General features: G+C 45.6%; 1 protein-coding gene across 8 annotated transcripts; it reads right to left on the bottom strand.

Moving 5' to 3' along the window:
- Positions 1-34,493: 34,493 nt before the first annotated feature.
- ncam2a (neural cell adhesion molecule 2a) lies at positions 34,494-182,895 on the bottom strand. 8 transcript variants are annotated; one of them, XM_078101366.1, is made up of 19 exons: positions 182,627-182,895; positions 82,901-82,975; positions 77,771-77,977; positions 75,357-75,500; positions 73,474-73,611; positions 68,011-68,128; positions 63,794-63,963; positions 60,193-60,338; positions 55,556-55,706; positions 53,639-53,826; positions 53,261-53,357; positions 52,266-52,439; positions 50,648-50,767; positions 49,924-50,045; positions 49,185-49,214; positions 48,573-48,747; positions 41,401-41,605; positions 40,855-40,894; positions 34,494-36,620 (listed from the first exon to the last, which is right to left on the bottom strand). In XM_078101366.1, the coding sequence occupies exons 1-19, from the start codon at positions 182,781-182,783 to the stop codon at positions 36,564-36,566; spliced, it is 2,514 nt and encodes an 837-aa protein (XP_077957492.1). In that variant the 5' UTR covers positions 182,784-182,895; the 3' UTR covers positions 34,494-36,563. The 8 variants fall into 8 exon arrangements, with proteins under 8 accessions (XP_077957492.1, XP_077957482.1, XP_077957509.1 ...); XM_078101356.1 differs by having other exon boundaries at positions 41,401-41,608; XM_078101383.1 differs by lacking the exon at positions 49,185-49,214.
- Between the last annotated feature and the right edge of the window lie 72,353 nt (positions 182,896-255,248).

Below are 255,248 nucleotides of genomic sequence, written 5' to 3' on the forward strand. Positions count from 1 at the left end.
GATCCAGGATCAGTCGTCAGTACGTGTAATCATGGACTTGGTATTCGCATCGCCTCCGCTCCCTCCCGTTTTTTTGCTCGGCCGCAGCGATGGCCGCTGGAAGCAGTGAAAGCAGAGTGTGATTAAAACCGACCGGGCTCTCCGAACGTGATCCGGCAGCCGATATGAAAGCCGTTGGGGGAGAGATGAGGTAGGAGGGCGGGGGGGGGGGGGGGGGCGTCTTCACACGTCTGGGATGAAAGATGGAAACGGAGAGGCAGCCTTCACCGCAACATCACCGTTTGCTTTTCACAGGCCTGCAGGAGCCGGAGCGGCGTCGTGGGAATTTCCCCACTATGAAGTCGTCCCACAATACTTGTCAACAAATACACAGATCAATATGTCTCTGAAAAGGTATATGAATAATGCGAATACTGCAGTTAATCACATTCTTTTGCAGCACGTTGAGGGGAAGCGGCAGCTTCTGTCCCCCCGAGTGCCGCTAAATACATTCCAGAGTGAAGGAAGACGGGCTCCACGTCAACGCCTCGATTGCCAAAACACAAACTAAGACTGCGGGAGAGGACCGATTGAACCCTTTTGACCTTCCTGGTGGACAAAGACTGCTTTTACTTCATGAAGGCATGTCAGGTAAATTGTTTTAGTGCACTATCCTCGGCGGTTGCGTGCATGTTCCCGGCAATGTGCATTTTCCAACAGCTTAACGTCTATGAAAGTAAACAGCTGGAGGACGTTTGAGATTGTTTTTTACACAGAGACCATATCCATTATGTTTCTGCTGTCCTCTATTCAAAACCTGCTCTGAATGTGTCCTTGACTTGAGAGCCTCCAGGTGATGACGAGCTGCCGCCAGCCATTCATAAAGACGGCACGACCATGATCCATGAAGACGCCGTGACGTCACTGAGCCATCCAAAGAGGAGCTGAATGCCTGTCTTAGTTCACCGTGCGATCCTGATATGCAGGACACGGGCGAAATAGCGAAGCTGTCACCTGGTTACAGGCCCCAAGTCGCCCCCTCGGAATAATACGGGAGGCAGAGTTTATTCAAACATCTCCATGACCTTAGCAGCTGTGTGGGGATCCACAGGATTAACCGGCGCCTCTCAGGTAAGCGGCAACGCTTGGAAAATGCCCACAACGGCACATTAGCATTGAAATGAGCGAGCACTCTGTCAGAAGGCAGTTCTGGGTCACGGAGGCAAACACTGGGTCCTGCCGGAGGGACTCGGCTGTCGCCTCCCCGGCTCCCTGCACCCGCGTCGCTGCCGTCTGCTTGGCTGAGCTGCTGTTGCCTTAGCTTTAGTAAGTAAAAGTCCTCCGCGTTTCAAAAGACAAGAGTCCCTGAATTGTCCTGCACGGGGAGCGCTGTAGTCTGTCAAACACACAATGCGAATGCTGCACTCTGTAAAGGTCTGAGTGGCAGCTCGACGCGGCTTTGCCCCGAGTCAGAGTCACATAAGAGCAAAACCATCGTGGGCCAGAAATGAAAGTTATCGAAGGAAAACACAGCAGGATCTGAGACCGTTGTATACCTGTCATGCTCGGTTCAGAAAAAAGATTCCTTAAATGGTTTATACAAAAGCACGGCACTGTTCGGTTCTCTGTAAGTGATTACCGCACAGATTGTTCATTCATCGGCAGTTCCGTTCTTTTCTTTAGGGCCCTGTCATACTGTTTAGTCAGACGGAGCATCTGGAGTCGACACGCTGTGGGTCCGCCTCTTTTCACCGTAACTCCGATTCAAAACCAATCACTCACCAGGTAGATAACGCCCTCAGACATTTCGTGCAGTATAATTTAATGCCGATTTGGTGGACTGAAAGCACAAAAAGAACCTCAATCGCAGTAGAATCTTTTGGATATGCTATCGTCATAATATGATTGTATGTAGCCGGTGGGGATATGATCGATGGACAATTTAACCGACCAATTAAATGCTATTTTCAAATGTCCAAAAGGCACACACATTTCCTCAAAGCTAACGCTTAAACGTTTAGAGAACAAGACCTGCAGCGTCTTTCTCCCGTTAAACGGTATGTATCACATAAAATCCAGGAAAGAAAGCAGTGTTACGCCATTATTAATGAATGCCTCGTGTTTCTGAGACCAAGCTGTTGTTTAGTGGTTTGAATGTTTTATTTCCCTTCACCTCGTGGAATTGGGATCAGGTTGAGCTCCCAGCTCGCCCGAGGACAGAACAAACAGCCGGGCGGTGAAACGCTGTACATCACCACCTAACTGCAGAAGCAAACTGTCCTTGGCAGATAATGTTCCATACAGTTGCTCGAGCGGGTTGATTCTCCTCTCTGCCAGACATTTGTCAGGTTTCTCCGACACCGGGACAGCCGCCCACTCCCTGCTCGTACATCACAGCTCGAAGGCGACGAGTTCTCCACTGAAGTCGGCGGCCCAAAAACAGTCGCACTGGCGGTCCAAATAACACTCATGACATTCACAGAGCGGGCAGAAAACAAACTTTGCAGCAGCGCTTCAACCCTCACATGGCCCTCTCACACTGGTGCGGCAGGTGCGACCACAAAGGGGCTCTTTAGGTTCAGACACCTGCATCCCCCCCTCGCTCTCGTCCTGCCCAGACAACCGCCTGCATGCGCTCCAAGAAAGCACCAAGGACAAGGATATCTGCAGTTAAAGGCAGGTAAACTCCAAGGACCTTCTTGTGTGACCACTGAATACGAAACAACAGGGGATGGAGGACCGAAGGCACGTAAATGATGGATATCTTCATAGGAGAAGCGCTCCACGTGAGTGATTGGGCCTCCAAAGGGACATGTTTCTTTGTGTGCGTCACACGTGGGCGAGAGACAGGGACCGTATCCAGGGCCCCCCCCCCCCACACACACACACAGATGAGTGTGATGACCCCTATTTCACATGCGTGTTCCCGGTAAGCGGTCTCGCTCCGCGCTGGCCTGCACGTGGTTACGCCAAGTCGAGGGCCGCCCTCCATCCTCTGCGGGTAAGGTCACGTCACATCCTTCAAGAGGAGATTTGTTTCTGCTGCCATCACGCGAGAGAGGAGCCAATTCCTGCAGTTAATTACTGGCTGAGAAGGTCTGCCGCTGAGGATCAGTGGCACTCAAAAGGCCCGTCCAGGAGCCGCTTGCAGCCCGTAAAGAGACTTCTGAGAGGCCCTTGAACATTTTGTGGCCTGAAACATATTTTTGTCGCCGGCCGCTGGACTGGCTCCACGTCCATGCAGACGACAGGATCCTTAATGGTTTTAATAACGTCTCCACAGCTCCAGTGTTTGTTAATCACTGCTGCGTTACTATGTCAGCCCATGAAACTGAACACATAATCACTTAACACCTTATAAGGCGTTTGGTTTGACTAGCAGGTCATTTTGTTGCAGAATTGCTTGAGTGATGCATCATTAGAGGAAAAAATGTCACTAAAATAGAAACAATCCAACAACAACAACAAACACATATAAGATCCATACAAACAGATCAAGCACGGGTCATGTGTATGAGTAATAAACTGCAAGCCTTCCTTTCCGCCTCGCTGATCATGATCAGAGTAGGATGAAAATTAATCATTTGTGCGGTGTTCGAGGGACGCGTGGGTGAGTAGATTTCCACTTAATGCCACGCATTCAGAAAACGTGAGACAAACATCCAAAGAGCGTTAGAGCACAGGAACAAAGCACGAAACAAACTCTGACACTTTGAATATGAATGTCACACAAAACCGCTGACAGACAATTACAGTGGCGGATGGGCTGCACAATAAAGAGTGTGACATCAGCGCGACACATTCAACATACTATATTTAACGCAGCAAAATGTTTAATTCAACTGCTGTTAACAAATAGACATCCGCGTGAATCCTCCAAGTGAATTAAATTCACTTTAAGATCAAAGCAAGAAAACGGATTCTTTCCTTAAAGCTTGAGGGAAATGAAGAACAATAAAAAAAAAAAAAGAGTGCTCCATGACCACTGGCCAAAGGCGGTGTGAAGGTCATGTGATGTTAATGACAGTGAGATATGGAGCGCATCTCTTCACAAACTGTCCAGTCGCCTTAGAACGTTTTTACCTGGTGCTGCCGGTCTCTTTCACTTGTTTTATTCCACACCACAGGCCTCCACCTCCAGTTCTCAAAACCTCCATCCTATCGGCGGTTCACCGATCGCCCTTCCTAAACCACTCGCCGCTGTTTGCCTCATTGCGTCCTGTGGATTAATGAGCGCCAGGAATGGGATGCCTCTCGGGGTGCTGCCTCCCTCCCTCCCTCCCTACCTGCTGGGTGTCTCATTACGCCGCCCCAGGAGCAGGGGAGGCCGTTGATTAGTCACTTGGAATATGTACCTAATACACCGAAGGACATTTCGACACATCGCATCTAAGGGCTGTGAAGTAATCGACACATGGAAAAGGATAGAGATGCAGAGTGGAGGTCGCAGTGAACACGCACTCTACTTGAATCCTTCTCCACGGTGAAACAGTGGACTGTTACTGACAGTATTTAGTATTTGTCCTCGCTGGGAAATAAAGGAATGTGTGTTTTGATTGCAATTTAATTTACTAAAAAAGAGGTCCGACAACATCAGCTGGACACATCCAAGCAGTTTTGCGTGCTCCTGAATCCAGTTCAATGGACTTGTCTGAGGGAGGCGTTCATCAAATGTCAGCCTCCCGCTGTGAATTATGTACATGTTCCAATACTTCTCCCAAAGCCGTCACTCGATAACGTATCAACTGAGCCAGTTTCAAGCGCCTAACGCGCACCGATTCATTCACTCCAAGGTGGGCAAACAACCTCTGGAAATAACTTCAGAGGGCTTAATTATGACGCGTAAATGAGTGAGCACTAACACTTTGCAGCCCAAAGACTGTCGCGGCTCCTGTAAGCTACTCAGACGACAAGTTGTTCCTCTCAGACGGACTCTCCTGAGACTCAGACAGGGTGTGAATGTGCACACGGAGAAGCAGAAATAAATGGCATCAGAGAGGTTAAAAAATCTTTCTGCCAGAAATGAATCCTTTTGCAAAAAACTGTACTTTTTACTTTTAAGACAAAAAAATTGCTTGAGTCAGTCAATAAACAAATTGTCGCAATTAAAAAGTCTTTAGCATGGCTCTTCCAACACAACGTCCAACTCGGAACTTGGCACCAAGATGTGAGGAATGTGATTTTAAAGACAATATGTGAACAGAGAGCCTTATTGGTGCACAATAAGCTGTTATTACAATGTGATCCTGGAAATAGCAGAGAGAATCTGTGTTCATTACACGGACTCTAATGGGATTAAATCAGCATTTCACACTGAAATATCGCTTTTTAAAGCGGCCATTAATGAGACGCACAGATGTGCCGGCAGAGACGCAGATTTCAGATCAAAGCGCCTCTTTAAGACACCGAACGGTGCATCCGCTCCTGTTGTTGGGGGGTTGTGGGATTTGAACACACCTCTCAGTCCTCCTTCTCATCAGCGACAGGCCTCTGATTAGCGCGCGGCGGCGTGGCCTTCGCTTATTTTTCGGCGCGCTTTGCCAAACAATAATAAATCGTTCCAATCAGCCCGCTCGGCTGCCTTCACTGCGACACGCCCTGTGGAAAGACTCCAATCAGTTCCACGTGATTCTGAAATTGGGAATTGTTCTGCGGGATGAAATGGATTCGCAGAGTGCCGCGACTCCTCCCGCTGTGAGGACGTTTCAGCAATCAGACAAGAGAACGTTTCAGAGCATCGCGCCTTTAAAACAACAGATGCAATCAGTCATTTAGTCTCCTCCCCTAAACAGGAAGCCGGAGGGTGCGTTTGACAAAAAGGTGAGGAGGTGATTCAGCTGATTGTTTGGTCCACAGTCCTCCTAAACCCCTCTTTTTGTCGGATAAAATATTCAGTTTTGAATGAGATAAAATGCAAATCTTCTCAATACAGAAGCTGGAGCCTGAGCATGTTTTGACTGAAGCAATCCGTGGATTACAACAAAGCAAATTCACATTCCTCTGGTAATCTCTGCACCCCATTATCTGGTATTTACTCTTTGTCTCCCTCTGCTCCCGCGGCGCCTCGTGCACGTTGCAATAAAAAGGCCCCTTCTGGAGGACTTTTGTTCCAGCTCCACCGTGGCACATTAACTCCGGGCGGAGGGCCGCAGCGCGGCTCGGAGTACAACGCACCTCGGCCCGGGATGCCCCCCATTCCCCCCCCCCCCGAGTTAGTCACCCTTGCACAAAGCGTGAAGAGGTTGTTGACACGGCAGCGCTCCGGCGCGGGGGCGGCCCACGCTCCGCGAGGCGACCGGGTTCCCGGGGCGCCGGCGGAGAGCCGGGATGGGGGCGGGGGGGGAGTGTGCTCACAGTTTCGTTGTTGACCCACGACTCGCACCCAGGGACCGTATGAGACACAGAGCTAAAGAGATTGGCTCGGAAGCAAAGTTGCCCCGCTGGGAGAAGGTGATTACAGTTACAGAACTCTATTACAGTGAGTGCAGATTGAAAAGGGACGGAGGAGGCTGGGTCACAATGGGGATGAGAGGCTTACTGCGACAGGTTGCATTAGGGAAGTGATTTGGTGTCTATGTGAGTGTATGAAGTGACACACGCGCGCACACACACAGGCGCTATTACTCCCATCTCCGGCCTGATCAGGTGTTTTTGAGGAGAGATTATCAACAGCGTGCAAACAAGCAGTCCACTCTCTTCACTTCACTCATTCCGCAGACATTCCTGAATTATAATCTTTAACATGATCGTGTCTACTTACATGTTGCCTTATGACAGCAGAACATACTCTACATGTTTAACTGCAGGGGCCCGTGTGTTTAAGTAGATACACGGATTGATAACTACACACTTTTTATATTGTCCACATCATAATTTAAGCATGAAACTGACCAGCTACATGTTCCTTTTACAGACACCTCCACTTGTTAAGAAAACAAATAGGCAGATTTTTCCAAAATGTGGAATTATTCGGTTTAAATAGCTTCCCTTTTTAGACAATTTATGTACTTTTGATAATTAATGAATTAACAACACTGTGCAGCACAAATATGAAAAGTGGGAAAACAGCAGTTAAATTGTGTAAATGTGTGCAAACAGGCAAAATAGTAATAAATACACCCAATGAACAGAGCCTGAAAAAGTACAACCGAATGGCCCGGTGGGGGATGTGAGAGGTTGAAGACATCTTGGTCAGATTATTGAAGGTTTATTATTTTCCCCCGCGTGCAGAGAGGATCTTAATAATCTCTATTAACCAGGGACAAAACCGTCTGCTGTGCTGCAATTATTCCACCACGCCGTCAAATTGACAGACGACATGTCGAAACCTCCACCATTGTGCATGTTCACAGGAGTGTGTTCAAATACAACACAGTACAAATACATAACCCGGCAAATGACTGTTATTAGTATTTCTGCATGAGATCAGCTGTGGGCCGAGGCTTCCATCCGCACATTCGTTTGACACTTTTGTCCAAAGTGACCTACAATTATGGCACACAGAGCAGCAAACAAATTGTGTGGCTGCTCTCTTGTTCCTGCCTTATTATAATGCATTTTTAAGGTAGCACCTAATCTCGGGAGGTACTGCACTTACTACTTGCATTAACTCCACCAAAAAGGAACTGGAAGAAATGTCAGTGGAACAAACTAATGGCTTTTTATCAACTCAATACACAATAATGGATGCAGTCATTGTCCAAAACATGTATGAGGCGCATATTGCTGCATTCAGATGCAAGTTGTGCCAGACTGTAGAAATGTTTGGAGAAACTCAGACAATTAGAGGCCGAGAAAATGATAATGACGGCGCTACTGTGTCCAAACGGCAAGAAGAAATGCGAAGCGTCGCTCGGACTTTATGTTTCGGGACATTGTGCCAAGCGTTGTCGTCATTACCAATTCCTATCGGATCCCACTTGAGGCGGCGACACTTCTGCTGCAGAGAAGAACGGGGCTAAGGTTCGATTTCTGCATCTCTGGATGTGTGTGATTTCCTCCAGGAGCCCCAGTGGAGACTCGCTTGTAACACAAATAAAAGTTTGTTTAGTTTGTGCGGGGGTCGCACATCAGCTCCGCCTCCAAACATCAGCTCAGCCTGTTTGGAAATGAAAGACTTCATTATGGATTTTGGCTCAGACTGTACATCCATCTCCAATTAGCACCTCATCCCTCCTTGTCTACGGCACGCTATATAAAGCCAGCTATCCATCTCCGGGGCGCGCTCACCATCTGTGCGTGAATCTGTAGGCGTGTGGGTGTGCGGGGGCTGAGTGGATGTGATGTGAGGTTTTTTTTGCGTGTTTTGTAACCTTTTGAGCCTTACGGCTCCAATACTCTGGAATTCATGACCTGGGATTAGTGTTATGCTTAAAATGTGTATTAATTGGTAATTCATGGGTGGTTTTTAATGGCCAGATCTAAAAAGGTTGTAGATAATAGCCGGTTGTAAAGCAAAAAAAGCCCACATATAAACATACATAACACTTTAAATCTGCACTTATGACCATACTTCAAGTTTCTTTTCACAGCACTAGACTTTCACGGTTGTAATTAATGGATGGACAGGGATGATCGGGAAAGAAAAGAAAAATGTTTTATCATAGTTGATGACCTTCTAGCCTCCTTACCAAGACTGATCTGTGAAATAACATGAAAGCACCTTTAAGACGCTCCTCACATTCTCCACTGCTATTACATGGCAGTTCACATCCAATTTCACATCTTACAACAGAGACATTCTCCCAGAGCGGGGGCTCATTCTTTTGCTCTCCGTGGAGACGTGCATTTGTGGTTGTCATTCTTTAAATGAAAGAATCCATTGGATAAGTCGATAAAAAAAGCCTCGCTAAGCGTGCTATTGAGCAACTCCTATAAACGCACCTCCAGGTCAATTGTCATTGCAAGGATTGATTCGATCACTCGTTGTTCTTTTAATTGGCAGCCAGGCGGATTAGAAGTCTCGTACGGACTGCGTGTGCGTGACGTCTCTCTCACTTGCCTGTTAGCAAACAAATCGGCGCCCTTTCACAGCATACGTGTCGACATGTCACAGCAGAGAGAACCCAATGGTGACAATTGAATTCTGTTTAGGCGGTATTGTGCTGTTTTGTGTGATGTCGCACACCTTCGACCCTGCTGAGAAACTCGTTCACCTCGTTAGGAGCCGCTGCTTCTATTCTGACAGTCTGAATATCGCTTCCACATTTACATGCAAAATTAGAGCTTTCCCCTCCCTTCACGTCTCTGTGTTAAGTTTGGAGCTAATTAGCTAGCTTGACTTTTCAAAGTAAATTGAAAGAAACCCAACGGAACCCATTGATTAAACTGTGCAGATTAAACAGATGCCGCGCAAAGGGTTAAGTAGTGAGATTGACCGGCCAGATGTTCCTCCCCGTTTTCAGCCGTTTGCTGAGCTCAGCCATTCTCCTCCTGGAACAAGCTCCATTCTTTACGCCAGAGCGACGTGCAGCAAAGCAAATAAACCGGATTTCCCGAAGCACGAGAAGAACGAGTATGATAGGATACTACTACTGATCTACTCTTTCTGCCCCCCGTAAAGTCTCCAAAGGAGAGGACTCGTCTCGTTAATTCAACAGGTGAATGTTTCACAGGACCAGGCCCGCATGTGTGTTTTGGGGCGTGTTCGTGTCGGCGCCCGTTTAGAATCCCTGACAGCAATTTGTCGAGAGATTCAGATTAGTGTCGAGAGCAATTTGTTCATTATTGACGGTGTTGTTCCATCAACTTATTCTTCCCTCCTCTTCCTCCTCGCCGTAATTACTCCCCGAGTGGTCGCCGCTTCACACGTCACCATCATGTGAGGGAATTCGCCGGTGCCGAGGGCCTGGAGACACGGTGGGGGGAGGGGCCCATTCTTTCCTTTCAACCAAACAAAAGGCTTCGAGGGATCAACCTCGTCCACGGCATCATCTCTTAGGTTTGAGAATGCACCCGCTTTCCTTCCTTCTCCTTATTCAGCGCGGTGGGACTTAATGGAATCGTTGTGATGGTGATGCATGGGGGATTGTGTGAGGAGACAGATGGGGAAATGTAATTACTGATGTTTCAGGGCTTCGGGGGAGAAAGAGAGAAAAAAAAATGTCAGGCAGGGGAGTTCAAATAAACACAGACGGCGCCATTCGTCATCTGAGACACTCGTCAGAACGATTAAATAAAGAGTTTTTACATGAAACACTTTTTCTTAAAATTGTGTTTCAGCGCCGGCGCGACTGCAGCGCATTTTGTCGCTACGTTGGAGGAGTTTATGTTACGTAGTTCAGTGGGACCCTTTGTTGCTGTGCTTAATTTGATTCATTTTGAACAATCAATTTTACAAGCAATAAAGCTGCTTTAAAACAAGACGCCGATTTAGCCGGTTCTGTCTAAACTCTGCTTCCACTACTTGTCATCTCAAACACAACCACATTCACATAAACAGTGTGATGTCATCGATGCAGTAAGGGGTGTCGGTTGTTTACAGCTTTAATTCTCTACTTTACTGCTAATATCAAAGAATCAAAAAACACTTTTTCTGTGGGAGAAAGTATATGTCAGGCATTTGTTAAAATGTGCTTATTGGTTGTATTGTCGAGTGGAATGAGAAGGCCCCCGATAACTTTTATCATCTTGTAATTGGCACTCGAGGCCGTGTTAAATTGGATCTTGATCTTTGTCAAAGAAACTGCACCGTTTAACAGGTTGAATGTAGCGTCTAAACAAGAGAACATTTTGAGGATTTGTTTTGTAGCTGTGGCTCTTAACTGTGGACTTTCTTACATACCGCTTGGTGAGGCACGATGAAAACACCAGGTTTTGATCTGGATTTCTTTCAATTATCAGCAAGCCAAAAGACGGCTATCTAAGGAAGAAATCTTACAAATTGCTCCCCATGTGGCTCGAATAAAAAATGAAAACTTGCACTTTTGCAGCAGATAAAACATACATGGGAAGAAATGCATATATACAGTACACGACTGACTCATCAGATTAGCTGCAGCGTCAGCACAAAGGTCGCCCCTGAGAGATGTGAAATATGACTGAGCTGAATGAGGGAGGCCGACGCCGAGTGGGGGAAGAAAGGCCGGGTCGTGACATTGTCACTCCAAACCGATGACAGCCACCCGAAACAAGAAAATCAAATGAATCCACACACACTCCATTCCTGACTACGACAGGCTGCCAGTCTCCCCCCCCCCCCTCACCTTTCATCTGACATGTTTAAAGTGGCCGTCGGAGCTGCAGCCGAGCCGCCAGCTGTCGCTTCCCATTCGCAGCCTCCTCGCACCGTCATCATATAACCATGTGATCGACACTAGATTGTTTTTGGTCTACTAATGTGTGGATATTCCAGCTGAACGCATCTTGGAGATATGGCATAAAATAAGTGCCCTTTCAGAACAACATTTTGACGCGCTCGTAAAGAATTTATACGGACTCTCTGCGAGCATAAATCCTGCAGCAGCTGGAGGATCTGGGCTCAGAGCTCTGTGTTGGCGAGCAAACATCCTGCTGAAGTGTCCCTGAGCAAGAGACCCGACCCAAATGCTCTGCTGTACCTGCAGGAGGAAACGCCGCTAAGACATTATGAACAGAGTGTTTTCAGCGCTCTGGTTTCGCTCTTTGTCCAGTGAGCCGCTTCTTGATGAATCAGTGTCTAACTCGCCCCAACTCTGGGTATTTTCACAAAGACTGAGTAAAGAGGAACCAACGAGGCCCTGCGTGCCGACGGCTCATTGGCCAGTCGGAGTAATGGAGCGGAGACAGCTGCCGGGCCGCCGGCTGCCGCCGCCGCCGCGCACGATGCCGCGCACGATACCGCGCACGATGCCTTGAGGGGCAAGATAGAGAACGAAATCAGCCGCCGTCATTCCGACTCCATCATTCCCGGCCCTCGGTCACCCTGCCGGGGAGCCTACTGGCACGTGACTGAACACGCCGCTGGAACAAAGCAGGACGCCACCAGCCGAGACGCAGTGAACTTTAAGAAGCGTTTCGCAGCTCATTCCTGTCCGGGGGAAAGGAAGCGACGCGTTACAGCTTCAATAAAACCAGTCAGCGCATCCAGGGGTCTTCTCGTATCTCCTTAAGACACCGGGCGATCCCACGGAGAGTTAGCGAGGCCTTCTGATGGAACAGGGGGTGTGGAAGATTGTAAACTGTTTGCACCAAAAGAAGCAGAGAATCCGGACGAGGGTCTCATTGGTATGCAGGCCGTCAGCAGGGGACCCGGCTCGGTCATACCGCATGTATATTCATGAAGAGCAGTTCTTGGGAGGTGTGAAGAGGGGAGCCGGGGCGTCGGCGAGCAGAGGGTGCAATTAAGCGTGCGGCCGCCGCGCGCTCCTTCTTGAACCACCACTGAGCTCGGTGCTGCAGACGCATCGCTCTTCTGTCCTCCCTGGTTAATTCATACGCTCGTCCTTTAAACGTCAGAGGGAGAATAACCACTTGGGCTCGCCAGAGGTAGAAAAGAGCATTCATTCTTAACCCTGTGGGAGGAGCACAACCCACCTCCGTCTCGTCCGCCGCCGCCGCCGCCGCCGTCCTGCCCCCCGAGAGCCGAAAGGTCACCGAGCTGTCGGGGAGAAGAATTCAATACCTCAACCTTTCCAGCACGTCTCTATCCTCCGTGTCCCCGTCAGAGGCCCGGCCGCTCGCTGCGTGGACGGCTCGTGCTCGCTGCGTGGACGGCTCGTGCTCGCTGCGTGGACGGCTCGTGCTCGCTGCGTGGACGGCTCGTGCTCGCTGCGTGGACGGCTCGTGCTCGCTCACGTCCTCGCTGACCGTGAAGCACCACACACCCCAAACTGACCCGCCGACCTACTGATGATTAGTGACCGTTCATGACTATTGTAAATAGAGGCCGGCAGGCTTAAAAACGCCGAGTGTAACATGAACCGCTTCAGAATGAGTGATCGAATCAATCGTTATTGACTTTTTCATTTTCTGCTCGTGTACATGGAGAAGCTCCATTACAGATTTCTGTACTCAACTGAGAAAAGATCTTCTTCAAAATAGAGAACCAAGAATCAATTCAGAAATTGCTCACAGATTATAATTCCAACATTTTAAACATTGCTGTCACCAGCAAAACAAACAAACAATGTGACATTACAAACACTGTCGGTACCTTTCGGTTAGTAGAGGATACAGGAAAGATTTCACTGGCTAAAAAAAGATTATTTGAGTCAAGTGCAGCCTGGGACTTGAGTTGCATGAATATGCAACATTTTAGGATCCGATTGCTCTGCGTCCAAACCCCCGTGTCCTGCTTTAATGATATTGTTGAACCACCAAAAGACTTTTTCCCACAACGTTTGACACAATGAGCTCAAGGCTCTTCTGAAAGACTGTGATCTCCGTGACAGAAGGAGTCACGTCAGCCACAACTCGGTGCCACGTTGGCATCCAGAAGAACTTGAGCTGAGGCCGAGATCCGCCGAGTGGAACCGCGTGCAGCTCCCACGCGCTCGTCGGGGCCTCGAAGGTCTCTGCTGTTTAAAGGAAATGACAGCGGCAACAACACAGAGCCTTGGATGTCGCTCTTTGATCGTCGGGTGTGACGGCGGGCTTTTTACGGCACTTTGATAGAGGAAGGTTGGGGAGAGAAAAGTGTAGAAGTAAAAGAGAAAAAAACACAGAAAAAACGTCAACACAAACGCAAACTCCATTTTCTGTGAGAGGAAATGTCACTGTGAAGAAATGCCGAGTGCATTTGAAGTCTAAGCTATAGACAGCCAGCAGAATGCAGTGTTTTATACACACACACACATTTTATATATACAGTGCCAGCGCGTACAGTTCTCCTCCCTAAACCTCATCGAAATGAATGGGAAGAAGAATGGGTAGGCGCATAAAATATAGTATAACTATATATAATTTATAATAAAATGTATATACACAGTAAAAGTGCACATCCCAAATAAATCAAATTAAGAATTAAAATAGTGGACTTTCAAGCAGAAAATGTACAGTGCGGGGAGACGGAGTGGGTAGGAAGAAGGGAAGCTGGGGAAGATTGGTGTCACGACCTGAGGCCTGGCCTATCAGGTTACATCATCAAGCCCCGCCTCCGTTCCACGCCGCGTGAATGCGTGCCGCTTCATCAACACAAGCTGTCATGTTGAAATCTTTCCCCGCGGATGGAGGCTATTATCCGCGTTATTCGCACTCATTTCATTCCACCAAACCGCGCGAGCGCTGAGTCGCTTTCCTGCGCCGTCCTCGCCACGACCATCATCTCAATTCCACTTCTATTTTTGCCGCTGTGGTTTCCAATGCCTAATTACAGCGCTGCCACTGACCAACCCTCTGTGATCCATCCCCCCCCCCGGTGGAGACGTGACACTGACAGACGGCCACGCCGAGCCCCGCAGACGCCGAGTAGAAACCTCCCGCCATCTTTTTTATGGACACGGCACTGGGAGGACGGGTGGGATAAGCCCGTCTCTTCCTGACAATGGAGACGGTCAGAGCAGCCTAAGAAGCACTCTGTGTGTGTTTGCATCAATATCCCTCTCCAGCTGGGGAGGAAGTAAGGGAAGGGGGGAGGAGGAGAGGCGCTAAGCAAGCACAGAGGGAAATGTGAGGATTGATCCGGCAAAATGGGCGATCGAGCGGCATTAGCGGGTAGAGAGAAAGGAAGTGAATTTGGGGGATGACAGAGAGTGAATAGGAGAGAATGTGGGTGGCACAGGAGAAACAGAGAGAATTCCTGTGGGAAGGCCGCCGGTTCAGTGGAACAATGGGAGTGCGCAGCGGTCCTGATTAGGGGGACGAGGTGGGAGTCGACACTTTCTCTCCCCCTGTGATGGCTAATGACAGATAATGCCGGCTTTATACAACGTGCGGAGAAAAAACACCAATGGCTTCTTTTTGAAAATTGATACGAAAGAAACTGATTTTCTAAGTGTACAACAACATAAGACGTGAGTTGTTTTTAACCCCGCTTATCTTTTTACGGCTCAGCTCGGCACACCGAGAGTTGACAATCTCATTGAGGCCTTCAACACCTGCCCCCCCCCCCCCCCCGCGAGGGCTGAGAGAGGCGTCACTCCGTCACGCCTCTCTCTCCCCTCCCCGTCTCCAACCCTGCTCCTGCAATTCCCTCCCCGTTTCGTACCTCCACAGACTCTTCACCCTCTTCCTCCCTTTTCGCACTGGCGTTGCCAAGAGAAATCTCTCATTCGGCCCCGAACACGCGAAGCCGCTCACCCCGAAGAGAGATCGCCCCGCTCTCTAGAGAGGATAAAGCCTCTCGGTGCCTTCCTCTCCGGAATGCAATCTGTCATTTTCACGCGGATCTCGGAGAAGCACCGCAATCCATTCTGGACTTACGCAGCCGTATGTTCAGTATTTAGTTGACGCACAGATCTTGTGCCACCAGATCGCACGAAGCGTCGACAAAATATCTTCCTGTTTACCTAAAGGCGCAGTTCATTTATGTGGCTTTCTCCTGCCATGTGTCCATCGGGCATGGCAGCAGCGACCTGTCACCGGACCTGCCGATGAAAGGAGGATGAAAGCCACATTCAGGCGATAAGTGAAACCTGCAAGTCTACGAGTGAGTGTTCAAAAGCATCAGCGCACACTGTATTACAGTTGACCTCGCCAGCAAAAACAGATCACATTGTTCTGCAGTTTGTTGCTTTACCGAAAAGAACCTCTTCAAAACTTCAAGGCCGGTTTTTCTTTTCAGACCGTGTTCTCTCCAACGGTTCCTCTGCAGCCCTCCGGCTGTGGTTCATCGGTGCAGCTTTAAGCTTTTAAATCGGTCTTCGTTATCCTCACAAGTAAAAAAAATGCAAAAATTGTGGTTTTGTCTTTTGTAATTATCACAGGACCAGTTTTGAGGTTGAGCGGTTTGCTAATGAAGCTGGTTATGACTATATGAAGACTTGTTGAAAATTGCGGGATCCATCATCTGCTATTAGAACGGCCCATCACCCCGGCTGCTAATCTCCGGTAATGTCTCATTATCTGAACTTCACTCTGCTCTGGCCAGCTGGATCCTTCCATGGCCTCGGATTACTCTGATAAAGGGCAACTTTAGGGGGGTAAACAGCATGAATCACGCGTGACTACGCCTGAGGCGCGCGCACACACACAACCCAACGCCTACCCACCCGCCGCGTGGCGCGGGGCAGGTGGAGCCTGAACGAGGGCTGTCCGTCAACAAACGTGAGCCCGTTTGAATCCCTACGGCGTGGAGAAAATGTTGCCCCGCTGTGCTGAATTGCCAAACCCAGAGACGCTGCGTGAAATGGCTCGCCTCGTTTCTCTCTCTATCTTTATTGTGCAGTATGCCGAAGCGTCCCAGACAGACCTCATCCACACCTTGGGCTTTACATGAGTGGACAGCAGAAGAAAAGTGGGAGTTTTTAATCCAACATTACCAGCATGGTGGCATTGCAGTGGAAAATTACGTTTTTTTTTTTTTGCATGAGTGAGATCAAAGTCATTGGCCTTTTTCTGGCTTCGGTGCTCGGGATTAAAGTCTCCCTCTTTCCGGGGGCTCCTGATCGCTCGGCAGCATCAAAGCAAATAGCAAAAGCATCAGAAACCATTTGTCAACATCCCCACTTAACCAGGCGAGTGTTCGAAAAGGAAACAAACAAATGAAAAATAAATGCAGGAGTAGGTGAAATGAAAACGTTGAGATAGAAATGAAAACTTGCAGCAAGTTGGCAGGAGCCGCTGTTCTGTCGGCTTAGCAAAGATCCAGTTGGCAGCAGACCGCCTCTGCAGAGCAGATGGATTAGGAAGCGACAGTCCAGAGCACGCGAGCCGGCGTCAGAACGACAGATGTGTTGCGAAGGCCCAACACATGCCTGATGAAGGTCTTGGATTAGCCAGGACTCTGCGGCGTGGTGGGAGCTGTGTGCTCGCTGCAGCACACGCCGGGGGAATCCTGAGGCCACGTCCCGGCGTGGTGTAGCGGAAGCGTCCGGAATGCAGGAAAAGTGCGCAAACGCGGGCTTAACGACTCGCTCTCCGCTTCCCTAAAAATGAATTCCTCATTTATCCGCCCCGGTAGTCGGCTGCATGCATCCACGCGTGCATTTACAGACAATCTAATGAAATACTTAATAAAAAAAAAAGTAATGCGGTGCTGAGAAGAAATAGTGTTGTGTTGGGCTTTAAAAGGAAAAAGTCGTTTAATTTCTGATGTTCTGTGTAAGAGGTGAAATGAGTTTTTCTATCCTGTCCAATGAAGCTGCTCCGGTGACGAAGTACGCGCTTTAACTGGTCTCGAGCTCCACCACAATCTGCCAGAAAAAATGGCCGCGCGTCATGATGAAACGAGACTAACAGTAAATTGACAGATGACGTCACGGTCACATGTCACATGTCTCGACCCGGTTTCACCTGCCAGCCCAACTCCCGGTAAACCTACCCGGCGCGTGAGTGCATTTGGGTCCAAACCCCAACCGTTACAGGTGATGAGGTAAACGATCCTTTCTGTGTGGTTCCACAGCACGATCGAAAGCAGCACACGCGGCACTGCCAACTGTGACCCATCGCATGTCGCATCACTCATCAGCGGCGTCCGCTCTCGTTATCCGACATCTGTATCTTAATTAGGCAAAAGAAGACTAGATGGAAGAGATGCAGGTGGCTGTCCAGGCTGGCTGCTTAAGCTCCCAGGCAGCGCTTCCGCTCACCTTTTATTGGGATTTTATTAACTTTTATAAGGTACACGGGGCAGCGAGCAGCGTCTGTTTGGATTGCTAATGAGGTTCCGATGAGCTCCGGCATGCATCCTTTACGGGAAGGAAAATAAGTTTGTTTTTAACCCCTCGAGACCCTGCAGTCCTTTAATTAAACTCCACACCTAAACCATGATCCCGGGTCACGGAAGTATTTTACCCAAATTGCTGATAGAAAAGGAACTGATGGCCAACGTTGATCGATCATTCAAATGATGATAACAAGACAATCTGCTTTGAAAATAAATGTTTCCTTATTAAATGTGACAGATGCAATTATCAGTCTCCACAATATGTTAACTCCTTTTTCAATGACAGTTGGCGAACTGCCGCAGGCCTCCTCAATGCTAATGACCATTTCACCGTTATTATCCATTTTGTATCAGCAATTACTGTTATTAATCAATTATGCAAGCAGTTGGAGATGGCAAAGGACAACCGGTTGCGCCGATGAGTGTAATTGGTATTTTAACATTGTCTTTGTGGGCCGGACAAGCAAAGTGGCTCAATGACATTTAAATGTCAGTCCGACGGAGGAGTCACCACAGGTGTGTGGCTGCTGACGGAGCAGCCGGGAGGCCTGGTTCACAGCGGCTCACAACCAGGATTCCAACTGCAATCATTCCAACGAACGGCTTGTTATTCCGTTTACCGGCCGGTGTTTCTCATGCGGTCATATTAAACGCTTACGTCACCCAGCTTCCTGTTGGTGAGTGGGATTCTCAGCGATGCAGTAGGGGATGAAAAGTTTAAATCTAACTAATACAATGTCCGGACACGTATCAAAGCACGACTGAAAAATGAACGAGGTCGATGTGCCATCGCAGGCTGTTTTTGTTCAATTAGGCCGCATGAATATCTGATAAAGGTTATCAGATATCAGATAGACTTTTCACAGCGTCTGAGGAAGCTACCGCCCTTGAATGCACCGCAGGGGGGGGGGCGTCACCCTCAGTGGATTAGGTATGACATCATCTCTTTGGGGGTCGTTGGTGGCAGCTTATCACATCCAGCCAACATGTTGTTACGGTAAAATACAAAAAAAAAAGCATATATTTCTGTATTTTCTGGAGTGTGTCCAATAGCGTGGGCACACACAGGCTTCCTGTTGAGTGATACTCATCGCATCCATATGAGATTCTGGCCGGATCTACATCCTCCCGCTGTACCGCTCTATCGACATCCAGTCATCCTGACACATGTCTCAGTCACTTGGGATTAAAAACGAGACGGAGGTGATTGATCGTCTCCATTGTGAAGGATAAAAGTTTGTAGATGGCCCTGAATTGCACATGGGGAGCAAACCACAATCAGATATACAGTAAATTGAGTGCTCAACCTTTTCAAACCACCCTAACGGCACATCTCAGCTTCCCTGCGTGTTATTCCCACCTCTGCACACATTAAAATGGATGACACCTTCTCTAGTCTTTAGTAGCAAACTGTGAAGCGCCTGTGATGCATCGATGGAGTGACGTGGCAAACATGTAGCAGGCCTCTTTTTCTGTAAGGATCTTTTATTTGTGGAAACAAGCCCGCTGCTCTTTAAGGAGAATCCCGTCAGAAAGGCAAACTTGTGACGGGCAGATTTTTGGCACCAGCAACATGCGCCTCTGTTTACAGACTTGCGTGTAATAGACCACTATGTCATTAACCAGTCCATTGAACTGGCTAATAATATCACTTACAAACCAGTTAGCTTTTCCGTTCTATCATTTTCACAGTATGGGTTGCTTGCTGCTGTCATTTCTTCCCAAAGCAGACCTGGGATTTCGTGCTTGATTCAAATAAAAGACGGGAGGGGGGTTGCTTCCAGACTGGCACGGGGCTAGATGGGAATCAAGAGAATGTGGCGGGTATAGGGTGTAAAAGGGAAATTAAACCAAATTAAGAAAGAAACCAACAACGGCACTCGGGGAATTTCACCCCGAGAAATAATAATCTAATAATCTGGAACGCACAAGGCCCACAGGTAAGTTTACTGGTTTGAGGCAGGAGACGCCGTTCACGGTTTTAGAAAAATACAACTTTATTTTAAATAGTTTTTAAAATAAGTGCAATTTAATTTGTCCCAAAAGAAAATCAATAGAAAATCCATTAGAGGGCTGTGGCTGAGTGGATGGACAAGGCTAGGTGTAAAAGGAGGGGGACGTAGTGAACCCGCTTCCCAGGACACGGCAAACAAAGGGATAGGACACCACTAAAAACTAAAAAGACAAAAACAAATTAACATTTATAATAAAAGACAAACAAATTACAATAAAATAACATCCATCCATTAACGCGTGCCACTTTTAAACCGGCCCACCTCATTACCCACCTCTATACTGCTACACGTATACAATGTGAAAGTCAATTTAAAGAATTATTCAAATTAAGACTCTGCTCTCTGATTAAAAAAAAAAAAACAGCAACAATCTCTGTAACAGAACAACAAACTGATCTGTGCAAGTTTTCATTCTACATTGACACCACGGAGGCAGAGCATCCTGCTCACACCCAAAGGCTCCTTTCTCACAGTTTTTCTAATTGATTCCCGGGGGAGTCGTGCGGCATGTTGGCCTGAGATCAGAGATTAAACAATAAAACATTCCGCCAAACGGACGGCAAACCAAAAGTAAGAAGGTATGTAAACTAAATAAACAAAGTTAAAGGATTATAGAACGTCAGCAAGCTTATCAAAATACTAATAATTAAACAACGCTAAAGCACCTATCTATAATTCATATGTGCCTGAGGAGTCTGATACTGAACAAGCATCCGTTCCCCCATGAGAAAGATTCAGAGCTATTATCTTTGATTAATGGTTTTGTAAGCTTTGAGAGGAAGAGGGTTCCTCAGAATCTAAGCACTCTAAAACTGGAATAAATTGTCGTCTTCATTCCTAGTTGCTTGTGTGGGAGTCCAATCACAGCTCTCTTAAACCAGTGTATTAACTAAGCATAAATGAGTGTAACCCTCCTCAGATCTAGTCGCCCAGCTCGGGTTCTCAGTCTGCATGAAATCATTAACTTTATACTTTGTTTTCCTCTTTCACCAGTAATCCAGCAGGCCATCTGGTGCTGCTGGGAGGACGATCCAGGGAACCACTTGGAACTCCGTCGTGTTTGGGAATACACATCATTGTAATATATTAAGAAAAATATCCAAACATAGAGGTATAGACACTTCAAGGGTCACAAGATAAAATGTTGTGAGATGATTATCTTTATATGTAATTGTAATCCAGCGGGTTCCAAAAAGGGACGACGGTCTAAATTGTTAAATATTAAACAATATGCAATCATGCCAGTTTTCTGAGCACGTTCTTCCTCCATTCGCAGGGCAGCCGTAAACATCGACTGCTGGAGCAGAGATGGAAACATCTGTCACTGCAAATCCAGTACAAGGCGCCAGTGACTAAAATTAGACCGTGGGGGGAATTCTAGAATGGAAGCAAGCTCTCTCCCGCCTGAATGTTGGAAAATCTGTCAATTTGTGCAAATGCTAATAAAACAGAAAACACAATCAAACATGGGGGCAGAGGTCGTGTATAGCTCACACAGTCAAAGGAGTAGATGTGTGTTTCTGTTGATACATAATTAAAAACCTTAATCTGGAAGGAGAAGTCTGGTTTTGTATCTTTGTTATACAATTTCTTATTCCTATCACATGACCTCAGAGTCCCATCACATCCTCAGAGAAATGACCATTGGACTGGTTCTGCGGTCGGGGGAACGTACTCCAGAAGGTCAGTGGCCAATGATGGTGCTGGATGGGACGAGAGGTGGGGGGGGATATTCCCCCGCGTCCCGTCTGGCCCCGGTGAGATTACGAGCGATGTAATAGGATCGTCCGTTTTCTGTAATGGAGAACAGAAAGGCTAAACCCCGGCTGGGTCCCACTCACACACCAGATCACCACGAGGAAAAGAAAACACATGAAAAAAAAGCCCGACTGTGTTTGCTTGGAGGAAAAGGAGCTTAGCTGCCTACAGGCGCGAGCTAAGAGCACACGGCAGCGGCTCCAAGCCACAGAAATACCCACTGAGCCGTAATGAGGAGAGAATAGTCTGCGGCGGCGAGAGCTTCGGCCGGACTTGTTCGTACGGCGGCGGCGTCTAATTGGCTCATTTGCAAACTGATGATACGCATTCACAGATAACGGAGCATCTGCACCGAAATGCACGGCACCGCTGCAAGTGAACTATTACAAATTACATCGCCTTCTTATTGACAACTCAATTGCTACACTCCCAATCAGCCTTGAGTGCGGGATAAATGGTGCATGAACATTCTTTGTGTGGATCTCGATGTGCTTGCAGCCATAATGTCGAGAGGCAGAGTCTCTGATTTAAGTCTCTCGTGGCGTTTCTCGTGCATCCTCGGCGAGCCATTTCTTTTCAGAGTTTCTCCCTTGAGGATATGTGAGAGAAGCCTTCAAAAGGCTCAGACTTTGTATTGTCAACAGACGTTTTGTTTCAGCAAGGGAATTTTTATCAGAGGTAATTCCAGCCGCAAAGATTTATTGATCGCCTCTTCCTGCTAAAGGGTAGTGGCTGTCGGAACCAAAAGACAATCTGACAGTCCTTCCTCGCGTCTCTTCTCTTCTCACAGACGCAACTCCAGGTTAATCAGACCTTGGCCGACTATCACCCCGCTGGCCGGGTTGCCATAGCAACTGCATTTCATTCCTCAAACAAGATGCAAAGAAGTCAAGTAAGAAACTGCCGAGCTGTAAAAACAGGCAGACTAATTGTGTGCTTTTTGCTTGAATCCCTTTGAGTAAACCATCTAATCAAACTCAATGTGCCCATGTCGTCCAAAACTGGTTGCCTCCACCTTAAGGGCAACGGGTGAGTAACGAGCTCCCGGGAGACGAGCACGTGGAAATGCTTTTGTTCAATGTTACTCTTTCATCTTCAGAGGAAGGTGGGAGGGAGGATTCTGCACCTTTTGTTTCCACTTTTTATTCATTTGCGGCACCGCTCGCCTTTAAAGAGAAACCGGTTGCACTCTGACCCGTCTTGATTTCCCTGGCGTGAAATCATCATTGCAAACATGCGGTGTTCTCCTGAAGCACTACTCAAAGTCTCTTTGTGCACGGGGAATGAACTTTGCCCATTTTTGTCACAACAGAGAGCCAACGACTCTGAGCAAGAACTCTTTCTCCACACGGGATTCAGACTGTTCAACCTGTTTCCAACAGCTGAGCCAACGTGTGAATGGAGGTGACCTCCTGCACCGGAGGGAAGGCGTCTGTAGCCTTTCTGAAAACCTCCCTTCTTCTCCTCCGACCCACAAAGTATGTGAATTAGGTGGGAGAAAGGCTAACCAAGAGGGATTACTATGGTGGGCTAAATATTCACAAGCACGGACACGGCAGAGACGCTCATCGGTCCGCATGTACAGCCGTGCTTGTTTAAGTGTGGCAGCGCCGAGGTAGGTTGCGAGCGACTGCGGTCGACATTTTCCTCCCCGTCAGGTGCACAAGTCTCTTTCCAGATGAAATACAACTGGTTTGTTGAGGCTGGTTAGAGATCCTCGTTATCTTCCTCATCCTCCTGCTCCTGCGGCTGTTTGTTGCAAAGTCATTGGCGGGTTGAAACAGAAACGTTAGATTAGACCGGAGGGACACAAACTCCCTCGCGACAGGAGCAAATTGGGAATTGAAAGGGAGAAAAATCAATCATGCCAAAACTGTTATTAACAAACGAAGCTGGTGAGAGGCTCTCTGGCTTCTGCTGATTGTTCTGAGGACGGCGTCCTTGGCAGCTGAGGTTGTTTGTCTGACTGTTCAATACTGATTGCCACCGCCCAAAGGGGAACGCTTGAAAAACATGATTTCTGGATCTGCTAATTTTCCTAGAGACAAAAGAAAAGACGTTTGGACGTTACCTGAAAAACAGCTTTGTGAACGTGCAAACGAGGAGCAAAAAGAAAAAACTTTGACTCAAGTAGAAAACCCCCAACTGAAAAGCTCTGGACTAAATGTTGTACTGTATGACAGGAAACGCTAAATAAGAAGTGACAGAAAGGTCCTTGAACAATTGAGAACAAAGGAGAACTCGCTCAACAATGACACCTGAAATATTAACACGGCCTGACATAATAGATCGTTTGTTCCATTGTACATTACATATTTGATCCATGTGCTGCTGCTGGTGGAGAGCGGCCATCTTTCCTCCACAAGTCATCACCTGGCCTCCCCTCCGATCCATCTGTCTCTGACACACGAGGACACTAAAGCCTAGTTTATGCTTCCGCGTTTCCAGAGCGACGCAAGGACACGCAGACTCACGACCAGCCTGCGTGTCGCTTGCGCGCCTCTGCCTCTGATTCACGGAGGGAGATCTCCACAAACGTCGGTTTGCCGGTCGAGGGGAACGAAGTTGTGGAGGAGAATACGGGACAAATGTGTCCCGCGATGTAGCCCCCGGTGAGCCCTGCCGGGCGACCCCTTACATCCGCTCACAGCTGGCGAGAGGCTGGTCGGGCGGTGATGAGCAGCTGGCGTTGTCACATTAGCCACGACCGCGCGTGACCCCGGGCCGGCTCACCGAGGGGCCTGAGAGGAGGCGCAACAGGGGGCCGGGGGAGGATGGACGAGCCTGAGCTGGTTTGCGGCCAGATGCAGGCAGATGTCATATGCTGATTTGGACACACGGGCGCTCGGGGGGACTGTTATCTATAAAAAGGCCTCAAGGTCAAATGTGATTTCAGCAGTGCCCTCGGCAGGTAGATGTTAGTACTGACATTTACGCTTGCACCTGTGACGATGTTGAAGACGCTAATATCCACTACGGACATGTGAGAGACAATCATCCACTATAATTCTACTTTTATAACGCATGAAGGCTCCTTCAGGGCCTCTTACTCCAACAACTCGTTGGCCATGAGACCACAAATAGAGGTTAGTTATTCTAAAGCATGCTAGAATATCATCAACACCCCCCACCAACAGCAAACCCACACACGATGCGGCACGTCAGCTAAACTGGTTTGGAACCAGCAGCTGAGGCTTGAAAAGTGCTCTCGAGTCATATAAAAAGGTAGAACAGATGTTCCACAGATATCAGATAGCTGCAAAAGCTTCCTAAAAAAATTTTTTAATTAAAAAATAGAAAGATAAACAATATGAAAGACATTTACTGGTGATAACTTTGTCTTCTAATTTCAGTACAATTGGAAACCTTGGAAAATATTGTTTACCATTGTGAATATATATATATATAATTACAAAAAAGTACAAATAAGAACTTTTGTTGGTAAAACCAACAATGGAACTATATGTTTTAAATATGGAAATGAGATATGATTTAATGCTATCTTTTAGTGATTATCTTAACCCCCCCACACAGTGCATTGGGCCTTTCTGCCATTGTGCGCTGCACAGCCTCACAAATCAAAGTAAGTTAATGCAGCATCTATTGAGTAGTCCTTTGTATTACCCATCACAGCCTAAGGTGACAGCATGATCCTCCATAATACATAGTGTTGTTTTGAGGAAAGAGCAGGGGGGGGGTGTCTACTAATGCACTACAGAGATTTCGCCCACACAAGCCGCTCTCACAGCCGCCTCTAATCAGATTTGCAGATGCAGGGCTCCTCGCTCGACGAAGGGGCCGACCGCCCCGCGGACCCCCCTCCCCTCTTTGGACTGAAGTAACAGTGATCTCTCCTGACAGCAGCGCACGAGCGGCAGTCGCACTCACATGTCATTTCACCTTCGGCGCAGACTAAAAGGCTTCTTCCCATAATAAATGGCACATGTTGTGTTGATGAGCGGAATCAATAGCAGCGACACCTCCAACGCCTGCACGTAGCATGTAGCACGTAGCTGGTTTGCTGTTAGTGATTAGCGTACTTTCACGAGCATCCAGGCAGAACATGTGTTTCAGAATAAAAAGGCCGGTGTTAATGCTGCGGTTCAGTGCACAAACCAGAGGACGCAGTCGATAATTAACTTTTGTATTTCAGCTACGAACAAAACAAAGACAATAAAACTGAGAGCAACAAAGAAAAGACAAGGCAAATGTTGTTGGTACTTACTAACTGCAGGCGCATCGGAAACATGTAATTACATCATTACTTTTATTGCACTGTAACAAATTGCTGTAAATTTACGGTGCATTTCTAACGGTATCTTACAGTATGTCATAATAACTTTAACATAGTTACATTTCCATCCCTTGCTTGTAAATTAACGGCCATGTTAATAAACATGAATAAACAGTTAAAGCTGTCAATTTACAATAATAGCAGACTACCGTAATTCAACTGCTTGTTACAAATATTTTATGAAGTGGTGTAAATACACATACAAGTGCAGTGAATCACAATCCGTCTACATCTGTTGTAGGTTAATGTATGGAAGCCCATGTCAGCCACTGAAAAACAGGTCCTGTAAGTCATCATAATGAGGTAATAATGAGTATCATCATAATGAGAATAATGAGTTTCTCATGAGATACGATGATGACTTTGACTTACAGGACATTACTATACATGTAGCTGTCACTTTTATCCAAAACGCCCATGGTTTTTTGACATAATTGTATGTGGAGTAATTGGTGGTTAGGTGTCTTGCTCAGTGACACTTCAACTTGGCACAGGGAGCAGCCAGGATTCAAACCGCCAACCTTGTGCGGCACAGCACACCCTCCCTATCCAATGCGCCGCATTCGCTGTCGTTTCAGTGGCCGGAATGTAAAGATTATAAATATTTGTATTATTCAAAGTGTTCATTACCTAAAAGTCATTTGAGTGTTAATCGTGACCGACTGCTCCTGAACGTGACGTCAGACGTGTAATCTTAGTTCATCCAGAACGCCTGTCAGTTAACATCGAAGGAGTTTGTCATTGCCTCGTCTCTTCAAGTAACGTTGGTAAGTGTTATTTGCCTGGCATGATTAACATTCTCCTTCCTTACATCTTGTTGTCTTCCTCAACTTTGTAATTTTAATATTTTACCAATGACAGTGTTTCTAAATATTTAATTTTGGTTTGTTTTACAGAGGCACTGGATTAAGGACGCCAGCCTTGAGCTGCGGTCAATTGAAAGTGTTCCATAGCGTATTGTTGCAGTTAGTTTACCTTGTTCCTAATGATTTTATGATTAATTTTTTTATTATTGTATACATGCGGCATATTTTATGTTTTGTTCTTCGTTTTACAGAGGACTAACATTTTTGTCTTAAAGGCATCTAATAAACTCCAACCACTATGACTGAAATGAGTTTGGTTGTCTTTCTTTAGTTTGTGGGAAATTAAATGCAAAAGTATACGGTTATAAGTAAACGGTAACATTCTGCTATTTATAACACAAAAACAGTAATCGTATGGCAACAAACTGTAATCCAATATACGACAACATACCGTCAATTACGGTAGGGCACTGTAAAAAAAACACTATTGTCGACTGCCAGTAAATTGCAGTTAATTCACAGTAAAATTCGTTTACGGTAACATACAGTAATCCACTTTACGGTAACATCGTGTAAAAACCATTTACGTTATTATGCCGTAGAATAACAGTAAATTCCTGCCGTCCTTGCTGCCAGTAAAATACCGTTAATTTACGGTGAAATTTTTAGAGTGTGTGTTTCACAGTAAAGTGCCTAGTTCTCAACTTGCTAAAGCTAAAGCCAAATTGCCTGAAGAGCAGCAGCTACAGAGGCAGAACTCCACATCAGGACAATTAAACTGAGAGTACCTGCACTGAAAAGGTACATTACAATCATCTGCTGTAAAGGACAAATTCTGACGTTTCTGCTTTCCATTCATCTGATTTCCTTCAACTGTAATGAAAACATATTTCAATCATAGTCGACATTAATATTCTAAAAAGACTTTTCTAATCTCAGACTTCCAGCTTCAGGTCTGTCGTGTTGTTCAGAGAACATCCATGATTAGAGAGGATTTTTTTCATACATGCAATTGTATTGTTTATGTGTTTTCAGCTGTGATCTCTCTGAAACTAGACAGTTCGACCCTCTGGCCTGTTGCCCACCTGACCGAAATGTCAGAGAGAACAACTGGACCCCCCCTCTCTTCATTGGGACGTTTGTAGAAGTAAAAGAATAAAAATCAAGGTTTGCCGAGTAGCGGGATAAAGCAAAAAGCCGTCCACAGCCTCCCTGATCCTCACATCAAAACAGCGGCGAACCTTCACAGGATGTTGTGCAGCGCGCGGTGTAGAGCACATTTCCAATTCCTTCATCTCTCAAAGAACTGGAAGCTTTTTCCTCTTTGAAGAAATGATCCAATCTCCCGGAGCTCACGGCCGAGGTGGACGGGAGCGGATCCAAAAGGCAGCAGCTGACCCTATTCTTTCACAAGTCGGATTCATAGAGAGTTCCCGGCTGCCTCGTGCGTTCACATCTCCAAAGAAAGAAATTTGCGGGCTGCGGTGGTTTACTGGTGAACCTGCATTTTAAATGTATTCCTGCACACTTGCCAGGAATGTTTTTTGTTCGCTGTGTCTGCAGCTGACCAATAAACGTGCGTCGTGTCACAAGGAGTAGAAAATAGTTTTGCTTTTGGACACTTTGATTCCACACATTCCTCCGTTTAATATCCATCCAACTCGAAACCCCCCCCCCCCCCCCCCCCAAAATACATGTTTACATCATTCTTTGGAAGTGATTGATACGACAAAGGGAAGAGACAGCGAGATGAGGGAAGCAGCATCAATCATTATTTGTACAAGGTCACTGTGTGGACACTGAGAGGGGATCGTCCCTTAAATTTAACGTCCAGGCGAATTTAAGACAGGCATTAATTAACTTAACAAAGATTATTCCTACAGGGATCTGTATAATAGCAGTCTTATTTTACAGTTATATTGATTATGACTATTTGATTAGTTTTGACCTGTGGGAACTTATTATTATGCCCAGCCAGGGAAGCCGATTGAGACCGACGCTCAAGTGAAAAGCAGAGGAGCCTCTTGCTCCTGTAGGACGACGCTCTCACCCCCCATCTGCTGCAGGGACACGGTGTGGCCTCCTCGTGGTGATTAATGAGGTGCTGTCCACTGCCAGAACGGCGCCAGCGGAAAGGCTGTTCTCTGGTTCGCGTTGTGAAACCAGTTAAAACCCTCCTCAGAAGTTTCTGACGCTTTAGTACTCTTCTTCCCATCATGAAAGTGTCACTTTGCATTCTCTCTGGTGAACAGCAGGGGGCGACTGCTCTGCTTGTTAAAAGAAGTCCTCTACTTTTATTGCCTCAGAGAACGTTGTAGAGAAGAGTTCCTAGTCTTCAACTCATGGTGTTCACTTGTGTTGCTCAAATGATGGCAGCAATAACAGCTGAATATTAAGCTATACCATGTGGTGGGATGTCAACAGTTAGTCCGAAGCCGCGGCCCCTTCCTGCTCGAGAGCAGTAACCTAATTTCATCACGTGGCAAGTTGTGAAAAGTGATTCAAAACATCAGACGCTGTGTAATCACGGCGTGCTGCTGATTCAGACGGCGCGGCGGTAACCCCATCACGGATCTGAATATAGATATTTCATCTTGGCCGGATGCTTCCGCTTTGATACCCCTATGCATATTCATCAGCCCTGATATCCACCAGAAGGTTATTATCCATAAATGTCAGTGTGTAATTAATTAATCCTGTCTGCTGGTTGCTCTCCCAGCCTCATTAATGAGCCAAGTCCAGCTGATTGTATTCATATTCATCTGTCCAAACACACAGCTCTATTTCGGATTCGTATCGCAGAATATTTCCCTTCATTAGCAGCAGGAATCGCCATTTGACGGGCGAGACCTGCGATGTGATTCCCCCCTTCGTCTGCGTTGGGTTGCCGCGGTAACACGCGTCTGGGTCAGAAGAGAGCAAAGTTTACTCACACTCGGACGAGAGTCCACTTGGACGGGTAATGCGGTCCAAGGAGACAATTATGGGGGTAATTCGGTGCTGTTTAGTAAATTGATTTCTAAAGCTACCCCAGAGGCGCAACCATTACCGTTGGTTTGAGTTTTAATAAAAATCCAATATAAATTCGCACAAAGCGGAGATGAGTAACTCACACATTAGGCTAATAGAGAAGAATACCACAGCTCACGGAAGGTTTGCAAATAGCTTGACATACACTCCACCACACACTCAATTATTGGTGGGGTTTCTATCCGTAGGCTGCGCTCCGTTATCCATGGTGCTATTCTGCAACTGTAATCATCTATACCGGCTTTAAGAGACGTGTGGCCAAAGTGTGCGCTCAGCGGAAGGCCCGGCGCTAAAAGGGACAGCATCATAATTGGAGACGCACACGTCAAATCGTCAAACATCGGGTGAGTGCGAAGTATTCTTCTGCAACACATTAAACTGCTTCCCAGCAAACATCAGCGAAATGTATAAAACGCAAACGGAATGACTTGAACCGAGGACTTATTTTGTGTGACTGGGGCTTGTGATTGAAATCAGCAGTCGGGCCCGTTGCAGCAGACCACAGTCACCCGAAAAGTTTTAACAGATAGATGCAAATACGTTCTCCGGATATTTATCACTGAAGACAAGTATCGTTAAAAAACTCCTGGTGGTTGGTCCTTGTACATCGACGCTACAACACCGCCGCGTTGAGTTGGCATTCCAACAGGCTGCGGGTTGTCGGTCATAAACCTCGTGAGGAGAAGATGAGATCTAACGCGGGATGCAGGTCGCGGTGCGATGCGCAGGACGGCGCGTCGTACCTCCGGCTTCCACGCGCCGTCGTCTAAAGGGACGAGCGCGTCGGCCCTGCTGTCTCGGGGTGAATCCGGTTCGCTTCCGGCTTCTCCTGGAAGAAAGCTTCAAACTGTTAATAAAGTCTTTCCTTTTGTCATTTTGTCATATTTATGGGATTATCGCAAAAACACTGTCACTAAGCTTAATTGTGAATTATCAAGGGTTTTTTTTGTCCTAGAAAAAGACATTTTAGATACACGCAGATTTCACTGGAGAGCGACGGGCTCATTAATCCTAAAAGCACGGAATTAGCATGATTAGCTGATATTAGCTGTCTTTAATCCAGCTGTGTGTTAATTCACTTTCAAACAACTGTGAAAGGACTTTGGGAATTCAGAGTCGAGCAAACCTGGCTGACTTTCAAATTCAGGACCAAAGTTTCCAACTAAGCTCCTGTTTTTAAATGAATTGGAAGTGAACAGCCTGCAGAAAAGCTGTTAGCTTACCGCTGTTTATCAACTGTTAGCTCTCTGTTAGTAGGCGAGCTACGAGCTCAGAGTAAGACGCACTGAGCTAGTAAAATATCAATTGAATTTACAACACAAAGCTTGAACTTCCTGCTTCCCGGAAGTGTGAGGTACTTCCTGTTGAAAAAGGATGTTATTATGGGACCTGGTCAGCTGTCTGTGACGTAGCACATCCAACCGCTCCACCCGAAAACAAGGAAACATTTACACTAACTGTTGCAAAATTTGATTTCAATATTTATCACAGGCTTTATTCATATGAAAAAGGAAAGCGCAGCATTTTCTTTCATAGGGGATGAAATCCATTCACTGCGAAGGAAAATAAATTCAACTGGTGCGCTGAAACGTCTCTGTTGCATGAAGAAGTGTGCTTTCATCCAGCACAAAAAGGTATTTCACAGCCCAGCTGTGTGTGCAGGTACTCAATTACGTCTCCTGTAGCTCTGAGCTTTATAATGAAAGAGATAAAGTGACCGGCGTCAGCGTCCCGATCTCCATCCTAATGTGTTTATCGGTGCCTGCCCTGAATATCAAAAGCCCTCGACACACCTCACGTGTTTCTCTTTGAAGGCACTGCGTCACTTTGAAAGAGTTACAACCTGAAGTAACTTATTCAGTGTCTTTGAAGGCCGCGCCTGCCGTGTGAACATAACTGAAGATCTCATCTGTCTTCTGCATTGTGTGTCTGTTCCCTCCAGAGCTGTTGGGACAGCACCAGGTTCACATCAGGTTAATGTTTGGTTGCTTTTAATAAGAAACGCAGAGGTGACGCGGCTTTCTTTTCATTCCCCAGCTAGTTTTCTTCCACTCTTCCGTATTAACCGCTCCCAAAGAAGCCTCCAAATGACCTCATCTTGAATTCATAAAGCATAAGTCAGCGAGTTATTGAAGGTATTAGGAATTCTCAGTCCCTCCTCTTTTCTTGTCAGTTAACAGGGTCATGTTGAGTTTGACGGATGCATTCAGCGGTCGCCGCAAATGAAAGAGGACGTGGGCACGCAGTGCCTTTCATAGGAACGCTAAGTGATGCTTCCTCGCTGAACCTAGCGATAGAAATGCTTACCGAGTGCTACGGGAATCTGCTGAGTCAAACGCGGAGAAAGGAGCGCTCACCTTTTCAACTCTTCATGCAGGTCCTGAGGGAGCCGTTCTGCTTTTAGCATTTAGATATCTGCATCCGTCCTTCATCTCGCGGCTTCACCTGCCACGTGACCAAACCCGTTACCATATGACGTGTCGAAACAACACCCATCTTCAAGCAGTAACCGCCAGAGGTCAGAGGTGACGCAAGCTCTGCCCCGGTGCAACTTTAACCTCCAAATGAGTTATATGTACCTGATTACATGTCAACAGCTACAGGGAACCTTCTCAGCACGGACGTATGGTCTCAGGAGGCTGTAAATGGTCCGAAGTGTAACGAAGGGTGCAAAAATACTTCCCCGTGGAACGAGGATTGGTGGATGCACAGACCGCTCCCCTCGCTGCTGGGACGGCCTGAAATTAAGCAGATTATGGAGGCAGAGGGATGGTACCTGCCAAAAAAAGCCCCCATGTGGAGGAACTTTTAATTCAGGAGTGGAACCTCCACAATGGCGGGGAGTTCTGTTCTATTTGGGATTAGGGCGCTGTTGGGGCACCGTATCACGGGAGTCCTCGCCAACGGAGAGATTTGGGGGGAAATATCACCTGAAGGCTGACTGCGCAATCTGTGACTTCCCAGCGGCGTTCAATGCACCCAGTGTGCGTTTGCTTGCGTGTGTCATCGGCAGTCAGACTACCACGTGACTGAAGCGAGGACTTCGGTGTCTCTTCAGCGGACTTGAACTGAGCACAAGGCGTAATTTCAACGTTGAAATCTGGTTGAAATGAGGTCTGAACGTCTAAGACCTCATTTCAGCGTCTTATCAACCGGCTAAAAAGTGGATGAACCATCAACGTGCTAAAAAACGTCAATTTGTTGATAAATGTGTCATGTTGTAACGTAAGGTTGAAAGAGAGACGATATTAACATTAAGATTTTCATAATAATTAAGGAATTTGTCGGCGAAATTTGGTCTACGCAAAGACGTGATTTCAACGTATTTAATATTTCACTTAAAATGCCATAAATATAAAACTACGGACTGTGTGCTGTTAATAAGATGTTTTTAGGTCATAGTGTTAAACATTACTTACGTAAATACGTAACTCCGCTCACATCTGTAACGCGCGAGTTCTTGGCCGCTTGCAGCGCTTCGACCGGATGCAGCACGAGGCGAAGTTTGTACGCAGCAGAGCGACATGAACGGGCTGATAGAACCACGACTACCGGCTCCAATGCTCTGTATTACCTGGAACTATAACCGGTTGTTTTACTTGTGCTGCCCACCGGATTCGGGAAAGACGGTCCTTTTTGTTAAGCTAGTTAGCGTAGGTAGTTTGCTAGTTAGCATGCTCGCTTGGAGCATGCTAGCGTGCAGCATAATGACCTGGACCAAAAGTAAACATCCCAATATTTGCTTAAAAGCAATGGGGGCTAAATACAGATTGTCTATAAATGAGGGATCTAATCCACCTGCTGCTGGTATCATTATTATTAGTCTATTACTGTCATCATGAACCCAAATGACGTGATTTCCCTCACAGCTTTCTGTGGGTGGTGGTTGAATCTGATGAAGGTTGTCCCTGCACTGGTCCTGCCTTACACCTAGCTTAATAATCCACAATGTTTGAATAATTTCTGTCATAGGAATTGATTGTACTGTACAGCTTTAAGTTCATGTTTAGACCTTCAAAACCTTCAGAATTTCAACCAGCGATCATTTCAGCGTTGAAACGACGTTTAAAAGACGTCTATGGCCCGCCGTTGAAAAGAGGTTGCAAATTGGTTTAAAAGTGGAGTTTTCTACTCGTAGACGTTGAAGACGTTCACGAATAGACCCGTTTTCAATGTGATTTATAATATCGGTGGTCAACTTACAAATGTGGACGTTGTTTCTTTTTAAAGCTCTAAAATAATGATATAGCACAAAGGAGAGGACGAAATATTACCGTATTAAAAATCACGCTGAAATGTGGTCTTAACATCTACGAATAGACGTTGAAAAAACTAACTTTTAAACCATTTTGCAACGTCTTTTCAACGTCGGGCATGGATGTCTTTTCAACGTATTTTCAACCAAAAAATGCTGGCTGGGAGGGGGCAGCTTTGGGGTTTTAATCAGTCTCTCTGGGTTTATTTTTTTTAATTTGAGTGAAGTCTCGTTCACTATGCAGAGGATTATAAGGAAGTATTCACTGTCCTCCTCGTGGTGGTCTGTGCTACTTTACTTCATTAATGCTCCCACTTCTTACTGTGTATTTATTTAATACTTCGCCCGGCTTCTTTTGTTTCTTACTATCACATTGGTGAACTGCGTTTATAGGTAGACATGTTGGTTGCATGAACATTTAAAATTAAACCAGTTTTTAGGTTGTTTACTACAATTCAAAACTTTTAGCATCATAATTATATAGAGTTACTGATGTTAGTATTTATTTTTTATATTCTGCTTTACTCTCCTAAAATGAGCCTTTGAATAAAAGTAAATCCCTTTGAAAGTAGCTTTGAAAAGGCAGAAAAACAATGAACGGAAAACCGCTTGCTTTCTTCTACCATGTTTATTTACAGCGGAAAATGTCAGGAGTCACAACTCTTCCACGGGTACGTACAGAGAGACATCAATAGTTCCCACCTCCTGCACAAAGCACACTCAGCAGGGACGGTCCCAGGGACACGGGAGCATGGGGACAAAGAGGACACACACTGTACACTGAGCTCAAGCACAGCTGTTTTACCCCTACAGGAAAAGGACAAAGGCATGGCGGAGGAGACAGAGGAGGGTGGGGGGGGTTTAGACTCATATTCAAATACAAAAGAACATGTACAAATTGTATAGCCTCCAGGCACTGTGCTCCCATATTTACAGGCATCGTAACAGGCAGCCGGACCCCCCCATGGCAGGACCATCCGTTTACAGGTCTATGCAGGTACGAGGGCTCATTGGGAGAAAACAAAGCCACTGCTATGACGTCTGGGATGAAGGGAAAAACAATGAGAGTAAGAAGTGGCGGGGGGGGGGGGAGGGGGGGAGTGCTGACTTAATCACCGCGGAGAACTACTTAACCAGTTCTGACCTGTCAGAGCGCACTCTGAAACTCACTCACAGCACTTGGACATTCATTCTTGGCACGAGGTCATCACATACAACTGAATAAGACCCGCAGAGCTGCACCATGAGACGGAAAGGTGTACTCACTATTGCACTTTTTATCTAATATAAATAGATAATTAAGCTAAAAATAAATTAAGGCAAAACAAATGGCAGAATACCTTTATTTCTAATCTTTCATTTTGGGTATTATTTGTTATTGTGAAATATCTAAATGAGCACACCTTCAAAAAGATACATTCAACAGACCTAGACGCTCATTCACTGATGTGCGCGCGCGCACAGACACACACGCACGCACGCACGCACGCACACGCACACACACGCGCGCGCGTATTTCTGTGGTCACTCCAGAGTTGCAGCATCCACCTGACATTCGTAATAACACACGTACGTTTCTGTCCAGTGTTGACTACAATCCTAAAACTACACGTCCCAGAATTCACAGCACCACGATGGAAACCCACATTCTGTGGCAAAAAGCGGCACGATCAAAAATCATCTCAAGGTCTCTGGAGCGGCATCGGGCCACAAGGGAGGGAGGAGAAATAATGGGGGAGATGGGGGAGGGGGGGGGGGGGACACTAACGCCGCGATTACAGTCTCCACTGAAACAGCGTGAAACGGCCTTTAGGGCGTGGATTTCCTAACTAGAAGAAGCAGTATTACACCATCACTGAACGTTGGACTAAAACACAAAAGAAAAAAAAAGAAAAGTACAGCTTTTCATCTGAGGAGTTTGTGGAATTTTGAAAAAAGACACTTCCTTTAGGGTATATTTACATAAAAGCTCTGTAAAATATTCTTTTTTTTCTCCCACCTATTTACAACACATGACAAGATCAGCGAGAATAGCAATCAGGAAACACTAAAAGAAATGTAACATTAAAAACAATCATGACACATATTGATTTATTTTTCGTCAGCGAACCTTTGCTCGGGTGTCCCCGCGTCCTGAGTCCTGCCGTTCACGTAGCAACGATCACATGACACCACTCGGGCCTCTCGTGGCCTGTCAATACATTTTTCAAGCTGCACACCACAGCGCACATCTTTGTGCGAATTTTCAACACATGAATAAATCATACTTATGCACATAATGTGTGAGAAAAAGCAACAATATCAAATGCTTTGCTAACTGTGGCGTGGATGCACGTGTGTGCTGTTCTGATCTCCCTGCAACACACTGTGAATCAGTTATGGACAAAAAAATACAATCATTGATCAAGAAGAGCCTTCCACTGATGCCATGTTTGTTCAGATCATGATACATGTGTCTAAAAGGTAGACCCTTTCTCTTTCTCTTTGTTATTTTTATTTACACACGCCTGACACTGGGGCATTGTTATAAACTGATATGGTTTTTTACTCCACTATTTTCAAGTGCTGTAGTTTCTCTGGGTTTTGGTGATCCGAAATGTTCTTTTGGTGGCGATGTGAACCCTTTTACTCTTTGCTGTCGTCGACCTTTGTGTGGATGCTGTTGTCGCCGTGCACTTTGATTTCAATCGTATCCGGCTTGAGAGACTCTTTCCCATTTTCTTCCTTCAACGGAAGCTTCCTGTGGTGAATAAGAAAGAGCAAGCAAGGAGAGAGCATAGAAAATCATTTGCGCGTTTTACATCAATGCCGGGCAAGAACTTTGAGCACACACACACACACATGTGAGCAGGCACAGACTTGTGAGTGACCATCTGGAGGATGTCTTTGCATGAAGCAGGCACATACAAAGATAATTAGTACTGAATCACTGCATGAGCCCGCCAGTAATCACCTTTTAGTGCATGAATCAGTTGTCCCCGTCGGGATTAATAAAGCTGGATTTATTTCACTTATATTTAAGTGAAAAGGCAGCGAGAGGAAACAAAGCCTCTGCACGGTCTTAACGGAACAGATTGTTCATGTTCGTGCCTCACTTTGACCTGGATGACCACATCGACCCAAAGGTACAAAAAGTCACGAGCAAACACTCCTTGGGACCGTTTTGCTGAGATGAATATTGAGGGGAAAGATCCTGGTTTAATATTGAGAGAATAAACACTGACTTTAAGCGCTAGATATTGTTTGCTATCAATATATTTAAGGGGCAAGTCCAGCATTTTTTAGGGTATTTGTTTGATGCTGTAGCTCCAGACTTCTAAAAAAAAGTAATTCTTTGGAGCTTCAACAACACATTTGGCCCCAGAAGTCTGGATATCTCATCTGGTGACCTAATTGAAAATAAATTATTTTTATAAAATTGCACCACGGCTTTATGGAAGTGCAGCATTGAATCCTCCGTTTACACGTTACCGGGAACACATTTTGAAGTGAGGAAAGTGATTTCTGAAGAGGCTTTATTAGAGGTGACCTGCTGTGACACACATCACACATAACACATCTGTAACATTTATATCTGCTTTGTTTTACCATAGGACCTCAATCTGTGACCGAAATGTCACTCTGAGAACATCAGTTCTGGCTTCACTCGGCCCTGTTGGTCCTGGTTTCTCACTGTTCTCTCAGCTTGGCTCATGGCTGTTTCCTTTTGAGTGCCGCCATCACATTTTTCAGACCGCGTCGACCTGAATAACATGACCTCAGAGCTGGAACCGCTTCCATTGGCTCTTGAGTCATTTACAGGAAAGGAGAAAAAAAGGAGACAAAACACACATCGGTGTGTTTTTAAGCAAGAGCCCTTTGATTGGCTGATTCTCTCTTCTGGCCTGCAGTAATCTGCACTCCGTACTCACACATCGAAGCTCTATCACAATGACAATATGGCCACAGGATGAAAATCTAAGCAGGAGGAATTTCAAGCTTTTTTCTTGTAGGACTCATACTTCTATTATAATTCTACCTTGTTGTGCTTTGACATTTAAAAATGCATATCATTAAACAGCGTAAATAAAAAAATCTAAATGAATTAAATGGTTCTCTGCCATTGCAGGTGGCTTTTTGTCTTTGTCTACGTATTTGAGGCATAAATGCATCTGCAGGACACACATGGTCAACGGCAGGGACATCTTGAGTCTCCTGTGCCTTTAGAAAGGACAGAGACAAACATTGAAAGTACTAAATATGAAGATATCGAGTTGCAGCACTCTTTGCACATCTGCTACTGAGCATCGCTTGGGCCGGTTCAATACGGGGAATCAATAAGCAACGGGCTTCACCTCATCACTGCCCGTCGTTGTCATGGTGTGTTTTTCTGATTCTGTCAGGAGATTGTGAACAAGGGGCGGGATCGCGAGCAGAGAGTGGAGACGTAGACTTAAACCGATCAGTATCAGGTGACCAGCTGACCCCTATTAGCGCACTTCAGCGGAGGGCTTCTCATTTCCAGAGTTGTCTTTTTTTTATTCCCAACCCCCGCGTCAATCATTCTGGACTACATGGGCCCCCTTGAACAAGGAAGCAGGAACCATCGATCCATCGGCGGCCCCTGACCCGGGGTTCTGCTCCGTCCCCTCGCTGAGCCGTAGAACTGAGAATGATTCGTATTCCAAAGGTTTCAACAGCAGCCCTGCTGGATGCTGCACTCCGTCCTGCACAGAGGAACCGGCGTCACGTCCCATTCGCTTCATGCAAACCCCGATTCCACGCAGGTCTCAACAGACGCTCTCGCCGCCTGATGTTTTCTTTTTCTTTCTCTCTCTCTCTCTTCTCTCGAGGACACAACTAATGCGTGTGCGATTGCGTGCAGACCAACAGAGAGCGACAACATGTCATATTTGAAACGTAGGCGACGCCGGAGATCGTTTTGGTTGTAATAAACACATGAACATTGTGGTAATTAAGAGTGATTCTACTCACTCCTCACACACGTGTCAATTGGAAATTAATGAAAAACATATCATGTGTTCTGCAGACGGATGACAATTTGACGACACGGCTCATATCCCGGCAAACACAAGCGAGAGAAACACCATCGGAAACACACGCCCTGCCAACATGGCAAACACCAGCATGAGAAACACAACAATCGAGTTTGTCAGCTCTGCACTGCAGGGGTGCTGATGTCTCACATGTCAGGAGACTTCTGATTGGTGTCAAAAGATGGCAAGTACCAAAAGGTCTTGTGAACTGGTGAAGGTCACAATGTTTTGATATTCATTTTTTCAGCGAGCATATGTTATCATAGCCAGCAGAAGACAGGCGCTTTAACTGTAAGCTACCGTCCTGCCTTCATACGGGCTTTTGTGACCCGGTCGCTGAACATCCGCACACAACTATTCCACAAATAGTTGGACAATAGTTCTGCATTCCAGTCCAGGCGGAACTTGTGCTCGAATCTTCTCCTGGGTCACAGACTGACCGGACGGGACTGTATTAGAACCCTGATGGTATCACTAGTGGCGCGTTTCCACCGAGCGGTACGGTACGGGTCGGGTCTGTTAACCATGATTTGGCGAGCGTTTCCACCGCCAACAGTACCCTTACTTGATAGGCGTGGTGTATTGCAGAAAGTAGTGATAACGTCACTTGATAGGCGTGGTATATGACGGAAAGTAGATTGACGTCATTCCATCGCGCAAAAACTGAAAGCTAACCGCAAACAACAACGGAGGACATACAGCCGATCCTGTTCTTGCTTCTCGATATGCGGCTGTTTGTCACAAGGAGACGACAATCTTTGTTTGAGCAAACTCCGGCTGTTGTGGTCTTTCCCCTTGCGGCACGCGCAAATGACTACACTCTTTCAACCAATCAACGCTCTGCAGTGAGTCTAGCTCCGCCCTTTAGTACCAAACAACTGTGCCAGGTGCCCCAACGGAAGGGTACCCAAAAAGTGGTACGGTACCATTCTCAACTTTTGTCAGTGGAGACACAAATAAAAGGGTACCGACCCGACCCGTACCGCTCAGTGGAAACGCGCCATAGCAGTTAATGTGACAAAAAAAAAAAACTCCAGACAGAGCTAAAAAACACGGTGACCTCGTCGCGCTGCACCATCCGTCGGCCCACACACTTCCACGCTCAACGCATCGTAGGAAACAGATATTTCTGCGGATGCAGAGCGTTGCAATGGCGTTAAAAATTGGCAACAGGCAACCAACAGTCTCCACTTGTGGTATTACCAAATGCCTCCACCCGATGAAGGCTGCAGGGTTCTGGGGCTTTGCTTGAGATGAAAGGTTGGATATCTGAGAAGAACCTCACCTGTTGAAATTGTCCCTTTTTTTATTGCAGTGCAACACTGTATTTCCGGAGCATCACTTCAATCTTAAAATTAAAATAATTTAGCGGGGAAAAGGCCTTAGTAGCAACGTGCACGCCGGATGATGCTTGTGCGAGTCTGACGTGAAGCTGCAGGCCGGCGGCAGCTCAACCCTCCGGCACTGAGAGCTTAGTGACTCAGCAAAAGTAACCCTCCCCCCTCCTCCCTTTGTCTTTCCCCCGTGCCCTCCCTCTGGATCCCAAGCACTGACGGTGCCAACACAAACATGGGACCGCCTGAGGCCAACGAATCAAACCTGGTGTGGACTAAATTAGGAACTCTATGGCACTTGGAATTTCACGGGGCCTTTCAATTGCGCGGATGAGAGGAAGGAAAAAGGTAACGCATGTGCTTGCTCTGACATGCAATCATGTGAGACGTTTGTGTGTCACTCCAACACTATTTCATGCAAAATCTACACAGACCTACAGAAATACAAACAGGAAGCATGGTAGCACACACGGCTGAGATTAAACACATGCACCTGAATGTGGACACAATGCATGCAGACCAGACTCTCCCATAGGTAAACGCACTGCACAGACATGTATGAGACGCACTGATGTTAGTGAAGAAGACATATTCAAAAACATACTGTGGTTGAAAAGGTGGTTGGGCGGCTGTTGTAGGTGTACCTACAGTAGATGGTACAGTTAAGTCTCCTTTTGCCATTCACAGCGAATGTGTTTCTGAAGATCTTAAGACTCTACAGGTTTCACTGAGCTATTCATGTCTACTTGAAAAGTACAAATTAATCTTTGCAGCACAGAAAATGAAAAATGACTATCAATTCATGACACCATTTGAAGAGGAATATGTAGAATTCTGTGACAAATTCAAATCATTTCATTTAGAATGAATTCTCAATGTCTGAGAAATGTGTATAGGTCTTTTTTGTCTGAAGCTGGATCGGGATTCAAATGATTAATGTCTTTGTAAAGATCTGTATCCCTTTAGGTCATTTAAGTTTACTCTAACAGCAGTTTGACCCACAAGCATCCAGATACACCCACAGCAGATGCTCCCTCTGCAGGAATGAATGACCTGGTGACTGACGAACACTGAAACACCCCGACTGCTACAGCCGGAATCACAGCCTTTGTGTTCAAGTTCATAAGGAAAAACAATGCGGAGGACTCACAGGTAGGCGGCCTTGCCCTCTTCTATTTCTTTGCCCTTGCCGCTGGTGGCGGTCTTCTTGCTGCACAGCGTGCGCGTGATGCACATCAGCAGGCCGCAGCGACGCAGGAAGAAGCAGCTGATGTCCACCAGCACCAGCAGCAGCAGCAGCGCTCCCAGGCAGAGGCCCACCACCGCCCCCAGCCCCAGGCCGCTGAACAGGGATTCTGCTGAGGCAGTGAAAAACACACACACACACGCACACACACACAGACCACAGGGGGGGACAAAACTGTTAGCAATATCGGTCCACGTGATGCATACAGAGGTCGGGGGTCAGAGTGCTGGTGGAGATCCAACGTCTGGCTCGAGGTTGTGAAGAGTTCATGTTATAAATCGAATAAAAAGAGATCCAGAGCAGCTTGAGGCAGGTGGAAAAAAACTCCTGCTAAACTGATGCTTTATTTGTACCGTCAGAAGCTTTGCAGCTTCCTAAATGTTTAACAGCTTTGCTCTTTTGACTAAATCCAAAATGTGAGTATTTTCCAAGACTGAAAAAGTGTTTTTTCTCCTGTATTTACCCTCCAGCTCTGCATCTTCCTTCTCCGTCACGAGCAAACAGGTGCAGGAATCGTGCGCGCGGTCCAGCTGTATTGTGCCACTCAGCATTACCACACTGATGCTTCAGCGCCGCGTCCACTGGGCGCCAATTTATTCTGCAGCTCGCAGCACTAAACACATTCACGCGGGAAGCAAAGTAAGTGTTTTCAGGGAAAAGTCGGAAAGCGCCTCAAAAACACACCGAGCACTCAGCTGGGTCGGGAACGAGCAGCGGGACCCGCACTCGATGCTGAAAGTAATGAGAAAATGAAGGTAGCGCGGCAAAGAGACGCTCCCGGCGGGCCCAGCGGAACGGAGCGGTGCCCCGGATCCCGGGGGGTTGAGCCAACGGAGCACAAGGAGCATCCGCTGCGGCGGCGCTGCCGACGGCTGGAGGTCAACGCCCTGCCTGGAGTAATCAGCCAGTCAGTGAGAGTGTCTGGACACCCCCACTTAAGAAGGCCCTCGTGTGAGGGTCCAGTATGCCGAGGCAAGGACAGAAGGATCACGTCGACACGAAGGTGCGAGCGCCCAGAGGAGGCCGGCCAGTCTTTAAAAAAAACACCCTCAATGTGTGTTTTTTACTTGAACTAGTCGAGACGTTCCTTTTTTTCGGGGTTATTTGTTCCCCTCGGAGGCGTGAGAGAAAAGAAAAGCATCTCCATGAAATTAGAAGGGTTGCCAGAGAAGGATTAAAACAAAACAATTTTAACCGCGCGTATGTCTCAGGGTCCTACATTTCCCACAATGCAGCTCAACAGTCTTTTATATGACCGTATTGCTTTGTGCTAAAGAAAGACATTGTAATTGAGATTACACAGGATCCTCTTACCATGGAGAAGAAATGATGAGCTGTAAAGTGTTAATGTCACTATGAGCATCGAAGCATTTAAGGTGTTTTTTACATCACATGTCATTTAGCTGTCGCTTTTACCCAAAGCGACTTACAATAAGTGCATTTCAACCACAAGGATACACACTCAAAAGAACAAGAAACAAGAACGTGCAATCTCATTAAATAAGCCAATTTACAACTTGCAATAGATAAGAGCCATTATATGTTTTCTATCGTCGTACTCGAAATGAAACAACAGCTATGAGAAATCCTTCAAATTGAAACTCACAGCTACAGTTTCACTTCTGCTCCATTGAGCCAAAACAACACATTTCCAAAGGCCGCTCCACACTGAAGGTTGCCACCGCGCGCCACGAACCAAATGAGTCTCAGTCACTTTGTTCTCGACTCGCAGCGGCGCCTGGCAGCGAGTCAACGCAGAGGCAGGAAGCCAGGGAGCGAGGGAACCACGTGGCAAAAAGAACTCCAATTAAACTCCTTTGCGCTCTCGTGAAGCCGTGAATGCGCCATTTGAAACCCGCAGGTGGGATCAATATTTTCCCACCGATACGGGCTAGTTCTGTATCTCACCTCCGGAGTTTACCCAAGTTAATTGTGCTGCCAAAGCCACAGATCCAGAGGGCGCTAAACAACGGCCCGAAAGCGAGTTCAGCTCAGCGCCCTTAAGCTTTGCTATCGCGGTTTACATTTCTGCACCTCATAGAGCCCTAAACAATGCAGCGCTTAACGTGATATTAGTCCGAATTCTTGTCTCATAAACAGGGGATCCTGTGATAATACGGTGACTGATGTGAACATGAAAAGCGAAAGTGTTTTTACTCCAGAAAAAGGATTGTATTAAAGTGTCACTTCAGCCCGACAGTGAGATCCATAAAACATCAGACTTTCATCCGATAAGAAGAATTACTCCAAAGGGCTCAGCAACAGCTTGACAGTTTGGGGTTGGATTGATACGTTATGCGCCTGTTAGTCGCTCCCTTCCTCGACAGCCGAGTGTGGAGATCATTTGAAGAACAGATTAATACTGAAATCCAGTAGAGAACAAAGAGATCAACTCAACAGTTTATTTATCAATATGGACGCATGGAATGTTATTGTGAGCACGCTGAAGGGCTTGGGGTTAGTTCCCTGTGCATGAAACTATTCTTCTGTTAAAGAATCAGGCAGGAAATAAAAACACGCTTCTGTTTGTGAAGTAGAAGAGTCTCCTGTGGGGGGTCGTGTAAAATGGAGGGAAAGGAAAGGAAAGTCAATTTAACGCAGTAAAAGCTCCAATATTGTTTTGACTGCCTTCAGTATTGAAGCGTTTCCTCACGGAGCGGCTCGGGTCTCTGTGCGAGGGACTCAAGGCCAAACAAGCAGCTTAACTTTTATATTCAGCAGACAGGGATGAACCACAGCCGAGCGCGTCTGTGGCCACGAGTCAAAGTGAACAGCCGAGGTCCCTTCCAGCAGCTCGCGTGGTGAAGTGGCTCATTGGATGGAAACACCAGCTTGTTGTTTCAATGCTCATTGTCTTGTTTTACGGCAATCACAATGTGATTAAAGTATTAAGTGTCACAATGCAGTCCAGATGCAGCGCAACCATCTCTGCATGGTTGTGCAGCCGCAGTCACTTTTCCCGCGTCTATTATAGCTTTATTAATCCAATTATGAATACATAATTGGCTTTTAAAGCACCATAACTGTGGTTATTCTTTGAGTCCCTCTAGCCTGAGGGTGTTGTTTGATGCTACCTGCTGTCATTTTAAAAAAAGGGCATAATTGAGAGTGCAGAGAGTGTGAAGTTGGGTTTTGCCGTGAAGGCTTCGTTTAAAAGATTCCTTCAAGGAGGATTTGGGGTGACAGCACAACATTGGCCTCAATCCATCTACTATACCGTGGCCGAAGAGGTGAAACATGCTACTCAGGGATTGTTTCTCCTAAACCTGCAACTCGCTGTGATAAAGTAACTCAATCTAGGATGTGTTTACCTATTTCCTTGATCCCCCTGGAAGACGAGGAGGAATCCACTCTCTTATCACCAGTGTTTCCCTGGACGCCCGGCTGGAAATAACCAATTTCTTGTCTGTGGGACTTTTCACCAACTGCGCGGCCGCTCCTTCTCATTTCCCCGCTCTATTAACCCTTTTGCTGACTCTTTCTGATTACTTGTTGATATATGGGCCCATTAGCGGCTGCTGGTCGCCACACATCTCACTTTGACGGGACAAACTCATCAGGCCCGAGCGGTGATCGCCTGTCCCTCGATTGCATCGCAGAGGAGGCGCCTCGATTAACGACGGCCCCGCGGCCGTCCATTGATCGGGAAGGTGGCGCCCGCTAATCGGCCGGGGGACGAACGGGAGCGTCTGCGGATTCTTCCTAAGTGCCTCGGGTTGTTGAAGGGAAGGTTTGTTTGAGGAGGACCTCGCAGAGTCAAACATAATCATTTCCGTGACGGAAGCCTTGATGCGACTCGAGTGCACTCAGGAGTGAAAGCCCAGGGAAAATACTTTAAATAAATATGTATGTCCTTAAAAATCAAGACTTCAAAGAACTATGGACCACTCTTCTGTAATTGCAGAGGTTAATTTCAGGAGGAAGACAAGTGTCGCTACCTTGATCTTTGTAGCTGAAATCCACGTTTCCAGCCACAGATTTAAATACAAAACAGCACTCAACTAAAACGTTTATCGCAGTGCTCGAAAAGCCTAATTTGAACTACTAAAACACGTCAGATGATCAACAGATTTTAGTGATGCTAAAAACCTTCCGAAATTGATCAAATAGACAGACTATGAGCAAGAAACTCTGTTCTGTCACCAAGCTCAATTCCCAATGTAGATTTTTGAAAAGTTGTTAATTTGTGTTGTTTCGTGAGAAACCCTGTTGAGTCAAAAGCTAATCCCGCTTGGAAAATACCCAAAGCATGCAGCAGACGTGTTTCCCTACGAAGCTCATTTGGCTTTGTAGTAACAGCTTGACTTATTTATCTTAGAGACAGAAAGCCTCGGCTCAGTGTCTATTAATGCACACGTGTGTTGAACGAATGTGCGCATGCATGGAACCGCTAACCACCATTATACTGAACAAAAGCAATGCTTCCCAGTGGAATAAAGTGGATTCATGAAGAGCCAAGACTGCTGGACTCACTAAACATCATTTTACTCTTTATTGCATTTCTTTATTACATTTCTACCCTCTGGATATATTTTCTTTTCTGAAGCTGTGAATATCAGATACTTGATTGACACCAGCAGGATATTTATTCAGCCAATGGAGAGTCCTTGAAAGGTATTGACTATAATAATAAAAATATCGAAAGGTTTGCAACCCAGATAGCCTGGGCAGTGGAAGATAATACTGTCAACAGCTGAGGTGATTGTCATGGATCTTTTTCATTACACTGCTTTAAAAACAATAATGATGTTAACTCTAGAAACAGGGGGGGCAAGGATCAATGTACTGACACAACACACTTTCCACTTGATTTGCAGGCACCAATTCCAGGAGTAGTTCCACTCTTTTGCATTATTTCATCAAGTGCTCCGATGAAGTTAGTGCAACAAACTCTATGACGGCGGTTTAAATGAAGGATGTTTACTGCGCTTGACTGGAGGGAGCCAAGAAACAAAACGAGGCTGATCCCGAGCTGTTAGCAGTTCGTCGGCACCAGCAGCAGCGTGAAGAAGCACTGCAACCAGAGCTCGAAACGTACAATTTATTCCAGTAATAGGCGAAGCTGACCGCGATCATCATCAGAAGATCCTGCCGTCGGACATCGATGCACCACATCACATCCCATCATTCTGTACGTGTTGGGGAAACCAGTGAGTAACCAGTGACAACGTGTCAGATACAGGATGTAGAAAGGATTAGATGGATACAGTCTTATATTCAAGCACCTCGTTAGTGATACAAAGCATAATTTATCTTCCACTGCTGCTATTCAATAGGTTGGTGGTTGCCATGGATACACACATCTTCCTGCTCCACCAGTTTGTTATTTAATTCATTCATCACTTTATTTTTCATGATGGATAAACTAACCAGTCAAGGCCAACTGTAAATCCTTGTGTTGTCATTCCCAGTTCACCCATTACTGGTCCAGTGTCTCAAAACACACCAGGCTTCAAGCTTTAGTTTAAATATCAATTCTCAACGTTGTTGTACGATGATATCTTTAAAAGTCCTGAACCCGAAACACCAAAGCTTCCCAATAATGTAATAACGTAGGTTAATATAGGTCAGTTCTAACAGCTGTAGGAAGGTGGAGATTGTTTAATAGCAAAGCTGCCGTCGATCCAAACGGCATCTTGGTGACAATGTGGTTCATCAGAAGAAAAAGCCACTTCATCAACGAATCGGAGCGATGCAAAAGGGCGCCAAAGACACAGCGCTGTGATGGCAGAGGGACAGAGCTGTGATTTAACAGGTGAAAAGAAAACTTTGATTTGAAAAGGAAGGAGAGTAAATTGAAGAGGAGCAGGGCAGTGTCGCAATCGATGGCATTTGTCTTCTGGTGAGCAGAGGCGGAGGAAGGTTATCCAGCCTGCTGCAAAGCAAAATAGGACGGAGGAAAAAAAGAGTGCAATTTCAATAGCCTGCAGGTGCACAAGACGGAGAGAATTGAAGAGCTAAATTGTGCGGTGAGAGAGAGAGAAGGCGCCTACATGGTGTGGACATCTTTTCTGTGTCGAGCAAAAAGAAAGGTTTCTTTTATTGGGTTCACGTTGCATAAGTGGAAAAAGAAAAGCCAGGCGCTGAATTGGAGAGAAAGTCTGCGATTGCAATCGGCACATATCCCTCATGTAATGTTGTTGATTGAGCTCTCCGGACATCGTCCACAACGAATTTGATTCAGTGGAGCGGTAAATGTGACGGATTCCTTTTCCGTCTGACCCGCTTGACGTCCCTGGATTACTTAAATAAACTAACGTTATTTTGCCGGAGAAATATCTAGATTGAGGCCGTTACTTCTAATGAAGATGCTGTAAACTTAAAGCGCCCATTTGATTCTCCCCGAGGGAGGAAAAACTATTTCCCTCCCCTTTTCACTCCCCCACCTCTCGCTCTTTCCTGCAATGCCCCGTTGTTTCCTAACAAGAGGGGACAGCCGGTCGAAGCGACCCGCTTTCAGCGCGCCGTTTCGCCATCTGCAAAGCAGCAAACGCTCTCACAGGACGTTTAGCCGTCGCCGCGGCGACAGATGCAAACACTCGTTCGACCCGCAGCGGCGCAAACAGGTCCGAGAGCAGACGCTGGAACGCCCGGGCCGCACATCACATTAGTATTCCAGCGACACGTGTGTGTGTGTTGTGGCCAGCAGGGTGGGCCTCTCCTCTCGGGGCCTCTGTGGGCCTGCAGAGAGCACGACAGTCCAAGTGGACGTGTTCTTTAGAGGAAAACACTTCATTCTGCTTCCCCAGATTCAAATTGCACTCAGCAATCATGGAGGGAGAAAGCCGCTTGAGAAGAGGCCCTCGATTTCTCCACCGACGGCAGCCTCCATGTGTCCCCAGTAAACAAGGCGGCGGCCAGACCTGCACTTTGAGGCTCGCTTTATCTCCACTGGTTCTGTTATTGCGGAATGCTATCGCACCATCCAGCGGCAACAACAAACCCGCCGCTTAACGCTACGCTTCAGAAACCTCCTCCAGGGGCTTTCAAAAGGCCTCAGATACCAGCCAGAGGGAAAGTCGATGGATTGAAGAGGCAAATTACAAGTCAACGCTGGCTTTTCATCACGCTTTTACCTGTAATGTCCGGTTTCTGGGGCATGAAGAACTGATAGAAGGTGGGCTCCGACAGGCCCTTGACGTTGCGCGCTGTGATTTCCACTTCGTATCTCGTGTTCCACTGCAGCGGCTGCAACATCGCAAAATCATTGGCCCCGGGCACCAGCTTGGTCATCCACTGTTCCTCTTTATCCTGAGAGGAGAGAGAAAGGGGGGAGATAGCGGAGGGAAATGGAAAAGAAATGTTTGTTACGCCTGAATGAATTACCACTTCAATCAATGCTCCTATTTCATTTTTGCGGCCAAGCATCAAAGGAGAGCATAGGAGGCGTTTCATTCAATGAAAAAGCCGTGGTTTTAATCTGCGGATTGGGAGAGTTACTTTAAGGGTGTCGGAACGCCCACACGGATGCACGTGCATAGCTTAAAAGAAAAGGTAGTGCTCGGTTTTTCATCGAGTCGAGTTCTCTGATCCCTTTCTGTTCCAGTCTTTTTTTTCTCCATGCTCCCATTCCTCACACCACTCTTTCTTTGCCTCCTTCCGCCCTCCCACTTATATTGTCGAGACATGGATGGCAAACAAAGGATTGAAAAACTGAAGTGTGCGCCCGAAAGCCCGATCGTGCTTACCATTTTTGCCTCCTTGGCATCATTTCCTCCCTACGTTAGAGGACAGAGAAGGCATGAATGTATTTACCATCTGTCTGGATTGTCAGGTGACTGTGATGAGTTTGTGTGTGTGTGTGTGTGTGTGTGTGTGTGTGTGTGCATGTTCCAGTCTAATCTGTTTGCATCCTGCATGCTCGCCCCTCCATGATGCAGCGGCGCGTGATTACTGGGGTGTAAAGCGCTGGCTGCCCGCTCGGCCATCAAAAGCCTCACTGAGACCTCCTAACCCGCTTTTCTGCGAGCTGTTTAAACTCGCTGTCACTTCCTCAATGAGACGGACAAGCGCCTGCTTGGACGCATCAGATCCACTTAGTCCTGTGGAGAGTTTTTGTGCAAGTGCCATCAATTCAGCCTCAGTCGCTCGCCTTATCTTGTATGTTTAAGCTGCTTTTCGCTTTTTTACACAGAAAATTCTGAAATGGATGAGTGAACTCTGACAGCTGGTGTGTACTCTTTTAAAATGTGGATTAAAAGTGGCACGAGCACATAAACATTTTGATTCTTAAGCCGAGTGGATTTGTGTTGTGGCAGCCTTCACCGCTACTGCGTGAAACACAAAGAAAGCTCGTTTAGAGTTGTTTCCACTTCAAGAAAAACCCTCCTCTAAGTTTGATGGTCCTCATTTTGTAAACGGGATCATGGACCTGTGGACGTGTTCGCAGACTTGATAAAGATGGATTCTGCCGTTTGAAATACTCACAGTCTTGTACTTGACGATGTACTCCACGATGGGCATCCCTCCGTCGTCCTGCTTGACCAGCCCCAGCCTGTAGGCCTTGCCCATCCCTCTCTGCCCGTGGACCGCCGGCGGGCTCGGCTCCCCTGTGGGGGGGTGGATACGCAAAACATCAGGTCTGTGTGTTTTCTCTGTGTGTGCATTCCCAAGGAGCAGGTGGCAGTGTGAGATATGAGATAAAGATGCAGTACAAGGAGAGCAAAGGTTTTAAAGGTATTGTGAGACAAAACTAATGTTGAGGTTCTTATTATTCACTGTATACTGCTAATTGGGTCTTCTTTATTACATTCCTTACATTACTGAGGCGCGGCTGTATAATATAAATTGCAAAAACACTTCGACCCGATTTACCGCCAACCTGCTGTTAAAATATTTCATTTTTAAGGTTGAACACAAATATCTTTCTCTTACATATTAATCAACTTCCACAGCTGTTTATGTGCGTTTACCGTCACATTTCATAAAACATACGACATACGGCTGAAAATGAGCATGAAACGCTGCCATGTGCCCCCTCTCAACAATAACCCCAGGTTAAATGCTGTAAAACTATCCTAGAAATGATTACACGTGGTTATGAGCTGGGGCTTTATGGACGTGGCTGTTTAAGTCGCTTTGCGGATCCCTTGTCGGGTCACATGGCAGCGAGTCCAGAAGCTCTCGTCGTGCAGAATGCGACGGGACTCACGGATGGGAATCGTCTGGAAGTTCTCCTTGTGGCTGAACTCTCCTTGACCCTTCCCGTTCACAGCCGCCACTCGAACCTCGTACGTCGTGTTGGGCTCCAGCCCCGTCAGCACCACGGTCGCTGCAGGGAGAGACGGCACCAGAGCTCACGTGGGGACCGTCACCGGCGCGGGTAGCGGAGTGCGTCGTTTAAAACACCGATGGAGAACAACCAGCCGACGGCAGATCACGACGGGCAGCTGTGGGTGGTGAGGACCAGCTCCGATTGGCCCCACAGTGCACAAAGAAAGCAGCTGGCTACACGGATGGGTCTCCCAGTTTAATGTGGGACAAATACTTCATAACTTCATAACCATTTAATAGGAAAACGAACATTATGCAGGAACAATAATTGGAGTTATCCTCAGATAGCGCGGGTTGTTGTTGTGTGAAGGTGTGGCCCTGTCCGAGGTGCTGCAACAGACCGGAGGAGAGTGTCCTTGGTTGTTTAAGTAAAAACTATGCATCTCTGACTGAAAATAGAGAAGCAGCTTCACTCCAGTAAAAGACTAGTAAGAAATAGTATGAGTATATTAATTGTTTTAATACCACCTAGAATTTACAGTGTAAACACTATATAGTGTAATTAATAACATGTCATTCCAAAGTTAAGTTTTAATAGACAATAAATTCCAAGGATAGATGGATAGAGACACAGCACATTGTTATAAAGGCAATAAGAACTATAGCAGCAGTAAAACCTTATTGTATTCACTCATACTGGTTATTGAAGAAAGTATTAATACTCATTTTTGCACCAGATTACAGATTCCTTATTAATATTCTACAGTCACTGGAGTTTATCTACACAACCTTCCCTCCTCAGCACGGCAGCAGAGAGCCGGCAGTTTAATGAGCTTGAGTGAAACGTGTTGTTTTTGTCAGTCTGCACAAATTAAACACTTGAATGGTAATAGGTGCTTTTGCAGTTCTTTAGTCCTGGAACTGAAAACAAATTCTGCAATTTGCAGCGGCGCTAGGTTACTAACCAGGCTATAAGCAGACGTTTCAATTTGGGCAAACGCATTGAAAGAAAACAAGTCCAGGCATCTCATTAAACTGTGTAATGATCTTCTGCTGAGGGCATGTGAAGTGGCTTCTAAGATTATAAGATACCACTTACTGCTTTGTAATTAGTCAAAACTCTTTCCGCTCAATTTTTTCTCTACTGTTGAAGTGCTACCTCTGGTTTAGCATTCGCCTCGCTGCGTCTACACATTGTAACTGTGAAATGAGAGATATTAGTGATAAGCTCTTCATACTGCTCAGCACACGACCTCCTCTACCTCCCATCCATCCATCCATCACCTCACGGTGTACTACTCCCCCGACCGCTGGCTCAGAAATCAATTTTCGGGCACCCTCCCCGTGAGGCGTCCGCCGAGATCATGTGACGCGCGCGACTGGTGGCGTTCGATCTGACGGGATGTTAATGCGGCACCGTGACGGCACGACTTTGCCGCTGTGTGAGGCGGAAGTTTGAGTGGAGCTTTTGGAACTGTGGGACACGAGCCTGAACAAAACACATCTCCACATGGAAGAGCCCTTCAGCTGAACGGTGAACACGACCCCCCGCTCACTCTGGATGCTGTGGGACCTGACGTCCCTCCATTCCTGGGAGCCGGCCTCCTTGTACTGCACCAGGTAGTAGCTGATGGGCACGCCGCCGTGCGAGTCGGGCTTCATGAAGGTGACGGTCACCAGGCGCTGGGAAACAGCTGAGAGGCGCACCGAGTACGGATTGGATGGAACATCTGAAAAAGAGACATAACGATATGGGTCGCGGCCTTTGAATTGCTCCTGTTTTAAAAGCTTTTGCTTCTTTGAGAGATTCTTATTTCAAACCATACATACGATTTGACATTTGCATTTTCTCACTGAGGATGAAGGCACTTTGAAGGCTGCACTCTGAGCCTTCTATGTATTAGATTGCTTTCATACTTCAAATCAAATGCCCGATATAAAGGTTATGGCTGTAGTACCTGAAAGCAATGGACTTTTTGTTAGCTGCAAACCAACAGTTTTCAGATTTTCAGACCAGTGCAGAAATTTTTGGTGTTGTAAGTTTAAAGAAGTGAGGTTACACTGGAGATTACCCATATAAAGTTTTCCAACTACGTTAGTGTGCGTGTGTGTGTGTACTCCCCTGTGTGTGTGTGTGTCCTCCTGAGAGTCTCCTGAAACGTTCATCGTTTCCTGCCAGACTCCATATTAGGTCAGACGTTTTTGCTCACTACTTTTCTCCTTAGCTCGAGCAATTCAATCTGCACTAAAGATAATTGGACCGCGCTACCGTAAATTAGGGGGCACTTCAGTAAATGGCCACGGGTCCGGTAAATCAGATGGTACTGTTTCAGATTCGACGGAATGGAAGTTGGGAAGTTGTCGTAGAATTGATCTTCCTGAGAATTGCAAATAAAGCTATTAATTAGTTAGCAGAGAGGTAGATGGTTACAAAGTGGTCGAACAGTTGTGTGTAGGCTCCTCAGCCACATCCTGGACGTCAAATGAAGCCGGCGACGTCGTTACATCGATCAAAGGGGGCCACGCCACGCTCGCCGTCCCGCACACTCACCGGCCTGGGCCAGGATGAACTCCTGGTACCGAACTCCGATGTTGTTCCTGGCTGTGCAGTTGTAGCGGCCAAAGTCCCTGTCGGACATGGGAGTCACCTAGAACCAGGAGAAAGACATTCTTCTTGTATACAGTGTCTTTTTTGATCAGAAGTATCAAAGAGTGTTTTACAATATCGCCAAAGCCAGGCAGAGACGGCTTTAGCGCCTGCTAAGAATCAAGAGCAGCATTTTCTCTGCACCTCTCAAATGCTTCTGTTTGCTCAATAGAGCCTATAATCACAGTTTGTCTCTGTTTTGTTTTTTTCTCCAGCCAACACTGCGACTAAATCCGGGATCTGGCACCACAAAGTCATTCGCAGCTCTCGACTCGTACCCACCTCCAGCACGGACTTGCCGCTGGCGCTGTGCACGCGCGTGTTGGCCGTGCCCTCCGCAGAGATGGTGAGGCGCTCTCTCCTCCACAGCATGGTGGCCGGAGGGTTGGACATCACGTCGCAGCTTATGTTCACTGGATTCCCCTCCCACGAGTAATGGATGGTGTGGTTGTTCAGGAACTTTGGTGTGTCTGTCCCAGAAAAACAGAGGCACCGTCTCCAACACTAGCCTTATTGATCCGGTAAATCTGCGCTAAACCATTACACAAATGTAATAAAAGAGTAATTGCTGCAGTACCAGGAATTTGTGGCAGCCAATTAAAAAAACTCAAATCAAAAGGTGAAGCTGTGCTGCATGATCAAAGGCATAAAGCCACTTGCTGGGGCTTAATCCAAAAATTCCTCAAAGAGTAAAGAAACAAGCATTTCATGTACACTTCTCAAACTCCCTCTGCAATGTAAGAAGAAAAAAAAGACTTAATTGAAGCCACCGCATGCTGGAGGGGGCATCTCCGTTACGATCATTTCACCAAGAATAAAAAAAAGGATGCAAGCTGAAGCTCATTTGCCCAAGCAAATAGGGAGAGCAGTAATGGACCATTGCGGTGGCGGGCTGTCGTGCAGATTTCTTCTGGCCCAGTCGGCTCGGCTCAATAGGAGAGGCATTATGCTTGTTGTATGCTCGCTTGCAGGATTCCATTAAAGAGATTGATGCGTGGCTCTCTGTCACAGGCGAGGACGCGTTATCCCCCTGCAGCCTGCAGCGACTTAGTAAATGAGTTCATTAGCTGGGTGGCAACGGCTGGCTCAGCCGCGCCGCACTCACAGCCGCTCCGTCTGCAGAGGGGGAGTCGTGCATGCTTGGGACTTTAATTTTCTCCCCCGCACGATGATTTCATGAAACAACTTCCAGAAATGTCAACTTTTGGACAACTATGCAAAACGAGGAATCCGTGAACCTTGAAGTTGAGAAAATTGCGGTATTTATTTCTTTAAAGTAAGTTCCCCGGCTCTCTACCTGTTTGTCTGCCCCCTCTCTTGCTGTTCTGAGCTTCGAGGTGGAAATAATGTCGCTTCCAAACAAATGCACTTTCCATCGGTGTCCTTCGGGCAACAGAGCCGCTCTCATTATGAATCTAATAATTCCGAGGCCAAAATGAAGATCTTCTGTTCAGAGCTCATTAGGCAGGGGACAGTCTGCATCAAACAACCAGCGCCGAGGAAGGGGGGAGTAGGGGAGCATGGGGGCATTACATCCTCTCACTTATTAACCCCTTCTGAAGGCTGCATTGGGTGACCCTGTGCGTTATTTATGATAATATAATGATCTGCGGAAAGAAAAACAGCCTCGATGTGAAAATGATTGTTAGAAACTGAACTTTTGAACTCCGAACTAGACTGCAGGGGAGCTCGCTTTGCTTTCCGGGTTGCTGATTTCACTGCTTAAGTGTGTGTACGCGTTTCATTTTCACATTAGGGATCTGATAGCAGTAATGGAAATGCAGTGTGGAGGAGTTGGTGGGGTTATGTCAGGCCACCGGGGCCCCAAAAGTACCAATCTAATTTATTTTATTTTGCCCAAAGACAATGTTACATTGCTAATTGCTGAAGATTCCAACTGTGCAATAAATAATAAGCACTGACATCGACTCACGGAACTCAATGTGCTGTGAACCAATGTAATTTTATTTGTTTATTAGGTAGGAGCCTCTGGTAATTGCAGATAAAGTAGTATAATTCCAATATCCATGAAAGATTCTCAGCTGACTAATTGATTTGTTCATTACAAATGTAGACTCCCGTTTGGATGAGTGTATGAGCTGCGTCGCCAGGTGAGACCTCTGCTCAGGACAGAGGTCGCCGTCTAATTAGCAGCAGTAAATGGAACTGGAAACACAGATCAGTATCACTCATACTCACACTCAATGTCCAGGAACATGCTCTTCTGATGACCTCCAATCCTGCTCAGGGCCTCGCAGTCAAATCGACCCAAGTCCAGGAGCTTCACGCCGCTGATGGTCAACACCGACTTGCCGTGGCGACCGCGGACCTCGAAGCGTCCGTCCCGACTCTGGGGACGCAAACACACCCGTTCACAGCCTGTCGATATGCTCCTCTGATTGGCTACCAGGCAGCAGACGGTCAGCTGTGTGGTTTGGACAAAGACTAAAGATAATTGTCATCCACATTCCTATAATTTCCACTAGTTATTGCCCGTAATAAGTGGTTTGGTTTGATGAATGAAACGCGTTGCAGCACAACGGGGAGAAGCTAATCATACAAAAGATTATAGTTATTATGCATAATGACAATTTCTTTTGCGATATCGTAATTGCCACGCATGAACTTGTGATTGTGCGACGCAGTGTTGAGATATGAAGAGGGGGACACAAAGCAAACACCACACGAGGTCTCCACTCCAGTCTCATGCACAAGGTTCCCCGTCCGACGTTGAGCGGCCGCATGATCTATTCGGACCCCCCTCGCAGACAACCCTCCCTGGTCCCACAATGTCGGGGTTAATGCAATAAACTGTCGATTTATTACAAGGTCATTACATCTGTATGAAGACAGATGGTATCAATTTGAAGCAACGGGTCAATTACAGCAGACGAGGCTATCATTCTAGTAATCGACATTCACTCTAATGGGAAAAAACCCGGCCTGGGAGCATCCGTGTTGCAGACACTATACGGCAGCAGCCTCCCAACAGATCACCTTCGTCACCCCGCAAAACTCCTTCTCTGAGGTCCCGCCCACATTTAATAAGAGCTGTATCAGGGCTGCAGTTGGGATTGGATTCGCTCGGTAAACGAGTGCGTAACAGTAGCAGTTTTATAAATACATATTTAGTTGCTTTGACGTCGAGCGGCCTGTGTGGACCAAAGGGGCTGCAGCAGTGATTCAGTTCATGCACACGATGACCAAAAAGGCGCTGGTTTGCCCCAGCGTTTCGTCTTCGATACGTATGCGCAATGAAGAAGTCGTCTTGGATCTCTCTTCGGCATTATGCATTAGGCAGCGGCATGAATAGGAAACAGAGTTTTAACTGAGTTCTTCTTATTATTCAGTCGGAGAGCACCGTGGGGTGTTTTCAGTGTAAGTACCGCCCACACAGTACGTGGCATACATTACAGAGTGGCAATCTCTCCTCGGCTGTTCAGGAGAGGAATCGCGGGTATCAGCGCTGGCTGAAATGTTGGCTCTGCTAAGTGGACCAGCTTGGATAATCGGAGACAATCATGATCAGGACTAGTGACTAAAAAAAAACTCCACATTGTTGCCACTTATTCAGTCAATTAAGTCAACTTCGATAAACAACTCAAACAGAGTAGAATAGTTAATAGTTATTCAGCTTAAGGTGTTACTGCAGGATTGCAATCAAATTGGTATTGTGAGTTTCCTAAATGAATTCAGAAGGTTGCTACTCATGCTGGATTTGTCCCATTTGAGCCTGTTAGCTTAGCTTAGCATCTGTGCATATACATATTTATAAGTAAGTATTTGGTAAAAAGGTGTGTGCACATTCTACACTCCTCCTCCATAGATTTGCACAGTAAATCCATGCACACCCAGAACCTTTAAGCGCCCCCCACTGCTCATACTTATTATGTGTTTCATTCTGTATCACACTCTTTTTGGGGTCGCTCGGCGCCTGCTCCAGCACCATCGGCTTATCGCTGCTCCCATCGCTGCAGCACCATCGGCCGATGAGGTGGAGCGGCTTTCCCAGGCCCGGCCCTGGTCTCTTTGTGCTGCCGCTGCCCACTTGCTCGTTCGGCAGCTGGGGTCAATGGGATCGGGAGAGTGTGTGCTGAATAGAAATGTGCCGAGGACGAGGAGGAGGAGGGAGAGAGGAAATCTTCCAGGAGGGAGCTTCTGAGTCAGGAAATTACTTGCTTACCCCCCCTCCCCCTCGTTCCAACTGACAGGGTCTGTCGAGAGACAAACTCAGCCCCTGAAGCACAGCCTGTTTGATATGCAGCTCAGTCCAACGACGAGGCAGGCGGCCAGACGTGAACACAGCGGAGAGTCACACACACACACACACACACACACACACACACACACACACGCATGTATCGGCAACTCCGTGCTTGCGCACACATACTGTAAACAGTAAGCGGTGAAAGGCAAACACAATGTGGAAGAAGAAAGAGGAACTGGCGGAGATGAAAAGAGAAGGAGGGCAGAAATATGAAACGAGCTGATATGAAAGCCCGTCGCTATCTGATCCACGAGAACTAGAAAAAATCTGGAGCTTTGTTCCTGTGTTATTTCCGTCTAAATGCTGGACTATTTTTCGATATTAAAAATGTCAGCGCTAAATGTCAGCGAGGCTGGAAACACTAATTCTTGCAAGCGTTGCGTATTCAAACAGTTGCGAGCTGCTGCTGAACACGGGGCGCTCCTATCTGCGCAACAGGGATTACCGCATCACCTTATCGTCGTGACAACGGGATGACATTTGATGACGACTGGAGGGCCAACAAGGGGCGGAAACGGTCCTCGCCTGGACCCCATTCACGACTTGACTGAGCTTCAGATTCTGCTGCTCTGGAGAGCCGGTGAGAAACGGGAAAAAAAGACGTGGGAGTGAAGTGTGACGGTCCAATGCGACTCCAAGCTTGACTTCTCAACGGGACCAAATAACGAGCAACAGAGCGATTAGAAGAGATTCTTCGTCTGCCCCTTCTACGAGGGGGGATGCAGAATATTGAATATTGAAGCAAAAGTACAAGTCAGCAGCTCTTCAGCTCTGGGATTTATGAATGAATGGAACCGAGGCGCGAAACAACATAATAATATAATTCAATTCTGTGAACTTGATCCCATTATGTTCTCTTACAGAGGGTCAAGGTGCTAGTTGGCAAGGAATGATAAGGACCAAGGCAGCATTGTGCAGGGAGTCAAACTGAGCTGTTTGAAGCGGAATGCCCCCCAACAGGAGAGGAGTGTGTGCAGACTGGATATGCAGATTGGAGAGCAAATTGAGAGGGGAACATCCCGCCTTAGAAGTAAATGACTGCGGCCATCCATCACGCCTCGTGCTGCTCCAGCCGTGTTTGTCTTTGCGTATGTTGAGGTGTCTTGGTTTGCACTACGCATTTCCATAATTGCATTTGCTGCGGGAGGCGAAGCACTTACTCTCATTTTCGGCTGTGATTTATCCACGCGAGCGATTCGAGCCAATGCACACATTCATTCATCTCCGCCGTGACCTTTTTTCTTCCTCGGCAAAAGAATGGCTGCCATCTTTGCTTTTTTTCACCTCCCCGTGTGAGAGCCTCAGTCGCCTCGCCAGGGCGGCTGTGATGGGAGTGCATCTGCTTTTGACATTGACGACAGCCCGTTTGAGAATAATTACGTTTCCAAGAGAATGTGGATGCAGCTCATTCAAGTCCTGAAAATACACAACAGCGTTGTGTATTTTGTGTCTTTTCAGTTTCTTTTCAGTTTCTTTTCAGTTTCTTTTCAGTTTCTTTTCAGTGTCTTTTCAGTTGCTTCCGTTGGACCACATGCAGTCAGGTATTTGGACTGTGACATCATTTTCAACGTCTGTGTGTTGCTGTCAAAGACAGGTAAATTAAAGAGTAAATTGAAAGTATTAACGTTTGTCCTGAAAACTTCAAGGTTCTTGCTGCTTCTTTGTGCACAGAGCTAATCAAAATAAATGCGCTTGCCGATTTCCCTTGAGATAATAATCTCAAGTCGGGAGACTTAAACACTCCCTGTAAGAGACATGGACCAAGGTGAATGCATTATTTGAGTGAAGCTGTGATTTCAACAGAGGGTCGAGCAAAGCAAAGTGAGAGCAAATCACACTGTACTAGTACAGATGTAGCTTTCAAAGGCACCGCTAGCGACACATAATAATTAAAACATTCCACGTATGGCAGGTTGGAATGATTATATCTGCTCATATTTTTTTACAAGGACAGTAATTACCTGTTCACGTTGTATGTTTCTTTTAGCACTCAATCTATCTAGGCTCAAACACTTTTTCCTCCCACGAATACAATCTGATGGTTACCATGACAACGTAGAAAGAAGAAAATGTACTTTTCTCGCTGCAGGAACATCCGTTTTTGTTAATGGACTAAGCTTTAACTTGGCCGGTTGTTTGAGCACACCTTCGTTTGACCAAAACCTTTTAAAACCTCATCAGCCAGTTGACATTTGGCATTTACGGCGTTTCCACCAGAGAATAAGGGAAGACACGTGTAAATTGTGTGTTGTTTTTTTCCCCCCACAAACCTTCCAAATGCACAAAGACCGCGGGTGTGTTATTGGCAAACTCTACTTCTTGTCCTCTTCTGTTGGACTGAAGACACACTGGTCTCCAGACATCTCCAACAACTCGATACACAGACATAAGTCAACAGTTCAACGTCTTAACATTCTGTTGATTATGCATCCAGAAATGTTTCAAACCATTGAACCCGTCTTTATTAGTACTGGAGTGAAATGTCTTTGTTACAACACACGTGTGTGTGTGTGTGTGTTAGCTCAGAGTCGACACCCACGCGCAAACAGCCAGGCGGACTTGTCTCTACCTTGTCTCCGTCCACGAAGGTCTGTCCATCGCCGGCTCTCCTCCAGGAAATGTCGGGCAGAGGCTCGCCCTCAGCCACGCAGGAGATCATGGCGGCGCTGCCCTCCACGGCGGTCACGTTCTTCAGCTGGGTGATGTGGGGCTGGACTGGAGGCCGCAGGAGGACCAAGGAGAGAAAGACAGGACGAGATACGTGAAGAGGAGTAGCGTGGAAGGCAGGGGCAGGGGGTGTGAGGGAGGACTGTGTGAGTAAAAGGGGGAGAGCTTGAGGGGAAGTGTCAAAGACCTAACTCACGAGGAGGGGGGGGGTTGAAGGCTCTACCCCGGTGGCTTAAACACAGAGCTGATGCATGACTTTGGTATTGACAATCATTGACACAGTGCAGTCGTACATCACAGTTTGCGCGTAGCGGGGAACCTGCCTGTCTGTGCAAAAACAAACTTGGCGAAAGTTTTAAAAACATTTTAAAAAATAGATATAGATTTTTGTCTGGAAAGGCGCGTCCGGCCCGGCATGAATCGGATGCAGAACGAGTGCCGCCGTAAGCGCGCGGCCAAGCGCGCCGCCGGGAGCCGCTCGCTTGCTTGCTCCACACCGCCTCCTGATAAAGCCGGCTCTGAAAACCCATGCATGGCAAGGCCTCAGAGCATGTCACATGAATCATAGATTGTTGTTGTCCCCCCCACACACACACACACAGTGCACGTCGAGCCTTAACGGCGTGCTTGCAGAGTAGCATGGCATAAAATCCAAAAGGAAAAGAGCAGTGAACGGGAGAATGTGTCTGCTGTACGGCAGGCTTTTAACAGCAGCCCGGAGGGATTTCACACGGCTTCAACTTGAGGGTGGAGGACTCATCTGTGGGGATTTGGGGAGCTTTTCAAAACATAGGGTCACACACTCACACACACACACACACATACTATACCTGCAGGGACCCTTAACATCAGATCAACGTTCTCAGCACAGAGCCCTCCATGTGCACAGCTGTGTAAGTTAACCAAAAATATTCCCTGCATGGTGATGCAACGTTGCAGCTGTATGTTTGCATTCTGTGATCTCAGCGAATAATTGAATTGTGAAGTGAAGTGCACTGTTTCCGTAGTCAGTCGCACCGATGGCTGAAACAACAGCAAAACATATGTCTTTTACTTTAACAATGGACCCAAATGTCCAACGGACACAGCGACTTGCATACGTGTAACAGTGCAGCAATGTGCCTGATTGGTTTGGTGCAGTGAGAGCGACTGGATTCATCTCAATTTGTAGAAGCTTTCAAACCTTCTAATGAAACTAAACGACTCGTTGAGATGGTTCCTGCGGAGAGGAAGGCGTGAGGAGCCCTTCAGTTCATCTTTTAAACCTCGAGGTGCTTTTTCTGTTTGAAATAGAGAAGCATGTGGGGACTTTCCCGGTTCAGAGACCGGTCTGAACTAGTTCTTCATCACCGCCTTATCTGCAGCCGTTTTGCCCCGGATGCCCTTCAGCATGCAAATATTAAATGGAAAACGTCTCATTCATCAAGCATGGTGCAAAACCGCTCTGCAGGGAACATTACTAATAACACATTATCTGAATCATTTCTGCTCTAAATGGGGAGGAACTGAGCAGGATTCGTCTGCTTCAAAGATAAAAATCCAGAATTTGACCTTCCAGGTATTTTATTATTTTCAGCTTGATGCTCAAACCTAAATGAGTTTTTTTGTTAAAAGAAGAATATTTTATTGTAGTATTGTAGTAAAAGCCATAATTATGCTTTATTGCAATAATCAAACTGCAAATGTTGTCAGTAGCATTAAAAATAGGCTAACAAAAGAAGGCCCTTAATAGTTTCATTAACTCATTGTTGGCTTATGACGGAACAAAGAAAACAATTAGTGGTGCCTTCTCGTCTTACTTTTTCCATTCACTCTATGTTCTTTCACAGCAACATTTGAACTTTCATAAAGCTCCTTGTGACAGGTACCAGAAAATGTAATATGGTGCTGACTGTATCTGATAACGATACGATGGTTTGTTGTCTCAGCGTCTCCGATAAACAGAGTAAATGTCAGAAAAGATTCTCTCCTGTCATCCCCGATGCCTCGGTTAACTCCTCAAAGCGGGTTTAAGACTCCACCATAATGAACTCTACGTCGGTCCGTGCTGCGCACTTTATTGTGCCGTTAACGATCCATAGAAAAAAACGCCAGCAGCGCGTTTTGTGTTCCACATCAGCAGAAAGAAAAAAGGCGTCCCGCCACAAGGTGCTTAAAGAATGAAAGCTGTGAAAGAGGAAGCTGTGATTCCCCCCTGACAACAGGTCCTAAAGACGTCTGCAGACAGACGCGCATCTCTGCTGCTTTGTAGGATACACTCCTCCCAGTGGGGGGCTGAAAGCTGCTGACCAACGGAGAAGAAGCGCCTCGCTCTCCAACCAAAAGCTTCAAGACATCTAGTATGCTGTTCACTCTGGACAGATGAGTAATTGTCATTGGTTTGCATGTAGAAAGGGAAGGGAATACCCAGAAGCTGCTACCGCTCTGAAAGATGAAAATAAATACATATTTCTTCCCCTTGAATCACATCGTCATTTGTCATGTCGTTCATCTCAATTTGGGGCTGAGCAGCGTATTGCCTTTGCTCATCGCCACTGTGAAACTGTGCAGCAACAGAAAGGAGCTAATATCTAAGCTTGTAATCTTTGCAATCATACAATTAGAGCTACAACAATTTATTAGCATTAAAATAAGTGGATCAGATGAGTGAAAAGTGCAAAACTTATCTTTAGTTTTCTGCTATTTTCTTTTTTTCTAAAGGCTAATGGAAACGTGTCTGACATTAAATATGGAGCACTGAGGGAAGAACACATCTGCATACACACCGGTTCATAACTTAAATGTCCTGTACTCCCCCCGCCTGTGCTGTCAAGGGTAATAAAACTAACTTACAGCTGCGGCACAGTCCAACGCACATCTCCTCCCTGCACACTTAACTTCTTCATTTAAATGTGCATTTTGAGGAACAAGCTCTTCTCACATCTTGAAAGGATGCAGGTGACGTGCACACAAATCTCCATACATTTCCATGAGCACCATCAGATGGATCTATGCGGGAACAGCCAGCAGGTTTATGAAAATATAAATGGAATTTCTTATAGTGGGGGAGCAGTAAATGAAATATGAAGCGATAGATGAGATATTTTCTTCCAGCAGGGATTCATCATATTGATGCAGTTGTTATGTTGTTATGGTTGAGGGCCGTTTGGACATCTGTGGTTTTGAAAAGCAATATTGTTATTTTTTCATGAACTGGAATGTGTGGAGGTCCTCACAATAAAGCTTTTTGGATCAACATAAAACACTGTTAACTGTCATGGGCAATGCCATTATACTTAAAAGCTTTGGAGGAGGTCAACATGGCAGATAATGTTAAATGAAAAAATGTTCAATGATGCAAAACATTTGTTTTATTTTATCATTTGAGGTTCTCTCTATTTTGAGCAATATGGATCCATCCAGATAGTTCTGTTTATCTCTGTTTAACTGCGTTATATTAATAAGTAGTCCCTATGATATTGTTCAAGTCAAAGTGAACATTTGGGACACTTGGCGGTGCTTACCGAACACTTTGAGGAAGACCTCCCTCTCCTGAGATCCCGCCTTGTTGGTGGCCTTGCAGGTGTAGGAGCCCCCGTCCGCCTGACGGATGTTGCGCACGGTTAACATGCTGCGGCCGCCGTCCAGCCGGATGATGATGTACTGCTCGGAGGGCTCCAGCTGCTGCCCTTTCCTGCCCGGACAAAAAGCAAAAGCGCACTCCGCCGGTGAAATTAGGGTTATGAAAATATGGCGAGCGACTCACGGCCGACGGCGACCTGCACAAAGTTCACTGTGCAGCGCGCGTCTGATCGTACAGATGTGTCATCTTTGCACTTCAAAAAAAGGCCAAAAAAAGGCGGCTTGACTTTGAAGCCATTTCTATCTCCCGCGCACACAGACAGGCCAAAAACACCACATTAGATAGAAACCCTACGTACGTTGAAAGCCTTTTTCCGGACAGAATATGACAGAAATAACAGTTCGATGCATCAATCGTAGCAAGTCATCACGCGGCTTCTTAAAGCTCGGGTCTCTCTCGTGGCTTAGTTCAGGACTGCGGCGCCCGATGACTCCGGGGGGGGGCTGCGGAACACGGTGGAACAGGGGGCGGATTTACTGTCTCTCTGGAGGGAAATTAGCCAGAAAAAAAAGCAACAGCTAAATTGATCCATGTCTGTATTTAAGCTGCATAGCGGAAGCATAATGGTGTGAATCGGGTTCCCTGCCCCCGCCGCTTGTTTATTTACCGCATCTTAACCAGCCGTGAAATCTGTCAGGTTACAGGGATCACCAATTTGGGGGGAATTGAACCACTTCCCCCTTTTTTAAACACAGATTAAGACAAACTCATGGGCACTTTCTGTGACATGCAATACAAGTACGCGATTAGCTCAAGGCTTGGATGTCTGTGACTCAGAGAATCAAGAAAACAAGATGCAAATGCACTTTTAAATTCCTCATTAGCTTCATGCGAGGTGGACAAATAACTATCAGAGCCTCTGATTTCATTTGGGTATTGTTACCTGCAACCTCCTCATGTAGAAAAAAACATTATTGATCTCATTTCTAAAAGCTGCATTGATATTTCTGTTGAATGTGGAGAGTTCTACAACAGCAGATTATTATCCACGGTTTACCTCAACTTTAGCATCTTCCAGCTTGTTTTAGAAAAATAGCTTGGATAAATCCACGGTGCATTTAGCTTCCGAAACGCCAGCTATTTTATTCAGGATTTCCCCCTAAGAGCAAAAGAATGAGTAAAAAGTTGAATTTATATTGTGGCTCAAAATGACTGTTGCGTTAGGCTCATGTGCAGAAGAAGAAACAAACTGTCTTTTTAAGACGGAAGCAGAGGTGACGCCAGTGGAAACAACGTGTTGTGGTTGGTAGATAAGTGGCCGGGCCTCCTATAATGACCAGTGCTGGTTGTACTGGCCGGATCCCACCTGAGGTTATATGTGTGAATGTGAAGCACAGAACAGGGAGAGAGATTGTTAAAAAATAAAATCCTTATGGCCTGAGATTAAAAAAAATACCAAGAAAACAGCCTGCAATATAAAGAGTTGCACTTTATTTCTAATCCACCCAAAAGCAGATTTAACCCAGCATCGGAGATTACGTATGACTACACATTCTTATTTTTGGATCATAATGCCGTCAATCTGAATCTGGCACCCTGTTTTCTAACCTTATAAGCCAGTGTGTAAATTGAATTGAAAAGCTGAGAAGCACAGAGCAGCGAATAACGCACAACTCTAAATATATCTAGAGACTCCTCTATATGATATGAGCGTATTACAGTCTACTCTGTGAATGACAAATGAAAACTAATCTTATTATTTGAGTTCTTCATACCGAGTGGCGAGTATGGCCGCGCCGCACTGTATGGAAAAGCGAGAGGGAGGATAATTGAAAGGCGTCGGAGGAAACACCAAAGCCGGGTCACAATAACTGGCGAGCCAAAGAGGAAATGAAGAGAGGCCTCGTCTCTGGAACGGGCCGCGCCGCTGAATGTCATTACACTGACTGACTGCTGACAGGTGGGCCATTACCCAGGATGCACAGAGGGCGAGGCGGACAGGGCGGGCGAGTGGCAGGCTGCAGGACACTGGGGAGGGCAGGACACCAGAAGCCAAACTAAACTGGGTCGTGATTGTTGTTTACGCCTAAGACGATTCCTCTGTTGTGAGCATTTTAATTGTGTAGTCTGGGATTGAGGCGCAGGACCTGCTGACCCGGGAAATGAAGGAGCACACAATGAAATGTTCAACATCAGTGTGGAAGTTCTCTCCAGACTCGACAAGTCCTATTTTATAAGCCTTAAACCAGACGGAAATACATTAAATACATTAACGTCATAGATGATGGGATGAAATTATTTCCTTCAGGTGAACAGGTTACTGATTTTTCGTAATCACCACGCAAAATGAGACGGAAATGGTTGATATGCTACCAAACAAATGAGTGAATGGAGTAATTATGTATCGACAGAGCTGCCTCGTGGATAGTCCCGATATGAAAGTCAAAATGAATGAATGCATCACCTCGCCCCCGTCACCACTGGGGAACGGCCGTGTTGTATTATGCATGCTGTTAAATCATTAAAATCACATTTTCCTGGTTTGCTCTGTTGTAGAAGACGAGGTAGAACACAAATGAGTGAAAGAACATTTCTGCTGCTGCGGCGGGGAAACTAAAGAGCAAGAGGAATGAGACTCGCAGAGTTAAAGTCTTCAAGCCTTCGGGGAGATGTCTCCACATCTTGTTTGTACTTCGCAAAGTGATGCATGTGCCGCTCTTTTTTTGTTTCTTCCTGGCAATGATTAACTTCTCACTCAGTGACGCACAAGAGAACCCCGCCCTCACTGCGTCTCGCATCGGTCTCTGGGAGACAACGTCGGGCAGAGTAATGGTTCGGTACCGAGCACCAAGTCACCTTAAATCAAAGAAAGTCTCGGTTTGACTTTTGCAGAACCTTTGTGTACACAAACGGGTTCTATGAGACATTTCAGGTTAAATGCAGCAACACGTGTTTGTTCAAGGTGATGAATGTGTACAGAAGATATCTGCTTGTGTGCTTTGTGATGAACATGTGGATCCTTCAACATCACTGTGCTTCTCCCCTTTTGTGTCCAACAATCTCTGCTGTATGTGAAGTGTTGGTGATATTTTGCATTCTAATGATGTATCATTGTGAAAAGTATTTTTTGAGCAACATTAGCTTTTTTTTATTATGGTGCCTCCTTATATTTTTAGTTTTTCTTCATATCCTTTGTGCTACTTTTTATACCTGCTGGTAACAAGCTCCATACCTCCACCTCCAGAAATCAGCCAGAGCACAATCAAAGTCCTCCCCTCTGCATTAAAGACAGCCCAACGTGGTAATTATAGGCAGAAAATAACCACTTAAATTGCTAAGAATGAAAGCTGAGTGTGGGTGTTCAAGACGTCCCACTTAAATGTTGCACGGCGTAATTATGTTGGATTCACGTTTGAGTGTTATTTCGGTTCATTATTGCAGCTGAAGTTATACAAAAAACTAATTAGCATTGTCTGACAGAATTATATTAATAATATTGATATTTGAAGAACAATGGCGCATTGTAATCAGCAGGACCTGCGACTTCCATTGTTCAAAGTAGATTTTAAATGTTTTTCCCTTGGTTCCTTCAGGGCAGCCATTGATTTCCATTTGATTTAGTGCAGCATAAAAAACAGTTTACAGACACCTGCGTGAAGCCGGTAAAACATGCCGCTTAAAACGGTGTCGGATCGTCAACATTTCAGACACTATTTGAAATGTGTCTGCTGCATTGTCATGCAATGATAATGTAACTAAGAGGTGTAGTAGCACCAAGTAGGTCAGGTTAGCTTGAATTAAATAAAGTGGTTTGAGAATGTTTGTGGACATATTTGGTTGGTTGGGAGTTGATTCACTTTTCTTGGTCCATGGGAACAAAGGGATGGTTCTCCTTAGTCCTGCCAACCCTTCTGGGATGAATGAGAGACCCAGCTTAGCGCCCGACATCAGCGGCCAACCCCATCTAATGCTCTTGTGACCTGAATGGATGCAAATCCCCGAAGTCGGGTTCCCAAACGCTTCCAGAGGAGAAATGGGGTGTAAAAGCAGAAGCTTCATGCCAATTTAGCTTTTGGAATGGAATCGCGCATGTGGGTGTAATGGGCCCAACGCCTTTTAACAGAGACTGAGGCAAGTTCTTAAGGAAGGAGGAGGTACCTGTGCCACGAGACCTGGGGGTCAGGAGATCCAGAGGTCATGCAGGTGAAGGTGACGGATTCCTGGTAGTCAGCCGTGGCATTGAAGGACTGCTGGAACACTGACAACACCGGAGGGACTGTCGACACAAGGACAGGAACATTCATTAGGGGACACGGCGAAGAGCACGAATTACTTTTAAATGTGTCTGTTGGGCCACATGATGAAAGCTCACATTTTCTAATGGATTAAATTGGCCTTTGCGAGTGGCCTGTAAGCGCTCGCTGAAAACACCACCACTGTTGGTAATCCCGTGGGGATTTCAAATGACATTTTGACCCAGCTTTGGTAAAAACACAAAGGATCCGAACACAGCGACGTGAAACCAGAATACTACTCGGCTAAATCCATACGAACAACGGCAGGACGGTAAATGCGGTCCGACATCAAAAACGTCTGTACTGGCTCCGAATAACAAACCGCCGCCAAAGCAAATCATTCTAAATATTTGTCCCTGGACTAAATGTTTTGTCACATCTCATGTTCTTGAGCCACGGGAATAAATAGCCCAACCAGAAGGTAGAGGTAAAGAGCCGAGGTCTGGGTGACTTTATCCGCACCATCCTGTCATTCAGCAAGAGGAGAGCAGCCTCGGCCTTTTATTCCGTTTGCCTCCACAGTGACAAGGGAGTGACAGCTTCATGGCAAGAGCATCATTTTATCATGCGTCTCAGTCCATTTCTCAAGCCTGCGCTCTCCCTCTATATATCTATAAATAAATACATATTTCTACTCCACCACGACTGCGGCTCCGTCCAATCTCAAGCACCGTGTTCTTTCGGTTTGGGAGGCGTGACCCTCGGACGAATGCACCGGCTAAACCGCTGAAGGGCCGAACATGTAACACAAGTACGGCTCATTGAGCAAAACCTCTTGTGCAGGGTGGAAGGGAACAGCCGGCAAACATCCCCTAACAAGGAATATATTCAATATTCAGCTGAACGCCGTTCCCCATCTCGCTTCTCTCATTTTCATCTCCTTCTATCCCTTGAAATCCTCGTTAAAATGAACATTTAAATGCACACACTAAAGCCCTGAGGTGTCGTTGTTGATACATTTTACTCGTCCTTTAATCCTTTCATGTCACATGACAACAGGTAATGAAGGGTCATTTTTTAATCTTTTCTCGTCGTGCAGTTGAAAAACATCTTCACACTGATGTGACATTTGCACGGGCGTTAAATGTGTGTTATTGTAGCTGGCAGCTGCACAGTGAGAGCGTTTCAGCTTTAAGATTCGCTTTCCTTGTTGATACACATCTAAGGTGTCACTCTGTGGGAAAACAAAGCTGACTTGTTTGATGTGAGTGAAGGTGAAATAGCTACAAATAAAGCGCTGACTTCTGAACGACAAAAATATGCCCTAAAATCTCATTAAAAGGGTGAAACACATGAAACAAAAATATAAAACCTTTTCCATAATTGATGATGAAGAATGGGGAGTTCTAATCAAAACAAAGCATCATCCGAGATAGCCAGTCATCCAAACACTGCAGTGCACTGTCGTCTTTGTGAAAACAGCAATTACACTCACGCCGTCTGATCCATCTGCTGTCTGGTGGCGTCTGTTCACCGTTTAGTTACTGCCACGAGCAAAGAAAGGGATGATTGTTTTCAATACTTTGAGAGTAACATCCACACATACGAGGAAGTGTACGCCTCAACGAGCGCACGCTCACAAGGTGCTGGAAGCTTTTCAGGGGTAAAAATGGCCTAAGCAATAATCAAACACCGCGAGTCCTCTGCCATCGTCGCGACTCGGCGAGCATCTGCCTGACACGATAACCATTGATTTCCACGCCAACTGATCCCCGCTCTCTCCGGCGTCTCGCTCTTCCACATCACTGAGGTTTGTTGAAACAGCGGCGTTAATGAGACGCTACGCCAAGCAGAAGGACTTCAAAAGAGCAAATCAGCAACCGGCTTTAAGCTCCCCAGAAGGATCTGGGCGAGCTCTACCATTTTCTTTGTGCGTTAGTCACATTCTTGAAACTTCACAGGCTCAGTGGAGATGAACGCAAGGTTTACCGACCCCCCCGTCAGCGTGAGCGTAATTTAATGAGATGCAAACTTGGCCGCGGACCCGTTTAAGTGCACCGGCGAGGAGCTGGAGGATTGTTTTCTGTTCCGCGCGGACGAAGCTCAGCGAACGGAGGATCCGGCGTGTTTAGAAGTGGTGAAATGTTCGGGGTAAGTGTCACAACCGGAGTGCGCCTACCAGATATTCAGCAAGCAACTGCAAACAAAACCTTTGTTGGGAGTGCTTACAAGGGATTTGTTTCTCCTTCTAGATTAGCCCACAAGCTGGAGTCAAACCAGCCCGGATTCATAATAGAGAAAGGAAAACGATGCTTATTCTCCTCCACGATTGATGTCACCGCAAAATACTCTTGAAGGACACAGCCGGTAGTTCCAACTGACAGCTGAGGAGGGGAAAATAGCTGGTCTAGTGTGTGAGTAAGTTAACCGCCAATTAATGAGAGTGTCTCGGAAGGGCACTGGGGAAACCAGGATGTTATTTGCATCCGTTGTCATGGAAACAAACTCCCGGGGTCATCAGGATGGACAGTGGAGAGATGCAATGAGCAACTCTTGGTCCTGTTCCAGAAGCAGTTAAAATCACAACTGGTGGTTTTACAGTGAATTTTCTATTCAGTTCTTGTTGCCATATCCTCACCGGATTGAGTAGAAGTAATACATCCAAACATGAAAATTCAAGTGAGTGATCAAGCCAGTTCGGTAAAGTTGTTGAAGCGTCTACCGGAGATAAAATATGTGTTTGTCTCATTTTACGAGATTCAGCTCGACGTCCAGGGATGACGAATGGTTGCGTGTCATGGGAGGAAGGACAAATGTGTCCATAATAAACTGAGCCAACCATCACAGAGAGTGAGCGCAGGTAACCTGGCTGTGCCTGTCATGTCAAAAGGCATATTGCATGCCGAGGTACAATGACGGGAATCACTTAATACACTCGCTTCTCTGCATTATGTTCTCGCTCTGCGGATGAACGGCTTTCTCCACTCCTTGATTATAACTTCTGAGGTCACGTCCATACAGACACCCAGCCTGTTTTGGCATCAGGCCGATTAGCCTTTCAGTGGGCGGCCCCCATCCTCGATGCGCCTCATCCTCATCTCCGGTCCGCTGCGGTGCAGCTGCTCGCTCACAGGCAAGAAAACAGCGCTCTTGTCAACTGCCCCGTGAATATTTATGACAAAAGTACACTAGCCTACTAACACAGTACTAAAGCAGCCGGGGTGGACCTGATCCCGAGGGGCCTTGTCTCAAGAACAGCATGACGGGTCGCTGCTACGAGCTGAACATAACTGCTGGACCTCAGGAGATCCTCGTTCTGCACCTCCTCCTTTCTTCCTCCTCCTGGGGTCTTCAGATATGGAGCTGTTTATATTTTGTCAGGGTGTTTATCCTACCTCGGTGCATCCCCAGGCACCACAACAGAAAGCAGTTCCCCGTCCTCAGCTGGAGGATGAAACATGGCGCCTGCCGCACTCATTGATATACCAGAGCCTCCCGGCAATCTACCCCGTCTACTTGGGTTCGGGGCCTCTGCGTCGTTCGACCGGTGCAGGTGGCTGTCGATAAAGTACATTCCCATTCCTTCGGAGATGCTCTCCTCTCCTCTGCTCTCGCTCCACCTTCCCCTCGCGACTGCAAAGGGAGTAAACGCGGCGTGTCTCTTCAAGCGACATTCCCCACAAATAGAACGGCAGCGGTATAGAGGGAGAACACTGTTCCCTCCGCAAAAACAGTCCTTCAGAGGAAGGGAGAGACTCACACTTCTTGCTTCAGGGCAGGAAACGGGATGAGCATTAAAGAAAGGCCTCGTTGTGTCGGGGATCATCTCCTTGGGGCTGCGGCTGTACAACAGATGAGGTGCTTTTCAAGCTGACGAAGCGGATTACAATACACCAAATCGTTGCTAACTTTGTCTAGTGTTTGAGTCGGAATAATGGACAAAAAGGAGGTTTAAATGAATGAAGAAAGTTGAACTTTAAGATGAACTGCTGAAGATGTGCCCTAGTCTGATGCTGCCGCACTGCGCGCACTCATTAAGGCCGGCGCATGCTACTCGTTTCAATTCATCGTTCTAAAAGCCTTGCGTGTGTTGCAGAGCAGTTCACCGCCAGAACAACAGGCGGAGTAACGTGTTTCTGTTGAAGACGACCTGGAGAGTCACGTCTTTGTGTGTGGAGGTCGTTGGTTGGTTTATTTATCATAGACTTTATTGCCTCGTGCATCGCCACTGCTGCTTGTCATCGCGGACACATTTGTCCCGTATTTTCCTCCACAACTTTGTTCACCTCTCAAACAGACGTTTGTGGCGATCTCCCTCCATGAATCATACTTACAGATTTCTTTCCGACAAGTTCTTCAATCTGATCCGTTCGTACACATTCTTCGTTTTAATAGTGGCGTATCGGGCTATGAAAATGGAAACGTGAGACTCCGTAAAGGACGCAGTTAGCGGCCCAATCGCAGCCTTGTGCGCTGCGGACACGCAAGGGGCTCTTGCATCTGCGTCGCTCTGAAAACGCAGAAGCACAAACTAGGCTTTAGTTCAACTTTTCTCTAAGAACCTGATGTTCTTGTTCCAGACCTCACGCTGTTTCTATAAATCACATTTAGACTTTAGGCTCAACTCACTAAATGCGGGAGTCTTAAGGGATTAGCTGAACGAAGCTCCGTGAGGCAAAGTCCACTCCAACGCGTCTCCCTCAGAGGCTTTTCTCTGCAGACCCCGACCCCCCCCCCCCCCCCCCCCCCCGCGCTCATGGCAATTGTCGTGTCGTTGCAATAATAGGTCGTGCCTCATTGGGCAGGCTTATTGGATCTTCCTCACAAGTGAGGTAAGTGGTGTGCTAAATTGAATGCAATTCATAGTTTTTGGGGCGGAGGGCCGCTCTGCTATTACATTAGGTGGGAGAGAGTTACATAGGCGGGGACAATATTGCAGCTGTTCAACCGTTACATGGCGCTCGTGGCCTGAGTGAAATCACATTTCAATCACCTCTGCGGTCTCAGGTGACTCGCTGTAAATGAGGACAAATGAGAAAATTAAAACGGCGTCACCGGACTTTTGGCCCACGGCACCAAAAGACAGCAATAATTGAAATGTTCAATCACACTAAAGAACACAGAAAAGAAAAGTTATCCGAGTGAGATCTTGTCGAAGCGGACGACTCCGCTGTGACGCGGCGGCGAGGCTCCGCCTTCACCCTGAGGTTCACTCCTCAGCGAGCTTTGCAGGTTGGGGAAAACAATGTTTACGGAGTGACGCTGAGCTAATTGCTGACCTCTTTACGGGAAGCACACGCTTTTCTACACTGAGATTGACTTTATATTCTGCATGTGACGTCATCTGTGTGCCAAACAACAGTCTCAGTCTGGAACGGGGGCTCACCGTTGACCACCACGGCGATGTCCACAAAGTCGATCTCCCCGCGGGCCTCCACGCTGGCCTCGCACCGGTACACGCCCTCGTCAGCCTTGGTCACCTGATGGATCTGCAGGTTGTTGTTGGGCAGCACCTGGAGCCTGCCTTCACAGCACAGGCGCGAAGAAGAGGAGGGCGGACGGTGAGGAAGAACAGTGTATGATTGAAAGGGAGAGAGAGAGAGAGAGGCGGAGATAAGAAAGTCAGGAAAAACGCAGAGAAAATTGCCATCTCCACTCGCCGGAAAGGCCGTCAATCTTCACTCGAGCACATTTACCTGATAAAGCGCACACAGATAAACACTCACGCAATTACCGACTCCACTCCCTTCCCTTCGCGGCCACTGTGAGATTGTCCAGGAGTGATGGGGCTTCTATCTCATTCCTCTCAAGCAAAGGTATTTATAACCACGCTTTGTAATTAAGAGTGAAATGATAAAAAAAAGAAAAAAGGTGTTTCATCGTGGAACCGAAGATTTGAATTTCAATTAAAAAACGTGACAGATTCAAAGGGTCACTTTTTCTAATAAGTGAGCGGGGGGTGCATTTTGTCTAGATGGAGGAGGGGGAAGTGGCCTAGAGCTGTAAATCAGGGTGGAGGAGACGAGGAAATGATGCATCCTTGTCCACTGGTTCCTACCTGCACCTGCCTCTATCGGAAAATAACACTGCAGTTAATCTGCTCTCTACTTCTATCGGCCTTCTTCAGAAATAGTGTGGGATTACGGGGGAAGAGCTTTGAAGGGGATATAGCTTTGGCTCAAATGGGACACAATATGATTGACAAGATGATTGTGAATTACTGCGGATTGAGTTCAGATTTGCCCTTTTGCCTGAAACAGCTCTTTTGAAGCGATGCATCTCGCGGGAAGCACATCCCGGAATGTCAGAGTCCGACCGCTCCGCAATCCTTTCTCTGCGTCGCTTGTTAACACGGTTTCCGTCCAAGTTCCACGCCTCCTCCGGGCTGATGGGATTTCTATTTATAGAATTAGATTTCCTTGTCTTATTGTGGAGCCACACAAAAGAAGGAAATAGCATTTCCTAGAGAGCGTTCCTTTTGGCACGAGTCCTTTCATGCAGAGACACAAATGGGCACTACGGGACTTGTAAGCGCGTTCGATGTTAATAACCAAAAGTGAATTCTTTTGAGATGTCTGCTTACTTAACTAGTATTGCCCTGATAATCTAATGATGGAATAATCAAGATTAGTTTCACAGTTGGATACTTGCCCGACTTATTATATCACAAAAAATGCCCCAGAGAATGTATTTGCAGCCTTAACATTCCAGTAGAACATGAATATTTATGACTAAACAAACAGCATTGGAGATTTAAACACTAAATTCTCATCTTTGGGTCGCAGCAAATGCACAACTCCATCGATCCATCCATGTTCGGAACTGCTGTTCCCATTCCGGCCTTTTGTTTTAGAGGTACCATTTGGACTAAACAAACAAATGTTGTGCTTAAAACACATTATTTGTATTCTCAACGGCACTATTAACAGGCAGAATGCATTTTCTCCCTCATAAAACATTTACAAAGCAGCTTTTTGGAGGACCTTAAAACCCACATATTTGATATGAAGGTTTCTTTGAAAGTTGGCACATTGCAGCATTTCTTACACAAAAGCCTCAGTTTCACGTTGCATCCTAAAAAAAACCTCGGGGTACCTCAAATCTACTTAAGTAAGTTAATCATTGCATGCAATTCCTCCGATATATGAGGAAAACATCCATATGAAACAATATCCCATTTGTTGGATTGTTCCCATCTAACGTGTGAGCTGTTATCCACCATCGTCCACCCTGACGCGTCGTAATCGGGCAAAGGCCACGCGGACTCACTGTGGCGCTCCTCGGTGATCTCTTTGTCCTGGTAGTACCACACCACCACGGGCACCGGTGAGCTAATGACGTCGCAGACAACCTCCGCCGTCTCACCGTGGCGGAACTCCTGCGGCGACTGGACGTCCCGAAACGTCAGCCTCTCTGGAAGATCAAACAAGATGGAGACATTCAGGGCAATTTATGGCAGGTCAGAACATCAAAAGGAAAGTAAGAAGGAAAAAAAATGGCTGTGCTTCTTCTGTCCGGTTAACTTTGATGGCTGTGCGGTTTGGAAAAGTCGCTTTAAAATAGAAACTCTTCAAATGTTCTCTCTGGGTCGAGACCCGGTTTGTGCTTTGTGCCATTTTTTTTCATTAAAGATGAAGGCGTCAGTGCTGGAATGGGCTCCATTTAAAGGCATGCATCCCCACTTTATACATCAAGGGTTCTCTTGAAAACTATGACTTTACTCTGCTGTATTATGTTGTGTGAATTATAAGGCCATCATAACAATGCTGATAAACAATGTTCAGTTGAGGACTTTTGGGAATGTGAATAATTGTTATTATTGTAATGCAGTTTGGGCAATAAACCCAATAGGGGCATGCATGTATCCATCCATCCATCCCAATATTCAGAGGTTCTTCCAGCCGTAGAACTGTGCAGGTCCAGTCGCCAAAAACTACACTAAGCGCAGCTGTCATGTGACCTATTGCTTCGCAATTTGGGGCGAGAAGTATTTGGAAATGGGCACATGGGGAAACAACCTTGGAAATGGTCGGATGGACCCACTCACAAAAAATCAAGTGAAACAAAAGCTAAATCCGGCTTTGACTGTGTTTTGGGACACAGATAAGGCGATTCAGATGAAACAGAACAGCAGGGTGGCTGCTACGCTCGCTGCCAATCACAACAACGGCAAAAAAAAAGGAAAAAGAAATCAATGAGCTGAGCTTTTTTGCAGCCCTTGTGTTTGCATAATTAGTCTGGAACAGAAGAAGCCTTTGATTCAGCGTGCCTCCGCTGCAGGGATGAATTCCACTCTGAGGGTTTGAAGCTGCGTCCTCCCTCTTGACAAACATTTGGTGTTTTGACAAGTTGCTTTCACGGGGACAGTGTTCTTGGACCAGCCCTTCTCCACAAACAGCAGCTGATCCTCCGCTGGTACCGCGCTCTCGTTCGGGTAGTCGGCTTTCATCTGCAGCCGCCCGCCATCCGCTGCGCTGCGAAGGTGCGTATGAATCAACGACAGCCCCCCCCCCCTATCAGCGAGGCGTCAGCATTAGCATTTCGCTGTGTGATTTATGCCGGGCTGCTCCCAAAAATGAGCTTTCTCTCCTCGACTGCGCCCTCCGCCTGTGAACGTGTGCGGCATATCAGTGTCTTCATTACCTTCAAGGATGCCAAGGAAGCTGTTTTTGTCAGTCACACCGTTGGTTTCTTGCTAATTCCCCCAATCTTCAGTCGCTCCCTTGCTCAGGTTCGAACACTTATGATGTCGCTTGTATCCTTTTCTGTTCCCTCTTGTATTCACATCGCTCCAGCAACACGCTACCGCACACTTGACACTGGCGAATTGAAAATATACACAGAACTCCAGGTTTTCTTCCATTGTTCACACACACACACACACACACACACTCGCTACGAGGACAAGTGTAACATGTTGGAGAACCCGTTTGTCCCCCAACTGAGAGGAGGTGAGCTCTTGACCACTAATGCCAAAGCAACCGACATTTCCATCCGTGAAGCCGTGCCTGGAGGACGTAACAGGTCGCCATGGGGATGTGATCAACAGCTGAGGGGATGCCAACACCACAGGTATACGTGTAAAACAAGCTGTATCTCGCCCGGCCAGCGCGGCGCCCGAGGACTCATCGCCGGCTCTGGCTGCGCAGTCACGGCCCCCGTGAATGAGTGACGCTCTGTTGCCATGGAGACAATGGTTTTAGGGAGCTGGGTGAGTGGGGAGTAAGGCGAGGGCTGGGCGGTGGCAGGTGGGTTTGAGGCGGCGATGTCTCCCCTAATGGTTTGCTGGAAGAAGATGAAAAAAAGGCAACCACAGAGCAGGTGGTGGTTCCAGATGTGTGTGTGTGTGTGTGTGTGTGTGTGTCTGCTGGAAAGAAATCCACGTACCGTAACGTTTCCTCCAATTACAGTTGGGGAAAACGCCTGATCAAAGTCCCGGTGTTTCTGCGTATTTAGGTTATTGACTTCTCAGAACACACTTAGTTCTTCATGCCGTCTGTGTGTGTGTGTGTGTGTGTGTGTGTGTATTTCCCATTACTGTGCTACCTCTGACTAGAAGCTTTTCCTAGTTTGGGAATATGTATCATTTCCACAGTTTGGGGTTTATTCTGTTCAGGTCTTCCGGTCCAGCTCTCCTCAGGAGCCGGACACGGAGCCTCAGCGGGTGAATCTATCAGGCTTACGGTAGATCTCCAGCACCACCGAAGCCTCCACCGTGTGGCCGACGCCGTCGACGGCCTGGCAGCGGTAGATGCCCGCATCCTCGATGATGGCGTTGTATATGATGAGGCGGGATCGCGACGTCTCCGTGTGGAGCGCCATCCGCTTGGAGGGCAGGATGCGCTCGCCCTGGGGGTTGTACCACTCCAGCCTCACCGGCTCGCCAATTGCTGGGAGAAAGAGAAGAGCGGAACATAGAGGGATTGGGGATGAGGGCATTTTATTCTTTTTTTTTAGCAGGCGAGGCCGGATCATGGCGACGTTTCCATGACTACTCGCGCTCAGCCCGGGAGCCACACATTACATTTAAATGCAGTTTAACAATGCATTTGTAACAGGTTGTCGTTTGTTGACTTCCATCCGCTTTATTTATTCTCTAAATTGGTACAATAGTGTGAACCTGTTACCCTTCATTCACTGAATTCTTTGTGGAAATACAGAACTGCCCATGAGTGACATTAGCTTGCCATCTCTAGGCATGAAGCCTGCAGTCAGCCTGCAGTTCTTCCGACAAGGCAGTTGTAGAAAAGCTGGTTGTTTTTCCTTTGGCTGCATAGGATGCCTGAAGCATTGTTTATGTGCGTCCAGTTTTAAGTTGAAACGTTTTGGCATTTGTGTCCTGATCGCACAGATCAAACTACGAGCACGGAGGCTGAGAATAAATAAAGACATGACAAACCAATGAGGTTTAACAGACTACATAGGATGCAACCTCCGTTGTGGAACTTTGAGTTAATTGAATTGGTTGATTCGAGTGAAATAAGTAATGTATCGGGTATGTGCTGCAAAGGTTTTTAAAATAGAAGCGCTGCTCGCTTGAGTCCACTGAGCAGATGAAGACCATCCCACATTGTTGTTGTTGTTGGAGCTTGTCGAGGGAACAGATGGCCTGAAATTATGTGATTATGTCCTAGTCTTGGATTTACATGATACATAAATCTGGAAAGGAAGAGCGACATATGTAGGCTGTAAATCCCATTCTCGTTTCCACGATTACACACGTATGCAAACAGAAACACTTAAAATGGGGAGAAGAGATGGCCTGAGAAAGAAATAACCGCAACACCCGGGTAGAAAGTCCATATGCAGCCTGAGGAGCAGGAGCTCATCCGCAGGCTACTGCAAGAGATGACTGGGCCTTCAGCAGCAGGAGCCCCTTGCCTGTAAATACCAAAAATAAAAGTGTCAGCGTTGGCGGGACATCCTCACTTGGCCCATCACTCAGCCGCAGCCTTGGAGAGGTGACGGACAGAGACTCGTCCAGTCCCTCGGAGACAGGCTGCTGGATTTAGATGTGGAAACAAAAAGCAGCACGAGCCGATAATAGACGCAATACAAGCGAGGGACAATCCTGTTTCGTCAAGGAAAAATAGAAAGAGACGAGAGTGCTGGAAGAATGCAGCGTGGATGCGGCGAGATGCCCTTGAGCAAAGCGTTCAACCTCCAGCTGCTCATCCCATCTCACATCATCCGTTCACCCAGGTGCGACTGCGAGGAGATGTCCTATCCGTCTTAACCGCATGTTGTCATGTGAACTAGCAGAAGGTGGCGAGCTGACTCCCTCCTTCAGGTTCAACGCCTGCGAATCTGATGAGGCAATCCAGCACGAGCGAGCAACTCCACGGCATCACGGTGGAAGCCGCTGTGCTTTCCTTCACACGCCCCCCCCCCGCTGCAGACGAGCGTCTCGCATCGCCGCAGGCGTCACTTTCCACCTGACATCACCACAGCGTTATCACCCTGCACCATTATACTGTCGCTCGGCGGCAGGGACGGCGTAACGCGTTCTGAGTTGATGTAGCCCGCGCGCTGACAGGCCATTAGCTTCGCACATGATCTGAGAAGACAGGAGTGTGTGGCACGCTGGGTCCTGCCTCCCTGCGCGCGTCCTCACAACCGCGTGAATGGCTGTTGGAAGTAGCGTCAAGTCGCTCTGAAAATGAGCATGAGGTCTGGCATTATTACCGATTCTCGACAAGAGAGAACGCTCGACCACGAGTCCTCCGAGGGCAAGTAGGGCGAGGGCGAGTGGTAAGACAATGGAGATTTTCCTCCCAGGTGCCAGTGATCGCGCTCGCGAACGCGATTTCGCACGTGGATGCAAAACTTTGGAAAAGCAAGCCGCGGCGCTTTGTGTCTGGAAGGTGTTTCCAGACACAAATGTAAAGAAACTGAAATATGGAAGCGATCTAAGCCCCCCGCACAGGGCAGATTATTGACTCGACGGGCCCCGTGGCGCCTGAATTAGCGGAGCACAAACCAAATCCCTCCCACGGCTGGCACTGGAGCCGTGGTCGTAATTGATTGGGGTCTCCGGGGGAAGCGAGCGGAGCAGAAACCAGGGAGGAATCACACTGGTCAGCATGTGCACGGGTGTAGCTCGACCATTATTCGTTTCTCTCTCCGCTGCGTAGGAGGGGACCTGCTGTCGTTAGGCCCATCTGAGAAAGGCCACATGGAAACAGGAGCACTGTTGGATCTCGTTTGACCAGCGAGGCCGCCTTTGGAGCTGCCTTGGTTTTATTTTGCAGCCAACACTGGTTCTGGCTTCCTGCCACCACAGTCCTATGGGAGGTTAAACACACACCTAAACACCAGTTTATCCAGCTCCTTATTTGTCACGCCAGGAGCTCAGCTTCATTTAACCCTGACAGGGGACCCATTCTCTCCGTGCTTTGTTTGTTTCCATACAAAGGTCTAATTGAACATTTCAAATTGAATGCAAAAATGAGTACTTGAGGGCAACTACTTTTGTAACAATGCTCCGGTTTTCTATAATTGGCGCCATTAGGTTTTCCTGACACCTGCTCAGTATTTCTATTGGTAATTGGAAATACAATTCGATGAATTGACAGTAATGACTTAAAAATACTGTTAACTTCAAGCTGTTTCATTCAGCAACATACACACAAGTTGAGCGAGCGAAGGAGCTGATGAGGGCAACACAATCTTGTTAAAGGGTCAGTGTTGGTGGAGATGTATTGTATCAGATACTATCCAGAGTTCCAGTTTGTGTAAAACATCTACGGGTTCAATGGCTTATCGTCAACAAACCTCCCTGTCAACAGATCAATATCAGGTTTGCCACACTGGTGCAGCAGAAGTCCCTGAAACTCTTTACATTAAAAAAGAGACATTCCACTTCTGGATGGGCAATCGATTCAAAACAAGCTAAATATAGCTGTGCAAAACAACAATGTTAGATTGCTCAACATAATGATGTTTGGTCCGTCCTTTGGTGCAGAAATGGTGGTTCTCTCTCATTTCGTGCATTTATCATAGAGACCTGACCTTTCCCACAGCACTGATGGAAACTCGCCCGAGGTGCAAGGTGACACCAGCCCTAATGCGGGGTTTCTCTTTGGCTCCCGCCGACCACGTAGAGACGACCGTTTTCTCAAGACAAGGTCTGCAGCGTCTGCTGCGCAGCGCCGGTCACCGGTTCTATTCTCCCCTGTTCTCTCTCACCGGTTTCGTTTCTATTCCTACCCCCATATACCTGCTGCGGTCTCCTTCTCTCCTACAATGCCACAGCCTCAATTCAGAATACGTACAGCGGAAGAAAACAACACAAAAGAACAGTCACGCAGCGACATAATAAAAGAAGCTAATTGAGCTCTTCTCCTCAAACCGGTCTCTCTGAGGACGGAGGATCAAAGGGCTTTTAAAATGACCATTAACATGTATTATTTGTACACTATTCGGTCTTGAGGGGTGATTAAGTCTTGTACATTTGGGTTTGTCTCGCCATCTCACGTGCACAGATTGCATTGACCTTCAAACCGTTAACATCCATTGAGACATGCGTTGAAGCTTTGTTAGACAGCCTATTAGCAGTAGTGACTAAATAAGCATCGGTTCAAGTTGAAGCTTAGTGATTATAACAATAAACCAATCAAAAACAAGGACACATGTTGCAAAGGAACTGAAAATCTGAAAATCCTCTCCAGCCATTAAACTACATGCTTCACTCCTTCTGCACATTGTCGTGATTCATTTATTTTTTATCGTTCCCTTAGTCAGCGTGGATTGTTATTGGATTGTGTTGAATAGAAGAGAGGAAGGACAGAGAAAAGGTCTTCGGGGGCAGACAAAGTAGAATTCAAGGCCGGGATGTTGATGTATGTTTGCCCGCTTTTCTACCTGAAACATGATGTATAAAGCAGGTCCAAGAAAAGACAAGAGCGAGTTCTCTCAGACGAAAAGAGTCATTCAATCATTTTAACCCGGCTGCAGACAAACCTTTGAAACAACACCGGTTTGTATTGAACACAATTAATTTTACTCCGGTTCTTTTCTCTCAAGAACAACACATTCACCTCGCTAAGCAAACCCGTGAATCAACATGCAATAATATAATTGCCTTTCTGTTCCTTTCTCTTGTCCAATCAATATTCATGTGGACCCGATTCAACTTACAGCTAAAAAGTCCCTGTTTGTTTACGGGCTCACTTTGGTTTTACTGGGCTTTTTACTGTTCTGCCCTGCTTTTCAGTCCAGTTGGCAAGCCTGCATGCGAGTGAAAAAGGAACGTTGATGGTGGCTCTCTATCTCCCGCCTCCAACACTCGTTCGCCTCAAAGCCTTTTGCCTCCTGCTCCGCCGCTTTAGCTCCTTTCCCAATAAAAGCGTCTACCTTTGCTTTTCATTTCCTGCCATTTTGGTTGCATTCAACTCCACTTATACCCCCCCCCTCCTCCACCAAGTGCCGAGGACCTGCACACCCCCTCCATGCTCCTCCCGGTGTGTGTCTCCCCTCCCGAGTGGGCTGGCAGGAGAGAAGAGGCAGCCAGCAGGAGGCTGGAGGGCCGGGCCTGCCAGAGTGCGGCGCCACCCTACACAGCCACTGGCAGCGGTGTCCCCTCCTCAGTGTCCATACTGAGAGGACGGGCGAGGTGTCCCTGTGTGGATCCGGTCCCCCGTTGAGTCAAAGAGTCACTCACCATATGGGCGGCGCGGATGGTGCTGCGCTCAGCGTCCTACAAACCACTAACAGGCTTCAGATGTGAAGCCCAACGCTGCCTCCGGACATGCCTCCAAACACACACATATACATATACACAGTACAACATAAAAGCTGTGTGACGGTTGTACCTGTGCAGATGAAGAACTTGGACTCTCCGACACTCAACTCCACTTTGTTCAAGGATATGGACACCTGCAGTGCAGCTGTAATGGAGGAGGAGGAAGGACAGAGAAAGACAGAAAGAGAAAGAAAAGAGGAAGGTTTATTGTTGAAGTCCGCTGGAGAGAGATAATAACACATAATCACATTGTGGCTCTTTTCCTTCTCTGTGCCAGGTTGCTCGCCATGCTGAGGAGCGTTTCCTTTTCAACATATACTGCATTGAAGTGAAAAGCAGTGAGCGGCTCACATGGAAATATACCTTCATATAAAAAAAAGACACCTCTTAGAAATAACCCACAATTACAGTTGTTGAACAGAACTAATTCTATATGTTTCACCCAAACTTCAGGTGCTTTTCAAAGCCATTTCTCTTCAAAAAGGAACGGATTTGCTTGACTCCTCTTGCATGGCTGTAAACGTGTGTTTGTTTCAGTGTGGCTCCAGCAGGTCGTCGCTCTTGACAAAGAGAACAACTTTTTAAGGAGAGGAATAGCAGAGATCCGTATCTTTCCCGTATCATGTCATGCGAGGTTATCTCACATCCTCAATAACACATTGAGAGCCCTGGAACAGCGGAATAAAGAAAAAAAACAACAGGAAATGTTGCTGGAAGATTTCGACCTCGAGGACACAAGGAAAGGAAAGGAGAGTGGAGCTACAATCGAAGCCTGTGTGCGTGCTGCTGTTGTAGCGTTCCTGCTGCACACAGTCACACAACAGGGGCTTTGGACTGCGGTAAAAGGTCGTGAGGTGGCTCCGCCTGGGCTCACTCAGTGGGTGCAAAGAGAAGCAGGAGACGAGCACTAGTGAGCAAGAGAAGGGAGTTTTGTTGATGGCGGCCCGGCAAGGCAGCGCAGAGTGTCTAACGAGGTCTAACGTGACGAGCAATGCTCGGCAACTGAGTGGCGGGGCGGCCATTTCTAGGGCGCGGTGGTGAAGGGAGACGCTCACAACGCGCTAATGGATACTAATTCTATCAACAACGCCGAGAACTCGATGGCAGAGCTCAGGGCGCCTGTCAATAGCGGAGGGAACGATTATCTGCGGCTGCAGCTTCACCTGCCGTGGCCGTGGGCCGCCCATAGGTGGCAGTAGAGGGGCACTGCCACTGTCACCCGAGGAGGCTGCCCGATGGGAGGCCGAGGAGATGCCTCATTGATACCTTCTGCCGTGCACTTTAGGGCAGCGATCGACACGTGTAGCGACACGAGTTACTACTTAGCGTTGCACGCGTATGATGGAGAAATGGGAGGAGTAGGGGAGCAGAGAGGGTTCTGGGAGCCTCTTCAGCGCCATCTGCAATCAGTGGACAGCTCTCTGTGCATTGCATTGTGGGAAAAGAACGGCGCTAAACACTCCAAAGCTGCTTACAGTTAAGAGTGTGGCGATACAGCTGCCGTCTACATACAAACTAATAATGCAGGGTTGATTAATCATGTCTATTTAACCCGCTGCCCTTCCACACGGCCTCGCTTCGGACTCAAGGCCGATTCCTATTGGCGCTTTGAGTAGTTTAACGGTGTTCAATTATTAATTGATCCCGGATCGTTCGTGCTGTATGTGATTGATCGCGTAATAAAACCAAAACCCAAAACCCGGCAGGCAAAAGAAAAATGGGCCTGAGCTCCTTTTCTTTGGTCCTGCCAGGGAGATTGTTGTGAATCACATAATGTCATTAAGTTGAACCTGGACAATTCAACCTTTTTAAAGCTGGGATACAAACACTCCCCAAGAAGAGACACGTTGACATTTTAATGAGAATGCTGACTGGTTTAAAAATAGGAGAATGTTCTTATTCAGCAATGTCTCGCCTGGTGGGGACACAAAGAGACGTACTAATTATATCCATTTTCAGAAATGGAATGATTTCAGCCGTGTCCCCCTGCTTATTACAGAGCCTGCGCCAACGTGTCATAAGCCTGGTTGTAATATCAGCTCCAATTATTTGCTCCTCCGAGAAGGGTCGGAGACAACCGTAATAAGACAACCGACCGGACCATTGATTTCCATTTGTAATGTGTCCCAGATGGTCGAAGTCATACATGTCCTGCCAGCTCGCCGAGCAGCGCGGAGACCTCCACGGCAACAATAAATCCACTTAAAACCTTCTTACAACTTTCTCACCACTTTAACCCGCTTTGAGGCTTTGTTTGCATATGTGAGACTGTGTGGAGGCGTGCTATTTATTGTGTGTGAATGTATCACGGAGACCCTGCTTTAATTGTTTGTATTGTTGTGGAGAGACAGTGAGACAAAGACAAGAAGTAAACAGTGTGTAGCACAAGAGAAAAAAGTGCGATAAAATACTAATTACTATCTTTTATATTCACCTGAACCTCTGCGCAGTTTGCCTTTCTTCAAAGGTGTTAGCGAAGGTAGAAAAATAGATTATTTCCAGTGAGAAATAAGCTTCAATATTCAGTAAACAGTGAGCGCTCCATAAAGCTGCTCAGGAGAGAATCAAGTGCAAATGTTCCAGGATTTCTTCATTAAAAGAAAATTCCACTTCATTGAAAGCTGCCTTGTAATTTGCACTTCATGGTCGTTATTTGCTCCTGATAACATTGTGCTGAAGTCGGGTTGTTTCATGTTTTTAGTGCAAAATCACAAATTCACCCCAAAAGCCTCCACAATTTTTACCGCATTTGTCACATGCCGTCTTCGGCACCTTCAGAAATGTGGACGAGAGACAACGTTTAGCCTCTGCCAGGTGACACGAAGCTCCTCTGCACATTGCTCATGAATGACGGCCAAAAACAAGACTCAAGACGTCGGACTGAAATGAAATCAGAAATGCGGAATTTGAAAAAACAAGCACTTGTTCCCTCTATAGAACATTTACGGGCTGTAAATGATGAGTTCATTAAATGAATGTAGATGGGTTGGTGAAACAAAACCCATCCCAAAAGAACAGACAGTTTGTGCAACAAACTCAATCAGGGAAATCCTTCTTTTAGGTAAGCCAGGAGGAAATGATTTCAAGTGGCAGTATTTACTATTCCTCTGGTGCAGTGGAACGACGGCAGTATCAGGCGGTCTGCCTGCGCATTGCAATAGAAGCTCTTGCAAATCAGTTCCGGCCAGCTTTGCGTACCTGTGATTCTTTTTGCCAATCGGGCTCCCTGAGCCCCCCCCCCCCCCGGTCCCGTATATCTGTGTGGCTGCATAACGAGCCGGCTTCCATGCCGGAGAGGAGACGGCTGCTCTCACTCAGGCAGCCGGAGCCAATCGTGCAAACACGCAGCATCGGACGGCGCGTGGAAACCCACAGCTCCCCGTTATCGCCCCTCTCCTCCGCACACCTCCTCTGCCACTTACGTCTGCTTCTCAAAGCTTCTTATGTTTCAGGCGGTGGGGGCTGTGATGGACCCTTCAAATACCCTCAAAGCACAAAAACCCACAGAATCCCACAGATGTGATATTGTTTGTTAATTAGAAAGGAAAGACAATCTTATCTTAACCAGCAGGTGGCCAAAGTGACAATGTTTTGCTCCCGTCCCATTTACAGATAGAACGAAACAATCATCCAGACGGCGAGAAGCTACACTGCATACAAACTCTGCAGGCTTCATGGCAAATCTGCAGGCTTGATAGACGTTTATTTTATTTGGTCATTTGTGACTCGTCATAGCAGTAGATAGAGCAAAATTACGCAGGCAGCCCTTAGGCCACTCAGTAGATTAATACAATGACACTGTGCAAAAGTCCATCAGAGTCCCATCAGATGGTTCTGAAATGTGTGGCAAGGTGACTTTTCTACATGAACTTTACCTACAAACAAAAGTAGTGTGTCTTATCCTGCTTTCATTGGACATGGACCTATTTAGGACCACAGTTATCATTAGTAGAAAAAGTTGTTTGAGTAGTTATGAAAGTCAAAACTGTCCTACTACCGTTATTCATGCAACGATATTGGATTGGAAATAAAAAGCTCTGGGTGTCATGGTGGGGATCCCGGTGAGCCGGCTGTGCATCGTCCGATTCCACCACTGTGACTGAATGAACAACCTTAGGCCTTCCAATGCAACCAATAACTAAATTCATTGTGTACCATTTGTCAAAAAGCTTCATAGTGCCACAGAGAAGCAGACTGGAGTAGGTCCTGGGTATTGTCTTGTAATCCCGGTCTTCATATTCTCCATCATTGCTCATAAACTGGAGGATCACAGCGTGATAGAATAAATCCCATTTGCTGTGTTCATATTAATGGAAATATTAGAAAAATGGAAGTTGCAAACAGAGGTGCAGGATAATGTCCGCGTCCTCATTCCTTTTTGCAAAATACAACGACGCCACAACAGATGTCGAGAAACTTCTCTTTACAATTTCCCATTCTTCACCCTGAACTTCTGAGTCTTGAGTAATCTGTTAGGATGATTTGATTCCCATTGCCCCGAGTTTTACTTCATTCTTTCCCCATCAGCCTTTTTTCTCTCAGGAATAATAATCCAACCCTACCAAGGCGGGCTACGTAGAAGATAATCGGCCCCTCCTGTGATTCCATCAACTTCAAGTTCCAGTCATTCCAATTGTATCTTCAAATACTTCTAAAGAACGCCACGTACAGAACAATGCTGAGGCGTCCCCTCATCAACTAGCCGGTCTACATGGCGGCCTTGATGTGCTCATCAGGGGTAAGCGTGTACCATGGGGCGGGTAGGGGGCGGGTGGGGCAGCGTGGACGGTGTTAATGGGTCGTCCGAGCTGCCTGCTTCTTTTCCAGGATTGTGTCAGTTTCTTGTACATATTAATAAGGTCACCCATCAAGACGAAAAGGTTCCCGTCAAATGATTATGGTAATAAAGCCAATTAAAATGGACGGCTATAGACAGAGAAGCTATTTATATATATATATATATATATATACACATACTGTATATACACAGTATACACATATTTGTTTCTATCTATGTATACACATGATGGAAAGGCTGCCCCTGCTACTTTAATGTCGCTCAGCTATGCTTGACTGACTCCATTTCCAGACAGTATCCTGCAAGTGGCTAGAAAAACCGATGAGCAATGTCCCTGACCCCACTTCACTGTCATCTTAGCATCTCGTCATCATTCGTGTCATAAGTGGGTGCACATTGATCGGTGCCAGCAGTAGAAACAGGCTGGGGTTGAATCAAAATGCACTCCAGCCGATGATGGTCGCAGTGATGATGATTTCTGCGCCGGCGCTCAATGAGCACACGAGACGGGCGAAGCGCTCCAACGACGGGAGGCCTTTTCTGCTTCCGCGGGAGGAGGGGACTCGATTGAGTGATTCAGTAATAAAAGCTGGAGGCCTCGGGGGCAGTTTCGGGTGTCCGAGGGAAGAGGGAAGTCCCGTAGGTTGACGGAGGGTGAAAAGTCCGGCATTTGTAAAGAGCAGACAAGCAATGCACTGTGTGTTTGCATACACCGACGTAAATAATAATCATTTCTACGTGAAAATAAAGCTTGTATTTAATCCCGTTTACCAGTAAGTGTTATTTTGCCATCTTTGAAAAATAAATGGCAGTTTCGGGCCATACAATCAAAACAAGCCGAATGCAAAGAGAGGATGAGTGTCATGATGAAACAGCGAGAAGTACTGCGGGCTGCTGTCAGCAGAGAAAGCCTCGCAGTGAAGGAATGTAGGCGTTATACCCGTCACATTTACTAAAACATGAAGCAAGGAAGAAAAAAAAAGGTCTGCCGCTCTCCCACCATCCCACTCCCCGTTTCTCCACTCGCCGAGAAAACCGCAGCGGCAAATAAAAATAACGGGTAATCCATTTATTCGTTCAGCCATTCTGCTCGGGCGGAAATAATTCCTTTCACGAGCGCTTTGAGAGGAAAGAAATCACAACAATTACGATTCTGCTTAACAAGTGTCGCGGACGCCGAGCGGCGTGCGGTTCGGATGGGGCCGACGCAGATCCGCGGCGAGAAGACGCAACGCGGCTTTGCTGTGGGCGGCGGACGAGTTGCTAGCACGCTGGGAGCAGAGCTCCTCCAACAAATGCTCATTATGGCATCGTGTGAGTATTGACACGGGGCATAATGGCTCGCCTGGTGGGTGACCCAGTAGTGTGACATGCAATCACAGGCGGTGAGTCTGGATGGCGCGATGGAGTGAGGGCGGAGCTACAGCACACAGCTCGTGGTTGCAATTAAGGAACAAAGGGAAATCCAAATGATCCTGAGTGAGGTCAAAAACATCTTCTTGGCCAAGAAGGCAGCGTAAAAGATTCACCACAACTAACAGCGCTAAACATTCATTCTTACAACATTATTAGAAGTTATAGTGTCAAAAGGTGAGAGGTCGCAGGCCCCGGGGAAGCCGTAGCTGACTGCTCTACGCGATCGGGTCGAGTCGCAGCTCCTCTCCTCGGCATCAGCGGGGAACGTAGATGAGGAGGGGCTCTGTGCAAAATGGCCTTAAACAGAAACATTTCCCATTCGGTGGTTGTGTAGACAATTTCCCAAGAAACCATTTTCTATGTGTAATTTATCAAACGGAGACAAACATCTCAAAACATTTCTTCCTGTGGATTTCGAGAAAAACCCCAAATGTGCCAAAAACAACGGCGCCACTTCAAACCTGATCACTCAAGTGTGCTCGTCTGCTACGCCTGCAACAGCGCTAATCTTAATTCTCATTTCATGCACGCTGGCAAATGACAAGAAACATGTTTGTTTGTCTTTTTTCTGCAGGGAAGCGATCGTTGAAATGGCACGTGTGCTAGTAATCCCCCTGGCTGTGACGAGGACATCATCTCGAGCCGGCGGATTCATTGGCTTACGGAGGAGAGGTCGCCGGAGGGAGGACACTCTTGGGATTGGACGAGGCTTAAACGTCTTCCTCCGGCCCCGCCGCAGTGAGAGTCAAAGGTTCAGGGCCAACAGGCTCCCTCATCGCAAGGCAACGTCCCACGACGAAACACGGCTGCACACCATTCACGCTGCATTTCCCTGCCTTCTAATCAATTAAATGTATGAATTGGATTGGAGGCTGGAAATGCATATGCACCAAGAAAGGGGCGGGACTGCTCGTGTTTGCACAGTGATGACATTTGAAATGTCATACTGCTCACATTACATTACAAAAACAATGTATGCAGGAAATGAATATGAAATAATGGTGTCCGTTCATTGATCGGCTAATAATGAGTAAAATGTCCTAAAAGGAAAAGGCTAATGATGAAGATCATCTTTTCAATCGACTTGGCAGCCCACAAAGAAACGTCAGTCTGAGCCAACGCCATTCTCTCCTCTGATCTGAAGATCAGTGGTTCAAAGACTCAAACTGTATTATTCACTTTTCAACTTGTCCTATTCCTACTTGTCTCTACTTCCCTTCCTGGCCATCACATTTAATTTGACTCAAGTCAGAGCCTTTTCATCTCTCCCTGTTCTTGCTTCATTGTGCAATGAATTGCCTGTTCGTTCCTTTCGGATATCATGTCCGTCTGTTGTTCATTCACCATCGAGTCAAACCACATATTACAAAAAAATCTCTTCCTTTGACTTTGTTTCTACAGCGATCGGGGGGAGAAATCACTCCAGCCTATAGGTATTGCCATGTTTTTGCACACAACACAAACATTTCGCAGGAATGGCTCGGCCTGCCGTTGTTCTAATGCTTTATGCATCCATGCTCCCATCATCACAAGCTGATGATGGACCCGGCTTTCTTTTCGTGTGTACTAAGCAAAAAAAGAAAAATAGAAAGGCTGCAGTTGCTTGAATGATTAACGGATCCATTATGTTGATGGTTCCTATACAACCACCATGACAGATACTCACGTGACTGTGGTGACTTTGAAGAGCACCATAAATCAGGGCATGCCGGACTTAGGAACACTCTCGGACATTGCAGTTCCTTTTTAAAAGCCCATAGTGACCATCCATTGATTAGCTTTTTAAATGTTGAATCGCTCTCTGCAGCACAAACATTTTTAATCTCAGACTAAACCCCAGAAATCTTGTGTGGGGATGTTGAATGTCCCGAAAACAAGGCTGTGAAAAGGTATGCACAATGCATCTCAGCAAACCACGTTTAGATTGTGTGATTGTGAGACCATTATTGGCTCCAAATGCAATTAGAAACTTGAGTCTGTTGCCAAGGGGTACCGGCTCCTCCCGCGGCGTTCCTAAAGGTCATCATTCAATCCAATGCTGTGCTTTGGAAAATAAGCCAATGGGGTCGGGCTTTGTACTATGAAAGCTAAACGGGACTGTGTTCATGAATCCCGGTGATTGGACAGACAGGAAGGAGCTCCTCGGCCTTCTGGCCGTCACACACTGGAAGTAGGCGACGGCTGTAATGAACAGGCCGACGCTACGCTATGTGTATTGAATGATTGCTCAGCTGCAGAGTATTGCAGTGAGCACATTAAAGAAGAATGCGTCACTGAGCTCACAGGAGACCGCCGCGCCCCCCCCCCCAGCTGATGGATGATAGCGGCGTTTGCATCTGCGAACAGAGACCCGGCTCCGCATGGCTTCCAATTAGAACTGCCTGGAACATGCACTCAGCGCCCCACGGAGATGAAGGTAGGCAAACAAATCAATATGCATGGAGGAAGTGTTCCTCTACAACCAACATCCGCCGATCACATACTGTATGTGCACACTCTATGTCAAAATGGCATTTAAGCCTAAGGCCGACTCCATATGTGTGCAACCTCATATTAACCAACCATCTATGCAGCAATACGTCACCTTCACACACATGAGGGCGTGCAACAGTATATAACACACACACACACACACAGCACCATTGTGAGAGTAACTCTGACTTGAATAGTCGTCGCCGTTATTCCAAAGCAAACATAACCTCCAGCTTTAGAATTAGCATATTCATGAGTTAACTCTGCAACAGCTGGATAATTGGCTAATTAAATGCTTTCAATAATCTTCACATTCGAAGCAGAAGTTGATCAAACCGGATCTGGGGAAAATAACGGAAGGGAAATCAAAATGGCCCAAAATGCTAAGTGACAGCCCATGTCGTGAGCAATGCCTTTGTGCCGATGTCGCAGCTTTGCCGTGTTTGTGTGCAAATACAAGCGGTTCACAGCCGGCGGAGATGTGTCGAAATTTGGTGACAATTACGGCGGCTTTTCCGTGCGGTGCAGAACAGAGAGGGGTGACACGGCTCAGCTCCGCCACAGGTACTCCCGCTTTAATGGACTGCCAAAGCCAACCGACTCGCGTCAGCTTTCTAAATCACAGAGGAAGGAGGAGCGGGTCGGACGAGCTCGTAAAAAGGCCCGCGCGACTCTCTCGTTCAAGTTAATGACACCCGCTCTCAGGCCATATATCAGGTTCTGTTCGACGCTGGTCAAGGATATTAAACTTTGATGGGTTCCCGCATCTGCTAGTCCCTCGCAGCAAGCGGTGCAGGGTTCATCCGATGTGTGCGCCCATCTGATAGCCAACAGGAAATGACACATAAATGCGGGCCAAAGTGTCGACTTCAAAATGCTTCGCATCCATTTCGGCAATTTCTGCTACTCGTGACCCACAACAAAAGGTGACAGACGCTGTGTGTCAGCGTGGCGGCGTGGAAATGGAGCCAGCGGAATGGGAACGGAGCGGCGTGACGGGTCTATCGCAGGGAAAGGGGGGCGGGGCGTCGGGGCGGATGTGCTGTAGTGTCACAGCGGCAGGAGCTGGTGGCGGCCGTCAATACACGACCTCCAGCCGGCTAGGATGCAGAAACCGCTCGCTCGCTGCTGGGTGATTGTGCTGCTGTGACCATCTCAGGCATCAGGACACGGAAGTGAACCCGTCTCTGCGAGACTTTTAGCGCGGTTTGAGGAGTGGAAGCATCGGACCGGTCCAGCCATGCGTCATTGGTGACTTTATCATCCAAGCACGCTTTAATGAAAGCCCTTCTCAGTAGAGACTCACAACAAAGCGCTCTGATGTTGCTTCTGTTGTTTGTTTTCTCATTTCCCGGTGTGCTTTTAATTGCACGTGGCCACCGGCGGGTGAGCGTGGAGCTCGCTGACTGCGGCGACCCTTTGTGTTGACGGAGGCTGTTTTCCACACAATAACAAAGGCAAAGGCTCGCGCTTACATCTGGAGACGGACTTCCCGCTGGGTTTGCAGAGTACGCAAACGCGTTCCCCCCCGCTCTCTCCCACGGGTGTTTTGTCGTGCGCTTTCTCTCCTGCTGTTGGCGTCGTTGTTGTTGATAATAGCATTTGTTGTCGGCCAGCTGCGCCGCGGTGGCCTGCAGACATCGGCCATCCTGACGCAATGCAACAATTGTTTGAAGAAAGAGCAGACGCGAGTTGAGGGACACACACACACACACACACACACGAGCACTTCATTCCTGCTCGGCGTCGGAAACGAGCTGCACCATCTGGGCTTGCGAGGAAGTGGTAATCTCGAGGTTTTTCTCATAACGTCTGTGTCAAGGCGGCGGAGTGGGTATTTGCATGCACGGCTGTGTTTCTGTGCACGAAGGGTGTCTTAACATTTCTTTTGAGAGCAAGGCCCCCTTTTGAAAGCCGGGACTTCAAAAATAACTTCTGCTTTTAATTTCACTTTTCCACTCACCCCTCGTCGCATTTCTCAGTGTTAATGAGCCGCGGACTCGTTATCAACGGCGCAGTAATCATTCACACTGAGCCATTGTTGTCCCGGAATCCTCCTTCACTCAAGTTTCCTTTAGCTCTTCATGAAACGTGCCGCCTGGAGGTGTGGAGTGTTCGTTGTGCAGGACATCCTTGATCTCTGGGATCAGGGGCGGACGTCCTGTCCCTCTCTGTTGACACAGGCAAGCGTTGCTTCTGTTGGTGCATACGTATGAGCAGCACATAAGTGCTGTGCAGATACTTGGATATGTTGATGGGTGTGAAAGGCGGCTGCTGTGCCGTGCATATGAATGATGAATAACCCAGCATCACCTCCTCTCGTGGTCACCTAGCTAACAGCATTCCAGTACAACCCCTTCTTCGTTCTTTCCTATCCCTCTTTCCCGCCCCAAAACTCCTCTTTCGCATGCCTTTTGTTTCCATAGAAACAGGGTGCCTTGTCCCGTGCCGTTTCCTTCCCCGCTGGAAAGGATTCTGGTATCACTCCTTCCTGAAACCAGCAGCAGCAGCAGCAGCAGCAGCCCGGCCTGCAGCTCACTTCATTATTTCACAGCAGAGACCATCAGTGAAATGTGGGCATTAACATGACGCAGCTATGTACAACTAGCTGGCTCAGGCCGGGCAAGAGGTTGAGCGCGCGTGGATCAATGTAGAGCGATAACGAGCATTTGTGCGATTGTTGAGGCAGTAGTGATGGCGTTAACACTGGCCCACTTCTGTGGATCAAATGTGCCGTCAACATACTGCAGGTTTCTGCTGGATTCTGTCGACGGGGAATCGACAGGACGATTGTAAAGCAAAACTCCTGCTTAACATCAACTGAACCAGTACCGTATAGTTTTAATAACACTGAAGCTGAAAATCAACAATTTGTTTTATTGCGGTAACAACCTTGTTTATTCTCGCCTCATCGGCAAACGGTCCTGATTTTATTTGCCATTTCCGAAAGGCGCCTTTGCTCAGACAGGATTGTTGATTTTGCCACGGGTGGGGAATCTCATTTTAATTAGAAAAAGAAAAAACTATTTACAATGATGGCTCCGTGCCCTTCACCCAAAGAGGGCAAACGAATCTTTGAAACAAGACACAGATTGGTGGTGGAGGTCACAATGATCAATGACTGAAATGAGACCGAAGCGACTCTCCAAGGCCAGAAGAAACCTTTCCAACCCCGATCGCTTCAGCTTTCTGAACCTCTGGTCCCCGTCTACCAGTCCCATGTCTCACTGTGGTTATTAAAGCTTAAACCTGCTTCCATACAGCTTGTGCTAAATGGATAACAACCAAAGATGGATTTCCATTTTATTCTAATTCACAGCATCGTACCCACGCACTCTATTTCCCAATGGTTCTTTTTTCTCAAACATCCATCTGCACCAAGCAGCTCTTTCATCATCTGTTAGGGTAATTTCATCTCCTAGTCGGAGTTCTCAAAGAAATGCAAAGCTGCTTTTCAGTCGGAGAGCAAAAGATACAAAATAGAGTGCGGAGGGGAGACGCAAACATCTACATAATTAATAGTGATTGCCAAATTAAGTACTGCCTGCAAACACACCTATTTTCGGAATGATCTGACTCAAACAGATGGTTACACGGAGATCACACACAAACACAGGAGGAATTGGTTTTACTGATAGAAGTTTGCTCTCAAAGTCAGTCCTAAAAGGGCAACTTGGGTGTTTTCCCGTGTTTTTGTGTTTTAGTAACCTGAAGGAAATATTCTTTGTGTACCTCGGCAGCTGTTAAATACGCTGCAATAAAACCGTCCAGTATCTTGGACAGAAATTATTCACACAAGTGTCTCACAACAAGGATGTAACAGAGAAATTATCATCATCGAATGCATAATTAGTATGCAGATCAGCTTGTTTGTGTTGTTTTTAATCCCAGTGCAAATAAAAGGAACATTGTTGGGTAATGCCGAGGCACGGGGGCACGACGACGCTGCGTTAACCCGTTTAGAGAATCAGCGGCACCAATCCACGAAAAAAAGATCACGAGCAGCACATCACTAATCCGGCCGCGCAACCACCGCTGCCCTCGGCGAGGACAAAACAAACCAATGTTTGCTTGTGTCTGGAATGTTTGAACAGATGGAAGTGAATGACTGCCTGAAGGCAGCCCGCCCCGACGCAGCGACCCACGGACGGGAAACGACGCCTCCATCGTGTTCGACTTCCCTCACATGGCCGCGCGCGCACACACACACACACACATCTCCCGTGTCGCCACCCCTTCCTTAGTAATTCCCCGAGCTTCCTTTGCGATAAGTCAGCCTGCACCCCATCTGACACTGACCCCGGGCCCCTGCAGCGGCTGCTACCACCTTCCTCTCATTACGCCGGCCCTTTTCTCTGCACAGCCCAGGACTCCTTCATTACGGGGCCCTGGCGAGCTGGCCGGCGAGCCCCCCGGCCCCCCCCCCACCCCCTCCCTCCAGGGCTCGTTACCGATCGGAGCGCCTCGGTGGACGCGCTGGGGGGAGAATTCATTAGAGCCTTGTGGCACCGGGGAATCCTGCGGTGTGGGAGTGAGAGGGGCTGTAAACACTGGGCTCTCCTCGCGGCCTGTGAAGATAACGGTGGCAGAAGGTTATCGGGGCTGCGGCTGGAGTAATGTATGCACGGCAAACGCGGGGGAGTGGCGCACTACTGACCCCCCCCCTTCTCTCTCACGGCCCCGTGCCTTTCGGACCGGCGGTGAACACGGAGGTGTGTGTGGTTGTGATCATCTCACACGCAGTAATCGTTTGCCTCTTAATCCCATTTTGTTTTTAAACACATAAATACACAGCGAGCGGAATCAATGCGACCGGAGTGAACCGCCAGCCGCCTCCAACACCGTGGTCACATGACTGCAATCAGACCCTTTTATTTAGCACACGGCCTCACACTCCACGGACCCTTCAAGTGGTCCTCCAAACAACCCGGTGAATCCTGATTACAGGCTCCTTCCCTATGGTGTGTCCTTAAACCTTGGAGGTGTTTGCCGCTGCGCTCGGGCGACTGAAACAGCGCTCTGGCTCGGGGTTGAGGGCCACTCCGCTCGTTGACAACCCCCCTGGCAAGCGGCGCTGGCGTCTCTAGTGGCTGGTGTTAACTGTGCGCGCTGTGGCTGGGAGCGACTTTAGGGACGATGGTGGCCATCGCTGGGAAACACGGATGTGCGAGCGGATGGAGGCTCCCTGGCTCTCATGAGGTTACGGGTAGTCACAGCACACACACACACACACAATCCTTGCCCCCTTCACCCCAATTTCTGTCGCCGGGGCCGCCTTGCCCTGAGGAATATGGCCCATCGATCTGTTGGGGCCGACTCGAGTAAAATGTACTATTCACAATCTGTCCCCCTGCTTCTAATTTCCATTTGAGCAATGGGCTGGTTTGGCTGGAGCGTCCACGGAGAGTGACTCTATTGTCTAGTGCTTTATTCATCCTTCTCTGGGCTGCATTACTCTACCCTCCCTCTCGCCAGCCACCACCCTGCACTATGGCAGCCAGGAGCGGCAGAAGAATGGACGGCGAACCGGAGCAGAGCGGCCTGCTACGGCCACATCCACCGCCGCCCGTCCCCGACCGGCTGGCGGTGCTGTGGCTGTCCTCAGCTTCAACTGCAGTTTCGAGGGAGCTGCGAGAACACAAAAGAGGTTCTTTTCATCGTGAGTACCATGTGGCTGCAATGTTCCCAGACAAATTAGCGTTCTGCACTTGTTTAGAAAGCAGGAATGCCGGAGCGAGCCAGGATGTTCTTCCATGGTCTGTTGGAGCGGCTTCACAGAGGAGCAGTAATATATGACATTACTTCCCCCAAGAAATGCCTGTAGTTTACTGGTGTATTCATACCCAAGAACAGAGCCGAGCAAAACTAGCAAGATAAATGCTCATGGTGAGATTATGATGCACATGGTTGACCTTAGGAGGTAAAAAGTAGTCTTTTCACCTAATGTGTCAAATCTGACATAATTCCATATATATATATATATATATATATATAATATAAAATAATCTCTCTCTCTCTATATATATATATTTAGAGTATTTCACTGAAGGGTTGGGGTTATATGGTCCTTCCATGATGAAGGTAAAGGCCTTGCTAAGAATCACAGTAAAGTGGTCTGATGCAGTCTGTACCCCTGCTTCATCTTAAAGGGCCGGCGAGCGTTATCTGTACTGGAACAATAGTCACAGGTGTTCGAAGAGGCCGGACACGCCAATGGAAATGGACACCATTGAAAATATCAAGGAAAAAGTACCAGTTATTAATACTGCACAGATATTGAGAGTATCATTATGACGCATTGCGCCACATTCAAATGCAACTTCAGAGACAGAAGAGGCTAATGCTTTTCAAACATTGCAGACTAAATGATCCGTCCCGTAAAGCAAATTAAATGATGCATTTACTCATTTTCTTTGTGGCATAAAGAAAATGAAAGAGAACGTAGCTCCCTGAAAGCCTTAGTTTACATTTTAAATTAGGGGATTTTGTTGTCGTCTAAGTTGAAAAGCGACACTGATCTTTTTGAGGCGATGAGGTCGCTGTAAGCAAAGGCTGTGATTGAGGCCGTCAGTGCCCACAATGTCACTGAGGAGCAGGCCGGAATCGTTCAAACTCCATTAGCACCTAAATGTGTGTCTGGTTTGTGTTACAGCGCGTGCACACGGGTCTATTTCCGGTACGCTGGCGTGCACGCATGGCTGTTTTTGTAAACGTAAGTAGGCGTACAGTGTCAGAGAGAGCAGCTGGGGACATTCGCTGTCGAGAGAATGGAGGTCAAAAGGAGACAGGAACAGATGACTGGCTGCTCCCTTTCTTAATTGTTATCATATTTGGACCCAACGTGGCAAATACAAAACCTTCAAAATGACTGTCGGGTTGATTCATATTTTTAGAATAGTGAGAGAATGGATTGGATTAAGCTGCTGGACCGTGGACACTATATAATAATAATATAATATTGACTATAAAATGAAGACATTAGGTGTGTGACGGGCATTTTGATACGACATGTCACCTCGCTGATTTCATTGTGGTCATTTGAATCTAAATTTGAGTATTCTATGGAAATTAACTGCCATTTTCCACATTTCCTGGATTTTTACGGTTCAGCAGAGGACTAATTGACGAGTTTAAACGGGTGTCACCGTGGAGACGGGATGGAGCAGTTAGTGCTCTGTGCCTCCACATTAACACCCTCTGGATTCCGTTCATTAGAGCGCAGACGGGGGGGGGGCTCATTCACCCCGCAGGGTCAATGCTGACTCACGAATCACGTGCTCCTGCTCGTGGGTTTGCCTCGGAAAGCCGACTGTGACCTTGTGCTGGCTGCACGCCGTTAGCAAGGGCGGGGCTTAGAGACGGTGAAAGACGCAGAAATGAAGCCAATTTGAGTCTGAGAATGTCTCGAAGATCTCCGCGCTGAGTTTATGGTTAATTCAATGTGCGCCTAAGGAGATGGAGCCATAATGACTCAGAGATATGGATGCGAACACGTACATTATCTCAATATCCACAGCTCTGTGGGAGACTGCAGCTTTTCAGTGTGGCATTGATTCGCTGTGAGCCCGAGAGTGAGAGACAGCTTTGGACTATAGAGAGAGAGAGATATAATCTTATCATATGCCTAGAAATGCTTTACTCAAACGAGGGTAGAAGAAGAATTGGGAGATTTGAAGGCAGCTTTCTTCGCTGCCAAATATGTGTATAATACGTGTGAGGGGGGCTGGAGGAGCCCGCGAGACCACTACTTATTACATAATACTATTAAATCTCTTTCATCCCTGTTTTTCTGTTGGAATAAATCGGTCTACTGGGTTCCACTGAAGATCTTGGAGGCCCCCCTTAATATAGAGTCCCTGGTCACACTGGATGTGGACACCCAAACATCCGTGGGCATCAATGAGCTTCGACAGCCTTCTCCTTTCCAGGAAACAAGGTTTATTAGTGATGTTGGCAATGAGGACTAGAACTCCTAGGCTAGGTTTAGCCATGTATGATCACTGGACTAAAGACCACATAATAGAAGACGGATAAACAAATAGATGTTGGTAAAATGATTAATTAAAACCCCATTAACCCTCCATGCATCACCATCATGCGGCATGACGTGGAGGCCCACAGATGGTTCCACCACCAACGTTCTAATGACTCATTCATATCTGACAGGGCCTCGTTAGTTTCTCATTAGCCGGGACCGTGGCGCACGTCAGCTGCCACGTTTGAGTATGAGGGGCTCAGTGTGTCTGCACCCGCTCGCTGCCGACTGAGATGTAACCGCTGCGGGTTTGGTGGAACTCGATGTGAAAACAGCGAGGTGACGTCGTGAGCGCCGTGCACGTCGGCGTTGGAAATGTTTGGACCCAGAGCGTGCCGCGGCGCCTAAAAGAGGGCTGATTGCTCCAGCAGTGCGTGAGATACTCTTTGTGCACCAAAGGAAAGTTCCTCATAACTGCTCGATGTATTAGCTTTTGAACCCATATATTTGCCTTTAGTCTTATAGGAACCAATGGGCTTTAAGCTGGGAGCCAAAGTCAAGGAGAGGGAGACGAAGCCTTGTTGGTCTCACAGGGTTTGCGGGTAATAACAGATTATTGCCAGCCTTATCCTTTTCTTTTAACAATAAGCCTACAGTAAGTAAAACCTTTCCCCCATGGGATTCGTAGAGTGCTGAGATGGCTCCAAGTGTTCTTCCAAGAGTCTTCAATCTATCCCACAATGCAGTGGTTCCACGCGCAGATAATTCTGTGACAGGGAATTTCTTTGTGTTGTTTGAAACGGTTTTCTGAGAGAGGAGTCTGATTATCACACTGAAAATCTTTTACCTGTTTCCATGGCTGAATCTAAGCGGGACTCTTTTAGCGGAGCGGGAAACTGACACAGGCAGTGGAGCGAGTCATCACACAGCTAGTATAATTCAAAATGATAATGGGTCATTTATCCAAGCTCATTTTCTGGGTTAATTTAGTAATTGGACTCTGTAGGGAATTGGTTGGGAGCAACAAAATATGACGGTATAGTTTCAGAGTAGGAAATGAATAAATCACTGATTAATTACAGATTGATTTAAGCTGATGGTGAACTTCTGCTCAGCAATGTCTTTTTGAATCTGGATCATTTGCCCAAATCACTATTTATCTGCAAATACAATTAGAATAGTCTAGGCAAGCTACTTCACCCATCACCCTGCAGCGCACACACACTCTCCTGGAACACACAGACTCCTTTTCGTCTCCATCTCGGTCCTTTTGGTGCACACGAGCATATTTCATGAGTCAACAGCGTACAACTGGCAGCAGGTACTGTGCAGCCGGCTATCTGGTCAGCACGGGGGAGCGAGCGAATGTGCTGTGGGACACGTGGCACCTTATCGGTGGCAGAGAGGGGGGGAGAGGGGGGGCAGTGAGTCACGGCTCTTTGGGCTGCTAGGGGAGACGTTCATTATCGCTGACTCTCCACGGCTCCATCTTCACTTGTGTGCAGAGGGAGCTGTTTCCAAAGGGAGGAAAGAGCCGGGGATCAACGCTTCCATCGCCTTTCTAAATAATCTAATAATAAATAACCAATACGGGGAGCAATGAGAGCTTTTACCAATCAGAGAGCTACAAACACTTGGGTCATGGTAACGCGGCTCATACACTAAAAACAAAGACGGTGAGATGGGAAGGTCAGTGGTTCCGTGCGCGTAACCAGGCCTTGTTTTGTCTCACTTTGAGACTCGTCTCTGATTCCCGTGATGTCAAAAGAAGGCGTCTCAGTCATCGGTTAATGTGTCATCCTCTCACAGCGATGATGGTGTTGCTTTAGTCGGGCTAGGCGATAATTACAGAAGCCGAGTGAACTCTGAAGCTCCGCTTTAGTCACAAGCACACGCAGTAACAGTAGAGGGAACCTGTGAATGTGGGCGCAACAACCACTTTGGTCATCAAATGGCCACTTAGCCGGGGAATTTCAAAATTGTCCTGTATTTGTTTATATTCCAATTCCAGTTAAGTGCATTCTCAAATTCCCATTTGGCCAGAGCCCAAAACACGGAGGGGACGTTGTTGAAGACTTCACATGAGTGACGTGCATTGATTACGTCGTGCTATTTCATGATTGAGACCATAGCAACAACGTGGAAAACCAAAGATGTACAAAAATGTACATTTGTGGAAGTACTGCAGGATGGGCACATCTATGCTCATTAGGTCGCTGCATTCTTTTTACGCTGGATGCTTCAATTTAGGTGTTAACTTTACATAAATTCCCCATTTTCCTCACCTCAATAGCAGTGTGATTTTCCGGGTAATATATGTGTTATATTAAGGAGCCGAGTGCATCAGGGTGGAGCTCCTGTGTGCTTTTGCAGTAGGTGCTAATGAGGTGCAAGCAAGGACCGTGTTCCCAATTCGATGGATTCCTTTTCCTCCCTGCTGCTGCTACAGCCATTTTCTGTACACTTTATCCCAGCTTGTCTATGCTTTGCTAGCATCGAGGGGTCGGCAGTGGGTGCTTTTAGCGTGCGTTGGTGCACGTGAGTGACAGAAAATGAATTTGTTGACTGGTGTAGAAATACTTTTATTCTTGTTTGGCCCAGTCAGAACAGCACATCCTGTGCATCTGTTTTGAAACACACGCATCACAAATAGAACTGTGTGGGCGCAGTGAGGTGTGAATGGATGAGCTGATGCAAGCACCACTCCATTTCTGTCGATATAACTTCGCTCACGTTGAGGTTTGCTTTCTGTTTTCGCTGCGAGCGACTCCCGATGTGACGCTGAAGGTGAATCGAACGGACGGACTGAAACGAGGGAGCCGGAGCTTCCGCTGCATTGTTGTCTCCACGTCGTGATTCAAACACCTCCGTGGCGCCGAGGGGCCCAGACAACCCACTTCTTCACTCGGCCCAAAATCCCAGTCCACATTTTCATCTTTTTTTTTTTTTTTTTTTTTTTATCTTCTCAAAAAATGAGACTTTGGGAAACATGCCCATGTCAGCAATCCGTCCCCACTCACCTCATTAGCCAGGAATAAATGATGGCTCATTAGGAGTCATTATGGGCATCAGATTATCAGATGCACGGCCACGTGACCCCAAAAAAGGCCAGAGAAAACAAAGAGGATTAGGTCAGTGAGAGCGGAAAGCAGCAGATTCAGAGCCGGAGTGAGATAATGAAATCGCTCGCTAATGGAGCTGTAATCCGGGGTGAGGCAACGCCAAAACCCACGGAACTGTGTCGGTGCCCACTCTCGCGGTGTGTTTGATGTTGACAAAAATGGAGACGTTTGGAGTCAGTGTTTATGCACGGGCGTGAAAGAGGGGGAGGGAGTGTGTGTCAGGGGAGAGGAGGGAGGGTGGCACAAATGCAAAGGGGAAGGTAGCAATCAACGCTCAGTCTGCCCCCAATTAGTGTAAGACGAGGATAAACAGCGCTGGCTGACATCTCCCAGCGGAAAGTGACGGGAAGAAAGGTGCGTGGAGGAGGGGCATGTTGAAAGAGATACGCGGGAGGAAGAGAACAGAGGACGCGTTGTGGCCTCGGGCTACGCCACGCCATCGCGTGTGTGTCAAACCTGTCAGCAGCTACAGGTCTACCTGCCGGCCGAAAGGGGCGATGTGGAGACGTGAGACGCAGACGGTACCAAACGGAGGCGGAGGAGAATAGATGACCCTGATCTCTGTGAGCTTTACAACGCGGCGTCTCGGCACACGATGCACAGGTGAGCGGGTGGAGTGACGCCCTCCTGTGTAAATCCCCAGGGACAGTCGGAGCCCTCACGCCGCCTCCAGTCCAGGTCAAAAGTGCGCACGGGTGCGGGTGAGTGTGTGCGTGCTTCTGTAGCCGTTGAGTCTTCAGGTTCATTTTCAGAACCAAAATGAATCAACCGGAGCTTCCGTGGAAATCTCTTCCTCTTGATCGCACACGAGCCAAAAGCACAAGTGAGATGTTGTTTTTCATCCCCCTCGCTCTGCTGGAACACTCCCTCGGGCAATTCCCTGACTCCTGTTTGCTCATTGAATTCGACAACTCCGCAGCCAGATGTTGAAGACGTGATCATCTTTCAATTAACCTGGGACATTTTCCTTTCTCCCGCCTCCCTCTTCATTGCGTCTTGCTACACGTACACACGTGCCGCGAGGAACAAGGCACATTGCTTGTTGTCTCGTGTGTGATCAGAATATATGGCACATCGAAGCTGCGTGAAGACAATGAATTATGCTCATGTTTGCCGATGTGCTCTGCCTCAACTCTCGGGCACCACGCCTGGCCACACAGCAGAGAAGTCTGGGGTTCGAATGCAGCCTAATGATGTGCATCTCTCAGAGGTCATTTATGTGTTAAGTTAAGGTTAAGGGGTTAGACAGTTAAAGTCACCGCGTACATTGGTCAGAACACAGGAAACAATTACCTCTCGAGCGGTAAAAACAAAAGGTCGGCCCGTGCGTCGGTTCATAAAACCACATTTCTGGCCGCTACACTTGTTTATCGCGCAGTAACAGGAGAGCAGATGGTATCTCTGCACAGGGACAACTATCTGCAGCGGCAAAGCGCACAGAGAGACGGATTTGGGGGAAAGAGAAGACAGCGACGTAAAGGAGCTACAGGAATAACGGAGGCGGATTGTGAGGTTTGCGGCTGCGCACCGCACGCCACACACACACAACGCTGGGAAGAAGACACAAGAGGCTCCATCTTTATCTCCACCACAGTTGTGTCACCAGTTATGTCGTGTTATTCCCAGCAGAGGAGTTTGTCGCGTTGAATTCCACTTTTGCAGCACAATCCTCTTTGCCCTTCTGCCGAGGAGGAACTGTGGCACGCAGCTAGCCATTAGCGTCGCTAGTGCCGAGCAAACGCAATCAAAGCAGCGGCAGGCTGGCTAATGCTGAGCTTAACACAACCCCCCCCCCCCAACTGCACTCTCCCCCATGCTACTGTGATGGAACGTTCGCCCAGTCGTCCCTTATTGGCTCATTAAAGGTACGAGAGGCGGGAGAAATGGGGCCAGAGAGAAGAGGCAGAGGGAGGAGGAGACAACGTAGAGATGAAAGCAAGTGAATTAAAGAACAAGGGAGCGTTGAAGTTAAAGCAAGTGAAGGAACCGAGTGAAAGTTCTGCTACAGATGAGAGCATTTGCCCCGAGTTCACTACTGAGCAGCGATGGACTCTTTATGCTTTCCATGTAAGGAATATCTGGTGAGAAATAATGGAACAAAAGTTATATGCCGCGTGGCGCGTGTCACACGTCTCAGTACCTGCCAGGATGAGCCACAGGATGGACGATCCAGTCCTTGGAGTTGAACTGTGGGTCAGTGAAGAAAAGTCTTCATCTCACATCCACTTCCACTACTAGTTTGAGCTTCAACAACACATAAAACCTGCAGAGACGATATTTGGATCCCACAGGCTTAGAGCTCGGACTCACTTGACATTTTGCACAAATCATGCTTGTGTTAAGCCAGAAGAGGATGTGTGTATGTGCGTGCACCTAACATGTGAGTAAAGTAATGTGGTGACGTGGGATACATTTCAAGCGGCACATAAATACACAAATACTACAATCGGAGTAGATAAGAGTAGGAGTCGGAGAAGGAGCCGAGGCTCCGTGCGCTCTATCACTTTGACACCAGGGAGCGAGAACAATGCAGAGCCGATGGACGCCGAGCCCAAAACAGCAGATAATGAAAGGCTTCAGTGTCGCCCGCACTCCGGCAGACACACAAATAGTAAGGCGCTTATTGCTACGATCATGGCAAGCGGTTTTGTAAACCTGCCCGACACATTGAAGGGGCGGAATATGGCAGCCATCAAAAAATAAAATAACCCCAGAGTGTGCAATTGTTCAAAGAGATCAAATCGATGGATGAATTCCTCCCTGGTTGTTGTAGTTAAAATGACGATACGGCTCAGAATGAGAACTACAGGTTTCGGTTTAATGTTTTCAACTAGTTTTAAAAAAAAAGGTGGTCTTAAATATGAACTTGATTAGCAGTGTAGGGTTGAAGCTGCGCGCCCGAGGCGTCCAATCGGTGTAGAAGCCGCGCATTGTTCAAACGATAGCAGGAGCCTGGTACTTGGCACCTGACAGTTCAATTTAAACAAGAGAAAAGCTTCTACTTTACTAGTTTACTTCTGCTTTAACATAAATATCTCTCATTAGTGCATGGTAGTCAAGGTTTACCCGCTTAAGTGATCTTTAGATGCTTCGACACTAATAAAGTCTCCTGCAAATGGTTTGGATTAATGAAAGCATCCTTGACCCAGCAGGGATTGCAGAAGAGGCTATCAGACGTGGGAAAGTGCAAAGCGGCTTGCTCTTTATAAGACATGAAGGAATTAGTACTGTTCAAGGAGAGAAAACAAGAGGAACATGATTCTCGGAACTAATCTCTATATATCAGCACAATCCCTCCTTCGCTATTTTAAAGTTGATGCCTGTGTTCACTGGACATTGTTACTTCTTTAAAAGCTGACTGTGGGAATTATATAACCATCCAATTCAATGCAGGACATCGCGGCTAAAGCACGCATCCTTATTAGCAACACGTCCGCCGCAGCAGGAATAAAGCATATGCATCTACAAAGTCAGACTCATTCATGAACTGGGGCTTGTTCCATGGTGCGAGAAGTAAAACCTGCGTTTAGAATTCAGCAGGAGACCCAAACTGCTGGTGCAAGACTGTATCTGCCCCATTCCAGTGGCTGCTCATTGGTTGCAGGTACGTTTGTGGAATTTATTAAGACACTGTGCTGATTGATTTACTGGCTCTGCATGACCAAACCCTAATTATCTCTCTGAGCTGTGGATTCTAATGAGCCTTAGTGAGCTGCTCAGGCAGAGAGCCTATTATGGGTCTGTCACCACGCGCAAACAGCCATTTCTGAGAGTACAGCACCTTTATTTCTTTACAGTAACTCCAGCACCATCTCTGTCAGGGATCTTTATCTGGCAACTCCATTGAGTCAAACACTGAACCGGGTGGAACATTGAGTCAATCTTTGATTCAGTCTTATTTTACAATTCGCTAGGGACTCATGGTCCATGGTCTGACCTCTTCTACTTGATGATGGTCTCAACCATGCGGTTCCTGGTCCTTTCTCACTAAACTGAATAGGATCGAGATGATTGTCAGGTGGAAATGCAAACGACAAAGATACTAAAAGGAAATACTAAGATGTACAAATCCCTGCAAAAATGACTATAATTATTGAATTATGTCAAAAAAATCTTCATTCCCGCTAGTATTGCAAACCCTCACGGAATTGCAATGTCAGTCCAAATAGTTCCTAAATTGTTCATTCTTCCTGAGTAGTTACGCAAAATATTCTTATACTTTTTCTTCTCAGCAAAGACCCGAACAGCCCAGTTAGCTGTGAGTGACTGTTAATTCTTACGTGTGATATCCATCTCCCAGCTCTCAAACACTCAATGGGCGGTTATCAGCAGCCACGGCCTCACTAAACCCCCCTGACTGATCACCTGGTCAGTCATGCGGGAGGATTTACCTGCCGGCCCGTTTCTACACATGCGCGCGCCCCCCTCCCCTCTTCCATTAGTCTCTCAACATACTGTATCAGCAATCTTCAGGTTGAAGGGAAGCCAAATGAGCGCGTTGTGCTGCTCCGCGGGCGGCTCAGAGCGCCGAGCACCCTGAAAGAACACAAATACGCCGCGTGTGCTTTTATCGCGCTTGGCTCAGAGTCACGCATCTGACGGTGCTCTTCGTCACATCCCACCACGGCATCAGCACAGACATTACACCTAATGTTTTAGCACAGAGCCAAACTTCACGGGGAAATAACATCACGTCGCCTTGTTGCCTTGAGTGTGGAGCTCCTGAGGAGGCCGCTGAACCCCTCAGCAACTGTGTTCCAAATGTTAAAGCATTCCACAAGCAAGCAGATGCGTGTGATATCCAGCTCACGGCGCAGCCAGGGAGGCAGGCGGACCAACACGCCACACTAATTCCTCCAAATATAAAAAACCTGCGTTCACAATCCTGGCACAGCAAATGTATTCCTGTCGAAAGTGTGAATGATATCCAGCAGGGCGAGATTCCATTTGAGCGTTTGAGATTTATTCTTTGTGATCGATTTCAAAAAGGGGTGGTTATGAAACGTGGCTGAATGCGCGCCGTAACAAAGTGCGACCTAATAGATAACAGGAGTAAGCTGTGTTATCTGCATTGCATTGCCTCTCATTTGGTATGCTGCACTGCCGCAGCCCCTGCAGGTCTGCAGTGTTTACTCAATGCTCAGGTATCCGTCACAAACAAGATAAACTATAATAACCGGGTAATAAAAACGCTGTGCCGCGCATAAATAAGAATTAAAAGCATGAGGGGACGAAAACTTTCAAAGGGAACTGGTCCAGAGGTGGTCCTGGGCTCATCCTTCATCTTTGAATCTAGTTCATGAATGAGTGTTGTTCATGTATGGAAAGAGGGTAATAATCAGCGCGTCTGAAATAGCTCCACGCCAACAGATGAAGCTCTCAGATGAAGATCTCGTGAACCCTCTTAATTAAATCCAGCCCGACTCCTGACTCGCACTACTTTCGTGTTGAAAATGGATTAACACTATAATGAGTCCTGCTGGCTGCAGCCCAAGCGTTCATCCCACCAGTAAGGTGTGTGTGTGGGGGGGAGGAGGAGAGGGGGCTGAGTCCCTGATCAGTCACATCCGTGGAAGTGTTATTTGAATTGCTCCAGACGCAGCCAATAATCTAACAACTTGGAAGTGCCTCCGCCATTCCATCGCAAAGAGCCATTTTACATTTATTAGGAGGATGAGTCTTTGCTCGCCAGCGCGCTCACTTACACACTTTTCTTTTTCTCGCTCAAATAGCCTTTTTTACACTCGCAGGTGTTTTTTTTTTGGGGGGGGTGCTGTTTACCGTGAGCGTTTAGGATCAAATAAAGGGCGGCTTTCATCAGGGAGTGTCCCATTAGCCTTGAACTAATGACACCGCGCCCAAATGGTAGGAGGAAGTACTCGGGAACCGGAGCACAGCTCTCAAAAGTTTTCCCTCTGACTTTGTTGAGAATATAAATCGACTCGTCTCTTGGGTAAAGTGCACTGTTGATGCACATTGAATCTCAATGTCGGGGATTTGCATGGATGAGAAGCGATTTTGTGAATCCTTAAATGCAACACGCACACGCACACAGCAATGGTGTCTTTAAAACAGCTGGCAAAAGTTGATAACAGCCACTTCAAAGTCCTCGTGCATCAACCATTTTTTTAAGATCAGCAATTTGTTCTGAAAGCAAGCTGTAAATGGCCTGCGGACAAAAAAAACACACTATAAACTATTTTTGGGCTTTACACTGCAGTGTGTCATTGTTGGAAAACGAACTTGAGGGGGAAATGCCCCAATATGTGATATCGCTGTAAATGATTCTGCTTTCTTGGGAAATGTGAACCTCGGGGAATACGCCAAGCCACTTACTTATTTAATTAAAGCCTTGAAATGCCAATGTTTATTTATGAGATTGAGGTTTTTAAATAAAGGCTTGCAAATGGAAGGCGTGAATATGCTAAAAGGACCGTAACACACGACGCATCTTGGATGAGCTCACAGGTAGTGAGTCTTCGCCGGCAGGTAGCGGCTCAGAGGAATATGCAGCAGCAGCAACAGTTGTTCACAATTAATCCGACAGACTTTGGTTTTTTATGCGGCTGAACACAGAAATCCTGAGGAATCCTGCAGAGGAAGTAACGTGTCAGAGTCTCACTGATCGTCCGTAGTGAGTTTAGGGAGGATAATCAATCACCAGCAACACACAGGCTTCACCCTAAAGACAGATAACCGGCATTATAAAATGACAGCCGCTTCATCAGGATGACGGATAGCTCCCGGTTTGCTGGTTCGCCGTCGTTGGGTTCAGATTTTCAAGTTGCGAGTGTTGATTGAAGTGTTGTTTGTCCACTCGGGGACCAACTGGTTCGAGAGCTTCTCTTCTTCTAAATGAAGTGCTCACCGATGATTGGGCTTCTGACACAATTTCACTTTCAATTCCTTTCAAAGAAGTAAACTGAGCTTTCGAGGAGACATAAAACTTCAGCTCCAACATACAGCGGTTGTGAATGCGTCATCGGGCAGCAGGACTGTGACTACTATGATAGATATCACTGAGAAAGTCTCCCCTTCGGAGTGCTTTGTAGGGTAAGCTAACCTTTTGCAGCCTGCATTCGCCTCCAGATCTCATTGTCCATTTCCTTCATGAATACAATACAATGCTAAGCAACTCCGAGCAACAGTTTTCAACAGTGATGCATTCCCCTGATTTCGGAGGCTCCGTTTCGTGTCTGCCATGTGTTGTTTTTTTCCCCCCCAGAGGCTCTTCAGAACTGCATCTAAAATCCATGAAATGAACAGAATGGCTGAGAAAATGAAAGGATTACCAGAAATGGCATCCGAATAGCACTGATTGCTTGACGAGCATCTGTGCTGCCCATTTCTAGCCCTCAGAATCCATGTCGCCTCCCCCCGTAATGTGCTTCATTAACTACTCACTGCAAGATTTCCCAAACCACCGCCGCGTGCTAAAGAATCCCCTCTCTCCCAGGTGGCACCAAGATGATAGATTCTCAAAAGAATGGCCTCAATTTGACCATCACGCCTGCAGGTGATGATTGGCTTTCTCGGATACCGAGTGGTCCGCTGAAATTATCCGATTGCTACGGTCACAATGGGCTCCACGGGAGGACTGCTGGGGGGGATTAGTGGAAGGAGAAGAGTGAGTAGAGCGAGCGTTGTCTCTTCACCACTATTTCATATGAAGCCGGTGTGCATAGATTAGCAGCGATCGATAGTCAATCTCGCCTGTGTTGCCTTGTTAGCGTTTGCTCACTGCTCAGTGCGTCTCTGCGTTCCCAGCTTTTGGTGGCTGTTGGGATTTAGTTCAAATGTTGGAGCTGTGTGTGTGTTTGTGACGTGGCGTGTGGGTTAGTGGGAGCTAAAGTTTTTGAAAAAAACTACAGGATTTGTTTGTTTCCCATGAAAAGCAAAGAAATTGCAGGAATTATTTTAGAGCAGAAAAGGAGCGGATGGTACTGATGAGGGGATTTTATGTAGAACGGGACCCGCAGGAATTTCCTTAGCATGCAATAAAGTTGTACTAACTTACACTTATACTTACAATCAGTATCAGCTAGTGTTTTGGATGAAAGCATTACAAACTTTTTGGGTACTCGCAATGTTTGGATTCTTCATTTTTACTTATTACATCATCGGCTTCGGAAAAAAACTAATAATTATTGCTAAAAATCTTGAGGAAAATTGCCGTGAAAATATCCCGTGGCATTGACTTGTTGCACTATATCATAACGTACCGTGCTGCGGGAGGGTTTTCTGCTGAGGACCCCTCATGTGCTTCTGACCGGGGCAGTTTTAGTCACAGGAGGGGGGGGGTTTCGGGACACCGGATGTCAGAGTGACAGGTGATACAGATAAGCTCGTCGGGCTACTCGAGGCTTGCTCACTGCGCACACACACACACACACACACACACACCCCCTGCCATGCTGACGGACAGACGATCCAGGGAAGGTCCCCCCCCACCCCCCTCCCCTTCTCTACTCCAATTAGCAGATGTGTGCATTCACGTGTCCATGTGTCCGTGTTCAGATTTCAGGAGAAAATGTAGCAGCAGTACGCCCAGAACTAACAAAGTCTCGCGCCCGTGTAGCGCGGTGATGTGCGTTGCCATGACAATGGCGAGGTCTGCGTTTCTTGCGTCGGCCTCTGGTTGCTTCCTCGGGTCCACAGAAAGCGGCTGCTTTCCCTCAGCGCCACACAGTGTAACAGACTGTGACGCTCTGAACATGTCTGCTTCCAAACAGGCATCATTAGACGAGAGCCTTGACGGAGAGTGAACCTACTCAGCGACTTAGAATGACTTGTGAGGCGACTTGTGGAAGCATAGGATCACTGGCCGCGGTCGTCGGATTTACTCCCGTACGCATGCAGCGTTTTGTGCGCGTATTGATTGTGGCCAGCTGATGTATATACGGTGGTCATCGCTGGCTTTCAGGAGAAAAAGGTCGCCGTCGTCCATCAGCTGCAGTCTGAGACACCGAGCTGATACATCACTGCCTTGTGAGGCGCGGCGCTGCCGGGCCAGGAGAGGGGGAAGATGCATCGAGCTGAATTCGTTGACGTGCTGGTTTCAGGCGTTATGTATGGTCGCTGTGGTAGCAGGGTGTGAGGAGAGAAAATCTATACAGGGCAGCATCAAAAGGTCTGGCGTCCATGGCGAAATCAAGTGGAGCCAACAATGAATCAATACATTTCTACCTTTCTTAAATTATTCCGTGAGCAGCTTGTCTTGACTATATTTAGCTAAATGAATTTGGGAACCGATAAATGCAGCAAAGTGCTTGTTTGATATTATTGCCATTGCATTTCTATTATGTTGTTTGCTTTTGTCAAGGATGGACTCACTCTGGGCACAATATAACAAAAAAAAAGTTTTTACTGCTGGAGGAAAATGGCAGAAGGCACCGCTGTTATTGAAGCCTGAATTCCTTTGGAGAATTACCTTTTCATCAAGCAGATGCCCAGTAAAAAAAGAACCCAAGTCCCCTCTCCTTCAATGTGATTACAGCCAAGGTACAGTGCTTCCTTGAGCAAGAGGCAGCACAGAGACAAAGAACGGAGAACGAAGAAGGAAGCTGAAGCGGCGACAGCTGCAGAGTTGCTGTTAGTGGATGTGTGCACATGGGAGGAGAGAGGTGGTGTGTAAATGAATTGCCGCGTGCTCAATTACCACAAAATCCCTTTGTCTTTGGACTCTGACCAGGGGCAATTTGTGGCTGTTCGGCTGAAAATGCGCGGAAATGATTTATTAAGCAGCTGAAACGAAAATGAGTGGAGAAAATGGTCCCGTTTTGGCTCGCCGAAGGGGATGGGCACGCTTGTAGGACTCGGTCCCGGGGAAGATGTGGGGCGAATGGGTGAAGGGCCGACGGTGGGACGGCTCCAATGACACTTTGCATTCCAAAATACAAGCGTGTGTGTGTGTGTGTGTGTGTGTGTGTGTGTGTGTGTGTGTGTGAGGAGGAGGGATAGAAAGCTACTGCAGGCTTTCTCTACTGTACGCGGGGGCTCTCATAAATCGTTTTTCATTTCAATTATGCACACGCTAATTTAGGCAGGGGGTGATAAAAAAAATGTTAAACCCGAAGTTACACTCAGAACGGCCCCTTAGGAGGTCTGTGTTATATGGTCTGTGGGGGAAATGAAACCCGCACGGTTATGAGCCAGCAAATAGACTCATCCCAGTCGGCGCTCATTCACACCACGGCCTCCCCGCACAGCAGTCTATTTACAGCATGTCATACGCCTGAAGGCACCTTGATTCCCCCTTGATGGGCTGCTTGGACGGAGAGTGGATGTTAGAGAAGTTTGACAGATGCAAAAGGAAGATTGATGCCACTTCAAAGTGACTTTGGAAGCCGTTTAGTGGAGTGGGAGGTAGAAGGACTGGTTAGATCAGCCATCTTTCAAGTTGTGCAACGAGCGCAGGAGGACGGCTAGAAGTGAGCGAGAGAGAAATGAGATCAGCTGTGTAACGGATAATGCCGGATTATTACGGCCTGCAGCACCGCCGATGCTTTTGATTGCTAAATGTCAATACAAATATTTCAGGCGTGACAAAATAACGGTCTTATTTTTAGAGTTTGGGATATGATATATATATATATATGTTTTAATAATATTGCACCGACAAAAATGTGTTCTCGGAACAAACCAATATTGTTATATTATCTTTGTAGTGACTCTGCCGCCCTCTGAGATCTGCACGGTTACCATGGAGAGTTTAATGTTGTGAAGTTCAGGCGAAAATTCTCCTGTTCGCCTCCTCTCTCCCTTTGGGCGCACGGCCAGCTGATTAGAGGCGGGGGGTCGGGTAGCACCAGCCAACCAGACATGGGTGCCGTTACCGTAAACTAATTGCATCGGTGCCGGCTTTGAGTTGTCCACCTCCAATCTGCAGCAGAACCTGGCACATCAGGAGATTGAAGCAACTTATTCTCCACTATAAACTATGAAAACGATCAAAGCAATACATTGAAGGTATTGATTCTCTTTTATTTTCAGATGCTTGTGAAACCCCCCCCCCCCCACCCATTCAGCTGCTGCAGGTTCCCCGGCCAGATTGATCTGTGCGATCGGCCGAGATAGGTGTGAGTGGCGGCCACATCTATTCACTGAACAAGTGCTGGGACAAGCTGTTCTTTCAGGGCCGAGCCGGGCAACAATAGGCCGTCTAATAGCTCCAGTTTGTCTCAGTTACCAACAACAGCCTCCCCCCCCACGTATTCCTGCTGCACCAACACATGCACACACCTTTACTTTAGAGGCCCCCGCCCGTCGCTGTGTTGACCACATAGCTGCTCAATCTCTTTGTTTGATCTCGCTCTCAACTGCTGGATCATTTTTCTCCTTTTGTCCTCTTATCGCGGGGAGAATCTGGGGAAAATTGACTCTATAAAACACAAAATCAATGAGACGATTCTCCGAATGACCCCGACCTCTGACCTCCCTGTGCGGGTGTAAGTAGTTTCCGTCATTACATCGCTGGAAACCAAAGCAGTTAAGCGTTAAGAGGAGTTAAACATTGGTTTTGTTTGTGTCTGCTGGATGTGTAAATAGGGAGCATTAACAGCTTCATGAGCTGATGACACATCCGTGTTTTGTTACATTCATCAGTATTTAGAAACACAAAAGAGTTTGTATTCCAGCTAGTAGTTCATATATTACACCAATGATACATAAGCAAATTAAATCTGACTGAGCGAGTTGTGGACGTGTATCAAAAAAGGTCCATCACACACGCGCCCACAAAAATTACCCTCATTGCGTGAGTAAACTGACTCTGAAGTGCCGTAAAAGCGAAGTCCTATTACGATTGAGAGCAAACACACCTCGTGCACATATCAGGGCATTTCAAACGTGTGTGTACAATGAAAATATAGGATTTTTGTCATGCAACACATTATTAATCATAAAGGCTCGCGTCTGCACCTTGGAGACTGGATTACTGGCAACAGGAAATGAAATTTTCACGCTGCAACTCACAAACAGAATAACAGAGTATCTCATATGGCGGGAACACACTAATTGACAGAAGACGCCGTCCATTTCCCTTTTGCCCGACACGGCAGAGACACTCGAGGAGATTGTTTTGGCTGTGACGGGAAGTAGGCTGAAAGTAGCACGCAGCAGGCGCGATGGGAACGGGGGGGGGCAATAGACAAAGCAACTCCATGACATAAGTTCTTTGATGATTACCATCTACTACCCATTTCAGTCCAAAAAATCCATGTCTCAATAAGCTGCCTCCATCTACCTGCGTGTATAAAGCCCAGCTAAGTATTATATATTCGCTGCTGGGTCATTTGAGAAGCAGAAATGGCAGCACAGCATCAACCCGTCAACGTCTCAATGGCCGTTTTGACGCACACATCCTCCGTGTCAAATGAGGAAAGACGCGTCTCCGTTGCATTAGTCAATTCTAGCGGCTGGAGGGGAAGATGGTGGATGGACAAAGCGGCAGGCTCCCCTCTCACCCGGCCCATTGAAGGCCCCTTACACTGTAATCCTGAATGTGCGCTCTGACATTTCCGCTACCAGCATACGTGGGTGGAAGGGAACAAGTGAACACAGGACAATGCGGCTTGTAATCCAGTTAAAGGATTAAGAGCTCGGGCACACACACACACACACACAAAAGACATCCACGTTTTGTTTGGGAGCTTCCCTCTGACTTACACTTGTTCATTGGCCCGGCCACTAAGGCTTAACACGTTGCACAAACAGCCCTGAAGTCCTGTAACCTTAAATCGACCTCCATTCTCAACCTTTTCAAAGAGTTAATGGAGAGAACACTTATTTTAGCGGCTTGCCTCCCATGACTCTTCTCTAAAAGAGCGACATGTGGCGGATTATAAGGCCAAGCTTCAAGAAAAATCAGATCTCTCCTCACGGTAGATTATGAAGGGGACGCTATGAGCAAAAACTAGTCGGGATCAACTCATTAATCCACACGCTACTTTCCCCGCGGTGCAGATCATCCACCTGACGCATACAAAAGAGCGGCGGGGAGCTCGCGGCGCCTGAGGCGGGCTGCGGCGCTGTTGTGGCGAGGAATGTGCAGCTGTGGGGCTCGAGACACTGCCGGGGGGCAGCGACTTGAACTACGGCTCCCATCAGGGCCGCCGCCCAGACGCCTCGGATTCGTTTAAGACCTCCCGTTTAGAAGAGATGTTTGGATCACGCCCGCTCGCGTTCTACCTCAGAGCCGTGCGCCGCGGCGTTTAGTAAATACAGACTTAAGTTTTTTGTGTGATTTTTTACTTATTTATGATCTCAACATGTTAAATCATGCAGTTTATCAATGCAGCCAAGAGCAGAGCCGACCATACATTATTAAAAGGCCTTTTAGCCGCCATGAAGCCCGACTGGTGTTCAAGTCTCGTCATCTTCACTTCTTTTGAGGTCAGATTGTTTTTATTTTATATTTCGAATATGTTAAACAAAAAGACAACGCGGCACGTTTCTCTACGACTCCCAGGAGTCACATACGGTTCCAGCGGTGAGACATCGGTTGTTTTTGATTTGAGGAATCACAGAAATCAAATATTGAAACACTCCGACCGTCAGCAGCAGCAAGTGATGCTCCACAGACTCTCAGGCTTGTTTCTCTTACCTAACGACGTCAGCAGAAACGGAGCATCGCCATTGGCCGACAGAAGGCAGGTGAGACGGTGTGCAGCCCCCCCGATGGACGAAGGGCAAAAAGAGAGAAATGAAAAGTTTATTAGTAAAAGAGAAAATACATTTTTTATTCAATTAAGCGTTTCATTAAACTTAAATATATTAAGTCCCACATGCGCGTGGATCCGTTTGACTGCGTTTCCTCGCCCGCTGTCGTCGACAGGCAGCGGACGTCTTTGCTAAAAGAGTTCAGCGTAGGAACTACTCAAAAAATTGTTTCCAGTAACGTTCCCTTTGAATTGTGCCAGCGGGCCTCCAGTCACTTTGCACCACCATTATCTCACTGAGCTGTGCTTGTTCTGAAGGCCACATTACAAACTCAACGCGCATCACGTTCCAATAGCCTCCGAGCAGACGGCAGCATGGAGCTGCAGTTGTTGAGGGACGCAGGTTATTACAACGTGTCATCTGGGTCCGACGGGAGTCAGGAGGAATTCATACCGGCTCCATCACAGTTGCTTTATGTGCCACAGCTCAGGAGGGCTCCGATGTCTGATTATCTCCTCAACATCCATCCGGGAAATCAGTTCAGTGCAGGCCTGTTTTTCTAGACACGGCGTACGATTTGACTTTCAGTTTTCAGTCAGAATCTAAATCACCTTTTGAGTACGAGAAATCCCAAAGTTGAATGTAAAAAGTGCAAAGTTTGGCAAAGTGACGCAACAGATCGAGGATTGAGCTACAGTGGTGTAAGCTTGCATTTGCTTTTCACCTTTCGCAAACCCACAAAGACGTTCAATACAAAAGGAACTTGATGCGTTCCTAACCAAACACCCAAGTCAAACACAGGCCTTCTCATCTCTGCTCGCATTGGGTCAGAACAAATCATGCAAACTGTCACAATATTAGCAGAGTAGGCTGATCTATGAGCAGAGTAATGGTAAGGGAAACACGGGAGGCCGGCATCGAGCACCTCTATCTTTGGGCTGCAAAGCCAATTTATTTATTTCAGGAAACTATTGTTTTTAAAGGAGCCAGTGCAGCCGGATTTGAAAAGGCTCCATCACACCGGCAGTTATCCAAATGACACAGCAGCAACTCCACCGAGGAGGAAGCAAACCTGCATGTGGTGATTTACAACCTTTGCAGACCCACTCCGTTTTATAGCGGCTGGTTCCCTGAGTGTTTTATCCTCTCAAAGCACTTTGAATGCCAGGTATCATTTTTAGCCCCCCCAGGTTCTTCAGAGTTTGGCTTTTAACTGGACTGTAAAAGCCTCGAGTCCTCGCAGTTCCGATCTTCGAGGATGGAACAGAACGTGAGCCGCCCGGTAGCATCCACGTGCGCAAACATTGGGATGTTAAAGCTGCTCTCTGCATCGGGTGCACGATGCAGGTCGAAGAGGCACACAAACATTCATGTCTTCCTCCTCGTAGGCGCTCTGTCGCTGGTACAGAAGTCCAGGAGAGGCTGAGTGGATTTGCTCACTGCCGACGAGACGGAGAAGAATCAGTGTGTGTGTGTGTGTGCGTGCGTGTGTGTGTGTGTGTGGCGTTTTCCCTTTTTGCATGCAGACAAAAAAAAAAGCTAATACCGGCTAATCAAATAGCTGTCTGGTCGTCTCGGAGCTCCGGCACTGTGACACCCAATAAAACGGTAGAGGAAAGAAGAAGTATGAAGTGTGAAACTCAATACACGAACACACAATACACCCACACAATGCGCTTTGTGCGGCAAGGCTGCAGCACTTCTACATCCAGAGTATGGCAGATGGGGGGACAAGTGAGAGAGAGAGAAAGAGCAGTAATGCTTGGGAGTCACTACGACGGGCCGTCCAGTGTCCACTCAGGCCGTGATGGAGGGACACTCCCGACAGGATAGAAACGCTCCATCAGGGAGTAAAGTCATCATATTTATCTCCTTCGCATACCCCGAACATACACGAGCATGAGCCTTAGCGTACCTGGCAAATGTGAATTATACTGTTGGGTGCCAGCATGCTGTCTACCATCTGTGTGAGGCTTGACCCAGCCAGATGCTACTTCCTGCTTCAGGATAGAGATCTTTCTCCCCATTTGCAGGACGAATGGTAGCAGGCGACACACTGTTCCTCATCAAACGGTTTCCAAATAAAAACAGAAAAGCTGCTTGCGTCCCAGGATTGTTACCATGACGTCGGAGTCGGGTGCAGCGCAATGTTAGTTCGCTGTACATCTCAATGCGCAGCTGCACCGGCGTCCTGACGCCATCCGCTGCTTCCACCTCAGCCTCGTCTCTGCGTGCTGCTTTTTAAGCAGGCGGCCCGCGCCGCAACCCCCCCGCCGCCCCCTTAACAGCAGTCCCATTAAAAGCAACCAATGACATTTCCTTAGCACAAGCCTGGCATTTAGTTTGATGGATTTATTGACATTTGCGGTTATATTCTTTACCGGCTGGCTGTGGCTCTTTAAGAGACCGTCCGCCTGACCGACCCCATTTCAAATCCTGCACTACAACGCATTGCGTGTGCCTTCAATCGGATTGTGCGCGCATGTGTCTTTTGATAAACAGGTAAGGCCGGCGCATCAGCATTCAGTAGGGTTTGCTCGTGTGGCCGCATGCATACTGAGGTGCTGCTGCTACTCTGAAGGCTTAAAGATATTTCACAACCCCAGACTCATAAATACAGCGTATTTTCCTTATTGTGAGAGGATAAAGTCAAAATGGAAGTTGCATTTTGGGGAATGGGCTTGAATAGTGATAAGCTGTGAATCTAATGGCCTCTGAAGAGAAGAGAGAGTCCATCAATTAGTTTCCTTACTCTATAACTTGAAATAAAGGGACCCGAGGGGGAATTCTGAGGCATTGATCTGGAAAAAGCTCTGGGTAGCGTTTCTCAGCATGTCTGTGCGAGTATCAGACCAGTAACAACAGGTTGTTGTTAGATACTGAACGAGAGGGCAAACACACACACACACACACAGACGCACACATGCAAAACATCCTCCATCGGTGCTGCTGTCTCGCCTCATTTTGCCTCTTGCTGCCTTCTGTCCGTGTTTATTAGGCATTAGCCCTTTGGATCGGTCCCTGTGTAAAAAAACCCGTCACCGACCGCTGCTCCGTCTCCCTTCCAGCTCCCTGAGCAAAGCGAAAGCAACACCTGGACCTCGAACAGCATATGCTCCTACATTTCACTAAGTTGAATTCCTTCGGTCCGGTCATTGCCAAGTTCTGGGGGAGAAGTTTCTGAATTAGACTCCCAGCCGCAAAGACTAGAAAAACAAACGATACCATATAGCTTTGCTGCACTCACGGAATGAAAAGGAAGGTGAAACATGCAATTCTCCATTTGACATCTAATTCTTATCTGCACAATACGACAAGAGCCAAGTGAAGAAAAAGCCATTTTCTAAATGCCAGAGATGTCCCTGAATCACGGCTAATGAGCCCTCTCTCACCTCCGCTGCCTCTTTTTTTTCCCAAAAATCAAAAATAGCCTCCTGCAAGTCTGCTGCAGTCTGCAATGTTTGAACCAAAACAATCTCTGAATGTGGAGTAAGGCAGGACACATGGGAGGGGATCCAACTCGGAGACGCAGAGCACAGCACGATTGGATCAGCTCCTGGTTTGCAGCCCGAGCTGCTTCACATGAACATATTGGGTCATTTTTTTCTTTCACAGCAAAGAGACCGGATACCTTTTCAAAGCCAACAAGCCCTTGAAGGTCAAAGGAGACAGTCGGGCCGTGGCCCGCGTGTATGCCGAGGACAACTAGCCCCTACTAAGAGATGGAGACTCATGACTTCATGACAAGAGAACACATCCCAGAATGGTGCACGAATAGAGAGGACGGGAATTAAGGCCGGACAGCAGCAGGAGGCAAATACCATAAAAATGCAGGGTGGCAAAATTAAACGAAAGATGTGAGGGGGCAAAGAAAGCAGTGGAAAGGTAGTGGACAAGAGGGAAGGCAGAGATAATATTAGAACATCATTCCTCTCCCTCTCACCCCACCTGCTGTCAAACCAATCTACCGCACCTCCGTCTTTCCTCCTGTCTTCATTTCCTTGCCAATCTCTTTTTTTTTCTCACCCCGTTTCGCTTGAGGCGTGTTTCTCCCTCCCCCCATGAGCGGTGAATATCTAAGAGGCTCGGTCCTCACGCGCTGCCCACACCGGCATTCCACACCTCCGACTTCATGCTGCCTGAACGCGACGGCTTCCCCTCCTAACAAGTCCTCTGAAGCGCGGAAGCAGCAGACGTGAAAGGGTTTACAGCTGACCGGCCGCCGCGCGATGCCCTACGCCGCTACCCCCCCCCCCCCTTCACATCTGCTGTTGGCGCGTGGCGTAAAGCCTCACACACTTGATTGAACTCCCTTGGAGTCGAGGGAGATTTTGAACAGGAATAAGATCCAGATTATACCAAGAAATACAAGTTTCTAACTACCCGGCCTCAACCTCACATCTCACAACATATTGACCCCACGCCTGCAAGCTCCAATGGATGAGCTTTTTTTTATGATATCTGACATTCTTCATGACAGATGTGGGTTTTAGAGGCAGTGCTGAAAAGAGAATGGATTTTAAAAACAAAATCAGAAACGAGGTGCAGACTAAATAAATGATAAGTGTCCTCTGTCCGTCTGTGGGCTGCAGTAGAAACCCACTTATCTTGCGCTGTAATAAATCATGAATTTACGATGATCGATTCATACTAAAAGTGCCTTGTGATTATGTGCTCCAACTTGAATTTGTGATTTCCTACAGTTCCTACATTTTTGAGCGTGCCTGGATAGCACATTCAAAATCGGTGCACGGGGAAAGAAACGAGGCTTCAGTCGAGATGAGACAATGCACGTCGCATCTCTGATGCCAGCGACATTGCATTCTGGTCTATTGAGGCCACTTAGAGGAGAAAATTGGCCTCCACAATGGATCTCTTCAAATAGATGATCTAGACTTGGAGAAAAAGGTTGTTGCTCTGCTCTGTCGACGGTCTGACACCTGATGATTGCTACTGTTGTTTAAGATAGCGAGCTCTGCCACAAAACTCTGTAGCTGGAGCTTTGCAGGAGTGACTTGAAATCGCAACATCTTTGCTTGGAGAATAAAATGCAACAGAAAGTAGCTTTCTACTTGTTTAGCGGGGATTTTCCTATTCATCTCCAACGCCTTCGGATAAAGTTAAACACTGGGGGGGGGGGGGGGGGCGCTTTATTTGTCTTGATTAATAAAAAATAAAAAAATTACCTGCAGATGCATATAAAACAATCCCCCCCAGCACAGCTTTATCAGCAGCTATCACAAACGCTTACAAGGATAAGAGCGCGTCAACGGGGGACCAAACCCCCCCCCCGGATAAATTTCAGAAGCTCATTTCTCAAAAGCGTCACTATCTTTAAGAGCTTCTGTTGGTTCACAAACCATCACTTATCCTTATCTCCCCTTTAGGGGAGGCAATGCACGCTTCCCCGGCTGGACAGGCTTCCCTGTCAGGTGCGCAGGCAGGTGGCATTTATCTTGTCATCTGAGATGGACGGGGGATTTATTTAAGGTGTTACGGACGGTAGAATGGAGGGAAGGCGCCGCTTGTTTAGGACGGTGGCCTCGTGACCGGTCCATAAACAGCCAGGTGGGAAGGCCTCTTTGTGGAGGGGCTGCAGTGTCACGTGTCACCGGCTCGGGATGAAGATAAAAAACAAACGCCGCGCGGCCAAATTTCAAGTGTTCGAAAGGGTGTTGAACTCTTTCAAAGGTCGCAACATACTGAATGTGTCCTGAGATGATTACGTGGAAATCACTTTCATTCTGGGATCTTTCCATCCTGAGAAGGGGACATCAGCGTTTATGTCGCACGCCGCAGCAGGTTCGCAAGGGGTTGTATTTTCCTCTCGGCAGGAGACACAGAGACACACAATAATTTCATAGCAATCCCGAGCAGCAGGATACGTCAGCCGGAGCCGAGCATGTCAGCCTAAAGCCATAAAGTGAAATTAATAAAACTCAAAAAGGCCGACGAGCCGAGGATCCAATACGGCTCCGTTCTAGACACGTTTTTTTGTCGATGTTGCTCCAATCAAGCCAAGTGCTGTGTCAATGATGGGGGTCACGGACGCCGCGGCAACCTGCGAGTTATTTTGGGCGCCCCGCCCGTCAGCCTCTCAACGCGCTGACCCCCCTTGTATTTCCGACGCCTGCTGGGTATCGATCGCACCGCCCGCTGCTCCAGGTGTCCTTCCTCTCAGCCAATGAGTCATTTGAGCGCCGCTCCGGAGGAGGAGAAGCGAAACCTTTGAGAATGAATGAAAATTGCCTTCTGCGTTCGCCAGCTCCAGGTGGCCGTCCTCCGGCTTTGTCTTTCTGAGGTCACATAGCTTTACCTTTATGCGAAAGGACAGGGCGATCTCTATTTATCTTTGTTGAAACGGCTGCGCAGAAGACATCAGAAAAACAGAGAATGAAAGATCTGCAGCAGACAGGATAAAAGAGACGCAGCTGCTTTTACAAAAAGTGATATTGCATCTTTTGAGCGTCCTCCCTCCAGCAACAGGAGGGAAGTCTCAGCCGAGACGATCCCAGGAAGGCTGCGACCCGTCGGGCCAACTTGACTTCTTGGTTGGGTTTAGGCCAATAGCACCGCAATGAGAATCCACTCACCCTTTATACTTATTGTCCACCATCATACCGCCGATTTCAAAGCTTGTCCATCTTAGTGACATTGCTGCCATGTTACACAGCTGTAGTTCATATATCAAACTCTATGACACAGAATGCTTTTTTGAGTTTAAAGTGATTACATTCACAATTATCACTTCTCTTTTGACTGGTTCGTTTCTGTATGTTCTTTTGAAAACGCTCCTCTATTCTTCAATCAATGTATCATCAAACATTGATTTCAATCACACACTATTAAATAGATAACCACGGTTATCACGCAGCCCTCAAGGTTCCTACCGTCCTGTGTCTAAAGCTGAAGGCTGATTATTCTTTTGTGGACGAATGTAATTACAGAGCTTTTATTAGTTGTTTTCAGTGGAATGACTCATTCTGTTGTTTTGGGTGCTGCATTGAGTAAATTCATGACTGTGTCATGCAAGCAAAATCTTTTCAGGCGCTCCTTTTCTCAACAGAATGCGAATCCTCATTCTGATCCTCATTTTTTTCTTTTTTCTGTGTTAATATTTGCAAACCCATCAGTCCAACAGAGAAGTCTACAAAACCCTACAAAAAGGAAAAAAAGGAGAGCAAAGGGAAACAGAACGCTGCTGGCTCAAAGCAGACGGACGTAGCAGCGCTGGCACAGATTTCACAGAAGCACGGCTCTGGGAAGAATACTCCACCTACACCCGGCTTGTGAAATGAATAGCGTCTGCAGGCTATTGTGACAGACACAAGAAAAAGGAAGGATGTGCTGGAGCATAAGAGAGAATGATTGTGTTGGGGGGGGCGGGGGGGTGAGTCAGACCTGGGGTTTTGTGGCTGGTTCGGGTCCTACAGTTGTACCCGGTGCTGATCCTCTGGTGTGTGCGGATCAGACACGTCACCTCACATCACTCCCTACGTATGGCACAGATATAATCCCCGTAGATATGAAGGGAAAGACGCAGTGAGAGCAGCGAGTGGAGGGAGGGGGCGGGGCCAGGTGGGGTGGGAACGCCCACCGAGACCTCGCTAATGCCCAGACAGTCGTCCCTGACTCCCCGTGGCCAATACAACTCCTGACCACATTATTTTGTACCCAAGTCGCAGTAAAAGCCTTTTGCACGCTGCGGCTGTCTGGTTTGCCTCGTCGCCTCATCTCCTTGTGACGGAGCCGGGAGATAAAGAGCGTCTTTTGTCTCAGTGGTTAAGCATGCTGGATGAACACACTAAGCAAAACGCTGTTAGTGTAAATCTGTGAATACATTTATCCCTTACATTCACATAGATAGAATAGCGTTTGAATTGAGGGTTTTCATTTTAAAGCTGCTTGTTCACTCACATTCTTGTTCACACGCTGCCTTCTGCTTTATTACAAAGCAGCAATGATCTCTGAGTACTTTGATCTTAAAAAATAAAAACTACATTTCTTACAAACGTTCTTTTGTTCAACTGGATCTTTGTCTTTTCAATCCACTTTTGCTTTATATGGCTTACTTTGCTACATTCAAATGAAGAAATCTTCCTCTCATAAGTTTATTTCGTTACTAAAAAAATAGTCTTTCTCAGTTAAAAACACTCAATTGTTACCAGGTTACATTGAGAACATCATTTGTTGTGAATATTATTCCAAACCATTATTATCATGGAGAAGAAGGAACGTCACAATAAAGAGTATGCAGCATGAGGCACGGGATCTTTTATATCTTACGTGTTGAATCACACAGTTTTATCTCTAAAGGAAGCAAACAAAAGTTCAACTCAAACTGTAATTGGTGTTGGCCTCAAGGAGAGAAATCAATCAGACACCTTGAAAAGTTGCACTTCCCAGCAGACGACAGAAACAAGCGTGATCCTGGCATTCCACGCGCTTCGTGGCACTCAGCCGCCGAGCGCGTCCTCGTGTGCATTCAGAGCGGACTGAACCCTTCGGCCCAACTCCCGGGACACCGAGTGAGCTATCGGCTAACTCGCCCCTTCAATGCAGCACGTGCCCTACGTGTTGCATGACTCCTATTCTGCACTGGGTTAGAAATAATGGCTCATGGTTCATGTAGCCAAGGCCAAAATTGCACTATTAACAGCAGGCAATGAGCCTATTGAGCACATTAATTTCACGCTTTTGCTATTAATATTCCACGAGTAGAAAAGCAAGCGTGCTTAACATCAGTTCCTCCCAACAGTTTCAAACACGTGTGACTGTGCACGTGAAGCTGTATGACAAGAGCACAGGATCCAGAAGCCCGTCTTCTGCTTGACCGATTAGAAAAGCCATTGTGCGAGTGTGCAGAGGTGGACAAACACTGCAGCGAACAGACTAAAGCTTTTTTTGCCCTGTGGTTGCGACGGTGTCAGTTGGCAACACCCCTCTCTCCCAGGATCAGCCTACATGTGTTATTGATTCGTGCTTTTGCTTCATGCTGGCTACGCCGCAGAAAGAGGAAGTGTTGGAACACTCTGGTTGACTGTGTGGGGATCAGGTTGTGTGCCACAGTTTGTGCACAGCTGCTGTGTGACTGCTGGTGTTTTAACCGGATTTATTTTTGAGGAGACTCCTGTGCACCATCTCTGGTGATAAAGGGTGAGATTCTATCTTTGACACAATTAGCCACTTTAGCTGAGGATTATTATTAGTTTGATGAACAGAGATGGACTGTACGCAAGTCCGAAGCTAAAGATGCTCATTCGTTCCGCCGCACACATGCAACTTATTGAAGCGATTACATCCTGTAAGTAAAACCACTGTGTCACTCGGGTGAGAAAAAGTCACTTCCAGGGAAACGCCGGCTACGCTGAGGCACAACAGCGATGAATGCCAATCCATCCATGGCTGCCTCATGTGTAAACACCGGGGCTATTAGGCCATTCACTGTTATTATTCCTTTGCCATTTGAGATATTGGCTAATGCAGTTTTATCGCTGCAGCACATTCACCTTCCCTCTGGTTAGTTTTTTGACTCAATGCATTCATTTAGACTTTCTTTTTACAAACGTTTTTGTCCTCCCTAATTTTAGTGGAGGGTTGGTATTTTCACATTGCACATTCCTCCACATCAATCCACTATTTCAGTAAAGTAACACTGCACCACCGGATGTAAAATGTTTTGTTACAAGAGAGCAGAAGTGTCTTTTTGTGTATTGTAATAAGCAAAAAAGAGTTGCAACTCTCATTAGAGATCTCGCTGAGGAAAATATGAACCAACCGCAGTAAATCCTTCAGTAGAAAAAGTGAGAGAATCAGCAGTGACACGGTCAGACCAATAAAGAAAAGGAAGGAAGAACTGCAATCTGAAAGCAAATGTTCCACCGTGTCCACTTTCCCAGCATCCGTGTTCCAATCACTACCTTCACGTCTACTCTATTTGCACAGGATATAAAGACTGCAACACTCAAGGCGCTGGATATTCACAATATTTCCTGACTAATTTATGCCATTTCTATTGGCGTATCAGCCTGAAAAGGCTCTCACACTGAAGTGCACCATAGAACACAAAGCAAGAAAAGGAAGGAAGAAATTGCATCGAGGACATGAAATGAAACCATGAAAATAATGTGAAATCCAAACTAAATCAAAACATCGCCCACAAACATTACTCATGTATGTGACAGGATGTCCATGTGGCTATTCATGAGCGCATAGTGATGAAGGCCTCGCACAGAGTTAGTGGCTGTTTCAGCCTCAGACACAATCAGAAGGTTTAATGTTGCCTATATCTTTTTCATGACATTTAGAGCACTGTGATTTACAGCAACTTGAGCCCCGGATTCGCCCGGCCAGGGAAGTCCAAACGGGGTTCAAGATGTTTTATGCACATTCGATTTTTTGTCGTGCCATGGAAACAAGATGTCTGAACGGGTAGAGGTTTTAACAGCGACGAAAAGGGTTTGCTTGAGAATAAATGGTGGAATGATGAAAGGGGACTTAATATATCTTCAGGGGCCTTGAAAAAAAACACCACCACAGGCTCAGTCATAAGAAACTCCCTGCAATCCACACTGATGAGATGTCAATGAGACAGTCCACAGTATACTTAGTGTTCCCCCTCTGTGAGAGCGTGAAGAGTATCTAATAGTTTATTGAGAGCTATATTAAGAGCTGCATCGTTTATCTACCGTGTGAGAATTCATTATTTCTATATTTAGTTGACGATTTGTTGCGTAAAATAAAGACGATAAGAATCAAACGCTCTGCCGTCATTCGCGTGAGGAAATGGAGTCAGTGTCTGCAGCTCAATACGGCTTAATGACAACCAAAGTACCAACGCTACACCCTCGGTTTAATACTTCGGTGGGGGGGGGGCGTCCGACGTCGTTGCGACGAGCGTGTGCTCTCCTGGGTACGCGCACGTGTCTGTGGGCCCAAGTGCCTGCGTCCGTTGGGGCGATAGTGCCGTGCGCGGCGAAAAAATGGAACACTGATTGGAAATGGAAATAGAAATAGAAGTTAGATGGCCAGCTAGCTGCTGTAGCTACACAAGCGCTAAGCTACCGTTAGCTGCCGCGAGGACGGAGTCATCAGTGTGTAGTTTTTCCAATCGGCTCAGGCACCGAAAGCAAGCACCGAAATCTGCGTTGTGTTTAGGTAGCGGTCGGATAGGAACCGGTGCCATATTGGTACCGGTTCTCGGTACCAAACCCAGTTCCCGAGTACCAGCATCCACATCGGCTGTTAACACTTAGCGTGTCAGGCTGCCCTGGTGTCTCCAGGACTCAATTGGAACAAGGCTGATTCGCAATGATTTAATTGGTATTTGTTTTTCTTGTCATCTCAGATGCCCCCCGGAGGGGGGGGGGGGAGGGGGGGGTCGTCTCTATGGCAACCGAGTGGTAACTCTGCTAAGTGCAGACACACGATCTGAACTCCGGAGGGTCGTCCACACAGCGCCCACAAATCAATCACCGATGAATCCATTGAGTGAATGAATCCTCGCCGCAGGCCACCCGGCGAATCAAACACCGACAGAATATGGATGCGGGGCTCAGTGTCAATACCGCTACACGGGAGGTCGCAACCTTCACTGGGGTAAATAATCAGTGTCAAACAGACACTAAAAAGTAGCACAACGTTGTTGATGTGCCACATGGGAGGCGGATAAGACACTCATCTGGGACGCTTTGAACAATATCAGGAATGAAGGCCGTGTCTTACTGTAGATTAGCATTAGCCACGCTCCTCCTGCGTTTGTGCTACGATTAGGGTGCGAGCGCGTCTGAATAATGGGGCGCAGTGATATGCGGTTGCCATGCCGATGTGACTGAGCCGCACACCAGGCACTCTCCTGCTGGTTATGAATAACGTAGTGCAGTGACTAACTCATCAGGATAATAACAGCGACTGCGATTCTGGTTGGTATTCACAAAAGGTGGATTCTACACAGCTTCTCAAACTGTGAACATGCATTTACTGTAGGCAGTCGGTGGATATCTGCTCCACGCTCATGTGCAAAGCAAACCTATTCGGAGGATCTATGGGTTTAAAAAGCTCTGCACGGAATCAGTTTTTGTTCTTTATGCCCACAGGCTGAGATCAAATACTTTTTGAGACTCCACTCCGCGCACGTGAAGCGAGATTCGATGGAGCAGACCCCGCCTTTGTTCAGAAACAACGTGCCAGCCAGTCGCCTCGGCCATGTCGAGCTGCCACCAAGAGGAGCGGCTCCAAGCCCAATTAACTGATAAATGTTAGCCTGCAGGGAGCTGGCGGACAGGGAGATCAATGGAGCCGAGCAGGTGGGGCTCCGGAGAGCATCCCTCAACCGGACAAACCTGCCTACGTGCTTGCGTGCCCTTGAGCAAGCTACAGAGCGCTAAACCCAGAGCACCGCGCTCGCGGTGACCGCACATCCTCTAACAGTAGGTACTCCTCACACTTCTACTAGCGCGGGAGGACGATGCCGCTGGGTTCTGGATGCACGCAGGCCACACTACATAAACAATATGTGATGACTTGTAGTCATAATAATAAATGTACCCGGGGCGACACACGGGAGATGTTCTATTTCCCGTTACACAAGCTAAAAGCAACAGCAAATATGGGAGGAACTGGAATTTGGCCACATAAAGGATGGACTGCACAGTGAACGCAGTGTTGGCCAGTAAAAAATTACATTTTAACACAAAGTTAAAATCACTGCGCTGGGCTGCTGTAGTAACACTCGCACACCGCATGCGTAGATCTCGGCTGGTGCAGAACTGACTGTTTGCCAAGGAAGCGGCACGAGGCCGTCGCCTTGTTGAGAGCATTGAACAGCACGGATAAATAAATACATGAAAGTTGAATGGGAGGCCTCTGCGCGCTACATCCAACTAAGCATGGCTACTCTCACGCCGCGAATGCTCCAATTACTCGCCGCCACAGGGGTGAAACTTTCGCTAATGTTCCTCAGACCGCCATTCTTCGTTAATCACCTTGCACGTTCCCCGCTGAGCGATTAGTGAAGTTACTTGAATAACCTTCCCGCCTGAAACCCCACATGAGGAGGACGACCACTGATGAGACGACAGACAATGGTGCGGATAAACAATAACAGTGGGTATTCCTCTGCCCCCCCCAAAACAGATCACCTTGCTCCAAGTGGGTTCCTTGGGCCGGCTTGATGGCGAGCGCCATTTCTTTGTGCTGGAGATGGATTTGTTCCATTTATAAGAAAAACACACCTTTTCTACAGAACTATATTCCATTTAATCTTAAAAATGTTTCTTTGTGACAGTAAATAGCCGAGACTCTGCTACAGAGTTAGGGGCCTTTTGTCTGAAGAGTTTTACGCTCGTGGGCGGATCGGTTAGGTCGTCTCTGCCTATTCAGGCTGTGATCCCTGCGGATCGGGTGAAGCCTCTGATTGCATGAGAAGAAAGGCCATTTCTACGGTTGTGATGGTTGGAGGCGAATCACACTGCTCGGCTAACTTCTTTATAAATGTATTAAGTGTAAGTGTGGGTGACGGGAAGAGAACCAGGGATTTAGAAAGTCTTACTACATTAATTATCTTTTTTTTAACTCTTTATAAATGCATGTTGCTTGATGAGTCTTTTCGATCCATTTTTTTTGGTCTATATGATTTTGAACCTTGTGATAATTCCATGAGGAAGTGTTATTCTTTTGTTTTAGTTTAGTTTATTTTATTTAATATTTTGTATCTTATTATATTGTATATAACGTGTATATAATGTGTATCTTAATTCTATTTTCTTCCCTGTACATGCTGCTGTGACACCAAAATGTCCCTTTTGAGGGATCAATAAAGTATCTATCTATCTATCTGGAAACGATTCAATTTACCATTCGCACGAACGTTCATTTCCTCCGTTATGCCTTGACATCGACCCCGTAGCAGCTCATCATGATTCAAAACGTGAAAACTTTCCAGATGTATTCCAATTGGATTTAGGTCTAGAACTTGAATAACATCACAAACAAATGCACGCTGTCTTCTGGTTTAATGAGCACACTGCCGGCCTGCCAGAGAGCCTGCCTCCTCCACACAGTCGCTCATTAGAACCCCGGCAGGTTCTTTACAGCCTCGGAGAGCGCGCAGATCCATTTCCGGTTGTCACCAGATTATTTGTGTGTTAAATCCAGAGTTCTTTGTTACAAAGAAGGTGAACACATGTTACAAGGGAGGCCCTTAGGGGGCCCTATAGGGGAAGCAAGTGAATCCTAAGGGCCTCCTTTTCTCATTCAGAGACGCGACGTAGTGGACGTATACAAGGCGCAATGGATGTAGCTGAACAACAGCATTTCCTCTATGTAATATATAGATGACTACTTTTAAAGCTAGGTAATTGTTAATTGTAAAGTGCTTCGACTTTTACTGAACTTCCCCTTCATGGTCTCATCAGAAAAAACGATGGAGGCCGTGTTGGAATCAAGCCAAATGAAGAAATGAACAACTGATTTGAGCTACAGAGAAAACATATGTATCAGCAATAATTATTCAGCTGTTCGATTCCTGAGGGCTGCGCTTCAGAGCAGGGAGGTCTTTTTTTTCCCCAACACATGGATTTTACCGATACCAGTGTGTTTTGCAGAAAGCTCTTTAATGCATTTAAATATCTGTGTTTTAACGTATTTAAAGGTAAGATAATTGATTGAGAACTTCAGTAAACCAATTTGTTCTATTTATTAAAATAACATATCTAGTATTTGGCAATTTTGGAAAAATAATCGTAAAAAAACAGACCCTCCTCTCATTTGGTATGATAACTGTATAAGATTCTCAACAAAACCCACTTTGAGAACTAATGGCAATAGTGATACAATCATACAGATACAATGAGAAGTGAGAACCCCTTTGTACTGCCGTTGATTAATACTTTTTTTATTTTCGCAACCAGGAATATTATTCCCATCTATAAAAAGCATTAAAAATAATCAAGTGGAGGAACTTCAAAGCGAGCAAACATCCTCATCACCTCAAAGTTTACAGCTGTTGCCCGACGGACCACAACAGCATCGCTTTGATTTGCTGTTTCATTGAGGAGACACGTGCACGCTTTAGCCCTGACATGGCTGGCCTCCCTATTATATAATTAGATCAAAAAACAAATGTTAAACCCTCACATCAAAGACTCATTTGGAAAAATCCATCTCTCCAATTGTGGTTGATTAGGGAACCTCCAAAGGCTTTTTTTTAGGGGGGAAACGTGTGCTTGATGTAAATGAGATCGACCTCCTGTGTTCTGCTGCAGATGAGAGGAAACACAAGGATGGTCCATGTGTCTCTTTTTGCATTCCTGCGTCGTGCTCTCCCTCGCTCGGTGCACCTCTCCGCTCTCTTTCCTTCTTCCACAACGTGCCTCCTCCCTTCAGATCCTCCCACTCAAGTCGTTCCTCCCGCCTCGCCCTCCCCTCGGCAGACTTGTTTTGAATGTGCTTGTGCACGCAGATGCTCCGGCACCGGGAGGACTTAATCACGGGATGACGACGAGGGCGCCCGCTCAGCTGACGCCCGCTGCGACCAGTCACCCGAAAAGGGTTGCTGCTTATAACCGCAGCGCGAAACGAGCAGAGAGGCGGGCGGCAGGAGAGCAGTGGGTGTCCAACGCAGCATCACGCACATCAATGAAGTGCTGTTGGAAACAAGCACTGAATGCACACTGTGGATGCGAGGGTCCTTCAAAGGAAAAGACCCCGAATGGCTGTTTAATGAGATGCATGTACCGAATGTGGGTGGAACCAGCCCCCCCCTCTTAGTTTAGCACTTCACAAAATGCACACATGCTCAGTTTACGCTAAAGCAAACAGCTTTAAATGTCGCTTCGGTTTTTTCCACAGAGACCAACATTTCCAGAAGTCACCAGATGCTTTTTTTAAATAAAAATCTCCACACTCCTCATTCAAACACCATGAGTCAAGTTAGTAAGAACAATGTTGTTGATATTTCCCGGTTCCCGAGGTCATTACACTGTGTGCACAATTATTAGGCGAGCGGTAATTTGAGGATTATTTTTATTATTGAACAACTACGTCTACTTTGGCAGAGGTTTTGGCTTTCTTAGGAGAATATCTATATGTGCCTAATTTTTGAGCAACTAATTGAAAAACTAAAGATTAATCATCTCACTTGTTTATTTCCAAAAGTGAGAATAGTAAACAAACAGCTCAAAATTTACCAATAAACATTCCTTACACTTCAGTGACCAATGTGGCAGTTAATTTGCGTCTTTTCTTCTCAACGTGTTTCTTGTGACCCTTTTGACTATTTGCAACAAAACCTTTGATTGTTGTGATCACGCCCCAACATCTTCGCAATTTCAAGAATGCTGCTTCCCTCTGAAAGACTTTTTTTTTTTTTTTTTACAATTTTTCACTTTTCTGAGTCTGTTAGATTTGTGTTTTGTCCCATTTTGCCAGGAAAAGAAGCTCCCTAATAATGATGCACACCTTGACGTAGGGTGTTGATCTCCTTAGGCCCCACCTTCCCTCATTACACAAATAATCTCCTGATGTGCTCGAATCCAATCAGCACTCAAGTCTAAACAGCTTGGAGTTGGGAAATATGCACACAAATGATGATGTGGTCAAAATACTCACTTGCCTAATAATTGTGCATGCAGTGTATATACTGTGGCATCTCCAATTCTTTTCCCACACGAAGTCCACCTCAGAGAGAGGCCACTTCCTTTAAAAGCCGCAATCCATCACTGCAATAAAAGACACAGAGGCCAGACATGAAATATGACTTGGTCCCTGGCATTCGCTGCATTAACTTTACTTTGCCCACTTTTGAGCACCGGGCGTTATAGAAATAGTCCCGGAAGCCGTGCGAATATTAGATGGACGCATCCCTCCCTCTCGCTGTGATGGGACAGTGATGCAGGGAAAAGCATCATTGGAGGGAAGCGCCCAAAAAAGAACCATTCTACTACATCTAACTAGATAGTCTCTCGTCCTTAATGGATACTATGAAGGAACATTATAGCCATCATGAATTACTGCCTGATGGGCAACTTTGTTCTTATTTGCCATCTGCAACAGGTCTACTATCTGAGTGGCACATGGAGCGAAGGCTCGCGTGAGAAACTGGTTTGTTCCGAGACAAATCACTTTAATTGCAATCGTCGACGCTACATCCGGCATATGTAACAAGCATAAATGAATCAAGGTGCAACTTCAGTAGCTTGGCAAACGTTTCTGTCATTAAAGTACAGCCGTAAAACAAGAGGGCACCGAGTGCATTAGCATCAGCAGCAACGAGGAGGTCGGCCGGCGAGAAACATGAAAGACATTGTGACCCACAATTGCTCGCTGTCCGAGGCAATGGCAGAACTACACCTGTCAATGACACAGTTCCACACATTAACGGCTGCAGATGTGATGAAGGACAGCAATTATCACTGCGCTCATTTATTAGAGGGAAGGTACAGGTTTGATCCGACACTTTCCCACCTACCGTATGAGCATTTTTCTAATTGACCTCTAATGCATACATCATACAGCAATAATGGGCATTGCAGTAACAGATATTTAGAGGTTCAATTCATAGATTCATGCCTGAATTAAAAAGGCGGATATAAGTGTCTGTCTCTCTCTCTCTTTCTAGCAGAGCTGATACTGACGGGCGCCATCAGAAATGACCAAACAAGGTTTACCGTCTACCTCGGAGGAAAGACAGCAGCCCTTTTTCATGATGCAGGGCGGCTGTCAGCAGCGCAGCATTCCTCATATTTCCAACGGGGATAGAAACGGAACACTCTGTTCCAGAATGGGAGGAGACTCGACGAGATGACAGGAAGATGGAGGGGGAGAAAAGTGGGGAGAGGAAGAGACTACAGCAGAAGGATTACCTGGATAAGGTTATACAGCAGGTCCATTATTACCCGTGAGGGGAAAAAAAAAGCTGGTTTATAGATACAAATAGCTGTGGCAGCCATGTTGGTAAGAGACATGAGGCGATAATAGCAATGCAGGAAACGAGCTACTAATATGGCTGGCAGATGGCGCAGGACGACATCCTTCTGTATGCAGCTACACAGAGAAATGGAAGCCTGTGTTGGTTCGTACTTACCGGCTGAAAAAGTGAAAGCTGGACTTTTCGATTTCCGAATATAAAAAATGCTGATGAGTAAAAAGATGTGTACCCGATAACAATGAATCATGGCAATACGACGCAGAAAAGTAGCCTCTTTGGCTGCAGAAAGAGGGCATTTTAGCGGCGTGCAGATACTACATCACAGTTAATGTGCTGGGGACTCGCCCTCTTGAACTACACCAGAGAATGGCGTCGTGTTATCGCACAGAATGTCTCACTGGCTGGGCGACCAGCTGTATACGCTTCTTCATCGCCCACATAGATAAAACACAGAGTAGTCCTCTCCTCACGGCCCTGCCATGGCTCTTGACACGTTGCATGAGTGTTCCAGGGGGAAGATCTTAGCGAAGTGTCGGCATGCTTTTGGGAGACGAAAGCACGTCTCAGCCCCAGTAAGAGACGACACAAGGAGTGCGCGTCTCTGCTAATCTGCTGTTCGTTCGTCCGTGGCAAAGCTTTACAAACGTTCATTAAAACCCGTTAGTCACACGCTGCAGACTCCCGGCCTGTAGAGGAGTGTGTTCCCGCAGGCTGGAAAGTGTGAAACGTGCATGTTGGCCATGAAATAGTGAGCTGCTAATTGGAGCAACATTTTTATCATATACTTGGCTCCAAGAATTGGAATTATTGATTATTTCTAAATTGAATGTACTTATGCTGAAACTTGTCCATCAAGAACACGGTTTTAATGAAGAAATTAGGTCAACTGTCTAAACTTTCTGCTCTGATGGAGCTCTAGTTCCACTTCATGAGCAAACGGTTCCCTACTGTGCACTTAGAGACTGCGAGAACCTCCCTCTCTGAGCACGCTCCAATGCAAGGAGAGCCACATGTCCTTGTTGCCACCCTGCAACGTCAAATTTCCCACCGGGGGGGGGATCCTTGGTGAGGCCAAACATGCGTACGAGCGGCAAAGGATTACATGCATGCATTGAAGTTCAGCCAAACTAGGGCCGTGCACAGGACATGGTGGCGCCAGGGGGGGCCTCCTTTAGACAGCCAGCATTTCAGCCGCTCCACAGGGCACCGAGGTACCCAGTGGGGGATGGCGGGGAGCGCTTTGAAGGTTATTGACGAGCCAGAAACCACGGGGAGGTTGGATCCATCGGCTGCTCCATTGCGGCTCCGTCGCGGGTCAGCGGCAAAGTCGTTAACGTCAACGTGTCACTCAACACGTGGCTTCGTATCGCACTGCTCTGCGTCTCATGGCCAAGAACACAGAGATATTCTAAACTATAACACTGTATAAAAGCCAGATAGTTACGAGATTCTCCGAGCAGAATCGTGCTAAAACTTGAGAAGTTAAAACTTACTGCTGTAATTTGTCATTTCTAGCGCTGCACCACGACGTGTTTCTTCCTTATTTGAATTACTGCATGACTAAAGCATCTATTTATTACAGATGCGTTCACATCCATTCCCTGAGAACACAGTGAACTAAGCAGTGCACGGATTAAGTGCACCCCAACCAACTGAGCACCATGGAAGCATCATAGCGTTTGGTAATTATTTACAATCCAGCCATCATCTCTAACGAGATGAAAGTGTGAAGCTGAGAAACCGGTAATTAAATATGAAGCCGTGGTACAGCATGAGGTCAAGGGAAAGAGGGGAACACACACACACACACACACACACAAGAGCGTAGTCAGATATAGATGGGGCTTAGGAAATAAATTGACATCCAAGTGCAGTGCATGCAAAATGAAACAGCAACGCGTGTACTGCTTTCATTTATGGGCAAATCCTGCCGAGAGACGGAAACAAAAGACGACCGACATTTAACAGCATCGGTAATAGGAGGAAGACTGCGTCAGCTAGACGTGAAAAGTGGAACATGTTTGTTTCTACGGATATTTTTAGATGATTCCCTGCCTTGTCCCTCCTGAGAGGCACTTTTCCTCACCTTGCAGGCTGAAAATAGAAACTTTGTAGTTGGATGCCAGCTCCCGTTAGCTCCGCGCGTTGCAACTTCAAAGTCTTTCCTATCCAGATCAAACTGGTGCCGTGCAGATGCCCGTGGATATCCACGTTGCCAAATGGTATTTCTATTAGATTTAGTCACACTGCTCTAGTTCGCCCCCCTGCTTTATAACGGTGTTTGCACTATGTCCTAATAGAGCAAAAAGAGCGCCCCTTGTCTGAGCAATTTAAAAAGCAATTTGTTCTGTTTCTCCCTCTGTTTGCTTTCCCCGTGTTCTGGCCCAGCGCACGGGGGCAAGCTAACCTCCCATAAATTACTCCTGGTGCCTATGAAAATGTCAACAAGATGTGGCCATCTCTCCTCCCCCGAGAGGGAGCGCACACGCGCGTGGTGCTAACCCGCGCAAGGTGCACGCGACTGTCTCTGAGAGCGCCGCACGTCTCTCCCGAGCGTGTCGGGGCGGGGGGGGGGGGGCGGGGGGCTGACGAGGACGGATGGATGAAAGTGAACATCTCTTTCACGCTCCTCTCACAGCGCCCGCGCCGACTCATCCGTGTGAGACGCCGTAGTCATTTCGCTTGTCTGATGTGCACGTCAGCTCCCCCCACTGATGGATCATTCGCATCCCCCCCCCCACACACGTACCTCTCGCTGTGTACGTGGGTGAACACGAGACCCCGCTGTGCATAAATGTGCATTTCATCATGGCGGACGTCCAGCCACGTCGAGGATTGCGTTCTGTTTTTAGACGAGGGGTGTTTGTGAACAACAGGTGAGCAAATCTGTTCATGCTGCTCTCCAAATGGATCCTCTCTGCAGGCGGTACCTTCCTGCTCTTTTTCCCCCCGCAGACCGGCTCTTAAGCTCGGTGGATGTGTCGGCGTCATTTAAACCTCAACTCGCACACATGGAAATAAGCTCCACTTGGTACTTTGTTTGGCTCGTGTGGCGGGGAGAACAACGCTGACTGGTGTTTAGCGCGCTGCTCCACCTTAGAGAGATGCAGGTTGGCTGGAAGTGACGGCGGCGGAGTGGGGACAGTAGACACGGACTCCATTCAGCGGACACTGTAATGGATTGAGTTCTAGTGCAACACAAGACAGGAGAAGGGATTTGTGTGGGGCTGCATGAAGTATATCTGTGTGTGTGTGTGTGTACATGACTGGGAAGCAAGTACACTATACAATTAATATTACGAGTTGTAGACTGAATGAGACATCTGATACTTTGAGGCTTTTGGAAACACTTTTATAGTCCAATCCTACAAATAACTGGAGAGGTTCAACTGCAGATCATAAAACAGCGATTCCTTTCTTTGCAGAAGCGTATAACGAAGTTTTAGGTGGGAGGGAACGTTGTCTATATTCTCAGCGTGTTATTGACGGCTGCAATCAGGAGAAGAAACTACGCGTGCGAGAACAAGGACAACCTAATATTACGTATTAGTGAGTATGCCGGATGTGGCTTCTGAATGGCGGCTGCGGGTTGAGAAGAGACACACACCGGCAAAATAAAGCAGCAGAGACGAGAAGTGACACCACAAGCTCTTTTCTTAGACACGAGTTGTAATTACAGTCTTATCTGCTATTAGCGAAATGAAGGGGAACCCGTGCACCCACACACACACACACACACGCACACACGCACACGCGCCATCTACATAATCACCACAGGGTCAAAGAGGCTCTGTGTGCCTTCATCTGCCTTTAGCTGATCATGTGTGTGTGTGTGTGTTAACCTGCGTGACCACCGCGCACTAAATGACGGTGTGATTGGACTGGTGGGGACACTGGGCCCCTGATGACTGTCCCAGAGGGAGGAGAGGATACATAACCCCAGCGCACCCTCACAGGCAACACAACGCAGTCTCTAGGATGGGAGCAGAACAGAGGAATCTTACTAGTGTGTTGCATCATAATAATAATACAAATAATAAACACCTAACAACGACTGTGTGGTAAATCCTCCGGTGTGTTTTATAAGTGTCTAAAGGGCCAAACGGTCCTCAGTGTGTGTCCCAGGGGGCAAAGGACACCGTCTCACATAGAGGCCACACTTTAATATACCTCACCTGCAGAGAATTAAACATTTCATAATATTTCACTTCATTCTACATTGCGGGAGCCTTGACCTCCACCTCTATCTAATAACTAGGACTTAAAAAAGCTTATTTAACATTATTACAGTTTACCACCTAAAAGTTCAGGTTTTAAATAAATGAAATATTCAACGAATGAAACTGAATTCGGCAGATATTTTAAATAAAAAGCCTAAATATATGATGGACAATAGTAAATTCTTAGTAGTAAACTCTTCACTCCAGGATTCATTTACATAATCAAATTCTACTCTTTACAGACATGATTAGCCTGTTAGCATAAAATCCACAGCTTGCATTGCATTTTACGTTCAATTCATCAAAGAAAGCATGTTTCTAGATTAAAGAAAGTCCCCTAATAGACTGTTGTTAAGTCTTTCTATCCAATAGTTTTCTACACCAATAGAGTTTCTGGGTAGAATATAGTTGTACTATCACCTGCCTTTATTGAATTCTGCCTTTTATGTGATCATTTATCGTACGTACGTATGTATTGGATTTTTTGGGGATTAATATTACTTTTCTTCCTACAGCATATAAAAATTTCGCCCCTCACATGCCTCCTATTCCCATTTCTATTGCCGTTCCCATTGCTGGAGAACAAGATGAGACAACGGCCAACGTGAGGTTCTTTTGACCACGTTAAGTGTTCTTTTCATCACTCAAGCACATCATTTCCACCCACAAACGGGGACAGAGGAGTCCAACAAAGGATCGACTATCCATTTAGCATGAAAGGGAAACCAAGACGAGCTGTCAGATCGCATGAGAGGAGACCTGCTGAGTGGCGAGACCACACTTCAACTAAAGAAATGTCCCTAGATGCAGCCTTCCTCTGAAACCAATACGCACACGCAGCCGGCGCTCGCCTCCCTCTTTGGATGAGAGACGCGGTATCTTTACTTTTCAGGTCGATCTCCGGATATGGACAGACACGTTAAATGGTCCATCTTTTGCTACATGTCGGAAGCAAATCAACTCGTTGTTGTATGAATTACGACACTTCACAATAATAGTGCCTACTCTGTCCTACAATAAAGAAGAACTTATCTGAGGCCATCTCTTCCCCTCCTCCAAACAGCAGGTACAGTGGGGAGAACAAGTATTTGATACACTGCTGGTTTTGCAGGTTTTCCCACTCACAAAGCGTAGGAGTCTCATTTTTATCATAGGTACTCTTCAACGGTGAGTGACGAAATATCCGTTGAATGCTATTAATGATGTGTACACGGTGTGCTTATAGAAACGGGATTACAAAATGCTGCTACAAATAATCATGTGTAGCACCTTTACCGTGGGCAGGTGAGGAGTATTCTAAACCGGGACACATTTCCCTTTATTGTTTGACTGGGAGCTGCGACGGCTTCGTCTCTTTTTATTAAGACCTGTGACGAAACACCATGAGCTGAATGAGCCCACTGAGATAAACACAAGACTAGGTGTTCACATCAGCTTGGTCTTCTGAGGAACAGAGCTAGAACCAGTTTGGTTCTTGCTCTGTTCCTCAGAAGACCAGAGTGTATTGTGGGGTCCTGAAGATAGGCGCTCAACAGCTGTTCACAACATCTGAACGATGGTTCTGATCAATCAACACATTTGGCCTGCAGAGATCTTTAAACAGCAACCATATTAGCTTGTTTTGCCTCAACCTCCACTTCTATTAAAAGTCCGATTAATTACCGATTTGGGTCTCAATGTCATTATTTCTCATCCAATAACTGGCTGATTTATATGCAGTGATACCCACAACAGCCATTTCATTTAGCATTTATTGTTAATTGAGGAAGCTAATGGGGCAGTGTATGAGGCTTGTGTACGTGCACAAACTCTCATATGAATGTGGATCTAAACCCTGCGTGAAGAATAAAATATAGATGGTTTCATGGAGAAGGAGGCATTTCTATTTCTGTGCTTGGCATGGAATACACAGAATTCTAATTAGAGTCCCATGTGTGTTGTCTTTGAAAGCAGATGAAAAACGGCTGATTCGATATTACTGATATGAAGTGCGTTTATTCTCCCTCATGTGAATTAGAATTGATTTACTCTTCAATTGGACAACATTATAATACTAAAACCCCCACTTTGCCATGAGTGGATTCAACTATTGTCCACATTTTGACAAACCCACAAACAACAGGCTGCTTTATATTCAGCCACCTCAGTGTTCGCCAACGCGTCCAACCATCAAAGTCACGACTTGCCATCAAATACAGCGCCGCAAACAGCGGCTCCCTGCAGGTCCTTTTGTGCCGGCTTTCGATCGGAACCCAATTCCAAAGAGACACTTCTAAAAATGAACTGGGTCCCAAAAGCAACGGAGAAAACAAAACGAGCACAAGACAAAAGCGGCAGATAATCCAAAGCTAATCATTGGTAATGGCAGACATTAAACCCGATCAATTGACAGCCGCTGAATACAAAACCAAGCGCACCTCGTTTATCTGCTCCGAGTCAATAGAGGGAGAGTAGAAGGCGTATCTCAGCGCCCGTGAGGACTCGCAGGACGTTTCCTGTGTTTAATTAATAGATACTCCCCATTCATTGCTGAGAAAAGGGGGTAAGAAAACACATCATAATTAAAAGTAAACACCCCAAACTGCCCTGGTCTCTGATCCTTTTCTCAAACAAAATCACAACCAAGAGATGCAGGCGTGACCAGGCATTCGAGTCACCGGTCGTGCACGTGCACCTACTCAGTGACGGCGTGTCACTCAAAGCCACGGAGGGGGGGGGGGGCTTGGCCACAGGAGATGATGTCACTTGTTTACACTCCCTGCAGGGAAGCTCCGTCTGGACAAACATTTCCATGAGTTTAATATTTACCAGCAGCATTAAACTTTAATCGAGGTGAGCTACATTCAAAAATAAAGTGCAGAGCTACTCTGCCAGAATTTTCTATGTTACTTTTCCCCCTTAAGACCGCAAAAGATACACACAACGCATGGAGAGGAAGAGGCGTCACCCGCCAGTTTTTCACCTTCGGTTTTTGCATTTAAAAAGGGAATATTTTTGTACTCAAAATGCCAATGTGTGAAAGAATAAATGTGTGAAGAAAGAAGGAACTCCTTGGCGGCCTCTCGTGTTTTGTGGCCCGGCGAAGGACAGCGAAGGGCGCGGCGCCCCACTTCCAGCTGGTGACCTTGAGCGTTTGTTTGGAGGGGGGAAAACAAGCCCCGCGTCGAGGAAGACACCATCCGCACGCCGCGGCATTTCACGTCTACTCCTGTTGAGATTGTACTTGTGCATTTACATACCCGGGTGTAGAGATAACACATTTGTAAATTTCCTCTCCTCGCAGACACATCTCTTACCTTTAAAGTATGAATTATTTAAACCGTTATCACTTGTTTACATATATATATATATATATTCAGAAAAAAAGTCAGCCAGTGACACTTCATGGTAATTCATTGTTGCTGCTGCGCTTATTCTTCATTCGCAGTCGGATTAGATGCTTGAGCTGGTAGCCTGAGGTTAAATGGGCAAACATGAGTGTACGTGTGTGTTACAGGCTGGAAAGCAGGAGTAGCATTTACAGCCATTATAGAACAATGCTGTGAGTGCAAGCCTGAAATTCATGCGACAAATAGATTTTTAACCTAAGCATGACCTCGGGGAGAGCTTTTATGTGAAAACAAATGCGCAAGGTTAGCACATTAGCCACACATGTTATGTTAGCCTCGTTACAGCAGCACTGGCTTCTCTGCTCAAACAGCTAAGAGGGAAATTCAAGTGAGAGACAACTACATTTTAAAATAACAACTAAGTGAGCCAAATGAAAGGATACAATTACATTTAAGAAAAATGGCATATATTTAGGTCCATTAAACAGGAAAAATAGCCAATTCAGCTAATTTGTTCTAATTAGGATTTAACGCTTCTTTGTTTTTGTCAGACCTGAAGCGCAAACAGAAAGGAGTGAAACGTGACAGGTTCACTTCCTGTCTGTCCTCCAAACATACAGAGTGGGTCAGTCTAGGCTTGGTACGAGGAAAGGGAAGGGGGAGGACAAAGGCTCGAGGGGCGAGCAGCACCTCAACAATATGTTATCAATGTGCAGGATTTAGATGCGGCCAGTTTCAGGGTTCACCAGATGCTGCTGAAAGCTCCGAACTTACTCTTCAACATAAACAATAGAACTGCATTGATTTCCTTTGCAATCGCTATAAATAGGATTCTTCTAGAACATTGTGGTACTAAATTACCCGTATCATACGATTTCTCGGGTTATCCTCTTGTTTCGTTTCCCCTGTGATTTGATCTATCTTCATATGATTTGATGCTTCTTGTTTTCTACTGGAAACAATACTTATTCACACAAAACGAAGCCCTGGCGTGTATCTCACAGTGCATATCACTTGAACAGGCAGCGCTGTGATCCACTATACGAGACAATTACTTAAGCTTCTGATTATCCACACGACAGATCATGCTGCTTCACCCGCTCAAACACCCACTAGGAGACTTCCAGGCGAGTAAAGAGACGAGGGCGATTGAGGGAGAGAGAGACAATGTGAAGAAGAAGCTTCATCTTCCCACCAATAAGACGAGCAGCAGGACATTTCCCAGAGGGCTGCGGGGCTGAGGTATTGGCCTATCAGGGTGTTGTTAGCCGCCGTCTCCTTCTTCCCTTCCCTCGGAGCGGGAGGGCTGTCACACCTGTCAGCCCGGCGCCGCCGCGCCATCCACGCCAACAGTCTCCCGGCAATATAGTTTCAATGCAGCCTCACTGACGGTGTGTGTGTGTGTGTGTGTGTGTGTGGGGACAGGTGAGGCTTCAGTCAATAAGTGACTTGAGCTGGGGGAGTGATGCTTTGCTGGTTGCATTAGTTTTCCCCGTTCTCTCATTGAGCCGGAACCATTTCACACTGCATGAATGCAGTTTTATATTCTTCACTTTCTTTGTCTTCATGCTCGGAATAGAGACACTTGATAATTTAACTGCTGTTAAAAGTGTTTCATAATAAGGTTTTACTGCAGATAAATGTTTGGTAGAAATGTGGCTTGTAGAAACAAAAAACTTGCATGTGGGCAGTGCATATCTTCTGGTTTTTGGCAAATTAGCATGCATTGAAGGACAAAACTGTAGAAAACGGCTTCACATCCACATGAGTCCGGTGCCTGCAGGTCATCCCTCTTTAGCTGGAAGCGTAACACACATATAAGATGCACCCCGGTTGCTATGAGCTCACTGTAGCTAAATCCAAAGAAGGCACAAAGACTGCAAAAAGACTTAAGTTACATATTTGCAATGTTTTTGAGAGGAAGGCCATGTTGTGAACGCAGCATTCTGTAAATGACAAAATTATTTGTCACTGATAGCAACACCTCTCACATCGCCCCTATTCTGACCAGTTGTTATTATAAACACATTGATTTGTGCAGCTACACATTTGCTTGTCGTCCTGGCAACGCTAGGATAGGTTCATTAGGTTATTGAGTCTTACATGTGACACTAAATAGCTAGACAAGCTTGCACACAGTCCTTGATTTTCAGCTGTAACCTTGATTGGGAGAAGTGGTGGAGGTTGGCCTGGCCTCCCCTGAGGGCCGCTGACATATCTCACACACACACACAGAATGCGGGAGCCTGCGGGGTGCTTTGATTTACTAACGGCCTAATTAGGTCACCCGGGGCAAAGATTCATTTGACAGGGAACAGAATCAGAACGGCATCTTTCACCGGCTTCTATCCTTGGCGGCGTTCTCCCGCAGTGCCCTCTACCAGCCATGCTCATAAGACACACCCGCCTCTACTGGCGATAGTCATAATATATGGAGACTTTCTCCATACATATGGAAACCTATGCTAATTGGGAGTCTAAAGCGGCTCAATTACAGCAGTAGAGCTTGTGGCGGCTGTGCTACAAATCACTGTAATGCAGTAGCAGTAATGACCCTCGCTGTGGGGGAGGTACCATGATGTCGCGGGGCTGAAGGAATTATAAAGCGTGCATTCGCTGGAGTCGGAAGGCTTGTTGCAGTCGGGCTTCAGTCGGAGCTTGTGCATGATCCCATTTGTTATTTAGGTAGTGCGCGAGCACGGGACCAAAGAAAAAGCATTGCTGAACAAAAAAGCTGGGGTGCAGATGTGGAGATGCACTCTGTGGGTGTGTTTCGTCTCACTCGTCTGCGTGAAGCAATAAGCGTGTTCAGCCAGCAGGTCCCTCGTGTTCAGCGATAAAGCGCGAGCCGATCCCGCCAAGAGTCATCAATAACCCAGCCGGGAGCTGCCGGGGGTGCGACTGTGTACACCTGCCCTTCATTCCCTAGCAACAGACAGTAAGAGGTGTTCGATGTCAATACATGAATCCATTCATTAATACCCATATGTCAACAAACTGTCATGTTTACCAGCCTGGTTGGTTTGATATTACTTTAAAAGGAGAGACGCCAAACTTATAATATGATTCATGTCTTTCAGTTGTGCGTCCAAATAAATCGCAGCTCTTCATCTTCAACCAGCGTAACCGCGTGCAGCGCTGAGCTCCGTTTGAGGATTCAGGAAAGCGCCTACAGCCGTTGACGCCGGGACATTGAGGTGCTGCATTTGCTGTGATTTCGTAAACAATGTGTCAAATATAACACTGTATTAATGTATCGTCTCATTTTAAACCTGAAGCTTCATTACACTGAAACAAAAATTTTCAGATCAATAATTATGACCAAAAAGAAAAAGGTTATAGACGTTAAAATCTTTCTCCAACAATGAGTCCCCGAAGGCTCCCGGGGGCCGGCCTCATCGTCAGGTTCCAACCAGCCGCGTGTGTTGCTAGAACAAAGCAGGAGGATTCCTTCCGTCCAAAGCCCCCCTCAGGGGCCGCGGACTTGGACAATACAGTAACAAAAAAAAAAAAAGGAGGCCACTGAGGAGCTGAGAGCCTCTTTCCTGCCACAACACCCTCCCCACTGAAGCGCCCCCGCTTCCCCCTCCCGTCCTGCCATTCCTTTAATCACCACCCTCTTATGGGACCACCGCTCACTTGTCCCTGGGGGGGGGGGACACCCACCGCGCGCGGCCAATTCTTATTGAGAGTTTTTGCCGTCTTCTGTAATCCAACTTTGCGGTCAGGATACATGGAGACGGTTTCGACGTTCTCCGTCTCTAAAGTGAACCGGAAGATGAACAATTGGACACAGAAGTGGAATTTTCTTTTACGTCTTCTACAATGAGCGGTGCTGAGAATGAAAGCTGCTGGACGTGGTAATCTTTAAATAATGCATCAAGCAAAAAATAGCTTCAGTGATTTAAGTTGAGGCGGATGTTGCTGGTGTGTCTGAGAGAAGAAGTATTAAGGACAACTATTTATAGCCAAAGTCTGCTTATGACAGCAAATAATTAAGATACAAGTATAATCTCTGCTTTTATTTCACCTGTATCTGTTATAAGGGCCGGCGTGAACACACCTCAAGGTAGAGATATTTACCACACGTCTTAAAAATAGCGATGAGTTGGAATCTGTGGATATTTTGCAGCTGCAAGCGTCAACGTTGCAGAAGTCTTTCATGTCATACGTGCAGCCTACAGGCCGGTTTTATCTGCGTTCTTATTCAGGCCTTTCATGGAGAAAGTGTTTCAACTGTTCAAATTCACATCACAGAAGGTGTGAATAGTTTTGATAAGAAATATTCATTTCTTGTCCTTTATTGTTCGAGCCTCCGGTGTTGTTTGGAAGCCAACATACTTTATAGGGTTAGGAATGGATAAGCCCAGTTAAATCACTGGTAAAAACACCTGTGAGTAACGTCTTTATATATCATGTTATGATATTACATAGAAAATCCAAACACCTACATTTCCAAAGAGGAAGACAGATTAAGGTATCAATCAATCCATATCAACGCGTGTGCCGTTCTTCCTCAGACTCTTGCCCCTTGTTGGAGCCCATTTTCCATCCTTCTGCTCCCACGTCCCATTTTTCACATTAACGACGCGACACCCCCCCTAGTTTAATCTAATGAGAATGAATCAGTTGATTGATACGGCACTGTCAGAGGGAGGACTTCTAATGTGACGGAGCAGCCTGAGCGGAGCAACCGGACGGACGTCCAGTACTTTGTCCCTGTGTGTCGGCGGGGACGCTCCACGCTCAGCGGGTGACTTTGGGAGACATCTGACTTTGCCCCGCCCTCTGTGGCGGTCGGAACCGTCAGGATATAAACGACAGCCGCTTATCTCGTCTCCTGTCCGCCGCCTTATCTGGCGCTCAGCTACGCGCCGATGGGGAATCAATGGCGGGCCTTCTGCGCGCCGCGGACGTGACTAACGGACAGCTCAGGCTCCTGAAGGAAGCCCCTCGCTCACAAGTCACGCCGGGGACCAAACGGCGCCCGCTCGGCCCCCTCATACAGGTCAAAAGGCTGCAGAGCATTGTGCATGCCCGAAGAGGTCTGAATAAATGAATGTCTTTCATTAATTCAAGCAATGAAAAACCCTAAAAACACAGACTTCAAATAATAGAGGAATGCAATGTATAACAGGAATGACGTCCAATGAAAGATGTCTTTATTCTCTCAGTCATTATTTTTAACAAACTCTACAGCCTAAATAGAATGGCAAAGGTTGAATCTGCAGCTAAAAGCACTTTGAAAGAAATGTCAGACCCCTGAGGGCCAACAAATTTACAGAAACCTCTCCGCTGAAATCTGCCCTTCATTTCCTCCTCTTTAAACACTTAAACGTCTCTCCGTCCCGCCGCTGCCACTAGATCTCCGTTCAACCGCCTGGTTTTCTGTTTCCTTCCTTACACGGGAGCAGAGCAGTTGAAAATTTGCTGCTGTTGGATCCGCCTTCCCTTGTTTGCTGCAGAAACATTCCCCAAATCGTCCTCCCCTTAAAACGTCCGCCGACGTCCGTTGAGACGGACTCCGTCGCATTTGACCTTCGGCGTCTCTAAGAGGAAAGCAGGAAACCTGGTGAGAGGAAGACACTCAAGCCGAGCGCTCAATCAATACCATACCTGGGGATCAGAAAATGGCAAGTGCCCCCCCCCCACTGCCAAGGTGATCTTGAAACCTCAGATAGCTTTTTACAGTATATATTTTTCATCCAAAAAGAATGAAAACTGCACAATAATAAGTCGCTCTGTTAAAGCGAATTACAGTTGCTGTTTACCGATTACTGTTCCTTCAACACATTACATGTTTGATGTTACCAAAAAGAAACTTCAAACCAGCAGTAAGGTGTAAAATAATGGATGACCCAAAGTTAAAGCAGGATATTTAGACAACTCCCTCTACGTCTCCCTCCATCTGAGAGCGGCTCACGCTAAAAAAAGAACAGACCAGAGTGATGTGAACGCTGGTCTGAGGTCAGTATGTCAGAGCAAAGCGCTGGCGGACAGCAGCAATCTGGCCGACGCACAGATTAAATGTTTAATGAAGAGTTTGACATTTTGGAAAATACACTTGGCTTTCGGGTCAAAGGTTGACTCACAGTGAGGTTAACCACCTTCAGCAGCCTGGCTATGACCGTGTGCAGAGACTTACCTTGTAGACACGTTAGCCTAGCTTCAAGGCACATTCACTTTCTCAAAAAGGACCATACATGTGCTCCTGGGGACAGCCAGCGCTCTACTAACCTCCTTTCATGGCTGGTTAGCTCCAAGCGCTACGCTGCTGTGCACTGAGGGTCAGCAAGGCTCCACTTTCACTCCTCCAGCTTTAAACTATTACCGGCGTTTAACCTTTGAGGTGCAGCGTGTTCACTTGTTCACTGTCAAATGACCCGGCAGGAACCCGAGTACAAGTGTTGGCGCTAGAAATCCCGTAAACGCCACATTGTCTTTCCCAAAGATTGTTGCATTCCGACCGTCCCAGGAAAAGGAGTGACTGCCAAGCCAGCGCTCCGGCATCCCAGTGGCGCAGAGAGAGGTAAAAGCCAGGAGCGCTGCAGTTTCCTCAAATTACCTTGCACACTTAAAGAAAGGCTTTTAATAAATCTGCAGCCAGCGTGGATGATCGCGTACAAGAAGCACTTAGTGCCGTAATGTGCGATCTCGGAGGATAAAAGGTAGCCTCTCTAACTCCTACGAGGCGGACAGATTCTAGGCGGCTACGATCGGCTTTCAGACCGGCTACGTAAGAGATGTACGGCACTAAAATGGGGGAAAAGGTTTAATGAGTGAAGACCATAAACTAACAAATGTCACTTCAAATCAGCCTTGGTCTGCAGTATTTGATATCAAGAGAGATTCAAATGCACTGTTGCATCTGGTTTGAGGTTTGACTAATGAGGGCATATTTTTAAGAACATCTTCTGATATGTTGAAGTTATTCCATCAGCGTTCTGTACGGAGGTAATACATTTTTGGAAACAGGAAAAGTATTTTGCCTTTCTCGTACCTTTCTTTGATGATCAACGGTTTCTTAATGGGTAAAGAAATCCATGGCTCCTCAAGATAAATGGACCATTTAAAAAACAATTGGATTATGTGAAAAAGGCATTGACACAGCTGAAAACAGGCCCTTTCTAAGCTCATTAAGAGGATTGCTTTCCAGGGAAATGTGGTTGGACAGTGAAACTGGTCTCGAAAAATCCATCCCATAAACAAAGTATTGATGAGCCACACAAGTTTTCACACAGTGATATTATTCTGGTGAAAAACATCTGATCCTTTTATTTGATCAAATATCAACATATGGCCCCTGAAATACCGGATTTGATTTTTAACAACCCTTAAACTTGTTGTGGGCTCATTAAATCCTATGTGTTCACATTTATGTCAAAGAAAAAACGGCATAAGTGTAAATAAAGATGGCCACCTCAAAAACAATCCCCATCTGGTCCTCAACGGAAGTGAGCTCATTTCTGCCACCACTTTTTTAAAAGCAATCTCTTGGCAGGCGGTTTGTTTGCTTCTTCTTTCCAATTTGATAGAAATTCATTGCATGAAAGAACGCCGCCACAACGCATGCATAGACCACAAATGGTCACGCGTTTCCGGTCCCAGCCAGCGGATGCACATTCACACCAACACGCGCGCATCTGCCATACTTGAATGTGAGCAACAACCTTCATTCTCCACAGTAGAGCGCAATCACCTGCACGGCTCTCGATTACTGCACATTAAAGAAGGACAGATTCTCGCGTGCAGATGGCGTAGATGCAGTAAAGTGTCAGCCTGTCGGTTAGCGCACACACAAAGAAAAAACAGCGGCTTAAGGGCCGTGTGTGTCTGTGTGACTTGAAGCAGATGGCAAACAATGGTTGACTTACCTATGTAGAGAAGGTAGCATGAAACATAAAAACAAAGAGATTATCAGTTCAGTCATCACAACATCAAACTATATCTTCCATAAATTAGAAATCTTTACAAATATCAGGCTTATTATTATTATTATCTTTGATCTAAAACTGCCCCAGCGTGTACACAGTAGAGCCAGCTTTGCGTACTCCCTCCCACACCTGTCTTCCTCTCTTGGGTGTTGAGGTACTCCTTAATGATTTTTACTCCGCTAGTCAAGAACAAATTTGCATCTCTGCTAGCGCTCCCACAATCAGGCTGCACATCTGGGAATCATCAGGGTGGTGGGGGGAGAGGAAAAGCACTGGGAAAGTTTACTTCTCTCCGAGGCGTGATCGATGGAGGGGAGAGGAGAGGTAGAGAGGGGGGGGGGGGCTCTATGGACTGTGGCAGAAGCGGTAATTAGTAAACGTGTCAAATAAAGCGAGGCGGGATTGCCGATATGCTTCTGATGTCCCCGTTGAGCTGTCTGGCAGATGCCGAGGCAAACGCAAGAGGATAGACAAAGAAAGAGACGAGTGGATGCGAGTTGGGAGGTGCATTCAAGCCAGATCACGCTAAATTTAGCAATTAGGTTTTGGAACCGCCGGCGCGGTTGTAAATGACCAGTTCGTCCGGCTCTCCAGCTGACTAAACACTTCTCCTCCACGTCGACACGATGCAAATATGTAACCGTGACAACAGACATCAACACCTAAGTGAGGCAGGAAAAGATAATGTCACCTTTCCTCCCACAACATCGGTTCACATGCACACATTTACTCAGGTTGATCCACAGACGAGAGTCACAAGTCTAAAGAAAAAAGGTGAGAAACTGTGGTAAAATTGAGAAAACGTCCAAAACAGAAGAGCGGGTAATAGATTGTTGTTGCTTCCAATGCATCAAAGTAGACACCTTCATCCACCTGCTCCCCCCGATCATCCCCGCTCGATCTGCTATGATGGCTGTAACCCGTCTCTCACCAGTCAGCCTTGTGTGGTGATTTGATGGCAACACAGAAACCCGAGGCTCTGTGAGGCAGCGCACAGGAGGGTTAAGATTTACCGTCATTTTCAAAATGCCTGTAGACTCTTACCTCCACTTTGGACACAGGTCCCTGGATTGTGATGTTTACAGAGCTACTCCGATGATTTGACATCGGGGGCAATTTTCCAATAAGCTTTCCATCATCATTTCTTACCATTATTTACTCAAGGGTTTCAACAACAGCAATTTTAGGGGTGCACTTGCTCAGTAAAAGGAAGTTGTGCCGACATTCAGGGTGGTTCTTACAGGGGCTACAGTTCTTTTTCACAACTACAAATGCTTTGCCTAAAGAAAGTAACAAAACACTCTAAAAGGCATTTTCTTCTCTTGAGATGTGTTTAACGAAGCCCGTTATATGTACTGACAGCGGGTCCTTTGGATCGTGCCTGCCCGGATTAAACAAAAAACAAACAAATAGAACCAGCGGGCCCTGTTCGCGTTTCCCCCCGAAAGGACAAAGACGATACTGAGACCTGAACTTGCAAGGGGAAAATAGCTGGTGATCTACAATTAACAAATGAGCTTTCTCTTACTATGAATGAACAGCTTACAGACCAATAAAATCATTTACGATTATTTGTGCATATAAAAATCCTTTTCCAATATTGAGTGAAAGTGCAACCGCATGCGCTCTCGCCGTGAAGCGCCTGCTGGAGACAGTCACCGGCGACGCTTTAGAACCACCGTGAGTGCGGAGGTCAAATGAAGAACAATATCCAGAAGACGTTCTGCTACTCAAACCTCTTTGTGCCGCTAATGGGCCGCAGAAGACATTATCCTTTACCCACCTGGCGGATTGCTTACCTTCCCCAGCGCATTGAAGGGGTATTAAGGGAGAGCGACCGCTAACCAAACTTTGGAGGACATTGATGTGCAGTGAAGGGGGGACTTTAAAGGAAAGCTGAGACAACAGCTCATTTGACCACAAACCAGAAATCTGCGTCATTAGGTGCTGTGAGCCGCTATTGATCGAGGGAGATAATTGGGTGTGTGATGGGAACAATGCAGGGGGAAGAGCTGCACAGAGCCCGGCATTTAAATATGATGAAGTGCAGTGTTGATTGTGCCTTGGCGAGTAGCTGTCAATGTATCACTTCAAAGGGCCTTCTCATAATGTAATGTAACCTACTTAATGTTACTACAACCATATCTAAATATTGAGCGACGGTTCTAATCAGTTGAAGGATCTCGCAATAATCAGACTTAGGACGGATCTGAGACAGTGTGATTATGTCAGAAATACTCATCTTGATTACTGAGCTAAATATCATGCCAGCAAATAATCAAGTTCTATTCATCTCAATGAGATGAACACAGTACTTTATTGCAATATTTCATAGCTGGTTCACCTTATAATTACAATTTCAAGGCCGTAACTAACACATCCAGGAGGTGAAAAATGTGTGGCTTGAAAGTGCAAACCACAGTACTGTATTCCAACGACCTGCACGCCAAATACTAAATAAGTGGACGTATTCATACTGCCCACCAAGTGCGTTTCCACTGAGGTACTCTACTCCGCCACATCCCTGAATCTGAGTTCATTACCTCCCGCTGTGACATCATCGACAAAGGTAAATCACCAACATTCAAATGGACAAGTACTTGTAGATAACTTTCTCTGTGACTGCTGCATTAATTAGTGTTGTTAAATCATATCTGTGCAGTATTTTAATGTCCAATAACAGCTTAAACCCACGGGCATTAGTCCATTTCAGCATACCTCAGCACCTGAAGCAACACGCCCACGCAGCTGCAGCCTCCTTCATGAATGCGGGCCACTTTGATTCTGAATGCTTGAGGTTAAGAGGAAAGTACAGCCAAGTGAAGCCGGAGCGTCCCCACAGGGTTACTTTGGCTTAAAAACAAAGCGAGGCGATGTAGAAACACAACAATGAGAACATGGGTTAACGCCAGTATCACCGTTGTCAGGTTTCCATGCCGATTGTTTTTGCTAAATAATATGCAAATGAAAGGAAAATGAATGTAGGTTTTTATATTGCTACTGTTATGCGAACATATTACTAGCAGGAAGAAGAAGATCCAGATACCAAAGAGCTGATTTACATCTAGTGTGGCATATAAATGCTGCGTGATGTTCATCTGTCGACTATAAAAATGAATCGAAAGGCAATTACATAAAATAAAATGAAGAGCTTCATGTTTTAGTTACTGTTAGTTACTTAATGTGAGCCTATCCAACCACACTCTTATCTTAGGCCACAGTTACAACGTCATTGTTATCACGGTCTCATTTCATCTGAAACATTTCCAAATGCCACGTGGTCATGCCCTTAATTGCGAATCGCTACGGTGTTTCTGCCTTTGTAATTCTGAAGTCATGGGGTTCAGATTGCACATTTAGCCGAGTGGAGGAGCATTTGATATTTAGAGCTTTTCACCGCTGATAAAGTGCTTTAAACACGTGAAACGGTGGAATCGTAGAATTGAATATTACGTTGTGTATGCGATAGATAGATAGATTGATACTTTATTGATCCCTCAAGAGGGAAATAGGTTGATCAAGCTCGGCATGAACATTTTAAAATCAAACCAAAGAGCCGGCAACTCTCTCCCCCCCCCCCATACACCTACACAGCAGACAATAGGACTCAGGGGGTCAGCCAAGGGCGCACCACGGCCTCTCCGAGTCAAAGTTGTGCTTGAGAGAGAGAGATGCAATTCGGCTGTTTCCTTTCCTCCTTCCTTGCCCTTGATTACTCCAGCACGACTCAGCAGAGTATGACTCAGTTCCCCTGAAGGGGAAAGTAGCAGCTGACACAGAGAATGACGGCACACGAAACAGAGAACGGAAAGAATTCACCTTCCCTCGTGCACCTCGCTGGGAGGTTCACATGTGGAAAAAAAAAGGTGACGGTCGATTCCGCAGTCCGCCCACGTTCACAGTGTGCGCCGCCGACACCCATCAAGGAGTTTGCTGACAAAATGCTCCAAGTATTAACGTGTTGCTTCGGCGCAGTAAGACTCCTCCGAGGGCCTCGACACAACATGCTAATTTCATCAGAGCTGCCGTGCAAGAGAGACATCTTTGTATGCAAATGAGGGCGCTGAGTAGAAGTAAATTACAGCTGGCGCCTGCCAAGTGTGCGATTATGGGTGTGTGGCGTCTGTGCTGCAACACTCGTTCAAAATATGTGAAGCCTTTTGATGCGAATCCTACAATGAAACTGTACGTGAATGCTAAAAGTGAGATGTCTATCAAGTCACAATCCCATTTTTTGGACGCACTAACAAGGCTGAATGAATTATTTGTTACAGCATTTTATGAAATAAAGGCAGGACTGTTCGAAGACTATCTGAATATCACAATATTTCTTTGTTTTCGCCACAACTTTTGCTTTAATTAAAATTATAACTCTTTGCATAACTTTGCAGGCCAGCAAAGGGGAAACTCATTTTGCATGGACAGTTACAAATAACAGAAGACGAAGTAGTGATATGCAACACTATTAATATGCAACACTAAGACACACACTAAACGGTAATAAAAGAGGAGCAATACGATTAAAAAACAACAACATGTTTACAGCTTTCTCTACCATTAATAATCAGTTTTGTGTGATAATCTGATTCGCCAAGATGGCGTCATCTGCACAGAAGGGTTCATTTTAAATCTGAGTTGAAGAAACACCAGGGAAAGCAGAAGTACTTTAAGCGTGGTATAAACAAATGACTTGCTAGGGATTGATTCCGTGCCGAGGGATTTCATCTGTAAAATCATATTTGGAGCAGCTGTAGCATTGAATTGATGAAACAGACTTCAACAATGAACACAGGACGCCGGTTTAAACCAACCACCAAGAATTGAACCTTCCAAAAAACATGTCCAACACATGTTCACATTTCACTGACGACAATTAAACACCCGTCAAAAGAAATTCCTCTGCTGCAATCATTTCTAATAATATTGGCAGACGTTAGTGGCGGCTTTGCTGTTGCTCCCACACACACCCCCTCATCACTACAGTGGACGTGCCACTCATCCACCGAGTGTCATTCAAATGCAAATAAACGTGGGCGCGCTGGTTGCAGTCGATGCATTGTATTATCTGACCAGAAGAATAAAAGTTTGGGCCCAGTTTTTTATTTTTGTTTTAGCAGGAGAGCAAACAGAAATATGATGGACGGGGGTAGACGTTTCTTTGGAGGTCTCTCTGGCCTTTCATGTTAAAATAACCCTCCTGCTACAAGAGGGATATTTTCCGCAGTGCAGCAGCGTGTTGCTTAGACGTTGGACTCATGATCGCAGGTATCACTAGTGGCAGAAATATCCCTCCCAGTCTTTCGCTATTTTGCCTTAAAGCTGAACCTCGACAGTGAACTACACAGTCGCGCAAACATAGTACGTGGGTAAACCACAATTCACTTCACTTAAGTCTGGTTTCCCGTGAGGTTCTCTTTTCATCCTCGGAGGTGCTGCGGGGCTCTTTACCTTGGGAGGAAACAGCAGTACTTGAAGGTAGCAGGTAGAACACTGTCAGAGGAGAATTTATATATATTTAAAGAAGCTTCAGCAAAAGTCATATTTTCGGGTGCAATTTTGTGCCTCGGGATATTGTCATTTTATCGCATGATCCAAAATGCTTTTTAGCTGGACGGCGTTGAGCCCAACGCGTTCACTGATCCCTCACATTAAATGACTGCAACGAGTGCAAAGGGATCGCGCCCTTCACGCGGGATCCTATGAGAGGCCGCCTCATCTACCAGAAACACTTGTTCAGCCTTTGGAGACGGTAACACTCATTTTCACTCATTCTGGAGAGCTTTCTGATGTAAAACATGTTTGTTCAAGTTGTCATTTATGTACCGGTAAACCAAATCACTTTGACTAATTCCCTTTAATGAGCTTAATGAATCACTGGTAAAACCCGTCTCATCCTGCATATTTAATCACTGTTTTGTTATTGTATAAATGAACTGCATTGAAGCCCTTTTACTCAGAGTTCCTCATTTCCATGTCACAGTTCTGACTCGAGTGCTCAAGGTTAGCGTTGCTTTGTAAACAGTAAATCAAGTTAAAAGCTGCCAGAGCATTTTGAACCCTGCTGCTGGATGATTCTTTGTGAACAGAAAGAGAAACGGGCGACAGTGATCCGGCTGCGAAGGCAGCTCCGCGTGTGTGGCAGGTGTGACCATCCTTCCCCCAAACACCTGCTGGGTTTGGACCCTGAGTGACAGCAGAGGGCTCAGTGGAGGAACGCTCCTAACCGGGAGGTCAACGATGTGGTAGCAAACTTTGATCTGTTCCCCTGTGGGAATCATTACACTCTAATTTAATCTCACAGAAACATTTCAACAAGAAGCAGAGGTTTTGCCTCGTTAAAAGTGACCACCATAACGATGGGAAGCCCATCCTTCAGGGCACAGACATTAACCCGCCCCTATAGATTACTGCAGAAATAATTCTCCATCTCCTGGATAAACCTCCCTTTGTGGAGCAGAAGAATGTTTTAGCATCTTTTCTGAAGTACGCAATCATTAAGAAGACAAACTACGATGTAACTTGTGGAGAATTGGTCATTGGGAAGTATATATATATTTGTACATCACCACACATTTGTAGAAGAGATTAAACAGTTATTGATTGAATTCACCATCCATCAATCCTTTTGCTTACTGATTAACACATTAAGTCATATCATTTTGTGATAATTTATTTAGCTTTCTGTTAGAGCAGCTTTCTTGGACACCAGAACACAACATTTTACTGGAAATGTGGGGGCCTTTTTTGATGAAGATTACAATGTAAAGAAGACATTCGCCGTTTCTGTCGTGGTACTGTTAATATCGGGTAATAATACAATACTGACCTGAAACACTTGCGCACTGTTTTAGGTCAGGAAACGGCACTCGAGTGCCCCAAGACCCCACTTCAACAGCCCCGGTTTGACTGTCCAAATGTATGCAGGAGAGAAGGTTATTGCAAAACAAACATAACAAAATATCGGATCTAGTAGAAAACACGTCTGCTATCTGCACGGAAAAGGAGGAGGAATAAATCATGTACTTTTCCTGTGTGTGCGATGGAATTGGATTTTGACAAAAAGAAAATGAAGCTTTAAAAAGAAAACCGTGTGCTTCACACCCTGTGTAGGTCTTCGTAGTGCTGACAGCGAGGCGGCCTGATGCATTACGTGTTGTGTATGACGGGACGGCAGCACGCACACGTGCTCCAATATGGTTGTGTTGCGTAACGGAAGTGCCCGAAAGCGTAAAGACAAACAGGGCTTACGCTTGCTTTGATCTGGTGTCGACGCTTTCCCCCGACTACTCGCCACACACAGAAAAGACGCAGTGTTTTGTTGTGCTGAAAGGTGGGTGGGAATTTCAACCGCAGCGCCAATTCACCTCGAAGGCGAAGAGGGATCAGAATACGGCCCGGCGTCATATGTAAGCATATGACGACCACCATCAGTGGGGGTCATTGGTTACGGTGTAAATATCTAGACTGGATTTTGTGCAGCCAGGACTCCAGTAGTCCCCAGAGTGCGGTGGCTGCCCACATCCAGTTCTAAACACTGGTGCTCACGTACCATGCTGTGAATGGATGGGGTCCAGCTTACATCCAGGACCTGGTCAAACCCGACATCCCGCCCGCATCTGATAAACTGCTTGTTCCTCCTCACTGAGAGCAAAACACTCGACTAGATCACGACTCTTTGCTCCTAAATGGTGGAACGAGCTCTCTGAAGACACCAGGACCGCAGAGAGCCTTCACATCTTCAGACTAAAGACTCCACTAAAAGAATAACAAATTGTAGCACTTAAATTGTACCTGTAACGCCACTCATCTATAGGAAATTGTAAATTGGCTTATTTGAGGAAAATGCACTTTCTTGTTCTTCTGAGTTTGTACCCTATGGTTGAAATGCACTTATTGTAAGTCGCTTTGGATAAAAGCGTCAGCTAAATGACATGTAATGTACTGTAATGTAAAATATAAATTCATCCAAACCATTCGAGGTGAAGTAGTCACGATTCTCAACCCACGCACCGATTCCGATCCCTCCACGCACACTTATGAACGTATGCGTATGAAAAGTCGATGCTGCCAGTGGATCATATCCCCGTTTGAAGCCTCCGGCATTGTGTGCCCCCCCACCTGCCGGGTTGTAACCGACCGAGGCTGACAAGCACCGGCCTCGTCCCGACCTTCTCCGGCAGCGGGGTAAGGGTGCCACTCGGGGCGCGCCGTCACTCCTCATCGCGCTAAGTGACAGTCAAACGCGGCACACACACACGGTCAACCAGTGGAACCCATTAGTGCTCTAGCAGCTCTTTGGAGGGGCGAGGGAGCGGGCGAAACGAGTGTGTGTTCACATGTGTGTATTAACGGGTAAAATGTGTAAAATGTCGGCGGGGGAGCACGAGGGTTCACGGGGAGTTTGCGGCGAATGTTTCTCGGTGCCGCTTCCCGTGTCCTATCTCTTCCGTGCCCAGGCGCCGGGGGGACCCCGACCCGACGCATCGGGATCAGTCACACTGGTCCGGCCTCGGGTGGAGGAGAGCTGGGGTGTGTGCTGAAGGACAGCCGGGGGCTGGCGTTAGCTTCATTGGCTTTTTGGCTGTCGAATTTAGCTTTGATGATTTGTTTCTTTGAACATAAACTCCATCTGGGTCCGTGGAAAATGTGTCTCAGCAAATATCATATTTTGTGTTTATTTTGTTGGAGTTTGGGTTCAGATATCAGAATATTTTGAGAAGAGTTCATAAACACTATTGGCTGCCAACCATGTCATTTTTTTCCAATTCATCTTGAAATTTACAGTCAGGCCTTCAAACACGCTGTAGTTTTTCAGCCTTGATTTCTAAATAATTGATAGTAACATTAAGAAGTCATGCTTAAACTCTTCATATCTAAATTAGATATGAATGTTAAATTGTACTCACAAGCTTTAAATGATGCATGAGTACATTTGTTCAACATCCCTTAATCAGAACAGATTGTGTAGTTCCTACAGGCCTAACTAAAGATGGAAGGATTGTTCTTTGCTCTTATTACGTAATAAAATGAAACCATTCATTTCTGATTTACATCTGCAAGGATTAGCAGTTGATAAACAGCCAAATGGAGCACTAAACAGAAACGGTTTTGTTGCACATACATACATACATACATACAGGTGGAGCATGCTAATGCTAATTTTGATAACTAAATACAGCCCGGGACATAATTAGTATGAAACTCGCAGGAAAAACATGACTGAAATTCATAAAAAGCAGCAAACATGCCCTAAAAAGCTTAATCTCAGGCCTTTTAAGACAAACACTGGCTCATTCCGTTCCCACTTCACAGGCTCTTTCTCCATCTCGCCCCGGGCAGCCCAATCTCAGCGAGCTTAATGAGCAGCAGAGTGTGAGCGCCGCGCCGGGCGTCGCTGGAGTAGAAAAACGCCTGTGCTCTGAACCTCAGCTTGTGCAGGCGGCCTTAAAGTCACCTTGGAGCGCGCATGCACGCGAGGGCCGGCTCCTCGTCGGCGTCGCCTTGGCCCTGCGGGCCGCAGCCCTCGCCTCCTCGCCAGCCATGCGAACAAACGGCCTCTCAGACGAATGCTGGGGCTCAGGGGGGTAATAATATCCCACGTATCATATCATGAGGGCACCGCGACCGCACAGCTTCGTGAACCTTGTTGGATTGATTTATCGCAGTTGCAGTGATTTCTTTCACTTGCTTTAAAGAAGCGTTACCCCAAATAAAAAGATAGATGTGATTCATTTGTACCTTTCAAAAAGGAGCCATTGAGTTCGATTCATTGTGAAAGCAAACTTGCAGACATGATACGTGATTGAGATCCAGGAGCAGTTCAACAATACTGACATTGGTCCCCGTGTTTGGGTATTCATGTGGTGCTGCAGTCACAGCAGGCTTTCAACATTTGATAGACGGCAGCCTTTTAAATTCAACAAAAGCACCTTGCTTTGTCATAATGTCCATGTTTCACCGCCTTGGCCGTGCTGATATCATCACGCACGGCTCATATATTTTGAGAAAAGGGGACTAATTCTGCGACAGAAAAAGTGTCCGGATGGATTCTCCAATTATACGCTTATTCTTCTCATGCGTAACTATGTTGGTTTGCAGTCAGAGGAAGTCTCTACAAGTTGCTTTTTTGAAGCGTACAGAAATACATAAAAAACGTTCATATGTTCTTGCCTTTATAAAATCTCCATCTCTCAGTATCTCAGTATGTGTGTATTCAGTCACAATTATTTCACAAAGGAAAAACAATGTATAGATGTTAAAACAAAGCGGGGGCCACTGCGGACAGGATTAAACAGGCTTTGCAGGCTGCATTCTTACAAAATGAAATCAAAGTGTCACCTCCCCGCGGCATCATGCAGAGATGCGTTTGTTTTCATCCGTGCATTAGAACGTAACCGCTACGAAACAACCGGAAAGCACCGTCTTAACTCTGTGTTCTCTCCCTCGGGTCACTCGCTCAAGCGCCTCTGAAAAGTGCTTTCAAACAAGAGAGCGAGGGTGAGTGCGCTTAAGATTGTGGTTTACATAATAGGTTAGAAAGTGTGTTCTAATCCAAAGATGTTGACGACATCATCAGCATGTACGTGCTCTTTACCAGGCAGCTGAAAGATGGTATATCAATGAGATGTACTTGATCGACCAAACTGTTTGCTCATGAAACAGAAAGCCCAAAACACTGTGGACACCTCCATCTGAACTCTGACCCCTTTCACTCCTTTTAAATCGCAGAAACCTTTCAACCAATTCAGCCTATCCAGGTTCCCGTCTTCTTTGCCTCTTTCCCAGTGGGCCGAAGTGGTGGGTGTCTCCCCGGGCTCGGACCCCCCCCCGAGCCTGGCAGCAGACAATGCCTCGCTGTCTAAAAACCCACTTGGGAACAGCAGAAGTACCTCAGTCACTTGACAGCCGCTAAATGAAGCACTATGCGGAGGAGCGATGAAGGCTCTAATGGGCCCGACAGTTGAGTCTGTAAAGTTCGGTTGTTGTCCCCTCTCTTATTTTCAAATGCCAAAAACAGTTTGTCCCCTGTCTCTTTGGTTGCTACCGGTGACTCCATTATGAGCGTCTATTTCTTTCAATACTGAAGGAGACAAGAGAAATGGAGGAAAAGTACGGCCCCGAGAGCTCAAGCGACTGAGGTGCAGTCAAATCCCGAGCGGATGGAGGCGAGCTCTTCTGTTCATTCTGCCGCGAATGAAAACGCTGTGCATAAACACAAGAGAATATCGTTATCATGTGTTGAGATTTAAAAATAAAAAACGGAATCTTCAGGTGCAGTTTATGGAGTTAAAAAAAAAGATTTTCGTTGACGGATTTCAGAGGAGGGGTGCGTGGAAAAAAAAACATTGATTTATCTTTGGGTTCCCTTAAACATCTGGGAAAAATACTCCATTCACTCGAGGTGCTGAAGGGGATTGATTTCCCGCGTCTTGTTGTGAGGATCACACGTACAGCTGCTCTGCTATTCACCAAACAAAGCAGGGGGGAGTGGTGTCAAATGGGCGCCGTGCGTTTTCGCCCACAACACCATTCGACGGCGCCGGCAAATCGCACAAACAAGGGCAACAGACGTGAATGGGTAATTGGGGTCACAAATCGCACGTGGCGCCGAGGGCCCGCTCCTCCTCTACGCCGCCACGTTTGCGCGTGGGCGTCTCTGGGTTAATGTAAAAAATTGAACACCACTCGGGGGTGAGCGAGCAAACTCTCCCCGTCGGCTCTGCACCTGAAACAAATATGCGCGCCTGCGCTCGGCCTCATTTGCAACCTCCGATTACGCCCGTCTTTGCATATGCTAATGACGAGCTGGAGGGTCAGAGGGAGGGGAGAGAACTCGAGGGGTGGCGGTTGGAAGTGGTAACGCGCCGTGCTCAGGGGAGGGCGCTTATCCCAGGCGGACACATGCAGGTGTCCGAGTGCGAGCGGCTGCCCTCGAGTCGGGCAAGGCCGGTGCCGCGTTTGACTCCGACACTTCACCTCTCTGTGGCAGCTCTGCAGCAGGGGGGAGAGACGCAGAGAGGACGGGGCCTGTAGAACACCAGATCCCCACGTAAGCCCTTCAAGGTGAGTCACTCAGACGGAGCAAAAAGATTCACTGCAGCTGTTCCAGCGCGAGTACGGAAACAGAGGGCCGAGCTTCGAACGGCGCCTCCTCAGCCTGTTTTCAGAGGCAGAAAGATAGATTTTTTCTGTGAAAGACTAAAACAAACTGAATGAGAAGCCTTTTTGTCACCGTGTTGTTACGGTTTGGCTTGTGGTATTCACAGGTTGTTTGTACGACTCTTTTAATCTGCTATCGGGTTTCCAAGTTGTGTGTCTTTGTGTTGGCATGCGGGCTGCTTGAAAAGCTTTTGTCTTTTCTTCTCCCACTGTGAGTCGGGGAGGACGCGTGTTGATTAAGTGGCGCCGCTGGAGACTCGATTGTTCGTTGGTTTTCGGGCAAAAATATCGAGCTGAAGACACAATTCTGTTTAAACGGTGACGTCACCAAAGGTGACCTCACCGCAGATTCTCAGCATAAACATGAGAGTGTCAGGTAATTAGGAATAGATAATCCACTCCAACGGCTTGAAGACTGGAAAAGAGACACTTTCAGTGGCATAGCGCCACATGAGTGTGGCGACCACACAGCAGGGATCGCGTCCCGCGTGGGGACACTCGTCCAGGAGCCTTTTTTCTGTCCTACACCAGCCGCGTCCATGTAGACCAAAGCCGGCAGGGGGCTGCCGTCGTCTAAAATAGATGCCGGATGTCATTTTGCTGCGATGGAACAATGCTCATAAAATAAAAAATGATTAAGGGGTTGCGTTTCATTGCTAAAGTGAGAGCTTGTTTATTGCGCATAGAGTTGTATTGAGCAACATAAAATGTGCGCTGCGTGGGCCCTGCCGGACTCAACGGCTGGATTCTATTGGAAAGTTACGAGCTTAGAAACCACTCGGGCTTATAATTAAACATTCAAACAAGAAGTTTAACATTAATGAAGTCCTACCCGCCTCTCCCATAGTCTCTGTAAGCTACACTTTCACGAATTACCCTTTTTTGTATCATCCCCTTTCACAGCTTTAGGAAGTATGTCGCGTGTATTAACCGCGTGCACGTCTTGGCTTTCCGAGGCGTTGAACACCTCGGCAACAGTGATTTTCCATGGATTACTACCTCCGCCACGCAAACGGATCCGCATATGCAGAAGAGTCGCATCTGAATGAAAACACTAATCTCCTGCCGGTTTGATCTTGATTAAACATCTTGTCAGATTTGTACGATTATGGTAATCAGGCCGACTTTTGGTTTTGTTTGGTTGGGGGGAGGGTGTACGAGGCAAATCAGGCTGAGCCGATTACACAGCGTCGACGTTTTCCTTGAAGACGGAAATACATCTTAAAATGATTTGCTGACGCCGTGGCAACACGATGACACAACACAAATGGCTCTGGTTGAGATTTCTTCAAATCTAAGATTTGTCAAAATTAACAGATTTCTGGTAAGAAGTGATGTTTGGTTCAAAGTGAATCAAAGCCAACGCTAATGGCATCCTGTGTGTCAGCAGGGCTTGATTAGCAGCAGGGGTGTACTCTGTCCTTTCTGATGACATCCTTCTCTTCTTTCCAGCAGAGCCAATGACAGTAAAAGTGGAAAAAGCAACAACTGCATCTTCTGAAACTAGAAAGCAGCTTTTGTTCACAGCGTTAATCTGGCCCATATGCAGGATAAATAATGTCCTCCCACACAGCTATCCGTGTCATGAAACAGTCGGACACTCTACTTACTGCCACTGGGATTGCTGCAGGTCAAAGTAGGTCTGAAGAAAAAGATCAGCTGCCAGCTCAGTGAGCCTCTAACAGCCCTCAACAATCCCTCTCAGAGCCTCACTGGGAGTCAAACTGGCAAAAGGGAGCGAGCGCTGACGTTGTCCATCAGTTTTGCTGACAGCACGTCACAAGGTTAAAACCTTTCGCTCCAGAGATCAGATATGATGGCAGAAGGGACACGGCGCCGACATGTTTTCATTCCAGGCTGGAAGGTGCAAATACCGCTCTACTGTAGGCTGCTGCCACGAGATGCCGCGTGCCGTGAGCTTTTCCGCGCTGGCAGACGGACAGCCCCCCCCCCCCCCCTCCAGCCTGCCTCCTGGCTGGCCCAGGGGGCGGAGAAGGGACCAGCTGGGCCCGAGGAGCAGCAGTTTTCAACCTGCCCAGGGGAGGGGGGGGGGGATCGTCAGGCTTGAAACAACAGGGGGACGGATCAAATATAAAGAAACAAGCCCTTCTTTAAGTCAGTCAATGCATTTCATAGATGAAATGGACATTTTACGTCCTGTTCTGGTATCTGTCCTGTAGTGTATTTGAGCCGTCCCTTAAATAACACACATACCAGGCGCCGTCCTTCCTTTGAAGCTTGCAGCCACAGTCTGGGGACAGTGGCCTGGAGGTGCAGAAGAAGATCTATGTGGGGAAATTGAGTGAGAAAGGATCTCCGCTCCCCGGCCGCCTTGCACAGAGGTGCTCTTGAGCGAGACACCAAGCCCCCCTTTGCTCGTGGGGGAATAGCCAAGTGGCGGACAGCAGGGAGTCAAGGCTGGCGCATGCGTCTGCGACGACGCACTCGTTTCAATTCATGGTTTCAAAAAGTCTTGCGTGTGTTGCAGAGCAATTCACCACCAGAACAACAGGCGGAGTAAACGTGTTTCGGTTGAAGACGACCTAGAGAGTCACGTCTGTCGAAACTGAAATGTGAGGCTCTGTAAAGGACGCAGTTAGCGGACCAATCGCAGCCTTGCGGGCTGCGGGAGGCTTGCGCAGCTTTTGACGCAAGTCTAGAAAAATGGGTCAACGCACACAAGGCTACGCAAGGGACACGCAAGGGGCTCCTGCGTCTGCGTGTCTCTCTGAAAACGCAGAAGCATAAACTTTGCTTCATACAGAGCAGCACTGAGGCAAAAGGTTAGGAGAGCTAGGAGTGGGCTTCGGCAGTCACACGCCGGCCCATGAACAGCGATCCTGCGGACAGACGTGGTTAAACGGCGTCCTCCTTGATCTGCACCATCCGCACGGTGCGGTGGCCGCATACAGCGGCACATACAGGTTGTTAAATTGAGCGAGCCGGGCTAATCACCGGAGGCGGAGAGACAACAAGAGGCCGTGTGCGGTGTGATGCGAGCAGACGGGACCTTCTCCGAGGCGTCCGTGCGCATTAGGCTCAAAGGGAGGCCGGGCGAAGTCTGACACACCCGTTTCCTCCGCGCCGCGAGCACTCGGCCTGCCGACGCCCCCCCACCGGGCAGAGTACAGTTGGTCTTCAGAGGGTTCCCAGGAATCTCTTAGAAGCCAAAGTCACGGACTCATCTGCTCACCGCTGTGACTCTAACTAGATATCAGCTCTTGCTGTAAAATGGTTCAGTGGATAAAATCTGACAAAGACAGATTATAAATTATAAAGATTATAAATACATGCTATTTGCACCTGACCGATGCATTTTCAATTGACATGTTTGCTTGCTAAATATTAAGATCTTCACCAACTGAGCCGAGGAGATGAAACTACCACTCACTTTAGGTCAAACAGTGCACAACATATGGAAAAATGATGTTAAAGAGAAGCAGATCAAAGCAGGCTGAGAGGAAGTAAGGACACAAGGAAGTGCACAGCCGCTTAAGAACATGTGTGGGAAGGATTTGTCTTTTCATATCAAAGTTCTTTTTTTAAAGAAGTTTCTGCATTTCTCTTAGCGGTATTACTGCTCCAGCAGATGGGGGTGCACTGGTCAGCTCTCCTGTCGGTTTTAATAACTGCATCCCAACCCAATTCTTGAAAAGCTTTCATACCTGGGAGCAGCCCAGAACTCGTGGCTGTTAATCGTGCAGTGCTGGGCATTGAGCGAATCTGGGGATTAAATGTCTCGCTCAAAGGTACATGCACAGAACTTGGCGATTGTCGAGTCTGGGACTTATTTCATGTACAGAAAGAGGAAATTAAAGTCTCACATCACGGATGAGAAACGAGCCCCCCCCCACATACTTATCTCCCTAAGGAGAATTATTTGAATATCAATACAGCCTTTCTTGGCAACGATCAAACATGGAGTGTTTGTAGGTAGCAGAAAGGAAGAAAAGGGATCAGGGACAGATTCACTGACTCGGATGAGTAAATAAGTCGGGAGAGAAAAACACACCGAGGAGAGAAAACAAGAAAGAGAAAGAGATTCAGTTTTGACAGGCGGCAATAAAAAATAAAAAAAAAGACTGAGGGAGCTCATCATTAGCACCGTCCCTCCCTGCTCGCTTTGTCAGTGACAACCACAGAGCCGTATCTGCATCCGAGCATCTAAACGCTATCGAATGGCCCCCGGGGCTGTGAAGCAGAGAGGAAAGGTGGAATTGCATTCCGACCCCCCCTGATTAAGCTGATCAATAATAGCCGGTTGAAGCTCTGCCGGCAGCGCGATGGAGGAGGAGAGAGGGGAAGAGCAGATGGGTGTCTGGGGGGCGGAGGGGAAGCTGGGGGATAATGAAGGGATGACAAGGATGTGATTGAGGGAGAGAAAAGGCCAAGATACAGGAGGACGGGGGGAGGAGGAGGGTGGTGCAAAGTCAAGACGAAGGATGGGGAGTGAGGAACAGCACCTGAGTGAAAAGACAACAATAACCCCCCAACGCCCCCCAAATGTGGGCTCGCACATCTATAAGAAAATGAACATAATGTATTCCCATTCCATGAACTATTTACACTGATCGTCAAGCGCCGCATGTTGTAGCTCATCACTGTTCAACTTAGATAACGGATTAACATGATGGCCCCCGTGTGCAGGAGCTCCACCGCGGGACTGTGGTGCTGAGATGACCTTAAGGAGAGCGCTGCACTGGCTGCTGATTAGGATCTCGGCTCTCTCTGGAACGCATGTGAGCAAACACGCACCACGGCGACGGCTGCGTCTCTCGGCGGAGTCTCGCTGGTAAAAAGAGAGAGCCAGTCCGAATGCATCGGGCGTTGTGTGATGGTCCGTTGGTTCGGCCTTCGACCAGATTTATAAAATAAAACACGATCAAAATGAATGAATCTAAACCAGAGATAATTCCACAGGTTATTCATCTTGCACTTCCTCTATACAACTTTTTACAATCCAACTGATGCTGACCCAAGTGACACTTGGACTTTCTAAAGCTTTCACTTCGCATCCCCACGGAATTTACCCTCGGCTTTTTAGGGCCAAATTAAGTTAAAGTTATCTGCTCTTGTCTTGCTTGATGCTCCTACAGCTTCGACCAAAGGGTCTGAACTCAAGGTTCACTTCGGCAAAGTCAGACTGCTGCCGTTTCTGCTGAACTTGAATTTGTCCTCCGAGGACTTTCAAGGGCTCAAGATGGGTTAGAAGATTTAATATCTCCCAGAAAAGTCCCCAGATTGGAAAAAAAACAGAACGACGTGTTCTTGTCATTAAATGCAATGACATAATCCATTTCAGTGACAAACAACGGGAGTTAAAAGAGGCCGTTTAACCCCAGTTTTGCAATGTTTTCTGGAGGGAAACCTTTTCCAAACGACATCAGCCTCAGTTAGACTTTGATTACAAATCTGCATCCATTTTCCCTCCGAATGAGCTTCTTCTTGGGGAGGCACAATAAAACTCTTACAGAACGAAGTTTTAATGAAGGCGGTTCTGTTCTCCCTGCTCGGCGCATCAATGGGATCAGCTTTCTGATTGGCTATTTGCCCGCGTCAGAGGAGGGGGCGGAAGGATGCAGGTGGGGGGGTTCCAGATGGCTGCGATTTATGGACCTCCCAGAACGGTGGGACTTATGAGCAGTAATCAACATGTGTTCGGGACAGAGGCGCCGTGTTCAGCCATCACTCAGTCTTTGAGGGGGGCCGGGGGGCGGGGGGGGGCTTGGACATTGCGTCAGAATACGCAGGCGATGAATCCATCTGCTGGGTTGGATTCAAACAGATCACAGCTAGATGTGAGCCATCTTGCAGTCCTTAAAAAGGACAATGATGTCGGAGATATGCGGAAAATGTAACTACTGGTATGTTTGTCAGCCACAGTCTTTGGTTTAATACCGTTATATCTATTCTATATCATCTAGGTCATCGAAAAGTGTTATTTTATGCCAAATATCCACCTCCATGACCCATCTCTAATCCAACCGTAATTATTTCTGTCAACTACTTATGTGATTACTGAGCTATTTGCACAGCAGCAGAGATTATAACAGTTACCCTTTTTATAGAAGATCAGTGTAATCTCATTACACGGATGTGTTGCTCCTCCACCCAGGCCTTTTTTTCCCCAGAAGTGTGCTCCAGGTAAGTATTAGTAGCTAAATTGATAATGCATGGTTGTATTCAAAAATGGCAACTTTTAAGGAATTCCAAAAAAAATCAGCCCTGCTTATAAAAAGATGCTGTTTGTTTCCCCTGACAGTCCCACGTAATCCGCGGAGTGAAGCACAGCATGTACGTCACCAAAACACGGTGATTTTATATTCTTACGTGTATTTAAAAAAAGGAATACATCTGAATTTTAGGATATGCACTAATTAGCTTTGTTGCCGAGAGATAAACGACAAGACAAATACGCTACTATGTCTGTAAAAAAACTAACCTGCCATTAAATCGCTTTTGTTTCATCCGTGCTAAAACCACAGTGACAAAACATCTTCTAAATCTTTTAAAAGACAAAAGAACAGTGACCGTGAATATACGTGTGTGTGTGGGTGTGTTTTAAGCAGGCGAGGAATGCTCAGGGGTTTACAGATTTAACACATGTCCAATTAGCTCATGTTTGCCTCTTAGTTTGGTCTGGAAATGATTTAACGAAGCCATTAATGCGGCCGGTGAGGAAACAAGTCGTGTGTATATTTCTGTTTTGACGGGGTGAAAAAAAAGTCCCCTCGGCCCCAAATGGTTTCAAGCTACGTCAATCATATCTATCCAACCGTGACGTGCTGTCACGGGTGTAAACACAAATTCAGGAAAGAAATGATTATTCTACTTTAGATGCAGATTTATTGCAACACTAATTATTATTCAATTGTATTATTTAGAATGAACGCAGCCTAGAGAATTTAAGATAGAGAAAAAGTCTGCGATGGCCTAATCATCACAGTATCATCTTGTAACGGACCTTCTCAAAGGGCCACCGAGTGTGCGCGCGGTGTTGTTTGTCAAACAAAACAAATAGAATACAAACAAATGGAATACCACTGGGCCGCGAATAGAGTCCTGGAGGATGCCAAAGGCTTTCGGTGCTGCGAACTGAGTGTCTTCTGCTGAAGGTGAAATGCTGACTCGTTAGCGCAGTCACGATAACATTTCATCGGGGTGGTGATTTAAATACAGAGAAAAAACTCAAAACTCAGACAAGCCTTCTTAATTTGAGTTGTTTATGTGTGAAATCCATGCAAGTAGCACCAGCTGCTTCTGCTGGTTTTTCCTCCAGCGGTATTGATCCGTTTTCAGACCTAATATTACAAAAACACAACATTACTTGAACGCCTCGGAACAATTAACAATCGAGGATAAATACATGAGCAGGTCAAGTTAATGCTGGAGAGTTTTAACTCTCATTTAGTCACTATTCTCCTTCCTTTAGAGCAGGAGCTTCAAAGCACTAAACATTTTACTCCAAATGGTGGTTGACCAGATTCTGTGAATACTGAAAGAAAGTAAAAGCAAGTCCCGCCGTGGGGGAAATAGTCCTCGTCTGTTTGCTTATCTGTCTGCTTGTTACCCTCTCTAGTCCGTCCTTTTCTCATGTCGCTCCCTCCCTCCCTCCCCACCAGTAACAGGTGAGTTCCCAGAACTAATTACCGGTGCTTTCCCAGGGTGCACCGGGGGCCGGCTCATTTGCAGGCGGAGGGAGTGCGAGGATGGAGTCTAATAACATTTTTTAGCGGCTGATTAAAAACAGCCCATAAATCACCGGCTCACGTGTACAAACGCGCATATGCCGTAGTCTGGGAAGGAGCCGCATGGTTTTACCACACATTAATGTACCGTACAGCCAACTTGACAGGCTGAAGGACACACGCCCGCTTCCTCACCACCATATAAAGCGCCGCAAATTAGGCCACTCATATAATGTTACGGTGTGGTCGTAGATTTTATAGGATGCAACACGTCGAGATGAGGGAATAAAAACACAAAAGATAAAGCTCGCCATGAGGAATGAAGGAGGACAAGACAAATGTGCAAAGGATCCCGGTGACGAGCAGTAAGCCCGTTAATGCATTCTGCGATACGCACGCCCTCGCCACTGATTTACCTCGCCGGTCTCGCTTGTCGCCTCCGTCCTCACAAGAGAGGCAGAGGACAAGCGGTCAGGAGTCTAGGAGCTTCCATCCGGGATGTTGAGGGTTAATGTCCAGTTCTGCAGCTGTCGTAGGGTTGGAATATCTCCGCAAATACAAATTAATAATCACAATTTCTAAAAGTGACGCCATCAGATTGCTTGTTTTGTCCGACCGAACTATCTAACAGAAATGTTTTAGCACAAGAAAAGCAGCAAAATGAAAAAAAGAGGGCAGTTGTTATTTGTTTATTACGTAAATGATTGTTCGTTCAACCGTCTGTTTTGTTCCGTGTGCTAAGACCAGTTTCATTTTATACAAAATGGAAGAATGCAGGTTCTGAAAAGTCAGTGACTCCGAAGATATACTAATTAGAAACATGTGCCGACAGCGTAACGCCGCTCAATCACATCTTGTAATGCATTAGGAATCCGCAATTAACAGACTTTGTTTTTGCACAGATAGTAGGTCAAATATCAGTTGGGTTTGTTGAGAAAGCTCATGTGTTGTTTTTATTCCTGCTATTTAACCTTTTACGTTTATTAGCGGTTTATCTCCATGTGGGCTGGAGTGGCTACGGCCTCATTCACGGGGTCATCGCGTCTCCTCTAGAGGTAAAATCAGGTCCACCGTGTTATTGCATATACTGTATTTGGGTTGACTTCATCAAACTAAGAGTTGCTGAGAGTTAATCATTAACCAATTTCATCTTTTTCTGAAAACCCAGACAAAAACCCCAGAATGCCCAGAACTGAAGGCACGTTGGTTCCCAAGTTGGGTGCTGTGTCTTCTGGCACCGGCGGGCACAGTGACCCAGTCAGGAGATCAGTGCCGGTAGCGTCACCGGCCCGGCGGCGCCAACAGTGGCCACTCTCTTTCTTTACCGCACACTGACGCAGGGCCAACGCGCGTTAGTCCACAAGCTGACGCTCAGCCAGTGTGGAGTTTATTCCTGTGGCCAAAGCACATGAAATGCTGCTGGCTGAAAGCAGATCTTTATTTGCTTTTTCTCAGATAGTAACCAGCCATTCTCACCCTCTGAAATGTTGCCACACACAAACTTTCAATCTGATGGATTCCCTTGTCAGCTGAACGGAGAAAAGCAAGTACCAGGAGGGGAGACGGTTTCTTAGCAGCCAGTGACATCCCACTATACTGTATGGGTCAAATATGAGGCGGGAGTGAACTCTAAGATCAAGACGCCGAGGTCCAACGCATGCCGTGAGATAGTCGGCATGTGGGATCACGCGGCTTAAAAGCATCTTACTTTAGGATTGTCAAGTAATCCAATCGCCTTTTAGTTGACACAGCACAGCCACGTGGTGATTACAGCCCGACATCCACTCAGACATTCAAGAGCTCAGAGGTCACTGAATTCAGGTCCCTCGAGGTTTTCAATGAGTTCTCTCAGAACCGGAGGGACTTCTGCAGCTCTGAGCACCGTTGGTGAAATGGCCGTGCATGTTGAGCACCGGCCCTCTGACAGCATCTCCCCGCCTGGGTGGTGCTGATGGACCGACTGTCTCATGACAATGAGATTAATCACCAGCTAGCTGGTGCTGGAACTTTGTCCTCCACTTATCTGAACCTCCTATCATGGTAGTGATACTCGTTGCATGGTTTAAACATTCAAACTTTTTGCAATTATCTCAAGGCGGTTGCGTGGGTCTAGTATGAGACACAGGGGGGTTCCAGGGAATCTGAAATGTGTGTTTGAGTCCACCCGTGCGGGTCTGGTTTTGCATACAGTTTAGCTGAAGCAGGCAGATTGGGGCACTGCATCTTCACTCAACGCTCTGAGCCTTCAGCTAGAAAGCAAAAATCAAAGAGTAAGCAAAACCCTGAAATAAATACGCTCACAAACAAACACACACAGCCGCAATCTCTGCACCCGTACAACTCATTTTCCACTTTAGCAGCTCTTTGCAAGGATCACGTCTGATTCACACACATACAGTGTCCGTCTTTGCCAGCGGACCATCTATGAGCTTCAGAATCAGCGCACATCCTGTGAACACACACACACACATAAACGGGCCATGCGTCACGGTGAGCACCACGCGCTGCATTACAGCAAAGACTTTCAGCACCACCTAACAGAGTTTCTTTTGGGAGGCCCAGTGCATCTCGGGATGCTAGAGCAACTTTGTCAACAATCACACACACAACCACCTCACAGTAAAAACCTTAAGGGGAGCATCCCTCCCAGGGGACCAGGGTTCCCCACTGCGCGGTTTGGTAACAGTCATAACAAGTGTCCTGAGTTAAAGTTCTTTTCTGTGCTGTTAATACAAAGTAATGGCCTTCGTAATTGATATGTGGACCTTTTATCTGTGTAAGAGACGTGTAACGGAAGACGTGTAGATCACCCATCAGCTCAGCGCGTTGGAAATACATTCCTGTTCTCCAGCACACATTTTTCCGCTGGACTCCATTTTAACTGGAGCAACAACGGTGGTTCTCAGCAGATAATTCTCACTGTCCTTGGGATTCCTTGACAACCCCTCGGGTGGAGGGAGCACAGAGCTCTGATCAGTATTCACAAAACCAACAGATACTCGGGGAAGAGGAGGATCAAAGTGAAGGAGAAAGAAAAGCTAAATTGTTTGCTACATTCCCAGACAATAGATCAATAAGGGCAGCCTGCAGCGTGGCGAGCGTTGTTACACCGCACTGCATCTTCCTGGCAAACGGCAAAGACTTCAAAGTGGAGGCAATAACACGTCCCTTTTCTTCTTTTATGCCACATAACCAGAAATAAACTGCATGTGTGTGTATGTTCTTAAAACTCAATGGGTTGATTGCAGAGCATATAATGCTAATAATTTGTTTTGCAATGTCCTGTAAATTCAGGCTTTGTTTGGTATCGAAGGCTTTCATTCCATTCACAAAGATAATTGGCCAGATGTAGGAGAAGTTTTCTTTTTAAAGCATAGCTACTGTGGATTAAAAGGCATGGATTATTTTCCTGGCGATACCTTCTTTTGATGCCAGGCCCTCTGAATCACTGCTGAATAACGTATTTCTTTCTTCAACGCAAAGTATGACAAACTCATCAGAGAAGAAACAACTCCACAGAGAAAAAGACCCACTGTCCTTTGCACTCCCACTAAAACTGTGTCCACATTGGCAGTTTTTGACGAGCATTCTGGGGACACCAGCAGGGTGACATGGAAGCGTTTCAACCATTCATGCCGTGGGAAACATCAATGCCCGTACAAAAATGAGTCAGTGAACACAGTTAGAGAATATTCCCAGGGACTTAACAATCATGTTTACACACCTTTAAAATGGCTTCTGAAGACCCTGAAACATGACAGACATTTTAAAAATAAATAGCAAAATAGTGTCATTTGTACATTTCTTTAAATGACTATTGTGCAAATTGTTTACTTAATGTCAGAAGTGAATATTCAAGCCAGTCTTTTTATTAGGAAGACTTTGTGACCAAATATGAATCAGTGCTGCATGTTTTGTGTCCAGTGAGTTGAGTGATTAGTCATTGTGTTAATCCTCGCTCTGAGGCCCGCTGCCGAGAAAGACTCGGTCGCTGTGTCTAATCTCAGGCATTGCGAGGATAATGATAAGAGTAAAGCGCGCCCCAGGCCGCACCGTTCTCCATGTTTGTCACCAAGAATTACACGCTGTCAAATGTGTGAAGGTTTATATGAGGGAGAGAGAAAAAAAAACAGAAATGTTAGGATGCCCTCGAAAACATGTAGGCCAATAAATCAGGGCATTGTGATGAAATGAAAGCATTTACAAATGTTTCAAAAGATCATGGTTTCACACTTTTTGGGCTCCACTTTTCAATTGAACAAGTCACGGCAATCTAGAGCCCCCCCTTCGCGCAATAAAACCTTATATTATATGGATATTGAAAAGAACAAGGAGCCTCTCATCTCTCAGAAGCACTCCAGACATTCTTGGTCGTTACCTCACTCGGATGACCTGCACTGATTGGCTTCTGAATGCAATTAAACGTGTCCGTTAGTGAGCGAGGATGCTAATTAGCACCACCAAGCTTTCCGTTAGCTCCCTCAGACAACTGCGCATGCACGGCGCCCGGATATTGTTTATTTGCCCAGGCGGTCTATGGCACTGCCTTGGCGATTGACTTACTAGAGCTTTTTGCATTTAAAATATGACCTCACACCAGTCAAAACATAATTACAGAGGCAAACGGAAAATGCATGACGCACTGTGAAAGGACCAAACAAAGAAAAATGAGTGTGAGTTGTGTAAGCAGGATGAGCAAGGACAAAGCCTGGCTGCACAGAGGGGTGAGGGGGGGGGCAGTGGGCAGTGTAACAATCACACAGGTTATGCGGGGTCCCTTGGCGAAGTGGAGGGGGACCTCAGTGAACTCCTCATTTCCATGGGGCTTTATGTACCGTGACGGTTCAAAATGAAACCCCCCGATCGTGTGCGAGCGCTCTATTAATTTACGGCTCAAGCCGCCTCCGTGGGGGGAGAACTGCCACAGCCGGAGCTGCATCCCCTCTGCAGCTTCCAGCAGAGCTCCTCGTTGCTTATTGACGGAGGAGCTGAAAATGTTTCTCCGCGTCCGCGGCTTTCGCCTCCAGTGCAGAGACCATCTATCATTTCTTTACGTTACTGCAGACTCCGCAGGATGGATGAAGAGCGGCGGGAAATAAAAGTAATCTTGGTTCCGGGAGCAACATGCTGGAGCACACTCTGTCCCTACAATATGGCGTAATGTGAGAAATCTAATTGGGTCCAGTCCCAAAGTCCCGGCGAAAAATAAGCACAGAAACAGGAACTTTAAGCTAATAAAAGGTTGTCGATTTAAGATTGTGTCCTCCATATTGTGAGGCGGCGCCTCACCTTCCATATTAGTTTATTTAAAAAAATATGCTAAATATTACAATAAATGGGTTTCTACGACAGAACGTCACTATATTGTGAAAAGAGAGTGTGGAGGATAACTGGCTGCTAAGACCCCAAAAAAGTAATCTATAGACGGCAAATCAACAATTGGCAAACAAAAAACACATCATCATCATCATCATGGCATCTCTACATCAGCAGCTTGTTTTTCTGGATTCACAAAGCATCCAATCAGCAAATCAGCAAAAAGTTGCTGGATAAAAATTCATGTGAGCACCACGCGGGAGATCACAAGGCCCTCTGAAGACTCGAGCCCTGAAGCACACACATTCACATGAGAGGATTGCCAACACGGGCGCTCGCCCCGCAAATCTCAGACCACAATCCACCTTTAAATATACGCACACGTCATGCATGTGGTCTAGTTAGAGGCAACAACAGTCAGGTGGGGGTTCGACGTGGGTGTGCAGACCACAATGATCCGTTCTTCTGTGTACAAACAGGAAAACAGAAACAAGGTTTAGTAGGTAGGACAGTGAAGTCTCAGCAGAGTTCCTGACGTGGGACCTTCTGATGACAAAACGCAGAGGAGGACTTGGATGGATACGCAAGAAAAGTTATTTCACCTAGGGTGCCTGCGCGTCAGTAAAAAGCCAAACTAAGTAAAGATAAGACTGTAATAATTGAGGAATCCTTTGTGTATTCCCATGGGATCTGTACGAGCGGTGGGCGGGAACAACAGTCCCAGAGTGCCCACATTGGGGGTCGGCCAGCTAGGAATGGCTGCAAGTGGTGCAGATATTCAAAGTAATTAAAAAAAGGCCTCCAGTTTGTCTGCTGCACCTCACGAGTACGTGCAAGAAGATCATTATTACTCGGAGAGATAATAACTCGCTTGATGGAACAACCCTGAAACGGCTTTACTTCAAAACGCCGGTTTGCTGATGTCATGTTACCTTAAATCCATAGGCGTTATTAACTGCATTGAGCAGCAGAACAACAAACATCATTAGCTTCCCAAGCAAATAACATTAAGCACGGATAGTGCATGTAAGGCTTCCCACGCAGGGGGGGGGCAGGATATCTTCCCCGTACAGATGGCGGTGATGAGGCACATGGGAGGACCACGGAACAGAGCAAGCACATGAAAAGAGGAAGCCAATAAAAGGGTGGGTAGAAAGAGATAACAAAAAGAATCTGGCCCACATCGCATTAGGAGATTCTTTTTGAAGATTTGAAGAGCACAGAGAGGCACTGAGTTCCGTTTGGCCTCACTGCAACCACATCCCAAGTGTCCATCCTCCTCTGTCGCTCCCATCCATCACTCAGTCTCTGTCATCTATTCCTCATCGAGTGTCGCCTCCCACGAACAAGGACATTGGCCACCAAGAAATCTGACAAGACGGATTCCCTTTCAGGATGATCTCTGCATCTGATCTGTCATCAGAAGGGATCCTCCCGAGGACGCCGCACAAGCTGAAGTCACCTTAATGCTGGGAAGGATGTGGCCTCAGCACCGTGCATCCCAGTCACTGCTTAAGAGGCTATTGTGAGGTGTGATTGGCAGCTGGGTTGATCTCCTGAGGCGGGTCAGCAACAGGAACACATAGCTATTCACCAAAGAGTCCATCAATCACAATTTGGCTTAATTAACCAGCCCAGGGCCCACCGCCTGAATGATTACAGGGAAATATGATGGATACAATGCAACAGAACACAGTACAAGATAATCTAATACTCTAATCCCAAAGGAAAGCCCAGAGTGCACGGCCAGCAGAGAAACGAATACAAAGCAGCTGATGGGAGCCAAAAGACAAACAGCACTCAGTTAACTACTACAGCAGAGCTTTCACTTCCATTTTTCCCCATCACTTGATTCCAGAGGTGATTTTATCCATCGGTGCTGCTGAGGATATTAGCCGAGCCGCAAACGGGTTTGTCCGGGTGGCCCTAGATTATAATATGCTGACCATGTGATCAGAATGTCTACAGCTCTGGACCTTTGTCAGCCAGAGCAAAAGCTCCAAAAGCTACTAAATTAGTATTGGAGGTAGCAATTGCTTCAAAAACATTTTCAGTGTACATGCATGTATGAATGTGTTTGCTAATGTACAAACTGCCTGAATAATTAATAAAATAGCAGCAATATGATTTACAAACAGGGATTATTTAAACAAATAAAAAACTTGTAAACTACTTCAGTAAGTCAATGCACATTCTGGTATTTTAAAAACTTGCTGAAGCATACATATTTTGGTCTCTATAGCTCTATAGTTTTTTCTATTTGTCTCAGGCGCTCACACAACCACACAGCGCTCTCATGAGTGTCTGCCAGCCAGCAACGCTACAGTTAGCATTAGCTCCTTTTGCGATCACTGTGATGGGCCATGTAGACTGTAGCCTGTGTGGGATAGTTAATGCTCACACCCAGCGGGGGGGAGAGGAGGGCGTATTGCTGTATTACAGGTGTCTCAACGCTTACACATTCACCAGTCTGTAAATCTGTCACCCGGCTTCCCCTTTCTGTCAGAGTGTCACCCGTCAGTGTGCCGGTACACTCTCCCTCCACTCGACTGCACGCGCTGCAGTGCATCGGTGCGCCTAAATAAAATAAAAAAAAGTCTTAATGATGACTCGTGAAGAGGTTTTATTATTTCTGTGCAGGCTCGTACAGAAAACACTGCCCATCCTAATTTATGCACAAGCTCTTGTCTCTCCTTTTCTTCCGGGCAACTCGATATTTACTGTTCTGGTTACCAAATTGTAAATTATTCTTTCCTTCATGCCTCAAGTTTACAATAATAGACGGTTTATCGTCGGGACTTTGCCATAATGATAAAGTCACATTTACAAATCCAAAGAGCTTATAGGTTCCTTTCAAAAGCCTCTTTTTGGAGCATCGCCAATGAACGTTGGTACTCTCCTCGGGCAGGAGAATTAGAGCATTTGCATAATGGCTGTATAAGCGCAGTGAGACAATAAATGGAATATTGAAACTTACCGACAAGCCAATATCCACAAAACACATGTACTTCTAATGTTTTTTGCATATTTAAAGCTACTTAGTAGAAATGGCATATATTCCCCTTCATATTTTGAATTCTAAATAAATGTTTTAACATAATAATAATAATAGGTACATGTTTTATCTGAAAATGTGTCAACAAGGCTTGCCAAGATAATGAACACAGACACAAAGTTGTCCCTACGTGCAAGAAAGGAACATGGAACACAGACTGTGTGCCATCTTTAACACATTGGATTGAATTGTGTACCTGTGAAAGACCTTCCCAAAAATAACTGCAGTGCTTGTCTAAGCGATGTGCTTTTAGTAAACAATGATAAGTAAACGAATGTATACAGTATATTAGGAAGTTAAAGCAAGTGATCTCGAGTCAATCCACTAACAGCCCACATCATAACAGAACAATGGCACATTGGAAAGTGTTATTTCCTCCCAGCATGCCATTACATTCATGCTGCCAGTGTTAATCACAGTGAAAATATAGCGGAAAAATCCTGTTCAAGAAAGTTTACCAACAAAACCTCCAATTAAACCAGCACACATCTGATGACACCCTTCTCACAACCATCCTTAACACAAACACCGATATTCACGCTCCTGTTGTTCTCTGTATGATGTCAAAGAAAACTTTGTCTGCATAACTTCTACATCCTTACATCAGTAACCTCGGTCAGCCCGAAGCTTCTTTCAGCTCCTGGGCCCTATCGTGGAGGGAGGGGAGCTCAAGGAGGCTGCGTCCGGAGTGATTAATGCGGTCTAAGTGGGTCACTCGAAGCGGACCCAGCCCAGAGTGGAGTTGTCCTCGGGGCCTCCTGCCATTTCTCTGATCCCCGATCTTCATTTAATCACGCCTGCCGGTGCCCGAAACCCAAAAGTAAGCCCCGGACCAGCAGCGCCGTGTCCCGAGAGAGGACGGAGGCTCGCACTGTGACAGTGAGCGAGGAAGACCTTCGTATGCGTCAGCCAGCCAGTGTGCCCGCTGACGCTGTTGCCACCCTGGCATCCCGGCTCTGCCGATTAGCCTGCTAGTGAGACTGGCATTCAGACTGGCATTTAGACTGGCATTCGCGGCAGCCAACGGGTCTCCGGCTTGGCGAGCACCAAACGGATGTAGCAGACAAACCCACAGGAGCACACGGCAACATGCAGCAGCTGTCCCCTCCAATCGCGGCAAGCAGGCCTAGTTTGATTGCATCTCGAAAAGGATTCAATTACATTTTATTAATTTTGGCACAGTGCGACTCCATAAGAGTTCGATTCAATCTGCAGCAATGCAATCTAAGTAGATAGAATCAGATTCACTTGAATCGAATGCACTTTTAAATATAATCTCATCCCCTCTCTGAATAAATCCTCTCCCTACTCGCGCTCTTCTTCCCAATTTTGCCTTTCTGGGATTCTGGGAACATGAGACACCAGACTCGTCCTAAAAGAAGACCCCGACTGCCTACTGTATCAACATTTCCTTAGCTCGTGGTTGGGAGAGACTCCCCGTGGAAAACATTAGGGTAAAATTACTCGAGTAGAGGGGATTATTCAACATGCCGTCATTTTTTATCCATCAATCGCAAATAACTGACACTTTTTCAAAACCAAACGCCAAGCGGAGCGGTTTGTTGGGTATGTTGTCTCTCCTCTCAGCCCTGTGCTATTGCCAGAGTTACTTAAACATCACACATGTGTCATTATGAGGCCGTACATTTTATAGGTATGAATATATGCTCAGCACAGTTATCTTAATCCCTGACTCTAATCCTGTTAAGTGAGCTGTGAGGCAATCACTGCACAGCTTGTATACACAGCTTTGCAAGCTACCCGTGAGCAAGGCAGTACATTTATTACAGGGTACTGCACCGAGGCTGACCTCAAAACCTCCCAATGAAGTACTTTTGTCCATGGATGGATTAAGAGACAATGGGCCCGCAAGCGAGAAAGATTATGGATGGTATTTTGGGTGCATGTGGTCAATTTGAGTTTCACTGGGTTATTTTCACAGCACGGTTTCCTCTACCATTATAACAGGGGAGGGGTGGACTACTACTACCCTCCCCCCGACTGCACAGAGTCTACTAGTTAAATAGGTATACAGTCTTTGAGACTGAAGACTGGAACATATGCAGGCAGAAGAATTTTTATCTAAACAACAACTGCTCATCTCCTTTTGGTCTGCTCTCCCATTCTATTGTAACATTCTAACACCCCTGCAGCCGTGATGCTTGGCAGTGCTTCTCTCAAAGATCCAACGGTTGAGAATACGACTCTCTCCTCCTCCATCATACGCATTGTACAAATGCAATGCTGAGGCCCGAACTCGGTGGACTGAGCGCTAAAGGGCACAGATGAGAAATCAAAACCTTGCAGGCAAATAAATGGCATATCTAGAACACTGAGATTGCCCTTTGTACAATTCAGAGGCCTGCTGACTCCAGTCGTTCCTTAAATTGATTTCTCATGTGCTGCTGCCTTGAGGGGCGATTACATTTTCACACATGCACAGGCTCTCCATGTGTAGGTCCTCCGTCCTAGTCTATTAATCAAACAACGCCATCAGTTCACCTTGAAGGACCAGGACACAGGCCATTCCTTTTGTGAACAGCTTTGCATGTCTTTAATAGGAGTTTGATGCACAGCGTTGAGGATTCTGTGCAGCATTGTTACATTGTCAGAATATCGGCAATGAGACCTGTCAGATAGCAGGGACTAACTTTTGCACACACAAAAAATGCTTCCTGCAACTACTAGTGTGAATTTCTGGATCAAGGCGGTGTGCAGTGTGCATGTTTCGGTAAGTGCTTGTAAGCGTGTACACAAACCAGAAGGGCACGATGTAAGTAAACCTCCAACGTGCACTTGAGCCCAGGCTGAGAGTGCAATGAGAGACACTTCAGCCCAGCAGCACAAATCTTTTAAACCCTGAACCACTGACATCTCTCCCCAGAGATACAGCAAAATGTCTTAATTACGCCACTTAACGTCACATTGCCATGTCCCAGGTGAGACCGAGCAAGCATATAATTCATTGTACCAAGTGTCCGTAAAAGCCAAATACATAAACCTATGAGGATGCATACTGAACGCAGGGTACACGGTGAGCTGGGACTTCAAAAGCACGATGGAGAGCCAAACCAAAACCTCTTACTGGTTGGAATTTAACTCGGATCACGTACCCTTGATCTCAGAACTCGCCTCGTTATTCACATTACAGTATTACATTGTCTGATGGCTCAATTTGTGTGGACTTTGCTATAATAAAAAGCAAGATTCAAATGTAAAGTGGTTGGTAGGGTGATGCAATACTATCGCAACTGAAGGAAAGTAACAAAGCAACGACTATTCAGTTAGGGATACAGAGAGAATAGGTTTTGTCAAACAGTGTCACTGATGCTTTTTTTCATCTTCCACTGGATCATAACAGTGGTTACAAGCACGCTTGTTGATTGAACCGGTGGAAACACAAACTGACGAAAGTCCTTTCAAAATATAAAAGAGAATCCAACTCTGCCGCAAAGCATCCTAATTTATTCATACTACCAAAACAAACAAACCGCGTTTTAATACCGTTAGATCCCAGAATGCTGCGCGTCAAAGAAGAAGTGGCGCGTCCAGCCACTGGATGCTGATGATGTGACACTTCCCTTTGTATTGCTTCAAATGATTACACTTTGAGAGTCAGAGGGAACCGGTATTCGAAAGGCTTGCGCCGAGTGAGAGGAGAGCCCGAGGACCTGCGGCTCGTGGCTTCACTCTTGGCACCACTTTGCAGCGCTCTACCCCCACCTGCCGTTGTGCGCCAGGAACCCAGTGTGGCCACGCCGCCATCCGATGTCCATCCCAGAACTCCCCTCTCTGTGTGCCCGCTCTTCACACCTTTTGTTTTCTTTTAACAAGTGGAAAATCTCGCGGGGGGGGGGGGGGGCGATCCGCAATTCAAATGAAGTTGCTGCAACACACACACAGCTTCAAAGTGCACAGCGTCATGCGCACCCTTTACGCCCCGAGGAAAGGACCACTGGTCAGACTGAAGCCACGGGAGAGTGCCCGCGGGGACACGGGGGCGCGCCTCGCCAGGACGCAGGAAGGAGACGCGCACGACACTGAGCAGGCCAGAGGGGACAGCGTGTGCGCCCGTTTCAAACTGTTTGTTTTTTATCAGCATTCACTCAGTTAACCATCGTCGTTTCCCTCGGCGGGTGCGTCCCGCACGCACACAGCCGCGCGCGCCGAGACAATCAGGATCAGGTGCGCCACGACTAACGGCGCAGCATCTGTCCCCGACGCGGGTCTTACTCCCAAACTTTGCGAGCCAGTGGCTCGCCGTGAGAATACAGCGTCATTATTATTATTATTATTATTATCACATAGAAGTGGACTCGAGAGGGGGAGACAGCGGGAAAGGGGCCCAAACCAAATGACTGACAATATGTTCACGATGCCAGCGGAAGTTAAGACTACGAATCAAGCCGCTGCTCGCAAGTGAAAGACCAATAAATAAACAGCGAATGGCGAAGAGGACTATTTTTCGTCCGCGGGGTGTTTGTCACAGCAGCTCACCCGCTGCAAAGAATAAGGACCCATCCTAGTGCCCCTTTTCTTAGCAGCGTTGTGGCCCCCGCAAGACGTGCTTCAACTACAAAACAACATCCAGCTATACAAGCCAGCCCCCCCCCCCCCCCCCTCAGTCCTTTCCGCCTGCTGCAGAACCACGACGGAAATGCACCCAACTTGTCCTCAAAGTCTCGGAGCTCGAGGGCTTTTTCTTCTCCCACGCGCTCGCTTCTTACCTTGACAACCGCAGACGAGCAGCCCGAGGAGATGGACGAGGGTGAGCATCATGTCGGGGGTGGTTGGAGGGGGGGGGGGGGCCTTCGGGCCGCTGGACGCTGCTTTCTGCTGCTGGGGAAAACGACGCGAGGGACACAGACCTTCGGCACCGCTCATCCGTCTCGGGCTCCGCTGGCGACTGAATCTGCCTCGGCTCCTTCCCTCGCTTCCTTCTTATACGCGCGCTCCCGCTCCGCCGCTCGTCCACGGCGCTGGCTCTGCGCACACGCACACACACACGCGCCTCAGCATCCCCTCTCACCAAGTTCAAATCAAGACATGTTCTCCGTTCGCGGGGCTTTGTTGGATTATGCAAAACACGCTGGAAAGTTAGAAGGGTAGAAGTATATCTATGTGTCCTTCAGACCCTCTATTTGTGGGTCCTGTGGGACCCTGGATTTCAGCACCATTAGTCCTACACAGCAAACTTCAGACAGTTAAATTGACTCTGTGAGATTCAATTTGAACTCTAAGCTGGTGTTTATATTGTCCCAATCTTGTCAGTGTTAAATCAACACTCAACGAAGTGTTAACAAGTCAACTCAGAATAAGTGTCAAAAATCTATCTGCCCAGTGTTAAATACATTACATGTCAATTAGGGCTTAGGTGTCTTGCTCAGGGACACTTTGACGTGGGACATGTAGCAGCCAGGATTCAAACCGCCAACCTTGCGGTTCCCAGCTCGCCCGCTCTACTCCACGCGCCACAGTACGTAGAGAGAAAACAAACACCAAGAGCTGTGAATCTGTACAGTTACATTTCAAACCTATCAAATAGTTCATTTACCTCGACCAAGTGTCGCAAATGAACCCGATCTTGACACTGGATAATGACTCCAGCTCTTTCGTACAATTGACTCTGTAAGCCGTCAATCAATTGCCGTGTGATTTCAACTCTGCACGTCAACACGTTTGCCTAACACCGGAAAATTAACTTTTTTAATTTTGCTGTGTATTGAGGAACAACAAGTCCCATCTAGAAAAATGTTGCCGTGGGAGATCTGTGCGAGAAACATTTTCATCTTCTTCCCTAAACTTAAAAAGTCTTGAGGTTTAGATTCTTCTAGCTGCACAAGTCGATACTGACTGTTGGATGTGTGGATGCGTGGATCACATCTTGTTCATGTGATCAATGGAAGAGGGAGAGCATATCACTCAGATATATTCAGATATATTTTATGTAAAAACAGCACAGTGTGAAGTGATGATCACCTCACATTTTAGTCCACAATGTCCCTGTTTGGAACAAATGAATAAACAATCATCCACTAAACACGTAAGCTAATCTAGATATTGAATTCTAAAAAGAGTTGGAAGTGGCCTGAAGTGTTATGAAGTGTGCTTAAACATGGGGGGATTGGATGAGTCACGTTTCCCTTGTCCACCGACTACAAAGCGTATATTTCCAAATGACATCGAAATCATTCATTGAAGCCTTGAAGCTTGAGGGGTGACATCCAACGGCATCTCACTGGGTGTTATTGCAGTACAACAACAAATGCTCTTTGGGCCCAGACTCGACCCATATCGCCGTGCTCCTGACGGACACATGTCACAAGGCCTCCCTGGTGCCACCAAGGTATCGGCGGGAGATAAGAAGGCTCTGAGGATTTCGTGTGTCGGTGAAATTTGTGGAGGGAGCTGGGAAGGTGTGAAAGTGGACAGCAACAAACATTTCTCATTGCGTTTGGCCTGTAGAGCAGCTCTGTATTTTCCGCCCAACAATGCATGGAATTCCGGTGAATCTCCGATTGACGTCGTTGGCAACCATTAATCGTCTATTCTGATTTCAGAGTGTGGCTTTTTGTCCCTCACTCGGCTGCATGTAGAGACTTAAATAGGGCTCCAGATCAATCCTCGCTGAAAGGTGGGATCATTACTGAAAACAGAATGAGTTCTCTTGAGAAGAAAATTTCCCACTTCAGTTCTTTTCTCTCTCGTAAATGTTTTAACAACGTTGCTTCTTCACTCATCGAACTTAGTGTTTAAAGAGTGAACTTGTGAACGAAGGTTTGCTTGGTTTGATTTGCTTCTTCCATCGTGGGTTTCGCTGCTTTGTACTTCAACGGCTTTCTTTGAATTTGATTAAAAACAAAAAGCTGGGATGAGCACTTATTGCCATTCCAGCGATGGTCAAACGACACCAAAGCAAAGACGGGGACTCGTAACGCTTCCAGAATAAAGTATATATTCATCAGCAAGGAAGCGATCATTTGTGTCCTCACGTTGCATTAGAAAGGCCTTCGCGGTTGCATTCAACGACATAATGACGGCTGTCAGAGGACGTCCAACTGCATGTAAAAGGCAGAGTCCATTTCAGCGGCGTGGAGCCGCCCTCGCTGTTGCAAGCTGTTGCGTAGTGCAGCTTCCTCCGTGCTGCGGAAAGAGAGAAAGTGTTTAGCGCCCAGTGGGAAAACGCGCGGCCCGTCTTGAAGTCGTCCTGTCAGCGATCGCGCCCTTCGGCGCCGCTGTCACCCGAACCCCACCGTTGCCGCAGCAACCGGCAGTTAAACGGCTGCATTGAGGAGCTGGGCCTCGCGCCGGGGGTCACACGCACAGATAATTCATTGTTGTGGTCTTTGTGAAGCACAAACAGGCCAACCGATCGCTCCGAGCTCAACCAGCGGTGCAGCACTTACACTTCAACGCAAAGTCTGAGCGGCGATTATAACGCCGACGTCGGAATGTGAAAACACGGCGCCGTCCTTATTCTCCCGTTCCAATGCGTGGGGGACAAATAGCTTTCAGCACCGCGCTCCCTCAATAACATCGCGGTAATGCTTAGCGTGACCTCAGCTTGTGTATAGGTTACATTTTAAACTGTTACATCTTGTATACATACTGCCTATAGGGACACTTGACCCGAAAGGTGCTAACCATCAATTTACCTTCAATTTAATGGCATTCTATAGTACACGGACAGTGGTGCTCAAAGTGCACATTGTTGTTTTTTTCAAACTCAACAGCATTGTCTATTTGCAGAATTAATGAGCCAGAAACTCAGTAAATCCAAAGACCTTGTTGTGATCAGTTTCATGGAGAAATAACTTAAAAAATAGAACTCCATTTACTTCCATATTTGAACTATGGAGACGGTTTGGTTCTGTTTGGTGATCCCTGTTTTATGTGCTTAAGGTAAGTGAATGTTTGAATTAGTTCAATGCCTATGCAGTCAATGCAATGTGGAATCTGGTTTCTTAATATCATACTTTATTGCTGTATAAAGAAGAATATGACAGATCGTGTTCCTTTATGAGGTTACGCTGTGAACAAACAAGTCAAAGTCAAAATAAAAAATGTCTAAAGATGCTTTTTCTCCTGGGATTTGACACATGTAGAGAATTGACCTGTAATGTGGCAGAGAGACGGCACCACCCTCTGTTTCTGCCTCTACATTAACATTTTTCTCATCTCTACAGAGCTCCCTCAAGAAAAGGGCACATTTTAGATATTCCTCTTTGTGAGGACTTCAAAACATCAGCTCCCTGGATAATATGTCACACTAAGCGTTAAAACGTCTCATGGAAGAAAGCTTCACACTTTCATTAAACAAATAGAGTTATGCACATCGTTGCCTAAAGTCTTTTTTTCTTTCAAGTGAGGAGAAAACATTGTGTGCTTGGTGAAATTGAAGCGCTGAAAAACAACTAAAAAGAAATGCTCGCCTCAGCAACTTTGCATACACAAAACACACTTAATATTCAGCACGGGAAGAGCGGGATCATTAAGATTAATGTGGCACACATTTTGTTTTCAAGCAAATGACAGAGCGGTGCTACTGGAACAATGTTGATTCAGAAATATTACATATGCCCAGAGTTGTGTGTACAGTAAATGAACCAAAGTGATGTGGACTTAAATAAGTGGAATATCTTTCAGTAGAAGGGACTTCCAGATGGTCTTCTCCTCCAGAGCAAACTGTCTAACTCAGCAGGAAATATTAACACTACCTGTGTTTCCACACCTGGGTGCTGTGTTCACAGCTTAGTTGCCCTTTACAAAGAGCCTTGTGACCTTTTCTGTTGTTTTGCCGACACACAAAACAACAGAATACCAAATCTGCTAAACAGATGTGCTTCCCTTTGGGAATTCAAACTGAACTGATTCAAATCTATCGGACCTCAACGAGGAGAAAAGTACAACGACGCACAGCAAACACTTTCATGTAGTCGGTGACGTTGCTTTGCCAGAAGGTTCACGTCCCTGCACGTGTGAGTGGAAACAGGAGGAAGCAACAGTAGCTGACAAACGAGATGAGCGCATCCAGTACGCGTGGGATGAGGCGAAAGAAAACCCATGTTTATGAGATCTCAGGAGATGAAGAGGGCATCTTTATCGGTTCAAATTCCACGTGCATCTTTGGCCTGGAAGGGAAGGCCGGCCCCCACATCCAGGCTGAGATTAAAAAACCCAGGACAGCCCGACTCAGCACACAACGCGGAGGGCGAAGTGAAGGAATCACTGAACCCCCTCGGTAGTAAAAGTCACCGGCTGCACGAATCAACGACAAATCCACCGGCTGATTAGGACGACTGCAAACTGTGTTTACGTTTCTAATGAGCTTAATTTAGATCTGCCAATCTCAGCGTGAAATAAAGAGGTGATGACTTGATGACTCGTGTCTACCTTGCGGTGGTGAAAGAATATTGCATTTTTCTAAAGTCTAAATGAACCTTAAATTACAGTGTTTGTGCAAAGCGTTGTTTGTATCAGTGCATCAAAAACATTTTCCTTTTGGAGTAACTGGTTGCTTCATATCAGGCTTTTAGTAGAAAAACATATTTTTCCATCCACTTAAAATGTATTGCAGGAAACAAATATTGTGCTAAATATTAATAAATCATTTGACCTTTCATCTCCCAAACGAGTCAAGCGTGTTGCTGTAAAATATCTCAAGCACCGTTTGTCTTATATGAGGACAGCGATGCACTAAATTGTCCATAACATTGTTGAAAGGATTGACTCTTCGCATCAAATATGTTCGCTCAGTTTATATTTTGTCAAACACGGCCGTTAATACCTCACCTTTTTTTGAAAAGTACAAGATGCGTCAAAAGCTAAAAATCATTGTGAAGGAAAGACTTTCATTCTTCTGTTAAGAGACAGTTCTGTGAGACAGAAAGGGGTCGATGATTTGCAGCTTAAGTCGAAAGGATCACTTAGACCCATCAAATCATTAGAAATCATTCCTAATCTTACTCCATTGATCCAGAGTGCTGCAGATCAACAACTATCACAGCTAATAAAGAAAAAGGGTTGATGCCTGACAGGTCACCTGGACAGAATTAATTACCAATATTCTTTACTTGAGGGATGAAGGATAAATGGTTTGTCAAGATAACAATCTCTGTCGGAGTAGATTATTTTCTCTGTATTTTCCCATCAATGCCAATATTTTATAGCCAATGAAAACTGCGGTTTGCGTCACGTCTACCACACATTTTAACATCTCTCATCCTACAACTGTATTATTTCGGTGTCCCACCTGCCCATCACCAGAACAAAGTTAGCGGCTGGGCGATTGTGGAGGGCAGCAGAAAGTAATCCCCCAGCGGCAGGCCAAGCGAGCCCCTCTGTGGTCAGAGGCTTTCGTCATCCCGCTCATTAAAGCCCCCCCATCTCCCCCCCCCCATCTCTCCCCCCATCTCCGCTTCAAATTGCCTTCCCAGCCTCAAGCCGCACCGGGGCCAAAGGGTCAACAGATTATTTTCTTAATCCCGTTAATCCGTCCTCACATCAATCCGGGATGATTCTCACCATAATTGTACTCGCTGCCGCCTCAATTAGAAAGAGGCGAGGGTCTGAGGAAACGGGGTGGGATGAAACACCACCCCGGATAAGAGGCGAGGACGCACATATCTTGGTGGGCCGCGGGTCAGAGCCGCAGAGGAGCGACCAGAGTTCAAGGCTCATTGGGGGAGGGGGAGGGGGGGGGGGCGACTTCCTGTCCTGTGCATCCGAGTGGGTGAAAGATCAAATGGAAATATCACCAGTCCACAGTATATAAGCGTTCTTGAACAACTCTCTGCTTCTCCTATTATCCAGGCCAGTGGCATGGGTCAAAGGTTAACCCCTCCTAATGAGTGGACATCATGTTAATTAGCCGATCTATTAGCATCCTGTCAGATTAGGCTCAGCCGGTCACAGGGCCAGAGGATGAGAACGTCTGCCAGAGGTTTCAGCCTTTGGAGAAGTTTAGATTCCGAATGGCTCCACGCTGTGTACCAAACGTCTTCAAGGCGGGAGTTGTGGGTTAGGGCTAGGAACTAAAGACATGTGATTAGAATGTGCTAGGACACACTAAAGAGGCACTTAAAGGTTTGATAGCACCTGCAGTTGGCTTTTGAGCATCTTCAACCAGAGGAAGAAGCAGCGGGTCGTACTTTGTATTTGTTTTATCTGGGGACACAAGTGTTTGATTACAAAATAATGTCCGGTTTTATAGAAAAGTGAACATTGACTGTTTTTGGTAGTCCGTGTCACTGAGCTTAATGGATTCATCAATTTACTCATCCATTAGTAGTGTGAGGAAAGCAGCAGAGACGTCCTCTCTGCAGCCCCTTCGGTGCGATCCCACAGCAAAAGGGATGAATGATCTTCTCAGCCTCTCCTCCCAGCTGGGGTACTACTTTTCCTCAATCCAGTGCTGGTGTCCTTTATGCGACTGTTCCCGTTCACATGATGGCTTGTAAAGACCCCGCACAGGAGAAAATCACTGAGAGCAACAAGCACTATGCACCTGCTTGTATCGCTGATCATTGATCGTCAGAAGTCACCATTCCTCTTACCCGTGAAACGCCGGCGTTTTGGGGGCTAGTGGATGAACAGTTTGCCCAGTACAAACTGTGAGAGTTTGAATTGCATTCTGGCCGCGGCGCAGCGCACACAGACGGGGGCCGAGGCCTTCACCCTCAGACCTTTCGGTGCTGTTGTTTATTCGCTTGGAATGACCTACGCTGCACAAAACAAACTGCACTAAAGGAGTAAATCGTCCACATCCTCGGTCTAAAAACCTCTAGGAAAACACAAAATGTAAGATGTTATCGAAGTTTTAAAAGTGAAAATGGAATTCCAACCGTTACATTATACGATTTATGCAGTTTAGTTATTGTTCCAATAATTTCATTTCCACCCAGCAGGCGCAGCGTGGATTTCTGATGCCTCATTTACAAGCAAAATAAACTCCTCACCTTATAAAACCATTGCAATTTCCATCTTCATGATTGTCTCTGCTGCTGAATTGTTCCCACCCATTTCACAGCTTAGCCATATCGGGTATATTTTATTAAGTTATCGAATGCAGTAGCTTTGTGATTATATCCGGAGTGTGTACTGCCCAGGGGCCCCACTTACCCAGGATGCTCCACGAGAACGACAGTAGTGTTTAATATTACCAGGGTTCAGTGCTCTGCTTCAGGTGTGCGATACACACTGTCGCCTCCCCCGAAGATGTCTGGCAAACAGACGGTGTGGTTGTTGTCCCTGTGTAAGGATTACCCCGTCAACCGCTCTGACCTTCAGCGCCGTCCGGTCAGCTGGCGTGACGTCGTGCTCCGGTGACCTTTACACAGGACTCCTGGCCCACGCAGGGAACTCTTATCTGATGGCGCCTTTCCTCCCCACACCCGTCGGGATGTGGAAAAATCAGCTTTCCTCATGTCGCTAGATGCAGTAGGAATGATTGTGACTTAGCAGGTGTGTGTGTGTGTGTGTGTGTGTGTGTGCGCTCGAACCGGTGTGGCTGGATGAAATTGGTCAAATTGCCAGAGTGCAATAGTGGCCTCTTTGTATTCCAAAGCTTTTAAATATGAATAAAAATGCTTTAATGACCAAGTGCACTTTTGAGGCAGTTTTCTTCTTCCAGAAAAAAAAATATATATATTCAAATACAAAATACATGTATTAAGAGCGGCCATAAAACTTGGGAAGCTGTGCTACTATTGTTCCTTAAATAAAACGAGCTAAAGAATTTGCTTGAATCAATGATTTAAAGTAGCTACTGCACAACCACCATTTATAATCAATATTCAAGAAGCTTCTAAACCTGTTTCACAACAACAGCAAAGTCACTTCTTTGACATAAAGTATGCAATTCCTGCTGATTATTCAGTGCGGACCGACATTTCTGTCAGACATTCACGTTATGAAACAATCACAGCTTCTATTTAGCAACTGGACCCTTTGTGGAGAATAAGTCAAATCATGACCACCTAAGAAAAGTAAATCCAAGATCAATAATCAAAACACATCTCCGAGACAAAATGAGACAAAATATCAACATCAACAAACAGCTTCATATTCTTTTGACCGCTCAGACTCCAGTTGCTCCTAATGTACAACCTTCTCATGATAGCTATTAGTTAGCATGAGAAGTCAACAGGGTTTATTATCGGCTTCCCACCTTTGACAGTTTCTTCCACTTAACACTACGTGCTCCATCGCAATGGGAATAGACTTAACAACATCAACAACACAACAACATCATGATACATCATGTCATGTAATAAGAAGACAGAAAAAATAATAAAAAAACAGATTTAGATTTCATTGTAACACAATACGTGTGCGGAAAAAAGTTGTTTTAATTACATTTAATTCATTTCAGTCCAGAATTTTAGTAAGATACATTTTAACATTTAAATAATTTCTGAATGTAACTGTAATGAAATGTGGAATGCCATTTCTGAATTAATAATTATATTATCTCAATTCATTCATTAAATATAGATCCCTGGAGCTTACATCAGGCATCATTCTCCTTCCGTCAGCTGACACAATTTAGTGTCATCTTTGTGTAGAAGTGCATTTGTCACAACAAAAAAACAACAACATATTGTTCTCCTAATCTGATGACTCAAGCTTGAAAACTAGTGAGTGATAGTTGTTTTTGTCCTGACAGTTTTCTTTCTCTCCTTGACAACGTTCACACAGCAAGCTGGGAGGATTTTTTCCTTTAAACACACACATCTCCCCTCGTTGTTTTTGCAGTGTTATTTCTCATGTTAATTTTGCATTTTGTCCTTTATTTTTTCTCTCTCTTTTAGTCTGGGACCCCCTTTCAGATGATTGTGCTTTTCTTTTTCACTAGTTAGCTTCAAGGGGCTCCAAGAGACGCACATAATCATTTTGTTTCTTTTTGCAACGGTGGCAAAACTGCAAAACAATCTCTCTCAGCCTCAGATATCCATTCTATTTCGTCTTCAAAGGCAACTTGGTTATCATAGTTAACAGAAGATTATATATATATTTTAAGGACTACTTTGCACTGTTAAGACTTAAAATATTTATGCCCCTGCACCCTTTTGCAAAACACATTATCTTCAGCTTACCACAAGTAGGAAAGTATTTATTACCAGTAATCCGTACAATTGCAAATCTCCATCTCCAAAGTCATTCATCCTCAAATAAACATTCTTCTTTTGAATTCATGTTTTTGTGTGTGATGCTCGGGGAAAATGCTTCTTTTGTTAAAGATAGAAAAACAACGACCGTGGATTATATTTGACACCTGAACAATGTTGTTTTGTTGGCATGTTATAATAGTCAGTTTTGTACATTTACTTCTGAAAAACCTTGAACAGTAAAAAAAAAAAAAACAGAAGAAAACACACGGTTAGGGAGAGTCCTGAGACTCGTACACACCATTTCCCCACAGCTATAAAACCCCATGCCGCATTCCCAGCATTGATTTACAACAGCCATCAATCAGCCTCCCCAAGTTGGAGAAACTTTCACTCATGGCTGACATGAAATGATATTATTGCGGTAAGCCCGGGCTTCCTTTGGGACCTGAATGCAGCAGCGCTGGTGGAATCATCCTCCGTCTGCCTCCACCCGGAGTCACACTCCCTAAACAGGCGTAGCCAGAGGGCGGGGATAAAACACCGACCCCCCCCCATTGTGACCTGCTCCTCTGGCCATCGATCTCACTCAGGAGCCTCCACACCGGCTCATGGATCTCGCTCGCTAGCAGCAGTCAGGGCCTGGAAGCTCCACGCTGAAGCCGAAGCTCTTCTTTTTGAACTTTGCACTAACTTACAAGAAGCAGAGAACGATGAACTCCTGCGCGCCCTCACTGCTTGGTGTCCACGTTCGCGTGCATTTGACAGCTTCCTCCAGGCCGCGTGATCTATCCAGCAGTAAAAGACTTGTTATGCAGAGCACTTATTAAAGCGTCGCCGGGGAGGATCGATAAACCATCCTTTACGACAACAGCTTAAGAAAACCCGGTCGCCGGGAGACGCCGCTGCGGTTCGCCGTGATGAATGGCAGCGCCGGGTCAAAATGGATTTACTGATGTGAATTTGAGAAAACGCCATGCCAATGAAATGGCTCAGCTTCCCTCGCTGTCTGTAACCATAAATACTAAAAACATCATTAGAGGCTTACAAAGGAAACATCAATTATAACGATTATTGGCAATGGAGATCTATGGCAGCTCATGGGGCTAATGACTGCTCCTGAATGAGGTTTGCGAGCCGAGTGCGTAATTGTGTGCGTATGTGTTCACAGGGGGAGTGAAGAGGGCGATCGAGAGAGAGAGAGAGAGAGAACGGGGGGCTCAGCCGTGGAGCGCTCGCCCCGGCTCACTCGTGACAGCGTGCCCCTTGACCTGCATCCGGACCGGTGAGTGAAAAGAGCCGTTAACGGCGAGGTCAGGTGATAGGACGACAGTGGACATGTCTGCCCCAGTGGTGAAATAAAAGCTGTGCTACAGTATACAAATAAGTTTACTGAAATCTTAAGCAGTAGGAGTGAAAGTTGTTAATATCCTTAGAATTGTTCCTTTAATTGGGGTGGGTTGAGGAAAACATAACACATACTTTTGTGCACTTTAATATATGTTTATACATATAAGTACAACTAACGCTGTAGAAGTAAGCGTAGCCCAGGATGTTTATCTCCACCGCCGGCCCGTATCGCTCCTGTTTATCATAAAATGCATCAATAATTGGGCTGAATGAGCGGCTGATAAATCTGTTATAAGTCTGCTGTATCTTATTGCATCTGATAATAAATAAATGATGCAACATCACGAAAGGTGAAACCAAAAGGGAACAGAAGCCGCCAGAGACCTTTGCATATGCAATGGAGACAATTTGGGCAACCGGCGACTGTCGAATCAGAATCGATTTGAGAAAACGGGAGCGAGTGATCCATTAAGAAGATTACCTTCCAATCGTTTTATCACGAGTGCAGAAACCTCTGCACCACCAGCTGCATTGGATTGAGTCAGCGCATTTAAATAAGAGACACGGCGGGTTTAATCTTCAACCTGTCAGGCTGCAATGAAGTTTAGGTTTAAGGCTCCAATGTTATCATTCATTGTCCTTTGGTTGAAATTACTGCCGAGACTGCCGTCTGGACTCTAAGTGAAGTTTTTTGCTTTCAGTCAAATACTGAATGTATGAAAAGGTTTGTTTGATCCCCTTTATAACTAAAAGGAGTTTGAATAAAATAACAGTGTGACAGGTACTTAAGTGTGCAATAATGCTATTAATTGAGATTGCTCTCGTACATTGGATTCATCATGGCTCGAATCATCTGTCAATCACCTTTTATAAATGAAGGATAAAAGAATCCTGAAAAGGTACTGAGTTAAGTAAGGAGCATGTTGATAGAGTGACATATTTGAATGTTGCTTTGTTCTCAAATTGTATGTTAAGAATTTCGATAAAAGCTGTCGTCACAGTCTAGCAGAGCAAATGCTTTTAGCTTCACAGCAAGACGCCATTTAGTAGGAAACGTCTGGTCGAGTGGAAAAGTTGAGCTCATGTTTAAATATCCAACTGAAAGTGCTCGATGACACCGCCATCAGTAGGTCTGGTCCCGACTGATTCCTCTCCTGTGTTTGTGTTGCATTGTGTTGTTATACTAAGTTTAGCCCAAATAGAATGAAGTAATAAGCAGCCATGTTTTGATTTGATTTGAGAGAAATGATTTTGTGTGTTAAGTTGTATAACATACTGTCAAATATTTGAATGTGGGCAAATTCCTTAGAAAACAAATCAGATCAGACAGAAGTTTAATAGATCATGATTCATTGAGCTTCTGCACCCAGAATATTTGTCCCCCTCGTAAATCCCCCACAGCCCCCAGACCTACAGCCCATTTCCTTCCGTGTGTTAATGTGTGTTGTTGCACAGACCATCAGCCGTCTCCAAAATAGAAAAAGTCACCCGTTGACAAGTGTTCCTCCAAGTACGGGTCACCCAATCTAGCAATGACCCCCGACCTCAGCCACAAAGCACTTCCTGCCGCCCGTCTGCAGGACCCTCCGTCCCATTAGCTTTTCCTCACCTCCGACATGTTCACTCGAGGAGGTTTATCTATACCCGTAACTTCTTACCAAAAGGTTGGCGAACAGCAAGCCGCCTGCCACTAATGTGGGAGTAACGACATGGAAATGGTATTCGCCCCCCCCCGGGGAGGAGTTGACAACAGAGAAGTGACTGGCAGCGGTGGGAATAGATTGTCCTCGATGATTTGCGTGTCGCCGTCGGACCACGTAGGCCCGGAAAGGGAGATGTCATTTTCTGATCTGCCGGCTGAACCAAACTATTTCTCTTTTCTTTGTGCAGCTTAAACAGAGATGAAGAGCGCAATCGTGATTACTGCAATTCCCCAATAAGCATATGTTCAACTCCTCGTGCCTTGGAGCGTCCATAAACAATATGAGGAGCTTCTTTCTCACTTGTACTCTAGTTTTATTCCTATTGTAGCTGGTCGTGCGTCCCATTTCACACTCTCCCCTCTCTCCGAGTGCATCAGAAAACATTAGCACACGATGAACAATTTCTTTTACAAAAGGTGGTTCTAAAACACCGTATTGAAAATGCCATATTCATAATTAGGTGAGGGGGCCCTTTTTAAAAAAGCACTAAGAGCATCCAGGTTTTCTAAAGAGAGGCTGAACCACGTCCTGGGGGGAAAACATGTTTTTTCTTTAGCGTTTTTACAGCCAGGCATTTTCATTTTTGCACCAGTCGGTCTCCGAATAACAGCAACCGGATTCTGCTGCTCTTGTTTGTCAGATTTTACGGTAGCGCACATAGAAAAGGTTAATCTTCCTAAAATTAGACACTAAGGGCTATAAGGCTTCATAAACCCTGGTAGCCACCCCTCCTCAGGCTGCATTAAGATGTTTAAGGCAGCTATAAAACCAGAAGAAGAAATGTTTTGTGTTTGTGCCAGAACACAGATAAACGTGAAAACAAAACAATTGGCCCGGCTCAGCTGGATACGTGGAAATTTCAAAACAAATGTGAGGTACTCAAGCAGAGACACTTGAGAATATATATATATATATATATATATTCTTGTTTGCAGTGGCTGCGACATTCACTTTCATGTGCCAGGAATGATTTGGAATTAACCTCTGGGAAATGAACTGCGATACCGCCTGAAAAACGTGTTCTAGTGTAATAGCTGCAGAGAAGCTCCAGTTACATCTTCCCGTGTCCAGTAAAGTCATCTTTTTTTCTCGGGCCGTAATTGCATCTGCTGACTAGAGGTCAGCCCAATAGGTTTATGTAATAACATCATATTGACGTGTGGCTGTGGTTTCTAAATCCAGTTAGTTGCTCCCAAACAACCCCACTACATGATTGAGGTGGAAGTTGATTGAACAGCCGCTGAAACAAGTTTTCTTCGTCGTCTGGTAACCACATTGGAATGTGTACGGAGGAATCCGTGAATTGATCAATTTTAAGTTTAGTCATTGTAATCGTGCTGCTAATGGTTTTTCTAATGGAGGTGTCTGTATGACCAGTAAACGTTCGCCTTCACGCGATCCTCTGAAATGAATCTCATTTTTTCCTGCCCTGGTTGGATCATTGCCACTAAAACTGAATGTAATACATGCAGCAATTTGTTATTATTGCTAATACGTTTTCAATGTCCCTTGCTGTTTTTCAATCTAATAGGATTCTTTCACCCCGTGGTAAGGGTGGAGTAACGGAGTCAATCTCTAAGATTTTATGGCAAATATGAAGCAGCGCAAAAAGCATAAAATGTTTCTTATTGCCTTTCAAACCGCTGCCACTACGATGAAATTCTTTGTGTCCTCATGTGTGACATGGAAGTCTATCCAAAGGGCATCTATATGGTATTTTCCTTTTCTATAACCTCCAAAATGAAGATGGCTTTTGATCCTCACATTGGCAAAACCTTGATTAGTTTCCTATCAGATAAAAAATGATAATGGAATGGAGAGACATAGAAATATGCATTGGCTGCTGAATGAAGTGTCTTACAGGCCCATAAAGCATGTATTTTATTGTTACGGCATCTGGAGGTTCATGTTTTGTTGCTTATTGTGGCTTTGGAGAAAAGCGTCAGCTAAATGACATGTAATGGGATGTGATGTCGCTGATTGTGAGAGTCACCACGTAGCCCTTCTCCACCCTGATGTTCCTTGGGAAGTGGTACTTCCCAAGGAACATTTCCTATTACATAATGAGTTCGTAACCTAGGACAGCGTGAACAGGTGCGGCGTGGACGGAAGGCATTATTCAGTGGTGGCTTGTGGGTAGAAATGACTGCTTCTCTCTTCCTCTACTTCTGCCGGGAGCAAGCAAGGGGCACAAATGACTGCGGTCGCCAGACGCTCATATTTTACCTTCTCATTAGCAGTAAAGGAGGCAAGGTAATTACTATGTCGGAGTGGCAGCCGGGCTCGGAGGTAAGGGAAGGAAGCTCCAAATAATGAGATGTGTATTTTACCGCTAAACCGTGCAGGAAAAAGGATGCCTTTGAGCGCACGCAGACAATACAAAAGCCCTCTCATGATAAAACGCTCGACCAATCATTCTACAGAGATACAAAGAAACCGGCAAATGGAGGGGGCTACCACATGCATTAACATCGAAAGGCCCTTTAGGGCCCTTTAGGTTACCGCTGTGTGCTGTCCGTTCACACCCCGGTATCACAGCCTCTGAAGCTCTTCCACCTGAAAACCACCAAGTCCCAAAGACAGGAGCCGTTCACTCCTCACACACCTATCACACCAAGTCTGCAGCAAAGCACCAAAAGCACAAGAGGACTTTTCGGGGCATGACGATCCGACAATATCTCAGTGAAAATGTTTTAAGAGCGGCAAACACCGTCAAGTTCCAGTTTGTTTAAAACGTGGCGGAGGGGTGGTGCATCAGGTGCTGCCACGGCCAGAGACACATGGTCACATCATAAAAGCAAATGTGATCCAAGCCTCATTTCTACTTCCCCAGGAAACAACAGAAATGAATGCAGCGGAGAGTCAGACAGTTTTTAGTTGTGCCACAGCGTTATGGTTCACATTGATGCATCTCCACGTAGACATTTCTGTCTCGTGCGGTTTTCAAGGAGAGACACCTTCTCGCAAATGCGTCAATGCGCAGAAGGGAAGTGTGCCTCGTGCTTTCATGCTGTGAGTTTTTTTCATTGTTCAAAGTAAAACAGTTTGTTAAAGGCGAATGAAGGGAAAAAGAATCGGTCCAGCCGTTATTCTACTGTGGGTGAATTTCTTCCCGCTTTAATCGTTTCCTTTTATTCAGTTTCACATCACCCTATCGGACCGATGAGCTTTCTGCCTGCGGGATGTTCTTTAAAAGATCATAACTATCACTGCAGCATCACTCACCTGCCCATCACCGCCAGGACCTCCAGGAAGACTCAACAGAGACTTCCCATCAACCAGCAGCGTCTGTGCCGATTCCTCAATAGGACGAGTGAAAGCCCAGTTTATAGACAGAGCACGAGGAAAAGCCTCAGGAGTCTCTTGAAATAACATTACAACACATTCATTAGGTTTATTGAGTTTGAAGCTTCATGACGAATTTGGGGGCATTTTTTAACTTTAATTTGATATAGAAGACTATGGCTGCTACAGCAGAGTTTCCGTGGTCATGGAAACACACAAACGCATTGATAGCCTTGATAAGGCCCGTAGCTATTAGGGCTGTCAATGAATATTCTATATTCGAATAGTTATTAAAAACAACTATTCGAATGTGAAAATTAATATTCAAATGTAAAAAAAAACACAGCAGCGGCAGAGGCACGACTGTCTGCTTTGCAGGTGGGCGCGCGCCCGTACTGACTGTATATTGCATGAATGAAACAGACTAGATCGGCTACAACAGCTTCATGCACTGCTTTGATTATTTGCCGTTTCATGCCAAGGAGAAGTTCCGTGTTCACAGCAGCTCGCTCGCAGCGCTCAATGTCCATACTGTAAAATTTTCAGTTTCAATCACGGAATGAAGCCAGGCATATTGAAGACGCAGACAAGACTCGCGATCAGCACTCAGCATTTGTTTATTGTTGTTGTTCATTTAAACCGCTTTGCTCAGAGAGAGAGAGAGAGAGAGAGCGTGTGTGCGAGCGAGAGGTCTGCAGTCTTGGCCGTTAGTTAATTTACTTATTTTTGTGTAGGTAATATGTTGCTAAATCGGTTTAAATTACCTGGACAAGTAGTTCTGTCTCGTTGTATTAATTTGTCCTGCCCATTTTTTACATTTTGACAGCTGTAGCATCTATCCACTCATCTGCTGCTGGTGATCCGATGTTAGGTTTAATTAAAGGACTGCAATTAAACCAGGTAAGGTTTAATTAAAGGACTGCAATTACGCTAAATATTCTGCGGGCTGTCGAACAGGCCCCGTGTGTCTGATGGGTCAGAAGGCAGGAGGACAGTGAGATGCTGGTCTGACCTTTATTATTCTGTTAAATAGATAGCAGCTGTGCAGCCTTTAGCATGTAGGCTATGATGAGGCTCCTACCTGACAAGAAAACAACCCTCATCCTCACACATCTCACTTCTCCAAAGAGGAGTACCTGGAGCACAATGCTAACATCTTTAGAAAACTGAAATTCAGCCATATCGTCCTGAAATCATGCAGCATGACAACGGGACAACACATTTACAATTGTTCTAAATGTTCCCAGAATACACACACATGCGCTTGTACATTTACACACACAAGAACCACTACGTCAATGTTTATAGGCAATTGCTGCCCTTTTTATTGAGAATAAAGTCTGCAGAAGCAGAAACGACTTGTGCCTGAGCAGCATCTGCAGTAACAATGGGAGGGAGGAACTTGGTTCATCGGCCTCGAAGCACCAGAAGCCATGACACACAGACACACAGACACACACACAGGTACGCAGTCAGGGAATATACAACACACCCACTCATCCTCATGTTTGCTATTTGAATCTACCATTAGCATCTATCCATGTAATAAAATGGGCTCTTGGAAGCAGAGGAACTGTTAGGGTTTGTGGTGGTGTTCGGACCCCAAAACAGAGACGGAGGAGCAGGTAGTGAAAGAAGGTAACAGTTTATTGACTGTAGGCAGGTGCAGGCTGGCTGGAGGATCCGCGGAGAGGCGAGGATGACAGAGATGAAGAGGCACACGGAGGTTCGAGGTCTATGGATGGTATAATCTAGCGCCGGCTTGTTGAGCGGACCAGGGGCCTCATTTATAAAACCTTGCGTAGGATTTGCGTCAGAAGTGGCGTACGGATGAAGCGTAGGACGTGCGGACGCACAGAAATATTCACTTATAAAACCGTGCGCACGCACGTCCTACGCAGTTTTCCCTCAATAAATCACAATCACTTCTAAATGCAGCGCAGCTTTTGCAGCTTCATGTCATGCCCATAGTTGCCCATATATAGTCTGTGGAACGCCCACAAATTAATATTCATCGATTGCGAAATCATGGTAAACACTGAGAGGAAAATTAAGAAACGTAACTTCACTCAGTGTGAAGTGGAAATGATCATTGGCGAGGTGGAAAGGAGAAGTCTAATGCTCTTTGGAGGGCACAGTGTGGACATCACTAATGCCAAAAAGGCACTTGAGTGGCAAAAGGTTGCAGAGCAACGCTGCAGCCTCACAACCTCGGGCCGTGGCCGAAATAAAGAAAAAATGGTCTGACATCAAAGTGGATGCAAAAAAGCGTTTAGCGCGCCATCGCCAAAGCGTGTCTGCCCCGGGTGGGGAAAGGGGACACCGGAGATGTCCCCTCTTGATGAGAGACTGGCGGCAATGATTGGGGATCGGGGACAGGGTCTGGGCCAACACAGCCATCGGCGTCAGGGGGGTCGAGGCACGTTTGGAAGCTGTGCCACATGTAGCACAGCACATGCCAGCACGATTTTGCACACCTTTTCAGGAGTAAACAATTATCTCCCTCCAGTGCAGTCGAGGCAGCGCCATCTGCCCTTAAACAGGCCGATGGTGCGCTGCACTACAGCGCGAATCCTTCCATGTGCCACATCTTCTAAGAGCGCAAGATCAGCCATCAGCGTCATTACGCATCATGGCATTTTATTACTGTCCGTTTGATTGCATCTGACAAACAGCTGTGTTTTGAGGATGAATTGCATAACATGCCAATATTATTGCAGAACATATTTCACTTTACTTTTTGAAAATGTGTTAATTTGTATTTCTGTTTGTTTTACGCTGCAGATCGATCAAACGGGTTTTCGTGTTATTTATGAGAGGCAGTATTGGCATTTCATTTACACAAACGTCTAGTTTTACACACTTTCACACCCATTTGCGTGTTTCTTGCATTTGCCGACGGTTCTCATTTCACCCGTTTTTGTGCGTACGCATGGGTCCCAGCCTGCGTGAAGGACCGCACATTTTTCAGCACCCGCAAAGGGAAACAGAGAAGGGGAGGAGGGGAGACGAAAACAACAACCTAAATCCTCACAGGAACATGCAACAACATACTTCAGATCCACTTTGTAAAAAATCTGCAACATGAAAGGCCAAACAAATGGACTTAAAATGGGTAACCCTCTTAGTTGCTAGGTAACAACTAAACAGAAAGTAATCAACATTTTTATTAGACACAGACCCTTTTTAATAAACCTTTTTCTTTGCCGCTAAAGTGCAACAAAAATGTGCCGATGAAATGACTTTCTGAAAGCTGCATTTATTTAAATAAATACCATTTTTAATATATTTTAAATTGTAAACAGACAAACCTTTTTGGCGTTTGGCAAATTGCATAAACCACATGTGGGGAAATAAGAACATTGTGAGAAAAAAAAGGAAAGTGGGACAAAGCTGCTCACAACCTCTGTGACGTATTCAAAGTAGCGCTTACGACCTTGTTTTAGGATAAACTCCACCTCATAGACAAAGAGCGATTTGATATCAAATCAAATCATAATTTACATCTCTCAGGGAGAACTCGCCCCACGGAGATGCCGACAGACTCTCCGGCAGATGGATTTCAGCACCACGGACAGCGACCCCCTTTTCAATCAGAGTCCAGATAATGTTGGTAAAGTCTGAAACAAATTGCAGACGGGGAATTTCATTTACACCCGCTGATGAAAGTGGATTTGATTGCCTTGTGTGAGCCGTCCCCTCCAACACTCCAACACATCGAGTCTGCCGCGCGAGTGTTGCTCTCAATTTTTGACTTCCTGACACACTAACTGAGAAAGCGCCGGCATTATATCAGTAGAGAGCCATTACTCCTCACTAGTGGGAGAGTGTTATGTGTGCCAATGACTTGTGTCATGTCCCATTAATAATGGTAATGATAGCATTAGGGGGGTGCTGTGGGATATAACTCAAAGATATGCCAAGTGCGAGTGACAAGGTCATTCTAAATGGCAGTCGGATCAAAATGTGTCCACGCAGAAGCAAGGCTCATTCTCGTGTATTAATCACTAGCAAGAAGCAATCGGCTCATAAACACATCATCTGCCCAAGTACATTGGCTGTTCTGTCCATATTTTGATATTTAATAAATCTTCAGTTGCTGCTCTTCAGCAGACCTTTGACTACAGGACGGTTCCTATAACCATTAGTCCATACTTCTCAGCGAAAGGCTCATGTCTGAGGAAAAACGACATATACGGCAAATTCTAGTTTTTGGCAACACCTTTGAAAAAAAGCTGTCGAAGAAGATGTCCTTAACATTGTGTATACGTTACACACCACATGCAGACACATTCAGAAAACATGTTCGCAGACTGGTTTCAAAAGGTATTGATGGAATTTTCTGACAGATCAGATCATTGAACGAGAGCAACACAGCTGTGGTTAACAACATATTTCACTCCCTTCGGATCACGCTGGCAGCCACATTTTAATGCTTTCTATATAATTAAGCTGTGAACATCAACACATTATTCATCAGTTCGCGGCGCTCCCAAAATTGACGGAAGGAAATGCACGCACGATTAATCAGAAGCATCGCCTTTCTCTGCAGCTCTTTCTATTTGTTTCTCCACTGTGCTTTCAGCTCAAATCTCTGCTTTCTGAATCCACTTTTCATTTCTTCAGAAAAACAGAAGACGAGTCCTCAATAAGTCATCAGATGGGGATTGAGTGTGATCATAAACACAGTGCAGCTGCTGGGCCTTTTCACATTGAGATGCTTTTCAAGGACCACAGCAGCAATGGTGCTCTTGAAAACACTTGATCTTCATAATTATAATGGTTAAGACATGCACAAATGTGTTTTCCCCACTAAAGTTGCCAATGGACAAGTTTCATTAACGAAACATAATCAACTGGAAACTGGCAAACAAAATAGTTTCTGCTGCTGAAAAAGATATTTTGCTTTAGAGTAAGTAGGATTGTTTAACTATGTCCTTACCCAGTGTTTCTGTTTTGTTGCTATTTTATTCTATTCTATAACAAAGAATTCTCAAAGAATCCATGCAGCAAAGAGGTGTCTGCAGTCAGACCTAGTTCCTCGAATGCATTTGAATGAGCCTAAATTAATGTTAAAACGGGTAATGCTCTGAAACCACTGCTTCAATCACTTGTTGGATGGTGAGCAGTGTTTGCATTAGAAACCAGGAACGTAAAAGTGCTGCAAAATATACATCCCCACAGCAATGAGAAGACAGATACGTCACTAAAGTGCTGCGATTAAAGCCTTCTGTCATAATGCATATTTATATTATACATGAACCTCATTATGGTCTCTGAAAACGTCTCCATCTTCTCCAGTTAACATGCATACTGTGCTGACTTCATTCAAACCTCTGCAACATCCGATCCCACAAAAGCCGGCGCCAATTGTCGCACAAACCTCAGCGGCCTGGTTGATCATACACAACCCTTTTACCAAGCGGCATCAAATCGGTGGCCAGAAAAAGAAAAGCTCAGACAACGTTAACGTGCAACACAGTTAAAAACAATTCCCCCGAGGCCGTGTTTCTGCAGCAGGACAGACATCTTTAGACGGACTGCATCTGAAGAATTTGACCTCTGAGAGATGGCGTCTGTCTTGGAGAGCTGTGGGTTCTGCTGTGGTCCTTGTTTTTCTACCAGTTGAAAAAACAACATATTTCATTCAGAGCCGTGGTACTGCAGCATATCAGTCCAACTTCAATGCAACAACAGTGGCTGCAAGAGCCTTTTTCTATCTGATTGAGCGAGACTGCCGCCGACCTTCAGCCATTTTTACTGAGACTGTATTAAAAAGGCCCGGCCAGAAGCCTGATTTTACGGCCCAGCCTTGCCAAGGTCCCGCTGACCTGATGGCTATTGCGAGGATAAATCAAACTTTCATGCCAACACGCTCATCCACGGTGGGGGATGAAGCCTGACGGCGTGTTGAAGAACGGTGTGACTCAGAGTTAAGGAGGCTGTGTGAGCGTCCATGTGTGTTCTACAGCGTTAGTTTGGGTGTCAGCCTACTGACGGTGCAGCATTTCTCTGTTGTAAATGTAATAAGAGTGTTAAAAGATGTGTGCCGAATGGGAATGCTTTTCCCGCGGTAACCGCAGCTCTCGACCACCTCCCACCTCCGTGTCCCTGCGGGGAAAGCGGCGGAGCGAAGCGCCTTTGTGATGTGCACACATCGACCTCACATTCGGGTGAATGAGAGGACAGCGGTGGCGGGGGGCTATTTTGTGACTGACCACGGCTGTGATGGCCAAGGGCAGCCGGGGTTTGTGCTCGCGGGATTTAAGCGACAGCTTGATGACGCCGGCCCTGATTCGCCCACCGAGCTGCGCTCCCCTGGATTCGCTGTGAGCACTGGGGCCGGATGGTCGTAATGGCACGTGTGCTCTCAAGCACTTCCTGCCTCTCACTGCGAAAGCCTCTTCCTTCTGCTGATCGTCGCCTCTAAAGATGGAAGCGGATGAACGAGTTTTTGTGACACGGCGGCGAGTATGTGTTAGATGGCATGTGTTGTGCCTTAATTAACAGTAAGTAATTTAGCCAGAAAACATGAAGACTAATGTGGAGGTTAGAGATCATGTTATCAAGACTGCCATCTGCGGCACATCCATCAACAGTGTTCCCTAAAGTCCACACGTGCTGCCAACAGCGAATATTTACACATTGTAACACAAGGAAGGAAGGAAATGTCATAATTCCTTTCCTGACTGTTCTAAAACCAATGCAGTTCATTATTCAAAGCTGGGTATTTGGGTTTTTCATGACAGGTATACGTTTACATGCTGATTGTAAACACCACAAACACTAACAGGAGAAGACAGCAAAAGGTAACCAGAGATATAAGCTATTATCACAGCTGGAAATGAAGACATTGGAATCTTTTATTGAAACTGCCGCTTCAAATTTAGTCAATCTGGACCTTTAGATACCACGGATAAAAATAACTAATATGAGCAACAAAAATCCAATTCTCTCCTCTAAGAGCTTCTTCCTCCTTCATCGGGTTGTTGTTTTTTGAGGCCTTTGATCAACAAAATCTGTCAGTATGTTTATGACAAATTAAAAACGAAAATGAAGACAAGGAATTGGACGTACGTGCGTACGCACCAAAACATCATATCTTTATTAAATAGAATTATGGAAAAGACAGTCTCTAATTTGAGTTATTGGGATGGGGAACTCTTCTGCAGCCTCCAGCCTCTAAAGACAAGCGTATTCTAAATATTTCACCTGAGCAAATGGAATCCTCTATAAGAGGAGTCACCAGATATTACAGGAACCGGCAGCAGAGCAGATATGAGGAGACTAATCTGAAATATCAATAGCCACAAGTTTCTACTTAAAAAAACCTGTTCATGACTGAATGAAAATTGTGCAAACTGTGGCAAGGCCTCACAGCGTGGGCGGCGGAATGAACACCAAAGAAGGAGAATTAGGATAAAGAGTGCAGGCAGGTCCATCGTGCTTAATTTAAGTTGCAGGCTGGAATTGAATTTGTTTCGACTCCCCCTGCCAAGAAAATCTCAGATTTAGGCAGAGCGGGACAGGATGTTGGGCATCAGCCCATTACGAGCGTCTTCCTGATTGCCTAGATGATGCTTAAAAAGGATATATAGAGAATGTCAAGCAAGGAACCTCTGCTACAGCTCGACATCGGCGAACAATACAGACAGACTTATTAAGAATGCTACTTTTATTAGTTGAAAGGAAAGTTCAGCGCTTAGACTTCAAGTTATTATGTCTGGTCGGCTGGATATATCTCGTCTTCACTGAACAAAACATTCCAGACCTTCTGTTCATGAGGGATGAGTTCATATTGTAGAAGATGACCTTGACTTTTTGACCCCCCCGTTGCTCTGCAGCCCTCAAAGGCCAACAAACGGAGCAATCAACACTAGGGCTGTCAATAAATATTCTAAATTCGAATATATATTCGAATAATTGTTAAAAACAGGATTTCGAATGTGAAAAGTAATATTTGAATGTAAAAAAAAAAAAACATAACAGCGGCAGCAGCGGCGCGACTGTCTGCTTTGCGCGTGGGCGCACGCCTGACTGTATTGACTATATATTGCATGAATAAAATAGGCTACAGCAGCTTCATGCACCATTTTGATTATTCAAAAAAAAACGTCAATGTTTACCACAGCGCAGCTCGCTCGGAGCATTCAATGTCGGTTCTATACTGTAGAACAACTAATTCATGTTAATAATATTTGTTTCAATCACTAAATGAAGCCTGCCATATTTGGGACAAGAATCGCAACCTTAAACTGCTCGCACAAAACTCTTGAGCACTCAGCATTGGTTGTTGTCTCAATCTCTCTCCCAACACGCTGTCAAAGACTGCAGTATCTCCAAGACGCTATCAGACTTATTAAAGTCCTTATTACAGCTCATTAAGGAACAAAAGACCACTCATGTTCTGCTGAGTTAATCAAATGACTCCGATGGAAACTTCAAAGCTATTTTAAATAATTGTTGGTTGAACACGCAAGTTCCTGTACTTGAGTCTGATTTCTTAAATGTGCCCATGTCTAATAGCTTTGTATTGAAATGAGAATAGTCATTAGTCATTATGGGTGCCAGAAACGTCGATGAGTCCCCTAAAATGTGTCCAATGTGTGTTTCAATCACTTCAGTTCCTTCCTCGAGTCTCTCCATTAATTCCCGATGAGAAGGAGGCAAGTGAAAGAAACGTGAATGAAGCCAATCAGCTTTTACAGGCTTTCACGGTTATTTTTACATTTGGTCTTTTGTTTTTTAGACTTAAATTTGATTCAGTTTTGGCGACGAACAAAGGCACAGAAAGGCACTATTATTGCCTGGCATTATTATATTCACAGTGCCCAACATTTGCTTTATTATGGATTATGGGCAGGGGGTCTTTATACAAGCTCTCTGTGACTTTCGAAAGCAGTAAAATGAAGGTAAATTACTTTTAAAAGCAGTGAGGATGAGCGGGGTAATACAACAAGCATGTTCCTTTCTACCACAATATAGAATCCATTTCATCCCTCTTGTGTGGTGCGAAACGTCTCGCTTTTAGTGGAAATTGCTCCTCGTGAATCCCTTTGATGATTTCAAGCCAGTTATCTACAGTATGTGGACCGGCCTGTAAACCTTTACGAGTGATTGCTTTTCTCTCTATGCAGGAGGGATCCTGTATATGACGCAAATGCCGATCTGCAGCCCATAAATCTGCTGCTTGCTTCGCAAAATATTTTCCTCAAAAACAGCTTCATCGATACATACGTACTTTGTATACACACACTAAGACATATTTTGGATTAAGTAGCAACGGGACCACCAACAGTGCTGAACACAAAAAGGAAAAGTGATCTTTAACTTAACATTCCAGAAGCTCCACATGAAACAAACGCAATCCCTTAAACGTGCGGTTAACGTTTATCTCGTTCACCTAATTTAAAGGAGTCAGTCAATTTTGTGTTAATTAGCGAGACGTCATCTAAAACAAAGGCAAATATCAAAGGCTGTGTGTGATATGCGTCTCATATACTTTCCCCTACATGCCTCACTTACTCATTGAATATTAATTGCTCATTATGAGTCAGTCTCTGTGAGGATCGATGATGTTAAACGCTGGTGTTAATCCCCGCACATAATGAAACATTATTTCTTTGCCGCGGTTATCTTTAAACCCTACATTTAGAGTTATGTCTGTATTAAACACTGTGAATGCAAAGTAGCTTCTGTTAAGACAGCAGGATCTCTCATTTGAAAGTTTCAAAGTAATGTGTGATGTTTTGATACATTTTGATCCGTGGCTTCAGCCGTGTTTACTGCGCTCACGTCAGGCTGCACCTTTCTTAAAAGCAGCAGATAGAGAGCGCACAGCTAGTTCAAACACGAGATGATTGTCACCAGCAGTGGGATCCACTGCCGTGCTCAGCCAATTCACCAGTATCACCGTAATTAGTTTGCTCGGTGCAACAGGTTCAAACACAAAGTGGTTTATTGGATGAAATGCATCAATCGTTTCCAACGGTGCTTATGTGGAGCACAGAAAGAAAAACCTATACATGAACAAAGCATCTTTCTATTCAGATCTACAGTTGCTAGGGAACTAATGATGGATAGATGGATGGATAGAGGATAGAATCTTTAGGAAACCAAATTTCATTTTAGAGTAAACCTCTGACAAACATTCGCTGTAGTTCACAATGTGGGCACAGGCAAATAGTTTGAGCCAGTTTGTTTTGTCCAACTCATTAAGAAATAAATCTTGGCTTTTACCTCCTCTGGAGGAAATATTCTGCAAGTAGTGATTCAGCCTGAATCGCTGATTGCGTCTGAGCAACTGCTTCATGAGGATGTAAAGCAATGCAAGCAGCATCCAAGTGGAGAACGAGGCTCTCTGCTCATTACACGGAGCTGGAGGTCGTTTTGAATCTGATATTCAGATTTTATTTATGGGTCGACCTTAATAACTTTCATCACTTTTCTCCAGATGTCTTGTGCGATCAGGATCCAGCTTTAGTGATTCAGATTAAGAGGAGAGAGGCGAGATTTGCGTGCGTAGACTATTTTTTTTATAAAATATAAGACAAAAGAGAAGAATTCATATAAGAATTCCAAATAGGTATCAATTTGCTATGTATGTATCAGAAAATAGAGCAGGTACTTTCTATTCCACGTTTCTTAAAAAATGTTTTTCCACAGTTCCTCTACCCAACACAATAGCATTTAATCGTTTGTTCATATCCTGTCTGTACTTTCCAATGGCGGGTTACACACCTCAAGAGCAGATTTTGACAGTGATTTGGGAGGGAGAGATAGAGAGGCCCGGCTTACTGAAGCAACATTATCTCATTCCTTTCCTTAAATGATGAGCAAAGGATGAACACACTACCTTTTCGCCCGTCATTTGTATGGATTAAAGACGGCGTGTGGAGGACGAAGGTGTCAACACCCGAAACCTCCACCACCAGATTCACCACCAGTTTTTGCACCCTACATTTTTCCCTGGAGTGAAGAGCAAGGTGGAGGACACTGCCTGCTATTGTTACAGCGAGCTCTTTCTTGTAAAAATCTCACAAGTGACAGCCACCTCCAAAGCCTGATGCCACGCTCACCATTTATCCCGGTTCTCCTGTCTGAGACGGAGCGCTGAACAACAACGTATCTACAGGGGCCTTCTGCTAAAATGACACACCCTGCAATCAGCCTGGATTTGTTTTATTTCACTGGAGACACATTAGACATTAGGCCTTTTATCGCCATTTAGCCAGACGTGTTCAGACAATCTGTTTGAGAGGAAAGGCTTGGATTTACATGTCACACAACTTTTTAATTCTAGCAGCGTTTTTATTCTCAAAGTTGATGATAGGGTGCACCACCTATAATTAAATGCCAGTCATAATCACGAGAATCTTTGTAGTGGGGTTTAATTGAGATTATGTACTTAGATTTCAATCTCCGAAGAGAATGGTGTAGGCGAACATCGTTAGGTCTGCTTAGGAAGCCCACTCGTTGTTCCCTCATTCATTTCAGAGTGACTATAAGTTGGTTAAGTCAGCCGACTCTACAGCAGCATCGCTGAGATCGCATCCACACACAGCAAATGTTATTTGGTCGGGATGAGAGGCCGTGAAGGCCTAGCACATGCATCTTTATTAAAGCCAAGGGACGGAATAGCTCACTGTACATTTTTTACCTTGGAAATACAGATGTATAACATGAGCAGGCTCTCGCTGAGTTCACTGAGGCCTGCTGATCCACAGTAATGCCCGTGATGTACCCGGGAGCTGCTTTACATTGAGTGCCGCCTGTCTCATTCTTCAGTATAAACACACAAAGACAGGTCAAAGGAGGCTGCGTATCGCCAGCCTACAAAGACAAGTGTACCGCATGTGTTACAGGTAAAAGACAAGAAGAAAATATAAATATAACGACCATGCCTTGAGGGAAGTGATTCATTAAAACACTGTAAAAAGGGGTATATTTCAGTAGGATAGATAACTCGTCGAACAAACAAAACAACTATACTTGTAATCTTATAAACTTATAATCAACGATACTACCATATTTCCACTAAAGCGTTTGGCGTCAGAAAGTGATCCTGAAAACATCTGAGGAAAGAGTGTCATTTCACAGCCACGTTCAACCACATGGGGAGAAATCCATCACGGGGAAGGCACAGATAGCAATTTCCTTGCTGACAGGGGCCTCAATAGACCAGGATGCAATGCAGCAGGTGCACATCTCTGCAGGTCCGTTGTCAGTCATGTGGAACAGACTGTCGGATCCCGGTTGTAATAACTTCTTTAGTGGGCCAAGTGCCACAGGAGAAGTCAACGGCGCTGCCGTTTGAAGCCGCATTCACAGCTAAGATGAGCCAAAGAGGTGCGATGGAACCTTTGGCTAATGAGAGGAAGAAGGTATCACGGGTGAGGAAGCTGGCAGTCACCGTGTCATTGGCACCTTGCAGCTAATGAATTAATTCTCTCCTGCTCCCTTTTTGTGGAGCGTTTGATTTACGTTTGTCGAGGCATTAGGGGTTGTTTGGGTACATGAACATTTGGGCGGACAAACTACTTTGCCAAGGGGGTGAGAGAAGGCTTATTGAGGAAATGTAGTTTTTCTGGCTGAAACAAAAACTGGAAACCTTTGCACAAAATATCTCCAAAAGTGGAAAGGGATTAATAGGGAGATATATCAATATTTTCCCTCCCTGAGGGGTGGGGGAGTGGGGGGAGGGGTGGGTGATGTCTATTTCAATGCGCCCGCCTTGAGGCCCGGTGCAGAAGATGAAAGCCGGGGAGCAGAGGAGAGGATGTTGTTTGTCAGTGCTCGTTAGAAACCAACTGTCGAAAGACCATTGAAGGCCCCGTGCTTCCAGAAACCAAGACCTCAGGCCTCAAACAAAACAAGTGAGGGAATGAGGCAGTTCTAATCAAAATGAGAGTCCTTACGCTCCCCCCCCCCCCACACATCTTGTTGCCCTCCCGGGTTGTGACTGATGTAGCGTAGCTCTGCTGGTGTGTCGTTCAATCCATTACAAAGTATCCTCGGGGTGTTTTGCCATGCTGTCGGGGTCATCACAGCTCTCGAAACAACATCCTCATACATTTGTGGCATCGTTTGAACGTCCTGGATACTTTGAAATGTTCTTCCACCTGCAGGCGTGTCTCCCGGTGGGGGTGGACATTTTAAAAAGTGGACCTGTCGCTGCGGGAAGAAGCATCACTGAACAACGGCCAAAGCACAGCCAAGACGCCAGAGGGGCATCGCTAAGTACATGGGAGGAAAACGTATGAAAATGATGGATACGTGCTTTTTTATAATCAATGAAAGAGCCTTTTAGAGACGTCATCTTGGTGCGATTATGCATGTCAGTTCAGAGGCAATTGCCATAAAATCTGTGGCCACAGTGAGAAAAAAGAAATCCTGTCAATCAACATCAATGTGAAATTCATCGAATATTCAAGTTATGAAAATGCGAACGGGAATAGACGTTTGTGACGACCTCTTCCTCCACACATTCACCGCGTCTGTCGGCAGAGACAGAGCAAAGCCTCTTCCAGGATTAGCACAAAAAAACACAGATGACTAACTATCAGCGGGCCATTTCAAATCGCCGCTGCCTCTTCCCGCCACATGAAAGCAGGGAGCTGGTATTTTGTCCACTCTATGAGCGCATGAATTATTGATACTCGCAGCTACTTCGTTGCCACCTCCCTCGGGCGCTCGCTTCTCGTCGCAATGTTCGATAATGAAAGGAATGGATTTGCTATTTCTCTCAAAAGCGCCTTTCAGCAGCTGTCTAAATGCTTTCTTAAACGAGTTGTACATCTCTTCTGCTGCCTCTCGTATGAACGAAGCAGCAGCGACCGACTTGTGAAAAATGAAAACTACTGCAAAGGGACAAGTTATTTTTTTTCTGTCACAAAGTGCGAACTGGTGACAGTCCATGTAGGTACAATACATTATCCATGGTTTTATGTTGCAATGTCCCAACGTGCACTGCTGTTGTTGTTACTGTCACACTGTCACACACAAAAACACAGGATATGAAACGTCTCAGGTGCTTCATGGCTGACCGCTTCACCTTTGTGATGACGTGCAGCTTCACATCAAAACCAAATGCAACAGCGGCTTCGTGCACCACGTGGCGAGACAGGACGTTGTGTTGCAGGGGTCGCGGGTGTCATTAAGAAGGACTTCATTTTATTTTATTTCTAGTCCGAGCAGCTTTCAACAGTGTCATTTGTCGCCTGTGGTTTGTCTCGTTTCGTTCCGCCTGCCGTGGACAACGTGACATCACATTAAGACATTCCAAGATTGTAACTGAAATTCAAGACATCAGCTCTCTGAAACATCAAAGATAAACAGTAGGCTTTGACATCAGCTCAACAGAATAAAGCGTAGGGGGCATATTTCTCTGCACCGATATTCATGAAGGGAGAAATCCATCTCAGGCGCACCCACTTGCTCTGTAGAACTTAATGCAACACGGCTACAGGGTGTTTTCACTGATCTGTCATCCTTTGCGAGACAAATACGAGCCTTTTTTGACAGCTTATGTTTAAAAACTCTTGTCGATGTCATTCTCTCCACCCACGCAATGCCTCTTTCTCGGGGGGTGGTGTCAAAAAAGGTGGAGGGAAAGTGGGAAAAAGTGCACCGAGCTAAGGTCAATGCCGACTGTGTTATGCAAACTTGTGTGAGACGGGAAGTCTCAAATGTGGGTTGGAAAAGTATGACGCGCTTAAAAGCTTTCAACGTGGCGAGGGTCAGTGCTATTAGCCTGGAGCCAATGAGGCAAATAACTTTGTCTCCGAGTGGTGGTGAGAGGAGAAGGTCAAGCACATAAACATCTAAGTGTGTCAAGACTTCCCTGTTCTCACGTTCAACTTCAACAGAAGCCCTTCATTTGAATACAATTATTGGATTTCAAACAGAAGAAAATGTGCATACGTTTCCCAAAAATCTTATCTTATAATAATCATGTCTGAAATCTCCTTAATGACTCCTTCCACTTATCTCCAAACACTTAGGCATTTGTAGCATTTTTTGTCATTATGTTATAAAGTGGAACATCAGTTCAAAACATCTAGACATAAAAAGAAGGAAAAAAAAGCTTTCTATCTCATTTTACCAGCTTGTATAGATCTGCTTCTGCAATCCTTTCTCATTTCTCCCCGAGGAATCTGGACCTTGATAGATCCAGACAACCGCATCTAGCCCGAGAGTGACACCATCTTTATTACATGCATGGCGACTCAGGAGGATAGAACCGGGGTGTGTGTGTGTGGGGGGGGGGGGGGGGGTGAGGAACTACGTTTGATGAGGGATGGCGCTGGTTGTTCACAGAGGACAGGAGACAGCCGCCCTTTGTTGGGGGAGGGGGGGGTAATCACTTTTTTTATATAGATCCAAGCTGCTGGACCCCAGGTACCCACAGAGATACCAGCGGTATGGAGACGGACACTCAACACATATAAAGGCCAATTACAGCAGATGTAGCAATTGACAAAAGTAAAATTGATTGGCGTAAAACAGCTGGGATAAGGGATGTCGGCTATAGATCACGGCCGCAGTGTAATCAATTCCATGATTAAGAAGCTTATTAGCTGAAGGTGTTTTTTTATGTTAGTGAGTGGCATACGGCAGATGCAAAGAAGGCCTTTTTAAGCATGTTATAGTGATTTCCACCTGGCCTGGAGGATAAGATACAGATCCAAAAAAGATATCTTATCATTATGTTTTCTTTTGTGTCTGCTGCATGAACTCAATTATATTGAGAGGTGTTTTGACCAGCTCCTAAGAAAACGGTCCATTTCATGATGGTTGTGGGGCTAGAACACGTCATGGTTAGATTCAAGTGAGAGGGGGATCAAATCTTCATTCTAGAAAAAAAGAAGTTAACAAAACAAGCCCACCACAATGTCCATTTAGTGACTGAGAGGCAACAGAAAGCTCCACAACAAAAGCATACTTGCAAACACACAAAACCACAAAGTGTCACAGGACAATGGCCTTCATTGTACATCCAGCCATCAGTGCTGCTAATTCACTTGATTGTTGTCACAGTCTGCCTATTGAAAGGTAAAACAGTGGACAGTGATTAAAAAGAGGTTATTTAATGAAACATTTCATCTGTTCTATGCAAGTTTTCAATAGTCTCTTGTTGATATTCCACTGTTACCTTTGGGGCAATTACCAGCAGTTATGAGAGCATTTTAAGTTCCCTGAAACAGAAAGACACATTGCCATTTATGGAAGGAAGCACATTGGAGCCTCGGAGAGCAGTTACTCAATTTCACCTCAAAGTTTCCTCAAGGACATAACAAAATGTTTACCCTTCCTCATACTGTATGAAGAAGTACCCAAACTTCTGTACATGGGAATACAATGTACACTGCGGAAAGATCAAAGCAGATGACCCAGAAACACGAGGCCTCACAGTGACTTTAGAGGAGCAATGTCCTAACTAAACCCCGAGAGGTGTTGACTAAGTCTGTGTGAAGGACAAATCCATCCATGTTTTGTTCTGCACTATAAAAAGCCAATTTATCACAGCTTCTGTGTCCAGCTGGTCTGGCCTTGGGCATTTATTGCGTGTTATACCCATCGCTCTCAATGTCCAATGTCAAATAAAGTCAAGAAATATCCCCAGAATCTTAAGGGAATGGATATCTCTAAGAGAAAGCAGCTTCAGAGGCTGTGACCCTTCTCCCACAGCGCCACATGTCACTTCTGTTCAGAACCGACTGAATTTATTTGCTGGAAATACGAGCCACAACACCCTCAGTGACGACTTCACTTCTCAACTTCATGGATTCTGCCAATCCTGGAAATTAAAACAAGAATATACACTTCCCTCAAGGGAGTCGTTTATGCTCGGTAAGGAAGTTTAACTTTTATTTTATTTTGAAAAACCTGAGTTTCTCTGGAGGGGCTGCAGGGCTTGGCTGTAATTCAACATCTTTTTCGAAAGTGTGAGAAGAGAGGCAAAAGCTCCAGCACAATATTCCACAAATGCGTTATGTTTTTTGTGGCCTCAGTACAGCGTGGGCGCACACTTTTCTAAACCAGCGACACACCTGCTGAGAGGAAGCTGGGCAAACATAAGTAACACACTCAAAGACACAAAAATGCAGTTATTATTACTGCAACTAAAAGTATTAATACCTGCTGAGCAGGAGTAAACAAAGGGCGGTAAGCAAATGCCTTCAGAAAAGGAGGAAAACGGAAGGAGTTTTTATGACTTAGGCTCTCAGAGTAGCGATTTGAAGAGGAAAATGTGACGCAAGGCGGGTTATCTGTGTGGATGCCGTTGAAAACCAGGAGAAGGATGTTAAAGTCTATCCTGGAGCTACAGCAGGGACGGAGAAATGTGTTTCATGATGCTGATTATGCATTCTCACCAGCAGCCTGGCACTGACAAGACCATCTTTTCTGAGTCAGACCCAACTGGGAGGGAGTTTTGAGAAACTGTGTGCCATAACCTCCCCCCTCTCCCTCCCTCCCTCCCCTGCCCGGTGTCAGAGGCAGACACACACAGACACGGGATGCTACTGAACAAGCCGTGGTCAATTGTACCAGAATCCCCCGAGGAGGCAGTCAACGCTTCCTGGAGTTCAGCTGCCTTCTTAATAAGGTGTAAGTCTCCAACATGCCTGAATGATGCTTTACCGCAGGAAGGTTCATTTTCATTTAAGGCTGTGCCCTTTGCAGAAGAGTAGCGCTACATTTGCTGCTGTATTAATACTAACTCTGTGTCTAAGTTTTGGGAAAGATTGATTCAAATGTCCCTTTAATTACAACTTCCTGGAGGCAGCATTCTAGGTTGTGTCTCGTCAACGCTTGGAGACGCCCGGTGTTTGGATAAGTGAACTCGGGGTCAACATGCTAACAGGCATCCCGTCTGTTTTTCAGAAAGAAGCTCCGTTCGCTCTCAGGGTTTTTTCAGCTGCTGACCCTGAGCTCTGACCTTCCCGTGGAGGGGGGCAAGGGACACAGAATTGCCCAGCAGGGATCACTAAAGCATGTAATTCATTCATTAATCCGTCTCGCTGAGAATTCAGAAGATGTGCGTTACGGCTGATATGTGGGCTGAATATGCGTGCATCGACTGACTTCTGTATTTGCATAGCTTGAGTTTTGGAAGATTTGGCCGTTTGTGTTTCAACTGTTCAATTTGGTTGTGTTATTTCAGAAGACCTATGTAACGGTAAACTTAAAGGTGGTCAAAGCATGCACCTCATTTAAAACAAATGTTAATTTGTATCAAATTAATCAGGAATCAGGAGCATTTATTGCCAAAATATGTTAGCCATACAAGGAATTTGACACGGCGCTAGTTGCATAACATCAGACAGTAAGACAATGGACAAGACAGATAAGATAATGGCATGTTCAATTTACAAATTCATGATTTAACTCTACGGAATAGATAGAAAGTACAATTTAAAAATAAAGGATAAGAAGGAATTTAAATTATAAATAAAAGTAAAAAATAAAGTGCACAAGCACTAACCATACTCTGTGTTGTGAGTGTATGTGAAAGTGACAAGTGACAGGTGTATGTGCATGTGGAGTGTGAAGGGAGTGACCGGTGGGATGTCAGAGTCAGTCAGTGGGGGACCCGGGCTCTGTTGATGAGACCGACTGCCGACGAGAAGAAGCTGTTCGTGTGGTGGGAGGTCTTAGTCTTGATGGACCTCAGCCTCGTGCCAGATGGAAGGGGCACAAACATTTTTTGTCCGGGGTGAGAGGGGTCGCCTACGATCTTTTTAGCTCGCTTCTTGGTCCTAGAAGCCAACAAGTCCTGCAGGGACGGCAGACTGCAGCCGATCACCCTCTCTGCAGAGCGGATGACACGCTGCAGCCTGCCTTTGTCCTTGGCTGTGGCTGCAGCGTACCAGACGGTGATGGAGGAGCAGAGGATGGACTCGATGATGGCCGTGTAGAAGGCCATCACACCTGTTCTTCATCCACCCTCGTCAGAACACCCTTTTTAGGGATCTGCAGGCGCTCCAGTCTTCGCCAGATGATCTCCCTTCTTGAGTGGTAATACGGCTCCCACTTATCTCTTGTGACATTTTGCCTTTGTCTCCTCCCGTTGCCGGAATCTGCTACACAGTTGGATCTTTTACTGCCTTGCACTTCACTGCCTGCCTGCTCGCCCCACCGTGGACTCAAAGCCTCAGCATTCAGCACCCTACTCTCCTATCTGGATTCTCATCTAACGCAGTAAGGACTACCGCCATCACCATTGGATTGATCATTCCTCTCAACCCTCATAACCGTCTTGTCCTGTATTTAGTGCATCTCCTATCCTGAGGTTCCTCCCTTCCCCCTGAAGATCTGAACAAACATTGTTATCACTTCCACCTCTGCCTACAGTGTCTGTGTCTGTCTGGGCCCTCACATTAAAGGGGACGGTTAGTTCATCTAGCCGTGAGACTGGGTGATGATGGAGCCCAGAAAACGGAAGGAATCCACAGCGGTGACGGGGGAAGGTTGGACTCTGTTCTTCCTGAAATCCACAACCATCTCCACTGTCTTTAGGGCATTGAGTTCCAGGTTGTTCGGGCTGCACCACGACACCAGATGGTCAGACTCATCCCCACCAGAGATCAGTCCAATGAGGGTGGTGCTTCAGGAGCTTGACGGACTGGTGACTGGAGGTGCAGTTGTTTGTGTACAGGGAGAAGAGCAGAGGTGAAAGAACGCAGCCTTGGGGGGAACTGGTGCTGATGGTCCGAGAGGCTGAGACATGTTTCCCCAGCTTCACGTGCTTTTTCCTGTCAGACAGGAAGTCTGTGACCCACTTGCAGGTGGAGTCGGGTACGTGCAGCTGGGAGAGTTTGTCCTGCAGCAGAGACGGGGTGATGGTGTTGAAAGCAGAGCGGAAGTCTACAAACAGGATCCTGTGGTGTGGTGGAGCTGTGGGGGTTGGAGTCAGGACATGTCTATCAAATCTGCAGTAGAACTGGTTCGGCTCGTCTGCCAGGCAGAGGTTATTCACAGTTCATTCACAACATGGAGTGGGGGGGTTTGGGCTTGTAGTTTGGGAGGTGTTTAATGCCTCTCCATACTGAAACAGGGTCACTTGCTGAGAGTAAAAGGCTTTGCAGTTGATGATGAAGGATTCCAGATCAGGAGAACAGTGTTGTAGGATTACTGTTACGGCGTTGTACCAGCTCCTGTTGGAGTAGAAGCAGATTTCCTCCACTCTTCGTCTTGCCGGCGAGCTCCGTGTTGCAGTGCGCTCTGAGCAGCTGGAAGCCCGCCAGCTGGAGCGCGGAGTCCGGTATTGATCCACAGAGCCACGTCTCCATGAAGCACAAAACGGAGGATGCAGAAAAGTTTGTCCAGTTTGTTGCACGTTGGAGAGAAAGATGCCTTTCGCAGTGTGCGAGAACCACCTCGCACCAACGAGCCGACCCGTTTTCCCTTCCTACGACGTCTCACCGCATGAGTAAAGGTGAGCGCACCTTTGACTAGAATGTCCAGTAATTCCACAGAAGAAAAAAAAGTTGGAAATAACTCTGCTGGAGTTGTTCCCTGGATGTTCATGAGAAAACAATTACAAGAAACAAACAAAGAGCACCAACGCACCGTGGCACCCATCTTTGGTGCTAGAAAGAGTATATTAAGTTTAAATTGATTTGATTGAAGTAACTCCGATTCCTGTATTCTCGCTATCTTTACATCAAAGACCACAATGGAAACAAGTTATTGTCAACGAGTTTCATTTTAGCCTGATTTGATGTGCCTCATCGTGTCAAGCTAACAGGGAGAAATATATTCATGGATGTGGTTCTTTAATTCTTTAATCGGATAATAAAAAGTACACCTGGTATCAATATTATCAAAGACCGATTTTGAGGACCTTTGACAGGGTTTGCCTTTGAAACCTAATGCAAATACTATTACATCATAAACTGGACTTTTTGGTCTCAGCTCACTCAGCAGTTGACCCGAGGCGCTTTGATGTGATGCACTCACTGCAGCACGCCAAAAAATTATCTGGATTCTTTGGTTGATAATATTTCCCAGCCTCCGGATCGTATTCTGAATAAATTGTCAATGATATGTTGATGGAACCTCAACATTGAAATATGCAAAGAACGTATATTCCAGAAGGGCGCAAGGTCAGGACACAGATGGTTCCCGGTGTGAACTGGAGAGAGCTGCAGCATTAAAAATCTACCGCCTGGCATCATCGCCTCAACGCTAAATCAAACCAGTCCGTCCAAAATGTAAGTCGTCGTTCAAAGCGAGCCCCTTTGGTTGACTCGGCGCTCATCAATAACGTCCACCCTGCAGGATTGAAATGACTTTGCAACAAACAACACGTCACTGTCCTTAATTTAATTAACTTCCATCTTGATTGGCTTAATTCTTTGTGACAAGACGTTCTCCCAGACATGGACTGGGAGGCTGATGGGGTAAATGATATGGCAATGAGTAATGAATGTCTTTCTTAATTGGACTAGAAGCTGTTGGGTTATATGTGGATGATTGGCCCTTAAACTTAACAAAGTTATCCTTGATAGAAGAGATCCCTCCTATAAAAACAACCCCTGAGTTTGTTTTTCAAAGGAGCTCCTGTACGTTTTGTTTTAGAAGGTAGGTGAATTAGATTATTCCATTTCAGATGTGGCCAGCCAACACACCTGAGCCCCTCTGATGTGTTGTGCATTAAAGCAGTGCACCGAGCTCCTCCAACTGAATGTTAAGGATAACCGAAGAAGACTGTGAGCAATGTAGAGACACGGCGGCTTCAATGGGTAAGGCTGTCACGATAACTACTTTTTGTTGTGCGATATATTCCACCAAAATGAATTGCGATGAATGATATTAGGGTAATGCTCAGACCTGTTTATGCCACTGATTACATAATGACAATATGATAGCAAGGCTATCAAAAAACAAACAACGTTTTATTATTCACAATATTTAAACATTAGAATCAGAATGTGAAAAATATATCCTAAATAAATAAAAAGCAAATAATACATATTTTTCTTTTCTTTTTTTTTTTTTTAGTGCAAGGGACACTGAGTGGGGCGAAGCATCGGGCTTGTTGTGATGGGGGTAGGGTTTGAGAAAATGTGTTCACCGGAAAGGCAAGCCGGGCCAGCCGGGGATTTTGGCCTGGGGGGGGTTCTGTCAGGGAGGGTGGAAGGCAGGCAGGACTCAAACGCAGACGTCAAAAGCAAAAAGGACTTTAATAGTCACAAACTCCAACACAAAATGGCCACGGGGAAAAAATGCATACAGGTACCAGGGGAAAAAAGGCAGGCAGGAACAAGGAACATCCAGGACGATAGACAATGACGCGACAAGTGACACAAGACACAGGGCTTAAATACACTAGGGAGGTGCAAGTGATTGGACACGTGACGCCGTGGATTCTTGAGGATGTACTGTCCAAGGACGAAAACTGTGGTTTTCATTTCCCTGAAATATTTTACTCACCATTGTGGACACTTTGTTATGTCTGGGCAAATAGCAAAGAGAAGAACATTGGGCAGCAAATTTCTCCCTTCCTGTTGCTGCTTGATTGCTTTTAAACAAATTGTGGCTACTCTTGTATGTACCTATTTAGAAGCCGTTGGGATGTGCTGTGCGCACATTTACTGCATGTGCGCAGCATTGACTCAGTACTTTCATACTTAAATACGTCTCGTTTATAAATAATGTGAAACAATTTGAAAAGCCGGACGCTGTAGTTTTTAGGAAATGGCAGACCAGTAGGAAATAAAACATTTTGTTGATTTGCTGTTGTTTGGATGGGATTTGCTAAGCTGATATGTATTCACAGCAGCCAGATAGTGTATGTCACATTAACTCTCAATAAACTACCATACATTGATTTAAAGAAGGCACAGAATAATAAGCTTCACCAGACTATAGGCAAAGTATGATCTATTTATTACAGTACAGTGGTGTTGGTTTTATCATGCGATTTGTTGGCAGTAAGAAAAAATATTTATTATCTCCAGACTTATTGAGTGCTTTTACTGGCAGTCAAACTCTACATGCATCCTATCTTATGCACAATACAAGGAGTTATGTGGGGCTTTTTTGTCTGTACAAAACCTTCTAAGAGCTGTGGAGAGGGAACAGACTGCTAACACCAGCCACCATAATGCCGTGTGTGTGAGTGTGTGTGTGTGTGTGTGTGTGTGTGTGTGTGTGTGTGTATAAATGGTAATGGTAAATAGACTGCACTTGTATAGCGCTTTTCTAGTCTTCTGACCACTCAAAGTGCTTTAACACTACATGACATCATTCACCCATTCACACCCTGATGACAGGAGAACCACACACAGTGACACCTGCCCATCAGTAACTAACATCCACACACTGTAGTCACAGCTACAGGAGCATTGTTGGGTTAAGTGTCTTGCCCAAGGACACTTCGACATGCGGGTTAGCAGAGCCTGGGATCGAACAGACAACCCTCTGATTGGAGGACGACCGTATGTATGTGCCTGTTAGAGTGAGAGAGATCCAGGCATGTGTTGGGGTAACCTCCCAAAAAGCCTCCCGGTCCTTTGGCACTCAAATAAACCGATCTGTCTCTGCACAAACATTGAGGGGTTAAGAGGATGTTCAGCTTGGGGATGCCAAACAAAAAAGGCTTCTGGGAGCAGCGTCACCTTCTCACCCCCATCCCATGATTCTCAGCACAGGGCGCCTGATTCATAAGGACAGCAAGCATTAAACTAATGGCCTCCACTTGGTTTCTTGCATCTCTTCTGCCTAACTCCATAATTCTCGCACTTGTTAGAATTTCACGCCGAGAGAACGGGGGGAAAATCAGATTGTGTCTTTTAGAAGCTATTGCAAGAAAATAGTATCACATATAATAGACACGTATTTTGAATATTAATGAGTTAAAAATGATTATGCAGCAGTCTTGTTCCGCATTAAAGTATAAAGAAATCTGAAGGTAACATAGCACATATCAGGACCTACTTTAACAGAGCGACAAACCAAAGCAGACAAAGGTAAGGAGTCTTCCTTGGCAGGAGCAACTCACGTTTCTGCGTTTTACAAAATATGATTGTTTACGGATCTTTTTACATTAAAAAACAGTTTTAGTTTGAAAGTTAATCTCTCTGACCAATGGTGGCGTTCAATGGTGCCAGCAAACAGGCATTGACTTGTTCCAGTCGCCATCTGATATATAGAAAGCCACATCAATATAATGCCATAGGTATTGTAGTTAATTACTTTTCTGTAACAGGCATCCTAGCCACATTTATCTTAGTAACCTTTGTCCTTGTAATATACAAACTACTGTACACACATCCAATAATAACTGATTGCTGCAAAGGCCAAATGAGAATCATTTGTAGGTAGAATGTAATGTATTGTGTATCGTTGCTACGTCACGTCTCACCTTAAAAATCTGAAAGGATAAAATAAATCAATGTGGCTTTTTTCCATCTTATATTCACTATTTCTGTTCTCACAACCTTTCTGTGACTATCATGGAGAGCACAGCAGCGGCAGTTTTAATAACTTGGGTTTTGAAAGCATGTTGTTGACTCATTGACAAGGAATTAACCGTTTAAGGTCCATGAAATGGGTCCCGTTAGCTCTTAAATTTGATGGGTGCTGCTGGAGAGGAGTGTGGGTTGGAAAAAACTAACCGATCGTTGCATCGACCAAGAAGATGGAGAAAAACGCATACAGAGAGGTTGAGAGACAGAGAGAAAGATTGATGGCGTTCTCCCCGAAAGCAGAGAAACAATAGTGCAAGTAAATCACCCTCCGAGTGTCCTTCCTTCTGCATCAGACTCTGAGTTGTCTGAGAGATTACAGGTGAATCCATTCTTCATCACAAGATGCGTGTAAAGATGCAGATAACGCGTTGCTGTGCTTCCGGAGGGTCAGTAGCATTGCTTCAGGGTAAAATCACACAACAAGATTTCGTAACACATAATTACTTCTCTCAATTAATAATAACAAGCACATACTTGCCTTATGCCTTATTCTGACAAATCCAGGTTGTGGAAGAAGGTAAACCAGCTCATTACTACAGAGGCATTAAACCATAAGTAACAGTGTGAGAAATGAGTCAACTTTCTGCAGAAAGAAGCTTGTGGATTCATTCATATTACACGTAGGAGGTCCAGCTGTGTTTTTCATTAGGGAGGAACTCGTTAGCCAATTCTGAAGTTTGTTTACCATACTTATTGTGAATTTCCAATGTAATAAAATATCAAGTTAGAAATACATCCTCAAATGTTAAAAGATGCTTTGGTAAAGTGTCAGTAAAGTATTTCTATTAAATTGACTTAAACCTCTTCAAATAGCAATATCAGCACAGCAATAAAGCAGTTGTGACCAAAATGTCCAACGCAATGGTAATCTGCTCCTCGCCAACAGACAAAGAGCTTAAAAAGTAAAAAGGACAGATTTAAGACATCTGCCACCGCTTGTGTCATCGAGTTGCTTATGTAAAATGAACCTAATGACATCAATAAAAGTTTTCTTCATCAGACATAAGTTATCACACTTTCTTCCTCAATGTGGGATTTTTCTTTTCATTGTCTTCAAAAGCCAGCTTCGTCTTTCTTAGCAGCCTGACTCACATTTTAAAAAAACAGGTTGAAACTTGATGGGGTGAATCTTCTCAGCTCTGAGGCACCGTGTGACTTCACAGGGGCAATATGTCTCCCCACAAGTCTCTGATCGGAAATGGACAAGAGGCACATCACCTACGGATACAGTTAAACCGCCCCTTTTGATGAGGAAAGGAAGAAATACTTGCACAAAGACAGGTCTTACCTTCAGTGACATTAATATCAGAGATGTTCCCTCCAGTGACACATTATTATTAAGGAGGAAGAGACTTAACAGGCGCCCTGTTATGCTGAAGAAACGCCGCACACGGCCCTGCCGTCACACGCTTGTCTGAGGCTATTCGTTTAATTTACATTTAAATGAAGCACTCTGGTCATATCATGCACAAGCACAGTCTTGTCCTTTATAATCCTTCAACAATGTGCTTTATGAATTACTCCATTAAACGAGAAGTCAAAGTTCTGTGTTTTCAGGAATTGCATTTAAAATAATAGTTATCGCAATCATTTGCTATGAAAATCATGATACTGAATAAGAAGAGGCAGCCCTCCAAAAGGGTTTATAACAAACATCTGTGAAAGCAATCTGTTGCCCTAAATGAATCCCACTCCTCTCTTAATCTCTATCGAAATATTTGAACTCAAAGCGGTTTTCATAGGTGTATTGTCAAAATCGTCCGTGTTTATTCAAAATCAGCGGTCGGTCATAAACACAACGGTGGGATTAAATGGCTGCTTCGTCTCAAAGCGTAACTGAGGAGCTCCCCTCCTTGCTTGTGTCAAAGTGAAATAATAATGTCGCGCAGTCTTTGTCGATTAATTTGGAGGATCGATTTAGCGATCACAAACACTCCTCCAGGGCAACTTTTGACTGAGTGAATAAAGTTTCTTGACGGAAGGCGGAGAGGGAGCCTTTTCCTCTCCGCCTCCTGCTGCCCGTTGTACTGAAGTGGCACCGCATGCAGGAGAGCGAGGAGAAGGCAGAGAGGAGACTGGGCGCACATTACTGGTATTGTTGTGAGGAAACTAAATTAAATGCATCTCCAACGTGAGTTACAATTAAATCAGGCACAAATACCTGAAAATTGCTTTTTCATTGTGAGCTAATGGCTTTTAATTGGCAAACACAGATGGGGAAACGGTGTGATTCTCCTGAGATGCGCTGTACGTGCCGCATGTTCATTCTTTCGGTGCTTGATACCAGTCATTCAAATGCTAACGTTAATTTATTCATATTTCTCTTTGTTGATGCAAACAAGATTGAAATCAAAGCTAAGGATTCGGACATGTTCGTCATGTGTGTATTCATGAGTTGTCCTCATTTTAGACTCTTATTTTCAGACTTTTGAACATTTTTGTCTGCGGCACCAAAGTCCTTTGTGTGTAATCACAGGCTGAGATAAACACAACTGCTCCTGTTCGTTGAACCACGATGTTTTCCATTTGTGCAAAAGTAAGTAGCTATTCTCAAAATGCAACGTGTTCGCTGTGATACCACCAACATTAAGTCTAATTCTATCATTTCAGAAGGATTACTGAGAGTGAGGATTATGGTTATATTCATTATATAATATGTACGAAAACCAAAACACATGTCTGTGATAACGTGGTATAAGATTCCTAAAAAAAAATGGATTCTTCTTGCGTATTGTCTTTCACTTGTTACAATACATTTGCACAAATGATCTTGGATACAAGAGTCTGGATTAATTTCAGGGATTAATAAACATACATAGCAACCGAGCAATCAATAACTATTTATAATGTGCGCTTTTATTCACCAATGCACAGAATAATTGTGTGAAGTAATGTATTAGAATCTGTAGGTTGTAATGACGTTGAGCTGGTGCCGTTCATGGTGCAATAAGAAAAAAATGTAAGTAAACACAAAGTACTTGGAGTTGAATGAGGACATATTAAATATGTTGTCAGTGAACTTTGGCAGGAATGTTCATTTAGGTTGCAAGCATTCCTAAATATGTTGATAAAAAATGAATCTGTAGGATCTAGGTATACTCCTAAATAATATTGATTGCCAATTGGGAAAGAGGTTGAGCTTCATGGCCGCTGATAGGTCACACAAGGTGAGGTCTATCTATGGAGACCACACCATATGTGCCGTAAAATGCAAAAATATAGTATAATAATATGCACTTGGTTTGAAACCACTTGCATGTTACAGTGAAGACGTGATTAAAATAACCTTTACAGAATACCTTTACAGACAGAATACCACTCAGGGCGGCTTTAAAGAGGGCACTTTTCTTCAATACATGAAGGCGCCGCAGCAGCTCTTTCTGTGTTTAACGTGTGCACATGTGCCCTCTTTCGTCACGGCAGAGGGAGAGAACGGTTCGTGGTCTCTCACAATGTAGAAATAAATTACACGACAGAGGTAAAAGACAAGCCATCCTGCTGCTGCCGCCATTGTTTGTGTTGGTCCACAGCAACTTTTTTATATGGTTTTTGTTTGGCAGCGATGTTTCTGACTTCACTCGAACAGCTGGAAACCCATTTCGCCCTCTCAAGTCAAACATGCAAAGTGTTTGTTTCTATAATTAATGTCGTGTTTTTCAGAACAAACATACACACAGTTAAGCAAACAGAGCTTTCCTCTAACCGAACCCAAGCAGTTCACTTTGTTCATTTTTCAGTCGTGACTGAAATCCAAAAAGCTGTTGTCAAATACACACGTATCTAGGAAGTGTTCGTTATGGCAGATTTAAAAAGTCTCCACTGTCTTCATATAACAACTGTCCGTCATATTAGTTTGGCCTGTGTAGAAATCTAAAAGTACAAAGGTCTGCTAAACGTAGTTAGTGTTGGGAGACAGTTTACAAAACCTGAAAGGATACTAAATTATAGTATAATATCATTTCCAAGTATCTGCACAAGTTATGATGAAAAAAACTTCAATATGGAGTATATGGATGCAAAATGTAGAGCGCCATTTAATATATGCTTTATTTCACCGATAATAAATGTGTTTGGGAAAGAAAGTAGAAGGTGTTAATTAAAAGAAATAACTGCCCACAAATACATATTAAACGCGTCTCGAGTAGGGGAGGTCGGAGGGGGTCAAATGTCTCAGCAAGTTAGACGTTGTGATGGGAAAATAAAATTAAAATAAAAAAGTTATCTGTCAACCCGGTGAGTCAGACCTCCATGTTGGCTGGAGGGAAGAAAAAAACAGACATAGGTGTCAGCTTCACTCATCTTCAGAATTATTTTATGCAGCCAATGAAATTCAATATTTATCTGCTATTTTTTAGATAGCACATCCACTGTATTTACTCATTTCCTCATGCAAATTAGTCCATTAAAACAGTTATGGGGGGAAAATCCATCACGCTCACGTTACTACGGCAGGGAGGCACGTTGCTGTTATTTGGGTTAAAGATTTCTGGGGGGGGGGGGGGGGCAGGAGGGGGGATTATGTGTGCAGAGCAGCAGGACGCTGGAAAAGCAAGGCGCTGCCGCGCTTTCAACACATGCTCATTTGCCAACTTTAGCCATCGTGCTGTTTATTTCCATATAAATAAAGCACTTCCATTTAAATTGGGGTGTGAATCTAATCTTGTGGCAGGTTCTGCAGTATACCCCAATTATTCATTTGGGAGGGAATATTGCCATTGCCACAACTGCCTGCTTGTTATTTTTTCTATATTTAATTCATGTTTGGCATGTCTTTTTCTCTCCAGTTGGATGCTGCGACTAAAAAGTGTTGAAACAATAACGGAGTGGCTTGTAACTTTGTTCAGGCGGGATTGTGACACACGCTCTACGTAAGCCACAGATTTAGGACCAAGCCGATCATATTTGATCTCTCAATTGTTTTGGTGCTAAAATTCCATCAAAATGCGGGCCGTGCCCAAAATACCATCATCACCAGAATAAAGAGTTCTTTATTGTGGGAAGCGCCTTCTTCGGCGTGCACTTTGCCACCTCCAGGGAAGAAGGGGTCAGCATTAATCACGGCCAACATTATGATTTTGAGCGGTCATTCAGGCTTTCCATCTCCACGATGACGGCGGAGAATTATGCATCAAACACAGCTCATGCGTCTCTCAAAGACGTTTGGGGCGCATTAAATTCGGATCACGTCGGATTATCCAGACGGCCGAGGCATATATTTCATACATCTCATGCCGTCCAAAATGACTCACACTTTACCAGTGGCCACAAGAAATGAATAAGAGCGTGATCCCGGGGAGATGAAGGAAGAAGCCAAAGGAGGACGCACGGCTCGCAAATGTTAACGTGTCATTCCAAAATGTTGTCGTCTGCAGAACAGCAGGTTTATTTATGAAAGTCCGGTGTATGAAACTGCTCTCCTTTAGTCGCTTTGCTATCTCTACAACAGGTGCTTAACCTAAAGCCAGAGAGAGAGAGAGAGAGAGAGACGGGTACCAGACGAGCAGAGCTGGGTAGCGCTGGCCTCCCCTGACCTTCCGTCTGCTCCCTCTTCTGCTGTCAAGTACATCTGTGTTTGAGCTGGTTTGTGATGCTCTGCTGCAACCGATGTGAGAGAGAAACAATGATGCCACGCAGCATCTGTTGCATACTAACGCCCTGCCAGGGTCGGGCTTTTTCCACAGTGAAACAACGGTAACAAGGCTGCGCACAGAGCCTTTTGCTTTCGGTTCTACGGTCCCGGAGATTATTAAATTGATCTACAATTGTAAAATTAATTCATCTGTCTACACTTAAATAACAACTGTTATTGTTAACAACAATAACAAAGTCAATTAAATAACAACTACATCTATTGGGAAAAAATAAAGTACTGAAGTTTGAGTTGTGATTATTGCTGATAAAGGGTACTTTATAACATTTACCGGTAGTTATTTAGCTCCGTGGGTTGTGTGAACACTAGAGCTGTCAACGAATATTCTCTATTCGAATTTATATTTGAATAGTTGTTAAAAACAACTATTCAAATGTGAAAATGAATATTGGAATGTAAAAAACAACAACACAAAAGCGGCAGAACTGTCTGCTTTGCGGCCGTACTGACTATATTGCATGAATAAAATAGACACGGACCTGGATCGGCTACAACAGCTTCATGCACTGCTTTGATTATTTGCCGTTTCATGCCAAAGAAAGGTTCTGTGTTTACCGCACAGCTCGCTTGAAGCGTTCAATGTCGGTACTGTAAAACCTTCAGTTTCAATCACTGAATGAAGCCTGCTATATTTGGGACAAGAATCGCGACCTTAAACTGCTTGCACTGCTTGCTCTTGATTATTTGTTTAGCATTTGTTTATTGTTGTTGTTCATTTAAACCGCTTTGCGCAGAGAGAGTGAGAGAGAGAGAGAGAGAGAGAGCGTGCGAGCGAGAGGTCTGCAGCCGTTAGTTAATTTACCTATTTTTGTGTAGGTAATATGTCGTTAAATCGGTTTAAACTTAAATAAATTACCTGGACAAGTAGTTCTGTCTCGTTGTATTAATTTGTCCTGTTATTGACGTGTCTAATACGCAACCAGATATTCGAATATTCAAATGTAATTTTTGACCAATTTTGACAGCCCTAATACACACTAAAATAAAATGAATAATAGGATAGAGGAGTTAATAGCACAACAAGAGTCGGCGCACTGGATTAGATTATTCTCAAGACTGAGAGAGCAGAATATCTGTGCAGGCTGCCCTGACCCATGGGCATTTTAAACCCCTTCACACAATACGCTGCACTGAACCTTTTAACTCAAACCAGTCTTCAAATCTTGGTTGGTGGAATATTTAATAATTAAATGAACACACAATTGCGCTACAATTAATATTTAATGTGCTGCAGAGACGTGTGGAGCACAAGTCTCTTATCTCAGCGTGCTATTGGCACAGGACAAGAATTGAGTGGGCCACCAGCAGCTCGCAGTCATTCACATGCAAAGAGCCTGAATGGATCACTCAATCCGACAGTCAGACAATGTGGGCCTCGCTGTAGATGGAATTACCACGGGGGAAAATAAAGTTTCTGATCTTGAACTGAGAAATAAAGTTCACCATCAAACTATTTTTTTGCCAAAATGATACTTTTAGAAAGAACATGACTACAAAAGTAAGTGTCTACTCAGGGGAAAAACTGTAGATTTGTGATAGCATGCTACAAATCATTTATTGATCCATACCTCAACACTTTAAAGTCTATTCCCTTTGTGTCGTTTATTATTCATGACAATTACCCAGCACTGTCAGGGCCGCTAAGGCAATTAAAAGAGCCAAACACATGTCTGTAAGGCTTCATCTTAATAGCCACATAATAGCCAGAATCATCAGTTACACAGTGCAGCAGAATTAATAGAAAACAAACGGTGTCGTTCTTCCATTCAATGCTATCAAACTTCAACAGGTGCTTTGTATTTTCATTCATCCTCGACCTTAATAAACAATGTGTCATCTGCTACGATAAAATGATCAAACCTGTCCCGAGGCTCTGTTGATAGCGGCTCGAACGACACAGGGGGCAAAGGGGCAAGTCCAGACCGGCCGCCTTGTTGCAATTCTGGCAACACGCTCCTCCGCCTGCCGCTCTGATGAACCTGCCGCGCATTAATCCTCATCGCTAATGAGGCCATTCACGATGATAAGCTTCCCCGGCATTTACTAATGAACACATGCTACAGCTGCCTGGTCCTCTGCTAAGCATCCGTCGGCCGGTCTAAAATGACAGCGCGGCACCTGCCAGTCGCTGCGTGACGGGCCGCCGAATGTGTGAAAGTGGTGGAGACGGCGAAAGACACAAGAAGGAAGAAGTAGAGAAAAGGGGGAAAAAAGTCACCTGCCTGAACACTGTGCACCACATGGAAGCGTACTAGCAGAAGTATTTGAAGTGAGACACAGGACATGTCTCCTGACAGGATACGTTAAATTAGCGGCAGCTGCAGCGGTTTATTTCTGCAGTCAAAGGAGCTGAGCAGTGCCTCAACCACGTAATAGATCCAGCTGTGTTTGGATTGTGCGAGAGTCTCCCGCTGCCAGTGACACCTTCCACGTCCCTGTGCAGTCTACACGGCCTGGGAAGAGCTAAAGGTTTTCAGAGTTGAATCACATGAATCAACCGAGAAAGTCTTTCTGCCAGTGGACATATTCCCCAAATATGTAGCACCAGGTCTGTGATTCTATTCTAACATCTGAATGCATTTGTGTACACTGCTACCACGGTGTCCACCTCTGTGTAGGACCACCTGTGTCATTTGTAATGGGAGCCCATCAAAATCTTAAATATTCTGCTACATCTTGGCCAAAACTGAACCCCAAAGAAACTGCAAATCCCTTTGGCCGTTCCGCCGCACCGCGTATGATAATAGAGGAAAGAAAAAAGGGAGCGGAGAAGGTTCCAGAAATGAAACATTGCAGCTTACAGGCTTGTTGCATTAAGAGTGGACTATATGAAATATAGAAAACTAAGAGGCCCGTTAATTCTCTCAGCGAGGCAGGTTTCACAAAGGGACTGGCTCCCATGGTGACACCTGCTCGTTAGCTAATCCTGAGCCACTTCATTACAAATACATAATGATTCAAATTATGCTTTCAGAGAAAATAAATTTGATCATTTATCGCCTCACATCTCTCCATCCCGCACACCTCCATGGGCACGTGAAGGTTGGCTTTTTTTATGTGTGGCCTCTATAGGTCCCGCCCAGTTCAACGTCCTGAGCGCGGGTGATCGGCACAACAGCGTTGTGACATTTCCACTAACCTAACCAGGCTGTGGGCCTGTAAAAGAGGTCAGGCCATGTCGCAGCAGATGAAACAGTCATTCCCTTATATTACGCCCACTGTCACATACAATAACTTTCTCAAAAGGCTGAAATAATTCCGCGGGTCGTTATTAGAGAAATGGACACTGATCTATTTGCCACGGACACCAAATGTCAGTAGATATTGTGCTCATGTGGAGTCAGTTCTGCCCGTGGACAATGGCCGGCGTTTAAGCCGCTCCGTGAGACAGCGGCGTGATATATGTGATACCTTGACATTTTCAAGCCGTGACCCTGTGATAAAATGAGGGATTCTGACAAGGTTACTAAGCTACTTTTGTGAAAATGAAGGACAAGAACATGTAGCTTCCCAAGTGAAGCAAAACAAAAAAGAAAATTCAGAATGCCAAGAGCAAAGTGCAGCAGGTAAAGGATTACAGATGATTATCAATTTAGTTGAAAATACAGACAAGATTTTTGTACTGAGTGGCATTCACACGCCTCAACTAGCGCTTCACCGCTGGTGCACGCGCTGAATCTGCTACAGATTCACAGCCATGAAAGCTCCCTGCGTCGATTACCTAAAGCTTCATCAGAATGCAATCAGCTTACCCTCTCACTCACGTTAAGATCTTGCTTAAACATAAAGTGGTATGCACTTGCCAAATATTCGTAGAACACATGGTGCCCTTTCTGAAAACACACCCACGTCCTCACGTCACTATTTGAAAGTCAATTGTTGGTTTAACACATTTTTGTGTTAATGCATCACAGAGGAGGGGGGAAAGGTGTCTATGTGAAAGTAGGCCATTGGGAAGACTGATGGATAGCATTACGCCAAACGGGCCATTACCAGAGAGCCGTGGATCATAAACAAATGACATAACGATCGCGAGGTGGTGTGGGAGTGGAGGGGAAGAGGTGCTCTATCTGGCTACACTAAACGCGACGTTAACATGCTCCACTTATGATACATCAAGGAGGCACTGAAGGGAGGCCAAGCCAGTCCACTACTTGTGCTCTTAAACAGGAAAACACAGTCCGTCAGGGCTGCCTTCATCTCCTTCATTTGCCTGCAGACGCACAGGAACACAACCCTCTCCGGCTATGTCCCTCCCCGTCTTTGCAGCGGCAGTTAAAAGGCGTCGGAGCGCCTCGGTCATTCGGGCGGCTTCGTGATCTATGTTGATGACACTGACTTGCTAGCACCTGCAGTCTTACAAACTCCATCTGGAGCGACCTTAGTCGTAACCCGGTCTCATGCCGCTGCCTTCAAAAGCTACCGTCATTTATCAGGAAGGATCCTCAAGTTGGCCTTTTGACAATGACTTCAACCTTGCAAATGAGTAAATCAACGTACATATGGAAATATCCAAATCGCTGTGATTATGTGCAAGGAGGGAGGTGGGATCAATTGTAATAAATCATAATAAAGGGTCATAGCAAGGTGGAGATTTTAAAGGGACCGCCCCATTACCAGTTAAGGTGACTTCACAAGGCGTCCATTAGCTGTATGTGTTGCCAAGTTACTATTGGCAACCATTTAATATCGTACAAAGCATGAACCTTTCAGTTGTCCTCAAGCTGACAAGCGACCACGCAGAATCGTACTTACATAAACTATAAAGTGATTAAAAATAGGAACCATGTGTCCGGTGCCTAGTTTTCAGCAACCACTCTTAAAAGGTTAAAAGTTGAGCCTTTCGTCATCATCATGCTCAGCTTTTCTGCTTCGAACTACTAATTAACTTTGGAACATTGAAACAAATGAAAACAATATAAAATGAAATACTGATGCAATGCAGGGCCTTGTGATAAGAAAACAATGTAATACATACCACCTTGGTGTAATGATTTAATATTACATATTGACTAATTGGCCACTAATTGACTAAAAACACTTTGTGTCTCAATTAAATGTAAAATAAGTGGCATAATGACATGTGACACATTTTTACAGTTTGAGTTATGTCCAATTACAACATACTTAGTGTATCATGCATCAGATGTTTTATTGTAATACCCCTCTGTCTGAGGGCAGGCAACATATTATTTGTAGTATTTCAGGTCCATTTCACTATGACGTTTGATTTGTTATTTTTGTATAAACTTAGGACGTTTCTCCTTTGTTAAAATGCATCTACAGTTAATCTGTCAATGAAATCAGCCACCTCAAACAAAGACAACCGCCTATCCGCCTTACATGAGCAAATTCAATTTAATCCAAATGAGTTTAATTAATACTTGATTCAATCTCATTTGAGAAACTAACACGTAGGGCCATTATTAATACATCCGTACTCAATTTTCAAAAGGCAGTTGAAGTTGAAGCAGTTTTGAGGTCGCTAGTTTAAGGCGAGCACATACGGAAATGAACAGTGTGAATGTATTCATGTGTTCATTGTGTCCTCTTGCAGTTACAGCCAGGTAATCACTTGTAACCCTAATCAAGTTAGAATGGTACTTTGTATCAGAAATATGTATTAAGCTGCCAGTAGCGTGTATTTTGTGTATTCTTCTATTTCACACCCAAACATTTGTTTGTCTCAAATGTTCTGTTGTTGGCAGGATGGAGAGTTCTCATAAGACCCAAACTGATTAAATTGTGATTGATGAGTTAGAAACTCTTGATGGCAGAGTGACTCGCATCCCTGCTATTGGGAGGCAGGAAGACCGTGGATTACATTAGCGAGTTTAAAAGCAGAACTAATTTACTATGACATGATTAGACAGCTACATTACAAGATAAACGTGCAAAGAGAAAATATTTCTTTATTGAGCAGTGACTGACTTGACTGTGGAATCAACCCGTGAGCTCCCCTTAGAGACGGTTCCATTTAGCTGAAAGGGAATCAACAGCAATGTTCCCGCTTCCAGAGAGGCCGGCCTCCACATGCCGACGCTCAGCGGAAAACCCCGGAGGAGGACTGAATCACTAAAGAACTGTTTGGATGTGCAAGTGTGAGGGAGAGACTAATAAAGAAAGGGCAACTGTTGAATATTTTCTTGCGAGATCTTTTGATCTGGAATATAATAAGTCTTTACTACGGAAACATTCATTTTATGGCACTGCTGAAGTGTGACAAACATCAACGGATAACGGGCAAAGGGTGTCCACATTGCTGCATGCATTAAAGTTGAGGTTTAAAACTAAAAGGGGACAAGCTGGTTCTCGCTGGGTTCATCTTTGCAGTGCTGCCACATAAATCAATAATAATTTTTAATATTATCCAAAACATTCTGAAGCGATACACAACAACCTACAACAACAATTCTTTCACCCGCATGCAGATTTTTAGTCTCAGTCAAATCCAATGGAATATTTCCAAAATTATACAAGAAGGGATGATAACTTTGGATGATTTGTCTGATTCAGACAGCTGATGGACACAAGTGTGGTTTAATGTCAATGCCTGTTGCCTGGCATGTCTTTCTTCATTACTGAGAGGAAGAGAAATAAATTCATCTTGGGCAGTAATCTATTTCTGAATTGTGCAAATGTGACGCTAAAGTGCAACGGAAATTACTTTTAAACGCTAGTTACAATAGGAACCGCCCCAAAACACAAATCAACAAACATGTTTAACTCGCGTTGGGTAAACACATTGTCAGTGTTGCCTTTCTTGTGATTTGATCGAAATTGCTGTCACATCAGAATGCCAATTACTACAAGTGTGTGATTACAGAGATCGTTCTCCCAATGACCATCCCCGAACGTGCTGTCACTCTGGCACATTTAATTAAACCAATCAGAGTGTAATGTTGGCCTCTCAACTACTCCTCATCACACAATCGCACAGACAGAAAGCCTTTCTTTCAATTGGCTACTTGCCCCAGCAGATATTTTGTATGTTTCTTATTGAAAAAAAGAACATTTAGTTTTATCCTTTTGAAAATGTTTTAAAATCCATTAAGGTTTCGACTTGAACTGGGAGTCACAGATGATCTTTGACAAAGTTGTCCAACAAAATCAAAATACCACAGATCTCTTTAAAGGCTAGCTGAACAGACGGACACGATGAGAAAGGAAATTGTCTTCCTGCTAGCAGCTAGCACCCGTTGAGGGGGAATCAACTTTTTCTGGAGGACGAGCATGGTGTTAACATGGTGCTAAAACACACATTTCTTTTTTCTTATTTCTGTTGTATCGACAGACATATTTTCATTTTGGTTTCCTTAAAGCTGAAAGGTCAACGGTAATGTTTCCTAAAATATCTCAATTATTGGTGTCATACATCATGAGTCACACATGCAGCACACATCACAGGAGGGGGATGTAACACTTGGCGGGGGAGACACATTCAGAGCCCCGACGCCAGCTGGCAGATCTTTACATAAGTTGTAATCAAGGACCTTGTGATGATTCATCTCAAGAGAACACCAGAGTCCAAAATGCATTGCCAGCACAATGCAGCGGCACACACCATTTAACCCTACATCATAGCATGTGCATTGTCATACCGCTGCCTGGTCTTTTTTGTGTCCATTTCTTTCCACCAGGGACGGACTCTTAATGTTACCTTTACAAAGCCACAGAAGTTGCATCTTCACCTATTAGTAAAAACAAGAAGTTCCTAAATGCGTCAGATAATACAGAGTATTTGACCAAAACATCTTAAATGGTGACCGTCAGACATGATAATTCTTATATTTAAATATGAATACTTATTTTTGTCTGTTTCTATTGTCTATTTGTTTGTTTGTTTGTGTTTTAGAAAAGTGATGAAGTTTGGATGGAATGATTTATGTTCCAAGTTAATCACACAGACATGAGCAGCTGATCCAATATTGCTTTTCTTTAAATGGCCTGCTGAATTATATATCTGTGTCTTTTTTTCCAATGATGAAAATTAGTTAGTGTTAATGATCATGAAGAATAATCTTCAGCACCATCAGATTCTCTTTTTACCATAAAAGAAAACTGTATTAGTGTTAAAAGCCTAAAGTCCCAGTACGCCTCTGCTTCTAATCCAGTTATGCTGGAAGAATCATTTCCGAGAAGCGCACAATGAATATGAAAGAAAGAAGCCACCTCACTGATTTTAACGTAATGTATTTTCTCATTCTGTATTCTACATTCCTCTAGTTATGTAGCAACCAGATCTGCCAGTTCAAAAGATATCTGGTTTACGTGAGAGGCTTCAGTATTGCCTCTTTGTTTATATGACTGGATAGCTTCACCGTAGTTTTCATCTGTTCATCCCATTTACTTCACATTTTCCTTCATGAATAATGAGACGTTTGCTTTAGTGAAAATGCGACGCACTGTTGGCAACTAATGTTCCAGATTAGCGTGTGAAATCATTAGCTGGCAGATTGTAAAAGCGGGACAAAAAATGACCCTAATAAACAACTCGAGACAAATGGCCCTCTTGGATTTTGAAGTTTTAGAAATATTCAACCAATCAATTCAAAGTAATGAGTTGTATTAACATAAAACGTGAATGATTTGCAGGATTGTAGATCCTTTTGGGGAAAAACTCAGCTTGATATAATAATTAAATAATATTAATGGAAGAGCTGCAGGAATACATACTTGATAAAGGCAAAAAAAGGGGAAGAGCTTGGAGTGCAGTTTGAGTTTACTGGTGAATAAACTACCCGGACCGCATTAATATCAGCTACAGATTACGGCAACAAGCATTTCAAAATTGTTGTGAGGAAGCAACTGAAACCAAAACTAATTTTGCATCTTAGGATGCCGCCTGTGATTCAAAAAGCGGAATGCATTATAAGCAGGGTCGATTCCCACTCACACAAAGAGGCAACAGTTCTCCCAACAGATTATGTAACTTATGTAACTCAACCTAAGCGCATAAAAGCACATATGTAGCACGCCTGGTTAAAAGTAAATAAGTGAAAAGAGAAAGCAGGCTGTGCTGCATGATAAAGACACCAGTTGTGCTGTGATGTTCTTTTTAGGGATCATTTATCAAAACATGAGGCCTTTTGTCACTACAGGACTTGTCTTTGGATAGTTGGTAAATGGGCTGCACTTTTCTACTCAAACAGAACCGAGTGCTGCACAAAGCATGTCATTTATCCATTAAGGCAACAAGCCCGTCTCCCGGTAATTACCTTCATACGTGACATGTTTTACCAAGTCCGATGAGATACGCAGCGGCTTCCTGGCGGATGTTCACAGCTGACGAGTGAAGGGAAGCAGGACATGTTTGTGCTGCGTTCATGTTTCTGGGCATTTCAGCCTGCGGAACCTCCCAAACACCAACCCACCGCAAATGCTCCTGTCAGAGGAATTTACAATGTTTAAAGTCAATAACAACACACCAACAACCCAAAACGGCATAAGCATTATTTGGTCCCCACAGAGAGATCCATGAATCAAAGATCTGATTTTCTAGATCTCTTCCGAGGCCAATCACTGCTGAGGAGATATTCCGCGTGCAATTTGTGGAACTTGTTTGGGCCACACACAAACACATCTGAGGAGTTGGATTCTCTCTCCCGTGTTGTGATCAGTGAGTCCACTCATCATCAGCAGCGCCGGCCAAGTCTCATGAGCAGCCAGCCAACGCGTTAGAGTGGCCCCAAACGTTCTCAGCCAAATGGCTTTCTTTGCTATTGCTGCACGCTAGAAAAACACATCTGATTGCTGCGGCCAACACAGCCGAGGGAAGAAAAGAAAAAAGTACACAGGGGAAGAAAAAAACCTGGTAAATGGTATTAATGGGATTCCCGCTGTCTTCTGACTGCTCACCAAGTATCTAGAGTAGAATCAGCTTTTCGTTATTAATTCACAGCCGTGGAGTTATCTAAGTAGTCTCAAATCCACACATCAAATCCAAATCGTATGGGAACAAAGCCTCATTTGGCTCTAGAGGGAGAGCTTCGTAACGTAAGAATCCGCTTGAAGCTCCAAGACTTTTACACAGCCGGGGGTGAGGTGTGAATGTGCAAACAATAAACCCTGTAATCGCTCGGCTTGTTTTTGCAACGCAAGTCTCAGAAGGGAAGTAGTCTCCTAAAAGGTCTGTTTCTACCCAATTGTTTCCCAGACGCTTGTCAAAATTGCATTTATTTTTAATGCACTTGTACGCTTTCAAAAACTATTATTATATTATAATATTTTAATGAAATGCCTCAATGACATTTTTTCTACCCTGATACTTTCAGTTGAGCATTCATGGGATTTTTCTTCCAACTGTAAATAAGTCTCAATGATAAACTTCACGTTTGCCTCCACAGCGGGGTCAGGGGTCACCGTCCGCTTGTAGTCACTCATCCACTCACTCAAGGCGGCAGGAGTAAGTTCATGCCGCAGGATGAAGATTTGGTGAAAGGTCGCCCTCGGTTCTTTCAGCTTACATCAAAACCCGATGCAATTCATCGCAACACAGAGTACCGCATGTGTCTGTGAGAGCGGCTCAATATATATACAGTGCATCCAGAAAGTATTCACAGCGCTTCACTTTTTCCACATTTTGTTATGTTACAGCCTTATTCCAAAATGGATTAAATTTATTATTTTCCTCAACATTCTACACACAACAACCCATAATGACAAAGTGAAAACAGTTTTTTGCAAATTTTTGCAAATCTATTAAAATTAAATATATATCCATATATATATATATATATAATATATGGATATATAATGGTGGAATAAAAGCAAATCAGCAAAGCATAGCGTATTTATCTTTAGTATTCATTATTTGCTCCCTGTTGTTGTGGTTATTTCATCCTTCCATCATGTTCTGTGGCATGAAAGAAAAATAAAAACATGCTGTTGTTTCCTCGGGGATAGGGACTACAACATTTTACATCTTTTTTTCCGTGCTTACCTTAAATATTTTAAAGGCCAGCTTGTTGTTAACCTCCGAGAAATCGCCCTTCCTTTACAACAATCTTACTGCAATAAAAAAAAAACTTGATTAAAACCGAAGGCCTGTGCAACTACAGGTCCAAAAATGTGAGGTCATTAAACTCAAACGGAAAAATAATTGTGTGTAAAGAGTGCTCCATTCCTATCGTGCAATGAAGACATTGCAGATGCAGTTTGGAGGCCGACAATCTAACTCGAATCCCGTAGTTTCCCCTTAAACGGTTTCCTCGCGGGGCTAATTCTCCACGGAGCCGCTGATACAGATCAGGCAGAATTGGAGAGGATGAAGTTCAGCAATGAGAGAGTCTTCTTTCTTCTCTCGTGGACGGTCAGCTGCCGTTTACAGGGCAGTATTGCCGATGACGTCTACCTTTTTCACAGGTGGAGAAGCTGGTTTAGTCAGCAAGATATACTCCATAAAGTATTATCTTTCGTGAGACTCGCAAACAATATCTCCTTTGAAGCCTAATGACAGGTTGAGGTAATTTCCTCTAATTCATCACTCAGGGAAATGAGAAACTGTGCGTAGAGCTAGAGACAATGGTTTTATTCATCACAGATTTTTGACTGATATCGTCACTCCACACGCATCTGTTCACGTACAGAATGTGCCTCTGAATAATGAAGAGAGTGGTGGGTGAGAAGGCGATGATGTAGGGAATTGGCTTGTTAGTATCATTCGTGGATGACATATCAAGCTTTCCGGAGGCTAGAGCCTCAGAATGAAGTGGGTGAGTTGACATTTATTGTTAGAAAGTCAATCTAACGCCCAGAAAAAGATCTAAACAACAAAGGGTCAAAAGGGTCGACAAAAAACTGCCATGCAAATGCACACAACAACCTCCAATCCCGCTCGTATGTAGGAGTAGAGAATACGTACGGATAGAATTTCATTGCAAATATACATAATTGCAGTGAATAAACAACATAACTATAAGAGAGTGCTTTCTGCAAATATTAACATTTCAATCCGTTTTTGAATTGTGTAAACATTTAATGAAAGCCCTTTTGTTATACATGCTTCACCTTTCCTGTTCTTGTGAAAAACACAAATCCATCAAGACATCCTCAGAGAAAACCACATTTGTGTTTGCTTTGTTTTTGTCATTTAAACCCCATAATTCGGTTGTAAAATAAATGTCAGTGTCAGAAGCCCGCCCACACGAATCATAATCATCAATTCTAAGAAAAACTAATTCTCAATGACATATTGTGCGATTTATCAGATTAACCACTTTGTGCGTCTGTCACAAATGGAAACAGGGACTCGCTGAGGGGCGGAACGGGGGCTTCCTATCAGCGGCCCCCGTTAGCGCTCTGGTCGAGCTCTGAAGCAATGATCCATGTCACAAATGATTCATGGGAGCGAGACATGTTTTATATCAGTGCGACAAAGACTTTTATAAATGTCACGCTATTCTGAGATGTAGGCGGGATGCAGGATGTAGGGTTCATCTGTGCTGTAATCCTAAATGCTACGTTCCAGGAAGCGTTAACCTGTGTTGCTGTCAAACAGCAGGTCGAATAAGCAACAGCAACATGCTCAATTAGTTTGAATTAAATACAGAAGCAATCCTTTTTAGGATGTTGCACTCCACTTCACACTCTCGGTTCTAAACGTGAGGAGTTTTCACAGGAAAAGGTGGCGGCCTGTGTTCAGCGTGAGTCAAGATGTGTGGAGCTCTCCTGGTGGAAGCATCGCGTGTGACCGGCAAACACTTATCCTGACAAATAGTTAGCAAAGGGGCGACCGTGCACCCTCGCAACACTCAGATTGATTGATTGATTACAGCCAAACTACGTGCAATATAACAAATATAACGATATGACCCGAAGCTGAGAAAACACCAGTAAAAAAAAAAATCTGAGCTCGCTATGGATTCAAAAGCCACAAAAACCTCTTTTGTCAGTCTGCATCATGAATATTTCATGACAAAAATACTTTGTTTTCAGGACCTGGAGAGCCACAACTAACCTGATTCTGGAAAACACAAACTATGGTGTACAGCTAAACATAAGTAGGTGCTATTTTTATAGCAATTAAATTTATTCATTAAAAAGAAAGATTATTTCCGTTTTTATGTTTACCAGAAAATGGGCTCACATCCCTGTGAAATTTCCTCCGGCAAATCCACTGAATCCTCAAAAGTTGGTGTGCCTTCCTCTGACAGCACAAAAGAGAAGCTCCACTTTTTCCCTTTTGAGGATTTCCTGGCTCCGATGTTCGCAAATCTAGGCTAAGATTACAAAAATAATGGACACATTTCTTTTTACTCCCATAGGTTCTGCGATACATGTATCAGGGCATCTATTTAGCTTTAAATGTGCTCCATCTGATTAATCTTTATGCAGTAGTTTCAAACGTTACCCTGAAACATTTAAGTCATACCTGCTTTTTTTTTTTTTATAACTGAACGTTATGCACTGCAGCCAGGGTCACATTTTGGAACAAAGAACACTTCATCTCAATCCATTAATCGTTATGCATTTCAAAATGTCAGCCTGTATGTGCAGTAAAGGACCCGAACGTGATTGAATTGTTGCGCTCCACGTCCTCCCTCCTACCTGCACTCCGAGATCAGAACCGCTAAAGAAAACGCGTTCTGTGTTTCCAGAGTATCCGTCCAGCTCCCCCAGTTCACTGGCAACGTAGTGGAATGTTCTCTTGACTCTGCTGTTGTTTGTGTTAACACCTGCATTTGTGTTTCTGCCAAGTTATTCAATATGAATTGCTCCAATTATTTATAATTAGGGTGTAATTTGTGTCAGAGGTCACAGTGACACCTGTAATGACAAAGCATATTTTACAACAAAGCTCGGCAACGAGGTTGAGCAATATGATGCCAGCGTGGTTTGGTTTTTGGAGGTCACCTTGATGTAGTTTATCCAAACACAGAAGAGATTAATATACAATTGTAGGAAACCAGCCCAGCTGCTAACACAATTACTAGTGCTTCCCGATTGAAATTGAAATCTAATTTTATGGATTACTAATGCCGTTTAACAATTACAACCGGTGATTGTGTTGAGTTTCACAGATTGAACAAGACTGCACACAAAGGTGCTTTAATATACACTAGCATAGCAACGGCAATGCTAACGTCTAGGAGCTACTTATTTCTCAGTCTTAGTTTAGCACCCAAGCAGATTCTAGTCCGGAGTTGTTGAGAGCCTAAATGGTGGACCGGCTGACCCACACCAGCATTGCCATCAGTAAAGCAATAAATCACTGGTTAATAATTGAGGGGCCTCGGAGCTCGACGTGGTGTCACCTACCTGGATAGACAATACACAGGCCGCTGCATACCACGCTCAGCTTTTGCTCAGCAAGTCAGGACTACAGAGGGGAGAGGGAACTCCCTTAGAAACACAATGTTGCTTTATTCCCTCTACGGGACACATTTAGTTTTGATATAACTCAAGGCGTCACACACGGAGCAACAGCCTGGCTCTAAAACAAAGCGGTCTGTATTGATGCATAAAAATGATTCAATTCCAGTAAAACCACTGCAGAAATCAAATCTGCAACAAGGGTAAATGCAAATGTCACTGTGATGATTCTGTATTAAACACTCATTTACTTTGATAATGTGGTATCACAGGATGGAAGGGTTTGACTTAAGTGTTCGGCTCTGTAAGCAGTGCGGTCTAACCCACGCCAACTCACACCATTTAAATAATTCAGTGACCTGGGCCACTGAAACAAAGCTAAAATATTAATGAAGTGACACAGGTTTCTGAATTCAAGCAATTAGTTTGAGTCCTCTCATCTCTACAGAGTCGTTCACGTAGCTGGAGGTTTGAATCTGAGCACTCCAAGTATTGAGAGAAAAGGCGGGACTGATGTCTTGGAGAGGGCTGAGGCGTTCCTTTGTTTTTGTTACGCTAATTATTAGTTAAAACCAAACACTTTGTTATAGTTGGTGCTGCACAACATGGAATATCATTTTTTTGCTTTTACAACTTAAAGATGGCGCATGCTTCTGCGTCTTTACGCACCGTTGTGTCGACACACTCGTTTCAATTCATGGTTCTAAAAGTCTTGCGTGTGTTGCAGAGCAATTCACCTCCAGAACAGGCAGAGTAACGTGTTTTTGATGAAGACGACCTAGAGAGTCACGTCTATTTATTTATTTGTTTATTTATTTATCAGAGACTTTATTGACCCGTGCATCGCCACTGCTGCTTTTCATCCCGTATTTTCCTCCACACCTTTGTCCCCTCGACCGGCAAACCGACGTTTGTGGAGATCTCCCTCCATGAATCAGAGGCCATCCGCGCGTCCTTATAGTCCGGCAATGACGGCTTGTATAAGCGGTCATATTTACGCATTTCTTCCGACAAAAGCTCTTTAATCTGATTCATTCTCTCGCAAAAAAATCTTTGTTTTAATAATGGCGGTATTGTGCCATGAAACCGGAAATGTGAGACTCTGTAAAGGACGTAGTTAGCAGACCAATCACAGCCTTGGGGGCTGCAGGAGGCTTGCGTAGCTTTTGACGCAAGTCTAGAAAAATGGGTTGACGCACGCAAGGACGGGTGGAAAGGCACGCAAGGGACACGCAAGGGGCTCCTGCGTGCCCTTACGTCTCTCTGAAAACGCATAAAGCATAAACTAGGCTTTACACTAAAAAAGCCAAGAGGAACCTCTTCCAAATTCCACTTGTTGACTTTTTAAGCATAGTTGTGATAGCTTATTGTGATACCAGCTCTGTGGATGTCTCGGCACCAGAAATGGTGGAACGAGCTCTCTGATGACACCAGGACCGCAGAGAGCCTTCACATCTTCAGACTAAAGACACACCTCTTCAGACTCTACCTCCACTAAAAACATTAAACAAATTGTATCACTTAAAATTGTACTTGTAATGGCTCTTAGCTATAGCAGGTTGTAGATTGGCTTATTTGATGAAATTGCACTTTTTTGTTTCTTGTTATTTTGAGTTTGTGTCCTTATGGTTGAATGCACTTATTGTACAGTAAGTCGCTTTTTTTAGTTGTATAAAAGCGTCAGCTAAATGACATGTAATGTGAAATGCTCGTTGACAGATCGCTGTCCAGGTAGAACATGGCAACAGCTTCACCCAAAGGCTGCGTTCTTTTTTCATTTAGCCATGCCTCTCGTCTACAAAGGTTGACTAGTTGTCATCAGGTGGCAGGAAAAAACTAAAAGCGTTATTTTACCCCGAGCGCACTGTAAGAAGCATCATTTCTTAATTTACAAACCGGTCAGGTCGAGGTCACCTTTAGATACCAGCAAGCCACACCTCCTCAAAGACACTAAAAGTAGACTTTTTATAAAAGGTGATTAAAAGTGAATCCAGGATTTCCCCGGTAACGATTACCTCTGAACATCAGTTTGTTTTTGGTAAGCCGCCTTTTGCTGAGTCCTAGAAAAACCATTGCTCAGGGCATTCCAGTCATCGTACACGTGCTGAGCCCCCTCCCGCTGAGCGGATCGGGGGGACGTTTTGACTTTTTGCCAGCATCACTCAGTGATAGGCACGACCGGCTCACCTCATAGATGTCTCTTTTCTTTGGAGGATAGGAAAACACAGGCTGTGCTTTAGTGGATGCCCCTCACAGACCAAAGAATGGCGACCTTCGACCGCAACTAGAATAGAATACTACAAAACTATTTTGCACAAGATCTTTGCTGAGTTGCTGACATGTTGAGCAATTTAAAATAAAAAAAGAGCAGCGGGGCTTTTCGGCGTGGCTGCCGTATAAAAGCTACCGATAACAGATGAAAGCAAAAGTTAAGCTTTAAAAAGAACATTGCAAAAGTCCAAGACAAACAACATTTTAGCAAAGAAAGCCAACATGCGCTGCGGCATAACTAGAGCCCACTTTCATCTGCATTCATCCATTCAGAACCTCCACAGCGGTGAAGTGTCAAAAATATAACAAATTGCCAGAAGTGAATAAGAGTCCCTGCAAGAAGTTTTTGTAACCAATTTGCCAGCAAATTTGTCCAGTTTTCAAAAGGCCTTTATTCAAAACAATTAGAGTAGCGCAAACTGGTGGCGAGGAGACGGAGAGTTCCGTGATCAAAAATTATAGAGCATGTTCCTTTATGCTTTTTAGAATTTATTTTATTTAAAAGGGAGCAGGAAAAACAGAGCCCTTCAAAGCTCAGCGATACGTTTTGTGAAAAAGTGACACTAATAGTGGCCTTGTGTGGAAACGTCTGTCAACGGAGCACTCTCCGCAGAGAAATACATTCTTTGACAAAATGAACATGTCTCGTGCTTTCTGAATGCAGCCCAAACCATCTATTTTTTTAATTCTCACCACTGAAAGGGCACCAATTTGTAGAGGTGGGAAAGAATTTTCAATTAAAAATCAAATCAAGAATCCGTCTGGGTGATATCGCCCGTACCTCTGAAATCACTAAACACAGGATGGACACGCCATGGTGGCATGTGATACGAACTGTGGGAGCGGAGTACCTTCACATATACATGATTTGAAGTTATTGAAATATATTTGATTTAATTTGGTGCAGTTATATTTAGAGAAAAACCTGGGTGTGCCTTAACTTTTCTACGCTCCAAAAATCATATTTGGAAAATTTGTGAAAATAATCTTGAACAAAACGTGTAATTATCATTAGCTTACACTCAAAATTTCACATCTGTTTCTCCACATGACATAGCTGATGCCTCATTATCAATAATCAGCATGGATACGTGTACGGAGTTGCTGCAGCGACTGCAGTCCCGGTAACCTGATGAATGAGCTGAGATTCACAAAAGCCGGTGTCCTTGGTGGGCGCAGCTCGTGTTAGTCCTACGCCGGGCTGATTGATAGTGGCGGATGCTAATTCCATGGCAAATGATGCTATTATTCAGGGGCTCAAATTGAATTACTTCATCCATTGGATCTGCTTAACATTTTCCCCATGGAGAGTTTAGCAACCAGTGTAATCTCCCCTACTTACTTACAAGTCCCGTTTGTCATGCCTCGTCTCGACGAGATGCTGGATGCTGCTGGATGTTTTCATGTTAGCGTTGTTTCAGCCGAAGCTCTCTCTGCATGAATCATTATTCACTGACACACTCAAACATGGAACATCGCGTCACAGGTTACCCAAGGATGTTTAGTCCTTTGTTATCATTATGCTGCTTCATTTCCACTGCAGTAAAACATCATCTTTAACGTTGTCTATTATACATGCAACTGCCTTTGAAACACAAATATATACTTTATATTTGTTAATGTTGTTTATGCTTCATCGTGTTATGTTAAGTGAACAAAAGGGCAAATTCTATTTTTCAAAAAAAAAAAAATGTTAGGTCGAAAAATATTTAGTTTTATGTCTCTGCGGAATACCATCCAAATACCTGAAGGTTTCTCGTCAATTTAAACTGCAACGCATTCTCTTTAGGTCTCACAGTGTAATTTCCCAAACAGGTGTTCAGTTATTTTTAAATAACTCAGTCGACAAAGCGTGTTTTGTGGCACTTATTAGAGCGGAGCATCTGGTACCAGCGTGCCTCGACACAATGAGGACACTTTTCTCTTTGTGGCAATACATAGCTGATCAATCCACATATGGAAACATAATACCTTGTTCAGTGTAAATAGGAAATATAACGCTGTTGCATCCAATGCGCCTATACTGTCAGATCTTTCTCACACCTGGGCACGCCACCAGGTAAATATGCAACCTTATTGTGTGACATCATTTAAATTATACTATTCCCGTCCAGACATTGGGTGACTTAAACATGATGCAATTTTACATGTTGGTTGCAGATGTGAATGTACGCAACAGTCTACATGGAGTCACAGATGCCCACAAGCAAAGGAGTAGAACGTCCCGACACAACAGGGTTTTTTGCAGTGTTTTAATTAATCATGAGAGACAAGGAGGGGACACTTCTGGTTATGCTGCAGCTCGCGTTGGCTTGCTTTGCTCAAGTGTTGTTTGTCTTGCAGTTTTGCAGCATTCTTTTCTAAGGCTTTACTTCTGCTTTTATCTATTATTTGTAGCTTTTATATGGCAGCTGCACAAAAAAGCCAGGTTGTCTTTTAGACGTGATCCAAGAGGTATAAAGTGGCAGATTGGACTGGGGAGAGGCTTTCATAACTGCGCCAGCTAAAATGTTTTTCTGAAGGCAAATAATGCAGAAATTTGAGAAGTGTTTTGCTTCCTATCAAAGATGAAATGGCCAGGCAGCTTCACAGCTTTCCCTAACAGGAACGCGGACTCTCTGCACGCGGTTTAACAGTGTCACTAGTTCAGGTACGTCAACACATTCATCTTGTGGAAGCCACATATTTATAACAAGGATGAAAAGAGCAGCCCTGCAGAGATGAGGAGGCATGTTCAGGACAGTTTCCGACCGCCTGATGGATGATACAGAAAACACCAGTTAAGGACCATTACGCCGTGAAGCCAATTTTCCACAAGAGCTTTGACATTGATGTCACTACGTGAACTCCAATGCAACCCAGGGGCCCTGAGATAGAGAGGTACATCTTCAAATACCACAGTTGGTGAAGTCCCTGCGCGGCCTCTGGCAGCTGATGCGCTCCACTCGTGCAAATGAGCTAAATTGTCGAGGAGGAATTGCTGGGCAACGTTTGCATTAACAGACTTTACTCCATTAGGCCCAGAATAGGTTCAAATGGATTCACAGACCGGAAAATGTATTCATTCTGTGACCAAGAGAGGATGAGCTTCTCTTATTCTGTGGTGGGACGTGAAGGGGAAAAAATGCTCCTGAGAAAGAATTCCGTAAGTAGAAGCAGTAGAATGACTGAGTAGCTCGAGTGTCAGAGCAGGTCGTCCTTTAGTAACCAGATTAGCAGTCCGAACTCCGCCTGTGCGTGTCAAGAGTGCCGGGGCGAGACGCTGAACCACAACTAACTTGTTAATCTGTTGGAATGCCTAAACCTGCTAGTTCTGTATGGATCACCGAGTGCCATTCTTTTTATTGGCCTGTGCCTCGCTCCACCAGTCTAACAAGTCAGCGATGCCTCTTTCTCGCGCTCTACTCCTCTACTCTCAGTTTGTGGCGTTCTTTCAATAGCCGATGCAAATTTTACAGAGCAGGGCAGCTGATATCATCTTGTTGTTGTTTTTGCATGTCGATGTGTCTGCAGACCTTTTCTTTTTTTAATCAGCCACGTTTGCGCAAGAATCAGTCAATGTGTATTATTTAAAAATGGAAATAATTGGTCCAATTTATTGGTCAATCTGTGAAAAAAGGGCTGTCAATTGTTTTTAAAATTAAGTAATTAATCGCACATTTTGAAATTCATTCATCTCGATTAATGGCGATTATTGAATGTTGTTGGTGTTGTTGCTGTTTATTATCACTTTAGAAAGCACGTACTTTAATTGTTAATGTTATTTGACAAAACTACACACATTTGATTATCTATCGTGCACTTTGCTCTCAACTCTCAATCATTTAACGGCTGTGTTTGAAGCGACAACAATCTCCCCACATTTAGCCAGTAATTCCTCTGCACAGTTCTCTGCTGTGTGTCACACCACTGTTTGTTTTACTTCCAATGCAAAAAGCTCTCTCCATCTTGATGTAACTGACTGCAGTTTTGTTTCCACGGTCAACTTCCGGTTTACTTCATGCCTCGGATCTAAATTGAAATATTTGCATTAATCCCAGCCACATAAAAAGCATAGATTAACGTATTTATTTTGACAACCCATATATATATATAGTATATTATATAATATATATATATATTATATTATATATAATGATATATCATATACTTTCTACAAGATGTTTAATTTGTATAGATAATTTAGATCATGACTCTTCCAAATTCCACTTGTTGACTTTTTAAGCATGGCTGTGAAAGCTTAGTCACCACAAATATAGACGGAAGAGCCTCTATTGTTGCCGCAGTCTGCAAAAAATACCAGCTCTGTGGATGTCTCGGCACCAGAAATGGTGGAACGAGCTCTCTGATGACACCAGGACCGCAAAGAGCCTTCACATCTTCAGACTAAAGACACACCTCTTCAGACTCTACCTCCACTAAAAGACTCACAAATTGTCGCACTTAAATTATACCTGTAACGCCACTTATGTATAGCAAATTGTAAATTGGCTTATTTGAGGAAATTGCATTTTCTTGTTCATTGTTCTTCTGAGTTTGTATCCCTATGGTTGAATGCACTTATTGTAAGTCACTTTGAATAAAAGAGTCAGCTAAATGACATGTAATGTAATGTATAGGGTCCAGCTCAATGACGTTTGCTCGCTCTTGCACTTCACAGAATGACCCACGTCTCAAACAAGTTTCTATGTGTCAAATGTACAAACATGCCTCACTTCAAATCAGCAAGAAATTGGACGTTTTGATGTTTGACAGCTGGTACTTTGATTCTCAGCTTGTGTCGACTAATTAGCAAGTCAGTTAGTAGTTAAAGTTCATGCAGCAAGTACCTGGAATACCAGTGATCTACACCACCCGCCTGCAAAATGACATTACATGAGCAGAGTTGGTTTGCAGAGAAAGAAAGTGCCTGACAAGCTTCTGAAGATGATATCTGAACATATTGAGATGTTCTAATTTACTCTTGCCTTCATTTTTGCTAAACAGATATTTAGCAATAATGGAGAATATTTTTTTCGGTGCCCAATTCTGTGCCTTTGCATAGCTGTCCAAAAACTATATTCTCAATTGCATCACAACATTGGCATAAATGCTATTGTACAATCTAAAGTAAAAAACGTTCCCCTTCCATTTCCTCCGGTGCTGTCTAAATGGATTTCTAATGTGAATTTCAGAGGATCCCAGGGAGGCTGTGCTGGTCGCGCTTGAGTCACAGTGAACAGATGGCATCGAAGGCACAAATAAAAGGGGGGAGAAATCAAAGAGTTTATTGATCCAGTAGCTTAATTAAACAAGACTGAGCGCGTCAGTGGTTGGACTGCATAGTGACTGAACTTCACAGCATCTGGTGTGAACCCTACCAGAAAGCGAGAACATGACGAGCCAGGACATAATTTAGCCTTTGTAGAAAGCCGAACAAGCACACGCACAAATACGCACACGTCATCATCACATATACACACGGTTCAAGTCTCAACAGAGCTATAGGATCTGGAAATAGATGAAGACTAGGAGCACGACAACGATAGCTGTGCAAGCTCCCCAAGGATTGTGGGATATGTCTTTGCAAAATAGGCTCCGATAGGGAGTTTCTGCAGTCTTCACCCCTTGGCTGCTCAGGCGTTTGCTCTTGTCGTGCATGTGGATGTTGCTTTACAACAAGTCAGACCTGTCAAACATACTTTTGCTCTCAAAAGGGAGCTGTTATTTTCGAGTCTGGGCAGAAAACTACTAATATGTAACTGGGATTTGGTCTTTTGAAAAGAACACACACACACACACATCAGCGCACACCTGAGCGCGGCAACATTGAGCCAGGGCTCCATTCCGGGGGGGCCTGTCGGCGGGAGACTGATGGAGGCTGGCAGACAGGCGTTTAGGGAGGAGTCCGTCTGTTCCACGGTGGTGTGGAGCCAGCCTCCATCCATCTCCATTATACACATCCACATGCCACTGGGCAGGGAAGAACTCCTCCGAGAGTGACCAGGGGGGGGTTGGGACGAGTGCAGAGGGGGAGGGAGAATCTGTCAGACTCCTGTTATGCTGTTGTTGCCAGCTCCTCAGCCTCTGCTCTCTTTCCCCCCTCTGTGAATATATTTTTATTGATTCACATTGGATCTAGTTTACGACAATACACATTTTAACTGTCGGTGCGGAGGTTGTTAAACACTGACCAAGGCTAGTTTGCAGTGTTCTTCACCACTTAACCACTTTAATGTTCATTCAGTAAATTACAGCCATTTAGTAAAAAAAGGAAGTTGTCCTTATACATCTTATAACTTGCACTCTTTCACGGTGCATTTTGATTCAGTCGCCTGGCCCCACTCTCTCATGTCACGTTCATCCAAAAAACAAAAGATGATGACAACCAAAAAAGGAATTCAAAGGTCAAACTCAAGGCTTTAAAACCATAGTCCAAACCTAGTCGATGCTGTCATAGGGTACGTGAGGTTCAACAGAGCCTGGAGGCAAAGATTTTGCATTGTAGTCCAGTTACTCGTGTTTCTTAAAACATCAGCCCCAGTTTAAAGCTCAGGAAAATGTATTTCAGAGGTAAAAATAACTTTTTAATGATAAGCAGTTATTGTATTTTATATTTACTTCCCAGGAGACTGAAATGTACGTGTCACACAGCACAGTGGCATAATACAAAAAAATGTAATTCTGTCATAACACTACTGCCACGGAAATAAAGAAAACCCATTGTGATTTCATAATGTTTTATTGTAACAAGGAGCACTCCCTGCATTAAGGTATTCTAGACGCGTTTGCGCTACATGTATTACTGTAGAAAGTTTGAGGAACAGAGACATAGAAAGGGGCTGCCTGAGAGAAGGATGACCTGACAAAACCCAAAGTGGCCTCAGCGACATGGATCACCGACACAATAGTGAGCAGAAAAAAAAACCTTTCAATCTCTCTGCAACAGGCACCTTCAAAAAAAAGAAGAAAAATAAATCATGCTTCTCCCTCGACTCTGAGGTTTTACACACGAGCTGTAAACAGCCAGATGATTTGGAAGATATGAATAAGATCGGACATAAATGGCTGGCCAGAAATATGGTTGCCATGGGAACAGCAGCGTGAAGACTGCTCTGAATTATCAACCAAATTGATCACGTTGAAGTGAATAAGATTGAGTATGGGAAAGCTTGATTGTCCTGATACTGATCACAGAACTACTGCTTAAGCTGTCACAAATATGTATTTAAAAATCTTTTTACGTGTTTATCAAACATGTTCACTATCATATTTAATAATATTTCAATTTGTTGGTATATTCTGTAAATCCTGGTAGAGGAATCCATGCTCTGCTGCTCTTCTTGACATTTCTCCCGTTTAAGTTTTTTTCTGGTGGGGGTCAAAAAGGACGACGGGTGTCGTAAACTGTACAGATCATAAGACACCCCCTGGTAAAAATGTGGGATGTTGGATCAATCCGAAAATGCGGTTCTCTCCTTCAGTTTACTGGTGTTCACTAGCTACTGTTGCTACACCTAAAAACAAAACGTGTAGAGAATAACGAGACCTTCGTTCTGACTCCTCGTTTTCAGCAAACGTCAGCAGTCGCCGTCTGAAGCGACTGAAGCTAAAACTTTCGTCCCCAGCTGGGTTTTAAAAAGCAAGAGAGAGTTCTTATTACTTAATATGCACCAATTAGCTACATGATGAATGATAAAAGACTGACAACAAAGCTCCCAGGTCTAACAGGAGCCAGCCTGTAAACATGTAGCACTAAGACTGTTGGGGTAATGCTAGTTAGTTCTGTTGTTATGAAGCATGATGAAAAACTGTACAATCAGACTGTTACTATGTACTACAATCCCCTGGTGTACTTGTTTCTCTTTCAACGTGACAACAGAAAAGGCTTTAACGATGGGAACTAACTGATGTCTTTGGCAAAAATAGCTCCATCTCAGGTAACGTCGGTGGCAGTGTAAACGTCCCTGAATCCAATGAAGAGCAGGACAGAGATGCTAACATTAGCCTCAATTTTAACAGCCGCTAGGAGTGGATATCGTGGATGGGGTATTTTAATATACATCTTAACTGCACCAAATAATGCCATTAGTTCCTTGGCCTTGGGTTATTATTACAAGACATGCAGTCACTCTTTATAAATACACAGAATGAATGGTTTGTCAAGCTCTCTCCTTTCCTCCCTTTTTGCAGTATTTGAGGTATATTTCCCACTGGACACAGGTGAAGAGGGTCGGATGTTAAACGTGGAGAAACGCCAGCTGTTGTGTAATCACTGTTTTAGCCTCCCTCTCGGTCATTAATCAAAGTCAACATACTCACACGCGGGAGACGTGATCCTCCAGCCTCGCCCAGCCCACAGGAGCCGACTCCAGGGGAGGTCTGATACAGCCGGCTAATCAGGGAAACAGTGAGAAAGCTGGGGACCTGGATGAAGAGTATTTATTTGAAGAAGCGGGGACTTCAGTCAGTGAGTGTTAATTTAAATGTGTCTGAAGCGCAGACTGTTGCCAGAGGCGGGACTTACACCTGTCGTTTATAATCTGCAGAGTGCAGCCCACGTCACGTCATGGTGAGTTGCCGTTTTGTTGCCGAACTGGCTTGATCTTTGAGTTTTATCTTTTATTGTGCCGAAAGGCATCTATGGCTACTTTCAAGTACTTTTGAATTGTTTATATTATTATTCATTTACTTACTGTGCCGTTTTGAATAGACTGTACTCACATGCTGTGGCTTTTCTTAGGTCTGTCTGTCCATTAGACCTTTGTTGTGTTCTAAAAGTCTAAAATTCAATGACCTGTGATACAAAGATCTTCAAGCATTGTGAATGTATTATGAATACATAGCCATTACTGTCAGAGCAGCAGCAAATTGAAGCCAGAGAGATCCAAACAGTCCAAAATGAATGTGGATTTTGTATAATTGAAGCAACACATTGGTGCCTTTATATGTGTATCAGGATTTCCAGCTCTAGATTATCAGCACGGTATTAAGAGGCTCACGATGTTCGAGGCAGCATTTGTAATATTATATTAAAGACTTAGTTCTTGTTCGTGTTTGTTGAGTTTTGGAAGGTCTACAGAGAAGAGAGAAAGGATTTTAAGGATTGCTCAGCGTCATCCGAAATACTCTACATTCGTTTCCATCTTTACACTACAGGTACTCCAGCGGCCCATTTCCTCCTGAGTCCTCTCTGATTCATATCAGAATTCTTCATCGTGGCCGGAAACTTCAAAACCACTTTCAATCTAGAAGTTCAAGATATGAGATCAAGAACTTGCGACCCCACAAACACTTACGATTTATGGCGCTCTATTTAATTTGGTTTTGCGGCCGTGTTATCATTCATGATTTATTTTCATGAGGCAAGGCGCCGCTGTTGTGCAATTAATTTGCCTGCAATAAACCGTACAAGACGAAGCTGCAGATTCATAAAATACCAGACGCATCTTCTTTAGTAGTAACGGGCAGCAGTTGTTGCCCTTCTACAACCGCCACATACCTGCTTCCAATGGTTGTAAAGTATGAAGTGCATTAGTGAGATAACACCTCCTGTATTATACTGCTGCTCCTCCGTAGCAACCCGCTGTTGATTGTTAGTCACACGTATCAACTCAAGGGGGGCATCCATTCAAAGCCGAGCATTCGGCCATTAGAGAAGAAACAACATATTAGCCTTGCTGTGTGTGTGTGTGATGGCTCCTTCTTCCAACTTGGCAGTGTGAAATTTAGACTAAAGTGATTTGGAACAGACTGAAAGTTCAACCTTAGGACAGCGGCAGAGTTGTTTTTATTTTATTTTATTGCATCTGGGCTTATTGAGAGTGTTCATTGTCCCCTGTAGCTCCCGCTGCAATCACAGCCGTGTATCCACTTCAAAACCATGTAGTATAGAGGAGTACAATTTCAGAGCAGCTTTTATCTGGATGGTTTCAATGTATTCAATGACGTCTCTTCTTGGGTTCAAATAAGTACAGTGATAAAGGGTTTGGTATATTGTGATTTAAGTAGCGAAATATGTCAGTTTCTGTCTGAAACAACAAAACATCCTAGTCATGTTTGAGAAGATTATGGTTTTGGAAATAACCTCAGTACTTAAGTTGGGTAACAAATAAATGACCGTTTCCTTCTCTTTTCACACAGGAAGGCACACCCGGGAAAGACTGTTGTTTTTTGTTTGACCTGGCAACCTTGTGTTGGATTTTTGAAGC

The sequence above is a fragment of the Gasterosteus aculeatus genome, chromosome 1 (genome assembly GCF_964276395.1).
Source record: "Gasterosteus aculeatus chromosome 1, fGasAcu3.hap1.1, whole genome shotgun sequence".
In the NCBI taxonomy this organism is placed as follows: domain Eukaryota; kingdom Metazoa; phylum Chordata; class Actinopteri; order Perciformes; family Gasterosteidae; genus Gasterosteus; species Gasterosteus aculeatus.

What these genes read in the sequence shown, in the direction of transcription:
- ncam2a (XM_078101334.1), bottom strand. Translation starts at nt 182,783, where the DNA reads ATGAGCGGTGCCGAAGGTCTGTGTCCCTCGCGTCGTTTTCCCCAGCAG. An exon ending in GCTCGTCTGCGGTTGTCAAG is followed by an intron (nt 82,976 to 182,626) that starts GTAAGAAGCGAG and finishes CCTCCATTACAG; the next exon opens with CTGCACTGCAGGTGTCCATA. An exon ending in CCTTCGTGGACGGAGACAAG is followed by an intron (nt 55,707 to 60,192) that starts GTAGAGACAAGT and finishes TTGCGTCCCCAG; the next exon opens with AGTCGGGACGGACGCTTCGA.